This window comes from Oncorhynchus nerka, linkage group LG22 (assembly GCF_034236695.1).
Source record: "Oncorhynchus nerka isolate Pitt River linkage group LG22, Oner_Uvic_2.0, whole genome shotgun sequence".
In the NCBI taxonomy this organism is placed as follows: domain Eukaryota; kingdom Metazoa; phylum Chordata; class Actinopteri; order Salmoniformes; family Salmonidae; genus Oncorhynchus; species Oncorhynchus nerka.
This window is the reverse complement of record NC_088417.1, coordinates 49953332-50241689: the sequence shown is the minus strand read 5'-3', so window position 1 is coordinate 50241689 and position 288358 is coordinate 49953332. Positions and strand designations below refer to the sequence as shown.

The 288358-nt window shown below is 42.3% G+C and overlaps 1 protein-coding gene across 1 annotated transcript; it reads left to right on the top strand.

The window, feature by feature from the left end:
• The first annotated feature begins 160055 nt into the window (after positions 1–160055).
• LOC115105303 (CXADR-like membrane protein) lies at positions 160056–287727 on the top strand. Its single transcript, XM_029627196.2, has 7 exons — positions 160056–160561; positions 266891–267048; positions 272872–273070; positions 281514–281681; positions 282568–282690; positions 282847–282988; positions 283872–287727. The coding sequence occupies exons 1-7, from the start codon at positions 160519–160521 to the stop codon at positions 284224–284226; spliced, it is 1188 nt and encodes a 395-aa protein (XP_029483056.1). The 5' UTR covers positions 160056–160518; the 3' UTR covers positions 284227–287727.
• The last annotated feature ends 631 nt before the right edge of the window (positions 287728–288358 follow it).

The window sequence follows — 288358 nt, the reverse complement described above, 5'->3', positions numbered from 1 at the left end:
CCGTTTGGGTAAGAAATGCAATGCATTTATGTGTAGATGTCTTTGATAGTAGTCTCTCTGTTGAAACCAATCAATATTTCTATGGGATGGGCTCAATGGGTGTAAGGCTCTAGTTGTCCACCAGAGGTGTTTCTTCAGAGCAACTACTTAGATGCACCCGTGATTGTCTGGGATGAGCTTCTGGCCTCTTTTCTCAGGTAGACAGTCAAAGTTCTATATCCCTTTAGATGCACAGCTGCAGACTGTCCAATTTTCTGGTCTAGTGAGTTTATCTTCTTCCCTTCGTGTTGAGTTTCAAAGTTTCCAACCATTTCAATGTGTGGCCACAGCTGGACGCTTTCTGTTTTGGGAGTTTCAACCATTTGCAACGTTTAGCTCACGCTTCACGTCTGCATGTTAATTATTAATCATCATCTGGTAGAAAGGGGCGGTTCCATCACACTGACACGTTCATCTGACCTCATTCGGGGCATGGCTTAGTTAATGTGCAAAGGACATGAAAACTATGATCTCTTTAGAAAACTAAAATCACATTCCTATCTTAACAAAAAAATTGTTTAATTGTTCTTCATATTTCCTACACAACGTAAGGATGTAACCTGACCAAAATGGTGTGTTTAGAAAAAAGGAGGAGACTCCGCCTAAAGGGGCTATAAATACTAGGGGAAACAGGTATTTGCAGCTGTTTGACCCAGTTGGTGAATAAACTTGGTTTGAGCTTTTCCTAGTTGTCTGTTTAGTTGTTACTCTGTTTATTAAGAACCGAGCACTACAATACTTTTTTTACGTCAATATTCATTCAAAACAATTAGCGTGACAACAAGATAAAATGTCACTCTCATAAAGTGTCAAAAGAGTTTCAGGGAATTTTCCAATTCCAAAGCCAAGCCCGTCCCGTGTCTTTTTTGTAATGAATAATGTAGCCGTGTATGAAGAATTCAATATTAGACGTCATTATGAATCTAAGCATGGAACATAGGCCCGACAGTGAAAAATTGAAGTGTTAACTGCAAGCTACACAAGCTTTTTTGGCTGACATATTCTGTCACTTAAACGGGTTAAATCTGCAGTTGCATACCTTAAGGGAACATTTTGACGCTTGCCATATGGTTAGTGAGAAAGTCCATTTTGCAAATGTACGGTCCCTTACTAGACGTCCGAAAACGTTTCTGAAATACGCGGACGGCGTTGGGCCGTGTAGCAGGGCCGGATCTTCCAGGAAGCCATCAAACGAACTCTCTCGGACATTTGGTTTCCGTTTGATAAAATATTCAAATTTTGGTCATTTTTCCGCTGTCCCGGTAAATCCCACAAGAGGGCGAATGGAATCATATTGTAAATGTACAAAACATCACCAATCACGACGTGGCCTTATCTCCTAAACGGAAAATATTTTGGAGACGAAACTTGGTGAGCCTAGGTTTGGCATAATGGGCAGTTGGCCCCGAACAAGATGGCGTCTAGGCCTCAATGGTTTTTGAGTTATGGACATTTTTCTGGGATTAAAGGTCAAAAATGAAAATAGAAAAATAATTTGACTGCTTCACGTCAAAGTAAGTGAACCTACGGTGTCATTAAAAAAAGAACCAGCCATTTATCTTTCGTCATTTAAGAAAAATCGTACAATGTCAAATTGGTGATGTTCAAAAATACTTTTTTTTGAAAACAGTTACAGATCCAGTTGCAGCGTGTTCATACGAATCTTCGTAGCTCTGCGAGATTTCTGTGATTTTCTGTGATTTTCTGAAATAACACACTCACTAAACCCTCCGTAAATAAGTCAGTTCTTAACATAAAGACTTAAAACTCAAAATTATATAATTGCCTACCCCAAAGAGGATATGTGTTCACTTTCAGCTTCCTATGTAAACCGGAAGTGCCTTAAAAGGGTGTCATAGGTGCTGTTTTGAAGGTTTAAAAAGGTCTGATCTTATCAAAACTTCATATGTGTTATTAGACAACCCTCATGAACTGTAAAGCAGTCATTTCTCTCAACAGATGTCAAAGAAAAGCTCTCACACACACACACACAGCAAGGATGGAGTGACAACGTGCGGTGCTTAAAGACACTCAGAGCCTGCAATGGCATTTTCATAATCTCTAGGCTCTGCCGAGTTCAACGAGATGCCCTGCTTGACCGTAGCTCGCTCGGCGCAGCGACCATGAGAAAAAGTAGGCCCATAATGAAGTCCGGCCCTAATTTTCACGTGCTTTTGGGTGACCGGGGGAGAACCTTTATCTGACCTTTTTAACCCTTCGAAACAGACACTGTGGCCCCAATTAAAGGCACTTCTGGTCAGCACAGGAAGCTATAAGTAAACACGTATCTTGCTTGGTGTATGCTCTTACAGAATCTGATCTACACAGGGTTGAATGCAGTCATTTTCACATTTGCAGGTTATGTACATCAAAATACCTTTTGGGTGAATTTGACCACTTCCGGTTGCTCCAGGAAGCTTAGAATAGACACAGGTAGACCTCATAGTGGCCTGATGGATTGTCATTGAAGACAGGTTCATAAGGTATTATTAACCCACATAGGCTCTAGGTTGATGTCATTGTAATCTGTGAGATCAAAAAACCCTGTTTTACTGTTAAGGGTTAATGCCACACGGTCAAAGTTAGGCTTGCACAGATCGGGAGGACATTAGGAACATTGCTGTGGTTGAATTGTTCTTCTATACCTAACGGTTCCGCCGCTGTCCCCCAAAAGCCCCTGAAATTTAGGGCCAGGCCTCATTTTGAGCCTGCTTTTTTTCACTGTTGCTGCACTCAGAGCGAGCTACGGTCTAGCGGGGCGTCTCGTTGAACTCGGCACAGTCTGGAGACTAGTGTTGATTTCAGAATGCCATTTTGGTGATGGTCCCTCTCCGTTTAAACATATTGCAAATTTACAAAAGTTAACTAGCAAGTCAGTGTCCATCTGTCATGTATTGTCATGTTATGTCTTGTTCCTGTTCTTTCTCTTCACTTCGTTTCCCCCTGCTGGTCGTATTAGGTTACCTTCTCTCCCTTTCCTTCCCCCAGCTGTTCCTCATCTCCTCTAACTACCTCGTTTACTCTCTCCCACCTGTTCCCTTTTTTCCCTCTGATTAGGTCTCTATTTCTCTCTCTGTTTCTGCTTCTGTCTTTGTCAGATTCTCGTTTGCTTCACCCTTGTCCCGTCCTGTCGTAATCTGCCTCTTCATCAGATGCTACGTGTGATCAGGTACCTCTGTCCTCTACAACCCGCGCCTACCCGGAGAGACCAGCAGTCTGTTGCCGCTAACCCTGCTATTCTCCTCTGCTGCTAGAAGGGGACTCTCCTGTAAAGATCAGAGGACTTTATGATTTATTTGTCGCCCTCTCTGCGGGTTGTCTATTTTGTCAACCGATACATCTGAAGAGGATCTATGTCTTCCCTGTGTTTGGACATTAAAAGACTCTGTTTCTGTTAAACCGCTTTTGGGTCCTCACTCACCTGCATAACAGAAGAATCTGACCAAGAATGGACCCAGCGATTTCGGATCCTCTCCACTCAGCCGTCAAGATCCAGGGAGCGATGCTAGGCAGACACGAGCAGGAATTGTCTGCTGCTCGACATGCCGTTGAGACCCTGGCCGCCCAAGTCTCCGACCTCTCGAAACATATTCACCATCTCCGCCTCGATCCACCGGCTACTTCCAGGGCTTCCGAGTCTCCGGAGCCCAGAATTAATAACCCGCCGTGTTACTCTGGGGAGCCCATTGAATGCCGCTCGTTCCTCACCCAGTGTGATATTGTGTTTTCTCTCCAGCCCAACACGTACTCCAGGGGCACAGCTCGTATCGCCTACGTCATATCTCTCCTTACTGGACGGGCTCGTGAGTGGGGCACGGCAATCTGGGAGGCGAGGGCTGAGTGTACTAACCAGTATCAGAACTTTAAGGAGGAGATGATACAGGTTTTTGATCGTTCTGTTTTTGGGGAAGAAGCTTCCAGGGCCCTGTCTTCCCTATGTCAAGGTAATCGATCCATAACTGATTACTCTATAGAGTTTCGCACTCTTGCTGCCTCCAGTGACTGGAACGAGCCGGCTTTGCTCGCTCGTTTTCTGGAGGGTCTCCGCGCGGAGGTAAAGGATGAGATTCTCTCCCGGGAGGTTCCTTCCAGCGTGGATTCCTTGATTGAACTCGCTATTCGCATAGAACGACGGGTTGATCTTCGTCACCGAGCTCGTGGAAGGGAGCTCGCGTTATCCGTTGCCCCCTCTCCGCATCACTACCATCTTCCTCCACTGGCTCAGGTGCTGAGCCTATGCAGCTGGGGGTATTCGCATCTCGACTAAGGAGAGGGAACGGAGAATCACCAACCGCCTCTGTCTCTATTGCGGTTCCGCTGGTCATTTTGTCATTTCATGTCCAGTAAAAGCCAGAGCTCATCAGTAAGCGGAGGGCTACTGGTGAGCGCTACTACTCAGGTCTCTCCTTCAAGATCCTGTACTACCTTGTCGGTCCATCTACGCTGGACCGGTTCGGCAGCTTCCTGCAGTGCCTTGATAGACTCTGGGGCGGAGGGCTGTTTTATGGACGAAGCCTGGGCTCGGGAACATGACATTCCTCTCAGACAGTTAGGGGAGCCCACGGCCTTGTTCGCCTTGGATGGTAGTCCTCTCCCCAGGATTCAGCGTGAAACGCTACCTTTAACCCTCACTGTCTCTGGTAATCATAGCGAAACCATTTATTTTTTTATTTTTCGTTCACCTTTTACACCTGTTGTTTTGGGCCATCCCTGGCTAGTGTATCATAATCCTTCTATTAATTGGTCTAGTAATTCTATCCTCTCCTGGAACGTCTGTTGTCATGTGAAGTGTTTAATGTCTGCTATCCCTCCTGTTTCCTCTGTCTCTTCTTCACAGGAGGAGCCTGGTGATTTGACAGGGGTGCCGGAGGAATATCACGATCTGCGCACGGTGTTCAGTCGGTCCAGGGCCACCTCCCTTCCTCCGCACCGGTCGTATGATTGTAGTATTGATCTCCTTCCGGGAACCACTCCCCCCCGGGGTAGACTATACTCTCTGTCGGCTCCCGAACGTAAGGCTCTCAAAGATTATTTGTCTGTAGCTCTCGACGCCGGTACCGTAGTCCCTTCCTCCTCTCCCGCCGGAGCGGGTTTTTTTTTGTTAAGAAAAGGACGGGACCCTGCGCCCCTGCGTGGATTATCGAGGGCTGAATGACATAACGGTTAAGAATCGTTATCCGCTTCCCTTATGTCTTCAGCCTTCGAGATCCTGCAGGGAGCCAGGTTTTTCACTAAGTTGGACCTTCGTAACGCTTACCATCTCGTGCGCATCAGGGAGGGGGACGAGTGGAAAACGGCGTTTAACACTCCGTTAGGGCACTTTGAATACCGGGTTCTGCCGTTCGGCCTCGCTAACACTCCAGCTGTCTTTCAGGCATTAGTGAATGATGTACTGAGAGACATGCTGAACATCTTTGTTTTCGTTTACCTTGACGATATCCTGATTTTTTTCACCGTCACTCCAGATTCATGTTCAGCACGTTCGACGTGTCCTCCAGCGCCTTTTAGAGAATTGTCTTTATGTGAATGCTGAGAAGTGCTCTTTTCATGCCTCCTCCGTCACATTTCTCGGTTCTGTTATTTCCGCTGAAGGCATTAAGATGGATCCCGCTAAGGTCCAAGCTGTCAGCGATTGGCCCGTCCCTAAGTCACGTGTCGAGCTGCAGCGCTTTCTCGGCTTCGCGAATTTCTATCGTCGTTTCATCCGTAATTTCGGTCAGGTGGCAGCTCCTCTCACAGCCCTTACTTCTGTCAAGACGTGCTTTAAGTGGTCCGTTTCTGCCCAGGGAGCTTTTGATCTCCTCAAGAAGCGTTTTACATCCGCACCTATCCTTGTTACACCTGACGTCTCTAGACAGTTCATTGTCGAGGTTGACGCGTCAGAGGTGGGCGTGGGAGCCATTCTTTCCCAGCGCTCCCATTCTGACAACAAGGTCCACCCTTGCGCGTAATTTTCTCATCGCCTGTCGCCGTCGGAACGTAACTATGATGTGGGTAACCGCGAACTGCTCGCCATCCGCTTAGCCCTAGGCGAATGGCGACAGTGTTTGGAGGGGGCGACCGTTCCTTTTGTCGTTTGGACTGACCATAGGAACCTTGAGTACATCCGTTCTGCCAAACGACTTAATGCGCGTCAGGTTTGTTGGGCGCTGTTTTTCGCTCGTTTCGAGTTCGTTATTTCTTATCGTCCGGGCTCTAAGAACACCAAGCCTGATGCTTTATCCCGTCTCTTCAGTTCTTCAGTAGCCTCCACCGACCCCGAGGGGATTCTCCCTGAGGGGCGTGTTGTCGGGTTGACTGTCTGGGGAATTGAGAGGCAGGTAAAGCAAGCACTCACTCACACTCCGTCGCCGCGCGCTTGTCCTAGGAACCTTCTTTTCGTTCCCGTTCCTACTCGTCTGGCCGTTCTTCAGTGGGCTCGCTCTGCCAAGTTAGCCGGCCACCCCGGCGTTCGGGGTACGCTTGCTTCTATTCGCCAGCGTTTTTGGTGGCCCACTCAGGAGCGTGACACGCGTCGTATCGTGGCTGCTTGTTCGGACTGCGCGCAGACTAAGTCCGGTAACTCCCCTCCTGCCGGCCGTCTCAGACCGCTTTCCATTCCCTCTCGACCGTGGTCTCACATCGCCTTAGACTTTATTACCGGACTGCCTTCGTCAGCGGGGAAGACTGTTATTCTAACGGTTGTCGATAGGTTCTCTAAGGCGGCTCATTTTATTCCCCTCGCTAAGCTTCCTTCTGCTAAAGAGACGGCACAAATCATCATTGAGAATGTTTTCAGAATTCATGGCCTTCCGTCAGACGCCGTTTCGGACAGGGGTCCGCAATTCACGTCTCAATTTTGGAGGGAGTTTTGCCGTTTGATTGGGGCTTCCGTCAGTCTCTCTTCCGGTTTTCACCCCCAGTCTAACGGTCAAGCAGAACGGGCCAATCAGACTATTGGTCGCATCTTACGCAGTCTTTCTTTTCGTAACCCTGCGTCTTGGGCAGAACAGCTCCCCTGGGCAGAATACGCTCACAACTCGCTTCCTTCGTCTGCGACCGGGCTATCTCCTTTTCAGAGTAGCCTCGGGTACCAGCCTCCTCTGTTCTCGTCCCAGCTCGCCGAGTCCAGCGTCCCCTCCGCTCAGGCTTTTGTCCAACGTTGTGAGCGCACCTGGAAGAGGGTCAGGTCTGCACTTTGCCGTTATAGGGCGCAGACTGTGAGAGCCGCTAATAAGCGTAGAACTAAGAGTCCTAGATATTGTCGCGGTCAGAGAGTATGGCTCTCCACTCAAAACCTTCCCCTTAAGACAGCTTCTCGCAAGTTGACCCCGTGGTTCATTGGTCCGTTCTGTATTTCTCAGGTCATTAATCCTGTCGCAGTGCGACTTCTTCTTCCGCGACATCTTCGTCGCGTCCACCCGGTCTTCCATGTCTCCTGTGTTAAGCCCTTTCTTCGCGCCCCCGTTCGTCTCCCCCTCCCATCCTTGTCGAGGGCGCACCTATCTACAGGGTCCGTAAGATTTTGGAAATGCGTCCTCGGGGCCGTGGTCATCAGTACCTAGTGGATTGGGAGGGGTACGGTCCTGAGGAAAGGAGTTGGGTTCCATCTCGGGACGTGCTGGACCGTTCGCTGATCGATGATTTCCTCCGTTGCCGCCAGGTTTCCTCCTCGAGTGCGCCAGGAGGCGCTTGGTGAGTGGGGGGGTACTGTCATGTATTGTCATGTTATGTCTTGTTCCTGTTCTTTCTCTTCACTTCGTTTCCCCCTGCTGGTCGTATTAGGTTACCTTCTCTCCCTTTCCTTCCCCCAGCTGTTCCTCATCTCCTCTAACTACCTCGTTTACTCTCTCCCACCTGTTCCCTTTTTTCCTTCTGATTAGGTCTCTATTTCTCTCTCTGTTTCTGCTTCTGTCTTTGTCAGATTCTCGTTTGCTTCACCCTTGTCCCGTCCTGTCGTAATCTGCCTCTTCATCAGATGCTACGTGTGATCAGGTACCTCTGTCCTCTACAACCTGCGCCTACCCGGAGAGACCAGCAGTCTGTCGCCGCTAACCCTGCTATTCTCCTCTGCTGCTAGAAGGGGACTCTCCTGTAAAGATCAGAGGACTTTATGATTTATTTGTCGCCCTCTCTGCGGGTTGTCTACTTTGTCAACCGATACATCTGAAGAGGATTTATGTCTTCCCTGTGTTTGGACATTAAAAGACTCTGTTTCTGTTAAACCGATTTTGGGTCCTCACTCACCTGCATAACACCATCAGTCATTTAGATGTCATTCTGACATCAAACTGATACCATCTGACACCAAACCCACTTTTTCCAACTCATTTAGAAGCCAACTATCACATATTTCAGAGCAGGCCCATAATTCACAGCAGCTTCAGTTTAAAACATAATAAAAACGTAAAACACATAGTTATGTTCTAGCTGCGGGTCCAGTTCTGACATTATGTGTAGGACTATGTGAGGCGACCCCGAATCCCGAGTTTCGGCTTGATAGGTCATTCGGTGCCCGAGCAAGACCTTAATTGGTGCTGAAAATCCACTTTTTTCCATGCCTTGCTACAGGGTCATTGAATGAGCTATCTGACAGAAACGTTGGGGTCTGTCTCTATGGGCCAAGCCGGTTTCAATGTACCTAGTCTTGTGACTCTGGGACTTTTTTAAATGTCATCATTTTCGTAATGGTCAAAATGAATTGCAAATGTACGAGGCTGTTTCTCAGTCCGAGAACCTTCTAGCCACGTAACTCACCAGGCACTATCGACCTGAGGTCTAGAACAGGTTTCTAAAGTTTCAGAACTCTAGATCTGACAGTTCTTTTTAGTTCGAACAAAGGTAGCTATTGCAGGCACTGTCTATCTTTACGCACCTCAATGTGTCCCTCTGTCCTAGCTGTGTGTGATTTTTTTTTCTTAGACATTTTATGGGAGACTGATTTACAGTTCATGGGGGTTGCCTAATCACACATATGACGTTTTGAAAAGATATAACATTTTTAACCCTTTGGAACAGCCCCTATGACACCATTTGTGTCGTTGTATCTGTCGAACTGCTTTGCTTTATCTTGGCCAGGTCGCAATTGTAAATGAGAACTTGTTCTCAACTTGCCTACCTGGTTAAATAAAGGTGAAATAAAAAATAAAAAAATAAAAAAATTAAGGCACTTGCGGTTGGCACAGGAAGCTATAAGTAAACACATATCCCGATTGGGGTAATCCTTTACAGAATCCTGAGTTTTAAGTGTTTACGTTAAGAACTGACCGATTTACACAGGGTTGAATGCACTATTTATCACAAACTGCTGGTTGGGTATAGAAAAACACTTTTAGGGTGATTTTAACCACTTCCGGTTGCACCAGAAAGCTTAGAATCAACACAACACAAATGCACGTGCATTTGCAATATGATCCAACAGTGAAATAACATCACCAAATGGACATGATAAAATCAAAACAACAAGCGACGGAGAGGAACCACTATCACTGCCCGGCCATCCTGTGTTCATCAGGCCAGTCAATTTTGCATTTCTGCAGGAGTTTTGAGCATGACAAATTCGTGATGGTAAATGCCCATTGAAACATATTGCAAATGCACGTGCATTTGCAATATGATTCAACAGTGAAAAAACATCACCAAATGGACATGATGAAATCAACACAACGAGCGATGGAGAGGAACCACTATCACTGCCCGGCCATCCCGAGTTCATCAGGCCAGTCAATTTAGCATTTCTGCAGTATTTTTGAGCATGTCAAATTCGTGATGGTACATGGAAAATGGACATAACATCCTGATTTGGCATTTTTAAATCTTTCATATTGCATTTGGACATTTCTTATGGCATTTGGCCAAAAAAGTGACTTTTGACTTTGACTTCCTATGAAATCATATTGTAAATGGACAAAACATATTTCTTATACACAAGTTTAAAAAAGAAAGAAAATGTATGATAATAAAATTTGACAAAAGTATATTCATACAGTTCTTACACATGATTATTTGACAAAAAGAATCGAAAGACGGTCCAGAAAGGACTTTTTTAAGGGGTGATAAGTTTGCTACAGTAAGAAAGAAAATGATACCCTAGGTGGATGAGGCCGCAATTCAATCTGAGCTGATTGAATCCCAGACATCGAGACAAATCATGGATGAGCTCAGGAGTGTCGAGTCCTTGTGTGCGTTTTGGGTGGCATGCTCAGAGGAATACACCACAATAAAGAAATGTGCATTTTATGTGCTAACAATGTTGGGATCCACTTACACCTGCGAGTCTTCCTTTACCTCTATGAAAGCAATCAATACTAAATACCAACATAATTGTGATTTCTTATCCAGGGCTATTTATTTTTTTCACCTTCATTTAACCAGTTTGGCCAGTTGAGAACAAGTTCTCATTTACAACTGCGACCTGGCCAAGATAAAGCAAGCAGTGCGACAAAAACAACAACACAGAGTTACACATGGGATAAACAAACGTGCAGTCAATAACACAATAACACATTTAGGTCTCAAGGTGAAGGTATTTTCTCTTTGGTCAGGAGCAGCCTATCCCAAGACTCCCGATACAGACATTCAGACACAGACATCGCCTTTTTTCTTTAAATTATTGTTTTATGTAGGATGTTACATTTTTGGTCTGTTGCAATTGTAAGGAGGCCTAATAACAAAAATCTATTTATTTCTTGTCAAAGATGCTGTTCAGCCTCATAGCCTACCTCAGCCAGTTGTTATTTTATATTCCTAGGCTCGGGATGAAATAGACTCAAATTAAGGCCTCATTGTTTGTAAAGTTAAATTAAAAATGAAGATTATTGTTGAAATGAATTACTCGACTGGTGTAGTTTTTCCTCGATCCTTTTCTGTGCGCCACTTGCATAACAAGTTAGCTATATTTTCAGCACTAGGAACCGTTCTCCACCTTTTTATTGTGCTACAGTTGTAGCTTTACGTTTCAGCACCACAAAATGGTCTGCTGCCTGCTTTACTCCAGCATTCTCTCTCCTCATGAAGTTCAAATACATGTTTTACATATTTAGGTAGGGTTTTTTATTAATGAAATGTTTTTATAATTAATTTGGGGGGCCAAATAATAATGCTGGTGGGCCAGATTTTGGGTTTTACTCAGCTATAAGGAATTGTTTTAAGAAGGTCATTTTTCTATTTGATTTTGAATTAGAAGACCCTTGAGTAAAAAATACATATATATAACATTTATTTAACGAAAATAAACTGTTGGGCCTCACTGCTATTAGCCCATACAAATGCACTGAATAACAGATTCACTCCATGGAGAAACAGATAGTCCCTCCCAAAAAATCTAAAGGAAGTTTGTTTTGAAGTATCTATCCTTGTAAGGATCGATGCTGGAGACAAGAAGCAGGGACATGTAATTAACATTTAATAAACAATGGACATGAATCAGAACAGGAACAGCATCTGGACAGGGGAAAATAACGACATCAATGCTGACACATGAACAAACTGAGGAGCAGACAAATATAGAGGGGGTAAACAACAAAGTAATGTGAGTCCAAAATGTCACAGTTAAGCGTAATGATGGTGACAGGTCTGCATAATGAAGGGCCCTCGAGCGGCAGAGAGGGAGAGCAGGAGCAGGCATGACTGTACCCAGCCCCTAGGGGTGCCACCCGGTATCTCACCTGGGTGAGCCTGACGGGTCGGCCGAGGCATGGGCACTGGACAAGCTGGCTGTGGTGTAGAAGCCCGACGAGCTGGCTGAGGCATGGGAGCATGACAAACCGGCTGAGGCGTGGGAGCCTGACAGGCCGGCTGAAGCAACCCCGGGTTCCATCACTGGAGACAAGAAGCAGGTACGGCGAGTTAAAAATTAATAAAAAACAGGCATGAAACAGAACAGGACCAGCATCTGGACAGGGGAAAAATAACAACATCAATGCTGACACAGGGAACAAACTGAGGAGCAGACAAATATAGAGGGGGTAATCAACAAAGTAATGGAGTCAAGTTGAGTCCAATATTGCACAGCTGCGCGTAATCAAGGTGACAGGTGTTTGTAATGAAGGGCAGCTGAGTGGGAGAAGGTGTGACAGTCCTATATCTGAGATATATAAGAAAGATCAGGAAAGTTTCTTATGTATTTAACCACTTATTTTTGGCACTAAACAGTCTCACTATATATATATATTACATGGCCAAAAGCATATATCGCATTCGAAAATCATGGAAAATAATACGGAGTTGGTCCTCCACTCTTCTGGGAATGCTTTCCACTAGATGTTGGGACATTTCTGCAGGGACTTGCTTCCATTCAGCCACGAGCATTAGTGAGGTCGGGAAATGATGTTGGGGGATTAGGCATGGCTCGCAGCCGGCATTCCAATTCATCCCAAAGGTGTTCGTTGGGGTTGAGGTCAAGGCTCTGTGCAGGCCAGTCAAGTTCATTTACACCGATCTCGACAAACCATTTCTGTATGGACCTTACTTTGTGCAAGGGGCATTGTCATGCTGAACATGAAAGGACCTTGTCACAATATCGGAAGCACAGAATCGTCTAGAATGTCATTGTATGCTGTAGTGTTAAGATTTCCCTTCACTGGAACTAAGGGGACTAACCCGAATCATGAAATACAGCCCCAGACCATTATTTCTCCTCCACCAATCTTTACAGTTGGCACGATGCATTCGGGCAAGTAGCGTTCTCCTGGCATCCGCTAAACCCAAATTCTTTTGTCGGACTGCCAGATGGTGAAGAGTGATTCATCACTCCAGAGAGATATTAAGCTTGTGTGCAGCTGCTCGGGCATGGAGACCCTTTTCATGAAACTCCCGACGAACAGTTCTTGTGCTGATGTTGCTTCCAGAGGCAGTTTGGAAATCTGTAGTGAGTGTTGCAACCGAGGACAGATGTTTTTTATGCACGCCAGTGCTCTGCAGTCCCGTTCTGTGAACTTGTGTGGCCTACCACTTCGCAGCTGAGCTGTCGTTGCTCCTAGACCTTTTCGCTTTACAATAACAACACTTATTGTTGACTGGGGCAGCTCTAGCCAGGCATACATTTGACGAACTAACTTGTTGAAAAGGTGGCATCCTCTGACGGTACCACGATGAAAGTCACTGTGCTCCTCTACTGCCAATATTTATCTATGGCTATTGCATGGCTGTGTGCTCAGTATTATACACCTGTCAGCAATGGGTGTGGCTGAAATAAATCAACTCAAACTTTATTTGTCACATGCGCCAAATACAAGTGTAGACCTTAAGGTGAAATGTTTACTTATAAGCCCTTAACCAACAATACAGTTAAGAAAATACACCCCCCCCCATAAAAAGTAAGAGATAAGAAAAACAAGTAATTAAAGAACAGCATTAAATAACAATAGCAGGGCTATATACAGGGGTGTACCGGTACAGAGTCAATGTCAATGTGCGCGGGCACCGGTGTCAAGGAAATTGAGGTAGTATGTACATGTAGGTAGAGTTATTAAAGTGACTACGCATCAATAATAACAGAGTAGCAGCAGCGTTCCAGAGGGTGGGGGGGGGGGCAATGCAAATAATCTGGGTAGCCATTTGATTAGCTGTTCAGGAGTCTTATGGCTTGTGGGTGGAAGCTATTTAGGAGCCTCTTGGACCTAGACTTGGTGCTCCGGTACCATTTTCCATGCAGTCGGAGACCGAGCAGTTTCCATACCAAGCAGTGATGTTACCCGCCAGGATGCTCTTGGTGGTGCAGCTGTAAAACCTTTTGAGGATCTGAGGACCCATGCCAAATCTTTTCAGTCTCCTGAGGGGGGATAGGTTTTGTTGTGCCCTCTTCACGACTGTCTTGGTGTGTTTGGACCATGTTCGTTTGCTGGTGATGTGGATGCTCTCAACCTGCTCCACTACAGCCCTGTCGATGAGAATGGGGGCGTTCTCGGTCCTTCTTTTCCTGTAGTCCACAATCATCTCCTTTGTCTTGATCACGTTGAGGGAGAGGTTGCTGTCCTTGCACCACACGGTCAGGTCTCTGACCTCCTCCCTATAGGCTGTCTCATAGTTGTTGGTGATCATAGCCACATCGACTAATTTGATGGGGTGTCCATCTACTTTTGTATATATAGTGTACATGCATAGATTTTTGTTACTGGTACTGGGGGACCTTAAGACGAGTCTTGTGAGGCCTGGTGGCATCCAATAGCAAAGCCTTCAAGGAAGTGTGTGCCCTCAGGCCTGGAGGGAAAAAAAGTAATTCCGATACCCAAGAATAGTAAAGCCCTCTTTCGGAATGACTTTTTCTTCCCTCCAGGCCTGAGCGCACACACTTTCTTGAAGGCTTAGAATGAAGATATGGGTAATAGGAGTGGCAATATTATTCGCTGTTATCCTCAGTAATTTTCAATCCAAATTGTCGGACCAAGGCTTGTCATTGTTGATAGACAACAATACACACCTGTGTGTGCAATAGCCTGGGGACAATGTTACACCAAGAAACACTTACCTTGAAGTGTCTTTCTTCTGGAACCAAGTTCTACCTCCATGTACATATTTCCTCAATTACCTCAAATAACCGGCTCCCCCAAACATTGACTCTGTACCGGTACAAGCCTCACTTGTTATTTTACTGCTTCTGTTTAATTATTTGTTACATTTATTTTCTATTTTCAATAGGAAAAAAAACTGCCAGAGGAATATCCGCCATTTTGGAGTCAATAAAGTTAGATACAACACCATAAATATTCACTTACCTTTGATGATCTTCATCAGAAGGCACTCCCAGGAATCCCTGTTCCACAATAAATGACTGATTTGTTCCATAAAGTTCCATCATTTATGTCCAAATAGCCACTTGTTGTTAGCGTGTTCAGCCCAGTAATCCATCTTCATGAGGCGCAGGCACTTTGTCCAGACAAAAACTCGAAAGGTTCCATTACAGTCCTTTAGAAACATGTCAAACGATGTATGGAATCAATCTCTAGGATGTGTTTAACATAAAACATCAATAATGTTCCAACCGGAGAATTCCTTTGTCTTCAGGAAAGCACTGGAACGAGAGGTAACTCTGTCGGGAGCGCGCATCATGAAACCAAGGCACTCTGCCAGACCACTGACTCAAAGAGGTCTCATGAGCCCCTCATTCAAGTTTCTAAAGACGGTTGACATCTACTGATTAGCCGTAGGAAGTGCAAATGTATCCATATCTCAATGTGTATTCGGTAGGCCAAGCTTTGAAAAACTGCAAACCTCAGATGTCCCACTTCCTGTTTGGATTTTTCTCAGGTTTTCGCCTGCCATATGAGTTATGTTATACTCACAGACATCATTCAAATAGTTTTAAAAACGTCAGTGTTTTCTATCCAATATTAATCATATATGGGACAGAGTAGGAGGCAGTTCACTCTGGGCACGCTATTCATCCAAAAGTGAAAATGCTGCCCCCTATCCCAAAAGAGTTTTAACACTTAATTACATGTTTTCTTAACTTCTTAAAGCATTGTTGGTTAAGGGCTTGTAAGTTAACATTTCACATGTGACAAATAAAATTGTATTTGATTTACTGGCTCAAATAGCTGACCAATAATCCTGTTATCAACCCTTAGTAAACTTTGGGAAAAAAATTGTGTTTAACCAGATACAATACTATTTTACAGTAAACAAATTGACAACATACTTTTAGTATGCTTATAAAGAAGGACTTTCAACATGTATGGCACTTACACAAATGACTGCTGATTAGCTGAGATAAATTGATAATAAAAATACTGTGAGAGCTGTTTTGTTACACTTCAGTGCGGCATTTGATTATATCGATCAACATCTGCTGCTAGAATCTGCTGCTTATGGCTTTAGACCCCCTGCTATATTGTGGATAAAGAGTTACCTGTTTAACAGAACACAGAGGGTGTTCTTTAATGGAAGCCAACATAATCCAGGTAGAATCAGGAATTCCCCAAGGCAGCTGTCTAGGCCCCTTACTTTTTCCAATCTTTACTAATGACATGGCACTGGCTTTGAGTAAATCCAGTGAGTCTCTGTATGCAGATGACTCAACACTTTACACATCAGCTACTACAGCGAGCGGAATTACTGCTAACTTACTAAATATTTCAATAACTAAAAGCATTGCATTGGGACTAATCATTCACTAAACTCTAAACTCCAACTAAATCTTGTAATGAATAATGTGAAAGTTGGAGTAACCCTGGATTGTAAACTGTCATGGTCAAAACAATTTGATGCAACAGTAGCTTAGACAAGGAGATAATAAAGCCCTGGTCTGCCTTCTTAACAACACTATCAACAAGGCAGGTCCTACAGGCCCTAGTTTTGTCACACCTGGACAACTGTCCAGTCGTGTGGTCAGTTGCCACAAAGAGGGACTTACAATTGTCTCAGAACAGGGCAGCACGGTTGGCCCTTAACTTCTTGATGCACCCATCCCGTTAGCAGGATCATCTTCGTCAACATCCGTTGAATTGCAGAGCGCCAAATTCAAATTAAATGACTAAAAATATTGAATTTTCACGAAATCACAAGTACAATGTAGAAAAACACAGCTTAGCTTGTTGTTAATCCACCTGGCGTGTCAGATTTCAATAAAGCTTTTCGGCGAAAGCATACCAAGCGTTTATGTAAGGACATCTCTCTCAGTAGAACAAATATCACAAACAGCTAGCAGCCAAGTAGATTGGTCACGAAAGTCAGAAAAGCAGTATATTAACTCTCTTACCTTAAATGATCTTCGGATGTCAAACATTTTTTATAATCAATCCTCAGGTTGTTTTTACAATATAGAATATTTCAACCGGGACTGTAGCTTCTTCAATAGGAGAGAGAGAAATGTCTGCTCCAAGCTGTTGCGCATGCAAAACGCTCCTGGCACCCAGCCATCCACTGACGCGATGTAAATAAAAGCCTGAAACTATGTCTAAAGACTGTTTACACCATGGGGAAGCCATAGGAAAGGGAATCTGCTTGTTATCCCTTTAAATGGAGCGAAGACAGGCAATGGAACAGAGAGCTTTCAGCAAAAAGAGCACTTCCGGGTTGGATTTTCCTTAGGTTTACGCCTACAGATAGCTGACATGAATAATATGCACAACAATCTATCATGGCTCAAAGTAGAGGAGAGATTGACTTCATCAAAACTTGTTTCTGTAAGAAAACTGTCTGTTTAAACTACTAGCACACAGCTTGGACACCCATGCATACCCCACTAGACATGCCATCAGAGGTCTCCTCACACTCCCAAAGTCCAGAACAGACTATGGGAGGCACACAGTTCTACATAGAACCAAGGCTACATGGAATTATATTCCACAAGCAATAGAATCAGATTTAAAAACAGATACACATATACCATATGGAACAACGGAAACTGTGAAGAGGCACACAAACAGGCACAGACACAGGCATACGCATACACGTGATAGCACATGCACTCTACACACAAGTACAAGTAGATATGTGGTAGTAGAGTAGTGGCCTGTGGGCACACACTTTATGTGTTATGAAATATGATATCATGTAATATTTTTTATTGTAAATTATATACCTGCCTATATGTTGCTGGACCCCAGTAAGAGTAGCTCGTGCCTTGACTGGGATCCTTAATAAATACAAATACAAAATACACAGCACATATAAGCCTAGGATATCAACCATTCAAAGTTGGCCCTGGTGGGAGTGACCATAGAATTCTATAGGAGTGACCTTACTCGTCATTAGTTAACAAAGTAAAAAAGTCATAATTATAGCTAAACCCTGTCCACTTCATCATTTTATCTTCTTAAAATTTGATTTGCAAAACTAATGACTGCCAAGTTTTATGCGTTGGTCCACCAGACCTTCCATGCATTTGGGCGGAAGTGACTTGGAATGAGATTCGTTTTAATGTGACTAACATAACACTTTAGAGCACATGGCATCCTTCAGCACAACATGTCACCCTTTATAAAGCACATGTTTATATCATATTCGACATAGTGAGTTATGTCTGACAGTCAGTGTGGTGAAGTAGGCGCAACAGCACCTCTTCAATCTCAGGAGCTTGGCTTGTAGGCGCAACAGAACCTCTTCAATCTCAGGAGCTTGGCTTGTAGGCGCAACAGAACCTCTTCAATCTCAGGAGCTTGGCACTTAAAAACCTCGCAAACTTTTACAGATGCACGACTGAGAGCATCCTGTCGGGCTGTATCACCGTCTGTTACAGCAACTGCACCGCCCACAACCACAGGGCTCTCCAGAGGGTGGTGCTGTCTGCACAACGCATCACCGGGGGCAAACTACCTGCCCTACAGGTCACCTACAGCACCCGATGTCACAGGAAGGCCGAAAAGATCATCAAGGATAACAACCACCCAAGCCACTTCCTGTTCGCACCGCTATAATCCAGAAGGTGAGTCGGTACAGGTGCATCAAAACTGGGACCGGGAGACTGAAAAATAGCTTCTATCTCAAGGTCATCAGATTGTTAAACAGCCATCACTAACACAGAGAGGCTGCTGCCTACATACAGACTTGAAATCATTGGCCACTAACAAATGGATCACTAGTCACTTTAATAATGCCACTTTAATAATGATGTTTACATATCTTGCATTACTCATCCCATATGTATGTACTGTATTTTATACTATCTATTGCATCTTGCTTATGCCGCTCGGTCATTGCTCATCCATATATTTATATGTACATATTCTTACTCCATCCCTTTACTTAGATTTGTGTCTATTAGGTAGTTGCTGTGGAATTGTTTAGATTGCTTGTTGATATTGCTGCGCTGTCGGAACTAGAAGCACAATAACATCTGCTAACCATGTGTATGTGACCAATACAATTTGATTTGTCACATTTGACATGGGTGATTATGTCACACAGTTATGCCACATTTATGAGCCATTTTAAATCATGACATACAGTTATAGATGCTTCGTAACACATTTATGTAGTGCTTATGAAGGCTTTATGAAGCTTTTATAAACTGATCGTCATTTAAAGCGGGACACAATATTCTATAACTGGCTAATTTTCTCTTGCCTCATCTCTCCTTATGTCCGCTATTAGATCTTTCCCGGGAGACAAATCCCAGAACTAATATCCCTACAGGTGTAGGCTACATGTGGACATCACCCAAACATGGCCAGCTTGAGTGTAGATACATTTATCAACAAACAATCCATGGGTGTGTTTGTTAGAAAGATAAAACATTTTCTGCTGGATATTAGGCTATCATGTTGATTTTCTTATAAAGACAGTATGCCTACACTTTATCTAACAAATGACAATAAGTTGTGTGTAGAGTACAACATCAGCTGACCCTGAACGTGAATTCTATTCCATTCTATTTGTATGGTCTATTCTAAGGATTTGGCTGTTTAACCCGACACTGACATGCATAGCTTTTTGGGTGAAGTTCTGTCTTCCCAGTCCCTGCCACTGAAAAATGCTACCACCACCATGCTTCACCATAGGGATGGTGCCAGGTTTCATCCAGAAGTGACGCTTGGCGTTCAGGCCAAAGAGTTCAACCTTGGTTTCATCAGACCAGAGAATCTTGTTAGTAATGGTCAGAGTTTTTATGTGCCTTTTGGCAAACTGTCATGTGCCTTTTACTGGCCACTCTACCATAAAGACCTGATTGGTGGAGTGCTGCAGAGATGGTTGACCTTCTGGAAGGTTCTCCCATCTCCACAGAGGAACTCTAGAGCTCTGTCAGAGTGACAATCGGATTTGGTCACCGCCCTGACCAAGGCCCTTCTCCCCTAATTGCTTAGTTTGGCCGGGTGGGCATCTCCAGGAAGAGTCTTGGTGGTTCCAAACTTCTTCAATTTAAGAATGATGGAGGCCACTGTGTTCTTGGGGACCTTCAATGCTGCAAAAATGTTTTGGTGCCCTTCCCTAGATCTGTGCCTCGACACAACACTGTCAACTGTGGGACATTATGTAGACAGGTGTGTGCCTTTCCAAATCATGTCCAATCAATTGAATTTACCACAGGTGGACTCCAATCAAGTTGTAGAAACATCTCAAGCATGATCAATGGAAGCAGGATGCACATGAGCTCAATTTCAAGTTTCATAGCAAAGGTCTGAATACTTGTGCATATAAGGTATTTCTGTTTAATTTTTTTATACATTTGCAAAAATGTCTAAAAACCTGTTTTTGCTTTGTCTTTATGGTGTATTGTGTGTAGATTGCTAAGGATTTGTATTTTAGTTAATCCATTTTAGAATAAGGCTGTAACGTAACAAAATGTGGAAAAAGTCAAGATCTCTGAATACTTTCCAAAGGCACTATATCCTGCCTAGTGGCGCGCTCTGTTGAGTTTAGGTGCATGATCATTTCATCTTCAGCTAACCACCCTAAAATCTCATTAGAAATGAACAGGTGTTTTGGTGTAACATTGACATTATAGGCCTACTATGCTGTGGTATTATATTCCGTTCTGTTATGTAAAATGCTAATTAATCATTATATGACCTTGCGAGACAATAATTCAGCTTTGATCTAACTTTACTCAACGAGCACCATTGTGAGAAGTGATAATCTTCTATTTGTAATAATAATAAGTGATGAGTATGACTATTATTCGTAGGCAACAGATCTTGATGAGATGTAATGTTAAGCGATAGGAGCATCCTTCATGGTGCTGAAAGGGCAGCACCAGGATCGCTCAATGATGTTAAAGAAGTTGAACCAGCGTGTGGTGCTGAAGGACAGCTCTGCCATTCGGCCAGTTCATGAACAAAAAAACAACAATTTGCAGTAGGCCTATAGCCTAATAGCTATTTGTACGCATATAAAGATAGTACATATAACATAATGTCATTGCATTGTCATTTGCGAGGAGAGTTTTGTGAGTAGGCATTTCATTGTATTGTGTAGCTTACACTGTGTATCATGAATAAACTTTGTTTTGATTAGCTTTAACACATGGTTAAAATATACCATATTACAGAATAAAAGTAAACAGAGAGGTGAACTATCAATTCATGTAATTTATTTGCATAGATTAAACATGCTATCAAATCAATTGACTGAGTAGTGAACATACTGTAAATCATTACTGCGTAGAATTGCAGGGAATTACTTTTTAAACAGCCATAAAATCAAGCTATTGGTGTGGTGTATTCATGGATCTTAATAAAGTATAACCTAAATGCATTATTACCTCCAACTTGGCCCAATTCACATTTCTCACCCTGACATACCAAGCTAGAAGGGGCCCTGCATCTCAACCAATAGCCAATGTAGGCTAAATGTCCCAAGCAGGGCTACAGCAACTTCCAGAGAGGGTCTGGCACGTTGGGCTTTGATGGTGGCCACTCTGTCCGCCAGCGGGTGTCACCGTAATCAAGTGGCAAGTATCGTTCTGGGTTTAGCTGTGTAAGAGGGGGTCCGTGGAGTTTAAGGAACATCAAAGCAGACACATGGTGAATAAAAAAAATGTACGTTCTGATTGGCCAAAGTGGTCAAGCCTCCGACGGGCCTCTGCAGTGCACACACATAACCTAGAGTTCTTCATCATTCTCGCCACCGCCCGAGAACAAGACAGGAAAGAAACCACCATTTACCTTCCTCTAGGTTACTATACATATTTATTTGGTTTGTCATTCTATCCTTGGTAATTAAATATCATTTATTTAGAATTTATCCAAATACATTTTCCAGAAATAGTTTTACCAGCTCTATCTATTCTCAAATTGTTTTCAGTCTCAGGTCTGTACTATTTGACCTTTTTTGGATGGATGATTCTTTTCTAGTAGTTAGAAAATATTTTTTCGCTAAAGTTTTATCTCCTCACAGCTGGATACTGAGTTTTCATTTAATGTTTACAGGTAAATAGAGAGTGTATGAAAATGTGTTGTGTGTGTTTTCAACGAGAACTTTCATATTGTAACATTAATAGCTATGATGATATTGATGTATGGATGTCATCGAGGGAGAAAACTCAAAGGGTCAAAGGTTGAGAATGCTCATATGATGAAGTGGGGTCGAGGGTTCATTTTTTACCCAAAGCATACATACAGTAAAACATTTCATGAATTAAAAAATGCCTGTGTTTTTGTCAAGGTCACATTTGAAAAGCTCTAGCAATGACCTTTGGAACTCATGGAGACTTAAGGCTGTGCCTTCACCTTAATCCTTAGTATGTGCAACATTATACAATGCTAACACTTACTTATTAAGTGCAGTCCCTTTGAGGGAAGTGCTTTCATTAAGTGGGTTCACGAGATGAATTATTGTTTCACATTACTTCTTCATAAAATGAAAGTGAAGCATTGCATACTGTGCATTGCAACATCTATTTGACAGCAGGAAAATCCAACTACATGTGCATGAGGCTTAAACTACCCCCTCCTTCCCATCCTTTCTCCACCCAAGGGACTGGGGAGAATGGGATAGAGTGTCACGGCTGTGAGACTTGGAGATGAGAGAAGGAAAGTGGCCAGATCCCTCTGCAATGCAGTAATGTGATTAAATCATACAGTGACAGGCAGAGCAACAGAGCCCTGCCAGTGTTGGTCTGTATCCCAAATGGCATCATATTACCAATATAGTACACTACTTTTGACCACTTTAAAACATTGGAGAGAAAGATTCTCAAACTTCTAACATGGAATGCATTGTCTTGATTGCATGTTATGTTATATTATGTATGTTATTTGATATTTTCCACATGAATAGATGCAGAGACATTGTTGGATTTTGTGAATACCAAAGAAAGAAAATAAAGAAAATCCTCAACCTACGCTATCGCACATCTTACACCTAGGTCTCTGTTGATATCCCCCTACTTAACCTTATTACCATTTGGCAGATTTGTGATCAGAAATATTCGGAAAAGTACACATTTCAGTGGTGGAATGCAAGTATGACATATCCATCTTTTTGGTATGTCGTGACATGGCATAGTGTAGAGTGGAAGTTATCATAAAGCTACCCTATATCAAGCTGTCCACTTTTTATTACAGCAGCAGGAGCAAGTACTCCAGTTTATGTCCTAAATGGCAACCTGGTCCCTACATAGTGCACTACTTTTGACCAGATCCCTATGGGCCCTGGTCAAAAGTAGTGCACTATATACTGAATAGGGTGCCATTTTGGACACACACTTTTATCTTGCAAGTGTTCAAGTGTGATGCATGTAGCAGCAGCAGCTTTCAAGTGCTCTAACCCATTTGGTGGATTATCACCACGTGTCTGCCTGTAATGGCTTGAATTAACCCCTCATGCCTATAGAGGGTTGGGGTTATTTTTTCCCCTGTTTTTATATTCAACCCCAGAAGTGTTTTGCCTTTTATTGTATGACCACAATTGACCTCTTGATGCTTTTACATAACTTTTCCCGTAGAAATAAGTTGAGCTATATTAAAGGGGCAGCCTGCTATTCAAACAATAACAAAGCGGTTTGGTAAACAGCTAAGGGGTGGGGCTGGAGAAACGTAATCAGACAGAGCTATGATTGCAACGACTGACCATTCATGATATCTTAGGCCGGGATTAAATCCGGACTGTGATGGATCCCCGTTAGAGCACACGTGACTTTTAAAGGTACATTTACCTTGAATGACAACATTTTTTTTTACCTTGAATGCACTATCTACAACGGCAATCGGATTGAATCCAGGTCAAGATGAAAGGTTTAGGGCTCTATTCTATCAGATCCGCGTTAGCCAACATCCACATAGAGGTAATTTTGGAGGTGTCGGATGTGGAACTGTGTTAGACAGGTCAAATCCACAAGCGGCTTCTGGCATTATACACAATAGGTGCTATTAGAACCTACAAGGGTTCTTCGGGTTTTTCCATAGGAGAACACTTTGAAGACAGAGAATACTTTACACAGAGGGTTCTACATGGAACCCAAAAGAGTTCTACCTGGAGCCAAAAAGGGTCCTCCTATGGGGACAGCCAAAGAACCCTTTTGGAACCCTTTTTTCTAAGAGTGTACCGATACAGCCTTTGTTTACAAGTTCAACTTCATTAGGCTAATAGAAATCCTCATCATTTTCTTTAATGATTTTAAATGTGAGCGTCATTATTTCTATACAACCTACACTTTCTCATTCTGAACTTTTAATGCGAGTGAACTTTTAATTATGTTTTAAGGTTATGCACCACAGTGTTTTTTTACAACTGTATTGTTTGCAAACAATGGAATAAAACAAGGCATGTATTGGGTATATCATTAACTTAACAGTCCAAACATGGATGTAGTAATTGCAGATTGCCCCTTTAAACATAAATATGCAATGGAATGCCCCTACTTGTATATCAATGATGAGTTTTGGTTATGAATGACATTATTACAGATTTACTTAATAACATAGCTGTTCATCATTCATATCCATCATAATGAATTTGTTAACAGTAGACTTCTAACAGTATGAGTGAATCATTTAATACATCTATTTGTTATAATTGGTGCATAAACATGATTTACTGTAACGTGGTATTTGTTATTCTATATAAAATGAACATTTCAGTATGTTAAATTACTAGTACAACAATACAATTAACCAATGTTCTGGCAATAAGTTAGCTTTAAGTACATTTTATTTATTTATTTTACCTTTATTTAACTAGGCAAGTCAGTTAAGAACAAATTCTTATTTTCAATGACTGCATAGGAACAGTGGGTTAACTGCCTGTTCAGGGGCAGAACGCCAGATGTGTACCTTGTCAGCTCGGGGATATGAACTTGCAACCTTTCAGTTACTAACGCTCTAACCATTAGGCTACCCTGCCGCCCCAGTTGTAAAGTTGTAAACAACTTTAGCCATACGTTGGCCTACAGTAGCCCCCACTACTGAAAATATTATTGCAGCTCTGTGGCTGAAAACTGTTTAAAACACAAGACAATGCATTACAATACATCATAAAATGGGTGAGTCTAATCCTACATGCTAATTGGTTAAAAGTGCATTCCAGCCGGTGTCGATTCCACAAAGATACTACCTGCTAAATCTATGATGTTAAATGGCCTATTTACTCTGTTCCATCTGACTGCGCAATCCACTGTCTCATCAGCGTAGGCAGGGAAGTTCTGAACTTGATCTACACTCTAAAAAGCATCTAGACATGATCTCACATTTCTTTTTGATTAACAGTTAGTTTTCAACAGCGGAGATTTGTGTAAACCTCACTTTCTGTCTCTTTGATATTTGCAACATTGAATTTGAATATTGAAACAATCTCCAGCTGTCCCATAATATTGAACCTGTAAGGGTTTTGATGCGAGAGAGAGAGGCAGGCAGTGTTTCTTAGCCAGTCGAAATCATGAAATAACTGGCATCATTTTTATGGATATATACAAATAAATGTCCATTGAAAAAATGTCAAACGAAACGCAGTGCAGAGGTCTTTCCAGCTTCAGATTGAAGTTACTGTTTTATCTGTGTTGGCTAGCTCCTCTGAACAACAGTGTCCTAACGAGAGAGCACATTTTCTATGCCAGGCGAAATCCTGCCTCATTACCTCATTGTCAGCCAGTATGGCAATGGAACATTTCTACCAAACGAATGGTTCACGTCCATAGATACAGAACAAAAAGACTGAACGACCGGGTTGTGTCTCTGGCAACCAAACCAATAGAACAAACGACAAACCGCCTTGGGTAGCAACCCTAGATTTGTTCCGGGACTATATCTTGCGGAAGGATGAAATAGTATGAATAAATTAATCAAAATAACATTGTTTATTAAAATATGTCAATCATTATTTGACTATGTTGGTAACCTGTTGTATAAAAGTGATTATGCCCTCCAAGCCAGTGTTTGGAGGATATATTGGCACGGTTTGCCATCCCTCAATGAATACCATGTTAATATATCCTACAACCGGCTTCTCGGGCATTATCACTTAAATACGCAACAAGTTTGCTTTAAGAAATCAACATTAGCCTTACCTTGGTCTACAGTAACCCTGGTGTTTACCTGTTCACAGCACGACTGAAAATGTTCAAAAGAAACGCCCTCTCACTGTCAACTGTGTTTATTTTCAGCAAACTTAACATGTAAATATTTGCATGAACATAACAAGATTTAAACAACTGAGACATAACCTGAACAACTTCCACAGACATGTGACTAACAGAAATGGAATAATGTGTCCCTGAAAAATAAAATAAAATAAAATAAAAAGTAAAAAATAATAGTCAGTGGCCACCTGCTGCATTAAAACCTCTCTGGGATAGGGGGCAGTATTTTTACATCCGGATGAAAAGCGTGCCCAAAGTGAACTGCCTGCAACTCAGGCCCAGAAGATAGGATATGCATATAATTAGTAGATTTGGATAGAAAACACTCTAGAACTGACGTTTCTAGAACTGTAATGTCTGTGAGTATAACAGAACTGATTTGGCAGGCGAAACCCAGAGCACAATCCATCCAGGGAAAGATTTTTGGGAGACCTGATTTATTAGGGACCAGATTGTAGTTCCTATGGCTTCCACTAGATGTCAACAGTCTTTAGAAATTGTTCGATGTTTTTCTTTTGAGAAATGAAGAAGTAGGGCTGTTCTTTGTAGGTGTCACTCTGAAGGGCTTTAGTATTTTGTTGCGAGTGAACTGGAACGCGCTTCACGTTGTTTTTATCCGGTATTAGAAACAGTTTATTCCGTCTTAAACGTTATCGTTTATTTACATTTTAGGATACCTGAGGTTGGATTAGGAATGTTGTTGGACCAAGTTTACAGGTAACCTATTAGATACTTTGTAATCGTGTTGGAACCGATGTATTTCTGAATCAAACACGCCAAATCAATGGGCATTTTGGGGATATAAATAAGGAATTTATCAAACAAAATGACCATTCATTGTGTCACTGAGACATTTGAGATTGCAAAAATAAGAAGCTTTTCAAAGGTAAGGCATTTATTATCTTCTTCAATATAGGGGGCGCTCTTTTAATTTTTGGATGAAAAACATTCCCGTTTTAAACAAGATATTTTGTCACGAAAAGATGCTCGACTATGCATATAATTGACAGCTTTGGAAAGAAAACACTCTGACGATTCCAAACTTGCAAAGATATTGTCTGTGAGTGCCACAGAACTGATGTTACAGAAAAAAAACAGATAAAAATACAATCAGGAAGTGCCGCATTTTTTTAAACCGCCTCATGGCAATGACTCCTTATATGGCTGTGGAGGAGCTAGGAGTCAGCTTACCTTTTCCACGTTTCCCACAAGGTGTCTGCAGCATTGTGACGTATTTGTAGGCATATCATTGGAAGATTTGACCATTAGAGACTACATTTACCAGGTGGTCGCTTGGTGTCCTCCGTCGCAATTATTGCGTAATCTCCAGCTGCAGTATTTTTCTGTTTTCTTCTGATGAGAAGCCAGCTGCCACCACTGATATATTATCAAATAGATATGTGAAAAACACCTTGAGGATTGATTCTAAACAACGTTTGTCATGTTTCTGTCGATATTATGGAGCTAATTTGGAAAAAAGTTTGGTGTTGTAAGTGACTGCATTTTCTTTTTTTTTCTTAGCCAAACGTGATGATCAAAACCGAGCTATTTCTCTAACACAAATAATATTTTGGGGAAAAAATTAACATTTGCTATCTAACTGAGAGTCTCGTCATTGAAAACATCCGAAGTTCTTCAAAGGTAAATTATTTTATTTGAATGCTTTTCTTGTTTTTGTGAAAATGTTGCCTGCTGAATGCTAGGTTTAATGCTATGCTAGGCTATCAATACTCTTACACAAATGCTTGTGTAGCTTTGGTTAAAGCATATTTTGAAAATCTGAGATGACAGTGTTGTTAACAAAAGGCGAAGCTTGTGTTTCAATATATTTATTTCATTTCATTTGCGATTTTCATGAATAGGAAACGTTGCGTTATGGTAATGAGCTTGAGGCTATGATTACGCTCCCGGATACGGGATTGCTCAACGCTAGAGGTTATATGGCTATTTCTGACTTGTGTGTCGCACCTGCCTGGTTGAAATATGTTTTTCATGTATTTGTATGCGGGGCACTGTCCTCAGAGAATCGCATGGTTTGCTTTCGCCGTAAAGCCTTTTTGAAATCTGACACAGCGGGTGGATTAGCAAGAAGTTAAGCTTTATTTTGATGTATTACACTTGTATTTTTGTGAAGGTTGAATATTGATATTTCTGTCGTTTGAATTTGGCGCACTACAATTTCACTGGATGTTGTCAAATCAATCGCGCAAACAGGATTCGAGCGGGATTTGTGCTTAAGGGATCCATAAGAGATTAAGTACTGTAGTGCATCTCTTCCTCGTGGACTGCGACAGATTTACCAGTTCTTGCTGTGATATGTTACCCCACTCTTCCACGAAGACACCTGCAAGTTCCCGGACATTTCTGGGGGGAATGGCCCTAGCCCACCCCCTCCGATCCAACAGGTCCCAGACATGCTCAATGGGATTGAGATCCGGGCTCTTCGCTGGCCATGGCAGAACACTGACCTTCCTGTCTTGCAGGAAATCACACACAGAACGAGCAGTATGGCTGGTGGCAATGTCATGCTGGTAGGTCATGTCAGGATGAGCCTGCAGGAAGGGTACCACATGAGGGAGGAGGATGTCTTCCCTGTAACGCACAGCATTGAGATTGCCTGCAATGACAAGCTCAGTCCGATGATGCTGTGACACACCGCCCCAGACCATGACGGACCCTCCACCTCCAAATCGATCCCGCTCCAGTGTACAGGCCTCGGTGTAACGCTCATTCTTTCGACGATAAATGCAAATCCGACCATCACCCCTCGTGAGAAAAAAATGTGACTCGTCAGTGAAGAGCACTTTTGCCAGTCCTGTTTGGTTCAGCGACGGTGGGTTTGTGCTCATAGGCGACGCTGTTGCCGGTGATGTCTGGTGAGGACCTGCCTTACAACAGGCCTACAAGTCCTTAGTCCAGCCTCTCTCAGCCTATTGCGGACAGTTTGACCACTGATGGAGGGATTGTGCATTTCTGGTGTAACTCGGGCAGTTGTTGTTGCCATATGGTACCTGTCCCTCAGATGTGATGTCCGGATGTACCGATCCTGTGCAGGTGTTGTTAGATGTGGACTGCCACTGCGAGGATGATCATCTGTCCATCCTGTCTCCCTGTATCCTGTCTCCCTGTAGCGCTGTCTTAAGCGTCTCACAGTACGGACATTGCAATTTATTGCCCTGGCTACATCTGCAGTCCTCATGCCTTCTTGCAGCATGCCTAAGGCACGTTCACGCAGATGAGCAGGGCCCCAGGCATCTTTCTTTTGGTGTTTTTCAGAGTCAGTAGAAAGGCCTCTTTAGTGTCCTAAGTTTTCATAACTGTGACCTTAATTGCCTACCGTCTGTAATCTGTTAGTGTCTTCACGACTGTTCCACAGGTGCATGTTGATTAATTGTTTATGGTTCATTGAACAAGCATGGGAAACAGTGTTTAAACCCTTTACAATGAAGATCTGTGAAATTATCTTTGAAAGACAGGGTCCTAAAAATGGAACGTTTCTTTTTTTGCTGAGTTTAGGTGCAAAGATAGTTTAGTATGAAGATATTCAGAAAAGCTTCTAAAATTGAGATGCCCGATTATGCTTGTAGACTGATATCATGGCGATGTTGGATAGCTAAGTTCATGCGCAGAAACATGTTAACGGGTCTGACAGTTGTCTCACGTCGAACTGCTCATGTGCAGGCCATCAAATCAAAGGCAATTATGTTATATAAAGTTGTTTTGGGCAAAAATAAAAACGTGTCAGTGTGTCACTTTCACGAGGTTGAAGTAATAACATGTTCAGCTACTTAACATATTGGATTGAATCTAGGTTGTGCTTTTATATTTTGTGGAAATTAACAACTAAGGTAGAATTTTTCACTCCTCGGTTGACTTCTCAAACCTCAAACCCCTTTCTGGTCTGCCGAGTCCGCTTTCCCAGAAGTCTTGGGTTGGGCCCCCTTTGTGCTAGGTGGCTGAAAATGGTTCAAAACACACAATACAATGAAAGGAATAGAACTCATTCAAAATCTAAAATGGTGGTCATGTTCCCTCTTTAAAAGGTTGTTGTGGATTATAGGAGAGCCAGGAACACGTTGGGGAAACCCTGACATAGTGCAGTCCCAACTCCAGTGTTGCCATTTGGGAAACACCTCAGATCAATGTTTTCCAACTTCAGTCCTCCAGTACCCCCACCAGTACACATTTTTGTTTTAACCCCGGACAAGCAAACGTGATTCAACTTGTCAACTAATCATCAACCCCTGAATGAGTTGAACCAGGTGAGTTTGTCAAATGTTTCCCAAATGGCACCCTATTCCCTATATAGTAAGTGCATTACTTTTGCCCAGGGCCCATAGGGCTCCTGTCAAAAGTAGGGCACTACAGTGGGGTAAAAAAGTATTTTGTCAGCCACCAATTGTGCAAGTTCTCCCACTTAAAAAGATGAGAGGCCTGTAATTTCCATCATAGGTACACTTCAACTATGACAGACAAAATTAGAAGAAAAAAATCCAGAAAATCACATTGTAGGATTTTTTATGAATTTATTTGCAAATTATGGTGGAAAATAAGTATTTGGTCAATAACAAAAGTTTATCTCAATACTTTGTTATATACCCTTTGTTGGCAATGACAGAGGTCAAACGTTTTCTGTAAGTCTTCACAAGGTTTTCACACACTGTTGCTGGTATTTTGGCCCATTCCTCCATGCAGATCTCCTCTAGAGCAGTGATGTTTTGGGGCTGTTGCTGGGCAACACAGACTTTCAACTCCCTCCAAAGATATTCTATGGGGGTTGAGATCTGGAGACTGGCTAGGCCACTCCAGGACCTTGAAATGCTTCTTACGAAGCCACTCTTTTGTTGCCCGGGTGATGTGTTTGGGATCATTGTCATGCTGAAAGACCCAGCCACGTTTCATCTTCAATGCCCTTGCTGATGGAAGGAGGTTTTCACTCAAAATCTCACGATACATGGCCCCATTCATTCTTTCCTTTACACGGATCAGTCGTCCTGGTCCCTTTGCAGAAAAACAGCTCCAAAGCATGATGTTTCCACCCCCATGCTTCACAGTAGGCATGGTGTTCTTTGGATGCAACTCAGCATTCTTTGTCCTCCAAACATGACGAGATGAGTTTTTACAAGAAGTTCTATTTTGGTTTCATCTGACATTCTCCCAATCTTCTTCTGGATCATCCAAATGCTCTCTAGCAAACTTCAGACGGGCCTGGACATGTACTGGCTTAAGCAGGGGGACATGTCTGGCACTGTAGGATTTGATTCCCTGGCGGCGTAGTGTGTTACTGATGGTAGGCTTTGTTACTTTGGTCCCAGCTCTCTGCAGGTCATTCACTAGGTCCCCCCGTGTGGTTCTGGAATTTTTGCTCACCGTTCTTGTGATCATTTTGACCCCACGAGGTGAGATCTTGCGTGGAGCCCCAGATCGAGGGAGATTATCAGTGGTCTTGTATGTCTTCCATTTCCTAATAATTGCTCTGACAGTTGAATTCTTCAAACCAATCTGCTTACCTATTTCAGATTCAGTCTTCCCAGCCTGGTGCAGGTCTACAATTTTGTTTCTAGTGTCCTTTGACAGCTCTTTGGTCTTGGCCATAGTGGAGTTTGGAGTGTGACTATTTGAGGTTGTGGACAGGTGTCTTTTATACTGATAACAAGTTCAAACAGGTGCCATTAATACAGGTAACGAGTGGAGGACAGAGAAGCCTCTTAAAGAAGAAGTGACAGGTCTGTGAGAGCCAGAAATCTTGCTTGTTTGTAGGTGACCAAATACTTATTTTCCACCATCATTTGCAAATAAATTCATTAAAAATCCAACAATGTGATTTTCTGGGTTTTTTTCCCTCATTTTGTCTGTCATAGTTGAAGTGTACCAATGATGAAAATTACAGGCCTCTCTCATCTTTTTAAGTGGGAGAACTTGCACAATTGGTGGCTGACTAAATATTTTTTTGCCTCACTGTATATAGGGAATAGGGTGCCTTTTGGGATGCATATATATTGTGCCCTGCATGGCCAGTCTGAATCAAGAGCCAAGTACCTAATGAGGACCAATTCCCTTCCCGTTCAGACACAGTCCTATTTACACTCTTAATTAACAAGAATACATTTTTCATTCCAGTTCAATTCCCATACGTATGTATCTCCTCTCCTACTACTTGTTGCTACTTGAAAGCAACATGTCTTGGTTACCAGCAACTGGGTCGTATTCATTAGGACACACCATTGCAGCCAAAACTATAATTTCTTATATGACAAGATTAGTCCACGTTTCGTTCCATTTTCTTTTGTTTGGTTTTTAGTGCAGCCAATGGCCTTATCTTCGGGAGGTTCTACAACCATAGTAAGTGACAGGGACAGGAGCTGTATCCCAAATCATACCCTTTACCGTATGAGGTGCATTACTTTTGGGGGGAAAAGTTAAATAATTGGGTGCACTATGTAAGGAATAGCATGCCATTTGGAATGCAGCCCCCCCCCCTCACACATACACACACACTACGGCATTGATTGCATGAAAATGTTAGCGATGGAGCATGTTTGATTACTCAATTCACTATGTTGCACTGGTAATTGTATAACATCAACTCCTATAGGGTAATGTATATTAGAAAATGTTGAGGACCAGTGGTTCCACTTTTAAATTATTATAATTTTTATACATTACAATGTATTTTAAAGTATTTTAGCTGCCTAATTCAGCAGCACCCAAATCTACTCAACACAATTATGTGTTTCCTTATTAATTAAGATTTACAAACTAATTCAGATGCCAGTTTATCTTTCTTGTCAAATTATTCAACTTTTTCCCCAATGTCCATGTCTAAGAGCACATAAAGTATATCACATCTGTTTGGCAACAGAGAAGTGGTGTTTGAAATTAACAAAGACGAAAACAATACCTCTAACTGTCAAAAGGCTGGAGAAGGGTAATAGACAAAACAGTGGCTGTTAACCTACAACAAGAGCTAGCAGAAAATAAGAAAATGTCCTAATGCAACACGAAGCCCTGTGCAGTGAGACAAACTAAAATATCATATTGTTTTGTCATTTTTTAGCAGATGCTCTAATCCAGAGTGATTTACAGGATTGCATACATGTAAATCGACTAATTCCCACAGTTGTTTGCATGATTATTATCCATTGTAGATTTTATGCTATTAAATCATTTCAATATATTATTGTTATATTATAAGTATTTCAAAATGCATTAACATGAATATGAACCTGGCCGCTCCAATTCTATTCTTGGCAACGGATGCACAAGGCAACCACAAAGAATGTCAATACTATCCACGGGGTATAGAGACTATTTTCTCCAGTAAGTGCTTGGGTTACTCTTAGTTTCATCATTTTTTTCATTATGCCTGTTAGATAATACCCCCAGAAGAAGCACAGAGAGAGAAAGACAGGGAGACAGAGAGAGAAAGAAAGATCTCAAAACAGAGAGAGACTAGATAGGGAGAGTGCTCAGAACACACACAGGTGTCTTTTTCCATGTGGTGGGTTAAAGGTTTGAGCAACTGCCACCTGCTGGTTCGAGACAGTAATACCAGAACAGGGCTCCTATTCACAAAACGTGTGATATGAGCGCTGCTTTAGGATCAGTTTTGCCTTATAGGTCAAAATGAATAAGAGATCGTTCGATTTACCATGCTGGGAAATTGGGCACAGGGGAGGGTAGTGTGTTTTTTCACTGATTTACATTCCCCATTTTGCAGGTTAAACTATATAATGTCTTCCAAATAGTCATATTTCCTCATCTGCTTGCATGCCGCTCCCCTATCAAGGTGTTTTGGTACATTTCTTATACATTACGCTTTTTCACGTTTAAGGTGGCAGGTAGCCTAGCGGTTAGAGTGTTGGGCCAGTAACCAAAAGGTCGCTGATTCGAATACTTGAGCCGACAAGGTTGATGTGCGCTTGAGCAAGGCACTTCACCCTAACTTGTTCCTTGGGCGCCGTACCAATATGGCTTTCCCAGTAAAACAACACATTTCACTGCACATATGCAAAAAAAAAACGTTTTTATATACAGTTGAAGTCGGAAGGTTACATACACTTAGGTTGGAGTCATTAAAACTAGTGTGTCAACCAACACAAAATTATTGTTAAAAAACTATAGTTTTGGCAAGTCGGTTAGGACATCTAACTTGTGCATGACACAAGTCATTTTTCCCACAATTGTTTACAGACAGATTATTTCACTGTATCACAATTCCAGTGGGTCAGAAGATTACATACTCTAAGTTGACTGTGCCTTTAAACAGCTTGGAAAATTCCCAAAAATGATGACAATGCTTTAGAAGCTTCTGATAGGCTAATTGACATCATTTGAGTCAATTGGAGGTGTACCTGTGGATGTACTTCAAGGCCTACCTTCAAACTCAATGCCTCTTTGCTTGACATCATGGGACAATCAAAAGAAATCAGCTAAGACCTCAGAAAAAAATTGTAGACATCCACAAGTCTGGTTCATCCTTGGGAGCAATTTCAAAACACCTGAAGGTACCACGTTCATCTGTACAAACAATAGTACGCAAGTATAAACACCATGAGACCACGCAGCTGTCATACCGCTCAGGAAGGAGACACGTTCTGTCTCCTAGAGATGAACGTTCTTTGTTGCGAAAAGAGCAAATCAATCCCAGAACAACAGCAAAGGATATTGTGAAGATGCTGGAGGAAACAGGTACAAAAGTATCTATATCCACAGTAAAACGAGTCCTATATCGACATAACCTGAAAGGCCGCTCAGCAAGGAGAAGCCACTGCTCCAAAACTGCCATAAAAAAGCCAGACTACGGTTTGCAAGTGCACATGGGGACAAAGATCTTACTTTTTGGAGAAATGTCCTCTGGTCTGATGAAACAAAAATATAACTATTTGGCCATAATGACCATCGTTATGTTTGGAGGAAAAAAGAACACCATCCCTACCGTGAAGCGCGGGGGTGGCAGCATCATGTGGTGGGGGTGCTTTGCTGCAGGAGGGACTGACGCAAATGCGTCTTCCAAATGGACAATGACCCCAAGCATACTTTGATAGTTGTGGCAAAATGGCTTGAGGACAACAAAGTCAATGTATTGGAGTGGCCATCACAAAGCCCTGACCTCAATCCTATGGGAAATGTGTGGGCAGAAATGAAAAAGCATGTGCGAGCAAGGAGGCCTACAAACCTGACTCAGTTACACCAGCTCTGTCAGGAGGAATGGGACAAAATTCACTCAATTTATTGTGGGACGCTTGTAGAAGGCTACCCGAAGCGTTTGACCCAAGTAAAAAAAACTTAAATGCAATGCTACCAAATACTAATTGAGTGTATGTAAACTTCTGACCCACAGGGAATGTGCTGAAAGAAATAAAAGCTGAAATAAATCACTCTACTATTATTCTGATATTTCACATTCTTAAAATAAAGTGGTGATCCTAACTGACCTTGACAGGGAATTTTTACTAGGATTAAATGTCATGAATTGTGAAAAACTGAGTTTAAAAGTAGTTGGCTAAGGTGTATGTAAACTTCCGACTTCAACTGTATACTAAATAAAATGTGTGAAATTCTCATCATGCACCTGTCTCGAAACATCTGTCTTGATGTCATCCAGTTGCGATTTTAACATGTAAATCTTGTTGGGGCAAAAAAAAATAAGTATGCGTTACAGCAAAGCCACTACACAAAACAACACGACTTGAAACAGAAACTGATGGTGGGAGTTAGGTAACGTTAGCTAGCTTTCCCCCAGCAGTTTCAGTCTAGCTAGATAATGGCATTTATGAACTTCATCAAAACCAGAAGGATATTTGTTTTCATCACCTTGCAACTAAATAATATACTTTTAACTCCATACATTTTCCCTGACACCCAAAAGTACTAGTTACATTTTGACAGGAAAATGACCCAATTCACACACTTATCAAGAGAATATCCCTGATTATCTCTACTGCCTCTGACTGACATACTGTGCCCCTGGCTTGGAGTGTGCCCCTGGCTATCCATGGTGGCAGACCAGGGGGTTGGGTCAAAGCATTTACACAGATCAGACACCGACAGAGTCGGATTAGCTCAGTTTCAAAGGTGTTTATTTAAAAAATAGTCCAAAAGAAAAATAGGTCTCCCCCAAGAGACCCTCTCCAGGATATCATCTTCTGGGCTCTGGGTCTTGCTGTATCCTGTGGGGATCACAAACTGAACTCCCTACTGTTATCTCTGGTACCGTCCCCACCTATACGACGAGTCTCCCCCTGGTGGCTGACCTGTTGTACGCCAACCCCCCTTAGCTATGTCGGGAGTGAAAATGGAATTTATATGTTTAAGGTAATGACTAAAGAGTTCCACCCTGAAACGTAATTATAACATAATTGTTAGATTATGTAGCATGTATAATGAATAATTAGACAAATGTAACTATTAGATTATGTAACATGTATAATGAATAATTAAAGTGATAAACGTAAGTCCAATAAGGTTCGGTAGAGACAAGTAAGGGAGAGAAATGTGTGTGTGTGTGTCTAGGAGAATACAGAGAACAATTAAAGTATGTATGACCTGACCTGGTTAGAACTCTTAGAAACTTACAGCAGGAAAGGGAGTCCTGTCAAGGTCCCTCTAATCTCGGGAGGATGGAACTGCCAGCTTGGTAGTGATAAACGAGTGGTGAGAATTGTGGGGAAAGATACATCCCATCTAATGTTTGTGTGTCTGTATGTGCGTGTATGTGCATGTAGTAGGTAGGGGGTGAGTTATAAAATGGCATGTCTTTGTATTATGGACTTTAGAACGTTCTCGTGAATCAACTTTTTTTACCTTTTGCATAAGCTGAGTCTTTGCCTAATTATTATTAAACCCAGGATCCGACAAACCTCGGGGATTGGTCAAAGATTAAATAATTGTTAGTTATCATCATTGGGATTGAAAATTCTCGTGACAGGGAGGGGACAGTCATCAGTGCTACGTATGTCTCCCTTCTCGATAGGGCATCCGCGTTTCCATGCTTCGCCCCTGACCTGTGCACAACAGAAAAACAGAAGCGTTGAAGGGACAAGAACCACCTGGTGACCCGATCATTTGTGTCCCTTCCCCTAACCATCCAGACCAGGGGAGCATGGTCCATGACCATTGTGAAGTGGGTACCTAACAGATAATCTTGGGGATGTTATTCGAAAACATAATGTTAACTTTCACTGCTATGCGGATGACACACAGCTGTAAATTTCAATGAAACATGGTGAAGCCCCAAAATTGCCCTTGCTAGAAGCATGTGTTTCAGACATAAGGAAGTGGATGGCTGCAAACTTTCTACTTTTAAACTCGGACAAAACAGAGATGCTTGTTCTAGGTCCCAAGAAACAAAGAGATCTTCTGTTGAATCTGACAATTAATCTTAATGGTTGTACAGTCGTCTCAAATAAAACTGTGAAGGACCACGGTGTTACTCTGCACCCTGATCTCTCTTTTGAAGAACATATCAAGACCATTTCAAGGACAGCCTTTTTCCATCTACGTAACATTGCAAAAATCCGAAACTTTCTGTCCAAAAATGATGCAGAAAAATAAAGCACTAAATAAACTTCAGTTAATGCTAAATACGGCTGCTAGAATCCTGACTAGAACCAAAACATTTGATCATATTACTCCAGTGCTAGCCTCTCTACACTGGCTTCCTGTCAAAGCAAGGGCTGATTTCAAGGTTTTACTGCTAACCTACAAAGCATTACATGGGCTTGCTCCTACCTATCTCTCTGATTTGGTCCTGCCGTACATACCTACACGTACGGACGCAGGCCTCCTAATTGTCCCTAGAATTTCTAAGCAAACAGCTGGAGGCAGGGCTTTCTCCTATAGAGCTCCATTTTTATGGAACGGTCTGCCTACCCATGTCAGAGACGCAAACTCGGTCTCAACCTTTAAGTCTTTACTGAAGACTCATTTCTTCAGTGGGTCATATGATTGAGTGTAGTCTGGCCCAGGAGTGGGAAGGTGAACGGAAAGGCTCTGGAGCAACGAACCGCCCTTGCTGTCTCTGCCTGGCCGGTTCCCCTCTTTCCACTGGGATTCTCTGCCTCTAACCCTTTTACAGGGGCTGAGTCACTGGCTTGCCGGGGCTCTCTCATGCCGTCCCTGGAGGGGGTACGTCACCTGAGTGGGTTGATTCACTGATGTGGTCATCCTGTCTGGGTTGGCGCCCCCCCTTGGGTTGTGCCATGGCGGAGATCTTTGTGGGCTATACTCAGCCTTGTCTAAGGATGGTAAGTTGGTGGTTGAAGATATCCCTCTAGTGGTGTGGGGGCTGTGCTTTGGCAAAGTGGGTGGGGTTATATCCTTCCTGTTTGGCCCTGTCCGGGGGTGTCCTCAGATGGGGCCACAGTGTCTCCTGACCCCTCCTGTCTCAGCCTCCAGTATTTATGCTGCAGTAGTTTATGTGTCGGGGGGCTAGGATCAGTTTGTTATATCTGGAGTACTTCTCCTGTCCTATTCGGTGTCCTGTGTGAATCTAAGTGTGCGTTCTCTAATTCTCTCCTTCTCTCTTTCTTTCTCTCTCTCGGAGGACCTGAGCCCAAGGACCATCCCCCAGGACTACCTGACATGATGATTCCTTGCTGTCCCCAGTCTACCTGGCCGTGCTGCTGCTCCAGTTTCAACTGTTCTGCCTTATTATTATTTGCCCACCCTGGTCATTTATGAACATTTGAACATCTGGGCCATGTTCTGTTATAATCTCCACCCGGCACAGCCAGAAGAGGACTGGCCACCCCACATAGCCTGTTTCCTCTTTAGGTTTCTTCCTACGTTTTGGCCTTTCTAGGGAGTTTTTCCTAGCCACCGTGCTTCTACACCTGCATTGCTTGCTGTTTGGGGTTTTAGGCTGGGTTTCTGTACAGCACTTTGAGATATCAGCTGATGTACGAAGGGTTATATAAATACATTTGATTTGATTTGAGGTAATAATTGAGTGTCTAGTGCCCACTTCACAGCTAGAAACTCTTTCTCAACAATAGAGTATTTTTTCTCTCTGGATATCAGAACTCAGCTGATGTACAAGATGGGGTGCTCCTCCCCATCGTGTAGCTGGGACAGAACGGCCCCTAGTCCCTTGTCACATGCATCTGTCTGGACCAACATCGGCACCTGGAAATCGGGCATTACGAGAATCGGTTGGGAACACAGCGCTTCCTTCAGGTGGCTGAATGCTGCTTCTGTCTCGTTGTCCATTTCACTGTTTTCGGGAGGTGGGTCCTGGTTAGATCGGTGAGGGGGGAAGCTATAGGCACAAAGTTGGGGATAAACTGGCTATAGTATCCTGCCAGTCCCAGGAAGGATTTGACCTGTGTCTTGGTTTGTGGAACGGGCCAGTCACGTACCGCGTGAACCTTCCTCTCCTGGGGCTTGATGTTCCCCCGTCTGATCAAATACCCCAGGTACTCCACCTCCTTGAACCCTAGTTTGCATTTCTTGGGGTTCGCGGTCAACCCGGCTTGTCTGTGCGCATCCAGCACCGCCTGGAGGCGTGTCAGGTGCTCTTCCCAACCTTGGCTGTGGATGATAATATCATCCAAATAGGCCGCTGTGTACTGCTGGTGTGGTCGAAGTACTTTGTTCATCAGTCGCTGGAATGTGGGCGGGGCTCCGTGGAGACCAAACGGGAGCACCCGGTACTGATACAATCCGTCTGGTGTCGAAAAAGCCTTCTTCTCCCGGGAGGAGGCTGCCAACAGTACCTGCCAATATCATTTGGTCAGGTCCAGGGTGCTGATGTACCGGGCCTTTCTCAATCGGTCAATGAGCTCGTCCACCCTCAGCATGGGGTAGGTGTCGAACAAGCTAATATCGTTCACACACCAGAAATCATTACAGAATTGCAGGCTACCGTCCGATTTGGGCACCAACACAATGGGGCTGCACCATGCACTGTGAAACTCTTCAATGACCCCCATTCTCAGCATAGCCCCCACTTCCTGTTTCACGGCCTTCCTTCGGGCCTCCGGAATCTGATATGGCCTATTTCGTACCATTTCCCCGGGCCGGGTACGGATGTGGTGTTCAATGAGGGTCGTGCGGCACAGTTTCTCGGAGAACACCGCCGTGTTCCGATCGAGGAGCTCCCTGAGCTCTTGCTTCTGTGCCGGGTCGAGGTCCTCATTGCTCGGAACCACCACTAGTACCGTTGGTGTCCTGGATCCCGACCATAACACGGCCAAGGCTGTCCTCTTGTGCCATTTCTTCAACAAGTTCACGTGGTAAATCGGTTGGGGTTTCCGTCTCCCGGGCTGCCGCACGCAGTAATTGACAGGTCCCAGCTTCTCAAACACATCGTGCCAGGAACTTACTTTCAGCCGTGAGGATCAAGACCAACACCCTGTCTCCCACCTGGAATTCTCGGGGCTGGGCTCCCCGATTGTAGACCTGGGCTTGGGCGCGTTGGGCCTTCTCCATACGTTCCCTCATGACTGGCCATATGACTGTCATCCGCTCCCTCGTCGTCTCCACGTGCTCTACCACGCTGCGTAAGTTTGAGCGTTTTATTGAACCGCTCGACGAACCCATCCATCTGCGGGTGAAAGACGGAGGTCCGGATCTGCTTGACCTGCAGGAGAGCACACAAATCTTTCATTAGGCGGGACATAAACTCAGTACCTTGGTCTGTCAGGATCTCGTTCGGGATGCCCACCCAGCTAAAGAGGTGGAACAGCTCCCGGCCGATTCCCTTGGATACCTCCGCCCGTAGTGGAATGGCCTCGGGATACTGGTTGGCATAGTCTATGATTACCAGGACGTACCGGTGTCCTGGTGCTGTTTTTACCAGGGGTTCAAAGGGTACCCCGATGATTGGTAGGGGGCCAGTGGGTTTCGGAAGTGTGCATTTGGGGCAGTCATTTGACTCTCTGGGCAGCTGCGACAGTAGTGTTCCATGGTCCTCCTCATCCTGGGCCAGTAGAACCGGGAGGCGATACGTTCCCGGGTCTTCTTGATTCTCAGGTGCTCCCCTAACAGGTGGGTGTGGGCCAGCTGAAGAACAGTTCCCACGTACCATCGGGGCAGCAACAATACCTCTCAAAGTTACCCCTGTTGGCGCGATACCTGATACAAAAGGTTATTCTTGATTTGGAAATGGGGGTATCGCCAGGAAGTAGCTGTCCAACTACCGCTATCACATGGGCTGCGGCAGCTTTCAAGTTAGGGTCCTCCCACTGGGCCGTCCCGAATTGTCCCCTCAATTGGCCCCCAGGTGGTGTCTCAACTGCCCCCTCGAAATAGAGGAGGGGGACACTGGGCTCTTCCGTCCCGTGGGGTCGGGTTCCGGCACCCCCTCCGGTTGGTCAACCGTTTGCTTTCAGGCCGCACAGGCTATAGGTTGCCCTCGCTCTTGTCTTCAGAAAGCGCATACCTTCTTCCTCAGCTCTTGCCCCCACAGGGCCACAAACAGTAGACAATCTCATCCCACTAGGAGAGGTACCGGCAACTCTGGTACTGCACCAAACATCATCTGGCAGTTCCCTTGTGGCATCACGATGTTGGCCCATACGGTTGGATACCACTTTGTGTCCCCGTAAACACAGGAAATGGACATCTCCCTACCACGTTTGGTCTCCTGGTTCAGCAGGCTCATGGTTACGAAGTTTGCCGGAGTACCAATAGAGCTTCTGTGTCGTGTCCATTTACCTTCACCGGGACCATGGGTGCAGTTGATTCGTGGTGTGCCCAACAGGAGCTGATGTAGTTCACTGCGTGACCCACCTCGCCTCCGGGGCTTGCTGATGACTCCTCTTGAGCTGGGTAATTCCAGGCAATGTGCCATCGGGCACCAGCCACACTCCTAGATCGCTCATCTGGGCTCAGGGGGATGTGTCGGCTACGAACCTCCAGTTGTGGAATAGCTGAGCCAGATGGGCCAGGCTGTACCCGTAGCGGCTGAGTATCTCCCGTTTGAGTCTGTCGTAGTTATCCGCTTGTTCATCGTTCAGGTCCCAATACGCCTTTTGGGCATTCCCAGAGAGGAACGGGGCCAACAGCCTAGACGAGTCTCCCGCTGGTGGCTGACCTGCTGTACGCCACACCGTCAATAGTTTGCTTAATATAAGGAATTCTAAATGAGCAATTCCATTTACTTTTGACTCTTAAGTATATTTAAAACCTTTTACTCAAGTAGTATTTTACTGGGTGAATTTTTTCAAAAGTGTCTTTCCTTATACTCAAGTATGACAATTGAGTACTTTTTCCACCACTGCATATTAATACGCATGATTTTCAATGAGCAGGTGTCCACATACTTTTGGTCATGAAGTGTATGTCAGACTGATGGACAGTCAGACAGGATAGAGTACACAAAAATATGAACATTAATATGTGCATAGATGGGTCAAATTATAACCATAAAGGTTCACTTCAAGAACCATGGACAGATTACTTTTCATAGATGGTAAGAAGTCAAATTACTGTTGATCTGCTGTTTACTTATGTCTCTCAACATCATCCTTTCCAAAGTGCAAGGATCTGTCCAAATCCCCAACCACCATAAATACAGCCTCTTCCACAGTGAAAAGTTGTATTTCAGGCCGAGGACTAATATCTACTTGTTTGTAGAACTGGCTTCTTCTTCAGTTGTTGTCCCTGGTCAGAGTCTTCACCTGAACGAATGTCAAAGGCAAAATCACAGGCTACGTTACACACTTGAAGGGGCACTGCTTACTAGCTCACGTGCTTCACACATTTCTTTTTACAAGGGGTATATATTCTAACTTTCAGCATGGTCTTTAAAGCCCCTACAGTATCTGTCCATCACCTCTGCCTGGACCATTAAAAAAACATGCACTGACTGGTTTGTGCACTGAAATATTTGTTTTTAAAGCTGGAGAGAGATGCTATTAACATCTAATTAAGATAATGTCCATTGCTAGTTTCTTCATCTTTTGCTAAGGCAGATCTATGTTGCATTGGATTTCCACTCATACACTGCAGATACTGTGTGATTTTTGGGAGGACTACATGTTTACCATAGCAACAGCTTCCCCTTAGTTACATTCACAGCCAGCTCACCAGAACCAAACAAACACACCAATCAATCTAAGTGTGTTTTGAGAGATGAAAAACGATATTTCTTTTGTTCTTTTGATATTTCGTTAGTTATTTCTTTCTCTCTTCCCTGCTTTTGTATTACTTGATAGTCATAGATACTCCTGTAATTCCAAGATGTCATTTTTTCTCTGGGCCCCATATGGCCATTTAGATAAAGGTTCATTGTTGTTGTCATTCGTAATACAACAATGTGACAATCATGACAATTTATTCTGCATATATCAAAGTACTACATGTACAGTTACAGACAGTCAAATTGAAACACAAACGTACAAAGGCATGTAAAACACACATTCACACACACAGGAATGGCATTGTCTGCCTCACCTCTCTCTCATAAAAGTGTTGCATTTTCAGGTGCTGCATCTACATTTGAAGGAAAACACACAAGCGCACACAGACAGACAGACAGACAGACAGACAGACAGACAGACAGACAGACAGACAGTCTGCAGTTCTAATGTGATGAACAGTTTTTCCTGATTTCCTGATTTTTCCTGATTGCAGTTCAGGCCAAAGTGTACACATACCTACGTCTATACATAGAGGTGCTGCATCTACAGACCCACACAAGCATGCAGGCATGCACACTCCATTCTAATTTGATGGACCAGGCTTCCTAGAATCTACGAGAGTGTCATATGCCTCTGATTGCGGTTGGAAGACACATGTGCCTTTAAGATGAGACACTTCCAACCCATTTCTCTTTGTGATGTGCATGACAAATGCTGAGCAGAGCAGAACACAAAACAAAAGCATATAAAATGCACAGCATAACACCGGCAACATTAGCAAACCTCCAAGACGTGTCTGATTGGTTGACGTTTCGTTCGTCTTCCTTTGTTTTCTTCTTCCTCCAATTTCACGCTTTGTCTTACTTAGGGCAAATTAATGTAACAGCCAAGGCATTTTTCTGTTGTCAGAGTCAAAAGAGCAAAGGAAGAGAACAGTGTGTCTTGACAAAATGTAGCACAAGAAAATTACTTTCATGCCATAATCAAGTCAATCATTGAGTGAGTTGGAGAGGAAGATAACCGATTGTTAGATGAATGCTTTCCAATATGCTTTCAGATAAAATCAACTGTTTTCTTCACTAGTCTAAATTGATGCTAAAGCTTAACCAGAATTTGCATTAATGCATCACTTCATTCCTCAGTACTACCCTGAGGTTTTCCTGACCACATGATTTGATGAGGAAATACCCAAGGCCCTAGCTATAGGATAACTCAGTGCCCTGTCATCTGATACTTCACACATAATGGTCAAAGAGAATATTACGTTTGGATATCTAACATAAGATTACAGTATGGTTGAAAAATATACTTATTTCCAACACATGAAAGTCTTATACGGGTTTGAAGGATTACCAGTGGGTTGAAGGTGTGCAGATGTGCATACTGTTTAAGGAATACGTCACTCAACACCAATATTTTAGTATTTTGTTCATTAGTCCACTGTTGTTGTTTTAAAACATCTGTATTCATACAGGGAAATCCTATTTAGACCGATTCACAAAAATGCAGCAAAAAAATGCAAGGTACATAACAAGGAATTAGCATCACAATTATAACAGTAAAAGGCGGGAACATGAGAAAAATAAATATACAATTAGAAAAAACACATACATTTCTCTGTGAGCTGGTCATTTACACATACGCTGAAATGCCCGAAGGGCACTAATGTGTCTAATTGTGGGGTATACTGAAATGCGTTCCATGTATGTTGCTCGTAAAAACTACAGTAAATGCCTCCTAAGAAGGAGTGAAGTTTAGAGTTTATTAATTCAAATATTTTGGCAAAACACAATATTTGATAGTTGTTTAGGTCACTAGGGTTCCCGTCATTGTGAAAAGTAAGTACATGAGCTGCTTTTGATAATTTAGGAATAATCCCAAGTAACTGTTAAAGAAAAAGTATTGGCTATGGGTTTCACAATAAGGGGCACTGCCAACCAAATAATACATGCAGGTACTAACAGGTATGCCCCAGTGGACTTCGATACAATCCCAAAAAATGGTGTATCTCAGCAGTCAAGTTTTCAAGATAAAGCCATTTCAGTAGAGCAAAAATCTGCCCTGAGGTATCATGCAAAACACATCACCTGGTAGTATTCCTTTAAAAGCAAAATAAAAAGTGGTTCAATAAGGCACCTTCCAAAATGGCCTCCGCATTAAAAAGAATGTTAGAGCTTTTTCAACCATTTCTACAGTTACAGCAATATGAAACATTAGCAATGCTCTGGCACCATCCAAAGGCTCAGATTGGAATGATCCTGTCAGAGAAAATACAGCCGTGACCAAGCTCCGGGGTGAAGTTTCTCCTAGGTACAGATCTACGATCCGCTTCCCCTCACCCAATCCTAACCTTTGCACGATTAGAGTGAAGTTGTCCCTAGACACTGATCTTGCGTCAGCTTTTTGGGGGGGAGGGAAATGCAAAACTGACTCAAGATCAGCTTCTAGGGGCAACTTCACCCTACTCCTGTGACCAATACAGAATATGTGGCCATATGTATATTGTTACAGCAGATATACTGTACACTGAGTGTACAAAACATTAGAGAGACAGACAGACGGACAGGTCTGCAGTTCTAATGTGATGAACCATGTTTCCTGATTGCAGTTTAGGCCTTAGGGCCAAAGTGTACACATTCACCCTACTCCTGTGACCAAACCAGAATATGTGGCCATATTTATATTGTTACAGCAAATATAATGTGTACAAAACATTAGGGACACTTGCTCTTTCTATGACAACCTTATCATCATGTCCGAGGCATTTCTAGGACAGTGAGATGTGTTTCACACATAATTGCCCACAAGGAAAGCAGGTCTGGTCTTCACGAGCTGAATGATACACCCTATGATGGCTTCCAGTGTATTGATGGGGAATACGATATCTAAAAATAAATGTAGTCCTGCCTTGTGGCATTTTGCGAAGGCTCTACATTATACTGATTGCAGTACATGTTTTTTGCATGTAGATATGATTGTCCTTCAATAGAGCCATTAGACGTCTTTCAGCGTATTTCCTATAGAAGATTTACTGTTAAAAATATAAGCTGACACATTTTTTTACAGTCTCTGAAAGACTACAACTTGTTTTGGGCATTGCTTCGTGCTCTGGACCCCGTCCCTCCCCCAAGGCGGGCTTTTTTAAGGAGGCGGACACTAACAACACAACCCTTTGGACAACTGAAAGTACTGACCAGAAGCAATGGCTTCAAGTGATTCCTTTAATTTTTTATGTTCTATTAGCTCAATGGTGACAGGCAACCATACATGTTTCAACCAGAATAGCGAAGACGATTTGAAACAAAGAGTTGGATTTAGCTAACGTTAGAAGCTCACAACCGATGCCAGCCCCATGAGGACAGATGACAAATACAGTGCCTAGCTAAGTAAGTGATTTTTACTGCAAACCACCTAGCTAGCTAGCTAAATGTAATGTATCTCCTGAAACACATATTGTGTATGCTGGCTAGCATACTACTGTGTTACAGTGGCAGGGAATCAAATAATTGTTATGTTTTTCTAACTTAGATAGGTAGCTACCTAGCTAAGTTACCTAATAACTCCTGTTAGCCATAGCTAATACTAAAAATAGAAGAGGTTTTACAATCAGAGATGTTTTGTATCTCAATTGTAAAACCTCTTCTCTTGTTAGTTGTAGATATGGCTACTGAACAGCAAGCTACACTGTTACAAACAGCCACCTAAAGCTAGGATTACCAGCAAACATTAGCACATGGCTAGCTAGCTACTTAGCCTGGCGCCTGCTAACTTGTTATGCAAACTTGCAAGCAAACATGTAACATCAGCAACTGTAACTAATTTTACTAGCTAGATAGGTATAATACTTGAAAAGGGTTGACATTGTTTATGACCATGGACGCATTTCAATCTCACAAAGTTACATACAAGATAGGATTCCATCATCATCAGACTATTACATTGACCCCACCTCCTCCATTTGTTTTATACACTGCTGCTATTCTCTGTTTATTATCTATGCATAGTTATTTCACCCCTATGTACAAATTACCTCTAACCTGTACTCCCGCACACTGACTCGGTACCGGTACCCCCTGTATATAGCCTCGTTATTGTTATTTTATTGTGTTACTTTTTATTATTTTTTACTTTAGTTTATTTGGTAAATAATGAACTTCACTGTTGGTTAAGGGCTTGTAAGTAAGCATTTCACGGTAAGGTCTTCACTTGTTGTATTGGCGCATGTGACAAATAAAGTTTGTTTTGATCATCCAATTTGTATGTTTTGTTACTTTTACCATTATTCTTTCTGAATACCAAGTTCTCTTCAGTTAGCATTTAAATAGTGTAAACTCCCCTGCACTTTAGATTTTGACAAATAAACATTATTTGGATATTTTAATGTCTATCATCTGTTTTATGATACCGAGCCCTGTGCAGCTTATATAAATATATTCTGTGAATCCACAAATGCAGGCAAATATCAAAGATTGATAGAAAATATCCATATTTATTTTATGGTGTTTCTAGATGAAGGCTCTCCAACCCCGTTCCTGGAGAGCTACAGTCCTATAGGTTTGCACTCCAACCCTAATTTAGCACACCTGATTCTAATAATTAGCTGTTTGATAAGCTGAACCAAGTTAGTTACAACTGAGGTTGGACCAAAAACCTACAGGAGGGTGATTCTCCAGGAACAGGGTTGGAGACCCCTGTTCTACATAGTCCTATGCTGAGCAACACTGCCTGCGTTTACACAAGCAGCCTATTTCTGATCTTTTTTCCATTAATTGGTCTTAATCACATATATTTCCACATCAGAATTTTTTCAGGACTGATATGATTGGTCAAAAGACCAGTTAGTAAAAAATTATGTCAGGGTTGCCTGTGTAAATGAATGCATTGTGCTTTATCTGGCTTCGGTACACTGGCAATGGTGTTTGGCATGATGGGCTGAGAGGCTTTTGTGCTCATGGTGAATGGTCTTTTCCTGTATGTGGTGAATAGCCAGCTGGATAAGACGCTGCCAAAAATGTTGTAAGGCTTCTTAACCACCAACTGTTTGGTCCTCTTGCAGAAGATTTGCTTATGCTGACATGGTTGTGGTGTTAGCATGTTACACTTTTTGTGGACGGGACGTAGAGCAACACGCCTTTGTTGGTAACAGGACCGGTTAGCGTATTGTTTAGGGACAATGAGGGGCATTAGGAGCTGCTGGGAGTTGTGAAACATCTAAAACATGAATTGTTGTGTTTGGGAGATTGAGGAGAAATGTCACCTCAATCAGTCTCACACACAACAATACATTTACCATCTAAGCACAACCCTGCCCTACCAAACCCCTGTTCCTTATCTTAAAGTACTGTCTGTAAATCTGCCACAGCCCATTGACTTTGACAGATCAATCTTGTCAATAGTATCCAGTTGCGGGGTTTTTTTGTTGCCATGTCTTTGTATTGTTTTTTGAGAATAAAAGAATGAGGTGATTGTGTCATTACTGTTGTAGTCTTGATTTTATAACTGTCAGTGTCCCTTGCTGGTTTCTGTACCACAATCGTGTTGTGCTCCATAACCGCAAGGTGTGTCTGCTCCCTTATGCTCATGTATCCAAAATGCTGCCAATTTGGGGCTATTTTTCAGCAGGGCACTGTGGAATGACTCCACATAACCCGAGTTTCACAAAGAGGTAAAAAGAGAAGTGGGCTAGACTAAATTGATAACATGGTCTGGAAGATATTCTGTGGTCCTCAGGCTACCTATAACCACCTGGAACCCCATAACACAAACCAGACAAACACTATCCAATTCATGTTAATGCCATGCTTACTGTACAGTTAGCTATGTTAACCTTCAGCTTGTAAATACTTTTGCTCATTTACCTTCACCTTGTGCAGAGCTAGGGGTTGGAAGCACACCTTGATACAATCTACAACAAAACACACAACAATACACAATTTAACCACCCCACAAATTGTATTGATCTTTATATTAGACTGGATAGCTTTGCTTGCTGTTAGCTAACTAGCGTCACTAAATTGGCAGCAAAATTGCTAGCAAGCTGAGAACCAACTAACCAACCATAGATGTATACAAATTCATCATTGCTATCAAGACATAAACAGAGAATGTTAGCTATATTGACAATTCTATTTTTCGTAATGTAGAGTGGAGTGTTTTACATACAAGGGTGGAATAGATGGCTACCATATTGAGTTACTCTCATTTGCTAACGTTAGCTTGCTAGTACCGCATCACTTCTCAGCTCTTGATTTTCAGTTCAGCCTGAAATTCCCTCTGATAATCTTTGGTCACCGTAAGGCACATCATTCCACTGGCAGCATCGGGATAAATCTTTGGTAAGTAGAATGGTGAAAGAAAACAGATTTTCACACTTGTTTGTAATTAGCACAGCCATGCACAGAACACAACACAGGTATGATGACAAATGTTAGTGAAAAACAAAATGTCCCTGCAGAAGTTTTGAGATCGCTGTGTGTTTGATAGAAGTACACAATGCCATCATCCACGGTTGTGGGCACGCCCCATCTACCTTAGCAGGCGGTATCTGCATTCACTATGAATGACAGACTGTGGTTCACCATGAGCAGATGAATACACAGGAAGTCAACATTTCCTGATTCTACCATTTGGAATGAAAATGTGCTAGTTCTAGCTTGGATAATTGTGATTGTATGACAAAAACTAAATGTTGTTAATAACCTCTTAAGGATACACCCCTTCTTTGCCCCTTGCCCCATTCTGCCTGCCTTGAGTCTGCTTGCCTTCCTATACCTTTGCCCCACCTTTCTAAATTACTGACCTTTGCCTGCCCCGAACCTGAGCCTGCCTGCCGTCCTGTACCTTCTGGCCCACCTATCTGGATTAATGACTTCTGCCTGACCTTGTCCTGCCTTTTACCTGCCCCTGTTTGATTAATAAGAGGGCCACCATTGTTCCTGTTCCCAAGAAAGCTAAGGTAACTGAGCTAAACGACTACCGCCCCGTAGCACTCACTTCCGTCATCATGAAGTGATTTGAGAGACTAGTCAAGGACCATATCACCTCCACCCTACCTGACACCCTAGACCCACTCCAATTTGCTTACCGCCCAAATAGGTCCACAGACGATGCAATCTCAACCACACTGCACACTGCCCTAACCCATCTGGACAAGAGGAATACCTATGTGAGAATGCTGTTCATCGACTACAGCTCGGCATTCAACACCATAGTACCCTCCAAGCTCGTCATCATGCTCGAGACCCTGGGTCTCGACCCCGCCCTGTGCAACTGGGTACTGGACTTCCTGACGGGATCCCCCAGGTGGTGAGGGTAGGCAACAACATCTCCTCCCCGCTGATCCTCAACACTGGGGCCCCACAAGGGTGCGTTCTGAGCCCTCTCCTGTACTCCCTGTTCACCCACGACTGCGTGGCCACGCACGCCTCCAACTCAATCATCAAGTTTGCGGACGACACAACAGTGGTAGGCTTGATTACCAACAACGACGAGACGGCCTACAGGGAGGAGGTGAGGGCCCTCGGAGTGTGGTGTCAGGAAAATAACCTCACACTCAACGTCAACAAAACTAAGGAGATGATTGTGGACTTCAGGAAACAGCAGAGGGAACACCCCCCTATCCACATCGATGGAACAGTAGTGGAGAGGGTAGCAAGTTTTAAGTTCCTCGGCATACACATCACAGACAAACTGAATTGGTCCACTCACACAGACAGCATCGTGAAGAAGGCTCAGCAGCGCCTCTTCAACCTCAGGAGGCTGAAGAAATTCGGCTTGTCACCAAAAGCACTCACAAACTTCTACAGATGCACAATCGAGAGCATCCTGGCGGGCTGTATCACCGCCTGGTACGGCAACTGCTCCGCCCTCAACCGTAAGGCTCTCCAGAGGGTAGTGAGGTCTGCACAACGCATCACCGGGGGCAAACTACCTGCCCTCCAGGACACCTACACCACCCGATGTTACAGGAAGGCCATAAAGATCATCAAGGACATCAACCACCCGAGCCACTGCCTGTTCACCCCGCTATCATCCAGAAGGCGAGGTCAGTACAGGTGCATCAAAGCTGGGGCCGAGAGACTGAAAAACAGCTTCTATCTCAAGGCCATCAGACTGTTAAACAGCCACCACTAATATTGAGTGGCTGCTGCCAACACACTGACACTGACACTGACTCAACTCCAGCCACTTTAATAATGGGAATTGATGGGAAAGGATGTAAATATATCACTAGCCACTTTAAACAATGCTACCTTATATAATGTTACTTACCCTACATTATTCATCTCACATGCATTCGTATATACTGTACTCTATATCATCGACTGCATCCTTATGTAATACATGTATCACTAGCCACTTTAACTATGCCACTTTGTTTACATACTCATCTCATATGTATATACTGTACTCGATACCATCTACTGTATCTTGCCTATGCTGCTCTGTACCATCACTCATTCATATATCCTTATGTACATATTCTTTATCCCCTTACACTGTGTATAAGACAGTAGTTTTGGAATTGTTAGTTAGATTACTTGTTGGTTATTACTGCATTGTCGGAACTAGAAGCACAAGCATTTCGCTACACTCGCATTAACATCTGCTAACCATGTGTATGTGACAAATACAATTTGATTTGATTTTAATATAAAATTGACTATATGCCATGGCAAAGCATTGGTGAAATTCCCCTTTAAATCCACTTCAATCAGTGTAGATGAAGGGGAGGATACAAGTTAAATAAGGATTTTAAGACACAATTGATTCATGGATTGTGTATGTGTGCCAAAAATATTGAAATGCCTTTGAACGGAGTATGGTAGCAGGTGCCAGGCACATCGGTTTGAGTGTGTCAAGAACTGTAACGCTGCTGGGTTTTTCATGCTCAACCGTTTTCCGTGTGTGAATGAAGAATGGTCCACCACCCAAAGGACATCCAGCCAACAGCAGGCTAGTGGTCAAAAACAGCTCAAAGGAGGCTGACACAAATTGTGAAGAGAAACAGACGGGCTACAGTTAGTCAAATGACAGTCCAGTACAACATTGGTGCCCAAAGACCCATAAAAGAATGCACAACTCATCGTACCTTGACATGAATGGGATATGGTAGCTGTCAACCTTACATATTCCCACTTCTTTCAGCAAAAAAACAAGGAAAGAAAACATTGGAGAATTGGAAAAACATTGCCTGATCTGAGGAATGCCGGTTTTTGCTGTTTCAAACTGATGGGAGGACTACGGTATGGAGAAAATCACATGAGTTCATCATACCGCATGTCATCATTGCAGGCTGGTGGTGGTGGTGTGATGGTGTGGAGTGTGTTTATGGCACACATAGGGCTACTTGATAAAAGTGTGGCAATAATTAAATGCCACAGGTTATTTGAACATCATTGCCAATCAGGTGCATCCCTTCATGTTAGCAGTGTATTTTTTTCAGCAGGATAATGCCCCATGCCACAAGGCTAGAATTGTCCAGGAATGGTTCCACGAACATGACAGTGAATTCAGCTTACTCCAGTGGCCTGCCCAGTCAACATATCTCAATCCAGTTGAGCATCTGTGGGATGAGATGGAACGAGTTATTCGAAGTAGAAATCCACTACCAGCCAACTTGACACAACTGTGGGGAATCATTTGAGTCAACATGGTCCAGTATCCCTGTGGAACAGAGTGCAACTCAATATTAGGAAGACTGCCCACAGTACATTTCTAGCTACTGTTCTTCATAGGGTATTATTTTTAAACACACCAGAATGCCTTCCTATATCTGTCAGAGCCAGGACATACACTACATTACCAAATGCATGTGGACAACTGCTTGTCGAACATCACATTCCAAAATCATGGGCATAAATATGGAGTTGCCCCCCCCTTTGCTGCTATACAAACCTCCACTCTTCTGGGAAGGCTTTCCACCAGATGTTGGGCGATTAGACCTGGCTTGCAGTCGGCTTTGTGCAGGCCAGTCAAGTTCTTTAACACCAATCTGAAAAGACACTTCCCCAAACTGTTGCCACACAGTTGGAAGCACAGATTCGTCTACAATGTCATTTGGTATGCTGTAGCCTTAAGATTTCGCTTCACTGGAACTAAGGGGCCCAAACCATGAAAAACAGCCCCAGACCATTATTCCTCCTCCACCAATCTTTACAGTTGGCACTATGCATTCGGGCAGGTAGCATTCTCCTGGCATTTGACAAATCCAGATTCTTCTTTCGGACTGCCAGATGGTGAAGCGTGATTTATCCCAATAGAGAACGTGTTTTCACTGCTCCACAGTCCAATGGCGGTGAGCTTTACACCTCTCCAGCCGACGCTTGGCATTGCAAATGGTGATCTTAGGCTTGTGTGCGGGTGCTCGGCCATGGAACCCATTAAATGAAGCTCCAGAGGAACAGTTATTATGCTGACGTTGCTTCCAGAGGCAGTTTGGAACTCTGTATTGAGTGTTTCAACCGAGGACAAATGATTTCTATGCACTTCAGCACTCTGCAGTCCAATTCTGTGAACTTGTGTGGCCTACCATTTTGCGGCTGTGCCGTTGTAGCTCCTAGACGTTTCCACTTCACAATAATAGCACTTACAGTTGACCGGGGCATCTCTAACAGGACACAAAGTTGACGAACTTACTTGTTGGAAAGGTGGCATCCTATGACGTTGACAATTTGAAAGTCACTGATCTCTTCAGTATTGCCATTCTACTGCCAATGTTTGTCTATGGAGATTGCATGGCTGTGTGCTCGATTTTATACACCTGTCAGCAACGGGTGTGACTGAAATTTAATCTAATTTGAAGGTTGTCCACATACTTTCGTATGGTTGGAAAAAACAGGCATATCTTCTGAGAGAGAGCACTTGATTTGAAGGTGAATGTATATACACGTCTTTTGAAGGTGAAGGGAATGAACCAGCTTGTGTGTTCGTAGCTCAGACAAGATCGCCGGGCAAATCAAAATTAACTATGTCATGCAGAAAAGAAGATCATGTCCAAGTCAGAGTAAGGCCTTCAATGAATGCCATACAAATGTACAGTGTCAATATTAGGACAGCCTCAGTCTCAGCAGGACACCATACAATTGTGCAGTCACTGAAGCAGCCTTCATGGCACATGTACAGTACAGCCTTGCATGTTAAATGTCCTCTGTATTATTCAGAAGTCATCTTGAACCCATTTAGTAGGAAATTATTTCTATACAGGGCCATCACTTTAGCTTAACATGTGCTGTCATGTCACATCGCACACATCATGCGCCAATGAAATACAGGGAAACAGTGTTGCATAAGCTGATATTAATAGTATGTTTATTTGTACTACGTCATCCAATTGTGTACTAAGTCATCCATTTCATGTGAAATGTTACAAATCCAAATCGTGTCAAATGTTACAAATTTGTAGTGCTTAAAATCCCGGAGTGCGTCTTTAAGAAACATTAGAAGGCAAAAATATACATCAAACCCATTTGGTGTGTCATCACAGTGGTCTCTGGCTTGTGGTCAGACTCATTCAGGTGGAACAAACTTAAACTTGTTTCTTCCGGTGATCATATTACATGTAATCAGTTACTCCCTGACCCTGGTGACATGCTAATGCTGTAACATGCGCTACTCGCCATGCATGTCTGTTTTCTAGTCCCTCACAATTTTAGTCCGTTTTCTTCCGCTTTGTGCCTAATGAATAAAACCCAAATGTCACTGGCCAGTCACACCGTTCATTTCCTGGGGCAGCTGGTGCAATTTCCTGTCTCGCTGATGTCGCAACCCATGTCCCATGATTGCCTGGATGAGCGGAAGTACATTGAATCTGTCACACTCGGCCAGTATCACTTTAGGCACGGACTGGAGGTGGCCCCGAGTTCAACTGGTGTAAAGTGTTAAATATGTCCCAAATGACACCCTATTCCCTATATCGTGCACTGCTATTGACCTATGGACCCTGGTCAAAAGTAGTAAACTAAATAGGAAATAGGGTGCTATTTGGGAGGCAGACATTGACTCATACAGCATTATGTGCATTTATTAAGCCTTTGAGCCCTACAGTTCATATACAGCAGTGAAGAAGACAACTGCTTTGCCTCAGTCTGAATACAAACATGCATTTGGCAGTTTCTTAATAAACTTCAGCACCTTATATCAGGATCTGGTGTTTGTTTTTCTATGTTTTAGATTTTGAATGTGAGAAATGGGGGGGTGTTTGAAGGTGAGCCCCACTGTGGATTAAACTTTGACGAATGTGTCTGGAAACTACTTGTTGTTATGCACTCTGCTAATACTGCTGTTTAGTCCTCCAGCAAATTGACTTAAACCTGTCAGCTGTTTTGTATGATAGCCTGACAGACGCTTGGGTTTATCTGCACTGCACTTGGCTCTAGATACAATTTTAATGATAGAAAATCTCTATATAAAACCCATTTTGGATGTTGGGTATCAAAGTAGGTGTCACACTTCCTCAAGGCAACCATCATGTATTTTTAATCTTGGCAAGAAAATGTACTTTAGTGCCTATAACATATTTTGTAATTTTCTAAAATCCTATTCAACTCACTGTAGGATAAACCATACCTAACGCAACAATCTAAATAAATGTCACACTGTAACACAAAACTGTTAATTATTAATTACCCTTGTGCACATTGATCGCTTGTAGTTTCTTGTTTTTCTTGTAGAACATTGTCATGATCTTTAGTTTTGAACTGGGTGGAGGGAGATGATGTGTCATGATCTGCTGCACAGTAAGGGTGTGTCAATCTTTGGCACAATAAGAAGCAGTCTCATGACAACTTATATACAACACGTCGAGCAGCACAGTGTATATTTGAAATGACTGGAAATCTTAGTCTGTGTAGCTGTATGCATATGCCAATGCATTGCACATTGCGCTGACCATGCTTCTCAAACGGATTTTATTGTTTCGATACAGTACTATGCAGGACATAAAATAATTAATGACATGCCTTGTAAATACCTGAAAAGTTTATCATTTCAATTGGTTCATTTGTATAAAAAAAAATATTCAATTTATCAAGAAGCAGGCAAGTTAGGCAACACATTCCATCCATACTTGAGATATTTCTGACACAATGGTTTACGACAGTTTAGATTGGAAGTGGATCCAGGATGCCAGTGAGAGAGAATATAGTAGACGGTTGCTGTCAGAAAGGGGTTGATGTGCATTGCTGTATCCTTCGGTTGTCCTCTCGTTGATCTCTTAATGACATCCTCTCCGGATGTTCTCACAATATTTAGTGTGTCATTAGGTAACTTGATAGTGCACCTGTTTCTTTGAAGTAAATAATATGTTTGACGGTTGAAATTGTTGACCTCTTAGTGACATCCTCTCAGGATATCTTTAAGAGTTTGAAATTGTTGAACTTTTAAAATGTGTTTGAAGTTAAAAGTAATGGCCTGGTGATTAATGTGATGTGTAGTGACCTTGTTGAACTTAAAGAAATGTGTTTGATGTAAAAAGTAATTTCCCAGGAGGCCTGAGTAGGAACTTTTGTAGTGAACTTGTGGAAATGCTATTTAGTGAGTTGTGACCCCTTGTAGAATTAACTGGTTTCCTGTTGTAGAATGAACAGGAAAGTCAGAACAGTGAGTCTTAGGCTTGTCCTGTGAACACTACGAGAGTGAAGAAACCAAAAGAGAGATAAACCACAGAAAAAAAATAAACATGGAGTTGTTACTTACTGACGCGCATCTGATGACCATGACATTGAAGGTAGGACCCTGGCCACAACATGGAAAAAAGGTTTAGTTTAAATCAGAAATATATGATGCCCCCCCCAAAAAAATTTTTTTTTGCAGAACCCAAATACCAACCATAAAGGTACTAAGAGATCAAGTAGTTATCTCTAATGGACAAATATGGTGTTATGTGTTTGATTACCAATCCTGGAAAGTGAAGCTCTATACCTTAGCCGAAGGAGAAGAATATACAGACCAAACCTTAGAAGTGGAATACAGGCTTGAGGACTGGGATGTGTCAGGAGCTAAGAGTTAGGTCAAAGGGTTGTACCTTGTACAAGGGGTACAAGGGCAAGTGGGGTGCCAAAGGGGAACATGGCGCAGTTGTCTAAGGCACTGCATCTCAGTGCAAGAGGCGTCACTACAGCACTTAGTTCTAATCCAGGCTGTATCACATCCGGCCGTGATTGGGAGTCCCATAGGGCGGTGCACAATTGTCCCAGAGTCATCTGGGTTTTGCTGGGGTAGGCCGTCATTCTAAATAAGAATTTGTTCTTGACTGACTTTCCTAGTTAAATAAAGGTTAAATAAAATATATATTACAGAGCACTTTCATAAGTCCACTCAAGTTTCTTCAACTGTCTTCTGACTGTGATTAGAGTGATGTTGATGTTGTGCTGTGAAGCCAGCAGATTCAACTGCATTTGCAATTGGCCCAGCGTCGTCCGGGCTTGGCCGGGGTAGGCCGTCATTGTAAATAAGAATTTGTTCTTCATTAACTGACTTGCCTGGTTAAATAAAGGTTACATTTAAAAATATTACAAAATGTTACTTTCCTGAAAGTCATTAGATCAGTCTTTTCTAAGAATTGGAATTAGTCTCCCAAAACATATACACTACCTTTTAAAAGTTTGGGGTCACTTAGAAAAGCACATTTTTTGTCCATTAAAATAACATCAAATTTATCAGAAATACAGTGTAGACATTGTTAACGTTGTAAATGACTATTGTAGCTGTAAACGCCAGATTATTTTTTTTAATGGAATATCTTCATAGGTGTAAAGAGGCCCATTATCAGCAACCATCACTCCTGTGTCCCAATGGCATGTTGTGTTAGCTAATACAAGTTTATCATTTGAAAAGGCTAATTAATTATTAGAAAACCTATTGCAACTACATTAGCACAGCTGAAAACTGTTGTTCTGATTAAAGAAGCAATAAAACTGGCCTTCTTTAGACTAGTTGAGTATCTGGAGCATTAGCATTCGTGGGTTCCAATTCAGGCTCAATACGGCCAGAAACAAAATACTTTCTTCTGAAACTCGTCAGTCTATTTTTGTAATGATAAATGAAGGCTGTGAAATTGCCAAGAAACTGAAGATCTCGTACAACGCTGTGTAATTGTGTGATGGAGAAGTCCGTCACTGGCCGCGGGCAGTGTTTGGTACACTAATAGGCAGACCACACCACTCGCGTTGCGTGCGCGAGCGTTGCAAAATAAATTAAGAAATCTGTTATTCAATTATTGTACCCGCACGCGTCAACGAGCGTCTGCGTTGCCAAGGGCTAAAATATAAGTCCTTTCTATTTCTGACGTAGATCGCGCTGCAAGTCCTGCCTTTCACATCTCCTCATTGGTTTACCACCCACGTGGGTGATTGAAAGACGAACTGTGTTGCCGGTCATCGTAGTAATACTATGAAAGTTTAGATGCCAATCACCATATAAGTTCAAAGATGAAAAAGCCTGGAAGGAGGAGAGATGACTATGAATGATTGTTTTATGTGTGGATTAATTGTCAGAGTAGAGGACCTTGTGCATTTCAGGTAAAATAACAACTCAATGTTTATATTCCAGGACAAATTAGCTAGCAACAGCAAGCTAGCTAAATCGGACAAATTAGCTAGCAGGTGCAACTAGCTACATTTCCATAAATGTTTAATAATTTTCGACCTGTCCCAAAATGAATGTAATTGGTTCATAGTTTGTTTTGATATTTTAACCTGCGTGTCATGATAGCGTTTGGTGTAAGGGGACAAAATAAATGTGAGCACGATGGCTGACGCTCGCAGCCGGTTTGTGTTCCGTGTAACACACACACATTAATCGCGCCTCCCTGCTCCGCTATCAGCTACGTTAAGTTAGATGACGACACAACAGTGGTAGGCCTGATCACCGACAATGATAAGAGGGAGGAGGTCAGAGAACTGGCAGTGTGGTGCCAGGACAACTTTTCCCTCAATGTGAGCAAGATAAAGGAGCTGATCATGGACTACAGGAAAAGGCTGGCCGAACAGGCCTCCATTAACATTGACGGGTCTGTAGTGGAGCGGGTCGAGAGTTTCAAGTTCCTCACCAACAAACCAAGTCAGTCAGGAAGAGGACACAACAAAACCTTTCCCCCTCAGGAGACTGAAAATATTTTGGGTCCCCAGATCCTCAAAAGGTTATACAGCTGCACCATCGAGAGCATCCTGACCAGTTGCATCACCGCCTGGTATGGCAACTGCTCGGCATCTGACCGTAAGGCGCTACAGAGGGTAGTGCGTACGGCCCAGTACATCACTGGGGCCAAGCTTCCTGTCATCCAGGACCTATATAATAGGCGGTGTCAGAGGAAAGCCCATAAAAATGTCAGAGACTCCAGTCACCGAAGTCAGACCGTTTTCTCTGGTACTGCACGGCAAGCTCTTCTGGAGCGCCAATTACTGTGAGACCGGCAGTTATTTTCTTGATTTTCTCTCCACAGCCCTAGTGGTAAATCCTGGGTGCTGTTCTCTATTGTGAGCAAGCTCCTCCAACCTGTAAACAATTCTGCTACCTCAACCTCCCCAGAATGGTGCAATCAATACCTGTGCTTCTTCCAAAGATAAATTGAAAACATCAATTACACCATTCTGTCTTCTCCAGCCTCGGTAGTTGAGCTACCCAGTCCTACGCTCCCTGAGTCAAGGTTCTCCACCTTCACAACAGTCACTGCAGCTGATGTAACCAAGCTGGTTAGGACACTGAGGCCCACCACTTGCTTACTTGACCCTATTCCTAGCTCCCTTGTCAAGACCTGCTTTCCTGCTCTGGATCCTTTCTTCACAGATATTATCCTCAGGCAGCAGTGACACCGATACTTAAAAAGCCTGGATCTGACACTGACAAGAACTACAGGCCTATTTCCAACCTGCCCTTCCTGAGTAAGCCTCTCGAACGTGCTCCAAAACCATCTTGCCATTCACAACCTACTTGAGCCCTTCCAGTCAGGTTTCAGAGCTAGACACAGCACAGAGACTGCCCTGGTAAGGGTCACCAATGACCACCTAATGAATGCTGACTCTGGGGCTGCCAGTATCCTCTGCAGCATTTGACACGGTCAGCCACTCCATCCTGTTGGTCAGCATGGAGAAGCTCCTGGGCCTGTCAGACATTGTCCATTGGGACACTACTTTTTTGTATCTACATGCTGCCACTAGGAAACATCTTGAGGAAATATGGACTGGGCTTTAACTTTTATGCTGACGACAGTGAGCTGAACATCTCCACAAACACTGACATTCGCCAATCCCACTGCACTCCTGGTCAGCTGCCTGCAGGACATAAAAGAGTGGATGAAGTTGATTTTCCTGCAGTTAAACAGCAAAAAGACAGAGGACGTCCTGATTGGCACTCACGCCATCCTAAACAACATCGGCAGCTACAGTTTAAATATTGATGCTGTCAAGGTCCTCCCTTCCAGTGGGGTTCGCAACCTGGGTGTGATATTCGACAGTCACTCAGACACTCTTTTTGAGGCCCACATCAAGAGTATGACCAAAGCCAAAATGTTTCCATCTGCAGAACATTGCCAGGTTACATCCTATGCTATCACAACCTGCAGCTGAGCAGCTCAGCCATGCATTTATTTAATCGCGTCTGGACTATTGTTAACGCCCTTTTTGTTGGTGCCTCTGCCAAGTGCTTAAACAGGCTACAATATATCCAGAACTGTAATGCTCGTGTCCTCACCCACACCTCCCCCTGCGAGCACTTCACTTCAGTGCTGTTCAACCTCCACTGGCTCTCCATATGCTCATTCATCGACTAGATCATCCTGGTTCACACTTACCAAGCAATTCACAACTATGGACCCAAGCACCTGTCTGACCTCATTCTATCCTCCTGCCACACACGCACCCATCGCTCCTCCAGGTCCGTCTCCCTGTAGCAGACTACAAACTATGGCCGACAGGGCTTTCAACAAGGCTTTCAGTTGCGCAGCTCGGCGGCTGTGGAACGCACTTTCAGACACTATTAGGGCTGCTAAGTCTCTGTCCTCTAAGGCACAACTCAAGACTGTGCTGTTCAGAAAAGCTTTCAAGGATCTCTGCTAATTATGTTCTCATGTCCTCCGGACCTGGCAACACCTGTGCCTTGTATTCATCCCCCTTGGCGTTTTTCCTATTTTGTTGCATTACAACCTGAAATTGGAATGGGTTTTTATTTGGATTTCATTAATTGAGATACACAAAATCGTCCAAATTAGTGAAGTGATTTTTTAAAACTTGTTTCAATAAAGAAAGAAAAAAAGAAAAGTGGTGCGTGCATATGTATTCACCCCCATTGCAATGAAAACCCCTAAATAAGATCTGGTGCAACCAATTACCTTCAGAAGTCACATACTCTCACACCTGTTATGAAAGGCCCCATAGTCTGCAACATCACTATGCAAGGGGCACCATGAAGACACAGGAACTCTCCAAACAGGTCAGGGACAAAGTTGTGGAGAAATACAGATCAGGTTTGGGTTGTAAAAAAATATCAGAAAGTTTGAACATCCCACAGAGCACCATTAAACCCATTATTAAAAATAGAAAGAATATGGCACCACAACAATCCTGAAGGCCACCCACCAAAACTCACAGACCAGGCAAGGAGGGCATTTCATCAGAGGCAACAAAGAGACCAAAGATAACCCTGAAGGAGCTGCAAAGCTCCACAGTGGAGATTGGAGCATCTGTCTATAGGACCACTTTAAGCTGTACAACCCACAGAGCTGGGCTTTACGGAAGAGTGACCAGAAAAAAAGCCATTGCTTAAAGAAAAAAATAAGCAAACACATTTGGTGTTTGCCAAAAGGCATGTGGAAGAGACTCCCCAAGCATATGGAAGAAGGTACTCTGGTCAGATGAAACTAAAATTAAGAGTTTTGGCCATCAATGAAAACGCTATGTCTGGCGCAAACCCAACACCTCTCATCACCCCGAGCATATCATCCCCGTGCACCTCTTCGATAGCCGACCATTAGGGTCAGGAGTGGTCAGGGAGGCCATGGTGCCACTGGACATGGTAACGCAGGGGGGTCATAAGATGCAGATTAGTCTGTTCCTTATCGATTCACCTGCGTTTCCAGTGGTGTTTGGAATTCCCTGGCTAGCTCAGCAGAACCCTGGCAACAGGGGGCTCTTAGAGGGTGGTCAGGGGACTCAGGGGAGTGTTCAGGCAGGTGTATAGGAGTTGCCGTTGGTGCGACTATGGTGGAGAGTTCAGACCAGGTTTCCACCGTGCGCATTCCCTCTGAATATGCCAATTTGGCTATCACCTTCAGTAAAAGGAAGGCGACTCAATTACCACCCCATCGTCGAGGGGACTGCACGATAGACCTCCTGGAGAACGCTGCACTTCCTAGGAGTCACGTGTACCCATTGTCACAGGAAGAGACAGTGGCTATGGAGACATATGTTGCTGAATCGCTGGGACAGGGGTACATTCGGCCCTCCGCATCACCCGTCTCCTCAAGCTTCTTTTTTGTGAAGAAGAAGGAGGGAGGTCTGCATCTGTGCATTGATTATAGAGGTCTAAATTCTATCACAGTGGGGTTTAGTTACCCACTACCTCTCATCGCTACGGCGGTGGAATCATTTCTCGGGGCGCACTTCTTCAATAAACTGGACCTGAGGAGTGCGTATAATCTGGTGCGTATCTGGGGAGGAGATGAGTGGAAAACCACATTTAGTACTACATCTGGCCATTATGAGTACCACGTCATGCCATATGGGTTGAAGAATGCTCCAGCCGTCTTCCAATCCTTCGTAGACAAGATTCTCCGAGACCTGCTCGGGCAGGGAGTGGAAGTGTACATCGATGACATCTTCATCTATTCTGCCACACGCGCGGCACACGTGTCTCTGGTGCGTAAGGTACTTGGGCGACTGCTGGAGCATGACCGAGTATTGCAAGGCCGAGAAATGTGTGTTCTTCAAACAGGCCGTTTCCTTCCTGGGTTATCGTCCTTCCACCTCTGGGGTGGTGATGGAGTGTGACCGCGTTACAGCCATGCGTAAATGGCCGACTCCGACCATGGTGAAAGAGGTGCAGCGGTTTTTAGGGTTTGTCAATTACTACCGGAGGTTTATCCAGGGTTTTGGTCAGGTGGCTGCTCCCATTACCTCACTGCTGAAGGGAGGACCGGTGCGCTTGCGTTGGTCAGCAGAGTCGGGCAGAGCTTTCAGTCGTCTGAAGGAGCTGTTCACCAATGCGCCCGTGTTGGCGCATCCGGTCCCCTCTTTAGCGTTCATAGTGGAAGGTGGGGTCCGAGGCTGAGGTCGGGGCCGTGCTGTCCCAGCGCTCAGGCGTGCCACCAAAGCTCTGCCCTTGTGCCTTCTTTTCGAGGAAGCTCGGTCCGGCGGAGCGAAACTATGACGTGGGGGACCGGGAGTTGTTAGCTGTAGTCAAGGCTCTAAAGGTGTGGAGACATTGGCTTGAGGGGGCTAAGCACCCTTTTCTCATCTGGACTGACCATCGTAATCTCGAGTATATCCGGGCAGCGAGGAGACTAAATCCGCGTCAGGCTAGATGGGCCATGTTTTTTATCCTGTTTTGTTTCACCATCTCGTACCGGCCAGGCTCCCAAAACACCAAAGCCGACGCATTGTCCCGCCTCTATGATACCGAGGAGCTGTCCGTTGAGCCGACTCCCATTATTCCACCTTCATGTCTCGTGGCACCGGTAGTATCGGAGGTGGACACCAAAATAGAGAGGGCATCACTGTTAGACTCGGCCCCCCCTCAGTGTCCAGCAGGGGCTCAGTACGTGCCGAGTGGGGTCCGTGATAAATTAATCCGTTGGGCTCATACTCTACCCTCCTCGGGTCATCCTGGCATCGATGGGACAGTGCAAAGTCTTAGAGGGAGATACTGGTGGCCCACGTTGGCTAAGGACGTGAGATTTTATGCCTCCTCCTGCACGGTGTGCACTCAGAGCAAGGCTTCACGATACTTGCCTAGAGGGAAGTTACAGCCCCTCCCCGTTCCACAATGGCCGTAGACACACTTATCGGTGGACTTTCTTACCGACCTTCCCCCGTCCCAGGGAAGTACTACGATCCTGGTCGTTGTTGATCGGTTTTCTAAGTCCTGCCGTCTCATCCTGTTGCCCGGTCTCCCTACGGCCCTGCAGACTGCATCCTGTTGCCCGGTCTCCCTACGGCCCTGCAGAAGAGGAGCGCTGACCAGCACCGCAGCGAGGCCCCTCTGGCTCTCGACCCGAAACCTGCCCCTCCGCCTGCCCTGCCAGAAGCTGGGGCCGCAGTGTGTGGGGCCATTTAAAGTCAAGAAGGGGAATAAACGAGGTGTGTTACAGGTTACAACTTCCTAGGTATTATCATATTATCCCATCATTTCATGTGTCTCTCCTCAGGCCAGTGGTGGCTGGTCCCCTTCAGGAAGGTGGGGTGCCTGAGATCCCTCCGCCCCCTCTGGACATCGAGGGGTCCCCTGCATTCTGGACTCGAGACGCCGGATGAGGGGCCTACAGTACCTCGTGGACTGGGAGGGTACGGTCCGGAGGAGAGGTGCTGGGTACCGGTGGGGGACATTTTGGATCCTTCTCTCCTGAGAGACTTCCACTGCCTCCACCAGGATCGCCCGGCGCCTCGCCCTCCGGGTTGCCCTCGAGGCCGGTGGCGGCGCGCTGCGGGAGCCACGTGTCAGGGGGGGAGTACTGTCACTTTTTCCCTGTGGAACTCTCTGCGCCTGATTCCTTCCTCACACACCTTGTCCCCCGTGACAGGCGTTTAAGATGAGGGAGGACAATGTTTTATTTTTTTATGAGCTTGGCCTTATTTCTATTACAGCATATTGGATGACTGTCATTCATATTCCATTCACCCAGCTTAATGTAACATCGATAGGTTTAGGCTACTACATGACACTCAAATTCTCCCTGTACACATCATGAGGTTGCTACAACCTAGCCTACGTTTGGATGTTTGCAACTTGGTGCACACAGGTCAAGAGAAATTAGAGTAATCAAGGTGATAGACAGTGACACATTCAATACCACCTTGCACACTCTTGCCTGCATCACACTCTCACCTGCACCCTTCCCCCTCTGAGGAGCCTCCACTGGAAGTGACATACTTAAAGTGACATTCTGCAATTAGGTCAACAACCGCAATACCTGTACTAGCTGTTCCACCTATATACAGTATTGTACCTCATGTTACATTGTATACTTAACCCAGTGCATGCTGTTTCCCAGTCAGGGTTGGCGCAGGTGGTGAGGGACAGTAAGATCTCGCTGTAGCAGGTTCCTCTCCACCGGGCCACTGTCCAGCCCTCTTTCTTCACTGGACTTGAAACATAGAGAGCATGTCACTGCTTTAATCAAATCAGATAGAGAAAGGCACATAGCAGGTGTGTGTGGTCCTGTATGGCTCAGTTGGTAGAGCGTGTGTGTGTGTCTAATTAACTGGCCTGCTTAGTGTATTTTCCCATTGTTTTGAAACTCATTTACTGATTCTAACACTAGATGGCAGACTGTACAAGCGATACTGATACTAAGAAATCACATAGAAAGATGTGCAGAGTGTGCTGTTTATCCACTTGGTCACTGTCTCTAACTAGGTCAGTTGGTGCAAGGTGATGTTTCCCCTAGACACTGATCTTGTGTCAGTGTGGGCCATTTTCCACACTTATGGTTAAGGTTAGGATTGGGGAAGCTGATCCTAGATCTGTACCAGAATGTGAATTATACTGTGACATTCGGGGGTCTCTTTTTTTCACGGGACCTCCTGCACAACATTGTTTATGGGCCTAATAGTAAACCTGTCATTAAACTGTTAAAAAAAAATGGTACCTTTTTAGTTTGGCATGAACACAACCAGTCATGATGTTTTAATCTTACTGTCAAACAAATCACTAGGCTACCTGTGCATGTTCGTCCACTCCAAAATCATTCCAGCATCCAAACAGTGCACTGTGCACTTGCTCCATTTGATGTGTAATGACATTCGGCGATTGTCATTGGGTCAACACTCTTGTAGCCCGAATTAACTGATGTGTCTTGCTGACAAAATTACATTTTTTTGTAGAAAGAAAAGTTGGGACACCTGAAAACGGGCTGAGATACGTGCAGAGAGATCTCGGATGACAAGTTCAGCCAACTGGGGAAAACATTTAGTTAAACCATGACACGGAGGTGGGGGTGTTTGTTTGATTTGGAATAAGCTTTTATTTTAATATTTACCACAGTAGTGTCACGTTCTGACCTTTATTTCCTTTGTTTTGTCATTATTTAGTATGGTCAGGGCGTCAGTTGGGGTGGGCAGTGTTTTTCTATGATTTGGGTATTTCTACGATTTGGGTATTTCTATGTTTCGGCCTATTATGATTCTCAATCAGAGGCAGGTGTCATTAGTTGTGATTGAGAATCATACTTAGGTAGCCTGGGTTTCACTGTGTGTTTGTGGGTGATTGTTCCTGTCTCTGTGTTTGCACCAGATAGGACTGTTTTGGGTTTTCACGTTTCTTGTTTTTGTATTCAGTTGTTCATGTGTACATTTATGTATTAAAAGAACCATGGACACTTACCACGCCGGATATTGGTCCTCTGATCCTTTTCGCCTTTCCTCTTCGGAAGAAGAGGAGGAAATCCCTTATAAGTAGCAGTTCTATTTGCATTTTAAACAAATAGGAGAATGGTTAAAGTATAATTATTTATTTTTGAGCGTGGCCCTTGCCTTGAGGTTTTCAAAAGTCATTTGATCTTCACACGTTTTGGCTTGCATTTGTTGAAGTGTGTGTATGTGTGTGTGTGTGTGTGTGTGTGTCAAATATCAATGCTCTTTACTTTATGAATAACAACATCCATCAAAAACAGCAAACAACAAAGACCTTAGTAAACAATGATATCATTAAGTGAATGGCCTTGGGCAGTAACTCATTTGTGCAAAGGATCAGAGTGATAGCTCTGACTGAAGCAGATATGATTGTCAACTCCCAACTATCTCCACTGTGCTATTTTCTGTGTCTCAAAGGGCCTTATTAGGATTAAGATAACACTGTACTGTGCCCAGCAGTGGAAAAAGTACTCAATTGTCATACTTGAGTAAAAGTAACGATATCTTAATAGAAAATGACTCAATTAAAAGTGAAAGTCACCCAGTAAAATTCTACTTGAATAAAAGTATTTGGTTTAAAATATACTTATGTATCAAAAGTAAAATATACTTCAGTATTAAAAGTAAATGTAAAAGTATAAATCGTTTCATATTCCTTATATTAAGCAAACCAGACAGCACCATTTAATTTATTTACGGATAGCCAAGGGCACACTCCAACACTCAGACATAATTTTACCCTGATCTATGTACAGCGATGTGACACCTCAAAAGCTACACCATAGGTCAGTGTTTCCTAACACAGAGAGTATTCTTTAATGGAAGCTTCTCAAACATAATCCAGGTAGAATCAGGAATTCCCCAGGTTAGCTGTTTAGGCGCCTTGAAAAAAGCAATCTTTACTAACTACTTACTTTGAGTAAGGCCAGTATGTCTATGTATGCGGATGACTCAACACTATACACTTCAGCACCTACAGCACCTGAAATGACTGAAACACTTAACAAAGAACTGCAGTTTCAGAATGGGTAGCAAGGAATACGTCAGTCCTAAATATTTCCAAAGCATTGTATTTGGGACAAATTATTCACTAAACCCTAAACCTCAACTACATCTCGCAATGAATAATGTGGAAATTGAGAAAGTTGAGGTGACTAAACTGCTTGGAGTAACCCTGGATTGTAAACAGTCATGGTCACATATTGATACAACAGTAGCTAAGATGGGCAAAGGTCTGTCCATAGTAAAGTGCTGCTCTGCCTTCTTAACAGCACTATCAACAAGGCAGGTCCTACAGGCTCTAATTTTGTCTCAACTGGACTACTGTTCAGTCATGTGGTCAGGTGCTGCAAAGAGGGACTTTGGAAAATTGTAGTTGGCTCAGAACAGGGCAGCACGGCTGGCACTTAAAAGTACACAGAGATCTAACATGAATGACATGCATGTCAATCTCCCATGGCTCAAAGTTGGAGAGAGATTAACTTCTTCACTAATTGTTTATGTAAGAGGTTTTGACAAGCTGACAAGGTACTGAGCTGTCTGTTTAAAATGCTAGCACACAGCTCGGACACCCATGCATAACCCCCAAGACATGGCACAGAAGTCTGTTCACAGTCCCCAAGTCCAGAACAGACTATGGGAGGTGCACAGTACTACATAGAGCCATGACTACATGGAACTCTATTCCACATCAGGTAACTGTTGCAAGCAGTAGAATCAGATTTAAAAAGCAGGGGGAGAACAACACATTTTTACCTTGTCAGCTTAGGGTTTTGATCCAGAAACCTTTCAGTTACCCTCCCAACATTCTAACCACTAGGCTACCTGCCGCTCCAAATAAAAACTCCAGTCCTCGAGTACCCCCAACAGTACACATTTGTATTGAAGTCCCTGACACACCTGATTCAACTTGTCAGGTTTGTTTTTCTGGGGCTACAACATAAATGTGTAGTGTTGGAGGGTAGTTGAGGACTGAAGTTGGGAAACACTGCCATAGGCTACACACCAACTAACTCAAGCTACTCCCTCTTAGGGCCGTTAAAGCAAGATAATTATTCAAGAACCATTAGCGAGCCTATTAAAAGTAAGATCGTGATAGTTTTATTTGAAACATAACTTGTCTTGAACAGTCTGTGCGAATTTGAAATGTAACCAAATGCATTTCGCAGTGGCCTGTTTGTCTCTGTGTGCGTGTGTGCGTGCGTGTGTCCTTGTGTTGGGTGTGCTTTGCTAAATGCAGTGTTCAGTTAATGGCCTGTGACTTATTTAGAGTTCATCTGTTCATACCTCCTTCCTTCCCTCCCTCTCTGGGCCCACCAGCTAGGCAAATGACTACAGGCTTTTATACACCCCTAGCCTGCCCTCAGCAACAGGTAAATTCTAGGGGAGCGATGGAACAGAGACACTGGACCAAGTGCTGTGAACTCATGCCTGATTTAAGCCTGCTCTAAGATCTTACACTCCTTGAAAATAAATGTGCTATCTAGCACCTAAAAGGGTTCTTCGGCTGTCCCCATTGGATAACCCTTTCTGTTCCAAGAAGACCCATTTTGGGTTTCATGTAGAACCCTTCCACAGAGGGTTCTACATGGAACTCAAAATGGTAAAACTATGGGTACAGCCGAATAACCCTTTTGTAACCCTTTTTTCTAAGAGTGCACAGGGGGAATCGGTTTTTAAAACACATGATTTGAGAAGGAGATGAGGATGGATGATATCAGGGTTACCTTGATCAAATCAAAGTATCTGGCTGCCCCAAGAGTCCTCCTTGTTCCTGTACAGAGGCTTTTTAATCGGGACAAAGACCGACAGTGAAACGATCAGCAGAGGAATCTGCATCAAAATTGTACCCTATTCCCATTATAATTTACATTTACATTTAAGTCATTTAGCAGATGCTCTTATCCAGAGCGACTTACAAATTGGTGCGTTCACCTTAAGACATCCAGTGGAACAGCCACTTTACAATAGTGCATCTAAATCTTTTAAGGGGGGGGGTGAGAAGGATTACTTTATCCTATCCTAGGTATTCCTGAAAGAGGTGGGGTTTCAGGTGTCTCCGGAAGGTGGTGATTGACTCCGCTGTCCTGGCGTCGTGAGGGAGTTTGTTCCACCATTGGGGGGCCAGAGCAGCGAACAGTTTTGACTGGGCTGCGCGGGAACTGTACTTCCTCAGTGGTAGGGAGGCGAGCAGGCCAGAGGTGGATGAACGCAGTGCCCTTGTTTGGGTGTAGGGCCTGATCAGAGCCTGGAGGTACTGAGGTGCCGTTCCCCTCACAGCTCCGTAGGCAAGCACCATGGTCTTGTAGCGGATGCGACTTCAACTGGAAGCCAGTGGAGAGAGCGGAGGAGCGGGGTGACGTGAGAGAACTTGGGAAGGTTGAACACCAGACGGGCTGCGGCGTTCTGGATGAGTTGTAGAGGTTTAATGGCACAGGCAGGAGCCCAGCCAACAGCGAGTTGCAGTAATCCAGACGGGAGATGACAAGTGCCTGGATTAGGACCTGCGCTGCTTCCTGTGTGAGGCAGGGTCGTAATGTTGTAGAGCATGAACCTACAAGAACGGGCCACCGCCTTGATGTTAGTTGAGAACGACAGGGTGTTGTCCAGGATCACGCCAAGGTTCTTAGCGCTCTGGGAGGAGGACACAATGGAGTTGTCAACCGTGATGGCGAGAAAATGAAATGCACCATTTTTGACCAGGGCCTATAGCGCACTATTAAGGGAATAGGATGCCATTTGGGATGTACTAAGACAGCCTAGACGTAACATAGAACACTTAAATCCGGCACTCAAATTAGTATGATATGTTTTGTTTGGTATGGTTACAAAAGACAGATGGTTACTTTATTTAAAAAAAAAGAAAGTAGGATGTTTGGGTGGGCGTAAAGCAACGCAATGTCTAGCAACCCAAAGGTTGCGAGTTTGAATCGTAACATTTAAGCTAATTAGCAACTTTTCAACTATGTACAATTTTTGTTGCTACTTTGCAACTACTTAGCATGTTAGCTAAGCCTTGCCCTAACCGTACCTTTTACGGTAACTCCTTCCCCTAACCCGAACCCTTTCACATAACTTCTAAACTTAACCATAACCGCTAACCCTAATATGTAGCCGAGCTAACGTTAATCAGCTAACTCTTAGACACCCAGTTAGAACTCGTAAACATATATGTCTAGCAAATTCATAACATATTGTACATTTAGATTTTTTTTTACATTATGTACATTTTGCAAATTCGTAGCATATAATACAAATGGAAAATTCATAACCTATCATATGATATGGGTGATGAACAGCCACAAATGAATATACAGTGGCTTACGAAAGTATTCACCCCCTTGGCATTTATCTTATTTGTTGCCTTACAACCTGGAATTAAAATAGATTTTTGAGGGGTTAGTATCATTTGATTTACACAACATACCTACCACTTTGAAGATGCTAAATATTTTTTCTTGTGAAACAAACAAGAAATAAGACAAAAATAATCTAACACCTTTTGCAGCAAATATAGCTGCAAGTCTCTTGGGGTATGTTTCTATAAGCTTGGCACATCTAGACACTGGGATTTTTGCCCATTTTTAAGGCAAAACTGCTTCCAGCAACTTCAAGTTGGATGGGTTCCGTTGGTGTACAGCAATATTTAAGTCATACCACATATTCTCTAAGGATGGTGTTCTCGGGGTAATGGTTGGTGTTGGGTTTGCGCCAGACATAGCATTTTCCTTGATGGCCAAAAATATCAATTTTAGTCTCATCTGACCAGAGTACCTTCTTCCATATGTTTGGGGAGTCTCCCACATGCCTTTTGGCCGAACACCAAACGTGTTTTCTTATTTTGGATTGGACAGATACTCCAATCTCTAATGTGGAGATTTGCAGCTCCTTCAGGCTTATCTTTGATCTCTTTGTTGCCTCTCTGATTAATGCCCTCCTTGCCGCGTCATTGAGTTTTGGTGGGCGGCCCTCTCTTGGCAGGTTTGTTGTGGTGCCATATGCTTTCATTTTTTTATAAACAGATTTAATGGTGCTCTGTGGGATGTTCAAAGTTTCTGATATTTTTTTATGACCCAACCCTGATCTATACTTCCCCACAACTTTGTCCCTGACCTGTTTGGCGAGCTCCCTGGTCTTCATGGTGCCACTTGCTTGGTGGTGCAGACTCTGGGACCTTTCAGAACAGGTGTATATATACTGAGATCATGAGACACACAGGTGGACTTCATTTAGCTAATTATGACTTCTGAAGGTAATTGGTTGCACCATATCTTATTTAGGGCTTCATGGGAAAGGGGGTGAATACATATGCACGCATCACTTTTACGTTTTAAATTTTTTGAAACATTATTTTTTTTAAATTTTACTTCACCAATTTGGACTATTTTGTGTATGTCCATTACATGGAATCCAAATAAAAATCCATTTAAATTACAGGTTGTAATGTAACAAAATAGGAAAAATGCCAAAGGGGATGAATACTTTTCCAAGGCACTGTATACCATACAAAACATAATATATCGAACTAAATGGATTGTCTCGGATTTACTTACAAAATGCTGTGAGACCAGGTTGAGTAAGACTGTCCTGCAGGTCTACTGGCACAGACCAGTGGGAGGTTGGGTTGGTTGGAGCCATATGCTAGGCTGCTGGAGGGTCTGTTTATGTGAGTCTGTTGCTTTGAATAATCCTCACTTGATTTCACACAGCCCATGTCTGTTTAAGAAGCAGCAGAAGCCTAAGGGTGCGATCTTTCGAGGGAATGTGTCTGTGAGGGAGTGTGTTGTGTTCGTGTGTATTGTGTGAGTGAGTGTAAGTGTGGGTTTACAGTGTATGTGCACTCCTGAGTGAGTATGTCATACCACTTCAGCGCTGATTCATCCCCTCACTTCCTTCTCTCACCTGTCTGTGCCCCTGGAGAGGTAACGCCTGTGCCCTCTTTTCCTCAAGTACAAATAGATGGAGGGGCAAATTTGTGACCCTGGAGAACACGTGGTGTGAAAGTGTGATGACTCCTTGCTGTCGCCAGTCCACCTGGCCATGCTGCTGCTCCAGACCTGAGCCCTAGGACCGTGCCCCAGGAATACCTGACATGATGACTCCTTGCTGTCCCCAGTCCACCTGACTGTGCTGCTGCTCCAGTTTCAACTGTTCTGCCTTATTATTATTCGACCATGCTGGTTATTTATGAACATTTGAACATCTTGGCCATGTTCTGTTATAATCTACACCCGGCACAGCCAGAAGAGGACTGGCCACCCCACATATGCTCTCTCTAATTCTCTCTTTCTCTCTCTCGGAGGACCTGAGCCCTAGGACCGTGCCCCAGGACTACCTGACATGATGACTCCTTGCTGTCCCCAGTCCACCTGACTGTGCTGCTGCTCCAGTTTCAACTGTTCTGCCCTTATTATTATTCGACCATGCTGGTCATTTATGAACATTTGAACATCTTGGCCATGTTCTGTTATAATCTCCACCCGGCACAGCCAGAAGAGGACTGGCCACCCCACATAGCCTGGTTCCTCTCTAGGTTTCTTCCTAGGTTTTGGCCTTTCTAGGGAGTTTTTCCTAGCCACCGTGCTTCTACACCTGCATTGCTTGCTGTTTGGGATTTTAGGCTGGGTTTCTGTACAGCACTTTGAGATATCAGCTGATGTACGGAGGGCTATATAAATAAATGTGATTTGATTTGATTTTGATTTGATGGGCTTCAGCTCTCTGACAGGGCAGGTCAGAGAGAGGAGTAGAAAAAATAAACAACTGACCTGGCTATATAGGGAATAATGCACTATATAGGGAATAGGGTGCCATTTCCAACACAGCTGGCCTGTTTGTGTCTTCCCAAGAACTTCCTTTTTGTTCCTTCCTGACATGTGACCAAACTGTCACTCATCACGTAACCTTGACAAGGTGAGCATCATGCGTTTTACCCTGCTCCTGTGCCTGACCATGTGAGCTGTCAATTTTACAGCGATAGCATGCAGAGCTCTGAAGGAGGGCTGCAAGAGATTCTTACTAGGTACACTCGCTTGGTCATACATCATCATACTTATCATCTTTATCATGCAGCATACTGTATTGTACAGTATAGATCAAAGCGGCCAATTATATTCCCATTTGCTCTATGAAATGTACAGTTGAAGTCGGAAGTTTACATACACCTTAGCCAACTACATTTAAACTCAGTTTTTCACAATTCCTGACATTTAATCCTAGTAAAAATTCCCCGTCTTAGGATCACCACTTTATTTTCAGAATGTGAAATGTCAGAATAATAGTAGAGAGAATTATTTATTTCAGCCTTTATTTCTTTCATCACATTCCCAGTGGGTCAGAAGTTTATATAAACCCAATTAGTATTTGGTAGCATTGCCTTCAAATTGTTTAACTTGGGTCAAATGTTCCGGGTAGTCTTCCACAAGCTCCTCACAATAAGTTGGGTGAATTTTGGCCTATTCCTCCTGACAGAGCTGGTGTAACTGAGTCAGGTATGTAGGCCTCCTTGCTCGTACACGCTTTTTCAGTTCTGCCCACACATTTTCTGTGGGATTGAGGTCAGGGCTTTGTGATGGCCACTCCAAAACCTTGACTTTGTTGTCCTTAAGCCATTTTGCCACAACTTTGGAAGTATGCTTGGGGTCATTGTCCCTTTGGAAGACCCATTTGCAACTAAGCTTTAACTTCCTGACTGATGTCTTGAGATGTTGCTTCAATATATCCATATAATTCTACTTCCTCATATTTTGTGAAGTGTACTAGTCCCTCCTGCAGCAAATAATCCCCACAACATGATGCTGCCACCCCCGTGCTGATTTTCTATTTTTGTTTGTTTCATTAGACCAGAGGACATTTCTCCAAAAAGTTAGATCTTTGTCTTCATGTGCAGTTTCAAACCGTAGTCTGGCTTTTCTTATGTCGGTTTTGGAGCAGTGGCTTCTTCCTTGCTGAGCGGCCTTTCAGATTATATCGATGTAGGACTCGTTTTACTGTGGATATAGATACTTTTGTACCTGTTTCCTCCAGCATATTCACAAGGTCCTTTGCTGTTGTTCTGGGATTGATTTGCACTTTTCGCACCAAAGTATGTTCCTCTCGAGGAGACAGAACGCGTCTCCTACCTGAGCAGTATGGCGGCTGCGTGGTCCCATGGTTTTTATACTTGCGTACTATTGTTTGTACTGATGAACGTGGTACCTCCAGGCGTTTGGATGAACCAGACTTGTGGAGGTCTACAATTTTTTTCTGAGGTCGTGGCCAATTTATTTTTATTTCCCCATGATGTCAAGCAAAGAGGCACTGAGTTTGAAGGTAGGACTTGAAATACATTCACAGGTACACCTCCAATGGACTCAAATGATGTCACTTAGCCTATCAGAAGCTTCTAATGCCATGGCATCATTTTCTGGAATTTTCCAAGCTGTTTAAAGGCACAGTCAATTTAGCGTATGTAAACTTTTGACCCACTGGAATTGTGATACAGTGAATTATAAGTGAAATAATCTGTCTGTAAACAATTGTTAAGTGTGGTTGAAAAACGAGATTTAATGACTCCAACCTAAGTGTATGTAAACTTCCGACTTCAACTGTATGGTGTATCATGTTTTATGTTGGAAAATTACAAGGTTATGTTTTGATACTGTTTATACATCGAATAAGATTTCTCAATACTTTCTCATCTGGGTCTGTGGGACTGAGTTGGGCCTCTGGGGCTTGGTGCTGGCAACTGATTTATGGTGGCTTGGTGATAGAACCTACAGCCTGCATTCCATAGAATGAGTTGGTGTTTGTGTACTTTGAGGTACCAGAGAAGAGATGTCTTTGGTGTGGACGGCTGATGGGAGGAACCTTAGGGGCCAAACCCTGGTTTCTATACAATTGGAACAGTCTTCACGGCGAATGCTATATGGCTGGCGGATACTCCTTTCTCACATACAAATCCTAACCTTTTTACCCATTCCAGAAATCGGTTTGTCACATATTCAGGAGGATATGTCTTAACTATAAAATGCTGTGGCTCAGTTCTGCTCGTTAAGCTCTCAGCGATCACCCATGGGTGGTCGTTGACCATCTCCATTATTGTAATAATTAATAATAAAGTTGGATTGTTTTGAAGAAATCTAAAAGTCTCTCTCCTTTGGTTAGAAATATTCCATAACAGTTTCATCTTACATCTGTCAGAATTAAAACACTTCACTCAAGAAAGTCAGCATTGGGCCTGTATGGGAGTGACCTCCCTGCCCATACAGGCCCAATGCCAAATCGACCCCTAATCCCTACACAAGTGTTTCCCAACTCCAGTCCTCAAGTACCCCCAACAGTGAAAATGTGTTGTTGTGGTCCCAGACAAGCACACCTGATTCTACTTGTTAACTAATCATCAAGCCATTGACAAGTTGAATCAGCTGTTTTTGTCTGGGGTTACAAGAAAAATGTGTGCTGTTGTGTGTACTCTGCCATACACATTATGCACTAGAGATCTGAGAGAATTTTACAGGTATAAGTATGGCAATAGCCCCACCTTGCCCTCTGATGGGCTAGGTGGAAGTTTCACCATGTTGCTTCTACCAATCAAATTCTCTGATCTTCAAGGCCCCATTCCGTGTTATTCACTTTTTAAGCACTTTTCCATGTGAGGAAACCATGAGTAAGGTTGAGCCAACCTGTCGGTTCCAAGTGGAACAAAGCATCTGCTTTCTTTTTTCCTATACAAATAACAGCATTCTCCATGCTCTATAATTTATAAATCGATAAGAGATATTGATAAGAGCTAGGTAAATGAGTAATCTATTTGGAGAAGGGGATTGTAAATTAACATAGCAATTGATTTGTCCTTCTGATCCCTGGAGTCCAATGTGAATCTAGCCATATGGAAGCAAACTGAAAATCATGTCAACAAGACATATATTCCGGACCCTTTTCCACAGTGAAATAGGGTATGCATTTATTCAGAATTTGAATTGTGTGCCCTCATAATTTGAGTGGATGAAATTTGGACACCCAAGCTATAGGTTTCTGTTGGTCTGAACCTGCTGAGTTGATGTATGCACTTTAGAATGTTTTAATATACCCTATGCCTGGGCTTTGCTCTATTTTATTTTACAATTTGTATCATATTAAATATTAGCCACTATTGGGAGCCACTGTCAGTAATACCCACATACATTTAGAACTGTCACTAAAGTCTTAGTGTTCATCAATGTGTAGCTTACATTTTGCATCATTCCATTCCGTTTACCTTTCTTGCCTCTGTCACGTCCTTGTAGTTGTTCCTGAGGGTCGCTAGCATTAGTGGATCATATTAGGCTAACGTTGTGCAATCATTTGGGACATGTAGCCTATTTGAATCATTATGGAACTCAGACCAAATGTAGCAGGTTAAAACTACAGCCTGGTGCATGGTTCACGACGAATGAACTGTTGACATACAGTTCCATGATTACTGAGAATTAGGTTAGATTTGTAGGACTATTGTTCAACCCCTGTTGTACACTTTTTTCCTAAATTTGATACCTAATTTTGAACCCGTCCTCTCAATGTAGACTGACAAAATTTGAATTAAAGGTACACCGTATTTAAAGGGAACTCTTAAGATAAATGTACTGAAACCCTATTGAACTCCATGAAAAACTCTGTTGGCTAGCAAGTGGGAGGGTTTTCAGTGGTTAAATTACATTTATTTAGTACACGGAAGGGAACCAACCAATAAGAAAGATGTAATTTCCTAAATCTGAAAAATTTGGAAATTTGAGGTCCACTCAAAACATCCTCTCTCTATGGCACCCGAGTTAGGTCTCCGTCCTCTTAGTGCTTCTCTTTGCGTACATTTATGCTTTCCAATGCACGCTTTGCCTCTATGCACTTCTCAGTATTTGGTATTCAGACTTACCTTATTTAGTCATGTAAAATGTATCTGCAGGCGTGGCTACCTTGCCCAATCTGAATACATTTTATTCAACCACTGCAAACCCTCCCACTTGCTAGCCAAAATATATTTTAGTGGAGTTTCAATGGAGTTTTCAGTACATTTATCTTAAGCCATCCCTTTAAATACGGTGCACCTTTAATTAGAATTCTGTTGACAGACTCAATAGAATACAATTTTTTTTAGACTAGGCAAGTGAGTTAAGAACAAATTCTTATTTAACAATAACGGCCTACCCCAGCCAAACCCTACCCTAACCCGGATGATGCTGGGCCAATTGTGCGCCGCCCTATGGGACTCCCGATCACGGGCAGTTGTGATACAGCCCAGGATCAAACCAAGGTATATAGTTATGCCTCTAGCATTGTGATGCAATGCCTTAAACCACTGCGCCACTCGGGAGCAATAGAGAGAATGGGTTCAGAATATAGTGATGAATAAAATAATGACATATTGTAAATGTATATTCGTCTGTTTCAGCCCCAACTGGTAGATTAAAAAAATACTCTGATCTTGTAGATTATTTAAGCACATTTTAAGGAAAGTATATATGAATCATACAACTGTTTGTAGAGCCTTTACACACGAAATACTGTATATTGATGAATAAAAAATAGTGGTTGGATTCATCCTCAAAGTTGACATATTCACGTTCAGTCCATGAAATATTGGAAGGTAGAGTACAATAGGAGTTGAACAATAATCCTATTCATCTACCCTAATTCTCATTAATCATGGAACTCTATGACAATGGTCCAGTCGTCATGACAGGGCAGGTACAAGGTTTAACCTGCTAAGTGTGGTCTTTAATGATTCAAAAATGTTCCATAATGCATAACTTCAGTCTAATATGATGCACTAATGCTAGCTACTCTAAAGGAGCAATTTACAAGGACGTGACGGAAGAAAGAAAGGTAAATGTATGGGGGTATTTTGACAGGGGCTCCCGATAGTGGCTAAGATTTAACATGATACAAATTGTAAAATAAAACAGAGAAAAGTCCAGGTATATGATAAAACATTCTAAAGTGCATACTGTACATCAACTCAGCAGGTTCAGGCCTACAGATGCCTATGGCTTGGGTCTCCAAATTGAATTCACACAAATTATGAGGGCACACAATTCTAATTCTGAATAACATTACAGCTATTTATATCCTATTTCGCTACACAATTAATGACATGTTGATATGATTTTCAGTTTGCGTCATATGGCTGGTTTCACATTGGTCTCCAGGGATAAGGAAAAATCATCCAAAACAATTGCTGTATGATTTTACAATCCACTTCTCCAAACGGATTACTCATTTACCTAACTCTTATCAATAGATTGTAAGAAGTTATAAATTACAGTGCATGGAGAATGGTGTTACTTCTATCGGGGGAAAATTAAGTCATTGCTTTTTCCACTTGGACCCGGTAGGTTCGCTAGACTTTATTCATGGCTTCATTGTGTGTAAAGGTGGTGGAATTATTAGGGGATTAAATCAAAGTCAGAATCTGTAGGCACCTCTCCACCACACCTTCATTTATTCGAGCACCACCTCAAACAAATACTGGGTGAATAACATGCGCAATAGCGTGAATCAGGAGAAGCAACTTTACATATATCCCTGACTGCATCCCACATAGGGAATATGGTGCCATTTGGAACACAGCCTGCCTGCCTGCCTGGAATGAGGCAGTTTTCATGGCATCAGCAGTTTTCTCATGCTCAGAAAAATCTGGGTTCCCCTTGCTTGCTCACTCTGTGTGACCGGCGACCGCCCAGGGAGTATTAAGTGCAACCGGTAAGGCAAGGCACGAGGCACCCCCGGGGCGATGATACAGCCATCATTAATGAAATGTGATTTTTGCACTGATTAATTAAGGAATGATATTTAATCTGTGGTAATTGATATGGATTCCTTGTCTTTTCCCTCAGATCTTCTATGTTGTCTTAAATGCATCCCTGCAATGGGCTTCGACTGCAGTCGGCAAAGCCAACCATGAACGTTATAAGCTTATTATTTTAGGTTCTGGTCTTGAGTGACAGTGACAATTTCCGATAGTGAGTAGGCAGGCACCACATGAAACATGTTCATGTACTTCGGTCTAAACAGTTAGGGACAGTTCGAAATGCTACATTACAAATATTTTTACATGAACCTCACCTTGTGACTTAAAAATGTTGTACTGTTAAAAAAATGCACACCCCCCTCGTAGATTGAACCCCAAAAAATGGGGCTTTGGTGACAAAATGGATGGCATTGTGATAGACTACATCCAATTTGCTGAATAGAGTGCTGGAGGCTATTTTGTAAATTACATCGCCGAAGTCGAGGATCGGTAGGATAGTCAGTTTTATGCGGGTATGTTTGGCAGCATGAGTGAAGCATGCTTTGTTGTATCTCAAGACCATCAGATTGTTAAAGAGCCATCACTAACATTGAGTGGCTGCTGCCAACATACTGACTCAATCTCTAGCCACTTAATAATTCATAATTGGATGTAATAAATGTGTCACTGTTCACTTTAAACTATACCACTTTATATAATGTTTACATACCCTTCACTACTCATCTCATATGTATAAACTGTACTCTATACCATCTACTGCATCTTGCCTATGCCGTTCGGCCATTGCTCATCCATATATATTTTTATGTACATATTCTTATTCATTCCATTACACTTGTGTGTATAAGGTAGTTGTTGTGAAATTGTTAGATTACTTGTTAGATATTACTGCATGGTCAGAACTAAAAGCACAAGCATTTTGCTACACTCGCATTAACATCTGCTAACCATGTGTATGTGACCATTTTTTAAATATATATTTTTTTAAATAGGAAGCCGATTCTAAATTTAATTTTGGATTGGAGATGCTTAATGGGAGTCTGGAAGCAAAGCTTACAGTCTAACCAGACACCTAAGTATTTGAAGTTGTCCACATATTCTGAGTCAGAACCGTCCAGAGTAGTGATGCTAGACAGGCGGGTGCGGGCAGTGATTGGTTGAAGGGCATGCATTTAGTTTTGCTTGCATTTAAGAGCAGTTGGAGGCCACAGAAGGAGTGTAGTATGGCATTGAAGCTTGTCTGGAGGTTTGTTACACGTGTTTCATAGATAGGCCAGAACTATACAGAATGGTGTCGTCTGAGTATCACCAGCAGCAAGAGCGACATCATTGATGTATACAGAGAAACGTTTAGGCCTGAGAATTGAACCCTGTCGCACCCCCATAAAGATTGCCAGAGGTCCGGACAACAGACCCTCCGATTTAACACACTGAACTCTGAGAAGTAGTTGGTGAACCAGGCGGGGCAGTCATTTGAGAAACCAAGGCTGTTGAGTCTGCCAATAAGAATGTGGTGATTGACAGAGTCGAAAGCCTTGGCCAGATCGGTGAAGACGGCTGCACAGTATTGACTTTTATCAATGGCGGTTAATGATATCGTTTAGGACCTTGAGCGTGGCTGAGGTGCACCCGTGACCAGCCCGGAAACCAGATTGCATAGTGGAGAAGGTATGGTGGGATTCGAAATTGTCAACGATCTGTATGTTAACCTCTTGCTTCTACCCTCTACTTTTTTGAACATTCTGTTAAAAATCGCGCAACATTTCAGCGCCCTGCTACTCATGCCAGGAATATAGTATTTGCATATGATTAGTATGTGTGGATAGAAAACACTCAGACGTTTATAAAACTGGTTAAATCACGGCTGTGGCTATAACATAACGTGCGTTTCATCGGAAAGCGCAGGAAAAACTGATCACTGAAAATGGAAAAATATATTGCTGCGCTACTTGAACCCATTGATAAAGGTGAACCACAATTAATGAGGCTGAGGTTGCAGTACCTACAGCTTCCACACGGTGTCAAGAGTCTTGTCATTTGCCTACGAGTTGTTTCTTGGTCAAACACATGCAAGGCAGCGCATTTCTTCAGGTCTAGGACCGGATATTTTGGTTGAGTTTCTAGCCGGACATTTTTCCAGACGGACAGCTAATGATTTTTACATCGCCTCCTGATGAATTTTATCGCTTATTAACGTTTACTAATACCTAAAGTTGCATTACAAAAGTATTTCGAAGTGTTTTGTGAAAGTTTATCGTCGACTTTTTGAATTTTAAAAAATGACGTTACGTTATGAAACGCTGTTTTTTTCGTTTATCACACAGTCTACATAGAACGATATCTAGGCTATATATGGACCGATTTAATCGAAAAAAAGACCCAATAGTGTTTATGGGACATCTAGGAGTGCCAACAAAGAAGATGGTCAAAGGTAATGAATGTTTTCTATTTTATTGTGCGGTTTTTGTGTAGCGCCGAATATGCTAATTATTTTGTTTACGTCCCCTGCGGGTCTTTTGTGGTGTTACATGCTATCAGATAATAGCTTCTCATGCTTTCGCCGAAAAGCATTTTAAAAATCTGACTTGTTGCCTGGATTCACAACGAGTGTAGCTTTAATTCAATACCCTGCATGTGTATTTTAATGAACGTTTGAGTTTTAACTAATACTATTAGCATTTAGTGTAGCGCATTTGCATTTCCAGAGCTCTAGTTGGGACGCAAGCGTCCCGAGTAGAAGCAAGAGGTTAACTTGGCTTTCGAAGACTTTAGAAAGACGGGGTAGGATAGATATAGGTCTGTAACAGTTTGGGTCTAGAGTGTCTCCCCCTTTGAAGAGGGGGCTCACCGTGGCAGCTTTCCAATCTTTAAGGATCTTAGACGATACGAAAGAGAGGTTGAACAGGCTAGTAAGTAGGGGTTGTAACAATTGCGGCGGATAATTTTAGAAAGAGAGGGTCCAGATTGTCTAGCCCAGATGATTTGTAGGGGTCCAGATTTTGCAGCTCTTTCAGAACATCAGCTATCTGGATTTGGGTGAAGGAGAAATGGGGAGGCTTGGGCAAGTTGCTGTGGGGGGTGCAGAGCTGTTGACCGGGGTAGGGGTAACCAGGTGGAAAGCATGGCCAGCCGTAGAAAAATGCTTCTTGAAATTTTTGATTATTGTAGATTGACAGTGTTTCCTAGCCTCAGTGCAGTGGGCAGCTGGGAGGAGGTGCTCTTATTCTCCATGGACTTTACAGTGTCACAGAACTTTTTGGAGTTTGTGCTGCAGGGTTCAAATTTCTGTTTGAAGTAGCTAACCTTTGCTTTCCTATCTGCCTGTGTATATTGTTTCCTAACTTCCCTGAAAAGTTCTATATCGCAGGGGCTATTTGATGCTAATTCAGTACGCCACAGGATGTTTTTGTGTTGGTCAAGGTCTTTCAGGTCTGGAGTGAACCAAGGGCTATATCTGTTCTTAGTCCTACATTTTTTGAATGGGGCATGCTTATTTAAGATGGAGAGGAAAGCATTTTTAAAGAATAACCGGGCATCCTCTACTGACGGAATGAGGTCAAAATCCTTCCAGAATACCTGGGCCAGATCGATTAGACAGGCTTGCTCACTTAAGTTTTTTAGGGAGCGTTTGACAGTGATGAGTGGTGGTCGTTTGACCATGGACCCATTACGGACGCAGGCAATGAGGCAGTGATCGCTGAGATTCTGGTTGAAGACAGCAGAGGTGTATTTAGAGGGCAGGTTGGACAGGATGATATCTATGAGGGTGCCAGTGTCTATGGATTTAGGGTTGTACCTGGTGGGTTCCATGATAATTTGTGTGAGATTGAGGGCATCTAGGTTAGATCGTAGGATGGCCGGGGTGTTAAGCATATCCAAGTTTGGGTCACCTAACAATACAACCTCTGAAGATAAATGTGGGGGAATTAATTCACATATGGTGTCCAGGGCACAGCTGGGGGCTGAGGGGGGTCTATAACAAGCGGCAACAGTGAGAGACTTATTTCTGGAAATGTGGATTTTTTAAAGTAGAAGCTTGAACTGTTTGGTACAGACCGGGATAGCAAAAGAGAACTAGAAATAGCGCCTGAGGAATATGAGTGTAACTAGGGGCTACAGGGCCTGGATTAACCTCTACATCAGAGGAACAGAGGAGGAGTAGGATAAGTCTATAAGAACTGGTTGTCTAGGTAAGGTAAACAAAATGAGGTACCGTGTTATTGAAATAGTCCAGTGGGCATCAGCTGGATAGCCGAGTGATCGTAGGGTTAGAAGAGCAGCAATAGGTGAGTCAGGGTGCTGTTCGGTAGAACCTACTATGCTAGGCGAGCAGGGGACACAGCGTTCTGAAAAGCTAGTGGGCCAGGGCTAGTAGCTGGTTCTTCGGCGACAGCGTAGCAGAATAGCCTGTTGTGATCGCCTGATGTGGTCTCGTCGGCAGTCCAGTCGTGATGGATCGGCGGGGCTCCGTGTCAACAATAAAGGGTCCTGGCCAATTGGCAAAGGAGGTATTGTAGCCCTTGAAATAGCTGGTATATGGGCCTAGCTCATGGCTAGCTCAAGGCTAGCTGGTGCTTGCTTTAGGTCAGAGGCGTTAGCTAACAGTAGCCACTCGTTTGCAGCTAGCTAGCTGCGATGATGCGGAGTAATGATCCGGTGTAATGATCCAGAGCAGCAGGAATCTGGTGATATGGTAGAGAGAATTGATATCGTGTGGGCAGACTGGCAGGTGTTTTCCGAGCTAAGACTGGCTGATGATGGGGGGAAAAGGGCCGCTAGCCATGACTAACAAAGACTAGTAGGTAGTTAGCTGGCTAGCTCCTACTGGAAGTTCCAGATATAAGGAATAAAAATAGCAGATCCGTACCACGTTGGGTGAGGCGGGTTGCAGGAAAGTATATTTAATACATAGATAGAAAGTGAGATTAAGAAAATATGAAAAAGACCGGCTATTTACAAGGGATAATTTACACGGGATAAGACAAAGACAGATACACGTCTTACTACAGCGCCATCTTGTATCAAAAATCAATAAGCATCTTGGATCAAAAATCAATAAGCAAAGCATACGGAATTCAGGGACTTCAATATTATAATTTGGTTTTTCAACACCACAATCAAATAGACTATGTAAATCTCGACAAACAGAAAATACAAACCTCCCTAAACTATAAAAATTAGGGGTTCAATAAGGGTCCTTCTAAGATCCTCAAAGTTCTTCTTGGCACTGAAAATGGCCCCCAAAAGGTTCTTGCAAGAACCCCATAGGAGGTGCGGTTCATCGAGAAACGTCCTCATTTGGTGGGAGTTCATGCAGGAACTAAACTGCCCAACTGGAACATTTGGATTTCAAAGGACAGGAGGTGCCGGCACTCTCCTCAAATCAAATCTTATTTGTCACATACACACGTTTTGCAGATGTAATTGTGGGTGTAGCGAAATGCTTGTGTTTCTAGCTCCAACAGTGCAGTAATATCTAACTAGTAATAACGATTTCACAACAATACACATACATCTAAAGTAGTCAAATCAAATCTATTTTGTCACATGTGCCGAATACAACAGGTGTAGACTTTATAGTGGGATACTTACTTACAAGCCCTTAACCAATAATGCTGTTTTAAGAAAAATAAGTGTTAGGTAAAAAAATAGATAAGAAATAAAAAATAAAAAATAATTAAAGAGCAACAGTAAAATAACAGTAGCGAGGCTATGTACAGGGGGTACCAGTACAGAGTCAATTTGCGGGGACACAGGTTAGTTAAGGTAATTGAGGTAATATGTACATGTACAGTTGAAGTCGGAAGTTTTCATACACCTTAGCCAAATACATTTAAACTCAGTTTTTCACAATTCCTGACATTTAATCCTAGTAAGAATTCCCTGTTTTAGGTCAGTTAGGATCACCACTTTATTTTCTGAATGTGAAATGTCAGAATAATAGCAGAGAGAATGATTTATTTCAGCTTTTATTTCTTTCATCACATTCCCAGTGGGTCAGAAGTTTACATACACTCAATTAGTATTTGGTAGCATTGCCTTCAAATTGTTTAACATGGGTCAAATGTTCTGGGTAGCCTTCCACAAGCTTCCCACAATGGGTGAATTTTGACCCATTCCTCCTGACAGAGCTGGTGTAACTGAGTCAGGTTTGTAGGCCTCCTTGCTCACACACTCTTTTTCAGTTCTGCCCAAAAATGTTCTATAGGATTGAGATCAGGGCTTTGTGATGGCCACTCCAATACCTTGACTTTGTTGTCCTTTAGCCATTTTGCCACAACTTTGGAGGTATGCTTGGTGATTATCTGAGGACAGCGCCCCGCATACAAAAACATGAAAATAATTTTTCAACAAGGCAGTTGCGACACAAAAGTCAGATAACAATATACTAAATGCCTTACCTTTGAATATCTTCATATTTTTGCAATCCCAATTGTCTCAGTGACACAATGAATGATCGTTTTGTTCGATAAATTCCTTCTTTATATCCCCAAAATGTTAATTTATTTGATTCAGAAATTACACCGGCTCCAACTCGCCCAACATAACTACAAAGTATCTAATAAGTTACCTGTAAACTTGGTCCAAACATTTCAAACAATATTTGTAATCCAACCTCAGGTACCCTAAAATGTAAATAATCAATCAAATTTAAGACAGGATAAACAGCTTCCAATACCGAAGAAAAACAACATGGAGCGTGCTCTTGTTCACGCGCACCAAAAGACTAGAGACCCTCTGAGTGACGCATTGAAAGAATAGGACTACTTCTTAATTTCTCAAAAGAAAACCATCAAACAATTTCTAAAGACATCTAGTGGAAGCCATAGGAATCTGGGCCCTAATAAATCAGGTTTCCTTTAGAAAAGCATTGGAAAACACAATGACCTCAAAAAGGTTTTTCCCTGGATGGATGGTGCTCGGGGTTTCACCTGCCAAATCAGTTCTGTTATACTCACAGACATTATTTTAACAGTTTTAGAAACTTTAGTGCAGGGGTGTCAAAGTCAAATGGACGGAGGGCCAAATAAAAAAATCAGCTACAAGACGAGGGCCGGACTGTTCGAATGTTCATTGAAAAATTTTTAAATGACGCATATAGTCTAGTGAACCTAATTGAACCTACTGAAAACCTAACAAATATATTACAATATGATCAGATAAATAAAGCAATATTTTCTTATGGCTCTGTCAGTAATCTTTAATTTTCAACAGACACAAAAGACAAATTTCCTTTATATAAATATCCCCATAACATGAACATTAAATGAAAGAAACCGGTATTCAAGGCACCATCAGTAGACTATATTTTCTATTTTAGCAAAAGTGGGCTAAATTTACTTCAAAGAAAAAACAATAATAGCAATTTTCTATCATCCACTCAACTGAAATATTTTAAAAATATAATTGGATTGAAATACAAAAAATAAAGTGCAAAAATCTATTAATCAAAACAACACTTTGTTTAAGGAGAAGTAACATGCAGTGAAAACAAATATTAAATTTTAACTTTTAAACTTGAACTGAGTAAAAACTCTAAATATGTGATTGCACAGTAATGTTCACTTGTTTGAGGTTGAGGGTGATACTTGGTGGTGTCCCATCTTTTCCACAAGTTCATCAATGTTCGGGGTAAGGCTCTGAGCTGAAGAAATCCTCAGAATTGAGTGGAGGTGTTCAGCAGTAAGTCGACTTCTGTGTGATGTTTTGTTCAGGTTCATCAAAGAAAACAGTTGTTCACACAGGTATGTGCTGCCAAACATAGACAACGTTTGAGCAGCCTGGATGCGCAGCTGGGGCATTGTGCCGGGAGGAAACGGGCGAACTCCGCAGCACCCACTGCCGCATATTTTGCCCTCAGTGCATCATTGCATTGGAGGTCAATCAACTCCATTTGGAGGTTTGGTGGTGAGCTTTCCACGTCAACAGCAAATGGGTTACCGAGCAGTTCCAACCTGCTTTTTTGTGCTTCAAAGTCAGCAAATCGGGCGTGAAAGTCAGCGGCAAGCATACCTATTTTATCAGCCAACTGTGTGCTCGGGAACGCACTGGTAGAGAGCTTCTCTTTCATGGTCTGGCAGCTGGGAAAGTGGCTCAAATTTTCTTTCCGCATCTGCGTCTCCCACAGAGTCAGTTTGGTTTTAAATGCCTTCACTGTACTGTACATATCAGAGATGACACGATCCCGACCCTGCAGCTGCAAGTTTATTGCATTCAGATGACTCGTAATGTCACACAGAAAAGCCATTTCACACAGAAACATTTCGTCTCGGAGTTGTGTTGTGTCTTTCCCTTTGCTGTCCAAGAACAGACAAATCTCCTCACGAAGCTCCAAACATCTTTGAAGCACCTTTCCCTGGCTTAGCCATCGCACCTCTGTGTGATAAGGCAAATCACCATGCTCCGTTTCTAACTCCGTCAGAAATGCCTTGAACTGGCGGTGATTCAAACCTTTGGCTCTGATAAAGTTAACTGTGCGCGTGATGATGCTCATTACATGCTCCATTTTCAAGGCTTTACCGCACAACGCTTCCTGGTGTATGATACAATGATAAGCTGTCAGCTCACCTGTCGCGTTTTCCTCTTGCATCTTTTCCCGTATCTTCGCCACCAGTCCGCTCCTGTGTCCACACATCGCAGGTGCTCCGTCGGTTGTCAAACCCACGAGTTTTTCCCAAGGCAGCTCCATCTCATTTACACATCTTGACACCTCTTCATACAAATCATGCCCCGTAGTTGTGCCATGCATAGGACGTAAAGCCAAAAACTCCTCTGTCACGCTTTAGGTTGGAGTCCACTCCGCGGATGAAAATTGACAACTGGGCAATGTCAGAAATGTCGGTGCTCTCATCCACAGCCAAGGAATATGCAATAAAATCTTTTCCCTTTTTCACAAGCTGCTCTTTTAGATTGATGGACAACTGGTCTACTCTCTCGGCAATGGTGTTTCTGCTCAGACTCACATTTAAAAAGAGTTGCCTTTTTCTGGGCAAACTCACAAACTTTAATCATGCAGTTTTTGATGAAATCCCCTCCGTAAATGGCCGGGCTGATTTAATCTCTTCTGCCAAAATAAAACTGGCCTTGACAGCAGCCTGGCCTTGTGATTTGGCTTTTTGAACAGAGCCTGTCGAGATTTGAGGCCTCGTTTTAATTCCTCTGCCTTTTGTAGCCTTTGTTCCATGTCCATATTCTTGTTTTTGTCCGCTGTTTCGTTTCATAATGTCGTCTCAGATTATACTCTTTCAGTACCGCCACACTTTCTCCACACAGAAGACACACAGGTTTTCCAGCTACCTTCGTGAACATATACTCCGACTCCCACCTTGTTTGAAACCCCGGTTCTCAGTATCCACCTTCCGTTTTGCCATTTTTGATGGGTATCTGAAAGTTAATTTTACTGTGATGCTGACGACTGCTGTGCCAATAAATATTGAAATGAAGCAGCCTACTGCTCGGACCTTTGCATTGTGGGAAATGTAGTATTGGTGCGTGTAAAAGATCTGCGGGCTGAACCTGCTTTCTAATAATAAATCAAGATCATCCCAGGGGCCAGTAAAAACCTTCTTGCGGGGCCAATGTGGTGTTGACTCTGACATATGTGCTTTAGTGTTTCCTATCCAATACTACCATGCATATGCATATCCTAGCTTCTGGGCCTGAGTAACAGGCAGTTTACTTTGGGCACACTTTTCATCCGGATGTGAAAATACTGCCCCCTATCCCGAAGAAGCTTTAAAGGCACTGTCAACTTAGTGCATGTAAACTTCTGACCCACTGGAGTTGTGATACAGTGAATTATAAGTGAAATAATCTGTCAGTAAACAATTGTTGGAAAAATTACTTGTTATGCACAAGTAGATGTCCTAACCGACTTGCCAAAACAATAGTTTGTTAACACTGAATTTGTGGAGTGGTTGAAAAACGAGTTTTAATGACTCCAACCTAAGTGTATATAAACTTCCGACTTCACTGTAACTATTGATTTTACCACCATCTTGAATTTGAATTGAAGTAGTAAACAGGATACAGAATTTCAATTCAAATTTGAACTAAAGGAAATAGAATTGAATTCAGCGAAACTCAAATGCCTCTTCTATTCTATATTAGGTGTTGTCTGTTCAAATATACATCTTGTACATAAAACATTGTTATACACATGTATATTAAATATTGTTGAAACAATAGATTTTCAGGACAAACTCTTAAAATGAATGACTGATCAATGAAAACAAAGGTTGAAATACTGAAATATGAGGAAAATACTACATTTGCAAAAATGCATTTGTTTAACCCTCAAGAAGTTGACCCCGAGGGCCTTCAAAATGAAGCCAAACAAATTAAATGCTTTGTGGAATTTGGGTATTTTATTGGCTATTCTAAGGTTAAAATAGTATATAAACATTGTCTCTAGAGAAAAAAAGATATTTGTTTGTATCTGGAAGTGTAACCTGTCAGATTCAATGAAACTATCATGTTTAATTACTGAGTGAAATTTCTTTGAACTGGACTGAATTCAATTCTACTTCCTGTCAGTCAAATTCAAAATCAATTCAATTCGAATGTCAACTCATGAGTTGAATGGGAGTCAATTCCAAAATTCTGAGTTGAGCCGAACCCTGCTATATAGTGCACTACTACACTGCAATTGGAAACTATTCAGCCTCCAGCCACATGAGGTCTAGCATTGTCTTGCATTAGGAGGAACCCAGGGCCAACCGCACCAGCATATGGTCTCACAAGGGGTCTGAGGATCTCATCTCGGTACCTAATGGCAGTCAGGCTACCTCTGGCGAGCACATGGGTGACTTTATGCCCCCCCAAAGAAATGCCACCCCACACCATGACTGACCCACCGCCAAACCGGTCATGCTGGGGGATGTTGCAGGCAGCAGAACGTTCTCCACGGCGTCTCCAGACTGTCACGTCTGTCACATGTGCTCAGTGTGAACCTGCTTTCATCTGTGAAGAGCACAGGGCGCCAGTGGCGAATTTGCCAATCTTGGTGTTCTCTGGCAAATGCCAAACGTCCTGCACAGTGTTGGGCTGTAAGCACAACCCCCACCTGTGGACGTCGGGCCCTCATACCACCCTCATGGAGTCTGTTTCTGACCGTTTGAGCAGACACATGCACATTTGTGGCCTGCTGGAGGTCATTTTGCAGGGCTCTGGCAGTCCTCCCGTCTCTGATGTACTGGCCTGTCTCCTGGTAGCGCCTCCATGCCGCTCCTCCTGCTCCTCCTTGCACAAAGGCGGGGGTAGCGGTCCTATCCAACAAAGAAATGATACAAAAGTGCATGTTCACTATCTAAAAAATACAAAATAATGGGACAAAGATAGGCCGGCAGAAAAGTAGTGTGTTCTGTCAGAGTGGTTAGGGTATAGGAAGGATGCATTATAGTATTCAAATATGGCCCCTATTAGGTTTGATAGGAGCCCTGTTTGAATACTCCTAATATCCTGTCCTTGAAAAATTCACTTTTAGTGGTCAGGTAAGGTTGCCTCTGCCAGGAGGCTTAAACTTGGCCTTAAGTGGATCTTCCAGCAAGACAATAACCCCAAGCACATTAACAGAGAAATTGATAATTCACCACAAAATCAACATTTTGCAATGGCCATCTCAGTCTCAGCACTTGAACCCCATTACAAATCTCTGGTTTGAATTGAAGAGGGCAGTCCATAAGCACATACGAAGGATTTCAAGGATCAGGAAAGATTCTGTATGAAGGAATGTTCTGAGATCCCTCCCAATGTGTTCTCCAATCATAAAACATTTTAGAAAAAGGCTCAGTTTCATTATCCTTGTAAGGTATTGAAAACAGGGGTGACAATCATTTTTACCCATATCCTTTTGAGACATTGTTTTATTACTTTTTAAATCAAATCTATTTCTTTTGGCATCTGTATTAGTATAAAATGATATAATTTTCTAATTCTTTTCAGCATACAATATATCTCAGTATTTGTATTAAAAAAAATGTATGCAGTATTTTTTCCTCATCTTATTCAAAGGTGACAAAACATTTTTACCTGACTGTACACACACACACAAATACACACACACACACACACACACACACACACACACACACACACACACACACACACACACACACACACACACACACACACACACACACACACACACACACACAGTCCCTCCTAGTCAAACCCACATCAGAAACACGGTTGTACAACTGAGAACCTCACTCTCCCTAGCCACATGAAGGATGTGATTTAATACACTTCATTATGCAAACACTTGGAATTAAGTATTGATCAATCAGACTCAGGGGTAGAGGGAGGAATTTCGATAAAAATGTATAATAGGGCGGCTGAGAAAAATAACTCTCGATAAATATTTAATAAAAACAAATTCAGGAAATCCACTATTACGTGATATCGAATGTGCAGCAGCTGCTGCGGAGATCCTCTGTTTTATCTCAGACAGAACTCTCCATCTCGATTAGTCTAATTATCTCCAGCGTTTTGACAGATTATGAAAGATTATCGGGTTTATTGTGAAAAGCTCTGTTTCAAAAGAGATGATCTCTTTGACAACATCGCAGGATAAGCCAAAGAGGCAGTGAACCATTGTTGTACCATTGTCATATGTCAAAATAACTCTGACTCTGTTGTGTGTTGTAGGCCTACAATATGTGTCAGTAGTCTTTTTTTTGCGTAGGACAGAGACGCTGGTAGCCTTGCCGTTAAGAGTGTTGGTCCAGTCACCGAAAGGTTGCAGATTCGAATCCCTGAGGCGTCTAGGTGAAAGATCTGTTGATGTGCCCTTGAGCAAGGCACTTAACCCTAATTTCTCTGGATAAGAATGTCTGTTAAATGACAAAAAATGAAAAATGAAGAAAGAGTGTGCTGAAAAATCAGTTGGCCAGATTTGAAACCATGCTGCAGTGGTACAGTGCATCTGGAAAGTATTCGTTACATTACAGTGTTATTCTAAAATAACACTTCCATCAATCTACACACAATACCCCATAATGACAAAGCAAAAACATCTATTAAATTTAAAACAGAAAAACCTTATTTACATAACTATTCAGACCCTTTGCTATGAGACTCAAAGTTGAGCTCAGGTGCATCATGTTTCCATTGATAATCCTTGGGATGTTTCTACAACTTCCTTAGAGTCCACCTGTATTAAATTTGATTGATTGGACATCATTTGGAAAGGCACACACTTGTCTATTTAAGGTCCCACAGTTGACAGTGCATGTCAAAGCAAAAACCAATGAGGTCGAAGGAATTGTCCGTAGAGCTCTGAGATAGGATTGGGTCGAGACACAAATCTGGGGAAGGGTACCAAAAAATGTCTGCAGCATTGAAGGTCCCCAAGAACACAGTGGCCTCCATAATTCTTAAATGGAAGAAGTTTGGAACCACCAAGACTCTTCCCAGACTCTTCCCAGCAAAACTGAGCAATTTGAGGAGAAGGGCCTTGGTCAGGGACGTGACCTTACAGAAGGACAACAATCTCTGCAGCACTCTACCAATTAGGACTTTATGGTATTGTGGCCAAACGGAAGCCAATCCTCAGTTAAAGGCACATGACAACCCGCTTTGTTTGCCAAAAGGCACCTAAAGGACTCTCAGACCATGAAAAACAAGATTGTCTGGTCTGATGAAATCAAGATTTAACTAATGCCAGGTGGCAAGTCTGGAGGAAACCCGGCATCGCTCATCATCTGGCCAATACCATCCCTACGGTGAAGCATGGTGGTGGCAGCATCATGCTGTGGGGATTTTTTTCAGTGGTCGGGACTAGGAGACTAGTCAGGATCGAGGGAAAGATGAAAGGAGCAAAGTACAGAGAGATCCTGGATGAAACCCTGCTCCAAAGTGCTCAGGACCTCAGACTGGGGTGAAGGTTCAACTTCCAATAGGACAATGACCCTAAGCACCCAGCCAAGACAATGCAGGAGTGGCTTTGGGACAAGTCTCTGAATGCCCTTGAGTGGCCCAGCCAGAGCCCAGACTTGCTTTGTCTTTGTGGGGTATTGTGTGTAGATTGAAGAGGGGGAGGGATGATTTAATCCATTTTAGAATAAGGATGTATAGTGGAAGACAATGTGGAAGATGTGAATTCTTTCCGAATACACTGTACGAGGATTGAATAATACTATGAAATTGTATAAAAAGTATAATGCTCATGGGTCTTTTAGTACAAGAGCTGATTGAAAAGACTGCCTGAAATTTCAGCCTGTTTTGGTGGATGGGAGTATTGGCCTTACATTTTGACATCACCATACAGTACATTTGTTAATATACCAACAAGAAAGAGGATTCCAAACCTCTCTGCCAATGACAGCTCATTTTCGGTCTTCCCCTCCCCACTCGAACCACTCCCAGATGGTCCTAGCAAAATTCTTTCTTGTGAAATTGCTCTTCGCTAAGAAGATATTTTTGTTTAAATTTTTGTTACCAATAAATTATTCAAGATTGAGATGAAAACAATACATTATACCTTTAAATGTAGGCATTTATGACACCTCAGTTCAACATTGCTATAGGAATGCATAATGTAGGAAAGCACATTGTGAAATTGAAGTTGTTGAAGTATATAAGCTCGTAAATAGTGTACGGCTAGGTTTTTCCTTGAATTTGTTGCAGAGTGAGATTATTGCTCATAAGAATGTTATCGGCTTTGACCTTCATTCCAGTTGTGCATGCCTATGCCGGTGCCATTTATCTCTGAAAACATTATTGGCAACATATCTTCATATGACAGACTGGCCGTAGGGCAGTTCGGGCTAATGCCTGGTGGGCCAGTTCATCATTAGAAAACTTTTGTGCAGAATAATCATTATTTGGCTAATTGTCTGCTGTCAAAATTTCACAGACACTGGCTCCAAAGTAGTTTAGTGGAACAGCGCATCAATGAAAATGGGCTGCAAGAAAATAATGGTCCGGTATGTGAAAAATTCCTGCAACAATTTCTGGTCCGTCTGCTCCTGACCATCACAAAGTACGTCAAGTCCCGAGGTGTTTACTATATCATAAGACCTGTACTGAACATTGGACAAAGTTACATAACACCTCGTAAGCCTTACGAATGAACATGAATGTATAGACACATGCAACTGATAGACTTCCTGGAATCTGACATTTATTCCAATCGGATTCTAAGCCTGTTGCCACAGAAACAGAAAACTAGGTTTAGAGCAGATGGCTCTCGTGCTTTGACCACGTCATAAGCAGTGTTGTGAGGGTAGGCAACAACATCTCCACCCCGCTGAACCTCAACACTGGGGCCCCACAAGGGTGCGTTCTGAGCCCTCTCCTGTACTCCCTGTTCACCCACGACTGCGTGGCCACGCACGCCTCCAACTCAATCATCAAGTTTGCGGACGACACAACAGTGGTAGGCTTGATTACCAACAACGACGAGACGGCCTACAGGGAGGAGGTGAGGGCCCTCGGAGTGTGGTGTCAGGAAAATAACCTCACACTCAACATCAACAAAACTAAGGAGATGATTGTGGACTTCAGGAAACAGCAGAGGGAACACCCCCCTATCCACATCGATGGAACAGTAGTGGAGAGGGTAGTAAGTTGTAAGTTCCTCGGCATACACATCACAGACAAACTGAATTGGTCCACCCACACAGACAGCATCGTGAAGAAGGCGCAGCAGCGCCTCTTCAACCTTAGGATGAAGAAATTCGGCTTGTCACCAAAAGCACTCACAAACTTCTACAGATGCACAATCGAGAGCATCCTGGCGGGCTGTATCACCGCCTGGTACGGCAACTGCTCCGCCCACAACCGTAACGCTCTCCAGAGGGTAGTGAGGTCTGCACAACGCATCACCGGGGGCAAACTACCTGCCCTCCAGGACACCTACACCACCCAATGTTACAGGAAGGCCATAAAGATCATCAAGGACAACAACCACCCGAGCCACTGCCTGTTCACCCCGCTATCATCCAGAAGGCACGGTCAGTACAGGTGCATCAAAGCTGGGACCGAGAGACTGAAAAACAGCTTATATCTCAAGGCCATCAGACTGTTAAACAGCCACCACTAACGTTGAGTGGCTGCTGCCAACACACTGACTCAACTCCAGCCACTTTAATAAATGGGAATTGATGGGATATGATGTAAAATATATCACTAGCCACTTTAAACAATGCTACCTAATATAATGTTTACATGCCCTACATTATTCATCTCATATGTATACGTATATACTGTACTCTATATCATCTACTGCATCTTTATGTAATACATGTATCACTAGCCACTTTAACTATGCCACTTTGTTTACATACTCATCTCATATGTATATACTGTACTCGATACCATCTACTGTATCTTGCCTATGCCGCTCTGTACCATCACTCATTCATATATATTTATGTACATATTCTTTATCCCCCTACACTTGTGTGTATAAGACAGTAGTTTTGGAATTGTTAGTTAGATTACTTGTTGGTTATTACTGCATTGTCGGAACTAGAAGCACAAGCATTTCGCTACACTCGCATTAACATCTGCTAACCATGTGTATGTGACAAATAAAATTTGATTTGATTTAGATTTTGTTTTCCTAGAATGAAATGTAGTTATTTAATCACCAAATAATGAGTTGTTCTATTTCTATGAGTGTTCTATTTCCCTGTTCATCAGTTGCCTAACAATACCAGAGCTCATGTGTTCCAATAATACCTCTATCTACTGTATGCACATGCCTCTGTCTTAATCAGACATTTAGCATCGTGCGCTTCACTAAATATCTAGCTTCAGTATTCATACATGGTTTATTCTCAATACAAATTCACTCTATTAAATGCCGGTAATTGGGATAGAATTAACCGTGGGTAAAGTAAGTGATTATTCCAATCGAAACCCACCCTTATTAACTTTTGATGAATCTACTCATTCTGATACAGACTTGGGTGATAGCAGCGCAGGCTTTGACTGTCATTTATCTATGGCACTGTTTGTCAAGTGTATTGATTGATAAGGTATCGATCCATCCTATCTGACAGGTATGCCCCGCATTCAAACTTTCCCCAAGCATTTTACAGTCAAGAGGAGGAGAGAAAGAAGGAAGGAAGACAATGGATGTTTCACCTGCCCGCCTGTGTTGGTCAATAGGCTTTACGTTAGAGGCATTTCAAAATTTTGAGGTTGCTTCCAAAATGTCACCCTATTCCTTAAACAGTGCACGCACTACTTTTCACCAGAGTCTTATTTGAGATCCAGCGTGTGTCTCTATCCATTTTAATTCCCATCTGAAACACCTTACATTGTACCTACTGTTCAATGCCTGACAGGAGAGAGGTTAGGCTAGTGCGAGTTTTATGCAGGTCAAATGATTCATTTGATGCTTATTGTTTCACTCTTATACATAGCCATCATTTTATTGCTTTTGTGGTGTAACAGTGCCCAAAGTTTTACATGGCCAAACATAGGGGAGGGTGTCTAACTTTTTGGGAGGGTTATGTTTTTTTTTGATTGGGCACAGTGGAGTGTAGTGCATTTTTTCCCAGGTTAATATTCACCATTTTCCAATTTTTACTAAATAATTTCTTTCATCCTAGCCAAAATCATTAATCTGCTTGCATGTGACTCCCCTATATCAAGGTGTTTTGGTACTTCTCTAATGCACTACGCTTTTCCGCGCGCTAGCTATTATTATAAACCCGGTGGTTCAAGCCCTGAATGCTGATTGGCTGATACCATGGGACTTACAAAAAATGATTTACTGGTCTAATTACTTTGGTTAGAAGTTTATAATAGCAATAAGGCACCTCGGGGGTTTGTGTTATACGGCCACTATACCACAGCTAAGGGCTGTATCCGTGTTGTGTCATGCATAAGAACAGCCGTGGTATATTGCAATATACCACTCCTCCTCTGGCCTTATTGCTTAACTATACAACACGTCAATATAGTCTTCCAGTCTAATTGTCTATCCTGCCCTCTATTCACAACTCATAGTGACAATAGTGGTAGGTGGATAATTTGTCCAGATCTGCAATATGCTAACTAGCAATCATACCACAGATTCAATCATTCAAAGCTGCAACAATATTCAATATGAATCCACAAGAATAAATATTAATAGCTGGCAGCGGAGAGGCCATGTGCGTCATCGCTTATGGAAGAACAGTGAGAAAAGCAGCACAAAAAGGTCCCCATCTGGGCACAGATGGCCGTTCAACGTCTAGTTTTGATTTATATTTGGTTGAGTTGTCAACGAGCTTGAATTCAATGTCAACCAAAACCAAAAAGTCAACCAAAAATTGCATCCTGTGATGGGATTTAGGTTAAAAGTTGGATGAGCAAAATACTGAATCCCCTTATGTTGATGACTTTTTGTCATCATATTTCATTTTTGGGGTTGAAATGATGTGGAAACAACATTTTAGCCCAGTGGGTCCCCCATTGATCTTGTTACCGGACAACACAATTATCCTACCTAGACTAGAATACAACATCACAATGCAAAACATAACTGCATTAAGTGAGTACAAGTGAGTACAACATTCTACTCTAGGCTGCAGTGAAAATCTAATTTCGTCCAAAATATAATTCCAGCATCTAAACTGGCAAGCAGCCATTTCGATGTTACAAAACACCAAAAAGTTGAATGATATTCAGAGATTATCAAGCCAAGCCTTTGATACTGGGTAGGCTTTCAAAGTACACTCTAAACATAAAAGGTTCCTAGAGTAGACTTTAGGGATACTTCAATTTGAAACTGTGGGGGAACCCCTTTAAGTTCTTTGAACAATGCTTTAAAAGGGTTCTTCAAAGAACCCCTTTGAATGGATCCTCGAAGAACCTTTTGAAGAACATATTGGGGTAAATGTTTTAACTACCCCCCCATTTATTATTATTATTAATAATAATAGTAATAGTAATAATAATAATACACATAAAATAACAAGAATAACACAATATTTTAGTTGTCAGTGTTTATTATGATTTTAGTGGCAAAGCCGAATAAAAAAATCTAAATATGAGGTAAGCTCCCAGCAGAGCCCCAAGTCCAATGGATATATAAACTGAAGTGTTGATGTTCTCCGTATCCATAGCCAGAAGGATTTTGCAGTGCATGGTGATCGAACAGGTTTCATGTCAAATTCATCAGAGGTGTGGGGGGGTGAAGCATGCACACGACAGAATTCGAATGAAAAAACTGTTTTGATAATGGTTTTCATACACATACCCTTTCCATAATGTAGAGGCCTTTGTGATATTAATCGAAGAGGTAAGGGAGGAGGAAGGTAAATTTGATCAGCATAACATACAGTACCAATACCAATTGACATACCTTTACATGCCTCCTCGTATGTACAGTTGAAGTCGGAAGTTTACATACACCTAGGTTGGAGTCATTAAAACGTGTTTTTATAATTCACTGTATCACAATTCCAGTGTGCCTTTAAAGTTGACTGTGCTTTTAAACAGCTTGGAAAATTCCAGAAAATTATGTCATGGCTTTAGAAGCTTCTGATAGGCTATTTGACATAATTTGAGTCAATTGGAGTGTAACGGTTTTCTTTAGGTGAAGTAGAGGCGGACCAAAACGCAGCGTGGTGGTTATTCATTGTTCTTTAATAAAGACACTAGACATGAATAAACTAACAAAAAGCACTAGTTGCCTGTACCTGTGCCAGAACTCCAACATGTTTTCAGCACTTTTATTTCCATGACTTTGTCACGCCCTGGTCTTAGTATTTTGTGTTTTCTTTATTATTTTGGTCAGGCCAGGCTGTGACATGGGTTTATTGTGGTGTGTTTTGTCTTGGGGTTTTGTTAGGTATTGGGATTGTGGCTTAGTGGGGTTTTCTAGCATAGTCTATGGCTGTCTGGAGTGGTTCTCAATCAGAGGCAGGTGTTTATCGTTGTCTCTGATTGGGAACCATATTTAGGCAGCCATATTCTTTGAGTGTTTCGTGGGTGATTGTTCCTGTCTCTGTGTTTGTTTGCACCAGCATAGGTTGTTTCGGTTTTCATGTTACGTTTATTGTTTTTTTATTGTTCGTGTTTATTCGGTTATTAAACATGTATCAAAATTACTACGCTGCATTTTGGTCCGACTCTCCTTCACCGCAAGAAAACCGTAACAGACTTATCAAAACGAATTTTATCATGCTCTCTTGTCTCTCTGCAGTAGACATATAGTGAACAATATGTTTGGAACATCAAATCGCAATATCGAATCGCAATACATATACAATTGTGAGACTCAATACATGTCGTATTGGCAGCCAAGTATCGTGTTACGCGAGGTCCCTGGCAATTCCCAGCCCTATAGGGATTAGGGAGCGATATGAGCCACATCCTATGTTCCTGTGCAGGGCAAGTCTTATGACATTTTAATGTGATGGGGAATTACTGTATGCAGGTGTTTCATCAAACACACTGTAGACACAAGTCTTTTAGAATCATGTGTTTCAGCCTCAAGCGTTCTGTCTTTCACATCTCCATTTACCAGAAAAACTGTCCATTATTCATAGCTTAACTTAGTTTCAGGTTCGAGGCATCCTGAAGTTCAGAACAGCTCTGTCAGTTGTGCATTGCCCAGTGCATGCTAAAAAATAATTTTCCAAAAGGACAACCATGGGAGAACCTTCCAAAAGTACAACCATCTGTGAAGCACTCCGCCAATCAGGCCTTTTATGGTAGAGTCGCCAGACGGAATCCACTCCTCAGTAAAAGGCATGACAGCCCGCTCTGAGTTTGCCAAGAGGCACCTAAAGGACTCTTACCATGAGAAACAAGATTCTCTGATCTGATAAAACCAAGATTGAACTCTTTGGCCTGAATGCCAAGCTTAATGTCTGGAGGAAACCTGGCACCATCCCTATTGTGAAGTAAGGTGGTGGCAGCATCATGCTGTGGGGATGTGTTTCAGCAGCAGGAACTGGGAGACTAGTCAGGATTGAGGGAAAGTACAGAGATATCCTTGATTAAAACCTGCTCTAGATTGCTCAGGACCTCAGACTGGGGCGAAGGTTCACCTTCCAACAGGACAAAGACCCTAAGCACACAGCCAAGGCAATGCAGGAGTGGCTTTGGGACAAGTCTCTGATTTTTTATTTTATTTTATTTTACCTTTATTTAAACTAGGCAAGTCAGTTAAGGACAAATTCTTATTTTCAATGACGGCCTAGGAACAGTGGGTTAACTGCCTGTTCAAGGGCAGAACGACAGATTTGTACCTTGTCCTTGAGTGGCCCAGCCAGAACCCAGACTTGAACCCGATCTAACATCTCTGGAGAGACCTGAAAACAGCTGTGCAGCATGGCTCCCCAACCAACCTGACAGAGCTTGAGAGGATCTGCACAGAAGAATGGGAGAAACTCCCCAAATACAAGTGTGCGAAGCTTGTAGCATCATACCCAAGAAGACTTGAGGCTGTTATCGCAGCCAAAGGTGCTTCCACAATGTACTGAGTAAAGGGTCTGAATACTTGTAAATGTGATATTTCCAAGGTTTAAAAAAATACATTTGCTTTGGCGTTATGGGATATTGTGTGTAGATTGATGAGCGAAAAAAAATGAATTTAGTACATTTTAGAATAAGGCTGTACTGTAACAAAATGGGGGAAAAGCCAAGGGGTCTGAGTACATTCCGAATGCAATGTTTATGTGTTCCGGAGGCAGCCGTGTAGACCGCAAGACCACTTGTAGTGTTCCAACTGATTCCTTTATATTTTTTATAAAGGGTCTATAAAGATGTAATACATTCATTATGAATCATTAATAAACAGTTAACTGCAAATACGATTCAATTAAATAAAAACAATCTGACAGTGGGGGTGATTTGATTGCACTATTTTATGTCTACCGTATCCCACAGTTATACCTTCTCTGTTGATACCCTTGGTTGAAAGAGCCCTACAAATACTAAATGCTGCTAACACAAAGAGTTCCTATGAATATAATGTATACGATTTCAGGTCCAATTTTATCAGACTTTTTAAACTGAAAAGTTTGATCAATATTACAAAAAAATAACAATGTTCTATTCAATAGGGACAGAATCGTTTGAGAATTCTTGTCATCATCAGTGTCTCAAAAGCAAAGGAGACCTCAAAAAAGTAATAACAAAAACCTGAAATCTTGGCAAGCTTGGGAATTCTCTTTTAATGGGAGTAACAGTAAAAGTAGGACAAGTCATGGACAAGAAAGGTGGTAGCGTTAGTATTTTACAGGGAACGGGAGAACATGGGGCGTGCAGGTCAGAACAGTACATGTTTTCCGGAGTGTTTGAACATTTTTAGAACTTGTGCGCTGACAGAAACTGACAAACCAGATCAAAAGAGGTAGCAAGGCAAAGAGAGGTGGGGAGGGTAGCCTACAGATGGCAAAGCATACTAATGGAATCCAGGCCTAATCAAGGAAGAGAAGGTTGTACATTCCAAATGGCACCCTATTCCCTATAAAGTGCACTACGTTTGACTGAGACCCATAGAACTGGTCAAAATAAGTGCATTATATTGGGAATAGGGTGCAATTTGGGATGAACCCAAGGACAAGATACTGTACAGTATGATGAGAAAGTGAGTGTCCTTTGGGAAAACATGTACCACCCAACACTTCACTCAGACTCTTAATAATAAATCTTCTTCATTAGCACACATGGATGTACCAAAGTTTCCTGCTTCACGTGCACGTTACGATTCATCAGCGGAATGTGTTGGGTACAGACTGTGAATATTAACGATGTACTGACTCCCACAGGACCAGTGTAGCTTGATTCAGATTAGCTACTTTTGACCAGAGTCCTGTGGGCCCTGAGCCATGTAGGCCCTGGTCAAAAGTAATGGACAGCACAGGGAATATGGTGCTATTTGGGATGCAGACTACCACACTGATCAACTAAGACTAGAATTCACGGGGCTCCATATGAAACATTTAGTTCTTAACAAAATGGGGCATAGGCCACACTGTTGTCATGAATACGTTAGTGTTTTACATTATGCTTTGTTCCCTCCAAGGCTGCATTATGCAAGAACCATTAGTCCCAGTTGTCGGTGGCATTAATGCAAGAGCGCCGACATAAAATACTTGTTTTTTGTCTTTGTTGTTGTTGGTTTTTGTCTTCTTCTCGCTCGTTATATTTATTAATTTGAGTTGTTTATCAGCCCTGACACATATTCCTAGGCCTTTGTCTCATTCGGCTTTCTAGAATTCTCCTCTGATTTTTGTTTGTTTTTCCAATGAGACAGGACTTGCCAAGTGTGGTTGCGCCTACGGCTGTTCCTGCAGTCACGAGTCATGGAAGCAGTCAAATCAAATCAAATTGATTTATATAGCCCTTCGTACATCAGCTAATATCTCAAAGTGCTGTACAGAAACCCAGCCTAAAACCCCAAACAGCAAGCAATGCAGGTGTAGAAGCACGGTGGCTAGGAAAAACTCCCTAGAAAGGCCAAAACCTAGGAACCAGGCTATGTGGGGTGGCCAGTCCTCTTCTGGCTGTGCCGGGTGGAGATTATAACAGAACATGGCCAAGATGTTCAAATGTTCATAAATGACCAGCATGGTCCAATAATAATAAGGCAGAACAGTTGAAACTGGAGCAGCCAGGTGGACTGGGGACAGCAAGGAGTCATCATGTCAGGTAGTCCTGGGGATGGTCCTTGGGCTCAGGTCCTCCGAGAGAGAGAAAGAAGGAGAGAATTAGAGAACGCACACTTGGATTCACACAGGACACCGAATAGGACAGGAGAAGTACTCCAGATATAACAAACTGACCCTAGCCCCCCGACACATAAACTACTGCAGCATAAATACTGGAGGCTGAGACAGGAGGGGTCAGGAGACACTGTGGCCCCATCCGAGGACACCCCCGGACAGGGCCAAACAGGAAGAATATAACCCCACCCACTTTGCCAAAGCACAGCCCCCAAACCACTAGAGGGATATTGTCAACCACCAATTTACCATCCTGAGACAAGGTTCGAGTATAGCCCACAAAGATCTCCGCCACGGCACAACCCAAGGGGGGGCCAACTCAGACAGGAAGATCACATCAGTGACTCAACCCACTCAGGTGACGCACCCCTCCCAGGGACAGCATGAAAGAGCCCCAGTAAGCCAGTGACTCAGCCCCTGTAATAGGGTTAGAGGCAGAGAATCCCAGTGGAAAGAGGGGAACTGGCCAGGCAGAGACAGCAAGGGCGGTTTGTTGCCCCAGAGCCTTTCCGTTCACCTTCCCACTCCTCGGCCAGACTACACTCAATCATATGACCCACTGAAGAGATGAGTCTTCAGTAAAGACTTAAAGGTTGAGACCGAGTTTGCGTCTCTTACATGGGTAGGCAGACCGTTCCATAAAAATTATAAGCAATGTGCTTAATATTAGGAAAGTTGAGAAATAAATATAATAGGCCTAGCCTATTAAAGAGCTGACTGGATCCTCCTCTTTTTAGTAAAGGCCATCACTCTGATTTCTTGCGCAATTGCATAGTCTATAGAATTGTTGCTCAACATGAACTCATGGCCTGTCATGAGTCAAAATCCACGTGACCATTTAGTCACGGTAATTAGGCTCCTCCAAGCTCTGATGCTTTATACATGGAGTGTGCAACTTTTTTTATATTTACAACAGGAGTATGGCCTACCTGACTGGGGTGAAAATGAACCACGTGAAAAGTGTCCTCCACTTGCCCATATATTATCAGTTGTGAATGATGCTCAGCATGAGAAACAATACATTTTTTGTGACTTTTTCAAATCGCACACCTCATGTAGCCTAGTCCATACTAAAGTGGCCAAATAACTTCTTAAAAGTAAGCACATTAATCTGCTTTACAAGGGGTGTAGAGCCTAACAGGCATATATAATCAGCGCGTGAGTTAAGTTTCACCATAAAAATGCACCTTTATACTAAAAGCACTACATGAATAATTGCATTTGCTTTCACTTTTGATAATAGTGTTTTCCGCTAATGGAAAATTACCATGTGCACATATTTGCGCTTCTAATATGAAGAAATAGTCTAATAGTTTATCAACATTTCAAGCTAAATGTTCTGATCTGTTGCGTCAGTCACATTGCATAAAAAAGTTGTTTTGATGCTAGTTGTTGTATTCATTTGGGGTCTATCGCATCCCACAACTGTCTGAGACTATGTTTAGAATATTTATTTCTAGCACAGAATAGAGTAGGTACATTTTGTTCTATGGGGGATAGTAGATTGACATAGGCTAGTGCTTTGCTGTTCGTCAGGCATACTCATCTTGTTGGCTGACGAAAAGTAAATGTAGACAGTTCTTCCAATATCTTCAATATGCACCTCGAAATTGGATAAGAACGCGTGCAGTTGCGTCCCCAATGTGTCTGTCTTCACTTGTAGCCTGTGAGAAAGACCCACTAACATGATGGAGAGCCATGTGAGTGAGAGGTGATTTGAAGTGCTCAGCACTCAGAAGCTGCATTCTAAACACTTAAGACACACCTTCTCCCCTCAGTCCTCAAATTAAGTGGACACTTCTGATGACGTATCATGACGTCTGAAGAGTTGACACTTGCAGGTCAAGGGGCGAGGGAAGAATTAATACATTTTAAATGGACCGCTCTTGACCGGAGATGTGTTACTTGTTCATCCCACAATCATGTTTTCAGTCATCGTGGAACCACCGGTAGCTGTTGTGTGTGCATTATATGCGCTGCAGTAAACTATGATTGCATCCACAGACATCGAATGTTAACCATGCTTCTATATCGGGTAAATCGAAAATGTAAATGTATAAGTGTGATGTCAGGGAAAGTTGTATGCGCGAGCCAACGTTTCAAAAAGCTTATCAAACAAAAACATCATTACTTTTATGACACGTGGTGGGCCGTCTACCTTCGCCGTTTACATTCGTTTTTTACTTTTACTTACACTTCTCCATATTAATGTTGGTTTTAAGTTTTGGCTGACATTTCTTTGCGGATGTACAATCATCGCAAATTGAATTATAATTATTAATTACTTTCAAGCCTCGGAGTGAACATAATTGTATACTCGCAAACTCGATCAAAAACGAGGGCTGAGGGGCTTACGTTGCCAACTTCTAAAAGCATGAAATTCTAAGCATTATAAGTGCAGAGCTCGTGCCTTTCAAGAGACTTTTTAAAAATCATCAGAGGCGCATCATGCAGCCTCACAATGTATTAAAAAATCTAAACATATAGCCCAACGTTTGTAGAACAACTAAATGTACATTATTAATGGCTCTAAATTAAGCACATAGGAATACCTATTTCTTTGTTAGCCGCTCAACACTGAACAGTTTTTCCGCACTCCCTCAAATCGTTTCGAGAAAATATAATTTATATTTTATTCAGCTTTATTTAATTGTATTCTTCATACTATAAAATAATGCAAATCTTGTCTGCTAAAGGAACTAGTGTAGCCCACAGCCATTTGGCATAGCCAGATCAGGGCCTAACAACAGGTCAACTCAGAATATGTTATTCTGTTCTTCTGAAATAGACTACATTTTCCTCATATCATGCTTCTTTAGACCTGTCTAAAATGAATAATGGATTTATTGTGACAGTGTATGCTATATTAGACTTGTAGATGTAGATGTTCCAAAGGTCTGCATCAGTGGCTTGAATGTGTGGAAGCCAGGAAATGTTTATGTTAATTAACTGTCAATTACCGTGAGACCTTTGCGGTGACAGTCACCGGCTGACTAAGTTTTGTGACCACCACAGCCCTAGTTGCGTCTCCTCAACACTTGAAGACAACTGTGTTCATGTTGCATTGAAGAAATGCATGTAGAACTGTGATCTAGAAACAGCAGTTACAAGAGCTTCCCATTCTTCAAGCAGCTGTACTTAGGATATACTGTACACTTTAAATAACACACTGTTTTCTATTCCACAGTGTTAAACAGATGAAAGAGGTATGATAATAATAAATGGCATTTGTTGAGCGCTTTTAATTTACAGACATAAATAGCGAAGCTCTTTACATTAATTTACCATTAAACAAAAAATAATGACAATATTGTCTGTAAGAATTCACAGCAAGATGAATCCAGTCCATATCAGTTATCCATTGAGACAACAACGTTGTGCTCTCTTCACATGCCCAAAAATTATATCTGCTGTTCAATTTCATGCCAGAGGAGTTACATGATTGTGCCATATCCCTTTGATGAAAAGTGTGTGCTGCATTGTAATCAAGTTAGTTCGTCTGGAACACAGTCACAGCAATAGTTTCTATCCCAACTTTTCTTTTTATACACTGATACATTGTATACATTGATTTATAGCAGATCAACAACAACCCAACAACCTACGGAAAACCAATCTTTCCCATGCCTGCCACAACATGGAGGGACAAACCGCAAACAGCCACGTGGTGTGAACCATAGACTTAGAATAAATAGAGCCATAATTGGTGGACTGTCAGACATTTTGAGTATACCAATGAGGTTACTCAAAATGCTATGGTGTGAACCCTGGTCTATGGAAGCTTCTAGAGTCTGACAGGATTTTAGGGAGATCAAAATGTAATAGCTGTATCAAAGTAGCTCAATATCCATGATATGACAGTTTCTTTTCATTGATTTGTTTTTAGGTTGGAGGTGTTAACGTCCCACAGGTGTCATATTGCATTAGGCCTGCAGGCACATTGTTTAGGAGAAACCATAGCGTTATGTGGCTAAAACGAGGGAGATAACCTTTGCAACAACCTTCTAAAATCAGTATCAGAAGGCAGATGTCCAGCAACTGCTATGTACTGTACATGTCTTATTCCCAGTCACGACATGAATCATGCAGTGACATTCCATACACATTGCTCCTAGCCATGCCTATTGTTCCAGTGGTACTTTAGACAACAATTAGACGATGCACAGACATACAGCGCAGAAAAATTTAAGCAGATTTATTTTGCTCTGGCCTCAGTGGAGGGAAGATCAAGCGGAGTAATGTGCAGGGGAGCCCACCGCACAGCATACCAATGAGCAGGCCTGACAAAAAGTGCTGATGCAACGCTCCGCTATATGGGATTGTCTCATCTCCTAAGTGACGTTGCGGATGGAATATTGACACGCGCGCTGCTTGCCAGATAGTGAAACAACGACCGCAAGGGCAAAAGCTAGGTTGCAGGAACGAACCACCTTGTTTTATCCAAGCAAACCTTTGGAGGAATTAAATGCACCCCTGGTGAAGGAGATGGACTATTCAAAATACCTTAAGGGCTCAGACACATTAATACCGTTTGCTGGCCGAGAGTACATAGCACCTCTGAATGTAATTTACAAACCAAGTGCGCACAACACGTTGAATGATTGGCAGACAAATGCTAGATCTACATTTGGTGTGATGTGTGCTAGCCTAGGGGGAAAACTCTTGGGGAATCTTTTCAATGAAGCAAGGAGAACCAATTACAGTTGGCTTGTGGGTCTGGAGGTTCTTATCGTGTGACATGGAATAGGGACAGACAGAGCATAGAGCTTGAATCACATAGAATGGACGTGCCTCTGTCTTGTACACTGTCCCCTACACCCAACAATGAATATTGTTCATTGAACTCTGACTCTACATACGTCAAACGCAGTTCATCCACTCTAGCGCATTCCAACGATTCCAAGGCTCTTCACATAATTGACATAAACATGCTTTGAATGAGAATGCCAGGCATGCTACTCTAGACTTAAATGTAAGATTCATCCATTTGTTGTGTTATATTGTTTTTGCACATCTTTGAACAATGTTCTATTGATTCTCGGGGTCATTTCATGTGTATCTGAGCTATTGGCCAAAATACAGCCGGTATGATGAGTTTTGCATCATACGGGAATGGATAGAACATCGCTCAGGGATGCACAAATGATATAACATTCAAAATGGGTGAAATCTTTCATTTAAGGCTTTTTTTAAATGAAAGATACCCACAGTATATGATTGAACTGGGATGGATATTTGCATCATTCTCACACAATGGTGGGCCTAGATTAGAATTCAGAGCGCAGATACAGGAGAACACAGGTGAAGGTTAATCTTGAGCATGGTCCATTCTCTTCTTATACTACTTCTATGAGTAGGCAAACAGATTGAGAGGCGGTACACTGCCACCTAGAGTGTGTTGTTTGAACAGGTATAAAGGCGATTTATTGCCACCTGCAGTTGTGTAATATTTCCTCATAAGTTTAATTCATTGGCTGATCCCTCCTGGTGACCTGTATGGAATTATGAGACCATGCTAAAAGAGGCTTTTGGGCACTGGAGTCCTCTATCTCTATGACTTGTCCCATGGGGTAAGAATGTTTACATGTTAAAACGGAATTGGGTTCCTTAACGCTAAGAAAATCCCTAAGTGAAAGGACTATGGTGTTTTACCCCCACAAAATAAGGTTATCACAAAACATTGTTTTCTGTGTTAAAGTCTAACTAAACGATAGGCTATAAAGGCCTGGGGAAAGTTTTGTCGTTTCAATAAAGCCAGATAGGAAGTGGCAAACATTAGGCTACTTTGGTGAATTTGCAAAGCATGCAAGACAAGACAAGATACAGATTACCAAAGCATATGCACATGGTTCTTTCTGCATGCTAATGATGTGGGGGTGTGTTCAGTCTTTGATCGGTTGCACGTAGAATATCCTAACCATTGATGATAGGCCCTGCTTTACTGAAGTTGCGAGACATTAAAAACCAAGAAATTGCGAGGTACAGCATTCCATTGCGAGATACAACTCATGATTGCCGATAGATAGGCCTAGTGCACGGTTCTGACTCTGCCTGTTGGCCGTCCTGCCTATATTGTACCCTTCCCCTCTCTCGCCGATGCAAGTGTTTGTTCTCAGAAGTACGCCAATCCTCCGTTCCAAAAATAGTTCATTTTAGGAGTCCATTCCTAGTGCAATCAAATCTTGACACTTAGAAATCGGTGTCGACATCAACGTGCAAAGGAGTAATCAATTATTTTGGAGTCAACTCTCCACCACTACGTCGTTACAGTGGGGAAAATATGTCAGAGAATGTCAGGCAAGTGTCAGCAGCAAAGTCCTGTATGGCAGTGCTTTGAGAAGTTAAATGAGAAGGAAATACAAACTTTGCGAGGTGGAATGGCGGTACGGTAATGGTACTACAGGGGGAATGGAGGTACGGTAATGGTACTACAGGTGGAATGGCGGTACGGTAATGGTACTACAGGTGGAATGGAGGTACGGTAATGGTACTACAGGTGGAATGGCGGTACGGTAATGGTACTACAGGTGGAATGGCGGTACGGTAATGGTACTACAGGTGGAATGGAGGTACGGTATTGGTACTACAGGTGGAATGGCGGTACGGTAATGGTACTACAGGTGAATTGGAGGTACGGTAATGGTACTACAGGTGGATTGGAGGTACGGTAATGGTACTACAGGTGGAATGGCGGTACGGTAATGGTACTTCAGGTGGAATGGAGGTACGGTAATGGTACTACAGGTGGAATGGCGGTACGGTAATGGTACTACAGGTGGAATGGAGGTACGGTAATGGTACTACAGGTGGAATGGAGGTACGGTAATGGTACTACAGGTGGAATGCTTAACCATCTGAAAAAGACACACTGAGACCTAAAACATTGCTGGCAGCAGCACAGCTGCATTGTCATGATGTGCGCTGAGAGTCCGTAAGCAAGTTCAGGGAGTGAGTGTTAATAAATAAACATAATACAAAAATAAGAAACACGAACAACGCACAAGGAACAGAAACAATGACGCCTGGGGAAGGACGCAAAGGGAGTGACATATATAGGGACTGTAATCAGGGAAGTGATAGAGTCCAGGTGAGTGATGACCCGCAGGTGCGCGTAACGATGGTGACAGGTGTGCGCCATAACGAGCAACCTGGTGACCTAGAGGCTGGAGATGAAGCACACGTGACATGCATTGTGAATTCACATGGAATTTTATGAAACAGATTTAAAAAAACGGCAGTTTAAAAGTTAAATAAAATTGTCCATTTGTCACATCCCTAGTTGTCACGCCCTGTTTCAGTCCATTTGGGGTCTACTTAATTTGACCCTAGATAGACATAATTGTCATGGTAATGACTTCTGAAGGGCTTGGTGTAGCCACTCACCATATTGAGTCCACCGATCCAATCATTTCAGTCCAATGAACAGCATTCTCACGTAGGTGTTCCTTTTGTCCAGGTGGGAAAGTGCAGTGTGGTGTGCATCTGTGGATCTGTTGGGACGGTATGCGAATTGGAGTGTGTCCAGGGTTTCTGGCATGATGGTGTTGTTGTGAGCCATGACCAGCCTTTCATGGCTACAGATGTGAGTGCTACGGGACGGTAGTTATTTAGACAGGTTGCTTTTGTGTTTATATGCACAGGGACTATGGTGGTTTGTTTGCAACATGTTAGTATTACAGACTGGGTCAGAGAGAGGTTGAAAATGTTAGAGAATACACGCATGCTCTGAATACGCATCCTGGTAATCCATCTGGTCCTGTGTCCTTGTGAATGTTAACCTGTTTAAAGGTCTTATTCACATCGGCTACGGAGAGTGTGATCATACAGTTGTCCAGAACAGCTGGTGCTCCCAAGCATGGTTCAGTGTTGCTTGCCTCAAAGTGAGCATAGAAAGCATTTAGCTTGTCTGGTAGGCTCGCATCACTGGGCAGTTCTCGGCTGGGTTTCCCTTTGTAATCCGTGATAGTTTGCAAGCCCTGCCACATCCGACAAGCATCAGAGCCGGTGTAGTATTATTTGATCTTATGATTCGAAGTAAGATTCTTCATCATGGGAAAGGCCAGAGTCGCTTCGCTCAAACCTACCACGATGCCCCATATGGAGCTTGGCAGGACGCATTGGCAAGATGCTGAAAAGGGAGCTGCAGCTGCAGCTTGAAGATTCTGTGTTCTGGACAGATAGTGCAGCCGTACTGAAGTACATCAGAAACAAGACCACAAGGTTCCGTACCTTTGTGGCCAACATAGTGTCTGCAATTCTGAAGCTGTCAGAACCATTGCAGTGGAGATATGTCAATGCTGCCAAGAACCCAGCTGATCACACGTCGAGAGAACTGAAGATGCATTACTTCATACAGAATGAAGCCTGAATCTTGGGGCCAGACTTTCTCCTCAGAAGAGGAGTGGCCAGAGTACCCAAATTACTCAAGGGATCTAACCACAGAAGACCCTGAGGTCAAAAGGAACACTTTGACGACAGCTGAAGAGGTGGATACAGTCCAGCAGGGGATGGAACATTTCTCTTCCTGGTTTCATCTCAAGGCAGTGGCATGAATCCTCAACTGGAAGATTCTCAACACCACTGAGAATACAAACCCTGGATGAGAAGGGTTTTCATACTATTCTGTGTGAGGGAGAGGATATCATTACCCATTGTCCTATTACCAAGGCATCCAGTGACCTAATGACCTGGTGGCGCTGACACCCAATCACCTGTTGCTCCTCTAGACCAAGCCATCCCTGCCTCAAGGAATCTGAAGAAGATGGAAACAAGTCCAATACATGTTGGACCTGTTCTGGAAGCGTTGGACGAGGGATGACATGGTGCCTCGTAACTCCTGGGCCATGGGCAAGGTCATCCAGGTGGTTCAAGCAAGACATGGACTTGTACGGCAGGTCTGCATCAAGACCAGGACCAACGAGCTAGATAGACAGACACATTTTGAGGTCTGTCTTCTTCAAGAAGCTGAATGGGACAGACAAATCAAATCAAATGTATTTATATAGCCCTTCGTACATCAGCTGATATCTCAAAGTGCTGTACAGAAACCCAGCCTAAAACCCCAAACAGCAAGCAATGCAGGTGTAGAAGCAGACAGTGGTAAAGACTGATCTCCTTCGGTGGGCTGATAACCGCTGACCCCAGGTAATGAGGTATTCAGCAAGTCAGAAGAGATTATTGAAAAGAGACCTTTAGTTAACTTGGTGCCTGGTTTACTTTTGGGTAATTGTTTAATGTTTTAGATAACAATTAGGGGACGGGCAGGGGGGAGGGGTGTTATGGCGGACTGAACACAACGGTGCAGAATGCCTCAAGATAAAAACGTAATATTCAATATCTGTAATTTTGATGAAATATTAGCACTTCACTCCACACACTCGTGGCAATAACTTTCCATCTGGATAACAGACCAAAACTAACTATAAGGCTAGAGAAATCTATCAACAAATTACACAAACACAATCAACACCCAAACATGTCGGAGGGTAAGCATGGAGAACCAATCACCAGACGAAAACGATACTCCTCAACGGACGATTTATGCCAGGAATGGTAAGTGTAGAAACCGACTTGCTAAAGTCGATAAATTAATAACTGGGCATACTTGAACTAGTCAGTAAAGATATGAAGGAGTTGAAGTCGAGCCTTCAAATGAGTGACGAAAAAGATGTGACAATAGACTATGAAACAAACAAGCTAATATGATTGAAAAGGACGTTTTAGAACTTAAAAAGGAGAACATGTTTCTGAGAGAAGCCTTACTTGAAATGCAGACTAGATCTATGAGACAAAATCTGGTACTTACTGGTATCAAAGAAAAATAGTGTGAGGATCCTGAAAGTGTGGTGAAAGAATTCTTTCTTAAAGTGTTACAGATCCCAGGCGATACTGTCAACAAAATCAAACTCAAAACGTGTACACCATTTCGGACAGAGAGGACAGAGATATGAGCGCCCAAACATTGCCAAATGTGCATTCTTTAAAGATAAAATAATGGTTAAAAGCCTGGGTAAAAGACTCACAAGCATGAAAATAGATATGAATGATCAGTTCCTGAAGGAAATTGCAGAACGGAGCTGTTCTGTACCCACTCTTCAATGTGAATAGATTAAAAAGGAAACGTGTAGCCCTCATAGTCGATAAACTGTATTGATAACCAATTGTTCTGAGACACCAGAACTACTCCATGGCTATTCTAAATATTACAAAGTGTCACGGATCCCCCCCGGTGCTGATACTCATTCTGTTCACCAGTTCCAGAGGTCTACGTCACCAGCTTTCTAGGCTTCACTGAACGGGATTCATTATCATCAACCCCGGACTGTCTTGTCTGATTACACACACCAGGTTCCTATTTCCCCTGATTAGTATGTTATATAAGTGCCCTCTGTTCCCATGTCTGTTGGTGGTGTGACTACCTATGTGTTGGTGCAGCTGTTATGCTGTGTGCTATCTATATATCTATATATATATATATATATATATATATATATATATATGTGTATTACGGGTATCGTGGCGTTCAACAAGGTTTACCCTCACTCTTTTGTTTGGGTACAGCGCGGTGTATTAAAAACCCCTATTGTGTATTCCTGCGCTTGCCTCCAAGATCCTTTATACCAGCGTGACACAAAGTTCCCATAGAGGAGTCAAATAATGGAACTCCCAATACTATCCATGCTAAGGATTGTAATAAAAATGTATTGGAAATCGAATTACAACAATTAATAAAGAAATAGACTACAAATACACTATACCGTTCAAGAGAAAAGGGAAAGTTGTAAAAAAAAATGTATTCGACTGTCTATTTATAAAAGACAGCATTAGAAGAAAGGATAATAATACATCCTCAAAGATAAGAAACTGGAACACACAAGTAAACAAAAGAATGAAATTAGGTAGGAATCAACATGGTAGGGATAAAAACACAGCAAACAGAGGACATAAAAGGCACAGTATGTGGGTATGTGCGGTTGTATTGTGATGATGGCTGGGATGTGTTTTTTTTGTGTTTGGAAAAGTATGGAGTTAAGTGAATGAAAAAGGGAAATGGTTGCAAATGCCAGAGCCCATGTGTTTCTACCAGCAGAGAGCTTATCATTTTGTGCAGATATTGCATATACATTTTAAAATACATGTATTTATTTATTGTCCTATCTTGATTGAACGGTCCCCAATCCTACACCCACCTAAGCAACCCATACACTAAGGAGATGTCCTTATCTGTTTAATAGGCCTACTGCAAGCCTATACGCAGCAAAGACAAAAAGATAAATGCTGTCAGAGATCCACTAAAGCAGCTCCACTCCATCAAGATTCTGAGCCTGCCTGGCAGGGTTGGTTCCACAAAGGCAAAGCCCCTAGATGGGTGAGCATACTATACAAGGAATTTGTTAAAGCTGCTAATGAGAACCTTGACAACCGTGTACCTATCCAGTGGGGATTCCGGTGGGGTGTCCCCACCCAGGTAGTAGCAGTGCTGACAACACGAGCTGCAGTAACCCATGGAGAGGGCGTCACACTCGGACAATCAGAGAGGGGGCAAATTACTGTGGCCCGGTGGCAGAAAATAATCAATGGTTTGACTGCACAGAGATGCTTCGGGAAAATGGTCACAACAAGGAACCAGTGTGTGTATGTTTCAGGGGAAGGGGGTGTATCTGAGCTCCATCATCTAGGACCTGGCATTGGTTAATCAAATCTCCCCATTTTGCATGCCTTCTCAAACAGCTACAACTGTATATGCATTCACACATCAAGTCCTGTCTTGAGTTGGGCTCGGGGATGGAACAACTTTTGAACATCTGAGCTTGTGTTTTTTTGTAGGGGAAGGGTGGGGAGCATGTATGAGTGTGTGTGTATGTATGTATCCCAACATATCTGTTACTATGGGGTAATGATGTTAGGGACAATATAATAATAATTTCTTATCAAAAATTAGATTTTTGTAATGGCAATCCTGGTTATGGGTAAAACTCATATTATACATAAACTGAGGAAATTAAGATACGCAATATTTTTTTCATATACAGTGCCTTTGGAAAGTATTCAGTCTCCTTTTGTTACATTACAGCCTTATTCTAATATTTTTTATTTTATTTTTTTATCTGCAATCTACACACAAAACCCCATAATGACAAAGCGCAAACAGGTTTTTGACATTTTTGCAAATGTGGCCAAAAGTTTTGAGAATGACACAAATGATAATTTCCACGAAGTTTGCTGCTTCAGTGTCTTTAGATATTTTTGTCAGATGTTACTATGGAATACTGAAATATAATTACGATCATTTCACAAGTGTCAAAGGCTTATTGACAATTATATGAAGTTGATGCAAAGAGTCAATATTTGCAGTGTTGACCCTTCTTTTTCAAGACCTCTGCAATCCACCCTGGCATGCTGTCAATTAACTTCTGGGCCACATCCTGACTGATGGCAGCCCAATCATAATCAATGCTTGAAGTTTGTCAGAATTTGTGGGGTTTTGTTTGTCCACTCGCCATTTGACGGTTGAACACAAGTTCTCAATGGGATTAAGGTCTGGGGAGTTTCCTGGCCATGGACCCAAAATATCGATGTTTTGTTCCCCGAGCCACTTAGTTATCACTTTTGCCTTATGGCAAGGTGCTCCATCGTGCTGGAAAAGGCATTGTTTGTCACCAAACTGTTCCTGGATGGTTGGGAGAAGTTGCTCTCGGGAGGATGTGTTGGTACTATTCTTTATTCATGGCTGTGTTCTTAGGCAAAATTGTGAGTGAGCCCACTCCATTGGCTGAGAAGCAACCCCACACATGAATGTTCTCAGGATGCTTTACTGTCGGCATGACACAGGACAAATGGTAGCGCTCACCTTGTCTACTCCGGATAAGCCTTTTTCCGGATGCCCCAAACAATCGGAAAGGGGATTCGTCAGAGAAAATAACTTTACCCCAGTCCTCAGCTGTCCAATCCCTGTACCTTTTGCAGAATATCAGTCTGTCCCTGATGTATTTCCTGGAGAGAAGTGGCTTCTTTGCTGCCATTCTTGACACCAAGTCATCCTCCAAAAGTCTTTGCCTCACTGTGCGTGCAGATGCACTCACACCTGCCTGCTGCCATTCCTGAGCAAGCTCTGTGCTGGTGGTGCCCCGATGTGTCGTTGCCCCCGTGCTTTGGGACGTAGATGTGAACATCTGCCAGGCCCTGGAGAGGGAACTACTAACGTCCTTCCGGAGCACTCATACTTTCCCACAGAGGTAAGGGATCGGCTGTTGACCCGGACACACATATCTGTTGGCGCTGGACAACCAAGTATCACCCGCACCATTCAATCCATCGCCGCTAAGTACTGGTGGCCCACCTTGGCGCATGATGTCGCCCACTATGTCAACTCCTGCTCCGTATTTGCCCAAACCAAATCTACTCTGCACTCTCCAGAAGGGAAATTCCTCCCCCGTCCTGTGCCTCAGCAGCCTTGGTCCCATCTGTCTATACATTTCATCACCTCTCTCCCGTCGGATGGTTTGACCACTATTATGGTTGTTGTGGACAGATTCTCGAAATCCTGCCATTTCTATCCTTCTCTCTGGTCTCCCTACCGCTCTCCAAAGGTGGAAAAAGTACTCAATAGTCATAAAAGATGCTTTAATATAAAATTACTCAAGTGAAAGTAACCCAGTAAAATCCAAAAAGTATCAGATTTATATGTACTTAAGTACTGTGGTGGGAAAAGTACTCAATTGTCATACCTGAGTAAAAGTACAAAGTAAATGTTATACATCAAATTCCTTATATATCTATCCTTAAACCAGACAGCACACTTTCCTTTTTACTCCTTTTGTATTCCTTTTTTTGACAGCCAGGGGCGCACTCCAACACTCAGACATAATTTACAAAGGAAGCATTTATGTTTAGTGAGTCCACCAGAGCAGAGGCAGCAGGGACTACCTCGGGATGTTCTCTTTAAGTGTGTGAATTTGACCTTTGTACTGTACTGCTAAGCATTCCACTTGAAACTAGTATTTTGGGTGTCAGGGAAAATGTATGGAGTAAAATGTGTATAATTTTCTTTAGGAATATAATGAAGTAAAAGTAGTCAATGTAGTCAAAATGTAAATAGTAAAGTACAGATACCTAATAGTACTTTAAAGTAGTTTACTCAAGTACTTTGCACCACTGCCACTCTCCAGGTCACTGAGGCACTGTTCCGGCACAATGGTCTTCCAGAGGACATCCTCTCTGACCGTGACCCCCAATTCACACTGTGGGTATGGAGAGCCTTCATGGAGAAGCTGGGGGCCACGGCCAGCGTCACATCCGGATACCAGCCTCAGTCCAATGTGCAGGTAAAGAGGACTAACCAGGAGCTGGGGAGGTTCCTTCGTAGTCACTGCCAGGACCAGCAGGAGGAGTGAGCCCGTTCCTTCCATGGGCGGAGTACACCCAGAACTCACTTTGTCACTCCTCCACCAGGCTGACCCCTATCCAGTGTGTCGTGGGGTATCAGCTGGCCCCGGCCCTGTGGACCCTGAGCCAGAACAAAGCCCTTGCGGTGGACGAGTGGTTTCGGCGTGCAGAGCCGGTTTGGAACGCTGCCCATGTGAGGCTCCAGCGTGCCATCCGCCTCCAGAAGGAACAGGTGGATCGCCACCGCGGTGAGGCTCCCGTGTTACATTCTGGTGATTGTGTCTGGCTCTCCACCAGAAACCTTCCACTCCGCCTGCCCTGCCGGAAGCTGAGCCCCTGGTTTGTGGGGCCCTTCAAAGTCCTCCAGATGATCAATGAGGTAACTTATCCCTTACAACTCTCCACCAACTACCAGATCTCACCTCCTTTTCATGTTTCCCTCAGACTGGTGGTTCCTGGTCCCCTGGCTGGTGCTGTCCCCCGCGACACTCACTCCTCTGCCTCCCCTGGACAACGATGGGACTCCTGCCTATGCTGTCAGGTCCCTCATGGACTTCCGATGTCGTGCGGTTCGACTCCAGTAGCTGGTGGACTGGGAGGGGAACGGCCCAGAGGAGTTGGGTCCTGGAGGCTGACATCCTGGATGCCAACGTCCTTTGGGATTTCCATTTCCGCCTTGTGGACCGGCCTGCTCCTCGCCCTTGGGGCCATCCTCCTGGATGGTGTCATCCTGCGGCTGGAGCTGCACGTCGGGCGTACTGTCACAGCTATTCCCGCTCTGGCACGCAAAGTCGTTTATCCACCGGCCCTGGCAATCATCATTATGCACACCTGCTCCCCATTACCCACACATGGGCTTCTTCACCTTGATAACTCTCCCTTTATTTGGCCTCAGTCATCAGGTAGTATTGCTTTGTGTACACTTCTCCTATTTTGTTGATGTTCCTTTTTCTTATTAAATACTCATCTTCTGCACCTGCTTCCTGTCTCCCAGCGTCTTCGTTACAATGAAGCTACACTGAAAATGTGGACAGACAGTGACATATGGGCCACACTTTGTGCTGCATGTAGCGTGCTGTAAACTGTACTATATCATAATCTACATGCTGAGAGAATATCGGTATAGACAATTATTCATTAACAATCAATTAATTGATATCATGACAATTTTTGTCACCCTTCACTCATATATTGACGACACTCCTTGACAATATGTTAATTGTAGCTACGGATGCAAAAACAAGCCCTCCCATTTAGATAACGTTTTCAACCCATTGTGACTTGAGCAAGGTGTCTCGATTGAGCTGTCTCAGGACAGCTCTGACGATAATTACACCTCGTTCTTCACTGTTGCACTAAATTCATTGGGACCTGTCATCTAGCCAGCCCCTGACGTGCTCAATTCAGTGCCTAATAAAAATGGCTGCCCAGAGCAGTTTGAAGGAATTGATCAACCATGACATTGTCCATGTTTCTGTATCGCCACTATTGCTGCAATTTGCTTATCTGTTTGCTTAGCGCAGCATCAGATAATGTATGTTCCCTATGACAAAGTCACGACAAAAACCTTCCCAAATACCAAATACCTGATAGCCAGGTGCAAGCGGAGAGGAAAGGACCCACAAGCTGCCTGACATCTTTCAGTCAATGGTGGGATAAAACAAATGTTATTTTCACTGGGTTGGAATAACCTCAAACTATTTTACCAGTCAGCCAACAGTGGTTCATATGCCTATATTACAATTTTGCTATGCTACATAGCAGTGGGAAATATCGGTACTGAGGGTCCTGTATTAGTGGACCAGTATAGTGTTGGTCCCATGTTTCATGAGCTAAAATTAAAGATCCAACAAATGTTCCCTCAAATTTTGTGCACAAATGTGTTTACATCCCTGTTTGTGCGCATTTGTCCTTTGCCAAGATAATCCATCCACCTGACAGGTGTGGCATATCAAGAAGCTGATTAAATGGCATGATCATTACACAGGTGCGCCTTGTGCACTCACTTCCGTCATCATGAAGTGCTTTGAGAGACTAGTCAAGGACCATATCACCTCCACCCTACCTGACACCCTAGACCCACTCCAATTTGCTTACCGCCCAAATAGGTCCACAGACGATGCAATCTCAACCACACTGCACACTGCCCTAACCCACCTGGACAAGAGGAATACCTATGTGAGAATGCTGTTCATCGACTACAGCTCGGCATTCAACACCATAGTACCCTCCAAGCTCGTCATCAAGCTCGAGACCCTGGGTCTCGACCCCGCCCTGTGCAACTGGGTACTGGACTTCCTGACGGGCCGCCCCCAGGTGGTGAGGGTAGGCAACAACATCTCCTCCCCGCTGATCCTCAACACGGGGCCCCACAAGGGTGCGTTCTGAGCCCTCTCCTGTACTCCCTGTTCACCCACGACTGCGTGGCCACGCACGCTCCAACTCAATCATCAAGTTTTCGGACGACACAACAGTGGTAGGCTTGATTACCAACAACGACGAGACGGCCTACAGGGAGGAGGTGAGGGCCCTCGGAGTGTGGTGTCAGGAAAATAACCTCACACTCAACGCCAACAAAACTAAGGAGATGATTGTGGACTTCAGGAAACAGCAGAGGGAACACCCCCTATCCACATCGATGGAACAGTAGTGGAGAGGGTAGCAAGTTTTAAGTTCCTCGGCATACACATCACAGACAAACTGAATTGGTCCACTCACACTGACAGCGTCGTGAAGAAGGCGCAGCAGCGCCTCTTCAACCTCAGGAGGCTGAAGAAATTCGGCTTGTCACCAAAAGCACTCACAAACTTCTACAGATGCACAATCGAGAGCATCCTGGCGGGCTGTATCACCGCCTGGTACGGCAACTGCTCCGCCCTCAACCGTAAGGCTCTCCAGAGGTAGTGAGGTCTGCACAACGCATCACCGGGGGCAAACTACCTGCCCTCCAGGACACCTACACCACCCGATGTTACAGGAAGGCCATAAAGATCATCAAGGACATCAACCACCCGAACCACTGCCTGTTCACCCCGCTATCATCCAGAAGGCGAGGTCAGTACAGGTGCATCAAAGCTGGGACCGAGAGACTGAAAAACAGCTTCTATCTCAAGGCCATCAGACTGTTAAACAGCCACCACTAACATTGAGTGGCTGCTGCCAACACACTGTCATTGACACTGACCCAACTCCAGCCACTTTAATAATGGGAATTGATGGGAAATGATGTAAATATATCACTAGCCACTTTAAACAATGCTACCTTATATAATGTTACTTACCCTACATTATTCATCTCATATGCGTACGTATATACTGTACTCTACATCATCGACTGCATCCTTATGTAATACATGTATCACTAGCCACTTTAACTAAGCCACTTTGTTTACTTTGTCTACATACTCATCTCATATGTATATACTGTACTCGATACCATCTACTGTATGCTGCTCTGTACCATCACTCATTCATATATCCTTATGTACATATTCTTTATCCCCTTACACTGTGTATAAGACAGTAGTTTTGGAATTGTTAGTTAGATTACTTGTTGGTTATCACTGCATTGTCGGAACTAGAAGCACAAGCATTTCGCTACACTCGCATTAACATCTGCTAACCATGTGTATGTGACAAATAACATTTGATTTGATTTGCTGGTGACAATAAAAGGCCACTCTAAAGTGCGCAGTTTTGTCACACAACAGAATGCCACAGATGGGAGTGTGCAATTGGCATGCTGACTGTAGGAAAGTCCACCAGAGCTGTTGCCAGAGAATTGAATGTTCATTTCTCTAACATAAGCGACCTCCAATATCGTTACGGAGAATTTGTCAGTATGTCCAACAGGCCTCACAAACATACAGTAAACCACGTGTATGGCGTTATGTGGGCGAGTGGTTTGCTAATGTCAATGTTGTGAACAGTGCCCCATGGTTGGCTTATGGTATGGGTACGCATAAGCCACGGACAACGAACCCAATTGTATTTCATCAATCGCAATTTGAATACACAGAGATACCGTGACGAGATCCTGAGGACCATTGTCGTGGCTTTCATCCGCCGCCATAACGTCATGTTTCAGCATGATAAAGCATGGCCCCATTTCGTAAGGATCTGTACCCAATTCCTAGACATGTCACCCATTGAGCATGTTTATGATGCTCTGGATCAACGTGTACGACAGCGTGTTCCAGTTCCTGACAATGTCCAGTAACTTTGCCATTGAAGAGGAGTGGGACAATATACCACAGGCCACAATCAACAACCTGATCAACTCTATGCTAAGGAGATGTGTCGCAATCACACCAGATACTGACTGGTTTTCTGATGTCCTTTTTTAAAGTATCTGTGACGAAACGTATTGCGAAATCTATAGATTAGAGCCTAATGAATTCATTCCAATTGACTGATTTCCTTACATAAACTCTAACTCAGTAAAATCTTGTAAATTGTTGCATGTTGCATTTATATTTTTGTTCAGTGTATATATATCTGTTTCCCCCCTCTGTTTTCGTATGCTCTTAAATAGCATTTCCCTTTTGAGCAGCAATCGAGAGATCAGTGGAAGATATGATTCTAGTCACTACATTTTTACCTACAAACTCCCTTTTACAGTCAGCTAATGATCATGAGCCTGACATCATTGCATCAAGGGTTCTGACTAATAATGTCTTGGTTTAATAAAGCACAAAATAATGCTGTCTCTTTGTCATAAACTGTGTTTACTTTGTCAAAGGGAAATAACTTTATCACGGATACAATTCAATGACTCGGCACTTTAGTTAGAACATTTTAGTTGTTAGGGAGAGAAATACACTGACCCCTTGAGACTTGCTTTGATTCACACCATTACCTTTCAAATGAGGAGAAAGTGCAGTCTTATATTTTACCAATTATGATACTGCACTGTAAGTTTATTTAGAGTAGTGTTACTGTATACCACTGATTACTTGGGTTACTACAGCCAGTGCTTGAAATGGACTGAAATAGCTGCCGGTACTCATTTTAGGTGCTGGTTCTCATCATATTTAGGTGCCAGTACTCATCATATTTGTAAGCCAATATAGTATAAGAGGTCCCGGAACTCAAGCTGTAGAGAATTAAAGGCACTAACGGTGTGTACCGGCCCAATCCAAGCACTTTACAGCCGTATAATGAAATGTATTTTAATACACAATCCTGATTTAAGACAATGTCTTAAATGTCAAGTTTTCTTCTGTTATGTAGACATAGTGTGTATATTCTACTTTCCCCACTTCCCGATAGATTGGCTTTCACCATGCTTCATTTAATTCATCTGGCCTGAAATTGAGGCTAGCTCTACGGCGGTGGTGACAAATAGAGATCAAATATGAACTCGTGTTTGACGTATTCCGTGGAATGGAAAAAGACGGGAGGCTTGACATATGTACATTAATAAGATGTGTATTCTCCCCAGGCCAGGATTTAGAGCAGATTGGATTATCGAAATACACTTTGCTTTATAAAACGAAAATACACATAATGTAAAATGGCGCCAACAGAGAGGGCTGCCTCACTTCTAGTCCTCAGGAAACTTTGCAGTATTTTTTCATCTTTATTACATACATCTTTATTACATTACATACAAGTGTTATTACATACAGCCGGGAATAACTATTGGATATCAGAGCGGCGTCAACTTACCAGCACTGCGACCAGGAATACGACTTTCCCGAAGCAGATCCGAAGCACACCACCCATTTGAACTGATTCCAGAGGCCGACCCAAAACAACGCTGCAGAAGGAGTGGGAGTCAGAGCGGTCTTCTAGTCAGACTTCAGACTTCAGACGCGAGCACACCACCCACCACTTCCGAGTATATTACTCAGGGCAAGGGTTGCTTTCCAGAGATCATCAGGGATTGTAACATCAGGGTGTGAAACTACCTCAATTCTATCAGCATATCGACTGTAGCACTCGCGCTGGAAAAACACTGGACCATTGTTACTCTAACTTCTGCAATGAATACAAGGCCCTCCCCCGCTTTTCTTTCACACATATTTGACCACAACTCCATTTTGCTCCTCCTTTCCTATAGGCAGAAACTCAAACAGGAAGTACCCATGCTAAGGACTATTCAACGTTTGTCTGACCAATCGGAATCCTCAAGATTGTTTTGATCACGCGGACGGGGATATATTCAACAGCTAAAATCAACAGCTCAGACACGAGACATACAGTGGGGCAAAAAAGTATTTAGTCAGCAACCAATTGTGCAAGTTCTCCCACTTAAAAAGATGAGAGAGGCCTATAATTTTCATCATAGGTACACTTCAACTATGACAGACAAAATTAGAAAATGTATTTGCAAATTATGGTGGAAAATAAGTATTTCTCAATACTTTGTTATATACCCTTTGTTGGCAATGACAGAGGTCAAACGTTTTCTGTAAGTCTTCGCAAGGTTTTCACACACTGTTGCTGGTATTTTGGCCCATTCCTCCATGCAGATCTCCTCTAGAGCAGTGATGTTTTGGGGCTGTTGCTGGGCAACACGGAATTTCAACTCCCTGCAAAGATTTTCTATGGGGTTGAGATCTGGAGACTGGCTAGGCCACTCCAGGACCTTGAAATGCTTCTTGCGAAGCCACTCCTTCGTTTGCCAGGGCGGTGTGTTTGGGATCATTGTCATGCTGAAAGACCCAGCCACGTTTCATCTTCAATGCCCTTGCTGATGGTAGGCTTTGTTACTTTGGTCCCAGCTCTCTGCAGGTCATTCACTAGGTCCCCCCGTGTGGTTTTTGTGAGATCTTGCATAGAGCCCCAGATCGAGGGAGATTATCATTGGTCTTGTATGTCTTCCATTTCCTAATAATTGCTCCCACAGTTGATTTCTTCAAACCAAGCTGCGTACCTATTGCAGATTCAGTCTTCCCAGCCTGGTGCAGGTCTACAATTTTGTTTCTGGTGTCCTTTGACAGCTCTTTGGTCTTGGCCATAGTGGAGTTTGGAGTGTGACTGTTTGAGGTTGTAGACAGGTGTATTTTATACTGATAACAAGTTCAAACAGGTGCCATTAATACAGGTATTAAGTGGAGGACAGAGGAGCCTCTTAAAGAAGAAGTTACAGGTCTGTGAGAGCCCGAAATCTTGCTTGTTTGTAGGTTACCAAATACTTATTTTCCACCATAATTTGCAAATAAATTCATAAAAAATCCTACAATGTGATTTTCTGGATTTTTTTCCCTCATTTTGTCTGTCATAGTTGAAGTGTACCTATGATGAAATTTACAGGCCTCTCTCATCTTTTTAAGTGGGAGAACTTGCACAATTGGTGGCTGACTAAATACTTTTTTGCCCCACTGTATGTGACAAGGTCTACAGATAATCACAGACAACGAGCCACATTGCGGACACCGACGTCTTGATTCCAGACAAACTAAACACCTTATTTTCCCTCTTTGAGGATAATACAGTGCCACCAATGCAGAACGCTACCAAGAACTGTGTGCTTTCCTTCTGTGAGTAAGACAGTTAAACGTGTTAACCCTCGCAAGGCTGCCGGCACAGACGGCATCCCAAGCCGCATCCACAGACCAGCTGGCTGGTGTGTTTACGGACATATTCTCTCCTATATCTCTCCTTATCCCAGTCTGCTGTCCCCACATGCTTCAATATGGCCATCATTGTTCCTGTACCAAAGAATGCAAAGGTAACTGAACGACTATCTCCCCATAGCCCTCACTTCCGTCATCATTTATGAAACCTCAATAGACAAACATTGGCATATATTAACCTTTATTTAACTAGGCAAATCAGTTAAGAACAAATTCTTATTTAGAATGAAAGCCTACTGGGGAAACTGCCTTTTTTAGGAGCAGAACTACAGATTTTTACCTTGTCAGCTCGGGGATTCGATCCAGCAACCTTTCAGTTACTGGCCCAACGCTCTAATCACTAGGCTACCCTAGACCCACTTCAATTTGCTTACCGCCCCGATAGGTCCACAGACGATGCAATCACCATCACACTGCCCTATCCCATCTGGACAAGAAGAATACCTACAGTGGGGAGAACAAGTATTTGATACACTGCCAATTTGCAGGTTTTCCTACGTCTAATTTTTTATCATAGGTACACTTCAACTGTGAGAGACGGAATCTAAAACAAAAATCCAGAAAATCACATTCTATGATTTTTAAGTCATTCATTTGCATTTTATTGCATGACATAAGTATTTGAGTATCTCCACAATGGCCAAGACCAGAGAGCTGGCTGGGATGGGTTACAGGACAATAGGCAAGCAGCTTGGTGAGAAGGCATGACAACGACCTAAAACACACAGACAGGGCAACTACGGAGTGGCTCCATAAGAAGCATCTCAAGGCCCTGGAGGGCCTAGCCAGTCTCCAGACCTGAACCCAATAGAAAATCTTTGGAGGGAGCTGAAATTCCGTATTGCCCAGCGACAGCCCCGAAACCTGAAGGATCTGGAAACGGTCTGTATGGAGGAGAGGGCCAAAATCCCTGCTGCAGTGTGTGCAAACCTGGTCAAGAACTACAGGAAACGTATGATCTCTGTAATTGCAAACAAGGGTTCCTGTACCAAATATTAAGTTATGCTTTTCTGATGTATCAAATACTTATGTCATGCAATAAAATGCAAATTAATGACTTAAAAATCATACAATGTAATTTTCTGGATTTTTGTATTAGATGCCATCTCTCACAGTTGAAGTGTACCTATGATAAAAAATTACAGACCTCTACATGCTTTGTAAGTTGGAAAACCTGCAAAATTGGCAGTGTTTCATATACTTGTTCTCCCCACTGTATGTAAGAATGCTGTTCATTGACTATAGCTCAGCATTCAACATTATAGTACCCTCCAGAGTTCATCAATAAGCTTGAGGCCCTGGGTCTCAACCCCTCCCTGTGCAATTGGGTCCTGGACTTCCTGACGGGCCGCCCCCAGGTGGTGAGGGTAGATAACAACATCTCCACTTCACTAATCCTCAACACTGAAGCCAAACAAGGGTGCAACTGCTTGGCCATGCATGCCTCCAAATTAATCATCATGTTTGCAGATGACACAACAGTAGTAGGCTTGATTACCAACAAAGAGGAGACAGCCTACAGGGAGGAGGTGAGGGCTCTCGTAGTGTGGTGTCAGGAAAATAACCTCTTACTCAACATCAACAAAACTAACGAGATGATCGTGGACTTCAGGAAACAGCAGAGGGTGCACTCCCCCATCCACTTCGACGGGACCGCAGTGGAGAAGGTGAAAAATTGTAAGTTCCTCTGCGTACATATCACTAACAAACTGAAATGGACCACTCAGACAGTGTGGTGAAGAAGGCGAAACAGAGCCTCTTCAACCTCAGGAGGCTGAAGATATTTGGCTTATCACCTAAAACCCTCACAAACCTTTACAGATGCACAATTGAGAGCATCCTGTCGGGCTGTATCACCGCCTGGTATGGCAACTGCACCACCCACAACCACAGTGCTCTCCAGAGGGTGGTGAGGTCTGCACAACGCATCACCGGGCGTAAACTACCTTTCCTCCTGGACACCTACAGCACCCGATGTCACAGGAAGGCCAAAGGACAACAACCAGCTGAGCCATTGCCTGTTCACCCTGTTATGATCCAGAAGGCGAGGTTAGTACAGGTGCATCAAAGTTGGGGACCAAGAGACTGAAAAACAGCTTCTATCTGAAAGCCATCAGACTGTTAAACAGCCATCACTAGCACAGAGAGGCTGCTGCCTATAATACAGACTTGAAATCATTGGCCACTTTAAGAAATTGAACACTAGTCACTTTAATAATGTTTACATATCTTGCATTACTCATCTCATATGTGTATATTGTATTCTATACTCTCTATTACATCTTAGCCTATGCCGCTCTGACATTGCTCATCCATATATTTATAAATTATTCTTCCATTCCTTACCTAGATTTGTGTGTATTAGGTATTTGTTGTGGAATTGTTAGATATTACCTGTTAGATATTACTGCACTGTCAGAACTAGAAGGACAAGCATTTTGCTACTCTCGCAATAACATCTGCATGTGACTAATAAAATGTTATTTGATTTGAAATCAGTTTGTTTAGCATAGACTTACTTTTACAGCAAATCTGGGTCAAAGATTTGCCACGTGTTGTTGTCCTCTTTAACCGGTCTCTGTGATCCACTGGACAATGGGACACTAATCACTCAAATAGTGTCAGAGGACTTGCAAGCAAGAGATAACTCTTCCAAAACAGCGTAGTTAATTGTTGTGAGTAGCACATATTCGTTGTGAGATTCTGTTTAATTTAATTATTGATCTTGAACAGGGTCAGACAATGTTCCTGCTGCGACTGAGGCTGTCCTAATATGGACACCATAGATATGACATTTACATGGTTAAATCGCAAGACTTTATTTGTGCTAAATTTGAAAAGGTACATTACATATCTTCATACGCCCTTCATTTTTCCAGCTCTTTTGAAAACTTCAAACTATGTTTCTTTCAAAAATGTGTCGGAAAGTATGTTTACATCTGGTCAGGTTTATACTGCTTTGATGGACGACAAGTAGAAGAGTTGAAATGAAGGATTCAATCCCGAATGTGTTATCTGTTCATCTTTTTATTCCTCCACTGATGTTGCATCCTCATCACACTACTCAATAGCGTTCCTCATAGAATTTCAAATAAATCTTGATGCATTGTATCCAACATAATTTGTGTAAAGGCTGTTGTTGTGAGAGTAATGAAATTAGCATCCATATTTCACTGGGAAATGAAAGGTTTTATTTCAGGCTTTGAGTAATATTCAGATGGCTGAGCATATTAGCATAATTGCTGCATCTTGGAAATAAGAGGGCAGCAGCGCACTTCTGAATCTTGTTTGTCACGCCTCCGCTTTTGCTTACTTTTGTTGTTGCTCAAAGACCAAATAAATAATCCACACCGCCAGGCTGAACCAGAGAGCGACACCAATTCTAAGGTCACAGGTTCAAAGACTACTTTAAAAAAAAATGCTATTCGACAGCTGACATTTCCATCCATGAAATGTTCAAATGATTGTCATCATAGACCATGTAGGAGGTTAGGCGCATCACCATTCATGAATTCAGTAGGAGGCCCACATGATGTCCAAGCATGAGAGGTGGAGTGTGTATGTTGCCTATTTTGGGGGCCAGATATGGGTTATGAATGAGGATTATTATTGGGCGCCATAACCCAACATAATTTGCAAATGTAATGTTTCCGGAAGTCCATGCCAAGGCAGTATTTAATGAATTTAAATAACCCACTTAAAATGATGACACGTGTGCAGAGTGATTGATGCACACATCACTCATTGCGGGATTCCTCTATGACCAATGCATTTCCTGCCGCTTGGAAGCTTGATCCCAGCTTTCGACAACGTTGAGAAAACGCTAAAAAAACGCACCACTGGACCTTGTTCAAATAACGCTAATGAGTTTTTTTTTTCTCCCAAAACCATAAGCTCCAATGAAGGCCGTCCATTCATTGGGTTGCATACCTAAGTGTGTTTGTAATTGAATCCGTTCAGAACGTTAATTAGTGCAAATCTTGTTTCTGATTTACTAACTTAATCCTCGTTAGAACAGCATACCACATTGTTTGCTTTGGAAAGTATTGTTCACCATCCCATTTAGCTGTGTCATAGGAAATGAAGTCCTTGAAATCATGCTGCCTCTGTGTTTCCTTTAATAATGATATATTATTGTAATGCTGCAGTGATTCTTCCCTTAATGCACATTCAGCATATGTCCCAAAGGGAACACTATTCACTATTTAGTGCACTTCTTTTGACCTGGGCCCATAGGGAATAGGATGCAACTTGGTATGCAGACGCAGTCTCTGGCCTGAGTAGGAAAGGGGGGACAGAAGGATAGCTCCTATTTCTTTTGGATTGCTGGAACGTTAAAGACCGGAGTGTATGTGAGTAGAGCTAAATTAATTGCATGGCCTTTCCCTCCACTCCACCAGAGGATTGTGCCTGTGTCTCCCAGAGTAGATATCACTGCATCATCTCTCCTTCCTCTCTCTCTCTCTCTCCCTCTCTCTCTCTCTCTCTCTCTGCCCTCCCCCCAATCTCTTGTTCTGTTCTTCTTTCAATTGTATGTCTCCCTCAATCTCTTCTAATTTCTCCCCCTGTCATCACTCTCTCTTCTCAGGTTTCATCTCTCCTCACTCTCTCTCTTTACCTCTCTCTCCCTTCTGCCGTAGTTCTCTCCCCTCTATCTCTCCCTTCTGCCGTAGTTCTCTCCCCTCTATCTCTCCCTTCTGCCGTAGTTCTCTCCCCTCTATCAATCCCTTATGCCGTAGTTCTCTCCCCTCTATCTCTCCCTTCTGCCGTAGTTCTCTCCCCTCTATCTCTCCCTTCTGCCGTAGTTCTCTCCCCTCTATCAATCCCTTCTGCCGTAGTTCTCTCCCCTCTATCTCTCCCTTCTGCCGTAGTTCTCTCCCCTCTATCTCTCCCTTCTGCCGTAGTTCTCTCCCCTCTATCAATCCCTTCTGCCGTAGTTCTCTCCCCTCTCCCCATCTCCAGCCGACAGTGTGCTGATGATGCAGTGCTAAATCACCAGGTGCTTTAAAACATACCTTCTTTCTCTTGCTCCCGCCGACTTGCCTTAAATCCGTGTTTCAAATATAACCCCCCCGACACACACAACACACACATAGACAAGCAACGCACACATCACGCACAAACACAACACCCACACACTCATTTTCATTACTTGACTTTAAAGCAACCAATGTTTGCAAGAATAAATATTTCTCCTCTCTATTCTTGTGATGTTCCTCTCTCTCTCACGCACTAGGACTAGGCAACAAGTAGTTGATTTGGGAAGATGCAGCCGTGCTGTAAGCCCAGATGGTGCGTGCGTGCGTGTGCGTGCGTGCATGTGTGTGCGTGCGTGTGTATATCCATGTATGTGTTGTGTAGTGTGCGTACCATTTTTATCGAGCACCAATCTGTGGCCACATCAAATGTGACATGAATCATTTGATTCAGCCCTCTCTCAGATAATTCAATTTAGCCAAAAGAAATGCACCTACTCTAAGGCCACCATACTACGTGTCCAAAAGTATGTGGACACTCGTCGAATATCTCATTCCAAAATCATGTGCATTAATATGGAGTTGGCCTCTCCTTTGACGCTACAACAGCCTCCACTCTACTGGGAAGGCTTTCCACTAGATGTTGGAACATTGCTGCAGGCACTTGCTTCCATTCAGCCACAAGAGCATTAGTGAGGTCAAGCACTGATGTTTATGTTGATTAGTTTAGCAGTCTGTGTTCCAATTCTTCCCAAAGGTGTTGAGGTCGGGGCTCTGTGCAGGCCAGTCAAGTTCTTCCACACCGATCTCGACAAACCATTTCTGCATGGACCTCGATTTGTGCATGAGGGCATTGTCATGCTGAAACAGGAAAGGGCCTTCCCCAAATGTCATTGTATGCAGTAGCTTTTAAGATTTCCCTTCACTGGACCTAAGGGGCCTAGCCCGAATCATGAAAAACAGCCCCAGACCATTATTCCTCCTGCACCAAATTTTACAGTTGGCACTATGCATTGGAGCAGGTAGAGTTCTCCTAGCATCCACCACAACCAGATTAGTCCGTCTGACTGCCAGATGGGAATCGTGATTCATCACTCCAGAGAACTCATTTCCACTGCCTCCAGAGTCCAATAGCATTGAGCTTTACACCACTCCAGCCAAAGCTTGGCATTGCACATGGTGACCGCAGGCTTGTATGTGGCTGCTTGGCCATGGAAACACATTTCATGAAGCTCCCGATGAACAGTTATTTTGCTGGCGTTGCTTCAAGAGGCAGTTTGAAACTCGGTAGTGAGTGTTGTAACTGAGGACAGACAGGGTTTTTTCCATTTTGCGTGGCTGATTGGGCTGCATGACGAGTCGATTGTTGACAACTGTAGCATAAGCCTAACCCTTTTCCTAACCATAACCTCATTCTCCTAACCTGACATGGGTGGGTATAATCTTCAATAGCTCCTAAACAAATCATTTCATGACTATGAAAACTATATTACATTTACATTTAAGTCATTTAGCAGACGCTCTTATCCAGAGCGACTTACAAATTGGTGCGTTCACCTTATGACAACTACAATGGTATGTAATATACTCTAGTAATGCAAGATGTCCAAATTCATGGACTATCAATCTAATCAAATGTATTTACAGAGCATTCGCAAAGTATTCAGACCCCTTCACCTTTTCCACATTTTGTTACATTACAGCCCTAGTCTACAATGGATTAAATTATTTTTTTTCTCAATCTACACACAATACCCCATAATGACATCACAATATGACATCACAGTACCCCATAATGACATCACAATACCCCATAATGACATCACAATACCCCATAATGACAAAGCAAAAACAGGTTTTGAGAAAAGTTTGCAAATGTAAAAAAAATACAGAAATACCTTATTTACATAAGCATTCAGACCTCTTACTATGAGACTTGAAATTGATCTCAGGTACATCCTGTTTCCATTGATCATCCTTGAGATGTTTCTACAACTTTACCTGTGATAAATTCAATTGATTGGCCATGATTTGGAAAGGCACACACCTGTCTATATAAGGTCCCACAGTTGACAAAAACCAAGCCATGAGGTTGAAGGAATTGTCCATAGAGCTCCGAGACAGGATTGTATTGAGACACAGATCTGGGGAAGGGTACCAACACATTTCTGAAGGTCCACAAGAACACAGTGGCCTCCATCATTCTTAAATGGAAGAAGTTTGGAACCACCAAGACTCTTCATAGAGCTGGCCGCCCGGTCAAACTGAGCAATCAGGGGAGAAGGACCTTGGTCAGGGAGGTTCTTGATCACTATATATAAACTCCGTAAGAAAAAAAAAGCCATAGACTAGGGCCTAATTAATTTTATTTGACTGATTTCCTTATATGAACTGTAATTCAGAAAAAATCTTTCAAATTGTTGCATGTTGCACTTCTTATAGATAGATAGATAGATAGATAGATAGATAGATAGATAGATCTAGCCCCTCATCTTTTTTAATACTGCACAAATGATCGAAATGACAGGCTACTTTGACACGGGCAAACTGTGAATTGGAGAACAATAAAAACAAACTCATCTTGAACCTTTCAATAATCTATTTCTACTGTATGTATATAGAGACACACATATTGTACAATATGAGGAGGAAATTATTTTCCTGAAATAGCTTCATGTAGGCTTGCTTGTAAGCAATGCCTGGTTTTTATACCATGCAACCGCTTGTTAGCCACTCCCAATGATTTGGGGTTGTGCTTTGCTTCTTGAGTGTTCTGACTTCTGAGAAGTGTTTTAACATTTTATTGTCACTAGAACTCCTTACTGTCAATGTTGGGTGAAGTAGCTAGCTAGCTAACCAACAACAACTGGAATGCCACACTCAGCCTTCAGTGCCTTAAGCAGCACTGCAGTCAAGTAAACAAACTCACAAATAGCTTCCTGATGTCTAAAATAACTGGACAAGAGGGCATTGAACCCATCATTGTTCTATTGACAAGTATTACAGACAAAACAAAAGACTATAGATAGTGTGTCATTATTGATTACATGCCTCCCCTCTCTCTTTTCAGTGTAAATACAACTTGTCAGTGACATCAAGAATGTTACAGCAACTTATGGAGGGGACCTGCATCTGTATGTAGACTTCTACTGTAAGTTCACAACTTATAAACCTGTATCATAATTGGTCCTGTGTCACATTGAAAAGACTGTTAGAAGATGAGTTGTTGGTGGCACTACTTTGTAGTGGTCATTAGGCATGGCATCTAAAGTAACCAGCAAAGTGGATTAGAAAAGTTTGCTGAAAGAGGTTCTTGTTATGCATTAGGGGGCGCTATTAAAATTTTTGGATGAAAAACGTTCCCATTTTAAACAAGATATTTTGTCACGAAAAGATGCTCGACTATGCATGTAATTGACAGCTTTGGAAAGAAAACACTCTGACATTTCCAAAACTGCAAAGATATTGTCTGTGAGTGCCACAGAACTGATGTTACAGTCGAAACCCAGATAAAAATCCAACCAGGAAGTGCCGCATTTTTTAAAACCGCCTCATGCCAATGACTCCTTATATGGCTGTGAATGGGCTACGAATGAGCTTACGGTTTCCACGTATTCCCCAAGGTGTCTACAGCATTGTGACGTCTTTTTAGGCATTTCCATTGAAGAATGGCTGTAAGGGACCATATGTAGCATGTGGTCACATGGTGTCTCCCGCAGAAAATCTCGCGTAAAATACTGAGGTAGCTATTTTTCCAATCGCTTCTTATGAGAAACCAATTGCCTCGACGGATATATTATCGAATATATATGTTAAAAACACCTTGAGGATGGATCCTAAACAACGTTTGCCGTGTTTCTGTCGATATTATGGAGAACATTTTGAAAAACGTTTGGTGTTATAGTTGTAGCATTTTACGGTCGATTTCTCAGCCAAGCATGATGAAGAAACAGGAGCTATTTCGCCTACAAAAATAATCTTTTTGGAAAAAAGGAACATTTGCTATCTAACTGGGAGTCTTCTGAGTGAAAACATCCGAAGTTCTTCAAAGGTAAATGATTTAATTTGGTTGCTTTTCTTATTTTCGTGAAAATGTTGCCTGCTGCCAGCAGAGCTAGCATAGCATTATGCCATGATAAACTTACACAAATGCTTGTCTAGCGTTGGCTGTAACGCATATTTAGAAAATCTGAGATGACAGTGTTGTTAACAAAAGGCTAAGCTTGTGTTTGAATATATTTATTTAATTTCATTTGAGATTTTCATGAATAGGAAAAGTTTCTAGGGGTATTTATGTCCGCTGCGTTATGCTAATGCATTTGAGGCTATGATTACACTCCCGGATACGGGATTGCTCGCCGCAAGACGTTAGCAAAGACCTGTGGGCAAACTGCTGTATTTCTCTCTAGGGTTTGTTTCTGGACCACACCATTGTTTTACAGTTTGAGTGCCCGGTGTGTGCCTTAAATAATGCTTAAAGGGCGAATGAATTTCCTGATTTTGCCTTGTTTTAGATTTGGTTCATTACGCCCCATAGGGATATCAAAAGTCAAACAACATTTACCACAGGCATTACGATCAGGTTCCGCACACCTGCACTCCAAATTGATAACTTGTGTGCTGCTAGCTGTGGGCATGTGGGTACTACTTACTCTGTAGTAAATTTTGACAGTAGAATAAAGGTTTCTGACTCATATAGAAGCCACATTTTATTTTTTTATTTTTTATTTTACCGTTATTTTACCAGGTAAATTGACTGAGAAAACATGATCATTTACAGCAACGACCTGGGGAATAGTTACAGGGGAGAGGAGGGGGATGAATGAGCCAATTGTAAACTGGGGATTATTAGGTGACCATGATGGTTTCAGGGCCAGATTGGGAATTTAGCCAGGACACCGGGGTTAACACCCCTACTCTTACGATAAGTGCCATGGGATCTTTAATGACCTCAGAGAGTCAGGACACGCTACACAGGGCAGTGTCCCCAATCATTGCCCTGGGGCATTGGGATATTTTTTAGACCAGAGGAAAGAGTGCCTCCTACTGGCCCTCCAACACCACTTGCAGCATCATCTGGTCTCCCATCCAGGGACTGACCAGGACCCAGGGTGGCATGCTGCTGGTAAACCATACAGTGATTTCGGAAAGCATTCAGCCTCATTCTACAATGCATTAAATCATTTCCCCCCTCATCAATCTACACACAATACCCCATAAAGACAAAGAAAAAACAGGATTATAGAATTTCTTGCAAACCCCCCACCCTGATAAATGACATTTCCACAAGTATTTAGACCCTTCACACATTACTTCATTGAAGCACCTTTGGCAGTGATTACAGCCTCGAGTCTTCTTGGTTATGACGCTTCATGCTTGGCACACCTGTATTTGGGGAGTTTCTCCCATTCTTCTCTGCAGATCCTCTCAAGCTTTGTCAGGTAGGATGGTGAGAATCGCTGCACAGCTATTTTTAGGTCTCTCCAGAGATGTTCGATCGGGTTCAAGTCCGGGCTCTGGCTGGGCCACTCAAGGACATTCAGAGACTTGTCCCGAAGCCAATCCTGCATTGTCTTGGCTGTGCAAGGTGAACCTTCACCCTATTCTGAAGTCCTGAGTGCTCTGGAGCCGGTTTTCATCAAGGATATCTCTATATTTTGTTCCGTTCCCTCGATCCTGACTAGTCTCCCAGTCCCTGCAGCTATAAACATCCCCACAGCATGAATGCTGCCACCACCATGCTTCACCGTAGGGATGGTATTGACCAGGTGATGAGCGATACCTGGTTTCCTCCAGATGTGACGCTTGGCATTCAGGCCAAAGAGTTCAATCTTGGTTTCAGCAGACCAGAGAATATTGTTTCTCATTTCTCTTTTTAGGTGTCTTTTGGCAAACTCCTTTTTATGTGCCTTTTACTGAGGAGTGGCTTCCACCTGGTCACTCTATCATAAAGGCCATTGGTGGAGTGCTGCAGAGATGGGAGAACCTTCCAGAAGGACAACCATCTCAACAGAGGAACTCTGGAGCTCTGTGAGACTGACCATCCAGACCATGTTTTCAGATTTGACATTACTGTACACTTTATTAGGTACACCTATCTAGTACTGGGTAGGATCCCCTTTTGAATTATTCACGGTGTTGTACGTTAACCTCTCTAGGCTAGATGGGACGCTACCGTCCCACCTGACAAACATCCAGTGAAAATGCAGGGTGCCAAATTCAAACTACAGAATTGTAAATATTTAACATTCTTGAAAATACACATACAATATGTCAAATGAAAGCTTGACTTCATGTTAATCCAGCCACGGTGTCAGATTTAATAAAGGTTTTACGGCGAAAGCAAACAATGCGATTATCTGAGTACAGCACCCCATCAAACAAACACAGACAATCATATTTCATCCCGCCAGGCTCGACTCAAAACTCAGAAATAACGATATAATTCATGCCTTAACTTTGAAGAGCTTCCTCTGTTGGCACTTCAATATGTCCCATAAACATCACAAATGGTAATTTTGTTTGATTAATTCCGTCGTTATATCTCCAAAATGTCAATTTATTTGGCGCTTTTGATCCAGAAAAACACCAGTTCCAACATGACTACACAATATCTAATAAGGTACCTGTAATCTTTGTCCAAACATTTCAAACAACTTTCCTAATACAACTGTAGGTATTTTTTAACGTAAATAATTGATACAATTTAAGATGGGATAAATTGCGTTCAATACCGGACAAAAACAAAGTGGAGCGTGCTTTCAGGTCACGTGCCTCTAACAAACAGTACACTAGACTCGAGCCTCGTTCTGAACAGCCCTATTTCATTACACAAAGGACAAACATCAACAAATTTCTAAAGACTGTTGACATCCAGTGGAAGCGATAGGAACTGCAAGCAAGTGCCTTAGAAATCTAGATCTCCATAGAAAACCCATTGAAAAGAGAGTGACCTCAAAACAAATCCTGGATGGTTTATCCTCTGGGTTTAGACTTCCAAATAAGTTCTGTTATACTCACAGACATCATTCAAACAGTTTTAGAAACTTCAGAGTGTTTTCTATCCAAATCTAATACTATGCATATCCTAGCTTCTGGGCCTGAGTAGCAGGCAGTTTACTTTGGGCACGCTTTTCATCCAGACATGAAAATTCTGCCCCCTGGTCTAGAGAGGTTGAGCTACTCTCAATTGTCAAATGACTGTATACTGCATGCCAATGTGTACCACAGAGTAGGTAATGTGAGTAAATGTGTTCTTACTGTAATTTCCCCTGCAGAATTGAGACTTGGCCAAATAGCGGAGGCAGAGACAAAATGCTGACTGACCAACAAGAGCGGGCTGTGGTGAATTTGGTTCGGGACAGAAATATATTCTCCTTACATAAGTTTGGCAGCACGTCTTGGACAATGACAACACGTTCAACAATGTTGAAGCCATGTTTGCCGACTATTGCACGCATGCTGAAAAGGCACCAGGTGTCTCTAAAACAGCTATACTGTGTGCCTTTTGAAAGAAAAGCAGACAGAGTGAAGCAACTGAGGGCTGAGTATGTTCAGGTATGTTCAGTTTCGAGATGCCTGTTGTGAAAAATTCCCCCAAAACTCTACATCATTTTAATCAGTAATTCTCTTTCCAAAATGTCTTTTTAGAGGGTGATGGAGCTGGATGCTGACGAAAACCATTACAAATTCCTCTTTTTGGATGAGGCAGGCTTCAACCTGGCCAAGACAAGGAGGGGAGGTCAGAATTTCATTGGCCAGCAGGCAACCATCCAAGTACCTGGATAACGTGGGTCTAACATCACCATGTTTGCGGCTATATCGGAAGATGGTGTGGTGGGACGCAGACCTTGTATTGGATCATATAATGCAGCTCTCCTTGTAACCTTCCTTTATGAGCTAAATCAATCAGGTCTGTAGAGCTGATGGCGTGACATATGTCATTGTGTGGGATAATGTCAGGTTCCACCATGCTCAAGTGGTGTGAGCATTGTTTCAGGCCCATCCACAATTTACCACCCTGTACTTACCCCCATACTCTCCTTTCCTTAACCCGATTGAGGAATTTGTCTCCACATGGAGGTGAAGGTATATGATAGGCACCAGCACGAACAAGCCATCCTTTTCCAGCCCATAGATGACGCATGCAATGACATCACAGCAGACCAGTGTCAGGCCTGGATTCGCCATGACCGAAACTTCTTCCCAAGATGTTTGGCTAATGAAAACATCCATTGTCATGTGGATGAGAACCTGTGGCCAAATCCACAAGACAGGGTTGATAGAAATATAGAAGTACAGTAATCAATCCTTTGTTTAGCTTTTTACAGTAAGCCAGGTGATGAACACTGCAGTTGACGTTTTACTATAGTTCTTTTTTGTAGCTAATTATTTTTGCTTTGATTCAAAGAAACCTATGTTGTGATTTTATTGTATTTCATCAATACATTTCAGATTTTGTTAAATGATTCCACTGTGTCTGTAGTATTCGCTCTACTAGTCATTTTACAGTGATGTATTTACGTGTAGTACCATAATGAAACACGTATCACATATTTTGTACTACAATATTTAATGATTGAACGAACAACTACACAGTGACACTATCAGTATCTTGTGTGTGGGTGATCTAAATTAATGTTCCCATGGTATTTCATGATAAATTAGTTATTTGAACCAATGATACTGCAAATGCAAGGTTTCTTTAAAGATTTGACAGCACAATGCAATGTTTTGAACATTGGACAGCCTGTGTTACAAGTGATGACCGTTTTGAGTTTTGTGTCTAGAGTTTTGAAAAATGAAAAAGGTTCTGATATTAGTGCCAGGGTAACTGTAAAAAAAACTGTAAGGAATGGACTTTTTTGTAGGTGTTGATACATTTTTCGTACTGGAAAATCAAGACTGAAATTTCTAAGTGGAAATTTCAAACCTGAAATACACTACATGTTTTACATTTCCTTCATTGAGAACTTATCCTGCAACAGGGTGATCAAATTAAGATCCTGTGTGTGTGTGTGTGTGACAATCATCAGTCATCTTAGCACAAGCTGTTGCACATCATCATTCCTATGGAGTACTTGTCACATTACAGATCTGACTTTGTCATTCTACAGGTACTGTATGTCACAGGAAAAAAAAACAAATTGTATGTTTTGTAACTAGAAAACACATCTTGGGATACATTGGTAGTCTTGCCACTTTCAAAACCTTTCATTTCACATTCTGATTGTCTGTCTTTTCCAGATTTAATCTTAAACTAGATACATATATCTTCAAAAGTAAATATTTAAATATTTGTGGTTTACCTACTGTAATTAGAGGCATAAGATGTAACACTAAATTACATTTAGAATAGACTGCTTTCCTTGGGTGTGTCCAAGACATCATCACATTTGACTATCGCAATGCAGTGAAGAGCCACACACTAGCCTATAGTAGTATGAAGGATTCATTGATAAAGAGGTGTGGGGAGTAACATGTAAGGTGAAAATTTGTTAGGAATCTCAGCAATGTTATCAGGGAGGGTGCTTCATTTAGCTGCTTGATAAACAAACACTTATGGGAGAGTTATGGGTCCCCCTCCAAAGCTTGATCTAGAGTGCCTGCAGATTTACTATAGCCATCGGGCCAGTGAGTTAACACACAAGCACATTCACACACTGAACACACACACATTCATCCGGCAGGCAATAAAGAAGAGTGGGGGAAGGGTTGGGAGGAGGTTGTCGGTAGTGCCTGCAGTGCGTCTATCACACATACACACATCCCTCCCATTTTTGCAAGCCTATAGGCACAAGGCCTCGAAATGAATTTAATTGGAAGCCCTCAATGTACCCTTAAAGAAAACCATATGATCTCACATGAAATGTCATGTGAAATCATGTGAAAACGGGCTTTTGGAACACTTCACATGTCATGTTATCGCATGTTTCTTTACATGTTATCACATTAACTTAACATAAGATCACGTGATCACATGAAAACATGTGTTTTTGGAACACTTCACAAATGGTGTTTTTTTGTAAGGGTATTTTATCCCCAGCTAAGATCCTAATTCAGTTTTGGTCAATAGCAGACAGTGAACTGCAATACCATCACTAGATATTCCAAATAGTTGAGATAGAAGTCTGGTTAGTTTGGTGTACCACTGTGGGAATACAGGACCAAACACACAGGTTGATTCAATTGATTCAGTTGATTCAATTGATTCAGTTGATTCAGTTGATTCAGTTGATTCAGTTGATTAATTCAAGTTTTTTTTTAAATCAAACAATACTCCAAAAAGTTTAGAACCGTGAAGCAGTTGCCAATAATGACTTACATCACTGATATGAAAAACAAGTGAGGTCTGGTGTTCCTTTTCCGTCAAACCAAACACATTTTCATCATGAGGTTGGGATGCTTAATCAAGAGTTATATTTGTGCATGAGCTAAGCAGTTTAAACAGCCCCTTGCCTGGGGACATGCTATTTAAATGCCTTGTTTACAGGCAAGGCAGAATGACCAAAATAAGGATGCTAAACTTAAATGTCTCGCAACTGAGAACATGAATTAATAATCTCCAAAACCCACTTTCATCCGTGACTTCAGTTTTGTCTTAGTTTGCGAAATGACATCGACAGTAAATAGTCTACTGTTCCACCCCATGTTGTCGTCGACCGTGGGGAGCAGCCTGGGAGAGACGGGTTGAATAATCAACATTGCATCATGACGCACGAATAGCTTTTAAATTGGGCTCACCGTGTCATTCATGACTAAACAAACAAGAGCCTTTTCGGATCTTCTTTGTCTCCAAAAACAGTATAAAAACAGTCAAGTGCATACTTGTACTTTGAAAATAGCGTTGCCCTTGAAAACAGTCCTTTGGGCTGTCATGTCCAACAGGGCCGCATTATTGTTTTGCTACCAGTTGACTTTTCTCCCTCTTCCAACCTCCCTCTGTGTTCCTTTTTCATGAGAAGACAAAAAAATACAGGCCATTGTAGCGAAAGGCTTTTGATGTTGTCCATTCCATAACTTGAGAAAAATTCTATGCTGCAAAAAAACCCAAATGTAATTAATATCGCCACCCTCTCTAATCAACTGATGTTTAGAGAAGAGGCCCTTTTTAAAAACAAACTTGCTGACTCTCCGAAATGTGTGCAATTTTACAGTTAAAAATAAATGTTTAGAAAATAAAAAATGGCCCAGTTGTAGCCTTTCGTCTTGGAATAACAAAGGAGGTGACTCCTCGGAAAATATGTTCTAATGATGTACGTCAGGAGTGTGCTCATTACTTTCATCACGTTCCAGAGACAATAACCCACGACAGAGTCCAATCATCCAGGGAGAGAGAGAAGTATCTGATTATGAAGTATTCCAAGAACCCATGGATGCATCCCAAATGGCACCCTACATTCCCTATAGTGTACTACCTGTTAGTGAACTATGAAGGGAATAGGGTGCCATTTGGGAGGAAGGCCATGAAATGAGGTCAAATATTAACATTTTCCAGCCTAATGAGGAACCTCTGTTTCTCATTTGGTCCCGGCTTACAGTATATCATCAACCGTGCGGCTTGTTGCTTTGAATCACATGGACTTGTCAGTGCTCTTTGCTGATGACTTCGGTTCAGCCATGCATCGGATACTGACTGTCAACACTTCAGTCCATTATCTATCGCTCTATTTTATGACGTTTATTTGTATTTATTTATTTAACCTTCATTTAACTAGGCAAGTCAGTTATGAACAAATTCTTATTTACAATGATGGCCTAGGAACAGTGGGTTAACTGCCTTGTTCAGGGGCAGAATGACAGATTTTTACCTTGTCTAGCAACCTTTCGGTTACTGGCCCAACGCACTACCCACTAGGCTACCTACCTCCCCGATTGGATTGGAGTGTTTTCTACAAAGTGAAGAGGAATGCATTGTGTATCTGTTTGGAGATAATATGTTGAGAGGATGACCCAGCTCCTTCACTGAAGATAGAGGTTAAAGGGTGATTTTACACATTTACACATTTGTTTCTTTACATTGAAAGCTGTCAATGAACAATGAGTGACTACAATCCACAATTTGGTTTTGTTAAAATAGCCACTGCAAACAATTTAGCCACATTTGGGATCAATTCCCGGTGTCAATCTCTACCATTTAAAATACATATCTAAATGTGTAAAATCACTGATTAAGCACAATAACAGCATGTGGATGTCAAGCACAGAGAAAATTTATGCTAGTGTCCCAAATCGTGTGCCCCAAATGTCACCCCATTCCCTACATAGTGGCTGGTCCTCGCTACATATTCGTCACCAAACCCACTGGCTCCAGGTCATCTATAACTCTTTAATAGGTAAAGCTCCGCCTTATCTCAGCTCACTGGACACCATAGCAACACCCATCCGTAGTACGCACTCCAGCAGGTATATTTCACTGGACATCCCCAAAGCCAACACCTCCTTTGGCCGCATTTCCTTCCAGTTCTCTGCTGCCAATGACTGGAACGAATTGCAAAAATCACTGAAGTTGGAGACTTATATATCCCTCACTAACTTTAAGCATGAGCTGTCAGAGCAGCTTACCAATCGCTGCAGCTGTACACAGCCCATCTGTAAATATCCCATCCAACCAACTACCTACCTCATCCCCATATTTGGTTTTGTTTTTCTGCTCTTTTGCACACCAGTATTTCTATTTGCACATCCTCATCTGCACGTCTATCACTCCATTGTTAATTGCTAAATTGTAATTACTTCGCCACTATGGCCTATTTATTACCTTTCCTCCTTACTTCATTTGCACACACTGTATACAGAATTTGTTATTGTGTTATTTTGTTTGTTTATCCCATGTGTAACTCTGTGTTGTTGTTTATGTTTCTCTGCTTTGCCTTGTCTTGGTCAGGTCGCAGTTGTAAATGAGAACTTGTTCTCAATTGGCCTACCTGGATAAATAAAGGTGGATTTTTTTTTTGTATAAATAGTGCACTACTCAAAAGTAGCACACTTTAGGGATTATGGTTCCTTGTAGGACATAGCTTTAGTCTTATGTAAGATTAGTCTTGTGTCCATTAGTGGTTACTGTCTTCACCTTAGAGTATTAATTCTAATGGCTGTAGAGGTTGGCAAGTCTTCTCAGCCTGAGAACTGTTTGACGATAACTAGTTTGAGCTGAGTTGTCTGAGCCAATTAGAACTCAATGTATAACAGTTTTTGACCAATGGTGGTGTACCAGTGACATCCCAGTAGACAAAGCTCTTTGTTGTTAAATTTGATGGTCAATTCCAGAATCCTATGAATTGTAATGTTTGTAAACACAAGTGTTTATGGTACAGCTAAAGATTAGTTGGGGCAAGTGTAGAGCTCATCATCATTGTTATAGACTGCCGAGGTTTGCCTAGATTTGAATATCTCCCTGTCTTTGTCTGTCCGTTTCTCTCTCTCTCTCTCTGTCTGTATATCTCAGTCTCTCTTTGGCTCCCTCCCTCTCTCATGGTTATCAGAGAAAGTTTTTTTCGTAGAGCTGCCTACTGTCTCACTCCAGATTACACTGACAATAATGCCCTTTTTGTCTCCCCAGGTTTTGGCAGGCTGTTATACCAGTCCATAACAGTTGTACACGCTTGACAGAAACAATGAATGAATCATATTTTCTCTCTCATTTTTCACTTTTGTGTTCTATCATGATGGGAATGAAATGTGTGTCTTCATTCCGATGTTTTATCTGTTTTGCCCAATGTAGACGAATGACTTTTAGGTTTGTTCAGAAAGAATAGTAGCGGATAACCAAGCAGTAATCCGACGCTGGAATTGGTCATTATTGTTCCTACCGTTTTGGAATGGTTGCTGTAATAAGTGCAGCTTTAATGAAACACATTATTGGGAGTGATGTTAATGTCCTCTGCCATCATTGAGCCACAATGAGAATCTCTGAACAAGGGGGAAAACACGAAGGCAGATATCCCCTTGATTTATTTTTAATGAGCCTTTGTTCTGCTCTGCTATTTCAAGTCAGATCCACAGTCAACACACATTTAAAATCATGTTCAGCGTTTGTATTGTTTATTCGGGTGGCGCTAGACTTCTGCAACGGACAGGGTGAAATTAAAAGCTATGTCGTAATTATATTTGGGAAGTCATAGGAGGACATGAAATTATGTCATGTGTACAGTGTCCAACGTTCAGCATCATTCTCACGTTTTCAAGTTTCAAGTTTTAATGCACAAGTACAGTGAAATGCCTTTCTTGCCAGCTCTAAACAATAACAATGTAATACTAAAAATAAAATAAGGTAGAACAAAAAACAGCCCTTTTCTGTTTTGGCTAGATGATTGGAGACTGCAAGCTGCCAGTTATTTGCAGTTTTATCAATGATTTTGTCACACCCTGATCTGTTTCACCTGTCTTTGTGATTGTCTCCACAACCCTCCAGGTGTCGCCCATCTTCCCCATTATCCCCTGTGTATTTATACCTGTGTTCTCTGCTTGTCTGTTGCCAGTCTTGTTTGTCAAGTCAACCAGCATTTCTTTTCTCTCTTTTTCTCGCCCTCCTGGTTTTGACCCTTGCCTGTCCTGACTCCCGCCTCCTTGACCACTCTGCCTGCCCCTGAGCCTGCCTGCCTGCCAACCTGTACCTTTGCCCCACCTCTGGATTATTGACCTCTGCCTACCCTGACCCTGAGCCTGCCTGCCGTCCGGTACCGTTGCCCCACCTCTGGTTTACTGACTCCCTGCCTGCCTTGACCTGTCTACTGCCTGCCCCTTCTGGATTATTGAACCATTGTTAATTCGACGTGTCTGCATCTGGGTCTTACATCCATACCTGATAGATTTAGTAATCAAGCCAGGACTGCTGGTGCTTGCTCTGGTACCTATCAGCAAAATCAATACATCATAGGCCAATACACATGTGGGGAAATCCACTACAAAGAATAGAAGTCACAAAGCAAGAAAAAAAGCCCATATTGGAAAAAAAAAGATTGTATTGCCTGAACGGAACCCTGCGGACAAAGGAAGGACTGATATATAGTGAAGCATAGACGGACTGGACATAGGGCAGATCTATCTTTAGCCCAGTGGGCCTGTCTAAATTATATATATTTTTTGGTCCCAGTCAGCCCCTGTAGTGAAGTACTGTGGATGCCACTGTGTTCGCCATTATGGGAGTCCATCAGCAGCACCCCTACTTACACTTCCAATGCCCTTTCTGCTGGATGAACAGAATCAGTTTAGGCTAGTCGGCAGGTAGCCTAGCGGTTTGAATCCCAGAGTCGACTAGGTGAAAAATCTGTCTATGTTTCCTTGATCAAGGCACTTAATTGCAGCTGTAAGTCGCTCTGGATAAAAGTGTCTGCTAAATGACGAAAATTTAAAAATGTACAGACATTTTCAGGTGGTGACTCTTAGTTTGTAGTTGTCATTTCCCTATTTTGTAAATAAAGTAGATTCACTATCTTTACCATAATTGGACAACTGAAAATGCAATCATCATCATTAATTCACGCATATGATTTAACAGTGTTTTATTTAATCAGGGAAGCAGGGCCAGCGCCAGAACGAATCATTTGGATGGACATTTGATTTATATAGGATGGCCAGTTTTTTTTTCATGGGATCTCCTGACCATAGGTTGAGTTTCAAATGTATTTGGCCATTTCAACCTATCTGCGTCCTAGTTATGATTATTTTATATGCGCATTTTCATGAAATAGTTTCATTTCAATAATGTTTTAATTTCTCAAAATTATTGTCATGTGGTTTATCATAAACATTTTAATTCAAATCATTAAAATTATAAAAATCTAAAAGTTCAAATTCAACTAATGCAAGATCACCAGCCTTGCCATATGGACACATTGATACACCGAGATCCATTGGCTTCTAAAGAAATTAGCGCTTGGAACTCAGAGATAGCCTATAGGCCAATGCAGCAGTAGGCCTATTACTTCCATAGTCAACTAAGTAAAATACATAAAGCCGACAAATAAAAAAACATAGAAAATATCCTGATGAAAATTCAGGTTCTTTCAAATAGCATTAATCTCTCTACTCTGCCTGTCTGCCACCATTTCTATCCGTCTTAACTTGAGCTACAGTGGTTCCTCCTTTAAAAGTTGCATCATACTGCAGCTGCGGGCTGCTGCAGCATTCTGTGGCACGTTATTTATTTGTCAGCCATTTTTTCTGTTAATGCGAGTTAGTGCTAGTTTGACCAACAGAGGGCAACTGTTTAATGTTACTCCTACCCTCTACCTTTTCAAACATTCTGTTAAAAATCGCGCAACATTTCAGCGCCCTGCTACTCATGCCAGGAATATAGTATATGCATATGATTAGTATGTGTGGATAGAAAACACTCAGACGTTTCTAAAACTGGTTAAATCACTGTTGTGGCTTTACCAGAACGGGAGTTTAATCGAAAAGCGCAGGAAAACCTGATCACTGTTTTTTTTCGTTGATCACACAGTCTACATATAACGATATCTAGGCTATATATGGACCGATTTAATCGAAAAAAAGACCCAATAGTGATTATGGGACATCTAGGAGTGCCAACAAAGAAGATGGTCAAAGGTAATGAATGTTTTCTATTTTATTGTGCGGTTTGTGTAGCGCCGAATATGCTAATTATTTTGTTTACGTCCCCTGCGGGTCTTTTGTGGTGTTACATGCTATCAGATAATAGCTTCTCATGCTTTCGCCGAAAAGCATTTTAAAAATCTGACTTGTTGCCTGGATTCACAACGAGTGTAGCTTTAATTCAATACCCTGCATGTGTATTTTAATGAACGTTTGAGTTTTAACTAATACTATTAGCATTTAGCGTAGCGTATTTGCATTTCCAGAGCTCTAAATGGGACGCAAGCGTCTGAGTAGGAGCAAGAGGTTAATTATTAATGTAATATTATGGTGTTTCAATTCCAAGAAAAATGAAGCCCTCAGTGTTTCCGTTTGGATGGAATGGAAAATATGGAGCTGTACAACATGACGGTCAGGAGTAGGCTACAGCATAAGAGGATTAGAGGATTCTAAATTAATATCTAAGGGGCATAACATTTCCACACCCTAATTGTAGTGTAACCAAACTTTCAGTTGAGCGTACTTGCTCTTTGCTTCCCCTACTTCTCTACCGGAAGTTGATGCTGTTGCTATGCAACCTCTTGCTAGCTAGTTAGCATTACAAATTACTAGTTAGACACTTTTCAACTTTGGGTGTGTTCTTAAATTCAATCTGGAGTGCCTGTGCTCATAAATTCAGAGCGTTGTCAGATTGTCCATTTGTAAATTCAGACCATTTCACTCTTGGAGTGCACACTGGACGTTCGGGCCAAGGAGTAGGGTTGATTTGAGCGTTCTGGCCTTACAACAGCAGTCAAGCACCCAAACAAACATTGGCTAGCTTGCTAGCTACTTCCAGACACAAATTAGACCACTCTGACCATTTTACTTACCCTAGCAGAGCTGGTTAGGCAGTTTTCGTAAATTCATTATTCAGCACTCTGGTACACTCAGATGAGTGTGCTCTGAAATTGGAGTAGATTGCCAGAGCGAATTTACGAAAGCACCCGAATGTCCATTGAGAACGCACAACAACTATACCATTTAGCTAAGCTAAGAATGACAGGAATAATCACGTCAATAAACGTTGGGTAGTTAGATGGCCTGTAGTTAAAATACTGGCAAGCTTGTATAACTACTAACGTTATGTAGATAGCTAACATACCGGTACATACTGCTGTAATGATACACTATGTGGTTCGTAAGGACAGTGTAGCTAACAAATTGTCAGTCAACATAACATGTAAGGCAACTTATTTGAAAAATCTACTTTATTACATTGAGTAGCAAGCTACCAAGAGGATGCGGGCAAAAAGGTTGAGGGTTCAAAACCTGCTCCCTGCTTGTTTCATTTGAAGTCGTGCACAATTATTAGTTAATTATTTGGTTTATATTTAATTGTTTTATGCTATGGAGGTACATATTTTTGTCAAGAGCAAAACGTTTTTCTTTTCAATCATAAATAATTATTCTTAAAGCAAAAACGAGGCTTCAAAGTAGAAAAAAAGTGTCAATCAAATATTTTGTAATAAAACGCAAAACTTTATGCATTTTATTCCCCAAAAATATTTTGAGAACAAAAAGTATATTTGAAAACAAAACTTTCACTGTCAACCACCCTCCATTTTGGCCATTTTTTGAGTGTCAGTTTGGCTACAACCAATACTGTTCAGCCTTTCTTTCCGACACAAAGGAAGTCATAGTGGACACTTACGAAGGACTGTGTGATGATGGCATCTCAGGTAAGCAGCACTGGGTGTTCTTCCATCCAACTTCTACATAGCTAGTAGTTAGCTCCGACAATTCAGTGTCGGTTCATAACATTTGACTATATTACATACATACATACATACATACATACATACATACATACATACATACATACCATATAATGTTAAATCATGCGATTATTATTCTCATGCTAACCAAAAACATTTAGCTATGAACGCCTGTTCTCACCATTTTCAGTTGAATTCATCTAACTTTCTTTCATGGCAACTCATAAGCAGGCCATGTCATGTTTGTTTCATAGTCGATATATAATCATATTTCATGACAGTGTAACGGTTAGCTTTTTTTTTACAGAAGGACTAAAGAACAAAATATGTCTGTCAGGGAATGCTATTCTGATATGTCAGATGAAGAGTTAAACCAGAAAGTCAGCACCATTAAGGCAAGGATGCCCCATGCGGGCTTTAGAATGGTCAAAGGGAGTCTCAGAGCATTGGGCCATTGCGTACAATGGCGAAGAGTTAGGGAGTCTCTGCAGCGTGTAGATGGTGGAGGTATCATTGCCAGAATGATCCAGCTTCGTTGCATTGCTCGGCGAAAATACTCTGTTCCTGCTACCCTGTCTCTCGTCCACATTGATACAAATCATAAATTGATATGGTACTAAGATGTAGAATGTCTTAAGTTAACTTTTTTATTCTTACTTAAGTTTTAACTTTTTTATTCTTACTTATTCGTATACAAATGTTTAATGATGTATGAAATTGGAGTTGTTCTTCATCAACTGGTAATACTTAAATAATATAGCAGGTTAATTAATTAATAGGTTAAACATTTCACTTTTATTTCCAATGCTTTTTTTCGAGATACAACATTGTCATCTTTGGCGGTATAGATGGATTTTCAAGGAAGGTAAGTATATTATTATGTATGCATATTGCATATTTCATCACCTAATGAACAACCACAATACCAGTCTGGTGTTAAGCGTTCTGTGTTGTATTGACGTATCCTGATAATGGCATCTGCTGCTTTGGATTGAACGGTCGTATCTCAGTTATTGTTTTCATATCTACAAAAAATAAGCCATTTTCTTTACTTTCAGAGTGCGAGCTGATCAAGGGTTCGAAAATGTAGATATTGCCAGATGTATGTTCACTGTCCGAGGAACAGGTCATGGAAGCTTTATTGCTGGCAAAAGTGTCCATAACCAGAGGTAATTAAAATGTCCTGTGTTCTTTTTCTCTCTTCCTCTCTGCCTGTCTTGTTGTACATGGAACCTGTCTCACATGCATTCAGTAAAAAACATACATTTTCACCTAAAATGACATAGCCAAATCTAACTGCCTGCAACTCAGGCCCTGAAGCAAGGATATGCATATTCTTGGTACCATTTGAAAGGAAACACTTTGAAGTTTGTGGAAATGTGAAAGGAATGTCAGAGAATATAACACACAATAGATCAGGTAAAAGATAACACAAAGAAAAAAAAACATTATTTTGTATTTTTTTGTACCATTGTCTTTGAAATGCAAGAGAAAGGCCATAATTATTATTCCAGCCCAGCTGCAATTTGGATGTTGGCCACTAGATGACAGCAGTGCATGTGCAAAGTTTTAGACTGATCCAATGAACCATTGCATTTCTGTTAAAAATGCTGTATCAAGACTGCCCAAGTGTGTCTAATTTGTTTATTAATAACTTTTCATGTTCAAAAATGTGTACTCTCCTCAAACAATAGAATGGTATTTTTTCAATGTAATAGCTACTGTAATTGGACAGTGCAGTTAGATTAACAAGAATTGAAGCTTTCTGCCAATGACAGATATGTCTATGTCCTGGGAAATGTTCTTGTTACTTTCAACCTCATGCTAATCGCATTAGCCCATGTTAGCTCAACCGTCCCATGGATGGGACACCGATCCTGAAGAAGATGTCAGCTGCTAATTTTGAGATTTACACCACATAAATAATCAGCCATTTTCACTAGACTATCAAGCCCCTGTTGCTGAAAAGACATGATTTCCCTGGGGGTTAGCCTTGCAGTAAGTAACCAAGTGGTGAGACACATAGCCCTCTATATTTAACTGTTTCAGGTACACTCAGATAGGTGTCTGCGTCACATACAGTCAGTAACCACTCACAGAGGCACACACAACTTGAATTTCTATAACCTCGGACCCACCTCGGTGTTCACTATTAATGGAGGAAGACCACAGGACCACAGAGATTAGGCTTCTCTCCCCCCCAACAAAACCTTTTCTTTCTCTCTGTTAGAGTGGAATGCTTATGGAGAGATGTTTGGAGTGCTGTGACATGTCAGTACTACAACTTGCTACACAGTTTGGAGGAAGAAGGCTACCTTGACCTGTCGAATTCTATCCACCTCTTCTGTGTGGGATATGTCTTACTACCTTGTCTGCGGGCAGATCTGCAGCATTTCACAGAGAGTTGGAATAATCGCCCTTTAAGTACAGAGGCGAAGCTTACACCTTACCAGCTGTTGCCTTAGGATTTGTGATCTGGTAATGTAAAAGCCGAACAATGACATTATCTTCTATTGTTTGTCTGTTTTTCAGCATAAAGTACTCTGTAGCCACTTAGTGTGGAAACCAGGTGAGACTACACACACACAGATTCCTGTTGAACACAGTCTCTCTAACTGCCTTATTTTCTCAATAAAAGTCTTTCTCCTTCACTTCATCCCTCTCCCCCTTCTCCCTAAATCCTGTAGGTTATATCAGCTGTGTTGGTGAACCACTCCCGCATCTGAACTGGCTGACACAGAGGGCCCAGCATGATCATAGTTGAGAGGTCACTTGGTCAAATCAAATCAAAAGTTTATTTGTCACGTGCGCCGAATACAACAGGTACCTTACAGTGAAATGCTTACTTACAAGCCCTAAGCAACAGTGATTTTAAAGTAAAAAAATAGGTATTAGGAAAACAATAGATAAGTATAAAAAAAAAAATATTAAACAACAGTGAAAAATAACAGTAGCGAGGCTATATACAGTAGTGAGGCTATAACAGTAACGAGGCACCGGTTAGTTGGGCTAATTGAGGTAGTATGTACATGTAGGTATGGTTAAAGTGACTATGCATATATGATAAACAGAGAGTAGCAGTAGTATAAAAGAGGAGTTGGTGGGTGGTGGGTGGCTGGTTGCGGGACACAATGCAGATAGTCCATGTAGCCAATGTGCGGGGGCACCAGTTTGTCGGGCTAATTGAGGTAGTATGTACATATGTACATGAATGTATAGTTAAAGTGACTATGCATATATGATAAACAGAGAGTAGCAGCAGCGTAAAAGAGGGGTTGGGGGGGGGGACACTGGGTAGCCATTTGATGACTTGTTCAGGAGTCGTACGGCTTGGGGGTAAAGAAGCCTTTTGGGCCTAGACTTGGCGCTCCGGTACCGCTTGCCATGCGGTAGTAGAGAGAACACTCTATGACTGGGGTGGCTGGGACCTTTGAACATTTTTAGGGCCTTCCTCTGACACCGCCTGATGTAGAGGTCCTGGATGGTGGGCAGTTTAGCCCCAGTGATGTACTGGGCCATACACACTACCCTCTGTACACTACCCCTGGCCGTGCTGCTGCTCCAGTTTCAACTGTTCTGCCTTATTATTATTGGACCATACTGGTCATTTATGAACATTTGAACATCTTGGCCATGTTCTGTTATAATCTCCACCCGGCACAGCCAGAAAAGAACTGGCCACCCCACATAGCCTGGTTCCTCTCTAGGTTTCTTCCTAGGTTTTTGCCTTTCTAGGGAGTTTTTTCTAGCCACCGTGCTTCTACACCTGCATTGCTTGCTGTTTGGGGTTTTAGGCTGGGTTTCTGTACAGCACTTTGAGATGTCAGCTGATGTACGAAGGGCTATATAAATTGATTTGATTTGATTTGTAGTGCCTTGCGGTCAGAGGCCGAGCAGTTGCCGTACCAGGCAGTGATGCAACCAGATGCTCTCGATGTTGCAGCTGTAGAATCTTTTGAGGATCTGAGGACCCATGCCAAATCTTTCTAGTTTCCTGAGGGGGAATAGGCTTTGTTGTGCCCTCTTCACGGCTATCTTGGTGTGTATGGACCATTCTAGTTTGTTGGTGATGTGGACACCAAGGAACTTGAAGCTCTCAACCTGCTCCACTACAGCCCCGTCGATGAGAATGGGGGCGTGCTCGGTCCTCCTTTTCCTGTAGTCCACAATCATCTCCTTAGTATTGGTTACGTTGAGGGATAGGTTGTTATTCTGGTTGTTATTTAGTCCCAGGATCCTTAGCTTAGTGATGCGCTTTGAGGGTACTATGGGGTTGAACGCTGAGCTGTCATCAATGAATAGCATTCTCACATAGGTGTTACTTTTGTCCAAGTAGGAAATGGCAGTGTGGAGTGCAATAGAGATTGCATTATCTGTGGATCTATTGGGGCGGCATGCAAATTGGAGTGGGTCTAGGGTTTCTGGGATAATGGTGTTGATGTGAGCCATTACCAGACTTTCAAATCACTTCATGGCTACGGACATGAGTGCTACGGGTCTGTAGTCATTTAGGCAGGTTGCCTTGATGTTCTTGGGCACAGGGACTATAGTGGTCTGCTTGAAACATGTTGGTATTACAGACTGAATCAGGGACATGTTGAAAATGTCGGTGAAGACACCTGCCAGCTGGTCAGCACATGCCCGGAGCACACGTCCTGGTAATCCATCTGGCCCCGCGGCCTTTTTGAATGATAACCTGTTTTTAAGGTCTTACTCACATCGGCTACGGAGAGCGTGATCAAACAGTCGTCCGGAACAGCTGATGTTCTCATGCATGCCTCAGTGTTGCTTGCCTCAAAGCGAGCTCAGCTGGTAGGCTCGTGTCACTGGGCAGCCTGCGGTTGTTTTTCCCTTTGTAGTCTGTAATAGTTTGCAAGCCCTGCCACATAAGACGAGCATTGGAGCCGTTGTAGTACAGTTGTAGTACAATTCAATCTTAGTCCTGTATTGGTGCTTTGCCTGTTTGATTGTTCGTCGGAGGGCAGGGCAGTATTTATTATAAGCTTCCGGGTTAGAGTCCCGCACCTTGACAGTGGCAGGTCTACCTTTTATCTCAGTGTGAATGTTGCCTGTAAACCATGGCTTCCGGTTGGGGTATGTACGTACAGTCACTGTGGGGACGACGTCCTTAATGCACTTATTGATAAAGCCAGTGACTGATGTGGTGTACTCCTCAATGCAATCGGAAGAATCCCAGAACATGTTCCAGTCTGTGATAGCAAAACAGTTATAGACTGAGTCACTGGTGCTTCCTGCTTTAATTTTTGCTTGTAAGCAGGAATCAGGAGGGTAGAATTGTAGTCAGATTTACCAAATGTAGGGCGAGGGAGAGCTTTGTACGCGTCTCTGTGTGTGGAATACAGGTGATGTAGATTGTTTTCCCCCTCTGGTTGCGCATTTAACGTGTTGATAGAGATTAGGTAAAACTGATTTAAGTTTCCCTGCATTCATTAAAGTCTCCGGCCACTAGGTGCACCGCCTCTGGGTGAGCGGTTTCCTGTTTGCTTATTTCCTTATGCAGCTGACTGAGTGTGGTCATAGTGCCAGCATCCATCTGTGGTGGTAAATAAACAGCCATGAAAAGTATAGATGAAAACTCTCTTGGCAAATAGTGTGGTCTACAGTTTATCATAAGGTACTCTACTTCAGGCGAGCAAAATCTAGAGACATCCTTAGATTTTGTGCACCAGCTGTTGTTTACAAATATGCACAGCTCGCCCCCCCTCGTCTTACCAGAGTGTGCTGTTCTATCTAGCCAGTGCAGCGTATATCCTGCTAGCTGAATATCCATGTCATCATTCAGCCACAATTCTGTGAAACATAAGATGTTACAGTTTTTGATGTCCCGTTGGTAGGATATTCCTGATCGTACCTGGTCTCATTTATTGTCCAATGATTGTACGTTGGCGAGTAATATTGGCGGTAACGGCAGCTTTCTCACTCACTGTCTGCGGATCCTTACGAGGCACCCCGCTCTGTGTCCTCTGTGCCTGCGTCTTTTTCTCTTGCCAATAACGAGGATGTCGGCCTTGTTGGGTGTTCGCAGTATATCCTGTGCGTCCTGCTTGTTGAAGAAAAAATATGTGTCTAATCCGAGGTGAATGATCGCTGTCCAGATATGAAGAAGCTCTTTTTTTGCCGTAAGATACGGTGGCTGAAACATTATGTACAAATTAAGTACAAATTAAGTTACAAATAACATAAACATAATAACACAATTGTTTAGGTGCCTGAAAAACTGCTGCCATTTTAAATGGTCAGGTCAACAGGAAGTATTATTAAAGATATGCTTTACATTGAAATACAGATAGAGATGTAGTAGTCCCAGGGTTAATGATCCAAGGTCCGTTTTGCATTTCACCTCCTGATGATTATGATGACCGACCGTGTTAGAATAAAAAAAATAAGCTTAATCATGCTCTCTCTCTATCGATCTGTCTCTCATCTGCAGGTATGTTTTTGATGTGAGAGAGGAAGCCAGTCCCTTCATCGCCGCCTCACGGGACTGGCCGCCTCTTAAGATAACCTTCGAGCTGACTGGAAGCCCAAGGCTGGTTAGGAGACACCGCTAGAGACACTATGTAATTGTGACGAACTGAGAGAATATTAGAGTAGCACTGCAATTCGTTAATCATAGGCTGTATTCCCTGCTCCTCTGTTTTACCTCTTTCCTTTTCTGTCTTCTACACCTCTCCCCACCTCTTTCTTCCTCTTTCTTTTTTACAATGCACACCATATGTGCATTGAAGTACAGATTGAACTTGTATTTATATAATATTACAATTATAATATTTATAATGCATGTATTGGATAATGAACTTTCAATAAAGCGTTTCACATTCTCCACTGGTTGAAATTAAGTATCTCATTGAAATACTACACTTATCCTGTGTCCTCAGATGAATGTAGATGAAGGGAGTTAGATATGCATAGGAAGTGTAGTGTACTGTTTTCTTCTGTATATGTGAATTACAAATCATCCTTTACTTAAATAATGTTTCTAGTATATTGCATAGTTACAATGTGTAATCATTGATGTCCCAGGAGCAGGAGTGGTAAACACTGTTGAAGTGTATAATTGTAATACATACATGCAGACACAGCATCATTCAAAGAATGGAGTTCGATACACCTGGCATTGGATATGACTGAAAAATAATGTCTCACAGAGATTCATCGCTGAACCGCACCTTTATTTGCCAAGGAGAGTACATGATCAGTGAATATGTACAATGTACAGGCTACAATGTGGGGATCTCATGCATGGTAATAACTACAGTACGTGTATATAGGACTTGCATCCTTGGCACAATAAAGTTATTATACTCTACTCAATCCATAGGCTTCATTAATGCCATTCAGACTTGAAGTCGATACAACAACTATGATAGCTGAGGTTCATAGGTTCTGAACAAATATTCATACCAACCGTTTTAGGGTCCATACACAGATTGGCTACATACTGTAGTTAGCTACACATCCATAGGCATAGTTATTTTTTCCTCCACTACACAATAAGCAAATAAATAGTTAGCTAGCTATGTTACTTCAGCTGCACTGCATGGAAAATATAAGCAAGGCAAGCTTACACAATTGTACATTCAATTTGCAGTAAATGCTTTAACTAGCTCGATTCTTTACATTCACTTTTTCACAAGATGACAGCCTGGTTTGCTGGTTTTCTCAGGAGTCCCTAAAACATTAAACAACACGAATTACAATTTTATACTCATGTCATAAAACTAGCTAGCTAACGTGAACTAACTCACTTTTGTACATCGTGCTGGTCCTTACAATGGAACTTATTTTAGCGCCCAAAAAATGTAATACTTCCAGATCAACTGTAATATCAATACCATTGTAAAGCACAATTTCTCCCCTTTACAACAAAATCAATGACGAGACCTTCATGATGCCCATCTCTGCATGATTCAAGAAGGCAATGAGCTCTGTCGCGTCTTTTAAAAAATGGCCGGTGGGGAAGCGAAACCTATTGCGTGATAGTGAGAAGGAGAGATGTTGTGTGGGGAAATATCTGTCCAACTTATCGCCTCCAAAATGTACATAAAACACTATAAAGAGTTGATATGTGTTATTACATATCTATTTGAAGGTTTGTGTCAATTTTGAATCGGGTTTTTAGGGCGGTGCTAAAGTGATCTTCAGAAGTAAACAGCGGCTTTTGAGAGTCATGATAGCTTGTGTGACGACACAAAAAAACGACTAGGTATCCCCCCTTACCTTGTCCCTTTCTTGTTTTTAAACTGTGAGAGAAGTGCTACACCTGGTAGAGAGAGGCTGTAAGACAGAATTAGTTGCTTTATGCGTCCTGTACGCCATGACACTTCACGATGTAACATACAGTGTCGGAGGGGTCAGTTTTTCAACTTTTCTCCGATACTATAGAGCCATTACCATGTCAATCAAAGCTTGAATAGAAATGTAGTTCACACCCCAGATTTTGATGTCAACACAGTCACTACCGTCCCATTAGTTTTCTTTGCAGCCTCGTTTGAATGTCGCGGTTGCGCACATTTGCACGGAATGAGATTAGCGTACGTTAGCTGGCTAATGTTAGCTAGTCAGCTAACTTGCTAAATAGCGATTTTCGTAAATGACCTTTATGACAAAAAAATATGCACAATCGTTTGTCTCTACATTAACTAACATATTCCTCTCAATTGTACATTTTTTGCTTGACTCGTTATGACATTATAATTACTTACATTTGCTTCCACCGTAATGTTTGCCAGCCTTCTTTGCTGAAGAAAGTCACCAGCGACGGATGGCTCACATCAAATTCATCATTGGAACCACTCAATATGATTGGTCATATAAAAACCTTGAGACCCAAATGCATAATGGGTGCTCTACCTCCCCCTTGCGGTGGTCTGGAGCAATGAAGCTGTGAAGATGGGTACCTCTAAGTCCTGCGGTGTAAGCTTGCAACTTTTAAAGGAGGAAACACTGTATGTAGTGAAGTGCAGCATTGTATCAACTCAGCAGGTTTGCATGCTCAGGCGCATGCGCTCCCTTCGACATTATCAGAACAGAGAAACCACACACATGCTTATTGCTCACATGGAGCACTCTCAACAAAAGACAATGAAGAAATTTACCAAACTCCTAAATTATAGTTATGAAATAAACCAAAACTTGTTTCTCACATGTGTAGCAGGTTGTGAACTCTGCAAACAACGTTTCCACTCTGCGAATGAGAACGGTAAATTACCTTAGTACATGCATTAAATAACATGAGCTGGTGCACACCCAGAGACAATTATTTAATGTAGGGGTGCTGACTAACGGCGAATAAACTATAAGCTATAACAATAATAAAGAGAGTCGCACACTCTATGTATAACCTCCCAGTAATTTATTGGGTAAATCACCAACATTTCGGGCAGAAAATATATAATTTTGGCAAAACATACATTTACTTTATGGGAAGCCAGCATCCGAACAGAGCACTGTGCACCCGCCAACATACGGCAGGTCAAAATTTACATGTGAGAGTAGAGAGCTTGAATTCGCATACACTGCGTAGCATATGCCAATTTAATTGTCATGGGAATCCATAATGAACAATTGTATTTGTTATGTTTGCTATGTAGCCCTGTGAATGATTGTTGTGTGTTCCTTTTGACTCACCTATGGGAGCCACCGTACCTGCCTCCTGTTATGTAAGATTGTGAACATGAGGAGAGTTGTAGCTAGTAAATAAATCCATAGCAGTTTATAAAGAATTTAGCTAGTCTCGTTATTTCTACATTTACATTTACATTTAAGTCATTTAGCAGACGCTCTTATCCAGAGCGACTTACAAACGCTTACTCTATGTCACTACTACATAACAGTATCCTCTCTTGAACAGAGTTCCACGAGTTTCCCAGCTGTAGCCTGCCTAGGCTATATGCCTGTGCTCAAAATCAACAAAGGTAGGCATAAAGTTATTATTTTCAAATATGTTGGCACTGGCAGCTAAACTTATTAAATAAACACTTTAACTATGAATGTCAACATTCCAGACCGAACAATGCACAAACAGTCTATTTTCTGACAATTTATCCGCTCATTTTACCAGCATTGGTTTGCATCGACGTGACAAAATAGACTTTGATGCTACAATAGCGTTTTCTCTCATTAATTACCTTGCATTCTAATTCCAGCCTGTACACGCTCGTTCAAGCGTTTGAGCTTAATTCACATATGTCTGAAATCAGAGATCTGTTTATAATTTTAAAAAAACAACTTTAATCTTTATTTAACTAGGCAAGTCAGTTAAGAACAAATTCTTAATTACAATGACGGCCTACCGGGGAACACTGGGTTAACTACCTTGTCAGCTCTGGGATTCGATCCAACAACCTTTCGGTTACTGGCCCAATGTTCTAACCATATGGACACATTGATACACCGTGATCCAATCATATGCATAATGACAGAACGCTCATGTCTCCGCCCTAACAATGTGAGTTGTTGTCCCAAAGGTGGGAATGCGAGTGAAAAGAGTTGTGTTTGAATACCTATACTAACATACTGTACATACTATTAGTTCATTTTAGTATACAGTAAATGAACGGTATCCTTTCAGTTGAATGGACTAGCGCTTCACCTGTATACCAAAAGTTGATTATGTTGCTATGCAACTTCTTGCTAGCTTGTTAGCATAACAAATTACAAGCTAGATATCTTACGACTTCATTACCAATGTCCATTAAGAACGCACAATGACTATACCACTTAGCTAAGCTAAGAATGACGTAAATAATCATGTCAATAAACGTTGGGAGTTAGTTTGATAGCATATAGTTAATATACTGGAAAGTTTGATGTATTCGTAGCCAACTAAAGTTATGTAGCTAGCTAACATACCAGCAACTGCTGTAATGATATGCTAGCGTGCCTAACAAATTGTCAGCCAAAGTAACTAAACTTATTTGAAAAGTCATTTATTTATTACATTGCCCAACATTTCTTAAGATTTGTCATAATTAGTTAAAGCAATGAATTTGTAGCCACTCTCGTTGGACTTCGGCTGCATATTTTCCAACATTTTCTTCAAATCTGAAAATGTTGTGAAGCCACGCCCGTTTTCGTATTTTGGCGAATGTAGTGCGACATTCGCAAACTTTTGGCATACTAACTATATCCATACTATGACCAATACGCATACATACTCAATTTGCAGCACAAATAACACAGTTAGTGGGATTATATGAGTATTCGAACACAGCGAAGCTTAGGCCTGCATATTATGCCAATAGAAACGCATTGGACTTTTTGCGAGAGTGAGACTTCTCGCTTCGCCCCTTCCTCTCTGTTGAAACTAGGGAGCGAAACAGCGCCCATCAGCCTAACTATATTTTGCACGTGTATCTGATTCGGTCTGGCCTGAAAAAAAGTATGACATGCCGTAAGATAACGCCGGCCCAGGAGGGAAGTCACATTGACATTGACATCTCTTTTTAAAGTGAGCCTAAACATACATGTGAATATAACCTGGTATTTGTCACTTTCATAATGTTATAATATGCTGTGCAAATCTCTACTTTTGTGAGAGCTTCGTTTGAGATAACTCCACTGCAGTCAGTCACTCCAACTCCAGTGCTCTTTCCTCACGCTGCTGCGGCTGTAGTACAGTACCTGCGAATGTGATAAGGAGTGGCCAATCATCATGCAGCTTGTCTGGTAGGAATATGTGTTGGTGTGAAACCGCTCGCGCTGGCACTGCAAGGGCATGTGTGCACTCGCAACTGTAGAGGTCCCCGGTTTTCAGCCGGCTGTGCGCATAGCTATTGCACCCGCTTTGTATCCTGTAGAATGAAGAGAGAGTGAGGGGGCATAATTACGGATCCTGCAAGAACGCAGTCCTGTATTCTCGGTTAGGTGTAGTGGACCTCTAATTCATTTACCGGGTGTTCTGTGAGAAATAATGAAAAGGTGCTGCTATATTTGTGAATGAGCACAAGGACATTGGGAGAACGTGTGTGACAACCTGTGTAGCCTACCTATATAGATCGATTGCCCCACTAACTTCAATTGCTCTATTCCGATTTTTTATTTATTGATTTTTTTTTAGATTTGAGGGCACAGGTATATGATTTAAACTTATTTAGGGGAGCAAGAAGACGTCGTTTTCTGCTCGTTTGTGTGGAATTTTTGTTCCAGCTGAGAGTCTGTGGAATTTTCGTTCCAGATGAGAGTCGTGATGTCTGGCTTATTTCACACATTGTTTCTGGGTAAGTTCAGTACATGAGCCACGCGCTTTTATATTCATTAAATACGACTTGCGCAATCCATGTTAGTGTACATGTGAATTAGCATTGTAGCCTATGCTATACTGGGCATTATAGCATTTTAGATTATATTGTAATCGAAATCATTTTCTACAAAGCCCTCGCAGTTTTAAGATGTGTTCATATCTCTCCATTGCAAGAACCTTGCCCTTCATCCCAAGCATATCTTAAAACTTAGCTATTGTGTTTTCTGAAGCTCAGTCAACATCATGATGAATAATGTAGCCAAGACTGTCATTACGAAATCGATTACACATTTGCATATTTCCAATGTAGGTTCATTGGTTTGAGTGTCCAACAGATATTTCGAACACACTTAAAAAAAAAAAAAATTGGGTGTTTTTTAGGCTTTTTCAAAGCTCCTGTTTCCAAATGGTATTCATGTTGATGATGAAACACAACTTCGGAGTAATATCACAACTTATTTCCATTCGACAGTCTATTGCGGGATCCAATAGCCTTTGCGTAATTATACTGAACAAAAATATAAATGCAACATGCAACAATTCCAACGATTTTACACAGTTACAGTTCATATAAGGAAATCAGTCAATTGAAATAAATAAATTAGGCCCAAATCTATGGATTTTACATGACTGGGCAGGGGGGCAGCCATGGGTGGGCCTGGTAGGGTATAGGCCCACCCACTTGTGAGCCAAGCCCACCCAATGAGGACCCAGGCACAGCCATTCAGAATGAGTTTTTCCCCACTAAAGGGCTTTATTACAGACAGAAATACTCCTATATTAATTGTTTCAGTTGATGAGTGGGTAATTACCTAAAATGATAAAGTTGTCCATGATGTGATTCAAACACACAAACTTTGGGTTGCTCGCAATGATTTATACAGTGCATTCGGAAGGTATTCAGACCCCTTAACTTTATCCACATTTTTTTGCATTACAGCCTTATTCTAAAATGTATTAAATAGCTTTTGTCCCACATCAATTTAGACAAATTACCCCATAATGACAAAGCAAAAACAATTTTTAGAAATCGTTTGACATTAATATATTTTTAAAAACTGAAATATCACATTTACATAAGTATTCAGATGCTTTACTCAGTATTTTGTTGAAACACCTTTGGCTGCGATTACAGCCTCAAGTCTTCTTGGGTATGATGCTACAAGCTTGGCACACCTGTATTTGGGGAGTTTCTCCCATTCTTCTGTGCAGATCCTCTCAAGCTCTCTCAGGCTGGATGGGTAGCGTCTTGCACAGCTATTTTCAGGTCTCTCCAGAGATGTTAGATCGGGTTCAAGTCCGGGCTCTGGCTGGGCCACTCTGGCCGGGCCACATTCAGAGACTTGTCCCGAAGCCAGTCCTGCATTGCCTTGGCTGTGTGCTTAGGATCGTTGTCCTGCTGGAAGGTGAACCTTCAACCCAGTCTGAAGTCCTGAGTGCTCTGCAGCAGGTTTTCATCAAAGATCTCCTTGTACTTTGCTCCGTTCATCTTTCCCTTGATCCTGACTAGTCTCCCAGTCCCTGCCCCTGAAAAACATCCCCACAGCATGATGCTGCCACCACTGTAGGGATGGTGCCATGTTTCCGCCAGACGTGACACTTGGCATTCAGGCCAAAGAGTTTTCTCTTGGTTTTATCAGACCAGATAATCTTGTTTCTCATGGTCTGAGAGTCCTGTAGGTGCCTTTTGGCAAACTCCAAGTGGGCTATTATGTCCCTTTTACTGAGGAGTGGCTTCCGTCTGGCTGCTCTACCATAAAGGCCTGATTGGTGGAGTGCTGCAGAGATGGTTGCCCTTCTGGAAGGTTCTCCCTTCTCCACAGAGGAACTCTGGAGCTCTGTTAGAGTGGACATCGGGTTCTTCGTCACCTCCTTGACCAAGGTCCTTCTCCTCCGATGGCCAGCTCTAGGAAGAGTCTTGGTGGTTCCAAACTTCTTCCATTTAAGAATGATGGAGGCAACTGTGTTCTTGAGGACCTTCAATGCTGCAGACATTTTTTGGTACCCTTCCCCAGATCTATGCCTCGACACAATCCTGTCTCAGAGCTCTATGGTCAATTTGTTCAACCTCGTGGCTTGGTTTTTGCTCTGACATGCACTGTCAACTGTGGGACCTTAAATAGACAGGTGTGTGCCTTTCCAAATCATGTCCAAACAATTGAATTTACCACCAGTGGACTATAATCAAGTTGTAGAAACAATTTCGAGTCTCATGGCAAAGGGTCTGAATATTTATGTAAATAAGGTATTTCCATTTTTTATTTTTAATACATTTGCAAAAAAATCTAAAAACCCGTTTTCGCTTCGTCATTATGGGCTATTGTGTGTAGATCGATGAGGGACATTTTTTATTTAATACATTTTAGAATAAGGCTGTAACATAACAAAATGTTGAAAAAGTCAAGGGCCCTGAATACTTTCCGAATGCACTGTATATACACTAGATGACTAATAAAGGGTGCTGTGTTGAAGCTACTGCGCCACCATCTTGGCACACCCCCATCATGGTAAAACATATTTTGGAAGCTATAGAAATGCATTTATTAATGTCTACATTCGATTTTCCTAAGTTTATTCTATTACGGACACCTTAATGCATACTTTAAAATTATATTATGTGAGCTTAATAGAAAAATGACAACATTCATAACATTTTCCTTAAAGTATATTTTTTGCGTTGACTAATGTTGCTGTCCCTGCTACAACAAAAAATACTTAAATACATGTAATTTTGTCCTTGAAACATTTAATTGAAATACTATAGAATTCCGTTAATTTCCATTGGTCGACCAATATGGCAAAGCATCTCAATGGTCAATACATAGCATCAGCAATCCAGGGTTTATATACATCATTGTTTGCTAGATGTTCAGGTAAAATGCCCACACATCCTCCCTCCTTTTGTTTTTGGCATAAGTAACCTTCTGTCTTATGTAACCATACCAAACATAAGATATAATACTAATTTGAGGCCAGTCTGGTGTGTCATGTGAGGAAATAATAGCTGCATCAGCCAATATTGACAACATGGCTGTTTTGTTTGTATAATTTTGGTTTTGAGTTGGTTCCTTGGTTAACCTATTTTATTGAACCTTTGTTTAACTAGCCAAGTCAATGAAGAACAAACTCTTATTTACAATGACGGCCTATAGGTCTATCGAAGTATGGGCTTAGACTATTTGAATGATTTGTCCACATTGGATAGCCTAATTTAATCAGCTAAGGCATGTGAAAAGTTGTTGAGAGAAGAAAAGTAGCATGAATTTTTGTGATAACAGCTTTTTACTGAAAATCCCTGGGCACTCCTTGTGTGTAGACTGCAGTTTAGGTAACGTCATCAATGTACAGTAGGCCTATACTATTACTACTATATATATATATATATATATATATAGGCTGTCATTATCTGATATGTTTTATATTCAAATGGGATTCAGCAATACGAAAATAGCAGCGTTCTAGATTGCGCGGTAGAAATGGAAAGGTCATTTTCTGATTGAGCCAATATATGCAGTAGGGACTAAAATGGGTAACCGAGCTCATCACTTTGCACTTTCACCAAATTCCCATGACGTTCATCATAAATCCATTTTCATCTGTAGCCTAATAAACTGCATATCTTCCAGAGTAGTAGTGGGAGGACCACACAACATTTTGTCCATCGCGTGATTCGAAGTTTACGTCGAAATGATCGATATTATGTCAATATTTGAGCATAAAAGCGTTTCCACCACCATTTCTTGCATATATAATTTTACAAACACAAAAAGATCCCACCTTGTCTAGCGTATTTAGTTTTGTCGACATTTGGAATGTTTACAGACACATTTTTTTCTTAACGCGTGCATTAAAAGGTTGGATGGAAACCTGGTTATTGTGACCTCAGACAGTCACAAAGTTGATAGGCCTATGCACAATTCAATACATAGGCATCTCTGTCACAGACATGAAGTCTGTTAACAATTCAGAGAGGCGTGAAAAAAAATCCTATCTTCTCCTGTCCTAGAGCCTAACCACTGGGCACAGACATCAGTTCAACATCTAGTTTGATTTACATTTGGTTGAGTTGTCAACTAACGTGAATTCAACAAGAAATGTCACCATGTCATTGGATTTAGCTTAAAGGTTTGGTGAAAAAATACGAAATTCCGTGACGTTGATGACTTTTTGCAAATCCAATCAGTTTTCCATGTTAATTCAACATCATCACATTACATTTCTTGGTTGAAATGACGTGGAAATAACATTGATTGGACTAGTTTTTGCCCAGTGGGTATTTTCTTTTCCCTATCCAGTCCCAATCCTGCTGAAATCCAAAATCCTGACTTCTGTCTCGCATTAAAACTTTATTCATAGGTTGCATTATCTCGCCATTGCATGCCAAAATACTGCTGTAACATTTCCCCCGCTCTTCTGCACTGTCTTCTACTTGCTGCCCATATGAGAGCTTCGGTAGGGAATGTGTGATCAACAAACAGTATGAGACTAGATATGGACTTTTGGTCCTCATTAAGATACCTTGATATTTAAACTATTTCCACTCTTCCTCTCCCTGTTATTCATGAGCTGATCTGCGATCTGTATAATCATCAACTAGATTTAGCTAAATATAGGAGATATTCTGTCATTCGTTGAAGGAGGTTATCTAGTGAGCTTAGCAACTTTAGTCATTTACAAAGTGCATTTACACAGTTTGTATTACGCTCTACTCTATACTTGGGGAGTGCACTGTTCATCCGGAGCTCGCTCCGTGTCGAGATAGCCTATTGCTGAAATGCGCTGAATTAATTGAGGAACATGACAACGCTCTGAATTTAGGAATGTCCTGTTTTTCCAGTTCACAACAACATCATTGGCGATAGTTACTCAATCATTATTCAATATCAGTTTCATTCGCTCTGAAATCTTTACATAAAATGGCATAGCCAAGCCGGCAAGGTGGCGATTGGGGAGAAGAACCCTGGCATAGTGACCATATCTTGGTTTTAAAACCTTTAAACGGGCACTTCTGATTTTTTTGTGTATTCCTCGGGACTCTCAGGAGAAATATGAATTATTCCCGGGGGTTGAAACTTTTGATGGATTTTTGGGAAGATAATAATCCCTAATATGCAGTGAATGCAGTCTCTGCTGTTGCGTGAACCTTGGCTTTAAATTGAAATCACGCTGGAACGCTGAATTTCCGCGAAACGGATTGAATAGAGTCCTCAGTCATCCTCAAAGTTCTCCCGCACTATTTTGTTTGTGTGTTTATAGTCGGGTCGATCATAGTAAATTGGTGGGTGCTTATATTTGTCCAATTTCACACGTGTATCATTGTGTATTAATATGCATGTGTGAATTGGAAAAGTGTTGTTTGCATATCCCAACTCCCCTTGAGACACCCTCAGAGAGTGGGGTTGCGTCCAGGGTTTGCCATTATCAACGGGGACCCTGGAGCAATTAGGGTTAAGTGCTTTGCTCAAGGGCACATTGGCAGATTTTTCAACTTGTCTGCTCGGGATTCAAACTATCAGTCTTTCGGTTGATAGCCCAATGCCATAACTAAGCTATCATGCCTTCCCACTGGGCATACACTGGTTGAATCCATGTTTAATTTCAATGAAATTATGTTGAATTGACATCTGTGCCCAGTGGGTTGAGACGTGTGTGTGTGTGTGTGTGTGTGTGTGTGTGTGGTGTTGTCCCAGTCTCGCTGAACCATCGGGGTGGATGGGGCACACTCCGGAAGGGGCATGCCATCGGGACGGACGGGGCACGCCACCGCAATTAGCCTGCTTGTCCATGGGGTGATGAGACGGAGCTTTCATTAGTTGCATTATGGCAGTGAGTTAGACAAGCCATGCAACCCGGCCCGAGCATTCGAAACAACACGCTTTGGTAGTCAGTTTGCCTCAGAGCATTTCAAACAAAACAAGTAGGTTAGGTAGTGAGAAAATAAAGATAATGTCATTAATGAGTATGATCCAACTTTGTCATTAATTAATGAGTATGATCCAACTTTGTCATTAATAAGTACGGTCACAGAACTGTATATAGGCGTAAGAAGGTTTTCATTAAAAGTAATTTCGCTTTTGCCTCTGATAAAGCCCTGACAGTAGCCTATATGCTCTCTATGCTAGGCTATACATTACATCTGATTGAGCTAACGACCTCTTTCAGTATATAGGCTAGCCTAAAGATTATAGAATGATTCTGACCTTGTCTTAATTCCTTCTAAGGCTGGATGGAGATATCCGAACAGTGCTACATTTGATTATTATCTGTTATGTTCAATATCCTCCCACCCAGATGATCAGTGAAATACAGTGGAGTACAGTTAAAGAAGCCTTTCACATCGAATCATCTCGCAACCTCCCTTTTGGGACAATCTGGTGCCCTCCAAATGTTTTTTTGATGACTGACTGGGACGGTGAATAACCCTGGCACCATTCATGTGTCAAAGAGCTAATGGGGAAAATTAGTCTCCTTTCTCATTGCAGTCAGTCTTGCTCCCCAGTTAGTTCTCCCCTCGGATGTGTCTTTCACCCAGTCACTTTCTGCTATTTCACACTCTGAATGTTCCACATATGAAGTATCACACTTGTAGGAATGGAGTCCCACAGGTCGCACATGACCATATCTCATAGAATGACCTTTCCTGCAACGTAGCCTACGTGTATACACCATTTTGTGTGATCTATCAAGTTGAATGGAAATTTAAAAACCATATCTCTCCCCTAGTCTTGGTTATATTTAGACTGCATCTCCAGGGGCAGGCAAAGTATCTGTCAAGTATGGAGATGACACAAGCCTCTCTAGTCTCTAGAGCCAGCGGTTAGGATGTGACATATTGCTGTGCTGCTCTGGCCTCAAATCACTGGCACTCACTGTCTCTTTCTCTCTCTCTGTCCTCTCTCTCTTTCTTCCCCTTCTCTCTCTCTCCTTTTCTCTCCCCCTTCTCTCTTTCTCTTCTCTCTCTCGCTCTCCTCTCCCTCTCCCTCTTTTTCTGCCTGTCTCTCGGGTGGAAGCTGCAGTCAAGTGGCTCTAGATAGGAGCCCTGTTGTTGTCTTACAGTGACACAGGGGATATCTGTCGACGTTGCCACAGAGGAGCTCCATCTCACGCACACGCCATCTTCTCACCAAATCAGTTAGCATTCACTTTGGGCTCCACGTTAGCGGCAGGCAAACATTTTTTCCCCTTCAGAAACATGTCATAAGGTAACCTTAAAATCCACTTAATTTCCTTATCTCATTGATCTAGCCAGTTCTGGTCTTTATTGTGTAGGTGAAAAGAATAAAACATTTCAGATTTTCATTTACACATTCTAACAGTGTAATTCATACATTGCATATATGCTGTCGCAAAAAAAAAAAATGCTTGTGTTTGTGAAGGTAACATTAGAATACGAGGGAAAATATTTAAATTAACACAATAGCATTTTCATTACTTTATATTACTGTAGGCCAGTCGTTCCCAAACCTTTTTCATCCACGACCCCATTTTGATATCTGAAAATTCTTGCGACCCCAACCATGTGGAAATAATGATGTAATTAACAGCCATGTTGACTTTTTTATTTGGGGCTATGGCAGTCAATTGCAGATTAGTCTGACATAATTTCTCCCTGAAGTCATGATTTGACATCGTTTTTTCCCAGATTTCCCAGTTGTCTTGAAAGCACCATTATCTCAGTACCACTAATAAGATGGTTGTGCCTGATCTTCTCAAAGTCAGAGGGCGTGGTCAACAATGCGCACCTCATCTCTGCTGTCACATCCAACCTTTATCGATTTTTTGGCACTCTGGATGAATTTTGTCTTTTGGATTTCAATAATGTTCATTTTGATTTTTAAGGTTATTAACCACATTACAATGATTTTGAGATACAAAGATGATATATATATATATACCGTTCAAAAGTTTGGGGTCAATTAGAAATGTCCTTGTTTTTGAAAGAAAAGCAAATTTTTTGGCCATTAAAATAACATCAAATTGATCAGAAATACAGTGTAGACATTGTTAATGTTGTAAATTACTATTGTAGCTGATTTTTCATGGAATATTTACATAGGCGTACAGAGGCCCATTATCAGAAACCATCACTCCTGTGTTCCAATGGCACGTTGTATTAGCTAATCCAAGTTTATCATTTTAAAAGGCTGATCATTAGAAAACCATTTTGCAATTATGTTAGCACAGCTGAAACTGTTGTTCTGATTAAAGTAGAAATAAAACTGGCCTTCTTTAGACTAGTTGAGTATCTGGAGCATCAGCATTTGCTCAAAATGGCCAGAAACACAGTGGCCTCCACAAGTCCCCAATGGTCACTCTGACAGAGCTCCAGAGTTAGTCTGTGGAGATTGGAGAACCTTCCCGAAGGACAACCATCTCCGCAGCACTCCACCAATTAGGCCTTTATGGTAGAGTGGTCAGACGGAAGCCACTCCTCAGTAAAAGGCACATGACAGCCCGCTTGGAGTTTGCCATCAGAGAAACAAGATTCTCGGGTCTGATGAAACCAAGGTTAAACTCTTTGGCCTGAATGCCAAGCGTTACGTCTGGAGGAAACCTGGCACCATCCCTACGGTGAAGCATGGTGGTGGCAGCATCAGGGACTGGAAGACAAGTCATGATCAAGGTAAAGATGAACGGAGTTAAGTACAGAGAGATCTTTGATGAAAACCTGCTACAGATCGCTCAGGACCTCAGACTGGAACAAAGTTTCACCTTCCAACAGAACAACGACCGTAAGCACACAGTCAAGACAAAGGTGGAGAGGCTTCGGGACAAGTCTCTGAATGTCCTTGAGTGGCCCAGCAGGAGCCCAGACTAGTACCCGATCGAACATCTCTGGAGAGACCTGAAAGTAACTGTGCACTGACTCTCCCCATCCAACCTGACAGAGCTTGAGAGGGTCTGCAGAGAAGAATGGTAGAAACTCCACAAATACAGGTGTGGAAAGCCTGTAGTGTCATACGCAAGAAGACTCAAGGCTGTAATTGTAAAGGTGCTTCAACAAAGAACTGAGTAAAGGGTCTGAATAGTTATCTAAATGTGATCGTATTATTTTATTTTTTATTATACATTTGCAAAAATGTATAAAAACCTGTTTTTGCTTTGTCAATATGGGGTATTGTGTGTAGATTTATGAGGGGAAAAAAACATTTAATCAATTTTAGAATAAGGCTGTAACGTAACAAAATGTGGGGAAAATCAAGGGGTCTGAATACTTTCCGAATGCACTGTAAGTGTCGATATGAAAGCAGTCAAAAATAGTCCATTATTTATATGCTACATCGAATACCATAGCTGTCATCTACAGACAGTTCACAGGCAGAGTCTCCTTGCTCCCTGTGCTGGTGAGTGCATAGCTTTTTTGCTTGAGATGTAGGACCTGCTGTCTCAGTGATTACATTTTGTGCTGATTATCAGCCCGTAGTCACCAGCTTGTTCCTTCCTCCTGTCTGACCGTTATATTTGACAGTGGCACAGACACCTGCTCAGTGCGCATCGTTCTGGCTTTTTTGCGCTTAGGCCTCGGAGGTGTAGGTTCAGGCTGAGGCTCAGAATCAGATGAATAATCACCAGAGATGTCATGATTATTTTCCTCCCCACCATCTCATCATTTTCTTTCAGATCTTGTTGCACTGATAGCACTTTTTTTCAAAGAGTATGTGTTAACTAGAATTGTCTGTCCCCACAGGTGAACCCTTTGAAGAACCCTTTTTGGTTACATGTAGAACCATTTTGGTCCCACCTTTCCACAGACGGTTCTACCTGGAACCCAAAAGGGTACTCCTATAGGGACAGCCCAAGAACCCTATTGGAACCCTTTATTCTAAGAATACATCATGTGCATCAATTCGTCTTGGTCTTCTTGCCATTTTAAATTGCACATACTCTCACTGTGTACTCCAAGTAGGCTCGAGTAGACTGATAAAGCTTGGATTTGTAGGAGTGATCTAAGGTACAAACCATTTTGAGATTATAATTGGAATATACCAATACAATAGAATTACCCGCCCTGTTCATCACTACTTCATTCATTACATAATTCTGCATCGTTCACTTTCCCTCGCTCAACAACTCAACCATTCTCCCCGTCATATTTTACTTCATTTATTTATTCCATTGTTATGTGTGAAATTCGTTTCGGTATAGTTTAGGGTCAGTTTCGAGTTCATTATCAGGGTATTATTAAATGGGCACGGCACCTTCCCCTGTTGGGAGAAGGAGGGGCAACAATGGAAAACAATTCAAAAAATTAAACTGGTTATAACTTCCGATCTGTTTGTGATATTGCGATTCTAACAACAGCAGTGTGTTATATAGACTTATTTTAGAAAAGTCAATGGCAGTCAAATTCATGAGCAGTCAAAATGTGTTAAAGTTGTTCTTGCAGTACTGGTACCCACTAAGGAAACCTCACTTTGAGCTGTGTGTGTTTAAATTAGAACCAGATTGGGAATGCAGAGGAACAGGAACTGCCTTCTTTACTTAAGTGTTGAGAGATGTTTTTGAATGGTTTGAGAATACTGTAATTCAAACCAAATGCAGATCTTGCGTTCATAGTGAAAAAATAGGGTCGATATTCATTTCCAAAATATTTGTCTTGCATTATCAACCCCACCCTGCAGTTCTATAGACTAGTTAGATACTCTCTCGTGTGTGTGTGATTGTGTTTATGCATGTACCAAACCCAATAGCATGATTTACTGTCATTTTTGCGGGTTTGGACTTAACTATAAAAACAGGGTAGTTCCAAAGTACTTAGTGAAATAAATATCCATGAAAGTCAAATATAATGGGTGATGGAATTTTGTGGTGATTCATTCCATTTCTGTTCATTAATGTTCATTTACTTTAGTCCAAAAACATCACTGTCACTTCAGCTTACATTTGATGGGGTATTATCTAGTGTAGTCAATTGCAGTGTATTAAGTTTAATCTTAGGCTTATGGACTATTTTTACCAATTTACAAGAGATCATGGCATGATGAGAAGTACACTCATTGAAGCCACATCTATAGTATAGTGTCCATATTAGGATAGCCTCAGTCTCAGCAAGAGGTTGTCCTCATATGGACACCACACATATCTTACATGGTTATAGTCAGTCTCCCTTTCAGAAGCAGTACCTTGAAGGTGACACGGCTGTGCATAGGGCCTCGACTTGAGATGTGTTTTATGCACAGCAGAGTGCCATTAACTCCCCATGGAAGGGGATTGCTCCAATCGGCTATGCGTGTCGACCTTCTGTGGAAATGAAAGGTAAACACAGTGGGGATAAGATGTATCCTGTTTGTGCGAGGATATTAATGAACCTATTATTAAGCTTAGGTTAGGGAACCTCCTTGGTTACAGAGTAGGCTTTTCACAGTCGCCCCCTTCCCCCCCCCGTCTTCTCTATCTTGCTCTCTCCGAACAGATGATACCACAATCCCTGTTTCTTTATGAGTCGTTAGATGAAATTGAGACTTTTTCTGCCGTGCTGGACATACAGATGTGTATCTTTGCTGGTTTTATGTTTCTGTGTTGTGGTGGTTGGATTCTGGGCAGGCGTAGCACAGGCCCTCCGTAAGTGCCGTTGGTTTTCCAAGTCATAGTTAACAAACCTCACAAAATTCACTCCATGGGTCTCATTTAAGGATTTTGTCCAATGGACCCAGGCTGAGGTAACGCAGACTCTCCCTCAGGGAAACTCCCCGAGTTCGTATCCCATCATTTTAAGGCCTGACATGAGTTTGCTCCTTGGAAGGAAAAAAAGAGCCATTGTGGTTGTGTTTATGTACTGCATTTAGCTCCCTTTTATAGCAGTAACAAATTGAGCCTGTTTTGGGATTTAGCGGAAACGTGTGCGGCTAACACAGGTGCCACTGTTCCCAACCCCCTATTTGCTGTCTCTCCTGTGTCTATTCCTGGCCTCTTTACCTTGGTGACTATGCGGTCTGACAGGCTAACTGCCGTGTACATGGCTTCCGGAGAAGACAAAAGGCTAAGGTCCCTCTCAGATGCCTACTCTCTCTTTGTGTTCACTGAAACGTGGCATTTAGGAAAAGACATGCCATTTACAGGAGTCAGAATAACAAAAATAAATCGATGTTGCTTTGAAAATGTGTAGATTTTTAGGTATGATATTTAAGACGTGACATATACGATTGTGTCGTTATAATGCTAGAAAGGCCATCTCTGGTTCATATTTTGTGCCCTGTTGTGGAATACAAAGCTTCTGTGGTGTAGTGTATCTGCTTTTTCTGTACCAGTGAATTACATTAGTCAGATTGCATGGCATGCTCATTATTTTAGCTGTGTTATTTCCCAGTGGAATGATAGGAGATAACAAGGGCCTGCCACCGTCTTACGTTACGGCGGTAATGACTGCAGACGTTCGTCTCAAAAAACAAACATTTCCTGTCAGGAGGGGAAGATGCCTTCCACTCTATTAACGTCCACACTTGGATGCACTCTTAACATTAAATAATGAGGAAACACAGGACCTTCCATTTCCCTCACCCTCCACAATCCCCCAAGCCACTGTGCACCAACTAGTTGAATCAATGTGGTGTTAACGTAATTTGTCAACCTATTGTGACGTGAAAATACGTGGAAAGTTTTTAACTGTTGTTTTGAGGGTAAAATTTCAACCACAGAGTGATGTCATCATTGTAACCAATTTTCAACATAGACAAAAATATGTTAAATTTATATCTTTTGACAATTAATTTTGTTATGTTTTCTTTCCACAGCACCCTACAAACACAACACAAAAACAAAACGCCCACTATACAACACATTCCCCAAGGTGATCAATACATGGTTTCCAAATTTCGTCAAACACTTTTTTTGTTTAGTTTTATGATATGCAAAATCCAATGGGATGTTGCTAAATAGTTCATTCCTCCAGTTTCCAGTTATGAAGCTTTCCAGTTGATGGCCATACATTTCTTTTGCAGCAATTGGACCTAGATTACAAAACTTTCACTGATATTGATGACCAATATTTACATTAACCAACAGACATAATCGTGGAGAAGGATGGATATAAATTCCTAGACACAATGAAATGATAGCACATATTATAAATTATCCCAAAATGGTGTCAGTTTATCACAGGACCACAGCATATGCAATAGGTTTCCTTTGTGCTTTTTACATAACTGTGACCAATGGTACTCCTCAATTTCTTCCTTTAGATCTGTTTCCCATTTTGTCCTCCATACTGTAGGTTCTGAACCATCCGGTAGATTTTCGATCAACCCTTAATATAACTTGGCAATCAACATTTTTGGCTTAGGGGCTTCTTTCGGTATTCTTTCTATGCTAGATGCCTTAGGTTCATCCGAATTCTGTTGAAGCAATTGAATAAGATTTGAGTTGAAAGAACTTAAAGCAATCGGCCTTGGATAATCCAAAACTTTCTTGTAATTCTTTGAATGACATTAGTGATCTATCAAAGTGCACATGTTAAAAATGTATGATGCCACTTTGGAACCAGGACTTAAAGGTGTTGTCATTAATGGAGGTAAGGTGGGTGGGGTTATTCCAAATAGGGGTGCCTGGCGATATTGGTTCATTCCATCGCATGAATTTATGTAAATTTTCCCAAATAATAATGGTATTGAGAATCATTGGATTGTCTCTTTTTTTCCTCAATGCCTTGGACCCAAAGTAGTGAATATATTTTGGATCATAAGGTATTACATTTATGGCTTTGATACTCCCCCATGCCCAAGGATAGTCTGCTGACCATTGTTTAAGTGAACGTAGTTTTGCAGCCCAGTAATATATCTTCATACGATGTAGTCCAAGACCTCCAGCTTTATAGGGTAAGTGTAAAACAGTCAATATGACTCGAGGTCTTTCCATTCTAAGAAAGGTTGGAGAGCAGGCCATTTATTTCATTTAAAAGTTGGATGAAATTGAAACTGTCAGGGCCTGGAATAAATACCTCAACCTTTGTAATATATTAATTTGGATTATGTTGACTCTACCTAACATAGAAATAGGGAGTGATCTCCACTTCCGAACATCGGATTCAATCTCATCTATTAAAGGAATGTAATTGATCTTATTTGCCTACTCCAGATTGCATGGTATCAGTATACTCAGGTGTTTCATATGTGTCTTTGTCCAACTTCCACTTAATTGTACTTTCTAAGCTTGAGAAGTCATAACTGAAATAATGCCTATTTTATTTGTTCATTTTTTTTACAATATATTTTTTAGGCATTTTTTAAAACAATTTTACAATCCTCAGCAAAATCTGACACAGATAATACCCCGTTACTTCTCCCACCTACACATAATCGCATGCTTCATGGGAGCACATCATGCAAAACCCTTCCCTCTCCAACACATGAACATCCCCTCCCTCCCCTCTGCCGGTATTAGCTTCAATGATTAACAACAACAAAAAAATAAAAAGAATGACCTTCAAATCCAATGCTAAAAAATAAATTATTCAACGCAAAAACAAATAATAATAATAATACATTAATGAAGACAATAATAATGAGGCAGCTTAGGTGACAACTAGAAACGGTTGAATCTCCCCACAGACAGACATCAGTGAATTCAAAAGGGTTTATTACACGTTACTTTTTCAAATGGAATATAGGAAGTTGGTCATTTTAGCCACATCTGCCTTTTTGGATAATGCCTATTTAAAATATTCTCCCAATTGTCTTTGAATCCTGATACAGCACCATATGTGTCCAACAGTAGTAAAATAAAGGACAAAGAATGTTCTGGTTCAGATAAATAAAGTAATATGTCATCTGCATACAATGATATCACCTGTTGATCTCCACCAATTTCTATGCTCCGGATTGAGGCATGAGTAGGGCTGTGGCAGTCAAGCAAATAACTGCCAATCTCACGGTAATTGACCGTTAATTAACATAAACACATTTAGCTTCTCTCGGCTGCCATCCTACAAGCCAATTATGCAGACCTTTGGAGCATCTACTTTTTAAAAAAGTCTAATAAATCCATGTGATATAGCCTACACCTTCACAATAAATCCATTATTTATTTTAGACAGGTCTAAAGAAACATGATACAGTATGAAGAAAATGTAGTCTTTTCAGAAGAACAGAATAGCATACTCTGAGTTCCCTGTGTTAGGTCCTGATCTGGCTGTGACATATGGCTGTGAGCTGCATTTAGCAGACAATATCTGCTTAGAATTCCATGACATTATTTTATAGTACGAAGAATACAACTGAACAAAGCTGAATAAAGTGGAAAGGATATTTTCTCCAAATGATTTCAGGGAGTGAGCACATGCGGCTATTCTGTGTTGAGAGGTAACAAAGAAACAGGTACCCCTATATGCTTAATTTTTTGTTATTTATGTAACTCTAGTTGTGATACAAACATTGGTCTATATGTTTTGATTTTTAATACATTCTAAGGCTGCATGATGCGCCTCTAATGGTGATTTTTTTTAAAGTTGCATGAAAGGCTTGAGCTCTGCTTAGTGTTTTTGTGCTGGCTGTACACACTTCATCAGTCTCTCATTCACAATTTGACAAGCACTTGATAATGCTTCGAATTTCCCAGCGGCGCCGTAATTACGCCTAAAAAAATCCATGTCTTTTGCGGCCAGTTGCCGCTGTGCCCTTGGGCCAAATATAATAATTGTAATTTCCTTCTCCCTTCGTGCAGTGTGCTACGAAGCACCTCTCGCTCACATGGCTCTCAGTCACGTGACCGGTTCTTTCTCACAGGCTACAAGTGATGACACATCTGGGACGCAACTGCCCGCATCTTTTTCCAAATCCAAGACATTGGAAGAACTGTCCACATTTACTTTTCATCAGCCAACAAGATGAGTAGGCCAAACAAACAACAAAAGAAGTAGCCTATGTTAAAGCGGATTAATGTGCTTAATTTTAAGAAGTTATTTGGCCACTTTAGTTGTGATACAAACCTATATAAGCCTATGGGCTAGGCTACATGAGGTGTGGGACTATGATTTGAAAAAGTTGCCTTATGCTGGGCATCATTCACAAGTGATGATATATAATTCACAAGTGATAGGCTAATATTGTCATCCATCACACTGTTATTGATTTCATCTTGTCTTTACATGGTTAGAGCGTTGGGCCAGTAACCGAAAGGTTGCTGGATCGAATCCCCGGCTGACAAGGTAAATCAGATCTGTCGTTCTGCCCCTGAACAAGGCAGTTAACACACTGTTCCCCAGGAGGCCGTCTTTGTAAATAAGAATTTGTTCTTAACTGACTTGCCTAGTTAAATAAAATAAAACATCTAATGTACATATACTGAATAATATGTGTGAAATTTGATTTGATTTAGAATGGACCCTCATCATGCACCTGTCTCAAAACAGGGACAGGGGGGGAAATGCACTTAAATAACATTTACATTTACATTTAAGTCATTTAGCAGACGCTCTTATCCAGAGCGACTTACAAATTGGTGCGTTCACCTTAAGACATCCAGTGGAACAGCCACTTTACAATAGTGCATCTAAATCTTTTAAGGGGGTGAGAAGGATTACTTTATCCTATCCTAGGTATTCCTGAAAGAGGTGGGGTTTCAGGTGTCTCCGGAAGGTGGTGATTGACTCCGCTGTCCTGGCGTCGTGAGGGAGTTTGTTCCACCATTGGGGGCCAGAGCAGCGAACAGTTTTGACTGGGCTGCGCGGGAACTGTACTTCCTCAGTGGTAGGGAGGCGAGCAGGCCAGAGGTGGATGAACGCAGTGCCCTTGTTTGGGTGTAGGGCCTGATCAGAGCCTGGAGGTACTGAGGTGCCGTTCCCCTCACAGCTCCGTAGGCAAGCACCATGGTCTTGTAGCGGATGCGAGCTTCAACTGGAAGCCAGTGGAGAGAGCGGAGGAGCGGGGTGACGTGAGAGAACTTGGGAAGGTTGAACACCAGACGGGCTGCGGCGTTCTGGATGAGTTGTAGGGGTTTAATGGCACAGGCAGGGAGCCCAGCCAACAGCGAGTTGCAGTAATCCAGACGGGAGATGACAAGTGCCTGGATTAGGACCTGCGCCGCTTCCTGTGTGAGGCAGGGTCGTACTCTGCGGATGTTGTAGAGCATGAACCTACAAGAACGGGCCACCGCCTTGATGTTAGTTGAGAACGACAGGGTGTTGTCCAGGATCACGCCAAGGTTCTTAGCGCTCTGGGAGGAGGACACAATGGAGTTGTCAACCGTGATGGCGAGATCATGGAACGGGCAGTCCTTCCCCGGGAGGAAGAGCAGCTCCGTCTTGCCGAGGTTCAGCTTGAGGTGGTGATCCGTCATCCACACTGATATGTCTGCCAGACATGCAGAGATGCGATTCGCCACCTGGTCATCAGAAGGGGGAAAGGAGAAGATTAATTGTGTGTCGTCTGCATAGCAATGATAGGAGAGACCATGTGAGGTTATGACAGAGCCAAGTGACTTGGTGTATAGCGAGAATAGGAGAGGGCCTAGAACAGAACCCTGGGGGACGCCAGTGGTGAGAGCGCGTGGTGAGGAGACAGATTCTCGCCACGCCACCTGGTAGGAGCGACCTGTCAGGTAGGACGCAATCCAAGCGTGGGCCGCGCCGGAGATGCCCAACTCGGAGAGGGTGGAGAGGAGGATCTGATGGTTCACAGTATCGAAGGCAGCCGATAGGTCTAGAAGGATGAGAGCAGAGGAGAGAGAGTTAGCTTTAGCAGTGCGGAGGGCCTCCGTGATACAGAGAAGAGCAGTCTCAGTTGAATGACTAGTCTTGAAACCTGACTGATTTGGATCAAGAAGGTCATTCTGAGAGAGATAGCGGGAGAGCTGGCCAAGGACGGCACGTTCAAGAGTTTTGGAGAGAAAAGAAAGAAGGGATACTGGTCTGTAGTTGTTGACATCGGAGGGATCGAGTGTAGGTTTTTTCAGAAGGGGTGCAACTCTCGCTCTCTTGAAGACAGAAGGGACGTAGCCAGCGGTCAGGGATGAGTTGATGAGCGAGGTGAGGTAAGGGAGAAGGTCTCCGGAAATGGTCTGGAGAAGAGAGGAGGGAATAGGGTCAAGCGGGCAGGTTGTTGGGCGGCCGGCCGTCACAAGACGCGAGATTTCATCTGGAGAGAGAGGGGAGAAAGAGGTCAGAGCACAGGGTAGGGCAGTGTGAGCAGAACCAGCGGTGTCGTTTGACTTATCAAACGAGGATCGGATGTCGTCGACCTTCTTTTCAAAATGGTTGACGAAGTCATCTGCAGAGAGGGAGGAGGGGGGGGAGGGGGAGGAGGATTCAGGAGGGAGGAGAAGGTGGCAAAGAGCTTCCTAGGGTTAGAGGCAGATGCTTGGACTTTAGAGTGGTAGAAAGTGGCTTTAGCAGCAGAGACAGAAGAGGAAAATGTAGAGAGGAGGGAGTGAAAGGATGCCAGGTCCGCAGGGAGGCGAGTTTTCCTCCATTTCCGCTCGGCTGCCCGGAGCCCTGTTCTAACGAATGGAGGACGCTTTTTCCGTGGTTCATTTTCATGCCAGCAAGGTAGGTGTGGTGGAAATCCTACCTTTAACTAATAATGAGGAGAGGCAAAGTCAATAATCAGTCAGTCAAGGTATTACTTTTATTAAAAACATATTATAATAAGGAGATTGGTTGCCCCACCCACGCAGGTGAGATGGACTGAGAGCCTCCTGTACACAGAGTACAGGAGCATTTATATAGTCAAGCTACCCCATGCAAGCATCTGCAAAACACATGACCCTATGTATGTGTATGTGTGTGTGAGGGGGGTGAGGACAACAGGGGCCAAAATAACAGGAAGTCACTCCAGACATACTTCCTCTAAACAGCAGCTCAACGGGTTCCCCAAGTTGGGCAAGCAAGTGCCATTGACTATCGACCCAGTTGATGTATGGTCTCACACACACACACAACATGAATCTTCCGCCCAGAAACAGGCTCCAAACGGAACAGTAGCTTTATCATTGGTGTGCAGGATATAACCTCTTCTCTGTCTCCTTTTATGGCTCCTGTCCATGTACAGGGATCAACATCAGGGGAAATTTCAGAGTGACAACTAATAGGACTTGATAAAACTCAAACTTTCATTAAAACACACATGCAGGGTACTCAATTAAAGCTCCACTCGTTGTGAATCTAGCCAACATGTCAGATTTTTTAAATGATTTTCGGCGAAAGCATGAGAAGCTATTATCTGATAGCATGCAACCCCCCGAAATACCTGAAGGGGACGTAAACAAAAGAATTAGCGTAGCCGGCGCTACACAAAACGCAGAAATAAAATATAAAACATTCATTACCTTTGACAAGCTTCTTTGTTGGCACTCCTATATGTCCCATAAACATCACAATTGGGTATTTTTTTCGATTAAATCCGCCCATGTATACCCAAAATGTCCATTTATGAAGCCTGTCTGATCTAGGAAAAAATAGCTTTCCAAAACGCAACGTCATTTTTTAAAATTAAGAAAGTTGCCTATAAACTTTGACAAAACACTTGAAACTACTTTTGTAATCCAACTTTAGGTATTAGTAAACGTTAATAATCTATCAAATTGATCACGGGGCTATCTGTATTCAATAGCAGCAAGTCTTGAAATCTTGGTCGATATTCTCTCTTTCAAAACTTCCTCCGGTGAACCTGATGACAGGAAGTGCCTATTCTTCATTTCACCAAGGATTAACTTCAACCCAATTCCCAACATCGTGTGGAAGCTGTGGAAACTTCTGAGTGTTTTCTATCCACACATACTAATCATATGCATATACTATATTCCTGGCATGAGTAGCAGGATGTTGAAATTATGCGCGATTTTTAACAAAAAGCTGAAAAAATTCACACGCTCCATAACAGGAACCAGTCAGTTTCTGTCAAGTATTGGCTGAGTGCCCAGACATCATCGGGTCATTCTACACACATAGAACAGTTTGAATAGGCCGTTATTAATGAGCACACACGATTTTCTATCTTATATGAGTTAGTTTCTTAAACAATCTCAAGCCCAATGCCTAGGCTTAAAGAAAGATATTTTAGTACATTAGCATTAGTAAGGTTTAACAGAAATTGCCCTTCCATAGGCTATACTCCTGTTGTATTGAGAAGCAACATGCTTAATATTAGGAAAGAAGGTCGACGACATCCGATCCTCGTTTGCTAAGTCAAACGACACCGCTGGTTCTGCTCACACTGCCCTACCCTGTGCTCTGACCTCTTTCTCCCCCCTCTCTCCAGATGAAATCTCGCGTCTTGTGACGGCCGGCCGCCCAACAACCTGCCCGCTTGACCCTATCCCCTCCTCTCTTCTCCAGACCATTTCCGGAGACCTTCTCCCTTACCTCACCTCGCTCATCAACTCATCCCTGACCGCTGGCTACGTCCCTTCCGTCTTCAAGAGAGCGAGAGTTGCACCCCTTCTGAAAAAACCTACACTCGATCCCTCCGATGTCAACAACTACAGACCAGTATCCCTTCTTTCTTTTCTCTCCAAAACTCTTGAACGTGCCGTCCTTGGCCAGCTCTCCCGCTATCTCTCTCAGAATGACCTTCTTGATCCAAATCAGTCAGGTTTCAAGACTAGTCATTCAACTGAGACTGCTCTTCTCTGTATCACGGAGGCGCTCTGCACTGCTAAAGCTAACTCTCTCTCCTCTGCTCTCATCCTTCTAGACCTATCGGCTGCCTTCGATACTGTGAACCATCAGATCCTCCTCTCCACCCTCTCCGAGTTGGGCATCTCCCGGCGCGGCCCACGCTTGGATTGCGTCCTACCTGACAGGTCGCTCCTACCAGGTGGCGTGGCGAGAATCTGTCTCCACACCACGTGCTCTCACCACTGGTGTCCCCCAGGGCTCTGTTCTAGGCCCTCTCCTATTCTCGCTATACACCAAGTCACTTGGCTCTGTCATAACCTCACATGGTCTCTCCTATCATTGCTATGCAGACGACACACAATTAATCTTCTCCTTTCCCCTTCTGATGATCAGGTGGCGAATCGCATCTCTGCATGTCTGGCAGACATATCAGTGTGGATGACGGATCACCACCTCAAGCTGAACCTCGGCAAGACGGAGCTGCTCTTCCTCCCGGGGAAGGACTGCCCGTTCCATGATCTCGCCATCACGGTTGACAACTCCATTGTGTCCTCCTCCCAGAGCGCTAAGAACCTTGGCGTGATCCTGGACAACACCCTGTCGTTCTCAACTAACATCAAGGCGGTGGCCCGTTCCTGTAGGTTCATGCTCTACAACATCCGCAGAGTACGACCCTGCCTCACACAGGAAGCGGCGCAGGTCCTAATCCAGGCACTCGTCATCTCCCGTCTGGATTACTGCAACTCGCTGTTGGCTGGGCTCCCTGCCTGTGCCATTAAACCCCTACAACTCATCCAGAACGCCGCAGCCCGTCTGGTGTTCAACCTTCCCAAGTTCTCTCACATCACCCCGCTCCTCCGCTCTCTCCACTGGCTTCCAGTTGAAGCTCGCATCCGCTACAAGACCATGGTGCTTGCCTACGGAGCTGTGAGGGGAACGGCACCTCAGTACCTCCAGGCTCTGATCAGGCCCTACACCCAAACAAGGGCACTGCGTTCATCCACCTCTGGCCTGCTCGCCTCCCTACCACTGAGGAAGTACAGTTCCCGCTCAGCCCAGTCAAAACTGTTCGCTGCTCTGGCCCCCAATGGTGGAACAAACTCCCTCACGACGCCAGGACAGCGGAGTCAATCACCACCTTCCGGAGACACCTGAAACCCCACCTCTTTAAGGAATACCTAGGATAGGATAATGTAATCCCTCTCACCCCCCCTTAAAAGATTTAGATGCACTACTGTTCCACTGGATGTCATAAGGTGAATGCACCAATTTGTAAGTCGCTCTGGATAAGAGCGTCTGCTAAATGACTTAAATGTAAATGTAATGAAAGTAGAGAAATAAATATAGTAGGCTTAGCCTATAGAATGCTGATGGGACCCTCAATTTTCTCACGCAATCGCATAGCCTATAGAAATGTTGCGCAACATGAGCTCATGGGCTCTCATGTGTGAATCGATTTGCATTGATGTCAGAGTGATTAGAGGGGCAATAGAGTGCTGAGTACCAGGCAGTTAGAAAGTTTGGTAGGTTACTAATGACCATCAGCAGCATCAGAGCTTGAAGAAGCCTAATTACCGTGACTAATCTTATTTTATTTTTTTTTACCCCCAATTTCGATCTTGTCTCATCGCTGTAACTCCCCAACGTACTCGGGAGGTGAAGGTGGAGTGCTTCGTGGTGGCAGGTAGCCTAGTGGTTAGAGCGTTGGACTAGTAACCGAAAGGTTGCAAGATCGAATTCCCAGCTGACAAGGTAGAAATCTGTTCTTCTGCCCTTGAACAAGGCAGTTAACCCACTGTTGCTAGGCGGTCATTGAAAATAAGAATTTGTTCTTAACTGACTTGCCTAGTTAACCCTTTCACACGTACCATCACACTGGTGTGATTGTTCTACAGTGGTCCCTGTAGCGTACGATCACACCCGTGTGATTAGAACGCTTATTTAGAACGGCCAGTTTCGATTGACGCAACAATCAGCATTTGAGCTGGCCACACTTTTTTCAGAAACTATTTACACAGACACCGTCCTTACATAGTTATGTCCAGAATGTCAGCAGTTTCGTTTTGGATGCAATGTTCAGATATTCACAGAAGAATATATAGCATAACTGTAATGGCATTCTTCCTCCTCTTCTGAGGAGGAGTAGCGAGAAGGATCGGAGGACCAATGCGCAGCATGGTAAGTGTCCATAACGTTTATTTAAAGACATAAACTGAACACTACAAAACAATAAACGTGAAACGAACGAAAGCGAAACAGTACCGTGTGGTAACAAACACACACACAGAAAACAAACACCCACAACTCAAAAGAGAAACCCAGGCTACCTAAGTATGATTCTCAATCAGAGACAACTAACAACACCTGCCTCTGATTGAGAACTATACTAGGCTGAACTCAAAACCTCAACATAGAAAAACACACAGACTGCCCACCCCAACTCACACCCTGACCATACTAAATAAAGACAAAACAAAGGAAATAAAGGCCAGAACGTGACAATAACAATCATCCAAACCGGAAAAATGTAGGTTACATTTGTCCTAGCGCTAACTGAGGAAAGATTGGCCACAAGCGGTCATATTTTCTAAATCTCGGATGACATAAACTACAATATGAATTAGCTAATAACAATTACTATGTATAATTAATCATACCACGGGTAAGCTTACCATTGATCAAAATAACTGAGTAAAACACTTTCTAGAAATCGAAAGTAATCCAACGATGATTGGTTTCAGCGCATAGCCATGCTTTTTTCCCTCACAGAAACCAAAGATTAATAGAAGACAAGATGAGTTTGGTCTGTTTATAGTATGCTTGTTGAAGGGGTGTGTCGTCTACCATCGTTCAAATCCCACCATTCACTTCCTGAAGTTCTCAGAAAATGAGTGAACCCTTACTCACCTCATTTTGTTATAGCATCTTTGGACCGACAGACGATTACACGAAACCCAGAATGCATTGTATGTCAACAAACATGGCTCGCCACATAGCTGGAATTAGCTTAGCTCACCATAATTAGTAAAACCTTCAAAAAAGTATTTTAAACACATACTATGTGCCCATTACAATCTATGCAAGGATTGGAATGCATGATTTATCACTGGTATTTGAAAAACGTGAATAAAACAGTAAATATATCAATAATTACTACACAACACATTTTCTGATCGTGAATAATTGATACAATTGCGCGTGCAGGCATTCAATCAGGTAACCTCTCACTCCCACTCAGCCATTCAGTGTTGTTGTTTATGTATGTAGCTAGTGAGCTAAGCTATAGCATTAGCAATGTCTTTCAAAAGGACTCCTGGAGATTAAAAAATAATTCTGACAATGAAAGTCAGAATTCCGATTCTGACAGTGACAGTGACAGTGAGGAGCTGCCCCCCAGCCATTGAGAACCCTGAATCTGAGGTCCCTTTGTCCACTGACAAAGTCCCAGTTCCCTTTGAAGGTGCTGGTGGTGATGGCGGCAGACCGGCGGTGGATGAAGTACAGGAGTTCTGTGGTAGCTGGAATGCTGCCAGTCATTTCACCCCTCCTGGCCCTGCTGTTCTCTTTGATGAGTCCCAGTCTGGAGTGCAAAGTCTCTTGCCATTTCCATCTGAGGCAGAGTGCTTCAAGTTGTTTCTGACAGAGGAGCTGGTGCGAGACATAGCAGAGACCATTCGCTATGCCTTGGAGCTACAGGAGAAGAGTGAGCAGCCAGGAGTAGGGGTGGACAACCACAATTAGAGAAATATATACCTTCCTGGTGACAGTCCTTCTCATGGGAATAGTAAAGAAGAACTCCGTAAGAGAATACTGGAGCACAGATCCTATGTTTGCAACTCCCTTCTTTGCCACCCTCTTTTTCCAAGACTGCTTCCTAGTTCTGCTGTGATGACTGCATTTCATCAACAATGCTACTGCCATCCTAAATGACCCGTTATACAAAATAAGAAATGTCAACAGCTAGCAGTAAAGTGGCAGGACAAACGAGACATCCATGTCCTTTCCACTGTCCATACATCAACCATGTTGGCCACAGGGAAGGTGGACCACCTGACGGGAGAGAGAAAAATCAAACCAGACCGTGTGCTTGACTATAACCTCAACACGGGGGCAGTGGATAAGGTGGACATGATACACAGCTTTGTGGGACGCACTCAGAAAACAACCAAGTGGTATAAGAAGATAATTTTAAATTTTTCCAGGGTAGTTTCAAAATACAACAAGCCAATACTTCTCTGACGCAATTAGAATTGTTTTACAGTGCTTATAGAATGTAGTTAGCTACCTAAGCATTGAGTATAACACCATAAAGGTTATGAAATGAGTGACGTTACCTCGCGTGTCCGCGGTTATAAGGAATACACACGTAAATATTATGCTACAGTAGAAACGACATGACACGACATGCAGAAACTATTATAACGTAATAAGGCACTTATTGTAATAGAAACGCACACATTTCCAAAGTTATTATTGGTAACGAAAACAACTATGACTGCGATGCAGGCAACCGACGGAAAATGTGAACACGTGTGTGCAGGACCGGAGATGAGCAAATGTCTGCAGACTTGAACTGCACAAACAATTGGGAAGTGTTTGGGGACCTTTGTCCGGTCAGAAATGTCAAAAAAATTAATTGGTCCGCAAAAGTAAAAATTACTACTTTTATGTGAATGAATGAGGTACACCTCAATTCAAACTGTTCTTAGAAAATAAATTAGCTAGAAAATCATTTGAAATTGACAAATTGAAAAGAGCCTATAAATAAAAACAGGCTGCCTGCCTTGGTTTGAGGGCAGTGCGGATTAAATGTACTGTTGCGTAGCAATCACATTCTGGAATGGAGAGACTGTTCTAACATCACCTGCATAATAAAAACTCACGTTGGGGCGACCGTTAGAGGTATTTGGAACTCACGCATGAAAGGGTTAAATATGACTTGCCTAGAAAAATATACAATTTGTCCTACAAAACATGACCCGCCAAACCGTGCTTCTTATTAACACCCGCCCGCTTAACCCGGAAGTCAGCGTGCCAATGTGTCGGAGGAAACACCGTTCACCTGATGACAGAGGTCAGCTTGCAGGCTGCCGGCCCGCCACAAAGAGTCGCTAGAGCCACTGCCAATGCAGTGCCTTAGACCGCTTTGCAGATAGGGACACGTGGAATTTCTGCCTTCATGACTTGTGACCACCGGTATGGTATGGTGGTAATACTGTCACTGTAACAGCCCTCGGCATGAGTTCTAATTATTGATGCTAGAGGTTCTGTAGCTAAAGAAGATGCATAACTAGACAAAGGACATTACTGTCTGGTCCCTCTTGATAACTTAAATGATTCAGAGATCTAGCCATGTGTTCGTTTAGATGATTTGGGGGATATGTACCATAGCTTAATACAGGAAAAAATACCAGACCAAAACCAAACTTTTTTAAGACAACCACCAAATATGCTCATTCCACCCTATCAAATGCTATTGATACGGCCACTTTTGGAGCAGTCAAGTTCTTGGTATGATGTATTATATTGAAAAAACAAAGATTGTCAGAAGGCATTCTGTTCAGTATGAACCCTGTTTGATCTGAGTGAATCAACTTTTGTATTACTACCAAACATAGTTACTGGGGAAGTACATTTTTCTCTAGAGCTGCTCTGAGCATAAGTAACATGGGCTTTAGTAATTTAGGACAAAAGTGTCTATAGAATTCCACTGAGAATCGTCATTACCAGGAGATTTCCTTTTTAGTATATTTTTTTCGGGCCTCCAACAATTTACCTGGGGTAGTGTTTCTATCCATATAAAAATGTTCTCTGATTCACTTATAATTGGTAAAATGGCCTTTTTAAGGAAATTGTCCATATCCTCCTCTGAACTTTTTGTTTTCGGATTGATACAGTTTGTGGTAAAAAGAAAGAGCGGATACATTGTTATGCTACCATCTGGGGTTTGAATACGTTCCTCTTTTGTCATTTGCCAAGCAAGCTTTTTCCCTGCGCTTTCCCCTTGCTCAACATATTGTTGCTTGGATTTCATGGCAGCAAACTCTGCAGATCAAATGTTTGTGTTGTGTTCGAGCTTCAAAGTGTTCAGCTGTCGAAGGTTGTGACAACATTTCTATCTAGGCTGTTTTCTTTCTATGTCATGAATTTTCTGTTCTAATATTTCTTATTCTTAATAGGTGTTATTTTTTTTATGTGAAGAGAGAGATGATACCTCTCATATATGCTTTAAGAGCTTACCAGACAAAAATTCAGCATACTTCAGTATCTCCATTTATTTCCAAAAACATGTCTGTCATTGTGTTGAGTCGCCATGTCTTTGCTATTTGCATAAGAGGTTTGAGCTTTAACGTGAAAGACAATGGGCAATGGTCCATAATTATTCTAGGAAGGTATTTACATTCAGAAACACAGTCAATTAAAGAACATTTACAAGTTTACAAAAAAGTCCATTCTTGAATATGTGTTGTGGACGCGAGAGTAATAGGAGTATTGTCTTTCAGTTGGATGTTTATATCTCCACAGTTCACATAGACCATCTCTTTTGATGTTGTGGTTTAATGCCTTAGACGTGTTAGGAAGAGGATATAGTTTAGATGATGACTTGTCTAGAGTTGCAACAATCGCGTTCGTCTTTCCCCTCCAACCCTTTCCCTTTTGATGCTTCCGTCATGTTTTTTTCATTTATTTTACCTTTATTTAACTAGGCAAGTCAGTTAAGAACAAATTCTTACTTACTGCCTGTTCAGGGGCAGAACGACAGATTTGTACCTTGTCAGCTCGGGGATTTGAACTTGCAACCTTTCGGGTACTAGTCCAACGCTCTAACCACTAGGCTACCCTGCCGCCCCATCTGTATCTGGCCAGTACTGTTGCACAGGTGAGAGAGCAACCTTATTGGTGCCTCCGTAGTGGCCATTCCCTTTAATGCAGGCCAGTCGGTCTCTATATACACAGTATACAGTATAGTTTTGGCCAGACTTGCAGTAAATGCTCTCTAGCTACACATTTCCTAATTTATATAAGGTTATGAAGGAGAAAAACATAAATATAGAATATGATAATACGACGTATGATTCCATTGGTAGGTATATTTTGCCCAACTAGGACTAAATGAAAGACTTGTAAAAGTTTTAAAATATATATTAAGTATGGGAGCTGCGTGCTCCGCTCCCATACCCATTCCCAACCACTATGGAGTGAGTGTTAGTACTATGTGTCTATGCTATGTGCAGTCAACTAGTATAATTAGTGTTTGTGAAGTAAATATAGTGATTATTATTAAGGAGTCCTGTCTAGTTCTGTCTAGTTCTACCTTCTGAGGCATATGAGACCCTTCTAAAGTATACAGTGTATTCGGAAAGTATTCAGGCCCCTTTACTCTCTCCACATTTTGTTATGTTACAGCCTTATTCGAAAATGGATTCACTTGTTTTCCCCCCATCAATCGACACACAATACCCCATAATGACAAAAAAATGCAACAAAACTGAAATATCCCATTTACATAAGTATTCAGACCTTTTACTCAGAACTTTGTTGAAGCACCTTTGGCTGCGATTACAGGCTTGAGTCTTCTTGGTTATGATGCAACAAGCACCTGTATTTGGGGAGTTTCTTCCATTTTTCTCTGCAGATCTGCTCTGTCAGGTTGGATGGGGAGCATCGCTGCACAGCTATTTTCAGGTCTCTCCAGAGATGTTCGATCAGGTTCAAGTCCAGGCTCTGGCTGGGCCACTCAAGGACATTCAGAGACTTGTCCAGAAGCCACTCATGTGTTGTCTTTGCTGTGTGCTTAGGGTTGTTGTGTTGTTTGAAGGTGAACCTGCACCCCAGTCTGAGGTCCTGAGTGCTCTGGAGCAGGTTTTCATCAAGGATCTCTCTGTACTTTGCTCCGTTTATCTTTACCTTGATCCTGACTAGTCTTCCAGTCCCTGCCACTGAAAAACATCCCCACAGCATGATGCTGCCACCATCAGGCTTCACCGTAGGGATGGTGCCAGGTTTCCTCCAGACGTGACGCTTGGCATTCAGGCCAACGATTTAAATCTTGGATTCATCAGACGTTGTTTCTCATGGTTTGGGAGTCCTTTAGGTGCCTTTTGGCAAACTCGAAGCCGGCTGTCATATGCTTCTTACTGAGGAGTGTCTTCCATCTGGCCTCTGCCATAAAGGCCTGATTGGTGGAGTGCTGCAGAAGTGGTTGTACTTCTGGAAGGTTCTCCCATCTTCACAGAGGAAGTCTGGAGCTCTGTCAGAGTGACCATCGGGTTCTTGGTCACCTCCCTGACCAAGGCCCTTCTCCCCATATTGCTCAGTTTGGCCCGGGTGGCCAGCTCTAGGAAGAGTCTTGGTGGTTCCAAACTTCTTCCATTTAAGAATGATGGAGGCTACTGTGTTCTTGGAGACCTTCAATACTGCAGACATGTTTGCTACCCTTCCCCAGAGCTGTGCCTCAACACAATTCTATCTCAGAGCTCTACGGACAATTCCTTTGTCCTCAGGGCTTGTTTTCGCTTTGTCATTATGAGGTATTGTGTTTAGATTGATGAGGACAAAAAATATTGAATCCATTTTAGAATAAGGCTGTAATGTAACAAAATGTGTAAAAAGGGAAGGGGTCTGAATACTTTCCGAAGGCACTGTACATTAATCATTTTTCCTGGCCTGTGTGATTGGTCTAAATCTTTATTTTTTTAAGCTTAAGGAAAGGAATAGGTTATCCCTCTCAGGGTCAATAATAAGAGACAGGGTTCACGGAAGGTGCTTGAGGTGCTTAAAGTATTTGAATTTGGCTCTCTGAAATTCAAGTACTGGAATACCTTGAAAATCAGACATTTTCTCAAATTGGTACTTGAAAAGTACTTGAATTAAAATGAGAGGAGAACAGATAATGATCAAATATGTTTATGAAAAATATAAATTTCCAGGCAGACTACTGAGTTTTATTTCCTCTCGCATTTCACGCTGTGGTTGCCAGGCAGGTACAGAACTGACAGACTGGGTGCCGCCAAACATCACATCAATAGCTAAAATGCCAGGCAAATGTAGATTCAATCCTGCCTTTTGTGCGTATGGAACATTTCTAGGAACTTTTATTTCAGCTCATGAAACATTGGACCAACACTTTACATGTTGCATTTTATATTTTTGTACAGTTTACTCACCTTTTTTACCACTACATTCCTGGACCCAACCATGCCCACACCGTGTAAGGTGCAAAAAATGCTTCAGACTTTGACATTGCAAGCATGGGTGAATTGGCCCTGAAGAGCCACATGAAAGGGGAAAGATACAACTCTGCATCCTGCGCTGGCACCAGTTCTACATGATGTGACTTTTTCTCAGCAACTACCTACTTTTTTTTTGCCAATCTCCTCATTCACAAGGTGCTCACGATTTTCAAGCTGCAGCCTTGCTCCTTCGGGTCACATGCCATTTTCCTCACACAGCCCACCCGTCCTTCTCCCGACCGGCGACACTAATGGCTGTCTGGTAAATTCCCAGGACTGCAGTAGATTGAACTGCATCGCCCCCTAGTGGTCATATGCAGGATCATATCTGAATTGTGAATCATCATTTTACGATTTTTTTTCATATCGTTTAAACAACTTTAAAAAATGGTGGTTTAAATATGAAGAATAATTGTACAATTGTCACATCCCTACTTAGGCTGTATGACATTTGATCTCTTTGTCTTTTTTCACATTCTTCCCACCCTCTCGGGCCTTTATAGCCTATCGGCTGGGGAGCGTTCAAAAATAATTGTCCAGATCATAGCAATCATCATGTTGTCTTGTTCACTTGTCAGTTCGTTACTTAAACAAATAGATCATGGCTATAGCCTACCAATTAATGGGTTGTCATTTAGGCTGCATAGCCAATCGTCATTAAAGTGTTATTCATCTGGACAGATCTCTTGAGTGGTGCTGAGATTGTGTTTTCAATGGGCGTGTGAGTGAAGGCATTAACGACACATACTGCACCCTTCTCTTTTGTGTCTTTGATGTGATGGGGTGTAATAGTCCATTGGTCACCTCATTTCGGTAGCCTAAACAGTTCAATAGTCCACATCTATCGTACATCGTGTGTTGAGGCGCTGTCCTGTAGTCCATACATTTCATTCATCGCTATTTCCACCGTTCTCCTTGTCCAGGTTATTCAAGAATCGGGTAGCTTCTTTTGCTGATTTCAGTGTGATTTTTCTTTCCTTCCATTTGACCCGTTTGGAAGGAACATTGGGCTAGATTCTATCATATCTGTGCTAGCCGAAACCCGCATAGCGGTTGTTTTGGTGATGTCTGAGGTGAAACTTCGTTAGAGCTGTGAAATCCACAAGCGTCTCCCAGCATTATACGTTAAGTGGACATTTCCATTGTCTGCACGGAATTGCATTAAGAAAAATTCAACGCAGCCTTGTTTACAAGTTTGAACACTGGAATGTGATATGTAATCTACACCTCGGTTAGGCTGATAGAAATTGTCCTTATTTTGATTTAATGATTTTAAATTTGAGTGTCATGATTTCTATATAGCCTATACTTCCTCGTTTTGAACTTCTAACACGAGTGGGACGGGTGTGGCTTTGTGACAATGACCAAATGAGCAGCAGTTCTGATTTGACAGCTGTTACACCTTGGACACCGGAAATGCACCAGCTATGCGGATGTCGGCTTTCACCGGTTAATGCTTGATCAGATATAGGCCTTTGTTGTGCTTCTAAATGGTTCAAAGTGCAGCCACAACACATGTTGATGACAACTAAAACAAAAATCCAACATTTGTTTTTTCATTGGAATTTTGTTGTGCTTTTAGATGGTTTAAACACCTTGGGAATTCAACAAACTTCTGGATGTCTTTTTAAGTGGGTGAATAAAGATTGAAATATTATTGATCAACATCTCAAACAAATATTACCCACATTTCCATGTTGAAATGATGTGTTGTGCCTAGTGGGAACCCTCCACCCCTGCAAACAATCTCCCCCTACCATGGTTTGGTTGATCTTTGAGAAAAGCCGAAGAGATGGCTGCTGCCTGCCTACAGTGTTCTGTAGATATTTATTTATAACCTTTATTTAACTAGACAAGTCAGTTAAGAACAAATTCTTATTTACAATGACGGGCTACCCCAGCCAAACCGTAACAACGTTGGGCCCATTGTGCACCACCCTATGGGACTCCCAATCGCAGCCAGTTGTGATTCAGCCTGGAATTGAACCAGGGTCTGTAGTGATACCTCTAGGACTAAAATGCAGTGCCTTAGACCACTGCGCCACTCGGGAGCCCAACGAAGGAGGTGTTCGATCAAAGGAGGCATATTCTGTAGCATCATCATCATAGCTGTAACATTACACAATGGGGAATGTCTGTTCAACAAGCCCCAAGTCTACGACACCAACTGGTGGCCCGCGGATGTTTTTTATTTTTTATTTTAATTTATTTTCATTGTTGGACATAAAATACTGTAAAAACACCAGGAAATCTGTTCCAAGTGTTTTTTATTTTAGAAATCTGTTCAAGTATTACCACCCACAATAGAGATACACGTGATTGTATACAGGAAGGTTTTAAATTATGTTCCTGTCAAATATGATATATTTTTGGGGTTCTTGCGATTTAATTTGAAGTCTACAAATGATTTGTAATCATGTGCCGGCCCTCGAACAATCCTCTCAAGAAAAAAATCTAGTTGTTGATTTTCTAAAGAAACCAACAATGGCCGCTCCATAGTTTTTCAAAGAAAGTATCAAACCCGTAGCATTTCAGAAACTCAGCAACCCCATAACGCTTCAAAGATGATGTCAACAATGTATTACTTCACAGAAACAGGGCAACAGTGCCTCACTGGACATCTTCAACCTCATAGCATTCTGTGCTCATCGACCACCAAGAACTTCTCAGATATGGCGAAGACCCAAAGGAGAAGTGTGCAGAATGTGGCAGATGTTTTAAGAATGGATTACTGTTCGCCCTAACTCAGACGAAGAAATCGCAGCATGCATGGTCAGACGTAGCCTGATCGTCAGCGCCACTGAGCACATGTCAACTCCGTAATACCCGACAGAGAAAGATTGACATAGCACTGGGTTGAAAATGATTGGGTGTCTGTCCCCAAAATTCACAGCACAGCGGACTGAGTGAAGTGGGAACTGGATTTAGGGAGGAGCTGCTGGATCACAGGCACTAGATTGGATTCAATTTCTATCATCCCACGTAATAGCACATGGTGCTTTTACACTTTATTTGTAAGAATGAAGCCACCGAATATTAGATATCCTCTTGGCGGCACACATACCGTACTGTGCTGTCGATTCGTTTTAGTCTTTAGAGTAACTTTCATGAAAAAAAAATTTTTTCATCGGAAATCACGTTTTAGGCTAAGTTATAGTGAAATACGTAAATTCTGGTCTTTATTATGACAGTTCATTGCAGATGTGATATATTTTGGTATTTTATAGTAAATCTGGCTCTTTTTGCCACTAGCGGTTCAACTCTACCATTGAAATCATGATATAGAGGCACCTTGAGAAGGTCTCTCTACGTCATCTCAAGGGAGGGGTTCGGTATGAAATACACTTTAGACTTGGGCGGTATACCGTATATACCGTATACCAGGGTATTTGGAAATAGCCACGGGATGGTTTTTCAATACCGTCTATACCGGTGAAACTATTTATTTTGAAACTTTTCAATAAATGTTTATATTTGTAGCAATGTTTTAAATAAACACCTGCAGTCAACTTGTGCCATTGCATTAGGAGATGAAGCAGATCGTGTTCTTATTTCACCTGTCATATTATTTTACATTATGAAGCTTACTTAGTTCCCCAGCACAGTTGAGCCAGTCAGGTGTTTGTTTGTAAATAGCACAACAGCAGAAAGCAGGAGCAGGTGAGTCCAGATGTGTATTGACAGGTGTCGCGTTTTATATTGAAAGTCAAGTGTTTTTTTTTTGCTTCAACAGTGATCAGAGAAAAGTCGTTACTCGTCAGTCAGTCTGCTGATAGAATGCCCGTTTGTCAATTCTCATCTGAGCTTAGAAGTGCAACTGAAGTACAAAATGAGTCTGATGCTGAGCAGAAATTACAATAAGAAGCATTTTAGATCTTTGTTTACAAAACGCAGCAAGATATTTCTTATGTGTTTTTTTTTTCTCCCCGGCATGAAACACACAGCATTAACACAACCCTAGTTTAACTTGCAATCTAAGTACTGTAAGTGGCAGAGTTGAAGGTGATGGGGCATCATATTGTGTTAGCTTTCTGCCATGTCTGAGAAGGCAAAGCCCTTTTGGATGAGTTATTTGTACAGCTGCCACTGCGTTTTTCTCCATGCTGTTGGAGAGCCAGTACTACATGCGTCAAAACTTAGATGGTTTGCACAATGACCTCTTGTAAATGTCTTAACCCACCGAAAATGACATTCGGTAGCTCCTACCTATGAGCTAGATTGCCTGTCTTTGTAATTTGTTCATTAGCATATTAGCATATTTAGCTAGCAGCCTCAATGGAAATTTGCTATTACTTCTTTTGGCTCCCCCTTGTGTACTAAACTGGTAATACTGTGTATCCCGGGGTGAGAGAAGGATTGTATGACTGTATCCGCCCAACCCTAATACACTCCCTTCTATATGTGCTGGGAGGTACCACCACAAGGCTTACTATAAAAGCAGGTGACAGGGCGCCTTATTTGGCAATTGTCTTGGTAAGTGGATTGTGCCAATATATTTTGCATGATGCTTCCTTGACTAAACTACTGACATTAAATAAAACAGGCAGTTAGGCACATTTCTGCATATGACCAAAGTCAACGTTTTTGCTTCTCGCTTCATATATATCTTGATGCTTTTAAAAAGAAGGAAAAAAACATGCAGCCTATGAGGATTATATATTTATATTCATAGCTACATCCAGGCTTGGGATGTAACGGATTACAAAAAAAACGGTAACTGTAATCCGTTACGTTACCAACAAAACTATTGTAATCAGATTACAGATACTTTTTAAAAACTAGATGATTACTTCGAGGATTACTTTTAAATTCAGGAAGGATGTTTGCGGGAAAAAAAGTCTTTGACACTTCTCTGTTTTCTCAATGACATTCAAATCAGTATTGAAAAAAGGCGCAAGTTTGAGTGAGTCTGACCACAAGTCAGAGACCACTATGATGACACACCAAATGTGTTTGATGGATCACAGGAAAAGAGCAGGAATAGGCTTTTGTAGGCTACAGTCCAAACTATAGTCCAAACGTCTTCCAATGGTGCGACTGCTGTCGGCATCCAAAGATGATCAAACTTGAATAAACACTTGGAGGTAAGGATGACAGCAGTGGTGTAGCCTACAGCGATATGGATATCACTTATTATTGATATCTACATAGCGTATTGATGTGAATCACACTGCTGCTCTCTCATTTAGCTATTTGCGCCTTACGGATTGTGTTTGTTGTGGATGTCTGTTCACAAATCTATATGTGTATTTGAACCCAATAATGGTTGAATTCAAGAAGTTTAATCTGCCTATCAATCATTGTTTTTGAAACCAGTGGACAGCCAGTGAAAAATGCGCTCTTGCAACAGCTGCATAGTGCAGATCCCAGCCTATTGAATAAAAGTGGGGCTTTTATTGCTCAATCTATTTCATGCTGATAAAAAAATAAATCCATAGCCCTAATGGACACATGCACAAACTTACACACTTTTGATAGACTTAAAGGGGCAATCTGTTGTTGCCTCATCCATGTATTTACTTATAAATTATATATCCATTGATTCTTGAAGAATATAACTTATAAAATGCCTCATGAGCTTAGTTCAACTGTCATACCTCATCAGAACCCAAAATATAAGCTTGTTTTAATCCACTGTTTGTAAACATTGTAAATGTAAACTAACACTGTATAGCCTCATAACATGGTTGAAACAATATTTTTGATATCCTGCATGGTCAGTCCTTGCATTTCTTTTTAATTTTTTTTATTTCACCTTTATTTAACCAGGTTGGCTAGTTGAGAACAAGTTCTCATTTGCAACTGCGACCTGGCCAAGATAAAGCATAGCAGTGTGAACAGACAACACAGAGTTACACATGGAGTAAACAATTAACAAGTCAATAACACAGTAGGAAAAAAAAGGGGGAGTCTTATATACATTGTGTGCAAAAGGCATGAGGTAGGCGAATAATTACAATTTTGCAGATTAACCCTGGAGTGATAAATGATCAGATGGTCATGTACTGGTGTGCAAAAGAGCAGAAAAGTAAATAAATAAAAACAGTATGGGGATGAGGTAGGTAAAAATGGGTGGGCTATTTACCGATAGACTATGTACAGCTGCAGCGATCGGTTAGCTGCTCAGATAGCAGATGTTTGAAGTTGGTGAGGGAGATAAAAGTCTCCAACTTCAGCGATTTTTGCAATTCGTTCCAGTCACAGGCAGCAGAGAACTGGAACCAAAGGCGGCCAAATGAGGTGTTGGCTTTAGGGATGATCAGTGAGATACACCTGCTGGAGCGCGTGCTACGGATGGGTGTTGCCATCGTGACCAGTGAACTGAGATACTGCATTAATAGCTCTGTCTATTCATCTGAGTGTGGTTGCATTTCTCCAGGCCCATCCCTCAGCTTTTTACCAAAACAGAGGCGTGTGACGATTTCGTTATTGTTTCATCTCTGGATTTGCCCTTCAAACAGCTGCATATTATGAAGGTATCACCAATAAAAAGGTAAACAATAGGCCTAAAACAAATGCAGCATATGGCATTCATTTTTCACATTTAAATAGCCCTTTTTGTAGCGCTCAAAGCATGCCATTCCACGAGGGCAGCATTTCCTTTTCAACTCGAATCAATGAGCCCAATCAGTCCTCCATGACAACAAAATCATAAACAACCGAGGGCTGGCTAATAAGTCCCTAGGAGAAAACATTTTGGCTAATCTATACTTCCATATTTCCAAGTCCTATTCTTGATGATCAAGGGGTATAAGATTTATTTGAATGACTGGAATTCTGATAGACTTTGGTTTTTAATGTAAAGATATGATTTCAAAAAGTGATGGGTTAGAAGAAGCTTACATAACCAACTTATAAAGTCAAATTAAACATCCAAATATGTCCAGCTATGTAAACTTCAACATTGATTTATCCTGTAATAGATGTCATTCGATTGGTAACACACATTTTTGTCTTCTTCTAATGCCTCTGAAGGGTATTTTTTTATTTAACTTAGCAAGTCAGTTAAGAACAAATTCTTATTTACAATGACGGCCTGCCAAATGTCAAACGGCCTCCTGCGGGGACGGGGGCTGGGATTTTAAAAAATATATATAAATAATATATATATATATATATATAGGACAAAACACACATCACGACAAGAGACAACACAACACTACATGAAGAGAGACCTAATACAACAACATAGCAAGGCAGCAACACATGACAACACAGCATGGTAGCAACACAACATGACAACATCGTAGCAACACAACATGGTACAAACATTATTGGGCACAGACAACAGCACAAAGGAAAAGAAGGTAGAGACAACAATACATAATGCAAAGCAACAATAACTGTCAGAAAGTGTCCATGATTCTTTGAATGAAGAGATTGAGATAAAACTGTCCAGTTTGAGTGTTTGTTGCAGCTCGTTCCAGTCGCTAGCTGCAGCCGAACTGAAAAGAGGAGCGACCAAGGGATGTGTGTGCTTTGTGGACCTTCAACAGAATTTGTCTGGCAGAACGGGTGTTGTATGTGCAGGATGACAGGATGACACAGACTCACATTAAGCATCTCCAATCCAAAATTAAATATTGAATTGGCTTCCTATTTCGCAACAAAGCATCCTTCACTCATACTGCCAAACATACCCTCGTAAAACTGACTATCCTACCGATCCTTGACTTTGGCGATGTCATTTATAAAATAGCCTCCGACACTCTACTCAGCAAATTGGATGCAGTCTATCACAGTGCCATCCGTTTTGTCACCAAAGCCCCATATACTACCCACCACTGCGACCTGTATGCTCTCGTTGGCTGGCCCTCGCTTCATATTCGTCGCCAAACCCAATGGCTCCAGGTCATCTATAAGTATTTTCTAGGTAAAGCCCCGTCTTATCTCAGCTCACTGGTCACTATAGCAGCACCCACCCGTAGCACGCGCTCCAGCAGGTATATTTCACAGGTCACCCTAAAGCCTATTCCTCTTTTGGCCGCCTTTCCTTCCAGTTCTCTGCTGCCAATGACTGGAACAAATCGCAAAAATCACTGAAACTGGAGACTCGTATATCCCTCTCTAATTTTAAGCATCAGCTGTCAGAGTAGCTCACAGATCACTGCACCTGTACATAGCCCATCTGTAAATAGCCCATCCAACAACCGCATCCCCATATTGTTTTTATTTTATTTTAAATTTATGCTCCTTTGCACCCCAGTATCTGTACTTGCACATTCATCTTCTGCACATCTATCACTCCAGTGTTTAATTGCTAAATTGTAATTACTTTGCCACTACGGCCTATTTATTGCCTTACCTCCCTAATCTTACCTCATTTGCACACACTGTATGTAGATTTTTTTTCTATTGTGTTATTGACTGTACATTTCTTTGTTCCATGTGTAACTCTGTGTTGTTGTTTGTGTCGCACTGCTTTGCTTTATCTTGGCCAGGTCGCAGTTGTAAATGAAAACTTGTTCTCAACTGGCCTACCTGGTTAAATAAAGGTGAAATAAAAAAGGAATGCAGTAGGATCTCAGATAGGGGGGAGTGAGGCCTAAGAGGGTTTTATAAATAAGCATCAACCCATTGGGTCTTGGGACGGGTATACAGAGATGGCCAGTTTACAGAGGAGTCTAAAATCTAAAAGTAACAGAATGTAATCAGATTACGTTACTGAGTTTAGGTAATCCAAAAGTAGCGTTAGTGTTACAATTTTGGACAGGAAACTAGTTACTGTAACGAATTACATTTAGAAAGTAACCTACCCAATTCTGGCTACATCCATCATAACATAGATAGATGACAATGGTGGTCGTGTCAATTTAGTGTAGTTTTTTTAAACTGCTGTCAGGATTAGTGGTGCATTCTGCTAAAACAGTTGGTTTATAGTTCAATGGTTTTGAGTTCTCATTCCACATGGGGCAAATGTGATTTTTTTCTTCTCAAATCCTTTATTCACAATATTCATCCCGTGCCCATAACCTTCTAATTCTGAAAAGTGAAGGCATACCTGTGAGAGGGGTCGCCCTGGTAGTAGTTGTTAGTCTTAGTGAATAAAAACCTATCTGTGAGTTAATTTGACCATTGGAAAAGGAGCTACTGCGTTAACACTGCAATGTGGGTTAGATTGAATTGAGCCCCTAATCTTCATTTTCAAGGTGATGATTGTACGTTTCTTACGAACACAATACAGCAATAAATGTGAGTCCACATTAGAAAGATTTATTTTGCGCCCCATGGGAGATTCAATGTACACTGCAAGTGGCAATACAGTGGATATCAGAAACTTGGCGCCTTACCACTGTGTGCTAACTATCCAGAGCTATATTAGCTTGCAATGCACATCATTTTATTATCAGAGCGTGCCAGTGGACTTTGGTAAGTATGCTTTAGTGATAAAGTGTTTGGGCTCAGGTACAACTACGTTTACCCACCCCCCAGAATGAATATTTATGAGCAACTCCCCACCGACAACTTTTCACCTGAATGCATTTTTAAAATGTATTTGAAGGGGTTGGGCAAAGGCTGAAAATGGCATTGAGAGTTGATGGCCACATCTGTGTTTCCTGGGAGGTGAAGAGGTCACGGGGTAGCTATGAGATGTGGCCAAATAGTATTTTCAGGGGTGTTACTGACCTTTTATATGCTTATTAATGGGAGATATGGGGCCCTTAGTGGGGTCTGTGGGTGCACAGACTGGGGATTGCATTGAGCAACCTATATCTCAGGTTAGACATGGTTGTGGAGATGATTCTATTCCTACCGACATGTCCTGGTGACTCAGTGTAGTGTTATGTGGTTGATGCTAGCTCACTGGATGTTACAACCTGAGACGGCAGTTCACTACGGTAATGAATACATCCGTTACCAATTAAGGTAGTGGTGAAAGTATTTATTATAAATTGTATGGAAACCACAAGGAGGCAAAGTGTTGTGGGAGGCATTTCTGCATCCATATTCATTTAAATTGCCTGATGTATGTCCACCACTCAGCTGCATCTAGCTCTCTGGGACAGTCCATATTTCAAGAGTGGTATCTAAAAGCAGTGTTCTCTTCCTCCTCTGCCACGTCACACTTAGTGTGTTGTGAATGCCGTAATGAATGTATTGTAATGTTTGTTAAATTGTGTAACTGCCTTAATTCTGACGGACCCCAGGAAGAGTAGCAGCTAATGGGGATCCATAATAAATACAAATACACATGTACGCACATACACAGACACACACACATCTCAATAAATATTGACTGTAGTGGTGATTGTGTGTATGGGGGCTTCAGTTCAGAGGGTTTGACCTTCACAACGGAAATTATTATTGTTCTTGTCTCGGCTCAAGTTAGGTTTGATTCCTTTTCTATCACCAGGACTGCATGGCCTGGCTGTGTGCGTGTGTGTATGTGTGTGCAGCTCATCCATTATGGACGCTGGCCGTCCCGTACCCTCAGAGGAGCATGAAGCTGTTACTGTGACATTGGGCTCATTCTTCCCAAGACAAATAGAGAGAGAAAGAGAGAGAGAGCACTGCACAGCACTCTCACTGCAGCATGCAGCACCAGCCAAACTCCCTCTCTCTATTGCTCTCTCTCTCTCTCTGCATTCACTCTGTCTGTTTCTCCCTGTCTCTCCCTCTCTCTGTTTGTTCCTCCCCACCTACTCTATCTATTTCTCACTCACTCGCTCACTCGCTCACTCACTCACTCACTCACTCACTCACTCACTCACTCACTCACTCACTCACTCACTCACTCACTCACTCACTCACTCACTCACTCACTTGTTCTCTCGCTCTCTGTCAGTCTGTCCCTTTCTACCTGTTTGTCCCTGCCACTCACTCTTTCTCTGTGTCTCTGCCTCTGTACTGTATGTATTTTTCACTCTCTCCTCACTTCTCTCTATTCCTCCGTCCCTCTCTCTCTCACTCCTGCTCTCCTACCTTGACACCACGTTTTGCAGGACTCACTCTCGGACTGTTCTTTTGTCCCTGATCGACGGGTGGGTTGTGTTCCCTCTGTCCTTGACAAGCGTCTCCATGTCTGTACGTTCGTACCAAATGGCACCCTGTTTGCTATATAGTGGACTTCTTTTGACCAGGGTCCATAGGGAATAGGGTACCATTTGGGACTTTGCCTGTGTGTGTCGACTAATAGACTCAACCCCATGGATACTCTGCCTCTCTGTCCCGTGGGAAGGGGACATAGGTGTCTGTTCCAAACACTGCACCTCTCCCTGCTCATGTGAGCAATGACACAGGACAACCGCCCCCATCAATCTGTTGACATCCTCCGAGGATGAGGAAAGTGTGCAAACGGAGAGGTGGGTGTGTTTGTTTGTATCTGCCAGTATGCTTTTTGTTCATTATTGTATGTGTGTGTGTGTCCTTGTGTTTGCATCTGCATTATGTTTCTGTTTATTTGTGTGTGCGTACATTCGTGCCTGTGTCTGTGTATGAGTGTTTTTATGTGTGCGTACATTCGTGCCTGTGTCTGTGTATGAGTGTTTTTATGTGTGCGTGCGTGCATGTTTCTGTGTTTTTAGAGAGAGATCTCAGCTCTGCCTCTCCCTACAACCTCCTGCTGTAGCTGATGAATGTAAAGGCTGGTAGTGCTGTTATGCTGGGCTCTGAACGCCCAATACAGACTCTACTGATAGAAGGAAGAAAGAGAGGAGGGAAGGTAATGAAAGGAGAGGGGAAGGGAGGAGAGAAGAGAGGAGGCGTGGAAAGAGAGGAGAAGGAGAGAGGGAGCATGAGAAGGATAGATTGAGGCTAAAAGTAAGAAGAGAGAGAGAGAAAGGTTGTTTGCCCTGGTCAGCACACATCCAGCCTCTCTCTGAGCTGCAGAGCACAGGTTTCCGCCTTTCTCTTTTATCTCTCCATCTCCTCTCCTCCCTGCATCCATCTGGCATGCTCTGCTCTGGGCTCGACCTGTTCCGGGACTGCTGCACTGTCGTCACACAGGGAGGACCTTTCCACACATACACAGTCTCTCTCTCTCTCACACACACACTCTCACACCTCACACACGCAGGCACGCACACACACACAAACACATATGCATGCACGCACACACACATACACACACAGTCTGTCTCTCTCTCACACACACTCTCATACCTCACACACACGCGCACACACACAGTCTTTTTCACACACACAAACACACACACACACACGTCTCTCTCTCGCACACAGCCATACACACACATCCCCCTCGCCCCCTCTGCAGAACAGCCTGCCCCTCTGCAGGTTACCAACCAGTTACTGCTCTGCGACCCACTCACATGCTGTACACCCCCGCACTCCCCACAATCGTACCCGCGAGCCACCCACCTATCACCCCCCCACCCACCATCGTGACAGAATCCTTCCACAACCACCCCCACCTCACCTTAACAAATGGGCCAGAAAAATGTGGTGCCCGTTCGTTCCCTTGTCTTAAAGTCAATTCACCATAAAGACCACATCACAACGGCATAATCCTGTTATCTGTCACTGACATTTTTAGGCATGGCATTGGGGTAAAGAGGGCTAGTCGTGTGTTTGTGTCAGGAAGGCAAAACATATTGGTTGGGCTGCATCCACCAAGGTACCATCTCACGATTACCCCCACTCATCACCCACCTCGACATCCATGGCTATCTATGCCCCACTCCGTTGACCTACCCCGCAAAGTGCTGGCAGCAAATAAACAGGGTTGCAAATGGTTGTCACAGTTGCACCTCCTCACAGTCACGTCCATCAGCCCGCCCGTTCCTAAGTCAGCAGCTTTTTTTATTTTTATGAATCTCTATTAAGAGATGTGCTGGCGCAAGTCAATTGATTGTTGAAGTACCGGTATCTGTGAAAAATCAATGTAAAACCAGTGGAGCTTCTGCGATTGAGTTACAGGCTTGATGTATGCCAGAGAGCACACATCGGCTATGTCCCAAACAGCACCCTATTCCCTATGTAGTGCGCTACTTTTGACCAGAGCACTATGGCCTAGCCTGTGGTCCCGGTCAAAAGTAGTGCACTATATAGGGAATATGGTGCCATTTGGGAGGCAACATAAAGACATGACCAGAGAAAAGCAGGTTCACCTAACTACTAAGCTGCAGGGTTCTGCTTTGAGATGTAGTGTCGCGTTGTTAATATTCTGGATGGAAACAACTACAGAGAGCAAGCTAGCAAATGTGCTGCAGCTAGCTGCTACGTGTTTCACAGGGGGACAGTAAACAGCGAGGCGCATGTCGTGTCTCACTCTCCATTCCTTTCCCCCCTGAAAACCGGATGTCTGAGGGTGGGGCTGACGTGGTGCTAGTGGGAATCAAACCCACAAGCGCCATGCTCCACACAGGAACACCTTTAGATAGGAATGTTTGTAGTAAAAGAAAATCCGCTCATTAGCAAAAAACGCTAAGTCGTTAATAATGATCATGAATAAAATGAACCCAGTTAAAGCATCTTTGTGTTCCAGAAAACCATGCCAATCCCAGGGAGCACCAACTGACACTTAACGTCCACGGATGTTGAATATTGGTTGAAATATGGTCAGTCTGCCTTGGCCTCGTCTACAGATATTAATTATTGTGCCAGCACGGCCTGGCCTTTATTTGACCCTCAAATAGACGTCGAAAATATCTCTCTAACCGTCTATAAAATACATTGTTTAAACTTTCACTCTGCACCAAATTCAGAAATATTTTCTGTCTTTTCTATTAGATGTTACGTCAAGATATTCCATGCTGTTAACTTAATCACCAGTAAAGACAGTGTGGGAACAACAGCATTGTCAGGCGAGTGACAGATGTTCTAGAGCCGCCCGCCCACCAGCTCAGAGAGAGGCATGTTGGGAATGCCCCCCGGGTCTATACTGTGTTTGTATAGCGCATTAATTTGATACACTTAATATTTGTTTTTGGTCTGAGCTATATATACCCTCCTGTTTATTTCCCCTCTTAGTATCTCCCTCTCTCTACTCATACATGTTGCATTCCCCACCTGTTTGGTAGCCTCAGCTGAGGTACATAGAGGAAATAGAGCAAGTGTCCGTTTACTGTTATTCCTTCAAGAGGTACACCAGCACTGTAATACAGAGTTTGTTTCCCCTTTACATGTCGTCTTTGGCTGTTAGATATTGTAAAATCCCTGATGCGTTTAAAAAAAAAAAAATATTGGAACCAAGCATTTTGTTTACCGGTATTATGCTTGAAGATTGTATCTACTTTCTTGAATTTAGGGTAATTTTTGATAAATGTGACCGTTGGGATTATGTATATTCATACAGGGTATGGCAAAGTTAATGAAGCAGAGCCACAGTTTCCATGTCTGCAGCAGTGAAATTATGTTTTCAGTGTCCCTAGTGGGTTAGTCAAAGTTTTCCTTGTTGGCGGTTTTCACTGGCTTTCACTTTTCTAGCTGTTAATTTGACTGTAGAGCAGCTTAATAACCCTTTACACACGTGGGAATTGGCCTACATGGAGAGGGCTAAATTGAAATGTTTCTTACAGAAGAAATATGGAAAGCATATGCATACAGTGCCTTGCAAAAGTATTCACCCCCCTTGGCGTTTTTACTATTTTGTCGCATTACAACCTGTAATTTAAATGGATTTTTATTTGAATTTCATGTAATGGACATACACAAAATAGTCCAAATTGGTGAAGTGAAATTAAAAATATTACTTGTTTAAAAAAATATATAAAAAGGAAAAGTGGTGGGTGCATATGTATTCACCCCCTTTGCTATGAAGCCCCTAAATAAGATCTGGTGCAACCAATTACCTTCAGAAGTCACATAATTAGTTAAATAAAGTCCACCTGTGTGCAATCTAAGTGTCACATGATCTGTCAAATGATCTCAGTATATATACACATGTTCTGATAGGCCCCAGAGTCTGCAACACCACTAAGCAAGGGGCACCACCAAGCAAGCGGCTCTATGACCAAGGAGCTCTCCAAACAGGTCAGGAACAAAGTTGTGGAGAAGTACAGATCAGGGTTGGATTATAAAAAAATATTTGAAACTTTGAACATTCCACGGAGCACCATGAAATCCATTATTAAAAAATGTTTTTCGTCGGCAGGGACTGAGAAACTGGTTAGAATTGAAGGAATGATGGCACTAAATACATGGGAATTCTTGATGGAAACTTGTTTCAGTCTTCAAGAGATTTGAGACTGGGACGGAGGTTCACCTTCCAGCAGGACAATGACCAGCAGGACAATGACCCTAAGCATACTGCTAAAGCAACACTCGAGTGGTTTAAGGGGAAACATTTATATGTATTGGAATGGCCTAGTCAAAGCCCAGACCTCAATCCAATTGAGAATCTGTGGTATGACTTTAAAGAGCTGAACCCATCCAACTTGAAGGAGCTGGAGAAGTTTTGCCTTGAAGAATTGGCAAAAGTCCCAGTGGCTAGATGTGCCAAGCTTTCGAGACAGACCCCAAGAGACTTGCAGCTGTAATTGCTGCAAAAGGTGTCTCTACAAATGATTGACTTTGGCCGCGTGAATAGTAATGCACGCTCAAATTGTCAAGACTCCAGCCAGCCTAGTCATAGACTGTTCTCTCTACTACCACACGGCAAGCGGTACCACAGTGCCAAGTCTAGGTCCAAGAGGCTTCTAAACAGCTTCTACCCCCAAGCCATAATACTTCTGAACATCTAGTCAAATGGCAACCCAGACTACTCACATTGCCCCCCTCTGTGGTCATCTATGCATAGTCACTTTAATTAACTCTACCTACATCTACATACTACCTCAACTAACCGGGGCCCCAGCACATTGACTCTGTACCGGCACCGCCCTGTATATATATTTTTTACTGCTGCTCTTTAATTACTTGTTACTTGTATCTCTTATTCTTATCCATAATTTTTTTAAACTGCACTGTCAGTTAGGGGCTTGTAAGTAGGCATGTGACTAATACAATTTGATTGTGATTTGACTTTCAAGTTTTCTGTTTTTTTTGTCTTATTTCTTGTTTGTTTCACAATAAAAACTATTTTGCATCTTCAAAGTGTTAGGCATGTTATGTAAATCAAATGATACAATCCCCCCCAAAAAATATATTTTAATTCCATGTTGTAAGGCAACAAAATAGGAAAAATTCCAAGGGGGGTGAATACTTTCGCAAGCCACTGTAATCATGGTAGCAATTGAAAGGGAACAGTTTGGAGATCATGGGAAAATAATTAGACCAAAGGTGAGGACACAGCAGTTCACCTGACACAAGACTGAATCCAAACATTACACTGTTGATTTCATGTGTATTTACTGTCATTTTTGGATAACAAAATCTGAAAATACTCTGAATACAGGTGCAACACAAGGTAATACAATGACAAGGGTTTGAGTTAGAGGATTAACGGGTGTCTCCAAGTGGCCACACACCTATCCAAAGTGTGTCCAGTTTTGATCTCTCCTAGCTGTGCCATTCAGGAACTAGAGCAAGCACACTTGTAGTTGTTTTGTTTGGAACACAATCCCGCATCCCAACCATCACACAATTACTGATGTTGGATACGCAATCCAAAAATGGTCGATTATAAATCGCAATCTGGGTTAGGTGGGCATAATTTGAAAGCTTGTTTTATTGCCAACATGCTTGCTAAGTTATAATATCCCGCCGTACAGTGTTAGGCTTTCACAAGGCTATTCAAAGAAACAGATTGTAATTTTGGTGCGCATTGAAAGGAGTCACGAGTGCATACAAGTGTGTGGCAAATTTTGTTCACACTAGACCAACAGGGTCATTCTGTTCAGAACAACCAGGGTATGATGCCATGTCATCTTGTAACTGTACATCAAACATAGTGATCATAAATGTTGTATATGACATGAGTTTTATGTTATGGACTCACATGTGTTTGTCTCGCTTGTATGATATTATAATCCTCAACATCTCATCTTTCAAAATATATAGATTTCTCTTAGTATACAGAATTTCCCTCTCTCAAACAAGAAACTGTTTGCTAAAGTTGCCCAATTAGCTTGAGGAATGGGGGCAACTTCTAGTCGCGTGCGGTGCTCAAGTTCAGTACGGCTGTCAGTCAAAACCCATACAGCACCACTTCACAGCCTGAGCTCTGAGGTCATGTATAGCATGGTGCTGTACAGCCACTGCGTTCCAATTTAAGAGTTTATCAGTGTCTAAATCTGTTATTTTCAACCCGTTAAACGGGTACGAGTGTAAAGAGCTACACAACGTGAAGTCGATCAAGTATGCCCTCATTTGGTTGGGAATATAGTTGTGGTTGTTTGCTGGTCTCGCTTTAGTGAGTAAACTAAGTCCTTTTTTATATATTACTCATACAACCTGGACAATAATGTCTGTTTAGTGTTTTGTTTTATTCAGCAGACAATCCTGCTGAATCTGTATTGAGCGGTGCACAAGTAGGTAACCTATCGGTTAAGAGCGTTGGGCCAGTAACCGAAAGGTTGCTGGTTTCAAATCCCTGAACTGACTAGGTGAAAAATCTGTCGATGTGGCCTTTAAGCAATCCACTTAACCCTAATTGCTCCTGTATGTTACTCCGGATAAGAGCGTCTGCTAAATTACTAAAATGTAAATGCATTATATAGAGAATAGAGTGCCATTAAGGACTCCACGACTGTGTTTGTGATTATGAGCTTGGCCTAGCAGTAAGAATGCTATATCTGTCTTATTACACACCTGTCATTTTACATTTTGGTTGTTAGCAAAATGCTAACATGATTATCGAAATGAATATTAGCATAGCCTTGCGTTGTGGTTAATCATGGACTTTTCGTTTGAATCCAAATGGCACCATATTCCCTGCATAGTGCACTACTTTTGACCAGAGCCCCATGTGCCTTGTTCAAAAGTAGTGCACTATAAGGAATAGGGTGCTATTTGGAACGTAGCCTTACAGAGTGGTAAGCACCAACAACACAGTGAAATATTAATCACTACATTTGAAGTCTAATTGTGAGCAATGCTTCCTGCTGCTCCCCCTCTGTTTTTCTCTCCTCTTGTCAAGAATAAGATCATGTATGGCAGTCTTGCTGACACTCTATATTTTTTATATCCCTTTTCAATTAATATTCTCTCTGATCTTAATATAATGCCACATCTGCATTAATCATTGTCCCCACTAACTTTGGACTGTGAAATTAGGTACTTCATTAGCGAACTGGGATCCACCCTCTGAATGGATGTTTCACTCGTTGCTCAATAAAGATATACAGTGCATTTGTAAAGTATTCAGACCCCCTGACTTTTTCCACATTTTGTTACATTACAGCCTTATTCTAAAATTGATTAAAACGTTTTTTCCCCTCGTCAATCTACACACCATACCTCATAATGACAAAGCATAATAAACAACATATTCCAGATTCAATGGGCACGATGCCTCTGGAAAGGATCAAAGGTAAACAAGGCTTTCAGTTCTCCATAGAGCTACTGTTAGACACTCATCCATGATATCCTAATGGCTTATTGCCCTGGCACTGGAGATGGAGCCCTTCTATGGTTCTGTCCCAAATGCTACCTTAGTCCCTATTTGGGGCACTATTTTTGACCATGGCCCATAGAGTTCTGGTCAAAAGTAGTGCACTATATTGGGAATGTGCCATTTGGGCCTCTATCTCATGGCTCTGGACTTCCCTCTACTCACTGAGGGCTGGAGGGAAGTCTGCTCGCTTGTGGTGTCCAACACCCCAGGACTGGGCTTCTGGGCTCCCTCACCCCCCTGAATGGTTTGGAAACCACCCCTAATACACCAGATGGCTGCTGGCTACGATATCATTCTTAGCCCAAGCCTAGGAAATGTCTACTGTAGCTAAGACACAAGCTGGGGTAAGAAAACAACATTAGGGACAACATCAAAGGGTATGTGGTACAGCCTCTCAAGAACAAATGTGACCCACCACCTTGATTCGGGCCTATGTAGCAACATTTGAAATTGTGTTTTTTACATTGGATAAAAGTAGAGACTCGTATATCCTACACAACAGTTGAGGAACAATGGGAATATAATTCTGATTTGAAATTTGATAAACTTGTAACCCCACTTTTGAGAAAATTGCCTGTGAATATTTTGGTACACCTACTGCAGAGCTCTTCTTTGTCTACACCCATTCAGCATCGTTCACATCCTCTTAAGCCACCAATCTCTTTAAGGATTCACATGTGAGGCCATGTGCTACACAGAGTGAGTAAGGTAGAGTGGAAAATAACGATTAATACTAAATTTTGTGAAAATAGTAGCAAAAAGTGGTAGTAAAAATACACTTTATCTAGTCCTTGGTCTATGTCCTAATCTGACTTTGGTGCAGGTCATGTTCTTCCCATTACCATCTGTGGTAAATACATACTATATCAAATAAAATAAATGTTTATTTGCACAGGATACCTAAGGTGTAAACTGTACAGTGAAATGGTTACTTGCATAGTGGAGTCTTTTGTTTAGACCCAACCCATACTAACATGTACCATGCATGAATCTGTAGGTAGCTAAATGTAACCAACTAGGTTCAATGTTAGATAGCTAGCTAACATTAGGCTATACCTTCCTTCCAATGAAAACAACTTTCTTTACTTTTTAAAAAATAATTATTTTGAATTTTACCCCGTTTTCTCCCCAATTTTGTGGTATCCAATTGTTTTTAGTAGCCACTATCTTGTCTCATCGCTACAACTCCCGTACGGCTCGGGAGAGACGAAGGTTGAAAGTCATGCGTCCTCCGATACACAACCCAACCAAGCCGCACTGCTTCTTAACACAGCGCGCATCCAACCCGGAAGCCAGCCGCACCAATGTGTCGGAGGAAACACTGTGCACCTGGCAACCTTGGTTAGCGCGCACTGCGCCCGGCCCGCCACAGGAGTCGCTGGTGCGCGATGAGACAAGGATATCCCAACCGGCCAACCCCTCCCTAACCCAGACGACGCTAGGCCAATTGTGCGTCGCCCCACGGACCTCCCGGTCACAACAGAGCTTGGGCGTGAACCCAGAGTCTCTGGTGGCACAGCTGGCGCTGCAGTACAGCACCCTTAATCACTGCACCACCCGGGAGGCCCCGAAAACAACTTTCTGACAAAATTAGAAACAGCTCTTACATGTAATGTTAGCTAGCTAGCCAGCCAGCTAACGTTAGCAAGCAATTCAACAGTACGCTTTAACTTGCAATGAAAACAACTTTCTGACAAAATTAGAAGCATATAATATCTGAAAATGTAGCTAGACTCTTACCCGTATACATAGATAAACTCTTCTCCCTCTCTGTCATGGATGCAATGGTTACCCTTAGTTTGAAGATGTAATCCAGAGACAGGTGTTTTATACAACTGCCTTCTGTGTTCTCTTTTTGACTCCCACCACATTTGCAACCATACCCTGCTTCCACCGGGCATTCCACTGACTCTGTCAGCTTCTTCCGTGACAACAATACTGTTGATCGCCGTTTCTTCCCCATCACTATCATCAGAAGACTCTGCAATGTCTGGTTCAATAAATGTTTTTACTTACATCAGGGATTTCCATATCATCTGATTCATTTTCAGAGTCAGAGAGCAACACTTTTACAGTTCTTCATGATATTTAAATAAAATGCTGTGGTAGAAAGGATTATCAACACATAGTGTTAAAGACAAGTATGCTACATGGCAGACCAATCCAAACTCATCTCTTGGCATGTCCAGCCCATCCATTATCTCAGCCAATCATGGCTAGAGGGAGGGTTCCTTTTTCTGTGGCTAAACCAACTAGGCTCGTAATTTAACAATTTGATTTGTATTTACAGATGTCATACAAGCACATGAAAGTTCACATATTCCAGAAGGTATTTCTGCCAAAAGACGCATTTTGATTTTAAAAAATTATGTTTACGTTCAAATGCCTCTCCTGTGATGTAGTGACGTGTTACATACACCTAGCTTCCTGGTACGGGTCACAAATGTATACACGTGGAGTCTTTTTTCATGGCTTAATTGCTGCTTGAAGATTATCCTGACACGATGCAGAAACAGGAGGCAGACAGTTGGAATCTCAGATGTTTATTACAAAACAGGGGGCAGGCAAACAGCAGGTCAAGGACAGGCAGAGGTCAGTAATCTGAGGCAGAGTCAAACAGGGACAGAATGGCAGGCAGGCTCAGCGTCAGGGCAGGCAGAATGGTCAGAACCGGGCAGACTTGAAAACAGAAACTGGAGATACGGGAAAACACGCTGGTAAGACCTGACGAGACACACCGAAAACGCAAGTATAAGTACACAGGTGATAATGGGAGAAAATGGGAGACACCTGGTATGGGGTGGAGACAAGCACAAAACATGTGAAACAGATCAGGGTGTGACAATCCTTCACCTCCACAATGGGTTTTGACTCTGACAAATATATTGTTGCTCTCCAGTAGACAAGGCATTTCAACATCAATTTTTTGGTGGCCCAGGCTAGCGCTTATTGCCTGCCTGTCTGCCTGCTTTAGACTGCGTGTGGAGGAGACGTGTGGGAGTTTATTAAACAGTCCAATTGGCCTTTGTTAATGAGTGAGCAGCCTACCGGGGTCACAGGTTGACCGGTGCTAGCTTCCATTCTTCGAAGCACAAACACCAGCTGCGGTCAGCATGGTCAGCCAGCCTAGTCACCGAGTGTTAGTCGCCTGCCCAGCTCTCACTTGCAGATGCACTCAGTGCACGAAGGAGAGAAAAAAAAGAGGCGGGAAGGAAGAAGCTTGGCACAAACTCACTGAGTCTTCTCTTCTATTGGCACACGTGGCGATTTCCCTCTGCGCTAGGCAGTTACAGAAAGCAAGGCGGGGTGAGTGGGCATTGATTACATTAGCTCGCTCCTTCACTCTCTCGCTCACTCAGTTAGTTAGTCAGTCATTGGCTCGCCCTGTCTGGTCTTTCTCTCTCCGTTTGTCTTTTTTTCTTTCATGCTGCCTTTTGTCTTGCTGTGAGGATTGTACTCAGGTGAAAGTGGACTGAAGACAATCCTCTTCCAACTACTGTTACAAGCTCTTGATTATCATTATAGATTCTCCTAATATGTGCTATTATTTCATATTTGGTACAAACTAATGAGAAATTATTATTTGAATACCACTTTCTTTGTTTTTTTACCCGTACGGACTCAAGAGGCATGTGTCCTCCAAAACACGACCCCGCCAAGCCACACTGCTCGCTTAACCCAGCCATACCACTGTGTCAGAGCAAACACTGTACAACTGGTGACCGAAGTCAGTGTGCATGCGCCCGGCCTTGACAAAGACTCACTAGAGCGTGATGTGACAAGGACATCCCAAACGGCCAAACCCTCCCCTAACCCAGACGACTCTGGGCCAATTGTGCACCACCTCATGGTTCTCCTGATCCCAGCCGGCTGCAACACAGCCAGGGATCGAACCCAGATCTGTAGTGACGCCTCTAGCACCGCGATGCAGTGCCTTAGACCACTGCGCCACTCAGGAGGCCCTGAATAGCACTTTAAGAGTGACAGAATGTCTATAAGGAAACTGGAAACACATAAACAATCAATTGAAACCCATATAGGCCAACTATCTTTAGGATGCACGCAATGGTCAAGCCAGGGTGGACTGCTCGCCCCATATGACTAATGAAAGAACAAACACTGGAGCTGAATTGAACGAATGAGTGTGTGTTTATGTCACATTGTTGGGGGGAATGTTGCGTTTATATACAGACGCGTATGAGTGAGTCAGACTCATTTGTTTGCTTGCTTATAAACAAGAGGCTGATAGTTCACATGTGGCTGTGGTTGGCTCATACAGCAGCCTTTATAGGGCTTTTAAAGTATTACTCATCATAACTTCCTCTATGGCCGCTAAGCTACACAGCTGGAGGTTTTGCAGGAACACCAACTAAACACTATCATATTCCATTGGAGAAAATAGGCTATGTGGTTTTTCTATTGTCCTCCATCTTGTTTCTATAATATTTCTTCACTAGAACAGTGGTGTAATATGGCTTGTGTCATTGTAAAGGGAAGAAGTGTAATACTGTAGCCAGGGTCTGAGTCTTAGTGAGGTCTGGGCGGGTGAGATACCCCCCACCCTGTCCAAATAAGTTTGAGAAAGTTCAAGCTTAATTACTCCATTTCTGTGCAATAAAACAATTCTAAAATGCTATTTCGACACCTGACAGTATCTCATTGATTGCTGTAACTTCATTCACTTCAGTCGATCTACAAACACATAGTCTGTTAGCTATACAGAAATTGTACCAAATTGTATCATTTTAAAAGGCTAATTGATCATTAGAAAACCCTTTTGCAATTATGTTAGCACAGCTGAAAACTGTTTTTCTGATTAAAGAAGCAATAAAACTGGTCTTCTTTAGACTAGTTGAGTATCTGGAGCATCAGCATTTGTGGGTTCGATTACAGGTTCAAAATGGCCAGAAACAACGTTTTATTGCTTCTTTAATCAGGACCACAGTTTTCAGCTGTGCTTACATAATTGCAAAATGGTTTTCTAATGATCAATTAGGCTTTTAAAAGGATAAACTTGGATTAGCTAACACAACGTTAACACAACGTGCCATTGGAACACAGGAGTGATGGTTGCTGATATGCAATATTTTTTTTAAATAGATAAAAAATATGCCATTTCCAGCTACAACAGTCATTTATAACATTAACAATGTCTACACTGTATTTCTATTCAATTTTATGTTATTTTAATAGACAAAAAAAAATGCTTTTCTATCAAAAACAAGAACATTTCTAAGTGACTCCAAACTTTTGAACGGTAGCGTATATGCAGAGCCTTCGGAAAGTATTCCGACCCCTTTACTCTGTGCGCATTTTGTTATGTTACAGCCTTATTCTTGATTAAATTGTGTTTTTCCCTCATCAATCTACACACAATACCCCATAATGACAAAGCAAAAAACTGTTTTTTTGAAATTATAGCTAAACAGCTCATTTATTAAAAATAACAAACACAGTAAGATGGCGCCAGAGAAGAAGACGTTTTACGTTGCCCCCAGCCGATTATGTTTTTTTGTTTGTTTATTTGCATTGTTTGTAACAATTCTTTAAACTTATTTTGTACATAATGTTGCCGCTACAATCTCTTATGACCGAAAATAACTTCTAGACATCAGGACTGCGATTATTCACCACGGACGAGCAGAATCCTTTTTTTACTTTCACGACTCTGACGAGCCCGACGGGAAAGATATACTGCTTCCTCGGGGAGAGGCCCCGATCCCTGTGATCTGTGTGAAGAGGAGGTGGAGAAGGAGGGGCCGAAGGGCGGGCTGCCTTCTGAGAGTTCGTAGGCAATCGAATAAAGCCCCACTTACCTCCATTCTGCAAGCAAACCTGCACTCATTGGAGAATAAAAACGACAAGTTACACAGAAGATTAAACTACCAACGGGACATTAAAAACTGTAGCATCTTATGCTTCACGGAATCGTGGCTGAATGATGACAAAATCATTATACAGCTGGTGCACGATATCCAAGGAAGTCTCGAGCTATTGCTTGCCTGAGGTAGAGTATCTCATGATAAGCTGTTGACCACACTATCTACTCAGAGAGTTTTCATCTGTATTTTAACCTGTTACTCCTACCCCCTACTTTTTCGAACATTCTGTTAAAAATCGCGCAACATTTCAGCGCCCTGCTACTCATGCCAGGAATATAGTGTATGTGTGGATAGAAAACACTCAGCCGTTTATAAAACTGGTTAAATCACGGCTGTGACTATAACAGAACGTGCGTTTCATCGAAAGTGCAGGAAAATTGGATCACTGAAAATGGGAAAATATATCCATGCGCCACCTCAACCCATTGTTAAACGTGAACCACATTAAATGGGGCCGAGGTTGCAATACCTACAGCTTCCACACAATGTCAACAGTCTTGTCATTTGCCTACGATTTGTTTCTTGGTCAAACGGACACGAGGCAGCGTATTTCTTCCGGTCTCCGACCGGATATTTTGGTTGAGATTTACCCGGACATTATTTCCAGACGTACAGCTATAGAATATACATCGCCTCGTGATCAATTTGATCGCTTATTAACGTTTACTAATACCTAAAGTTGCATTACAAAAGTATTTCGAAGTGTTTTGTGAAAGTTTATCGGTTACGTTATAAAACGCTATTTTTTTCCTTGATCACACAGTCTTCATAGATCGATATCTAGGCTATATATGGACCAATTTAATCGAAAAAAAGACCCAATAGTGATGTTTATGGGACATCTAGGAGTGCCAACAAAGAAGATGGTCAAAGGTAATGAATGTTTTATATTTTATTTGTGCGTTTTGTGTAGCGCCGACTATGCTAATTATTTTGTTTACGTCCCCTGCGGGTCTTTTGGGGTGTTACATGCTATCAGATAATAGCTTCTCATGCTTACGCCGAAAAGCATTTAAAAAATCTGACTTGTTGCCTGGATTCACAACGAGTGTAGCTTTAATTCAGTACCCTGCATGTGTATTTTAATGAACGTTTGAGTTTTAACGAGTGCTATTAGCATTTAGCGTAGCGCATTTGTATTTCCAGATGTCTAGATGGGACGCCTGCGTGTCGGGTAGGAGTAAGAGGTTAAGTAGCCGTTTACATACCACCATAGTCAGAAGCTGGCACTATAGCAGCATTGAATGAGCTGTATTCCGCCATAAGCAAACAAGAAAACGCTCACCCAGAGGCGGTGCTCCTAGTAGCCGGGGACTTTGATGCAGGGAAACTTAAATCCGTTTCACCCATTTTCTATCAGCATGTTAAATGTGCAACAAGAGGAAAAAGACCTCTGGACCACCTATACTCCACACACAAGAGACGCATACAAAGCTCTCCTCACCCTCCATTTGGCAAGTATGACCATAATTCTATCCTCCTGATTCCTACTTACAAGTAAAAATTAAAGCAGGAAGCACCAGTGACTAGATCAATAAAAACAAGTGGTCAGATGAAGCAGATGCTAAGCTACAGGACTGTTTTGCTAGCACAGACTATGTTCCGGGATTCCTCCGATGGCATTGAGGAGTACACCACATCAGTCATTGGCTTCATCAATACGTGCATCGATGACATCGTCCCCACAGTGACAGTACATACATACCCCAACCAGAAGCCATGGATTACAAACAGCATCTGCACTGAGCTAAAGGCTAGAGCTGCCGCTTTCAAGGAGCGGGACTCTAACCAGAAAGCTTTTAAGAAATCCCGCTATGGCCTCTGACGAGTATGGCAGGGCTTGCAAACCATTACAGACTACAAAGTGAAGCACAGCCGAGCGCTGTCCAGTGATGCTCACTTTGAGGCAAATAAAACTGAAACATGCATGAGAGCACCAGCTTTTCCCGGAAGACGCTCTCTGCAGCCGATGTAAGACCTTTAAACAGGTCAACAATCACAAGGCCGCAGGGCCAGACGGATTACCAGCACGTGTACTGTGAGCATACGCAGACCAATTGGCAAGTGTCTTCACTGACATTTTCAACCTCTCCCTGTCTGAGTCTGTAATACCAACATGCTTTAAGCAGAAAGTAACCTGGCTAAATGACTAACGACCCGTAGCACTCACGTCTGTAGCCATGAAGTGCTTTGAAAGGCTGGTCATGGCACACATCAACACCATCATTCCAGAAACCCTAGACCCACTCCGATTTGCATATCGCCCCAACAGATCCACAGATGATGCAATCTCTATTGCACTCCACACTGCCCTTGCCCCTTAGGACAAAAGGAACACCTATGTGAGAATGCTATTCATTGACTACAGCGCAGCGTTCAAGACCATAGTGCCCTCAAAGCTCATCAATAAGCTCAGGACCCTGGGACTAAACACCTCCCTCTGCTACCTGATCCTGGACTTCCTGACGGGCCACCCCCAGGTGGTAAGGGTAGGTAGCAACACATCCGCCACGCTGATCCTCAACACAGGGGCCTCTCAGGGGTGCGTGCTCAGTCCCCTCCTGTACTCCCTGTTCACTCATGACTGCACGGTCAGGCAAGACTCGAACACCATCATTAAATTTGCAGATGACACAGTGGTAGGCCGGATCACCGACAGTGATGAGACAGCCTATACGGAGGAGGTCAGAGACCAGGCCGTGTGGTGCCTGGACAACAACTTCTACCTCAATGATATCAAGACAAAGGAGATGATTGTGGACTACAGGAAAAGGAGGACCAAGCACGTCCCCATTCTCATCGATGGGGCTGCATTTGAGCAGGTTGAGAGCTTCAAGTTCCTTGGTGTCCACATCACCAACAAACTAACGTGGTCCAAACACACCAATATAGTTGTGAAGAGGGCACGACAAAACCTATTCCCCCTCAGGAGACTGAAAAGATTTGGCATGGGTCCTCAGATCCTCAAAAGGTTTTACAGCTGCACGATCGACAGCATCCTGACAGATTGCATCACTGCCTGGTATGGCAACTGCTCTGCCTCTGACCGCATGGCACTACTATTGCGAACGGCCCAGTACATCACTGGGACCAAGCTTCCTCCCATCCAGGTGGTGTCAGAGGAAGGCCTTAAAAATGGTCACCCTAGTCATAGACTGTTCTCTTTGCTACCACACGGAGCGGTACCGGAGCGCCAAGTCTAGGTCCAAAAGGCTTCTATACAGCTTCTACCCCAAAGCCATAAGACTCCTGAACAGAAATGTAATTTACATAAGTATTCAGACCTTTTACTCAATAATTTGTTGAAGCACCTTTGGCAGTAATTACAGCCTCGAGTCTTCTTAAGTATGATGCTACAAGCTTGGCACACCCGTATTTGGGGAGTTTCTCCCATTCTTCTCTGCACCTCAGACCTTAAAATAGCTGTGCACGACGCTCCCCATCCAACCTGATAGCTCTTGAGAGGATATGCAGAGAAAAATGGGAGAAACTCCCCAAGTACAGGTGTGCCAAACTGGTAGCGTCATACCCAAGAAGACTCGAGGCTGTAATTACTGCCAAAAGTGCTTCAACAAAGTACGGAGTAAAGGGTCTGAATACTTATGTAAATGTGATATTTCCGGTTTTGTAAAAAAACATTAAGTGGTATTGTGTGTAGATTGATGAGAAAAGAAAACAATTGAATCCGTTTTAGAGTAAGGCTGCAGCGTAACAATGTGGAAAAAGTCAAGGGTTCTGAATACTTTCCGAATGGACTGTATAAATGCCCTTTGAGTTTAGTTCAACTGTCGTAGAACCCAAATATGTTTTATTCCAATGTTTGTAACCAAAGTAAATGTAAACAACCACTTAAAACATGGTTAAGACTATCATTTTGATATCATGGATGGTTAGTCCTTGCATCCAGAGTGAAGTTTATGGATTTGACAGTGGTTGCTTTTCTCCAGCCCCATCCCTCCACCTTTTTACTGAAACTGGCAGGGAGAAAGCTTCAATTAAGGATCGCTCTTTTAAACACCTTTTAATAGACTAATATTGTTATGACATTGTGCAATCCTCTAGTGAGTGAGTTACTTTTGTTTCATGAATTAATATCAAGCAAGAGTTCTGCAGTTGAGAAAAAATATTCTTAGTATTGCAAACATCAACACAAATGTATTGATAGCAAAACAAAATATTGCAAGGAAATAATTCTGAAATGCATACAAATTGTAAGTGCATGCAGAAAAAAACATGTTTTCGGTGATCATTCTTTTATGATAACGAAATTAAATAAAATGCCTTTCTCTGTCCTGCAATTTTCCCTATCTTTGGTTATGTTCCCCTGGCCTTTGCTTTCGCTGCCTTTTTTCTAGTTGGAAGTTTTGGCACATTCATTCCAGCAACATAGAAACCTGCATCCTACTGCTGGTTTGCTAAGCAGTGTTGGTCCTGGTTGGTCCCTGGAAGGGAGACCAGATGAAGCTGGAAGTGGTGAGAAATAAGTGTGAAAGAAAAAGACCCCCCCCCCTCTAAAAACATTTTTAAGTGATTTGTTTACACGTGTTTTTCACTTGATTTTTTCAGGCGGTTTTTGTAATTAAATTACATTAAATTAAATTAAATTAAATGTCCATATCCATCAAAAGCTGTCTACCAGGATGACCTGTCAATGTGGCCTGGGCGGATCTGATCTATGTGGTGTTGGGGTGTGTGTATGTATGTGTGTGTGTTAATGTTAGTGCCTGTCTATGTGTATTTGTTTGTGTGTATGTGTGTGAGCGTGTTTATTAGTTTGTGCATGCATGTGTGTGTGTTTATCCTTGTGTCTCACTATGCTGGTGTGTGTGTGTCCACTGTATAATGCTCCTAACTCAACACGGGGTGGCAGTGTGTCTCTCTACAGCCCTGTGTCACTCCCTAACCTTCGAGAGACGTTTTATTTCTCTATTTGGTTAGGTCAGTGTGTGATTTGGGGTGGGCATTCTATGTTGTCTATTTCTTTGTTTTGGCCAAGTATGGTTCCCAATCAGAGGTAGCTGTCTATCGTTGTCTCTGATTGGGAATCATACTTAGGTAGCCTTTTTCCCACCTGTGTTTGTGGGTAATTATTTATTTTCTGTTTAGTCTCTGTTACCTGACAGAACTGTTCGCTTTCGTTTTGTTACTTTGTTCGAGTGTGTTTTGATAATAAAATAATCATGAACACTTTTCACGCTGCGCTTTGGTCCACTCCTTCCGACGACAGGCGTTACACCCTGCTGATTGGAGTGAAATGCCTGGGCCATATTTGATGGATGCGCACCATTAACATGAGCGTCAATCTCTTTGGCCTGATTAAAATACAAGGTGATGCACAGTATTTACACACCAAGGTCAAGGACAGTGGCCCTTAGAAAATGCTGTTTCCAAATGGCACCCTATCCCCTATGTAGTGCACTACTTTTGACAAGGTCCCATAGGGCAGTATTTAGACATTTAGAGCAAGGACAGCGGCCCTAAAAAAACATGGAATGGGTTACAAAACGGCACCCTATTTAGGGCACTACTTTGGACTAGAGCCATATGGGCTCTGTTCAAAGGTTGTGCACAATATAGGAAATAGGGTGTCATTTGGAATTGTCATCTGACTGCTATGCTATCTAATACGACAGAGATTGGGACATTATCTGACTAGAATATCTAAGAGAGGGGGAATCTATTTCTCTACATAGATACAATATATGTAGAGAGATAGATATGATTTAGACAAGATATTTCCTTCTGCCTTGGCAATACTTACATAATTATAATGTATAAGCATGTATAAAGGCATAACATGAAAGTTAATATAAAGTGTTAAACGTATTTAATGTCAGTAAATATTAAATTGAATCACATTGATGGAGGATACCGCAGAACAAAGGGCAGTTCACAGTCATTGTACAGTAAAGCCCAAGATGTGCCTGTATTTTGAATGAGACCGAGCACCCAGTATCCGTTCCCTTCATACTGCGTTACTTGCAGTGTACTGTAGGGCTGGGCATCAATTGTGGTGTGCATGCGACAGCACTTACCTGGCAGAGAGTCAAACCTCTCTGTTACGTACACCGTCGACCTGTCACCAAGAACCCGATGGTCACTCTGACAGAGCTCCAGAGTTCCTCTGTGAAGATGGGGGAACCTTCTGGATGGACAACCATCTCTGCGGCACTCCACCAATCAGGCCTTTACGGTAGAGTGGCCAGATGGAAAATTTACAAATGTTTTCTTTGTCATTATGGGCTATTGTGTGTAGATTGATGAGGGATTTAAAAAAAATATATATATTTTAGGATTAGGCTGTAGCGTAACAAAATGTGGAAAAGGTCAAAGGGGTCTGAGTACTTTCCGAATGCACTGTATAGACACATCCTTTGTGTTTTAATCAAATCAACTATATGCACTGAGCTTGTCTGATGCTTTAAGCGCAATGTTTGATGAAATAATTAAGACACACAAATTATTAGAGGGAGTCCGACCGCAATTGATTTGATTGTGCCGGGCCGGGGTCAGACTTGCTGCACTGTGTTAAAAGAAATGACAGCATGTGACTGTGTGACTAGGACCAGTTGTCTCGCTCTCCTCCCTGCTGCAGCGACCAACACAGAACATCAGTGTTTATTTTTTTGTTGATATTTCTTGACTAAAGAAATCTTGGTCGACCAACTGCATACCGTCCAAACAATCGACCAGTTGACTAAATGGGTTCAGCCCTACAACACACATGTGCAGTGCTCTCACACACACTCACACACACATGGGCACATGAATACACAGGTACACACACACTCTCACACACAGACACACTGCTCCCCTGCTACTGTTATTTTCTTACTTTCATTCACATCCCTTCCTCTACTCCGCTTTCTCTCCGGGAGTTGGGCTCTGGACTGCATTGCAGCACAGACTATGACTGGTGGTTTTGATTCAACTAAAGTGCTGCCAAGAAATGTAAAGAGAGAAAAAACAGAAGCATAGGCAGTTTGTGAGTAGGTGGGTTATTGAGTGTCTTTGCCTTCTTTTCTGCCTCTGATAAAATATGTCTCGTTTTTTGTTTTTTTTTATCTGCGGAATTGAATTATTGAGGAGTAGATAACTTGACCTTTGCTTTGAGGTATGAATCAAACAGTGGAGGTCTGGACAAATTTACAGTGTCGAGTGGGTCTAATAAAGGGAAGCCAGCAGGGCAAGCAGAAGTGCTGAGGCTTGGAAACAGGCAGATCCATTGTCCTATAACTCACCATACTATACAGGGAGAAGGGGGAGGAGGTAAGGGAAGGAGAGGAGAGGAGGGGGTGGGGGTGGGTGAGGAGAATGGATCAAGGGGGAGGAGAGGCAGGCAGAGGAAAGGGAGGGAAGAGGAGAGTGGGAGGAGAAGAGGAAAGGGAGGGAAGAGGAGAGGAGAGTGGGAGGAGAAAAGGGAAGGATGGTGAGGAGGGGATGGGTAAGGGAAGGAGAGGAGAGGAGGGGGTGGGTGGAGGTGAGGAGAATGGATCAAGGGAGAGGAGAGGCAGGCAGAGGAGAGGAGAGGGAGGGAAGAGTAGAGGAGAGTGGGAAGAGGAGGGAAGGGGTGTGGAGGTAAGAGGGGATGCAGAAAGAGGAGGGGTGGAGAGGAGGGGAAAGAAGAGACAAATAAGAGGAGAGGCAGGGCTGGACACTGGTGTAGAACTGAAATGTCGAACTGTGAGCAGGATTTCCTTGGTTTTGTTCCACTCCAAACATTAATGAACTGTTCTACGGTCATTGATGGTAAGAAAAAAGGGCCAACTTGCCTTTCCCATATGTCAGGTCAGTACTCAAGTATAATCAGCAACATATTAATTCCTGGATGATTAAATAAGGCGATCATATCTCCATATGAATCATCTGAATCTCAATTGAGTTTAGGCTTAGACACACAATAATTCACCACCAACATTGACAAAGCTCCACACTGCTACTGTACTACAGGGAGTATCCGGCCAATATCCTTGCATTTCTGAACCAGGTTTGTGACTTCCTAGTATTGTGGTTTGTCCAAGGGTTCATCCCCATGCCCAGCAGGACCACCATACGGTCAAAACACAATCACAATATGGCCCCTCTCCGGTCCCCAACCCAAATACATCCGTTCGTACTCATTTCAAACACAATGGTCTGATTCCGGTTCAATTGCGGTCCCAAACCCCAACTGCACTTTGCTATCATCTCATAATCTCATTGGCCAAGATAAAAAGTTGGTTTCAGGTCAGGCTGGATTCTCTATTGGCCTAGATCCAGCATGGTCTTGCTCTCATTGTCCACACTTCCCTGGCATACTGGAGCAATATAGGATTTCCCATTTCTATTGTCTTAGTCCTCTCCCTCCATTATCTCTGACTCAAAGAGACAAGCATTTGTCTAATTTGACCAATTTGTTCGGAGAAAGCACTCCTCTGTTTTCCTTTGAATTCTCATCCATTTGATCTCATTTCGGAGCTGGAAATAATCAGCGTATCGGCCGTTCAAAACGAGCAAAGCTTATTCTATCGGTGACCCCAACGTGGGCCATTGTTTGACAAGGATCTTGTTGTGTGGAAAAACCGGTAATCCGTTTGTACAATTGTGAGCACACTAGGTGAGCTTTATAGGTGGTTGAAAGGGATGATAAGAGAGGGGGCTAGGAGGCCGGCAGCACCAACTGAAGTCATAATATCCCTTTCATTATTCTAAATCATGCTGATTCATCTTCTTTGTGGAGATGTATTATTACCACCCCAGTGAGAGGCGTGGTGCTGTGTGCTTCGAGCGGCGTTATTACAAACCACTCTGAGAGGAAGTCGTCCATTGGGAGTCGGCCCACGTTTTTTCACCGCGTGTCAAACTCAGCTCGAGAACATGCCACTGACTGTGCCAATGTCAAATGGCACCCTGGGCACTGGCCAATGTCCCTGGGTTGGTTAGTGTTAGTCATACTGACTGAGACAGAGACGGAGACAGAGGCACGACATAAGGCTGTGGGGTACGTCCTGTTCTCTTTTCTTCTCCACAGGTACAGGAAGAGGTTATGATTCAGTTTGACTTCAAGCTAGGTTATGCAGATACAGGAAGAGATTATCAGATTTAGGCTTGGGTTGACTTTGAGCTGGGCTGGGATTAGGATTGGGCGGTTTATCGTTTTTTACTATAAACCGGTATTCATCCACTGACCGGTGTGGGTTTTATATATAATTTACTTTATGTTACAGTATTTTAATGTTTGGTTTGTGAAATGTCATAATAGAGTAATACAACTTGATGGCAATCGTCCATTTGTAGCACCAGTAAGAGACTGCTAACAGCTAAGAACTTATTAGCTCATTTATGAATACGTTGGGACGAGATTTGGAAGGGGGAGAAAAGGCTTTAAGACAGAACACTGCTATTGAATCCATTGTAAATCCATTCTCACTGAGGATAATAATTATTCTGATAAAGGAAAGGTTACTTTTTGATGAATAGAGGCATACAAAGACAAAGAAACATGACACTGTGAAAATGATAACAAATGAAGTCAATTATTGCCATGCTGAAAATTAAGGAATGCAAGAAAGGGCTGGAATTCAACAAATTACTTCAGTGCCAGAAATGTGAGGCTACAAAAGAGGAATTTGATTCCCATGAAAAGTTCTACAAATAGGACAACTTCACTGTCAGTTTTGTCCTTCTGTTATTTTTGGTTTAAGTTCGTGCGAACATTTTATGGACCAAGTATATTTTACATGAGCTATCTTGTTGTTTTTAGTCCCAACCTTCAGCTCCGCAAAACCCCTCCCATTGATCTCTTAAAACCATCCAGTTTTGATTTCTATTTGAGATGTCATTTTCAACTGTGCTGGTGATGTTTCACAAAAGTTCTGAACCTTTCTATTCTCATAGTTTCTACAGATTGTAAATTAAAGATAAAATGTTTTGCTCAAAGTGTTACTATGTCATTGATCAATTGACTATGACTTTTCAGATCCCCCAGTAGTTCTATTTGCAGAGTTAGCTCTAGGTAAATGTTGCAATTGTTCAGCCATTCCTGAACTTACGACCAAAAATTAGCTACATACAGTATGGACACTACCAAAACAAACAATTTAATGATTCTGTCTCTTTGCAGCAAAATCTGCAGAGCTAGGATGGTTGTATCCCCCATATGCAGTTGAAGTCGTAAGTTTACATGCACTTAGGTTGGAGTCATTGAAACTCGTTTTTCAACCACTCCACACATTTCTTGTAAACAAACTATAGTTTTGGCAAGTCGGTTAGGACATCTACTTTGTGCATGACACAAGTAATTTTTCCAACTATTGTTTACAGACAGATTATTTCACTTGTATCACAATTCCAGTGGGTCAGAAGTTTACATAGACTATGTTGACTGTGCCATTAAACAGCTTGGAAACTCCAGAAAATTATGTCATGGCTTTAGAAGCTTCTGATAGGCTAATTGACATAATTTGAGTCAATTGGAGGTGTACCTGTGGATATATTTCCAGGCCTGCCTTCAAATTTAGTGCCTCTTTGCTTGACATTATGGGACAATCAAAGACCTCAGAAAAATATTGTAGACCTCCACAAGTCTGGTTCATCCTTGGGAGCAATTTCCAAATGCCTGAATGTACCACGTTCATCTGTACAAACAATAGTACGCAAGTATAAACACCATGGGACCACGCAACCGTCATACTGTTCAGGAAGGAGCCGCATTCTGTCTCCTAGAGATTAATGTACTTTGGTGCGAAAAGTGCAAATCAATCCCAGAACAACAGCAAAGGACCATTTGTGAAGATGCTGGAAGAAACAGGTACAAAAGTATCTATATCCACAGTAAACGAGTCCTATATCGACATACCTGAAAGGCCGCTCAGCAAGGAAGAAGCCACTGCTCCAAAACCGCCATAAAAAGCCAGACTACGGTTTGCAACTGCACAAGATCGTACTTTTTGAGAAATCCTCTGGTCTGATGATACAAAAATAGAACTGTTTGGCCATAATGACCATCGTTATGTTTGGAGGAAAAAGGGGGAGGCTTGCAAGCTGAAGAACACCATCCCAACCGTGAAGCACGGGGGTGGCAGCATCATGTTGTGGGGGGTGCTTTGTTGCAGGTGGGACTGGTGCACTTCACAAAATAGATGGCATCACGAGGTAGGAAAATGATGTGGATATATTGAAGCAACGTCTCAAGACATCAGTCAGGAAGTTAAAAGCTTGGTCGCAAATTGGTCTTCCAAATGAACAATGACCCCAAGCATACTTCCAAAGATGTTGCAAAATGGTGTAAGGACAACAAAGTCAAGGTATTGGAGTGGCCATAACAAAGCCCTGACCTCAATCCCATAGAAAATGTGTGGGCAGAACTGAAAAAGCATGCGCGAGCAAGGAGGCCTACTAACCTCACTCAGTTACACCATCTTTGTCAGGAGGAATGGGCCCAAATTCACCCAATTTATTGTGGGAAGCTTGTGGAAGGCTACCTGAAACGTTTGACCCAAGTTAAACCATTTAAAGGCAATGCTACCAAATACTAATTGAGTCTATGTAAACTTCTGACCCACTTGGAATGTGATGAAAGAAATAAAAGCTGAAATAAATCATTCTCTCTACTATTATTCTGACATTTCACTTTCTTAAAATAAAGTGGTGATCCTAACTGACCTAAGACAATTTTTACTAGCATTAAATGTCAGGAATTGTGAAAAACTGAGTTTAAATGTATTTGGCTAACTGTATGTAAACTTCAGACTTCAACTATTTATATACAATTCTGTTGGTTGCAAGAATCTTGTTTAATCATTTAAATTGGAAAATTCTGTGTTTTGAATCTGGCGTCATTTTGTGTATTTTTATTTATTAAGGATCCCCATTTGCTGCTGCCAAGGCTCCTCCTGGGGTCCAGCCAAATGTAGGCAGTTATACACAGTTACATATTACATGATATTACATTTCATAACACTTTACCCCACAAAATGTGTGTGTTGCCACAACTGTCACATATTTACAATACAACATCCATGTGTATGTGTGCATAGAGTGTGTCTTATCATGTGTATGTGTGTCTGTGCCTGTGTGTGTCTCTTCACAGTCCCTGCTGTTCCATAAGGTGTATTTTATCAGTGTTTTATATCTGATACTCCTGCTTGCACCAGTTACCTGATGTGGAAAAGAGTTCCATGTAGCCATGGCTCTATGTTGTACTGTGCGCCTCCCAAACCTGACCACATGACTGAACAGTAGTCCAGTTGAGACAATTAGAGCCTGTAGGACCTGCCTTGTTGGTAGTGCTGTTAAGAAGGCAGAGCAGAGCTTTATTATGGACAGACTTCTCCCCATCTTAGCTACTGTTGTATCAACATGTTTTGACCATGACCGTTTGCAATCCAGTTACTCCAAGCAGTTTAGTCACTTTAACTTGCTTAATTTCCACATTATTTATTTCAAGATTTAGCTTTGGTTTTAGTGAATTATTTGTATCAAATACAATGTTTTTAGATTATGAAATATTTAGGACTAACTTATTCCTTGCCACCCATTCTGAAACTAACTGCAGCTCTTTGTTAAGTGTTGCAGTGATATTACTCGCTGTAGTAGCTGACGTGTATAGTGTTGTCATCCACATACATAGACACACTGGCTTTACTCAAGGCCAGTGACATGCCATTAGTAAAGATTGAAAAAAGTAAGGGGCCTAGACAGCTGCCTGGAGAATTCCTGATTCTACTTGGATTATTTTGGAGAGGTTTCCATTAAAGAACACCCTCTGTGTTCTGTTAGACATGTACTGTAACTCCTTATCCACAATATAGCAGGGGGTGTGAAGCCATAACACATATGTTTTTCCATTAGCAGACTATGATCGATAATGTCAACGCCTAACAAAACAGCTCCCACACTCTTTTTATCATCAATTTCTCTCAGCCGATTATCCGTCATTTGTGTAAGTTCTGTGCTTGTTTGAATTCCTTCCCTATAAGCGTGCTGAAAGTCTGTTGTCAATTTGTTTACAGTAAAATAGCATTGCATCTGGTCAAACAATTCTTTCAAAAAGTTTACAAAAATTTGGTAACAGGCTGATGGTTCAGCTATTTAAGCCAGTAAAGGGGGCTTTACTATTCTATTTTTGGAAGCTGAATTAATTTTGCTTCCCTCCAGGCCTGAGGGCACAGACTTGCTAGTAGGCTTAATATGAAGATATAGCAAATAGGAGTGTCAACATCGTCTGCTATTATCCTCAGTAATTTTTCATCCCAAGTTGTCAGGCCCCAGTGGCTTGTCATTGTTGCTAGACAACCATTTTTTCCACTACTTCCACACTCACTTTACAGAATTCCGAATTACAACACTCGTCTTTCATAATTTGGTCAGATATACTTGGGTGTGTAGTGTCAGAGTTTGTTGCTGGCATGTCATGCCTAAGTTTGCTAATCCTGCCAATTAAAAAATAATCAAGTAATTGACAATATCAGTGGGTTTTGTAATGAACTATCTGATTCAATGAATGATGGAGTTGAGTTTGCCTTTTTGCCCAAAATTTTATTTAAGGTGCTCCGAAGCTTTTTACTATCATTCTTTATGTCATTTATCTTTGTTTCATAATGTAACTTCTTCTTTTTATTCAGTTTAGTCACATGATTTCTCAATTGGGGTACGTTTTCCAATCGGTTGTGCAGCTAGACTTATTTGCCATTCCTTTTGCCTCATCCCTCTCAACCATACCATTGTTACATTTCTCATCAATCCATGGGGATTTAAGTTTTTACAGTCATTTAATTAATGGGTGCATGCTTATTAGTAACTGGAATAAGCAATTTCATAAATGTGACAAGTGCAGCATCTGGTTCCACCTCACAGACCAACACATATTCTTTACATCATCAACATTGGAATCACTACAAAACCTATTGTATGACGACCTCTTATAGAATATATTAGTCCCAGCCTATCTGGTTTTCCAAGATATTGCTATTATATTGTATTGGATACTGCTTTAAAGCAAATTTCTGCACCATTAGTAAAGATGTGATCAATACATGTTGATGATTTAATTCCTGTGATGTTTGTAACTACCCTGTTAGGTTGACTGATAACCTGAACCAGGTTGCAGGCACTGGTTACAGTTTGAAGCTTTTTCTTGAGTGGGCAGCTTGATGAAAGCCAGTCAATATTTAAATCACCCAGAAAATATACCTCTATGTGCAATGGAATCGGTACATCGACAATGTATTCCTAACTATTTTGCAATTAAGTTTCAAGTTAAAATATATTAATCAATAACAATGTAATAGTAAATATAAAAAGGTAGAACAAAAACACGAAATATAAAAAATAATAAGAACACGATAAAGAAAATAAGCATACTACAGTATATAACAGGGTCAGTTCCAGTACAATGTATACAATGTGCAGGGATACTGAAACGATAGAGGTAGATATGTGTAGGGGTAAGGTGACTAGGTATCAGGATATATGATAAACAGAGGAGCAGTAGCGTATATTATGACTATTTGAGTGGGTGTGTGTAGAATCAGTATAAACGTATATGAATATTAGAGGTTGACCGATTAATTGGCATGGCCGATTAATTAGGGCCGATTTCAGGTTTTCATAACAATGGCAATCAGCCTTTTTGGACACCGATTATGGCCGATTACATTTCAATCCACGAGGAGACTGCGTGGCAGGCTGAACACCTGTTACGTGAGTGCAGCATGAAAAGGACCTTGTGGCTGCAAGGCGCCAAGGTAATTGCTAGCTAGCATTAAACTTATCAATCTTCACATAATCACTAATTAACTACACATGGCTGATGATGTTCCTAGTTTAATTAGCTAGTCCTGCTTTGCATATAATCAAAGCGGTGCCTGTTAATTTACCATCGAATCACAGCCTACTTCAACTTCGCCAAACGGGTGAGGATTTAACAAAAGCACATTCGCGGAAAAAAAGCACAATCATTGCACAAATGTACCTAACTATAAACATCAATGCCTTCCTTACAATCAATACACAGAAGTATATATTTTTTAAACCTGCATATTTAGTTCAAATAAATGCATGTTAGAAGGCGATATTAACGAGGGAAATTGTGTCACTTCTCTTGCTTTCAGTGCAAGCAGTGTCAGGGTATATGCAGCAGTTTTGGCCGCCAGCTCGTTGCGAACTGTGTGAAGACATTTCTTCCTAACAAAGACCGTAATTTATTTGCTAGAATTTAATATAATTATGACATAACATTGAAGGTTGTGCAATATTTCGACTTAGGGTTGCCACTCGTTCGATAAAATACGGAATGGTTCCGTATTTCACTGAAAAAATAAACGTTTTGTTTTCAGAATTATAGTTTCTGGAATCGACCATATTAATGACCAAAGGCTCGTAGTTTTGTGTGTTTACTATAATTAAGGCTATGATTTGATATTTGATAGAGCAGTCTGACTGAGCGGTGGTAGGCAGCAGCAGGCTCGTAAGAATTTGTCACGTTCTGACCTAAATTTCCTTTGTTTTGTATTTATTTAGTATGGTCAGGGCGTGAGTTGGGTGGGTTGTCTATGTTTGTTTTTCTTGGTGTTGGGAATTTCTATGTTTCGGCCTAGTATGGTTCTCAATCATAGGCAGGTGTCATTAGTTGTCTCTGATTGAGAATCATACTTAGGTAGCCTGGGTTTCACTGTGTGTTTGTGGGTGATTGTTTCCGTGTCTGTGTTTGTTCGCCACACGGTACTGTTTCGGTTTTGTTCACGTTTATTGTTTTGTATTCATTGAGTGTTCAGTTCATGTTTTTAAATAAACAACCATGGACACTTACCACGCCGCATCTTGGTCCGATCCTTGCTACACCTCCTCTTCAGACGAAGAGGAGGAAAACCCTTACAGAATTCATTCAAACAGCACTTTACTGCGTTTGCTAGCAGCTCTTAGCAATGCTTGAAGCACAGCGCTGTTTATGACTTCAAGCCTATGAACTCCCAAAATTAGGCTGACAATACTAAAGTGCCTATAAGAACATCCAATAGTCAAAGGTATATGAAATACAAATGGTATAGACAGAAATAGTCGACGCGTCATAATTCCTATAATAACTACAGCCTAAAACTTCTTAACTGGGAATATTGAAGACTCATGTTAAAAGGAACCACCAGCTTTCATGTGTTCTCATGTTCTGAGCAAGGAAGTTAAACGTTAGCTTTTTTACATGGCATATTGCACTTTTACTTTCTTCTCCAACACTGTGTTTTTGCATTATTTAAACCAACTTCAACATGTTTCATTATTTATTTGAGACTACATTTATTTTATTTACGTATTATATTAAGTTAAAATTAAAGTGTTCATTGGTCATTCAGTATTGTTGCAATTGTCTTTTTACGAATATATATATATAAATCGGCCGATTAATCATTATCTGCTTTTTTTTGGGGTCATCCAATAATCGGTATCGGTATCAGCGTTGAAAAATCATAATCGGTCAACCTCTAGTGCATATTATGGGTGTGTGAGCAAATTATGGAGTTAGTGTTTGTATGTGTGTTAGAGTATCAGTGTGCGTAGTGTGTAGTGCCCTGTGAGTGTGCAAAAATAAGAATAAAATACTAAGGTCAACTCAGATAGTCTGAGTAGCTATTTTGTTATATATTTAGTTAGCTATTTAGCAGTCTTATGGCATGGGGAGCTGTTCAGGAGCCTGTTGGTGTCAGACCTGAGGCACCGGTATCGCTTGCCATGAGGAGGCAGAGAGAACAGTTTATTGCTTGGGTGGTTGGAGTCTTTAATGATTTTCCAGGCCTTCCTTTCACTCTGCCTGATATAGAGGTCCTGAATGGCAAAGAGCTGTGCCCCAGTGATGTACTGGGCTGTCCGCACCAACCTATGTAGTGCCATGCGATCGAGCGCAGTGCTATTGCCATACCAAGCAGTGATGCAGCCAGTCGAGACACTCTCAATTGAACAGCTATATAACTTTTTGAGGATTTGAAGGCCATGCAAAACCTTTTCAAACTCCTGGAGGGGGAAGAGGCGCTGTTATGCCTTCTTCACGACTGTGCGTGTGTGGACCATCACATGGTCAGGAAGTCCAGGGTCCAAATGGAGAGGGAGGTGTTCAGTCCTAGGGTCCTAAGCTTGGTGATGAGTTTGGCGGGGTCAATGGTGTTGAACGCTGAGCTGTAGTCAATGAGCAGAATTCTCAAACAGGCTATTCCTCTTATCTAGGTGGGTGAGGGCAATGTGGAGTGAAATTGAGATTGCGTCGATATGCAAATTGGGTCTAGGGTGTTTGGGATGATGGAGTTGATGTGTGCCATAACCAGCCAGTCAAAGCACTTCATGATAACAGATGTGAGTGATACAGGACGGTAGTCATTGTGGCATGAAGCCTTAAAGAGTTCTTGGGAACAGAAATTATGGTGGTCTTCTTAAAACATGTGGGGATTACAGACTGGGATAAGGAGAGGCTGAAAATTACAGTGAATGTACCTGCCAGCTGTTCTGCGCATGCTCTGAGAACGCTTCCTGGAATACCATCGTGGCCCAGTGGCCTTGCGCGGGTAATGTCCTGGTTATAGACTTTACTCACGTCGGCCTCGGAGAGCGAGATCATCCAATCTTCTGGGTTGGTGGCAGCCCTCACTCCCAGCACGATGTTGTTATTGTCAAAGCATTTCTTAAAATGCATTGAGTTCATCTGGTAACGAGGCATTGAGAGGCAGATAATGTCTGGGTCTTCCTTTGTAAACCGTAATGGACTGTAGCCCCTGCCACATGCTGTGGGCGTTGGAGCCTGTGTAATATGATTCGACCTTATTCCTATATTATCCCTTTGCTCGTTTGATGACTCTGTGGAGGTCATAGCGGGACTCTTGTACTTGTTCCTGTTCTCAGCTGTAGCTTCAGGGTTGTCTGGGATAGCCCTGTGCGTGGTAGCCCTATCCTTTAGTTTAGCGCCAACCTCAGTGTTAATCCAGGGCTTTTGATTGGGGAAACAGTGAACGTTAACTGTTGGGACAGGAAGAGTTTAGCAGATTTACGCTTCAATTTGACTTGGACTTGCCAGAAGATTCCGACCATACCGTTACGCTTGTTTGCACTGAGCTGCACTGGGGTCAGAACGCAATCAGGGTTATTTTAATAAAGACACTGTGGTGCCGGCGAGAGATATGGGTCGGAAAACGTACCTCAATGCAGGGATGGGATATACCACTCTACTTCAAATTGTACATTTATCCACACTGCTCCATCTAGAAGATTGACATACTGCTAGTTTCTTGGAAAACTGCCGTTTTCGTCCTCATGCTAGCTAGCAGTAGTGTACCAATGTGGATAAAGGTCAAATTGGTAGTACAGTGGGATATCCCATTCTTAAATCACTATTAAACTGGGGCTATGATTAGGCTACGATTAGGTACAGGTTGTGTTAATCACCCCCTAAATAACTCTCAAGCTCGGAGGGGTCATGCACCCATTTCTTATGATCAAGCTTGATGGAGATTGTATGAAAAGTAATGTCAATCACCCCGTCGCACCATACTATCAAGCTTGCTTACGATTTAGTACATGTGATCTCCACCAAGCTGCACTCTTTCGTGGATAGTCAGCGTATGAAGTGGCCTTCCGTTACCTTCATCTTGACCACTGACAAGGACAAACGCAGTTATATGACAGTTGGTAACAGCACCGTATGACTACACCATGACTAACTCCACCACTGTACCAATGGGGCTGATGATGATGATGATGCGGCCGCTAATTACGGTGTTCATATTAGGACAGCCTCAGTAGCTGATGATGATGATATCAGTCCTTCTGCAGTGCAGTGGAATGACATGTCACTGTTGTCCTCATTAAATCTAGTGAATACTAAACAGGCCTTACAGCTGGCTGCGGTCGCACCATGCCAAATCACATCATTAGCGGTTGAACAGATCAATCAGACACAATCAGAAGGGAATGACACAAAGAAACGTTAGTCCTTCAGCAGTATTTCGAAAGGTGAACGTCATTGAGAATGGATTTGAAGTTAGAGACTTTCTGCTACCAACAAATATGGGTTCTGCTGTGAGACTGTTGGGTGTTTTCAGACCTGTGTCACACAGTTGCGTGTGTTTTGCATCAGTGTCCCCCATCAGTCTGTGTGTGCGGAGGAGTGTGTCTTGTGTGAACGCTAAACGTTGTAGAGATCAATCATGATCAAAGCCCATCTCTCGGCTGTCAGCTCAGCACTCCCCTCCCTCTTTCCCATTCCTCTTTCCCTCTACTTCTCTCAACCTCCTGTTGTGTTGATTTTTATGGAGTTTTAGAGACATAACAACCTTATGGTCTTGAGACATAAGTAGTCTTAAGGAATCCAGGAAGTCTTCTTCTGAATTGAGGGCAGAATTGAAAGAATAAAATACGTTCATGTAGCGGAGGTGAGTCGGACACTTACAATCGGATCACCCTTGACCCAAGAGTGAATCCCTCTTTGTCTAATGGTTAACACGTTGGTTTCCTGAGCGGGAGATCCCACTAGTTAGTCATTATTAAAAAATATATGACTAGTTGAAATACTTGCTGTTGTTTGTGCTCCAAATGTGAATGCGACATCAGAAGTATTATGCTAAAATGTTACTTGGCAAGAAACATAATAATTACCTGAGTATTTTAAGAAGAATCATTCTGGGCTGGATTTTGAAATGTAAATGTATGCATCTATGTGTTTCAGTAATTTCTTAGAATGTGTAACGGTTTTCTTCTGGTGAAAGAGAGGCGGACCAAAATGCAGCATGGTTAGTTTTGTACATCTTTAATAAAGATGAAAATACAACAATCTACAAAACAAGAAACGTGAAAAAACCAAAACAGTCCTATTTGGTGCCACAAACACAAAGACAGGAACAATCACCCACAAGAGACCTAAAGAATATGGCTGCCTAAATATGGTTCCCAATCAGAGACAACGATAAACACCTGCCTCTGATTGAGAACCACTCTAGGCAACCATAGACTTACCTAGAGTACTACTCTAACCACAAGAACACCATGCACAATGCCAAGCGTCGGCTGGAGTGCTGTAAAGCTCGCCGCCATTGGACTCTGAAGAGGTGGAAACGCGTTCTATGGAGTGATGAAACACGCTTCACCATCTGGCAGTCCAACAGACAAATCTGGCATTGCCGGATGCCAGGAGAACGCTACCTGCCCCAATGCATAGTGCCAACTGTAAAGTTTGGTGGAGGAGGAATAATGGTCTGGGGCTGTTTTTCATGATTCTGGCCAGGCCGCTTAGTTCCAGTGAACGTAAATGTTAACTCTACAGCGTACAATGACATTCTAGATTATTATGTCCTTTCAACTTTGTGGCAACAGTTTGGGGAAGTCCCTTTCCCGTTTCAGCATAACAAAGCTAGGTCCATACAGAAATGGGTCCATACAGAAATGGTTTGTCGAAATTAGTGTGGAAGAACTTGACTGGCCTGCACAGAGCCCTGACCTTAAACCGATCAAACACTTTTAAAATGAATTGGAACGCCGACTGATCGCCTGATCGCCCAAAATATGTGCCTGACTTCACTAATGCTCTTGTGGCTGAATGGAAGCAAGTCCCCACAGCAATGTTCCAACATTTAGTGGAAAGCCTTCCCAGAAGAGTGGAGGCTGTTATAGCAGCAAAGGGGGGAACAACTCCATAATAATGCCCATGATTTTGGAATGAGATGTTTGAGGAGCAGGTGTCCACAAATCTTTTGTAGTGTATGTGATTGTATCCCAATGTAATCAAGGTTTGAAATTATTCTGTTTTTGTCAAATACTATATCTGTTTTGGCTTCTTGCGGTCAATTTGCAGTGTACAAGTGATTTGTTATTATGTTCTGGCCCTTTGACCATTCGGTCAAGAAAAATATCTCTGCGTCTGAATGGAGTTGAGGACCACTGCTGTGCAGTATGGTATCACATCGTAAAACTTATCTTCTTGAATGGCAATTGTTTCCATCCATATCAATTACTGAATGCTTTCATCATACCTCCGTTAGTCTACAGAAGGTGACAGGAGAAGAGGAACTGAATGCAGATGCAAGAAAAGGAAAAGAGTTTTAAAAAAAGGAGAGAAAGGAGAAGGTGATTGTAGAAGACCAGACTGGAGAGGAGGATTAGGAGAGGACGGGTATAATAGGCGTGTATAGCGTGGGGAAGGGCCTCCATAGGGCCAAGGTTGACTATTGTGCCACTTCGAGACATCTCCCTCAGACTCTGGTCTTGCTTTAATCTAAACACTGACCTCACACACTTCATTGGAATGTGGTCTGTAACACACTAGCTCACACAGGCATACACATGCGCTGAATCACCATCTCCCCAATGTAGCCTGGTTAAAATATGGACTTTGCTTGGAGTTTTGAAGCTTCCAGCCAAACATTAAGCCCAATGAGCAAGCAAGCTACTCCTCTATCATTTCAACAGTTAACTTGAACCAATTTAGTCAACCTCTACAGGATCGCCTTTTCCCTTACTAATGAGCGGTTGTCAGAATACTTTGAAGACATCAACTTTTAACTTTGAATTTTCGTGACTGTGTTGTCTCAAGCCTCTTCTTCCATAGAGGTTAATGCTGCTGTCTTTCAGAAATGACACCCATTTACCATCTAATTAAAATGGCATGACAGCACTGAGTCAGCTCAAGACCATATAACAATGTGAGGAGGACATTGTGTCTTCATCACAGTATAGCTCTTGAAATATTATATAACAGTAATGACATTATGATGTGTGATTAGTAATAACAGAGAGTGGGAGGACACAGCCAATGACTTGAGGGTAACAGATTATCGTACGTGTAATGACTTTTGAACATTTGAACCACACATGCAAGTGTCTCTGTCGTTGTTGAGTACTTTCTGCCACAGACACAGTGGATATGAGTAGAAACGAATTAAATAAATAAATGTTGGTTTTGGTAGAATATATATATATTTTTTGTTTCTCCCCAACCCACCCTAATTACTTGTTCTGTCGTAATCAAGTTTTGCCTTGTCAGGCAATGAAACCAATGGAATGGTCCCAAAAGTACAAATCCTGCCTATCTGGTACTCCAGGTTGACTCAATTGCCCTGGCAGTTCGGCTATTTTTACTGACTCAGATCTTTTCGACTCGTTTGTAAAAATAATTAATCTTTCGATTGATTTTGTTCATTTGAGTCAGTAATGCAAATATAATACCCAGAGCACGCAGGACCTCAGGAAGGAGACGCGTTCTGTCTCCTAGAAATGAACATACTTTGGTGCGAAAAGTACAAATCAGTCCATGAACAACAGCAAAGAACCTTGTGAAGATGCTGGAGGAAACGGGTATGAAAGTATCTATATCCACAGTAAAACAAGTCCTATATCGACATCATCTGAAAGGCCACTGCTCCAAAACCGCCATAAAAAAAGCCAGACTACTGTTTGCAATTGCACATGGGGACAAAGATCGTACCTTTTGGAGAAATGTCCTCTGGTCTGATGAAACAAAAATAGAACTGGTTGGCCATAATGGCCATCGTTATGTTTGGAGGAAAAAGGGGGAGGCTTGCAAGCCGAAGAACACCATCCCAACCGTGAAGCACAACATCATGTTGTGGGGGTGCTTTGCTGCAGGAGAGACTGGTGCACTTCACAAAATAGATGACATCATGAGGCAGGAAAATTATGTGGATATATTGAAGCAACATCTGAAGACGTCAGTCAGGAAGTTAAAGCTTGGTCGCAAATGGGTTTTCCAAATGGACAATGACCCCAAGCATACTTCCAAAGTTGTTGCAAAATGGCAAAAGGACAACAAAGTCAAGGTATTGGAGTGGCCATCACAAAGCCCTGACCTCAATCTTATAGCAAATGTGTGGGCAGAACTGAAAAAGCATGTGCGAGCAAGGAGGCCTACAAACCTGACTCAGTTACACCAGCTCTGTCAGGAGGTATGGGCCAAATTCACCCAACTTATTGTGGGAAGCTTGTGGAAGGCTACCTGAAACGTTTGACCCAAGTTAAACAATTTAAAGGGAATGCTACCAAATACAAATTGAGTCTATGTAAACTTCTGACCCACTGGGAATGTGATGAAAGAAATAAAAGCTGAAATAAATCATTCTCTCTACTATTATTCTGACATTTCACATTCTTAAAATAAAGTGGTGATCCTATCTGACCTAACACAGGGATTTTTACTATGATTAAATGTCAGGAATTGTGAAAAACTGAGTTTAAATGTATTTGGCTAAGGTGTATGTAAACTTCCGACTTAAACTGTATGTGAATGTGTGGACTAAAATCACCCCTCTCTTCCTCCTCTCTTGTCCTGGCCCCTCAGGTCTAGATGATCAACATCGTCTCAAGGCAATTCATATTATTCTGTGCATAAATCTGTGGCATTCCATTTATTATAATATTTGACATTAGGTTACATTATGAATGGGAATAGCGGTCTTACAATATCATACGAATTTGAAGACGAATAGTAGCATATGTCTTACCTGGTCGTGTTGTTCTGTAACAACAAAGGAGAACAACAAAGGAGACTTACGGGGAGAATTTACTTTGGCGGTTAAGATAACTAAAATGACAAAGGCTAGGTGAATTTATGTAGCACGTTAGCGGAATTGGGTTACCTTTAGGGGAAGGATTAGCTAAAATGCTACAGTTGTGCCTGATGCGACTCAAATTTGTCGCAGATGACACCTGCCCACCCATCCGCCCGACTAACCTCCCTACTTTAATTTCTGTCTCAAGTAACCAGTGGTCAAAAGTACTTAAGTAAAGATACTTTAAAGTACTTACTTAAGTCGATTTTTGGGGTATCTGTACTTTACTTTACTATTTATAATTTTTACAACTTTTACTTTTACTTCACTACATTCCTAAAGAAAATAATATACTTTTTGCTTCATACATTTTCCCTGACACCCAAAAATACTCGTTACATTTTGAATGCTTAGCAGGACAGGAAAATTGTCATATTCATGCACTTATCAAGAGAACACTTGGTCATCCCTACTGCCTCTGATCTGGTGGACTCACTAAACACAAATGCATCTTTTGCAAATTATGTCTGAGTGCTGGAGTGTGCCCCTGGCTATCAGTAAATATTTCAAACAAGACAATGATGCTGTCTGCTTTGCTTAATATAAGTAATTTGCAATGATAGGTACTTTTACTTTTGTTACTGTCTTGGAAATTACCACCAGGGACTTAAAGTCAAATTTAAATGAATCATTCAAATTCATTTAAATTGACTTACTGGAATTCAGTAGACGTTCAGAGGTTCGCGGATCAGGCATTAACCCCTGGGCAGCTCTCAGTAAAGGTCTGGGCGGTTCCACGTCGGCTTTGGTCAAACGGGAAATTCCCTTACGCTTTCCCACTTCGGAATGCGCCACCGATGTCTCCTTGCAGACAGGTTCAAACAAACTTAATGCACCATAGTACACATCGGTCGGGAGCTCTCCCGGGCAGTCCTGCTAGTTCTCTTATATATGGCTATCCAAACAAGTCTTATAAGCATGATTTTAAATGATTAATTATTCATCATTAATGTTGGTTACTGTACGTGACTGACTTACACCTCACTAGGCTTCTTCTCTCAAAGTTGGGACCTTGAAACTGAGATACTCCTTTTGGATCCCAGAACAATGTTCTGAGCATACTGCCAATTGGTCTGAGGAGGTCACAGTCACCTGCACGAACCAAGATAGAGGGAGAGGCGATGCTGTGTACAATTCAATGCCATCTCTTCAGACAACACATTTTTTCCTCACAATACTTAAGTACTGTATATTTTAGCAATACATTTACTTTTGACACAACCAAATACTTTTAGACTTTTACTCAAGTAGTGTTTTACTGGGTGACTTTTACTTTTATTTGAGTAACTTTCTATGAAGGTATCTATCCTTTTACTCAATTATGACAATTGGGTACTTTTTCCACCACTGCAAGTAACTACACTATTAGTAGTATCATACATCTTAGAGGTGCAAAGTATATTTTGAGGCCAGGCTGAGATGATGGATCTCCGAGCGGTGGAATAGTATTTTTTTTTCCTACTGAAGAGAAAGTCTTATTTCCTTGTCCCCTGAGTGGCCTGACAACAGCCGAGTTGCAGGCCTCATTTTTCGCAGGTGCCTCATGCTGCATCCCAAGTAGCAAACTATTGCATACATAGTGCACTACGTTTGACCAAAGTCCTAAGGGTCTACTTCAAATGTGGCGTACTATATAGGGAATAGGGTGCTATTTAGGATGCTGCCCCTGTAGTGCCGGGCTGGGTAGGGGGAATGTATATGTGTCTGCCTATGTGGAACGCGCACTCTCTCTCTCTCTCTCTCTCTCTCTCTCTCTCTCTCTCTCTCTCTCTCTCTCTCTCTCTAACACACAGACGTTCTCTCTGTGGGTTTTCCTCTGGGCAACCAGGTAGTCAGTCAGATAGCATTGGGGGTTGTAGCCCCCTGCTGTATTGTGCCACTCAACCCTTTCTGAAACATTCATGCAACATCCAAATAACACATCTGCACATTCACGCAATGTCTAGGGCTGATACGATTACCGTATAATGTGTAACCGACGGTTATGGATGAAGACTGTCATGAAAAACAAAAAAAACATCAGAACCATCATAACCGTTTAAAATAATGTTTTTTGGGGGGGGGGGGGGGTGAAACACACAACTGACTGAAGACAGGATGGCTGGGCATTCATGCGGTTGAGTCCGTTTCTGCTGTAACATGGACTCTACAACGTGATGCAACTTTGTTGCTCCCAGAGAAAAGTGGATGCTTGTTATAGCAGCAAAGGGGGGGACCAACTCCATATTACTGTCCATGATTTTGGACGAGCAGGTGTCCACGTACTTTTAGTCGTGTAGTGTATCAGGGGAATTGTATAAAACAAATTCTAGCGTGTTGAAAGTTGCCATTGTAGCCATTGATTCTTGAAGAATATAACTTGTGCCTTATGAGCTAAATTCATCCGTCTTAATCTCCCATCCCCCAACTATTTACCCCAAAAAGTTTGGGGTGTATGTTTTATTGTTGTTTCAATCCCAGACTGCCTCTTACGGGGTTTCTCTGCTCATTTGTAGCCAGAATGTTTAGTCCACCCTTTCAGTAATTCACTACGTTGCGTCTTACTACATTGACTGATGTGTCTGATGTAGCTTATCTCTAGAGCGTTATATATAAAAAATGAACGTTTTAAAACACCATCAACAAGATACTTGGAAGTAGGATTATTATCGCAAGCAGCAAAATCCTCCACACACCCTCTGAGAACAGAGGCTTAGTCCAACTGTCTCTGTCTTTCTAACACACACACACACACACACACACCCTTTGAGAGCCCAGTGTTTGGCATGGTGTCTCCCCACATTGTTTTAATCTGGGCTTTGGGAGGTGATAGAGATGTAACATAGAAGCCCAGGGAGGGGACGAATGGGAGGTTTAGCCTATAAGCACACCATTCATCTGGTTCCAATCTCCTCTCAGTCTCCATCTCCCACCTCCGTGGGGGGGGGCGGAGAGTCGGTGCGTGCGTGTGTATTCATGAATGCATGCCTATGTGTGTGTGAGCTCAGCTTCTCAGGTTCTGGAGAGTCACTATGGTCTGGATTCAATCAAACCAAACCCCAACTGAAGGAAACTATCCTTTTACTATAAAAACACACTTCATTCAAACCCAAATACATTTAGTTTCATATCTCTCAGGAAACATTAGCCTGCAGATAATATTTCTCTACACAGCAAATTCTCCAGTGTTAAATCAACACTGACAGTGTTCAATTTAACACTTTAGATTGTTAAATTAACACTACTTAGGGATAATGCTGTTACTCTTTGTCTGTGTTAGGGAATTAACACTTTCAGTGTATTGCAATATAGTATTTTTAACACTAGGAAGTGTATTTCCTTATGTTTGCACCAATGGTGTTATGTAATAACAGCTCATATAGTATTTTTTATCATTACACCAAGAGATCTGTATCTCTTGACAAGGTCACTCACTCAGTGTTGGGTTAAGGACATTACGATAATAATGACAAGTCTTTATTGTCACATGCTCTTATGTAAGCATTTACTGAGACTTCAGAACTGGCGGCGGATATACTCAAAATGTTATTAACATAGACCACTTAAACTGGTACAATACTTCCATTCACGTGTGGCCAAAAATATATTTTGTATTCTTTTTTAAAGCCATGCCCCACTAATCCACGCTTCCAATATACTTTCTCAATGTGCCTTTTCAAGCGAATTGTAGAGTTACCAGCCAAGACTGGGTTTGTTCGTGACCGACATGGTTGTTGAATTTGTTCATTTTCAGTTCTTTGGACTTTACCAAGTGAGTTCCTACTGTAGGCAAATGTTATTATTCAAATTAAACCGTTTACGACAACACATTATATATATATATATCACAAGGCCTAAATTGATGGCCAAGTTTTACCCCAACACCATGGCGTTAGGAAACTCCTGGTTCCCATTATGCTGGCTTGCAAAGTGATGTACAACCTAAAGTGATGTACAATCTAAATTGATGTTAGATAGTTAGATAGTTTGACGTTTTATTATGAACATTGATAAAGGAGACTAACGAAACCATTTCAACTGGAACAACCATTTCAGTAATGGGCGCAATAAATCGAACTAACTGATTGGATTAGTGTACCAGTATGTTATTTATCTTTGTGTGGCATACGATTAATCAAACAATTAATGTACATTCAAAAACAATCCTATAAAATATCTAGCTGCATTAGAGCATGGTGAGAAATATGATAATGATGGGCGTGGTTTTGATGGGAACGTTGTACTCTCCAGAGTAAGCACACTCAACACTGGTTATTAACACCAATACTGGAGTTATTTTACACCCCTGAGTTTTAATTTCACTCTCATAGAATTAATTTAATTCCTGAATCACACTAGAAAGGTTACACTGGCCAATTTGCTTTGTTTAGACCTTATGACTAGTGAGTGCAGATCTCGAAGTCTAGGCCTGGGGACTGACGTTATAACCGTGTGGCACCATGCATCTCCACTGACACCATCCAACCTTGCCATCCTCCAGTTCAGTTCCAATACACCATCTGGAAGCCTCAGTCAGTGTGGTACTGGAGAAAAGCATTGGACAGTGGTACCAACCCGAGCCAACTAGCCTTGTAGCCACGGGCTCGTCTTCCTGTCCCTCTGTCTCTCTTTAAGGACCAGACTCATCCCATTGGGTGTTACCTCCGTCTGCTTACCCACAGATTAGAGGAAAAGGCTACACTAGGCTTTCGATGGTGATTACTCCTTTTCAGGACCCGGCGGCCCATTGTTGTGAAAGAAGTAGCGTGTGTTCATGTAGCAGTTAGGCTAGCTAGTGTTTCACCCAACAGCAAGGGCTAATGAACGAGGAAGGTGTGCTGCCTGTTTGCAATTAACTCCAGCAATGCCTGACATTTAGCTTTCTGGCTCTTGGTGCCCTCACTCTCACACCCTGTGGCCAACAGTAGGGTAGGTCGTTATCCAGATTTTCATACCGTTCATGTACCATACCGGGGTGTACTGTATTACCGGCAGTGCACACAACGGGCTCTATTTCCAAAATAAAAATCATGATCATTTGACACACAAAACAAATTTAGGCAGCAGGGATCTTGATCCAGGAGGGGAGGAACTGTTTCTGCTGTAACCAGTAAGTTTGATCTTATAAGCTAGCCACTTAGCTAGCAAGTTAGCAAACCAAACGCATTGCTGCAGCCCTGAGCTGGAGATCATTTATTTGCACCGTTAACTTATGGTTGGCCATGGTACAGTCCCCGGTATAGTTTACGGTTGGCCGGGGGTACAGTTCAGAGCGGCTGCCTGCACCCCCAATTAGTACTCTTTTACTGTGGGGTGTTTAAACTATGTCCCAAATGGCACCTTATTCCCTATATAGTGCCGTACTTTTGACCAGGACCTATTGGGATCTGGTTAAAAGTAGTGCACTATGTAGGGATTAGGGTGCCATTTGGGAAGCAGACTTAGTCAGGTTTTTATGGCTTCCCTGGAAGTGGTAAAATAATGTATATGGCGCTCAGTCAAACCTCCAGGCTATTACATTACAGCTAATGAAAGCCAAACTAACTTGGAGGGTGCATGATGATAATCTTACATTTTTGTATCAGCCTAACCAACTGGGATAGAGAATTGGTCTATGGAAGACAAAGATGCCTTTTTGGAATTACTCTTACACATAAAATTCACAGACATGTATACTACCTTTCAAAAGTTTGGGGTCACTTAGAAATGTCCTTGTTTTTGAAAGAAAAACACTTTTTTTTGTCCATTAAAATAACATGAAATTGATAATACAGTGCAGACATTGTTAATGTTGTAAATGGCTATTGTAGCTGGAAACGGCTGATGTTTTATGGAATATCTACGTAGGCATACAGAGTCCCGTTATCAGCAACCATCACTCCTGTGTTCCAATGGCACGTTGTGTTAGCTAATCCAAGTTTATAATTTTAAAAGGCTAATTGATCATTAGAAAACCCTTTGCAATTATGTTAGCACAGCTGAAAACTGTTGTTCTGATTAAAGAAGCAATAAAACTGGCCTTCTTTAGACAAGTTGAGTATCTGAAGCATCAGCATTTGTGGGTTCGATTACAAGCTCAAAATGGCCAGAAACAAAGTACTTTCTTCTTGTTCTGAGAAATGAAGACTATTCCATGCGAGACATTGCCAAGAAACTGAAGATCTCGTATAACGATGTGTACTACTCCCTTCACAGAAAAGAGCAAACTGGCACTAACCAGAATAGAAAGAGGAGTGGGAGGCCCCGGTGCACAACTGCGCAAGAGGATAAGTACATTAGAGTGTCTAGTTAGAGAAACAGACGCCTCACAAGTCCTCAACTGGCAGCTTCATTAAATAGTACCCACAAATCACCAGTCTCAACATCCCCAGTGAAGAGGTGACTCCGGGATGCTGTCCTTCTAGGCATATTTGCAAAGAAAAAGCCATATCTCAGACTGGCCAATAAAAAGCAAAGATTAAGATGTGCAAAATAACAGACATTGGACAGAGGAACTCTGCCTAGAAGGCCAGCATCCCGGAGTCGTACGTACACAAACAGACGCATACACAAGCATGCATGCAACCCCCCAAACACACAATGCTTATGCACATTATTCACACACACACGCACACACATGCTTGCACACCGCCAGTCAGCTATATTTTCCACCTAATGGGCATGAAAGTTGCAAAGTGCAGCAAAAAGGACTTGGAAGCGCCAAAAGTGTATTAAGTATTGATCTAAAAAGATGAATGATCTGTTTCAGCAGCAGCAGTGCATCCTTAAAGTGACTGCTACTGTTAGTGATAGGGTCATATATAAAAAGACAGTAAATGTGCCAGTTGATGTCAAGCTCACGGTGACGCTAAAGGACTGATGGGTGGTATAAGCTGGAATTCTCCTTTATTGTAAGAATTGGGGATCGCAATGATTTAACAGTTGCGATAACTCATAGTTACAATGGATGAGTTGAGTGCTGTGTCATACCTCTGGAAACCTCAAAGTGCTTATTTATAAAAGTGAGCTCACCCTCACTTTATCGCTGACTAGTTTTCAAGGAGGAGGACGCTTAATAAGCAAAATAGATATGAAAGTGGTATTACAGTGAATTAGAGAAAATGTTTGCCCTAATCTTACTTTTTCAGCAAATAGTCTAAGGCCCTGTGCATACTTAACTGATCTTCTGAAACACCTGACATCTTTGTGATCAAAGCACAGAAAGACATGTACAGTGGGTTACGAAATGATTGCCACCCTTGATAAAGATGAGCAAAAATGACTGTATAAAATAGATAATTCAAATACTGAGCTACTGTTTACAAAACAAATGGAAATTATATTATTTTATACAAATACAATTGCTCTGAGAAAGAGATTTTGTTGAACAAGCAATAGTTTTTTTTCTCAAAAAGGTACGGGTCAGAATTATTGACACCCCTGTTTTCAATACCTTTCAATACCTTACCTTGTGAGGATAACGGCACTGAGCCTTTTTCTAAAATGTTTTATGAATTTGACAACACATTTGGAGGGATCTTAGACCATTTCTCCTTACAGAATCCTTCTAGATCCTTGATATCCTTCGTATGCGCTTATGGACTGCCTCTCTTCAATTCAAACCACAGGTTTTCAATGGATTTGAAGTCCGGAGACTGAGATGGCCATTGCAAAATGTTAATTTTGTTGCCAATTAACAATTTCTTTGTGGATTTTGATGTGTGCTTGGGGTTATTGTCTTGCTGAAAGATCCACTTGTGGCCAAGTTTCAGCCTCCTGGCAAAGGCAACCAGGTTTTTGGCTAAAATGTCCTGGTACTGGGTAAAGTTCATGCCGTCGACCTTCTCAAGGGCCCCAGGACCAATGGAAGCAAAATAGCCCCATAACATCAAAGATCCACCACCAAATTTTACAGTAGGTTTGGCATCCTTTTCTGGTCATGCATTGTTATTCCAAAGCCAAAACCACCACTGGTGTGTGTAGCCAAAGAGCTTTATTTTCATGTCATCCAAAAAATGTAAATGCCTTGTAGTTTTGTAAATGGCATTGGCACTTAAATTGGAACCGGTGCTTTGGTCAGATGCTATGAAAATAGAGCTCTTTGGCCAACCTAAACCAGTTTTTATACGAGTGTAATACAGTAGCCTGAAACTCACAGTTTTACAGGCCACATCAGGCCTGCAAGTGACATTGTGCTGGCTTGCAAAGTGATGCATAATTCCAATTGGAATCAAACCAGAGTGGGAATATCCGACATTTAGAATTTTTCATCACCCGCAACCTGCATTCAGAATGACTGCCAGGGTTGGGAAGACTAAGATATGAGACTACCTAAAGCCTCTAAACTTGAACAACCATTTCAGTAACAGCTGTAATAATGTATGTTATTTATATTTGCATATCGTAAGATGAATTAATCCATTGATGTACATGCACAAACATAGATGTTGAAACAAACTATTTAAAATATCTACATTCTGGGAAATATGATAACGATGGGTGTGATTTTGGATCACAGTGATGTGAATGAGTTTCAGGCCCCTGTAGTGGAAAACCAGGCCGACAGTGTCCGGTCTGGAGCGTAAAGTGACAAGCTCTGCTGGTCTCCTACTGTATAGCAACCTCACATTGCCAAAAGGCCCTGGTCTACCCTAAAAAGCCTATGTAGATTGCAATCGCCAGAACGACCAAACAAAAACATTTTAGACGGCCGTTTTGGGCTCTAAAATTGGTTTATTATGATCAAGTTGGTTCCCCATGGTGAATTCTTTCTTCTTTCTTAAAGTTTGCTACAAATCGAGATATTTCATTAAATAGTTATCCATTCTGACTACTACATTTGTCGTCACAAAGGCCCACGTGCTGTCACAGACCAATCACTGGCTGGCAGGCTACGATTAGGCTCCGGTTGCATAGCCGCAGAAAGTAGGGCTGCTGTGGTTGCTGCAGCACCCCCTGGTGTAATGAAATAAACAAAATAATAATAATAATTACAAAAAAAATACCAACATTTATGAGCTAGGTCTTCCTTGCTCCTGTATGAGCGGAGAAAAATACCCATCAGCGTTCATTTTAATCCCGAGCCCTAGCGCCCGCCCGATTGCCTTTGACAAATTTAAGACCCTGCCCGAAACCCGAAATAACTTCCTACGTTAGTAAATCCATTAGCTGCTCCTCTCTGTCTGTCTGTCACTCTCTCCCTGCGTACAGCTCGCTCTGGATGTTCTCTACTCATGGCAGATCTGAGTCTCTGAGTAACCATAGCAACGTCTCCGCTTGGGCTGCTCTACTCACTGACGAGAGCGGTTAGCTGTTAGCTACTTTTCGTCACTCTTAACTGCGACAACTCAAGGAACGTTATTAATTTGAGTGAAATAATCTGTCCTGTTTTATATTTGACGAGGTTAAATCACTTCTGACACCATGTTATGATCTTAGTCAGATATGACTGTACTACGCAGCAAAGCACGAGCAAATGGCGCATCAAAATGGTAGTGATCAATTTAGTGATACCCGATCCCTGCTACACCCTAATTATTGATGAAAAAAACAGGCCCTACCTGGCCCTAACCCAATGTATAATGTCGGGGTCCACCGGCCTCAGGTCGGGTAGCAGAGCTCTATGGCTGATCCCTCCTGGTGACCTTGTTGGAGTCATGTCCAACCGGAATGGAGATCGCCTCAATGGTGCTACCCATGCTGTCACAGAGAAATGTCCACACATGTCTATGATGAATATTTCCTTTTCATATCAAACTAAAGACAACAGCAGAGCTTTTCATATCACATCACCAGGATTAAGTTGATGCTATGAAAGAAGAGAGAGACAATTGATGGCAGAGTGTACCATTATTTAGACTGAGAATAATGATGGAAAGAGAGGATACTTTCTCATTGGGAGGCCATTGGGGGCTACTGTCTAGTTTTCTGGAGGCAATGTTCACTTACTGTGTTTGTGCTTATGTGTTTGTGTGCGTGGGTACGTTTGCTCGCGTGGGTGCTCACTCTCTCTCTTTCTCTCTCTCTCTCTCTCTCCTTCAATTATCTGGCCAGTTGTTGTGGGAGGCTCATAGTATATATACAGTATGTACTGTAGTGGCTGTCCCTTTGAGGAGCTCTGTGCAGCTGCAAGGTTTTATCTTCAGTCGCAGGCAGCTTGACATTTGATGACGGCTTTTAACACTGGGCCCTACACAACAGAGACCAGTAAGTGGTGTTTCAACACACAAAAAAGCATGGCCGCATCCATTCGCAAATCTGTGAAGATTCCACCAACCCAGTGGAATCTTTCTTTTGAAGCGAATGGACCAATTTATCGGAGTTTCAGCATTCCACGAAAGGCCTGCATCCACAAAAGGCCAGAGAAAATACTCTGACAAGTAGCTAACTTTATTTTAATTTATTTACCCTTTATTTAACTAGGCAAGTCAGTTAAGAACAAATTCTTATTTACAAAGAAGGCCTACCAAAAGGAAAAAGGCCTCCTGCGGGGACGGGGGCTGGGATTAAGAATACAAATATAGCCATACTCCAAAAGACTTGTATGAGGTGACTAAACCCTAGGTAGTAATCACACTGGTGGGGAGAGGGGCATTCTTCTTACCAAACCAGATGAGCTTTGTTTTGGAGGTGTTCAGAACACGGTTAAGGGCAAAGAAAGCTTGTTGGACACTAAGAAAGCTTTGTTTAGAGCGTTTACCACAAAATCCGGGGAGGGGCCAGCTGAGTATAAGACTGTATCATCTGCATATAAATGGATGACAGAGCTTCCTACAGCCTGAGCTTTGTTGTTGATATAAAATGTAACTTTCATCAGGAGAGTTCAGATTTGGCCACCATCCAAGACTTGGGTTTAAATCCCCCCCAATTTCAGGTAAAATCCCCACAGATGCAAGCGAGAGATAAGATAGTCTGAGTCCCAAATGGGTCTTGGTCAAATGGAATTGCATATATATAGGGAATAGGGTGCCATTTGGGACATGGACTCAGTAATCAGGTGTTGGCGTAACGTCCCGCCGGTGATGTTGAGGAGGGCTCTAATTACCATAATCTAATTGGATAAGAAGATTTTTTACTTTTGTAGGAGACCAGCGGGAGGCTTAGCTTCACTCCATCATATCAAGGATCACATCTCAGATATCTTTGAAGATGGATTTCAAGGTTACCGCTTGTCAGGCCTAATTTTGCAGCTTAATTTCAACAAATTTTCTCTTTAGCTTTTCCTCGAGTTAGTGTGTGTGTTGGGGGATGTGTTTTGTGTGTGTTTGGGTGTGTTTGTGTATGTTTGTGGTGTGTGTGTGTGTGTGTGCGTATGTGCTGGGAGTGAGCTATCCTATGAGCATCCTGATGTTAACACCTGGACAATAAAGAGATTTGTAAACTTTTTAGCCGGTAGTTCTGAAAGTAGCCCTTCTGAGCCAAAAGTAGCGCTCAAGAGCCCGAGAATTGTGCCGATATGTGCACCATGTCATTGCTCTCTCTCGCTCTGCTGTGTGTGCATCTTGCTAGCTGTCATTCAAATGGCGTTGGGGCTAATGCTCATTGGCTGGAACTCGATTTGCTAGAGGGCTAAAACATGACAAGAATGTACATCTAGCTAAGGTGTTTGGTGCAGTATTTCTCAACGCGTAATGTGTTGTGTTATGTAAACTAAGTCGGTGGTGCTGGGCATGTCTGTCTCAGTGTCTATGCCTTTGGATAGAGAGCAATTACCACAGCTGTTCACTCCATCATACTGGGCAAATGGACATTGTCAGTTCAGAACTCAACCTTCATTTACCTGTTGGGATGCACAGATGTTCCAAACTCTGTTTTAGACAAGACTTTGTATTCAATTTTAACGCTAGAATAACTGTTTCTGACTCAAATCGATGCCACATTCTCCGTTTTCAAAGGGATTTGTTGCTTTTTAACCCTTTGATGTGTAACAACACACAGTTGTGATCATTCTACAATGGCCCCTGCGCTCAAACTGGTGTATAACTGCAGTTAGAGTGTAGCATAACTGCAGTATGCTGCAAATACTGCATTTTAAATAACGTTTTTTTTTACTGCAGTAATTTTGCAGTGTAACTGCAGTTAGAGTGCAGTATGTTTGTTTTTTGGGGTCAACCAAAGATAAGAAGAGGAGATGAGATGAGTTTGTTCTGTTTGGTATGCATGGGGGTGTGTCGTCTACCATAATTCACTTCCCTTCATTCACTTCCGGAAGATTACTCGAAAGATGAGTGAAACATCCCTCACCACATTTTGTTATAACATCTTTGGTCTGACAGACGTTTACATGACACCCATAATGCATTGGATAATGTCAACAAACATGGCGCCACACATAGCTGGCAAATAGCTTAGCATTAGCTCATCAGAAACAGTACAACCTTCAAAAAAGTATTTTACACACGTCATGTGTGTCGATTACAATCTATGCAAGAATCAGAATGCATGATTTGTTATCAGTACTTGAAAACATATGAATAAAACAGTAAATACATTGTACTTTATACATACATACATACATACATACGCTATGCTACAGTTGAAACGACAACACGATATACAGAAAATAAGGCACTACCTTTGATTGAAACGCACACACGTCCAAAGTTAATATTTGTAAGAAAAACAACAATGAAGGCAATGTGCGCGCCAGCCAGAAAATGTGCCGGAGGGAAAAGTTTGCACAAATGTCTGCATACTTGATCTGGGGAAACAACACTGGGGAGGTGCTTGGACATTCATTGAAGAGAGAAGTTTGTCCAGTTCAGTAAAGCATCAAACATAAATTGTCCGCAACAGTGAAATGGGCTACTTCTATGTGAATTAATGAGGAGGGGGAACACACCTCAGTTCAAAGTGTTGTTAGAAAATAAAACTTGTTAGAAAATAGTTTCTAATTGGCAAGTTGAAATATAGCCTATAGATAATTAGCAGGCAGCGTGTGTCTTGGTATGAGGGCAGGCTAACTGTCCTGTTGCGTAACAATCACATTTTGGAACAATGAGCGCATTCTGACATCAAGCGCATAAAAGGCAGTCGCTCTTTAATACACCACAACCCGACTACATATGGTCCTGAGAGACCTCAATGTACAGCGCCGTGAAAAAGTATTTTCCCCCTTTTTGATTTTCTCTATTTGTGCATATTTTTTATACTGAAAGTTATCCGAACCTTAACTAAAACCTAATATTAAATAAAGGGAACCAGAGTGAATAAATAACACAGATGTGTTACAAAAGTTATATAACTGTGTGAAAAAGTATTTGCCACCTTACACTCAATAACTGGTTGTGCCACCTTTAGCTGCAATGACTGCAACCAAACACTTATTGTGGTTGTTGATCAGTCTCTAACATCGCTGCAGAGGAATTTTGTTCCCCTCTTCCATGCAGAACTGCTTTAACTCAGCGACGTGATGGTTTTCGAGCATGAACAGCTCATTTCAGGTCCTGCCACAACATCTCAATCGGGTTTAGGTCTGTAAATTTGACTAGGCCATTTCAAAACTTTAAATTTGTTGCTTTTCAGCCATTCTGATGTACTGTAGACTTGCTTGTATGTTTTGAATCATTGTCTTGCTACATGACCCAGCTGCGCTTCAGCTCATGGACAGATGGCCTGATATTCTCCTGTAGAATTCTCTGATACAGAGCATAATTTAATAATGGTAAGTCGTCCAGGTCCTTAGGCAGCAAAGCATCCCCAAACCATCACAATACCACCACCATGCTTGACTGTTGGTATGAGGTTCTTACTTTGGAATGCAGTGTTTGGTTTTCGCCAGAAATTACAGGACCCTGGCCTTGTCAGCAGTAGAAGCAAAGGATTGTGGGATAGCTTCTTCAAAGTGCTGCATGCAGTCACTGAGACAGACACTTCTATTTTTAACCAATAACAGTCTAAGCCCTGTCTAAGCCGGGGGGTCTACTAAGCTAAATGGAATTGTTTTAAGAAGGTCATACCAAGGATCATTTATCTGTTTGATTTAGAATTATATAAGACCCCTTGAAGTATCCCCAAAACTTTTTTAAAAATTACTTAATGAACAAGTATTTTTGGCCTTGCTATTAGCCCATACAAACGCATTGAATAACACATTCACTACATGGAACAACAGATAGTCCCCAAAGAAATCAAAAGGAAGTTTGTTCCAAAGTCTCCATCCTATATCTGAGAGATACAGCGCCTTCGGAAAGTATTCAGCTTGGTATGTGCTGAGTGCAGGGAAAGCAATCACATGTGGCAGTAAGGGGAGAGAGCCATGTATTAGTGATGAAGGGGGCCGGGGTCAGGTCAGGTCACATTAAGGGAGAAATAAATGTTTATGGCTTGTATCACTTAGTTTCCTGCCTAGCTGTAAAGATACAATGTTTGTTCAGATGTGTAGGAGAAGACTCAGCCTAGGAGAAAGGGTTAAATATAAGTGCTTGTGTGGATTTGTTTTTGTATAATGCAGCTGTGTTGATCCTCTGAGAAGAATAAACTTGGTTTAAGCTTTCATAGTGTTCGTCGAGTTTTTACCTAACACCCTTTACTCAGTACTTTGTTAAAACACCTTTGGCAGCGATTACAGCGTCAAGTCTTCTTGGGTATGATGCTACAAGCTTGGCACACCTGTATTTGTTGAGTTTCTCCAATTCTTCTGTGCAGATCCTCTCAAGCTTGGTCAGGTTGGATTCTTCTGTGCAGATCCTCTCAAGCTTGGTCAGGTTGGATGTGGGGTGTTGCGACACAGCTATTTTCAGGTCTCTCCAGAGATGTTCGTTCAGGGTTCAAGTCTGGGCTCTGGCTGGGCCACTCAAGGTAATTCAGAGACTTGTCCCAAAGCCAATCCTGCGCTCTGTAGCAGATTTTCATCAATGATTTCTCTGTACTTTGCTAAATTCGTCTTTCCCTCGATCCTGACTAATCTCCCTGTCCCTGCAACTGAAAAACATCTCTACAGCATGATGCTGCCACCACCATGCTTCACTGTAAAGATGGTGCCAGGTTTCCTCCAGACATGGCGCTTGGCATTCAGGCCAAAGAGTGCAATCTTAGTTTCATCAGAAAAGAGAATCTTGTTGCTCATGGTCTGAGAGTCTTTAGGTGCCTTTTGGCAACCTCAAAGCGGGCCATCATGTGCTTTTTACTGAAGAGTGGCTTCCATCTGGCCACTCGACCATGAAGGCCTGATTGGTGGAGTGCTGCAGAGATGGTTGTCCTTCTGGAAGGTTCTCCCATCTCCACAGAGGAACTCTAGAACTCTATCAGAGTGACCATCGGGTTCTTGGTCACCTCCCTGACCAAGGCCTTTCTCCTCCAATTGCTCAGTTTGGCCGGGCGGGCAGATCTAGGACGAGTCTTCGTGGTTCCAAACTTCTTATAATTTAAGAATGATGGAGGCCATTGTGTTCTTGGGGACCCTCAATGCTGCAGAATTTTTTTGTTACCCTTCCCCAGATCTATGCCTTGACACAATCCTGTCTCGGAGCTCTACAGACAATTCCTTCGACCTCATGGCTTGCTTTTTGCCCTGACATGCACTGTCAACTGTGAGACCTTATATAGACAGATGTGTGCCTTTCCAAATCATGTCCAATCAATTGAATTTACCACAGGTGTACTCCAATAAAGTTGTAGAAACATCTCAAGGATGATCAGTAGAAATCGGATGCATCTGAGCTCAATTTTGAATCTCATAGTAAAAGGTCTGCATAATTACGTAAATAAGGTTTTTGCAAAAATGTTTAAAAACCTGTTTTCTCTTTGTCATTATGGGGTATTGTGTGTAGATAATTAAAAAATTATATATTTTAGAATAAGGCTGTAATGTAACAAAATGTGGGAAAAGTCAATGGGTCTGAATACTTTTTTGTTGTTGTATTTAACCCCTTTTTTGGCACTAAACAGTCTCCATATATACTTCCATTAACAAATTTCGCTAGTGAAGGGGGACCTTCAGACGGGTCTTATGAGGCCTGTGGGTGTCCTAGAGCAAAACACTCGTAAGAGTCTCACCTTTCTTCAAAGGGGTCATATTAGTATGTAGCCCAAACTGTTCGGATGCTATAGATGATTTTGTTAAAATATTGATCTTCGGGATGTCTCATGGTCTGACAAACACTGCTCTAGCTCTGTCAACTTTCACCGCAGATGCGGAAGTGCAATAAAAACTATATCTCTAGCTTAAATAGACAGATTTGTATGGCCATTTTAGGGGGTGAATAGGCAGGAAATATTGATAACCTCAACTCAGCAGGCCAGATACTTCTGTAGAGGGCTAGCACCGTATATGGAATGGAGACAGCTGAGTAATTACAGGAGCACTTACAATAATTGACCCCCTCGTAGATGAATGAGGTAACAGAAGGAGCAACCACAGCCATGATCTCCAAACAAAAAAAAGTTAAAGTCTGACGATGGTGGATGTTATGTTTTGTATGTCACTTTAGTCTGTCAGTTCGTTTAACATCTCCTTGCTTTGATGTGATTTTTTAAATTTTTTTTTACAAAACTCCAACAGACGAGTGTTGTGTTTGTGGAAGTTGAGCAGAAAATGGGAATCATCCAGATGCTACTCCCCTCGCATCCACCTCTCCTCTCTCCTTTATTCACTTAGAGCTGGTGGCACAATCAAACATTTAGATTGTCGGCAAAAAAAAGGAACGACAGGAAAAAGGTCACATGCTTGACATGCTGTGATTTGATGTGACAAGCTAAAGTGCTTTGCCATATTATGCGCTGATCTTTCAATGTTTAAAGCTGTTAATTTCTTATTTGTGATTCGCCACACTTCCCCCATGGCCCCTAAAAACTGTTAAGAATGGGCCTGAAGTTCAAATCAAATCAAATCAAATGTTATTGGTCACATACACATGGCTAGCAGATGTTAATGCGAGTGTAGCGAAATGCTTGTGCTTCTAGTTCTGACAGTGCAGTAATATCTGACAAGTAATCTAACAATTCCCCAACAAGTACCTAATACACACAAATCTAAAAGGATGGAATAAGAATATGTACATATAAATATATGGATGAGTGATGTCCGAGTGGCATAGGCATGGTGCAATAGATGGTATAAGGTGCAGTATATGCATATGAGATGAGTAATGTAAGATATGTTAACATTTTTAAAGTGCCATTGTTTAAAGTGGTCAGTGATATGGGTCTCTATGTAGGCAACAGCCTCTCTGAGTTAGTGATTCCTGTTTAGCCTTCGGATGGCCTTGAGATAGAAGCTGTTTTTCAGTCTCCCAGCTTTGATGCACCTGTACTGACATCGCGTTCTGGATGGTAGCGGGGTGAACAGGCGGTGGCTCGGGTGGTTGTTGTCCTTGAGGATCTTTTTGACCTTCCTGTGACATCAGGTGCTGTAGGTGTCTTGGGGGGCAGGTAATTTGCGTTGATGGTGATGCGTTGTGCAGACCACACCACCCTCTAGAGAGCCTTGCAGTTGAGGGCGGTGCAGTTGCCGTACCAGGCGGTGATACAGCCCGACAGGATGCTCTCGATTCTGCATCTGTAAAAGTTTGTCAGGATTTTAGGTATCAAGCCAAATTTCTTCAGCCTCCTGAGGTTGAAGAGGCGCTGTTGCACCTTCTTCACCACACTGTCTGTGTGGGTGGACCATTTCAGTTTGTCTGTGATGTGTATGCCAAGGAACTTAAAACTTTACACCTTATCCGCTACTGTCCCTTCGATGTGGATAGGGGGGTGCTCCTTCTACTGTTTCCTGAAGTCCATGATCATCTCCTTTGTTTTGTTGACGTTGAGTGAGAGGTTGTTTTCCTGACATCACACTCCGAGTGCCCTCACCTCCTCCCTGTAGGCTGTCTCATCGTTGTTGGTAATCAAGCCCACTACTATTGTGTCATCTGCAAACTTGATGATTGAGTTGGAGGCGTCCATGGCTACGCAGTCATGGGTGAACAGGAAGTACAAAAGGACGTGAGCATACACTTGGGCCCCAGTGTTGAGGATCAGTGAAGTGGAGATGTTGTTTCCTACCTTCACCACCTGGGGTCGGCCCTTCAAGTCCAGGACCCAATTGCACAGGGCAGGGTTGAGACCCAGGGCCTCCAGCTTAATGATGAGCTTGGAGGGTTCTATGGTGTTGAATGCTGACCTGTAGTCAATGAACAGCATTCTTACATTGGAATTCCTCTTGTCCAGATGGGATAGGGCAGTGTGCAGTGTAATGGCAATTGCATCGTCTGTGGACCTGTTGGGGTGGTATGCCAACTTAAGTGGGTCTAGGGTGGCAGGTAAGGTGGAGGTGATATGATCCTTGACTAGTCTCTCAAAGCACTTCATGATGACAGAAGTGAGTGCTATGGGGCGGTAGTAATTTAGTTATCTATGCCTTCTGGGTACAGGAACAATGGTGGCCGTCTTGAAGCATGTGGGGACAGCAGACTGGGATAGGGAGCGATTGAATATGTCCGTAAACACACCAGCCAGCTGGTCTGCGCATGCTCTGAGAACGCAGCTTGGAATTCTGTCTTGGACAGCAGCCTTGCGAGGGTTAACACGTTTAAATGTCTTCCTCATTTCAGCCAAGGAGAAGGAGAGGGGTGGCTGGAGTCCTTGTTAGCTGGCCTCGACGGTGACACTGTATTATCCTCAAAGCAGGCAAAGAAGGTGTTTAGTTTGTCTGGAAGCGAGACGTAATGTGCCTGGTTTTCTTTTTGTAGTCCTTGATTTCCTGTAGACCCTGCCACATACGTCTTGTGTCTGAGCCGTGTGTCTGAATTGCGACTCCACTTTGTCCCTATATCGACATTTCGCTTGTTGGATTGCCTTGTGGAGGGAATAACTACACTGTTTATATTTGGCCATATTCCCAGTCCTCTTTCTATGGTTAAATGCTGTGGTTCACACTCTGCAGTAGGCGCTGCATAGCTATTGGCATAGGTGAGTATTGTACCCATCACCCCGCAGACGGAAACTCTGCGAGGTCCAAGCGGCTTCAAATCTGGCCGGAGACTATAAATAACTATTTATCGTTATGTTGCAGGGTACTTGGTGTAATGCAACACCAACCCTCAATGTTTTTTAACAGCAGGCTGACCTGTCAAGCGAGGGGAAGAAATAAGGCGTCTCACCGGCAGGTAGCAGTGGGCTGGGCCTTGGCTCTCAATTCACCAAGGCCGTCCCCTTGGGCTGGCCCGAAACCGCCACGAGAGGCACTAGTCACTCATACTGTATGTAACACTAAGCCCTTAAAGTGTAATGAGTGCTGTATTTGACAAGAGCCTAGAAGCTGTGTGAACGTCTTTACCAATGGGGTGGGTGTGTGATTGATATAGCCACTCTCAGGCAGGTTGTGTGTTTCATTATGCAGATACGGCACATGCCACAGCATTTACATGCAGACTCACTACTAACACAAAGCAACAAACTCTTCTTCTTGTCAGTCGCCTCCTAAGTTATTCATTGCCCTTCACTGAGACCACTACTGTACATATACCTTTGGGATGGCGTCTATCACATTGAATTTAAGGCTTGGGAGATATACAGTTGAAGTCGTAAGTTTACATACAATTAGGTTGGAGTCATTAAAACTCATTTTTCAACCACTCCACAAATTTCTTGTTAACAAACTATAGTTTTGGCAAGTCGGTAAGGACATCTACTTTGTGCATGACAAGTAATTTTTCCAACAATTGTTTACAGACAGATTATTTCACTTATAATTCACTGTATCACAATTCCAGTAGGTCAGAAGTTTATATACACTAAGTTGACAGTGCCTTTAAACAGCTTGGAAAATTCCAGAAAATAAATTATGTCATGGCTTTAGAAGCTTCTGATAGCCTAATTGACATAATTTAAGTCAATTGGAGGTGTACCTGTGGATGTATTTCAAGGCCTACCTTCAAACTCAGTGCCTCTTTGCTTGACATCATGAGGAAATCAAAAGAAATCAGCCAAGACCTCAGAAACAAATTGTAGACCTTCACAAGTCTGGTTCACCCTTGGGAGCAATTTCCAAATGCCTGAAGGTACCACGTTCATCTGTACAAACAATAATACGCAAGTATAAACATCATGGGACCACACAGCCGTCATACCGCTCAGGAAGGAAACGCATTCTGTCTCCTAGAGATGAACGTACTTTGGTGCGAAAAGTGCAAATCAATCCCAGAACAACAGCAAAGGACTTTGTGAAGATGCTGGAGGAAACAGGTACAAAACTATCTATATCCACAGTAAACGAGTCCTATATCGACAAAACCTGAAAGGCCGCCCAGCAAGGAAGAAGCCACTGCTCCAAAACCGCCATAAAAAAAGCCAGACTACGGTTTGCAACTGCATGGGAACAAAGATCGTACTTTTTGGAGAAATGTCCTCTGGTCTGATGAAATAAAAATAGAACTGTTGGCCATAATGACCATCGTTTTGTTTGGAGGAAAAAGTGGGATGCTTGCAAGCCGAAGAACACCATCCCAACCGTGAAGCACGGGGGTGGCAGCATCAAGTTGTGGGGGTGCTTTGCTGCAGGAGGGGCTGATGCACTTCACAAAATAGATGGCATCATGAGGCAGGAAAATTATGTGGATATATTGAAGCAACTTCTCAAGACATCAGTCAGGAAGTTAAAGCTTGGTCGCAAATGGGTCTTCCAAGTGGACAATGACCCAAAGCATACTTCCAAAGTTGTGGAAAAATGGCTTAAGGACAACAAAGTCAAGGTATTGGAGTGGCCATCACATAGCCCTGACCTCAATCCTATAGAAAATGTGTGGTCAGAACTGAAATAGCGTGTGCGAGCAAGGAGGCCTACAAACCTGACTCAGTTACACCAGCTCTGTCAGGAGGAATGGGCCAAAATTCACCCAACTTATTGTGGGAAGCTTGTGGAAGGCTAACTGAAACGTTTGACCCAAGTTAAACAATTTAAAGGCAATGCTACCAAATACTAGTTGAGTGTATGTAAACTTCTGATGCACTGGGAATGTGAATAAATAAATAAAAGCTGAAAGAAATAATTCTCTCTACTATTATTCTGACATTTCACATTCTTAAAATAAAGTGGTGATCCTAACTGACCTAAAACAGGGAATTTTTACTAGGATTAAATGTCAGGAATTGTGAAAAACTGAGTTTAAATCTATTTGGCTGATGACTATGTAAACCTCTGACTTCAACTGTATCAGCGTGCAGCTCACACAGTCAGTTAGTCGACGTTCAACCCCTCATGTTTTGGGCCCACTGATGCATTCTGAGGATTCTTCACCCCAAATGATGGGGCGAACATAAATAATAATTATAATCTGAGTTTACAGCCGGAAGTTAGGCCCTTTTCTCTTTTAGTTTTCTCTTTGATGTCGCTGTGTTTTTTTCCTCAGATCTGAGCATTTCTCTGTGGCAGAGCATGGGAGCACGGGCGATGTGCTGACTCGGATGTGCGGGCAGGCTAGTCAGACAGGCAGCGTGACTTTGGACAGTTTGAAGGGTACGGGGCTCGATGTGTCCCACTGGGTCCTATGTGCTCCTATAATAAGACTGGAAGGAGGCTGTTGGGGAGGAGGGAATTTACTGGAGCACGACTCCCCTTAGGGCATCTTCAGAGGAACCAGCTCCTTTATCTCTGTCTCTCTCTCTCTGATGCTCTGCTTTGAGCTCTCACTCAGTGAAGTGGCTTGTTAATAATCGCAGACACACACAAACACACACAAACTCCCATACACATGTGTGCAGACACGTATACTGCACACACACACTCCTATTTTTTATATTTATTTTTTTACTGTCCTCATCCAGACTGGGAAACAGTACTAACAGCCCAGACCAGAACATCATAGACCATACGGATTAGAGGTCGACCGATTATGATATTTCAACGCCAATACCGATTATTGGAGGACCAAAAAAGCCATTGCAATAATGACAATTACAACAATACTGAATGAACACTTTTATTTTAACTTAATATAATACATCAATAAAATTAATTTACTCTCAAATAAATAATGAAACATGTTCAATTTGGTTTAAATAATGCAAAAACACAGTGTTGGATAAGAAAGTGCAATATGTGCCATGCAAAAAAAAGCTAACGTTTAAGTTCCTTGCTCAGAATATGAGAACATATGGAAGCTGGTGGTTCCTTTTAACATGAGTCCCAGTTAAGACGTTTTAGGTTGTAGTTATTATAGGAATTATAGGACTATTTCTCTCTATACCATTTGTATTTCATATACCTTTGACTATTGGATGATCTTATAGGCACTATAGTATTGCCAGCCTAATCTCAGTAGTTGATAGGCTTGAAGTCATAACCAGCGCTGTGAAGCAAGCATTGTGAAGAGCTGCTGGCAAACGCAGGAAAGTGCTGTTTGAATGAATGCTTACGAGCCTGCTGCAGCCTACCACCGCTCAGTCAGACTCCTCTATCAAATATCAAATCATAGACTTAATTATAATATAATAAACCCACAGAAATACACGAGCCTTAGGTCATTAATATGGTCAAATCCGGAAACTATCATTTCGAAAACAAACGTTTATTCTTTCAGTGAAATACGGAACCGTTCCGTATTTTATCGAATGGGTGGCATCCCTAAGTCTAAATATCACTGTTACATTGCACAACCTTCAATGTTATGTCATAATTATGTAAAATTCTGGCAAATTAATTACGGTCTTTGTTAGTAAGAAATGGACTTCACACAGTTCGCAACGAGCCAGGTGGCCCAAACTGCTGCATATACGCTGACTCTGCATGCACAGAACGCAAGAGAAGTGACACAATTTCCCTAGTTAAAATCATGTTAGCAGACAATATTAACTAAGAATGCAGGTTTAAAAAATATATATACTTGTTGATTTTAAGAAAGGCATTGATGTTTATGGTTAGGTACATTGATGCAATGACAGTGCTTTTTTTGCGAATGCGCTTGTTAAATCATCACCCGTTTGTCGAAGTAGGCTGTGATTCGATGATAAATTAACAGGCACCACATTGATTATATGCAACGCAGGACAAGCTAGATAAATTAGTAATATCATCAACCATGTGTAGTTAACTAGTGATTATGTTAAGATTGATTGTTTTTTATAAGATAAGTTTAATGCTAGCTAGCAACTTACGCGAGTGGAGCAAGGAGCCAATGTAACAGGTGGTCAGCCTGCCACGCAGTCTCCTCATGAAGTGCAATGTAATCGGCCATAATCGGCGTCCAAAAATGACGATTACCGATTGTTATGAAAACTTGAAATCGGCCCGAATTGACCAGCCATGCCAATTAATCGGTCGACCTGTAATAAGGATGATCACAGTCCAAAGGACGAACAATTTAACATTTAGGCTTTTATCCATAGCCCCATGGTCATTTTACCCTATACACGGCCAGCATATGCATACTGTGCTGCTGCTGATAAGTTTCTGGTAAGCTAAAATCTCCTCTCGGATCCTCTCTCGTCTATCTTTCCACTTTGCATCTCTTCTATGAAGTTGTAACCTGCTTAAAGGGTAGGAAGCATAAGTAAGAACACAGTGTGGTCACAGTGTGGTCAAAGACATAGTAACTTAGTTGCAATCACGATCTGGTTACCTATAAGTACAAACAGTCATGTTTTTGGGTTATTACATACTGTATTTAATAACTTATTTCCGGATATCTTCTAAACTACCCACAATGGACTATTTCTCAACATCATATGGAGAATCTACTCTGTGCTACCAAGTTCGTATGCTTGCTCGGTAGCTCGCGCAACGTTAGCCTCTTGCCGTGCTAGCATGTGATTACATTCCAGAAGTGTTAGCGGTGTTGACATAAAATCCACCACTCACGTGGGAGTGTGATGTAAACAAGGAGCAGACGTGGCACATGCAGCCATGCCGCATCCTAATGCTCTTCACGGATGTGTTATCTAGTGGGAACCCGTTTGCATGGCAGGATCTAGTGCCTTCTTGCCGTGGGCTCAACACGAAAAATCAAATCAAACTTGCTTGCTCTAAACGTACAGTACCTCATCTGTTCTCCCTTTTGTTTTTGTCTTTTCGGCATGTTCTCTGTGAGTAGGCTAAACTTTGGTTTACTTTAATGTACCTGTAAGCTAGCCTAAGTGCTGATTAGCAACAACGGCATTCTTCGGAATTCTGATCATTTTTATGTAAGAACTCGAAAAATGTAAAAGTGAAGTGTAACTTTGCATTGGGACTTTTGATGTGTATACTAATGCAATTCCATATGTTACATGTGATTACATTTATGCTACCTATCCTTTAACCTTCTCTGTCATGTTTCTTTCTTCCACTGACGACCATGTATCTGAATGACACTCAAGCCAGAAAACGTTCAGAGAATGTTTAAAGAACGTTATAAGGGAGTGTAATATCATAGTATATTTCATTTAATCATTAAAAATATATATATAGAGAAAAAAAAAATATATATATAGAGAGAGAGAGAGAGAGAGCGTCTTGCTAGGTCCCTGCTGAGCTCTCAGGTCCTCCCCTGCCAACTCCTAACACGGCATCGGCAAGTGCAAATGTTACGGATGTCACGTTTCTGCTTTGCAAACACACGTGACCCCCCCTCCTTGACAACGTTGTGAAGAAACCTGTGGAATAAGCTTACGGTACGTTCTTAACTACACAAAGATCAATAGCTATGAAAAAGACAGTGCTAAAACAGGAACGAGTGGAGCGTAGGGACCCAACACTTTTAGCGGCGGCCATCTTGTTATTATATTCAGGAAGTAGCTGTTGCCAGGTTGGCTAGAGAAATTACTTCTACTGGATATTGGACATTGACTTTCCACCATTTTCTAAAAGCAGGAGGCCAGTTAGCCTGTTAGCTACGGTCTTTATTGAGTACAGAGCCCTAGCCTGACTAGACTTAGCATCTCTTTCAGTGGCTTGTGCGCAAAGACATTACTTTCACAAAGGGGTCCTGTTCACACCTGCTTGTCACCCCCCGAGCTTCTGAGTGGCACTCAATTTAATCTAATTAGGCCCATATTGATTAATCATTACAAATGATCCTGTTGTCCTCTCTCCAGCTCCTTCTAATTACATACTGTGTCTTAATTGCCACCATCATGTCATGTATGGGGGGAAGAGGGTTGGGCTAATCGGTTAGCGCTCTCTAATTAGCTTTTATGCTAGTGTCATGGAAGCCCTAGACTTGGTCAGTCATGTGGATATATGAGGATATGTGAGAGTGGGCGATATGCAGAGGTGATATGGCTTTAGCGTTCCCGGGGTCAAGCATGAAATTATGGACTTTTGTCAACAACAACAACAAAAATCTCAACCAGGCACTGAAAATGGTTTTTGATGGTTGTACAAAACATTAAGAACACCGGCTCTTTCCATGACAGACTGACCATGTGATTGGATTGTGTATGTGTGCCATTCAGAGGGTGAATGGTCAAAACAAGATATTTAAGTGCCTTTGAACGGGACATGGTAGTAGGTGCCAGGCACTCCGGCTTGTGTCAAGAACTGCAACGCTGCTGTTTTTTTTTTTACGCTCAACAGTTTCCTGTGTGAATCAAAAATGGTCCACCACCCAAAGGACCTCCAGCTAACTTGACACAACTGTGGGAAGCATTGGAGTCAACATGGAACACTTTTGACACCTTGTACAGTCCATGCCCAGACTAATTTAGGCTGTTCTGGGGGGGGTGCAACTCGATATCAGAATAGTGTTATAACGTTTTTTACATTCAGTGTATAATACTCATGTGACGTCAGTATGAAATGTATCATATTAATCCCCATACTGAGCATTGCTGTTTCGAAATTTACCCCATGCTCTCTCACCATTATACTTGAGTTATTTTTTCATCATCAGTCTGTGACTGACATTACACTGAATAATGTTCTAAATTCAAAATGCTTTATTGGCATGGCAAAAAAATCATAAATAATTCTAACAAGTTCTCACACAAAACCTAATGAAAATATAATTATTCTCTCAACACTAAAGCATCTCAAATACTGTATATGGCCTAATGTGCCACAGAGACAAATTGGCTGACACTTTTTAGTGGTCTGTTTTTAGTGGTCTCACCTGTCTCTTTGAGTTGAAGTGATTTGCTTTATCTGCATTCAATTGGGATAGAATGCGTCCCAAATGACACCCTATTGTCACGCCCTGGCCTTAGTTATCTTTGTTTTCTTTATTATTTTGGTTAGGTCAGGATGTGACATGGAGGATTTATGTGTTTTGTCTGGTCTAGGGTTTTTGTATGTTTATGGGGTGTGTCCTTTCTAGGTGTTTATGTAAGTCTATGGTTGCCTAGATTGGTTCTCAATTAGAGGCAGGTGTTTATCGTTGTCTCTGATTGGGAACCATATTTAGGCAGCCATGTTCTTTGGGGATTTTGTGGGTGATTGTCTTCTGTCTTACATTTACATTACATTTAAGTCATTTAGCAGACGCTCTTATCCAGAGCGACTTACAAATTGGTGCGTTCACCTTAAGACATCCAGTGGAACAGCCACTTTACAATAGTGCATCTAAATCTTTTAAGGGGGGTGAGAAGGATTACTTTATCCTATCCTAGGTATTCCTGAAAGAGGTGGGGTTTCAGGTGTCTCTGGAAGGTGGTGATTGACTCCGCTGTCCTGGCGTCGTGAGGGAGTTTGTTCCACCATTGGGGGGCCAGAGCAGCGAACAGTTTTGTGTCATTGCACCAGATAGGACTGTTTCGGTTTTCACATTTGTTATTTTGTAGTGTTATCGTCTATATTAAAGATGTTGAGCACTAACCACGCTGTATTTTGGTCCTCCTCTCCTTCAACGGAAGAAAACCGTTACACCTATTCCCTAAATAGTGCACTACTTGTGACTAGTGTACTACATAGGTAATAGAATGCCATTTGGGACTAAGACAGAAGCTCAACAGAAAATCAGCCGCTCAGGGACATTTCTGTTCTTTCCTCATTGCTTTTTTTTCTGCCATCCATTGTGATGAGACTGATCTCAGTGTAAATCCCCCCTGATGCCATTTTAATGCCATCCTATCCATGCATTGTACAGTTAATCCAGACCAAGGTCCCAGATGTGTTGCATTGGCCATTGGTCTCACTGAGAGAGTGCCTTGTAAACAGGCTGCAAAAAGGTTTACAATGTATTTCAATGGAGAGATGTACACCTTAGTTGGATAGACATGCTGTAGCGTTGAGGTCGATTTCACAAAGGAGAGGGCAGTGAAAAGAACATTGATCACCTATTATGGATTATGCTTTTCTTGCAGAGGTGGTTCGCCCATCAATGCTTGTTTGAGATTATCCTTCTTTGAGGAGTAACCTGTCTGAGACCTGAATACATTTGTGAGCAACATCACAGCTCATTTCTGGGCTTAAGCTCAGTGGGCTAATGTTATTATTGAGTTATGTAGGTTCGATTCCACTGTATCAAAGCACAACAAAGCTAACCTCTCCACATGCTGTGTGTATGAGGCAGTGAAGTCCATTCTAATTTGGCTCATTATTACCCCCAATACCCTGGTGCGTGCGTGCGTGCGTGTACATATATACAAAAGTATGTTGACACCCCTTCAAGTTAGTGGATTCTGCTATTTCAGCCACACCCGTTGCTGACAGGTGTATAAAATTGAGTACACAACCATGCAATCTCCATAGACCAACATTGGCAGTAGAATGGTCTTACTGAAGAGCTCAGTCACTTTCAACGTGGCACCATTATAGGATGCTATCTGTCCAACAAGTAAGTTAGTCAAATGTCTGCCCTGTTAGAGCTGCCCTGGTCAAATGTAACTGCTAATATTGTGGTGTGGTAATGTCTAGGAGCAACAACGGCTCAGCTGTGAAGTGGTAGGCCACAAAAGCTCACAGAATGGAACCGAGTGCTGAATCTGTCCTCAGTTGCAACCCTCACTACCGAGTTCCAAACTGCCTCTGGAAGCAACGTCAGCACAATATCTGTTTGTCGGGAGCTTCATGAAATGGGTTTCCATGGCTGAGCAGCCGCACACAAACGTAAGATCACCATGTGCAAACCGTCAGTCGATTGGATTGGTGTAAAGCTCACTGCCGTTGGACTCTGGATTATTGGAAATGCCTTCTCTGGAGTGATTGATCAGACTTCACAATCTGGTTTTGGCAGATGCCAGGAGAGCGCTACCTGCCCCAATGCACAGTACCAACTGTAAAGTTTGGTGGAGGAGGAATAATGGTCTGGGGCTGTTTTTCATGCTTCTGGCTAAGCCCCTTAGTTCCAGTGAAGAAAAAATGTTAACGCTACAGAATGCAATGACATTCTAGACGATTCTGTGCTTCCAACTTTGTAACAGTTTGGGGAAGGCCCTTTCCTGTTTCAGCATGACAATGCCCCCATGCACAAAGTGAGAATTTGACTGACCTACACAGAGCCCTGACCTCAACCCCATCAAACAACTTTGGGATGAATTGGAACGACTGCGAGCCAGTTCTAATTGCCCAATATCAGTGCCCGACCTCACTAATGCTCTTGTGGCTGAATGGAAGCAAGTCCCCGCAGCAATGTTCCAACATCTAGTGGAAAGCCTTCCCAGAAAAGTGGAAGCTGTTATAGCAGCAAAGGGGGGACCAACTCCATATTAATGCCCATGATTTTGGAATGTGATGTTTGACGAGCAGGTGTCCACATCCTTTTGGTCATGTAGTGTATGTATGTGTCTGTAATGTGTCTCTAAGCTCATTTTCCTCTCTGCCCACACAGTTCTGCTGGGTGTGTTGACGGTGTGTGCCCAGACAGAGATGAAGAGGGTTGTCGGGGACAATGCTACACTGCCCTGTCACCACCAGTTCTGGGCAGGCGATGCCCCCACGCTGGACATCGAGTGGCTCCTCCTCAAGCCCAGCTCCAAGCAGAGAGTGGTGAGAGTGGCTGACTTGACTGACAACTTGGGGTGCATCTCAATTGACTAAAGTGTCTTCCTCCCCTTGTGTCCTTTCCTCCATAACTAGACATGCGAAAGAACTTTCCTGGTTTCTCAATCTATATTGCTGTCACGTACCCTGTGTTTTCAGATCAGTAGGAGAGGACACAAGGACAGAAAGCAACTCCATACTATTGAGTTGTATCATAGAACCAGAGGAAATTATAGCATATATGTGTGTTCCTTTGTACAGGAAAGAGAGAAGTATATGGGAGGAGGGAGCACAAAGCTCTAGAGCAGTGGCCATTACTACCGCATGACATAAGATGACATAACATATGACTTCATGACATAAGATACATTGCGTCACTATCTCCAGTTCATTGAGGCCAATATTAGTCTATAGGGACCCCCTCTTCTCAATGACTAGGAGGACCCCCAAAGGACTGAATCAAACTCTCATCCAATTCTCTCAACTTCAGAGATCTGCCTCTTTCAGCATGCAGGCTGTCTTGTTTTTGTCAGTCTGGTTTCACTGAATCCATCTGCAGCTCTTTTTTTATGACCGGGAATTGGCAGGTGGGCATAGTTTTCTTTCCATTTGGCCTCCAAGGTGCTGTCAGGCTCGTTAGACCAATACGTCCGCCTACTTTCTCCTTCCCCTCTCTCCCTGCTGGTTAATAAAAGTGCTGCTACAGTTTGCCTTTGGGCGAATGATCGTTTACTAGGCTTGCGGTTTATCCGCGGAAATAAAATCTCATTCGCCCACTTTACAGGCTCTGCTTGGATATCCATGGTGATATGTAATACCTGCAATGGGGTTTATACACTTTAAGTGCTGTAGGGGGAAAACATATGCATTTGTTGATTTTTTTAAATTTCCGTACATGGTCAAATTGTGAAATGAAGTCTTGATCCTTGCATTTGTTGATTTAGAAACATCCCTACATAGTCAAGTAATGAAGGAATGTTTTGTTTTGTCTTTAGACAGTTTGTTCATGGGTATTTCTATTAACTAGGGTACCAGGAGGGGTAAAAGTAAGGCGGTAAAATAGTGGGGGTACGCCATACCGGTAAAACGTGAGCCTATCACAATTAATAAAACATGCCCCAAAAAAACTATAGGCTATTACACCATTATGTAACATTAATGCGTGTCAACCGCATGAAAAATGTGTGAATTGACTGGAAGCCAGGTGGTACACGCTCCAAATTGGTTTGTGGTTTGAGTAGAACATTTACATTTTGTCATTGTGGAGAGATGATGAGCGGCTTTCGGCTCACCGAACCGAGGCGCACGTGGACAACAGTGAATGTGTCAATTCAGGCTACAAGTGTAGGCCTAATGACAATTGCAGAATGTCATTACAATACACGTGGGTGTTTTGTAACGGATGTTTCTTTCCATTCATCAAATTGCGGGTGCACATTGCACTGTTGGGGTTTGGATGCTGAAATGATTTTGTGAGTGGATAAATGTGCGCAAGTAGCCTGCAGGAGTGACTTTGTTATGTGATGAAAACATCATGACTGGTTGTGTTTATGACACATTAAAAGGCATAGGCTGTGTGTCCATAAGGCTAGGGGAAGCTTTCCCTAAAGTAAATTGAATTGCCAAAAATGACATAGCCTAATTAGCTTACTCCTGTCTATACAGAAAGAAATAAAGTCGCTCAAAATAGGCTACTACAACAGAAAGCATGATTTGGCCACAGAGGATCGCTGTGGATTGTTTTAAATTGCATAGCCTACTCTCGTTAAAGGCCCGCAATTTGGGCAGCACGCGCTGCAAATACCAAATAGAGGTTTGTTGAGTTGCGACTGTCAGTGAAAAGCAGAGATTTTCGCAATATAAAAAAATACAATCGCGGTAAAACGTTTTGGAATGCAAATGGCTATTGCTGTAAAGAGATGACAAACATAAAATATTTTGATACATTTATTCATACTATTTCATCCTTCCACAAGATATAGTCCCGACACAAATCTAGGGTTGCTACCCAAGCCGGCTGGTCTTTCGTTCATTTGGTTCGGTTGCCAGACACGCGACCCAGTCATTCAGTTATACTGGCTGGCTACGTTCTTATCCATTGCTTGCTAGCTAACCACCTACAGCTAACTTATAGTCATGTCAAACAGTGCAGCCTGCTTGTACAATTTATTTTGTGTTATTTTGTATTTCATTTTTTACTTTTATTTTTATTTTTTTTACCTTTTATTTAACTAGGCAAGTCATTTAAGAACAAATTCTTATTTACAATGACTGCCTACCCCGGCCAAACCCAGACGACAGGACTGTGTCGAGGCATAGATCTGGGAAAGGGTAGCAAAGAATTTCTGCAGCATTGAAGGTCCCAAGAACACAGTGGCTCCATCATTCTTAAATGGAAGAAGTTTGGAACCACCAAAGCTGAGCTGGCTGTCCGGCCAAACTGAGCAATCGGGGGAGAAGGGCCTTGGTCAGGGAGGTGACCAAGAATCCAATAGTCACTCTGACAGAGCTCCAGAGTTTCTCTGTGGAGATGGGAGAACCTTCCAGAAGGACAAACATCTCTGCAGCACTTCACCAATCAGGCCTTTATTGTAGAGTGGCCAGACGGAAGCCACTCCTCAGTAAAGGGCACATGACAGCCCACTTGGAGACATGATTCTCTGGTCTGATGAAACCAAAATTGAACTCTTTGGCCTGAATGCCAAGCGTCACGTCTGGAGGAAACCTAGCACCATCCCTACGATTAAGCATGGTGGTGGCAGCATAATTCTGTGGGGATGTTTTTCAGTGGCAGGGACTGAGAGACAAGTCAGGATCAATGGAAAGATGAATGGAGCAAAGTACAGAGAGATCCTTGATCCTTGATGTAAACCGTCTCCAGAGCATCCATGACCTCAGACTGGGGCGAAGGTTCACCTTCCAGGACAACGACCCTAAGCACACAGTACACAGCCAAAACAGTGCAGGAGAGGCTTCTGGACAAGTCTCTGAATGTATTTGAGTAGCCCAGCCAGAGCCCGCACTTGAACACGATCGAACATCTCTGGAGAGTCCTGAAAATAGCTGTGCAGCGACGCTCCCCATCCAACCTGACAGAGCTTGAGAAGATCTGTAGAGAAGAATGGGAGAAACTCCCCAAATGCAGGTGTCCCAAGCTTGTAGCGTCATAAACAAGACTCAAGGCTGTAATCGCTGCGAAATGTACTGAGTAAAGGGTCTGAATACTTATGTAAATGTGATATTTCAGTTTTCTAAAAACCTGTTTTTGCTTTGTCATTATGGGGTATTGTGTGTACATTTATGAGGGGGGAAAATGATTAAATCCATTTTAGAAGAAAGCTGTAATGTGGCCTGTGGAATGTTGACACGCTGCTTTTCAACGTCTGTGCAAAGTTGCTGGATATTGGTGGGAACTGGAACACGCTGTCGTAATCATCGCTCCAGAGCAGCCCAAACATGCTTAATGGTCTGGTGAATGTCCAAGAAGAACTGGGACATTTTCAGCTTCCAGGAATTGTGTACAGAGCCTTGCAACATGGGGCTGTGCATTATCATGCTGAAACATGATGAGATGGCGGTGGATGAATGGCACGACAATGGGCCTCAGGATCTCGTCACGTTATCTCTGTGCATTCAAATTGTCATCAATAAAATGCAATTGTGTTCATTTACCTGAAGCTTATGCCTACCCATAGGATAACCACACCGCCACCATGGGGCACTCTGTTCACAACGTTGACATCAACAAACCGCTACACGTGGTCTGCTGTTGTGAGGCCAGTTGGACGCACTGTCAAATTTTCTAAAATGACCCTGGAGGTGGCTTATGGTAGAGAAATTAACATTAAATTATCTGGCAACAGCTCTGATGGACATTCCCGCAGTCGGCATGCCAATTGCACTCTCCCTCAAAACTTGGGACATCTGTGGCATTGTGTTGTGACAAAACTACACATTTTAGAGTGGCCTTTTATTGTCTCCAGCACGAGGTGCACCGTATAAGGATCATGCTGTTTAATCAGCTTCTTGATGTGCCACACCTGTCAGGTGGATGCATTATCTTGGCAAAGGAGAAATTCTCAGTAACAGGAATGTAAACTAATTTGTGCACAAAATTTGAGAGAAATAAGCTTTTTGTGCATATGGAATATTTCTGGGATGTTTTATTTCAGCTCATGACACATGGGACCAACACTTTGCATGTTGCAGTGTATATATATTTTTTGTATATGTAATACCACTCTCTGCTTTGATAGACATGAATGAGCCTGCAGCTCATCTCTCCAGCGTTTCACTTCATAATTTATTTCCTTATAGAATCATAGCCGGGCGAAGGGTTCTGGAGGAGCTGCAGCACCACTGATACATTGAAATACATTTGCGAAGTTATACTGGAGGTGCTGCAGAGCCCCTGAAAAATTGTAATACATTTGCCAAAGTTACAGAGTGTTACTGCTGTCTGTGCAGAAATAAATGAAATCATTCAGAATGGCCTACGACACCATGAGAAAGCATATCATTTAGCCACGGAGGATCAGCTTCTTCTTTAAAAAAGCCTAGCTGTACAGTGCAGCCCAATAACAAGGAATAGCCTACAGACGGGAACGTGCGGCAAATCTGTCAGTGAACAAACAGCATACAGACAAAACAGGCCTTTGGCAATACTTAAAATACAATCGCTGGGAAACACAGGTTGGAAAGCAAATGGCTCCTGCTGAAAAGAGGACTTTAATCTGTCTGCTGTAGGCCAGCAAAATATTTCATACATTTTCTAAAAGGCCTATTGTTTTACAAAGTAAAACAAGCGAGAGGCTCTTGGCACGAGCACATCAGCCATCGCCAGCGAGTGAGCACCGCATCATTAGGTGAGTCAGTGAAGCTGGAAAGCATTTTTAGGACTATAGTTTCCTCCTCATATTGTAGGCTACAATATGTGTTTGCACACACCTAGGCCTAGACTATTGATGGATTCAAGACAAGGTCATTTTTATTGATCTCAGATTCTCAGTTTGTCAGTGTCAAAGTAGCCTGTCATTTTGATCATTTGTGTGGTATTATGGTGCCTTCATGAGAACTGGGAACTCGGAAAGAAACAAGGTCGAATCATGACGTCAGTGATCTTCAGGTGGGAAAGTTGGAGCTCTAGGAAGAGGCCTGAGCTCCCGACTTGGAATTCTGAGTTGGATGACCATTCAAAACTATTTTTTTCCACAGTTCTCAATTGTCTTGAAGTCGGAAGTCAGAGATTTCCCAGTTACGAGTTCACATGTTTTGAACGCGGCATTAAAAATATTATGCCAAAGTCTCCAGTCATGTAAAATGACGTAGAATTGCATGAAATGCATTTATAAAAGGCCACATTTTTCCCGGACCCTAGGCCACAAAAAAAATTCTCATGCGTTCCGGTACCTCAGAGCTCCCTAGGTCACCACCCTTTTGTACTGTGTATGTGTGTATGTGTGTGTGTGTGTGTTTGCGTGTGTTTGCGTGTGTGTGGCTCAGGTGCTAGAACATAGTATGAAAAATGTATGCACTCATTACGGTAAGTCGGTCTGGATAAGAGTGTCTGCTGAATGACTCAAATATTTTTTTAAATGTGTGTGCATGTTCATGCTTCTGTTTATGTGACAGCGTATTTGCATATGTGCATGTATCCATGTGCGTGTCACCTACACACACCCACAACGTTTCCCCAGATAACCATGTCTACAGAACTGTTGCACCACAGTTCCAACTCTCCCAGACAAGTCCTGCTATACACAGCCAGCACCTCTGATCTCTCTGTACCTCTTCCATCCGTCCCACCTTCCGTCCCTTCCTCCCTGCCAGGTGATCACCTACTTTGCGGGCCGGGTGTACGACCCCAACGAGGCGGAGGCAGGCCGACTGTCCTTAGCCGGGGACTACCTCAAGGGGGACGCCTCCCTACTGATCAGTGACCTCACCCTGAGCGACTCGGGTGAGTACAGCTGCAAGGTGAAGAACGGGGGGAAGTACCATTGGATCACGGTCAACCTCATAGTACTGGGTAAGTTCTGGACCCGCTGTGTATTTTTATGATTTTTCACACTTTAAACTAAAACCCCATCAAACAGGAACCATCAAAACGAGTCACCACCACACAAGGTAATATAAAGAGCTCCACCGCATGATTAGTCACAAGAACATAAAATACCCTCAGAGAATTGGGTTTGGTTAGGCTGACCCTGAATTCACCACAATACAGTATCATACTTATGTCACTTGAAATGGGATACACTCACACATCTAGTACAGGTGACCGTGGGCATCTCTAGTCAGAGATTCAAGAGATGTTCACACCACCAATATTTCACTGTTAAAATGTGTAACATGGTTTTAAATGCTTACTGTATGCGATGGATAGCAATTACAGAAGTGATACTGTCCCTTGTCCCTTCATATTGTCCCACTAGTCACACACTGGTTGAATCAAAGTTAGTTCCATGCAATGTCATTGGAATTACTTTGAACCAATGTGGAATAGACGTTAAATTGACGTTTGTGCCCAGTGAGGTGGTTGACGGGCAATGACCACACAAACACTGTTGGTGGGATGTTTGAATCACTACCTAACTAACCTGTTGGTGTCACTAAAGTATAAGATGGCAGTTACTTGTGACTTACTTGTAAAAGCGAAAACGAACTCCAAAGGGTCGACATTGGACCACTGCCACATGTTGCTACCGATCCAAATCCTTAACTGTCCAATGACAACAATAAAAGCGTAACTTGCACCAGTGGTGGAAAAAGTATCCAATTGTCATACTTGAGTAAAAATATAGATACCTTAATATCTATATTAATAAGTAAAAGTGAAAGTCACAGAGTAAAATACTACTTGAGTAAAAGTCTAAAACGATTTGGTTCTAAATATACTTATGTAGTAAAAGTTCAAATATTTTCAAATTCCTTATATTCAGCAAAGCAGATTGCACCATTTTCTTGTTGGAAAAATGTACTGATAGCCAGGGGAAGACTACAACACTGAGACATAATTTACAAAATATGTATTTGTGTTTAGTAAGTCCACCAGATCTGAGGCAGGAGGGATGACCATGTGTTCTCTTGATAAGTCGTGAATGTGACAATTTTCCTGTCCTGCTAAGTATTGAAAATGTAACGAGTACTTTTGGGTGTCAGGAAAAATGTATGGAGTAAAAAGTAGATGTGTCACAACCTTATCTGTTTCACCTGTCCTTGTGATTGTCCCCCCCCCGGTGTCGCTTATTTTCCCCAGTGTATTCATCCCTGTGTTTCCTGTCTCTCTGTGCCAGTTCGTCTTGTATGTTTCCAAGTCAACCAGTGTTTTTAGGTAGACAAACATTAGCATTTGTCTTGTTCAATGGGAAGATAATGGTCTTGGGGAAGGGGGGTATTGGGAGGTGATTCTGACACATGAACAAGATGAAGGGCCCCCTGCCTCCTGCTCCCCCTCAGCCCCCTATTTTCATCCTGGGTAGAATTCGCTCTGCTCGGCAAAATTAGGAGAAAACAGAGGAAGAGAGGTTCGTGATAGAGAGCAGGAAGTGGATGGGGGGGGGATCTCTATATTATGTGTACGTGTGTTTGATCATGTTTGTTTGTTCATAGGGATAACTGTTTTCAGCTGGCAAGAATACATTTCTTTGATGTCAATGTAGTTTTCTGAAAGTACCAAAAATACAAAAAAAAACACTGGTCCATCCTGGTTGATCTATCAATCTGTCTATAGGAGATTGTGTGACCTCAGATTAGTGTTAGTGATGCACCTGTCAACTTGGTTATCATTGCATATTTCATATTGATAGATAACTTTATGCTGTAAGGACACAGTAATGACAGACAGATAGTAAATGCTTATAGAATGCATTTCATAATATCAAGGTGAAACACTCTGTTATCAAGGTAACATTCACATTCTGTAATAGGACATTTTATTTTGTCACATGCTTCATGGAGAACAGGTTTAGATTTACAGTGAAATGCTTACTTACGTTTTTTTTTTTTCAAACAACGAAGAGTTAAAGATCAGATAAAAAAAAAATGTAATCAAAAATAAAATATTGGCACATTGAGATTTGATGAGCTATTTCGCATTCTTGTTTAGAAGTTGTGTTGCTTGGGGGTAGAAGCTGTTCAGGGTCCTGTTGGTTCCAGACTGGTGCATTGGTACCACTTGCCGTGTGGTAGCAGAGAGAACAGTCTGTGGCTGGAATTATTGTGATATGAGGAATTATCATAAAGCCTGAAGCTGGCAGGGAGATGCATGTAGACCACATCCTCCTCCTCTTTCCAAGACAGCTGCATAAGATGCATACTCCAAACACTGATCAGCATCTTTATTTTTCATATGCGAACATTACTTTCTGCTCATTCTTAAACAGAATACACCCATCATTGTATCCAGGCCACCACCGGAAGTGAATCTGAAGTAGTAGACTCCTCTCACTGATGCTGTGAAGATACCTCTATGACAAAAGTAAATATTGCGTATTTATTCATACGTAATTGCTTGTTCAAGGGCACATTGACAGTTACCTTCAGTCTCCTCCTTCATCTGGTTCTTTGTGAACTGAAGTTCAGCCTTGGTGACACTCAACTCGATTTTCAGATCATTTAATTCATTTTTGACTGTTACTTTTGACTGGTACTGTATATACAGTGGGGCAAAAAAAGTATTTAGTCAGCCACCAATTGTGCAAGTTCTCCCACTTAAAAAGATGAGAGAGGCCTGTAATTTTCATCATAGGTACACTTCAACTATGACAGACAAAATGAGAAGAAAAAAATCCAGAAAATCACATTGTAGGATTTTTTATGAATTTATTTGCAAATTATGGTGGAAAACAAGTATTTGGTCAATAACAAAAGTGTATCTCAATACTTTGTTATACACTTTTTTGGTTACCACATGATTCCATATGTGTTATTTCATAGGTTTGATGTCTTCACTATACAATGTAGAAAATAGTAAAAATAATGAAAATCCCTTGAATGAGTAGCTGTGTCCAAAATGTTGACTATATAAATATATATATGTAACGGTTTTCTTCTGGTGAAAGAGAGGCGGACCAAAATGCAGCGTGGTTAGTTTTGTACATCTTTAATAAAGATGAAAATACAACAATCTACAAAACAAGAAATGTGAAAAAACCGAAACAGTCCTATCTGGTGCCACAAAGACAGGAACAATCACCCACAAAACCCAACACCAACCAGGCTACCTAAATATGGTTCCCAATCAGAGACAATGTCTCTGATTGAGAACCATATCAGGCCAAACATAGAAATACATATATATATATATATATATATATATATATGTCAACATTTTGGACCAAGCTACTCATTCAAGGGATTTTCATTATTTTTACTATTTTCTACATTGTATAGTGAAGACATCAAAACTATGAAATAACACATATGGAATCATTATTAGCATCTGGGACTGAATAGGAGGCAGTTCACTCTGGGCACACTATTCATCCAAAAGTGAAAATGCTGCCCCCTATCCCAAAGAAGTTAACACTTTTTTGGTTACTACATGATTCCACGTGTGTTATTTCATAGTTTTGATGTCTTCACTATTATTTTACAATGTAGAAAATAGTACAAAATTGAATGAGTAGGTGAGTCCAAACTTTTGACTGGTACTGTATATCTTTGTCACTTTTATAAATGTGCCCTGTATATGCAAAATAAATATACACATTATACTCAACACACACACACACATATATACTGTATATATATATATATATATATATATACAGTACCAGTCAAAAGTTTGGACACACCTACACAGAAATCTGCCCCACTGATCCTCAACACTGGGGCATGTCAGGAGTGCGTACATAGGCCCCACCTATATTCCCTGTTCACCCATGACTGCGTGGCCAAGCACGACTCCAGCACCGTCATTAAGTTTGCTGACGACACAACAGTGGTAGGCCTGATCACCGACAATGATGAGACAGTCTATAGGGAGGAGGTCAGAGACCTGGCAGTGTGGTGCCAGAACAACAACCTCTCCCTCAATGTGAGCAAGACAAAGGAGCTGATCGTGGACTATAGGAAAAGGAGTGCCGAACAGGCCCGTATTAACATCGACTGGCTGAAGTGGAGCGGGTCGAGAGTTTCAAGTTCCTTGGTGTCCACATCACCAACAAACTATCATGGTCCAAGCACGCCAAGACAGTTGTGAAGAGGGCACGACAACACAGATTTGGCGAAGGTCCTCAGATTCTCAAAAAGTTCTACAGCTGCACCATCGAGAGCATCCTAACCGGTTGCATCACCACCTGGTATGGTAACCACTCGGCATCTGACCGTAACGCGCTACAGAGGGTAGTGCATACGGCCCTGTACATCATTGGGGCCAAGCTTCCTGACATCCAGGACCTATATACTAGGCGGTGTTAGAGGAAGGCCCAAAATAGGCCCAAGTCATAGACTGTTCTTTCTGATACAGCACGGCAAGCGGTACCGGAGGTCCAAGTCTAGGACCAAAAGGCTCCTTAACAGCTGCTACCCACCCCCAAGCCATAAGAATGCTGAACAGTTAATCAAATCACCAACCAGACTATTTACATTGACCCTCTCCCCACTCGCTGTTTATTATCTATGCATAGTAAATGGACAAATTACCGCGACTAACCTGTACCCCCGCACATTCACTCGGTACCGATACCCCCTGTACATAGCCTCGTTATTGTTATGTAATTTACTTATTTAACTTTGGGATTTTTTTTGTTTGTTTGTTTATTTAGTAAATATTTTCTTAACTCAATTTCTTGAACTGCATTGTTGGTTAAGGGCTTGTAAGTAAGCAGTTCACGATAAGGTCTACACCGGATGTATTCGGCGCATGTGACAAATACAATTTGATTTGATTTGATGAGGATCAAGACTGTCACCTGTAACAAAACAAAGGGCACTATGGTAAATGGCATTCAAAGGTTTAAGAGTAGTAGCACCTGCACTTTGATAAATAATATCACCATAATCCAGAACAGATGAAAAGGTTAACTGAATAATCTGCTTCCTACTGTTTAGAGAATGGAACAATCTGTGTTTTAGCTTCTTAACCAGCTCATCTTTATGTTTTTTAAACGTCAAATCCATATTAATCCAAATTCCTTTATATGCGGGAACACTTTTGAGAACCATCTAATGAGTGAACATGTAGTTAATCTGAAACATTCTTACGAGAGTTTGAAAACAACATATATTTTGTTTTGTCTGTATAAGGCAAGGAATTCCTGCATAGCTATAAAATCTGACTGTAGTTTTGACCCAGTCAGATCATAGCATAGAAAATAGTTTCATCCATAGATGGTTTACAACTTTTTACAGATTGACTAATGGTGTTTATATAGATAATGAATAGAATAGGTCCCAAAATCGACCCCTTTTGTACACCTTTATGTACTTCAAGAAATTCAGACTTAACCCCATCAATCACCATGGCCTGAGTTCTGTCACTAAGATAATCATGAAACAGTGAAGCGGCGTCAGCGCTCAGGTCTATCGAGGACAACTTATTCAATAAAATACCATGATCAACAGTATCAGGTCCACAAACATAGCAGCACATTTCCTTTTAGTCTCTAAAGCATTGACAAGATCATTAACTAAAGTGATTGCTGAAATAGTGCTATGCCCAGGCCTAAAGCCTTTACATTCAAACTACGTGTCTCAGATTTTAAAAAAGAGCAAAGTTGTGCATTTACCAATGATTCGAGAATCTTAGCTAGACAAAAGAAGCCTTGAAATGAGGCGGTAATTATTAAGATCACTACTATCCCCTCCCTTATGGAGTGGCAGCACAAGACCTGATTTCCATGTCTTTGGAATATTTCCTGATAAATGTTACATTTTAAAAAAAATAGTGAGTTATCGAGGCAACAATGATGGGCGCTGCACACTTAGGCTAGACTCTTTAGGCTACTTTTAGATTGACATTTTATTCCTTTTTAAAACCATAGTATATTCTTTACATGCGGCGCTCCTTGGCACTATTTATCGATTGCCGCTTTTATCCATTTTTATAATTTGACCATGCGTCTTGCTATCATATTAGAGGTTCTTCGAAATACAAACTTTTGATACACTTACACTTAAGACCTGCCTAAACACAACCAATGCATGCAGACCTACAAAGCTCTTTTACTGTTTTTATTAAATAATATTAATTTGTATGGCTGTGGACCGGTCGAGGATATCGGCATAGTCGAGGGCAGTAGGGGTGCTGAGGGTGCTGCTGAGTTTAAATATAAACTCAGCAAAAAATGAAACGTCCTCACTGTCAACTGCGTTTATTTTCAGCAAACTTAACATGTGTAAATATTTGTATGAACATAACATCAACTGAGACATAAACTGAACAAGTTCCACAGACATGTGACTAACAGAAATGGAATAATGTGTCCCTGAACAAAGGGGTTAGGGGGTCAAAAGTAACAGTCAGTATCTGGTGTGGCCACCAGCTGCATTAAGTACTGCAGTGCATCTCCTCCCCATGGACTGCACCAGATTTGCCAGTTCTTGCTGTGAGATGTTATCCACTCTTCCAACAAGACAAGGCAACAAGGCAAGTTCCCAGAGATTTCTGGGGGGAATGGCCCTAGCCCTCACCCTTCGATCCAACAGGTCCCAGACATGCTCAATGGGATTGAGATCCGGGCTCTTTGCTGGCCATGGCAGAACACTGACATTCCTGTCTTGCAGGAAATCACGCACAGAACAAGCAGTATGACTGGTGGCATTGTCATGCTGGAGGGTGATGTCAGGAAGGGTACCACATGAGGGAGGAGGATGTCTTCCCTGTAACGCACAGCATTGAGATTGCCTGCAATGACAACAAGCTCAGCCAGATGATGCTGTGACACACCGCCCCAGACCATGACGGACCCTCCACCTCCAAATCGATCCCGCACCAGAGTACAGGCCTCGGTGTAACGCTCATTCCTTCGACGATAAACGCATATCCGACCATCACCCCTGGTAAAACAAAACCGCAACTCTTCAGTGAAGAGCACATTTAGCCAGTCCTGTCTGGTCCAGCGACGGTGGGTTTGTGCCCATAGGCGACTTTTGTTGCCGGTGATGTCTGGTGAGGACCTGCCTTACAACAGGCCTACAAGCCCTCAGTCCAGCCTCTCTCAGCCTATTGCCGACAGTCTGAGCACTGATGGAGGGATTGTGCGTTCCTGGTGAAATTTGGGCAGTTGCTGTTGCCATCCTGTATGATGTTCGGATGTACCGATCCTGTGCAGGTGTTGTTACATGTGGTCTGCCACTGCGAGAATGATCAGCTGTCCGTCCTGTCTCCCTGTAGCGCTGTCTTAGGCGTCTCACAGTACGACATTGCAATTTATTGCTCTGGCCACATCTGCAGTCCTCATGCCTCCTTACAGCATGCCTAAGGCACATTCACACAGATGAGCAGGGACCCTGGGCATCTTTCTTTTGGTGTTTTTCAGAGTCAGTAGAAAGGCCTCTTGAGTGTCCTAAGTTTTCATAACTGCGACCTTAATTGCCTACCGTCTGTAAGCTGTTAGTGTCTTAACAACCATTCCACAGGTGCATGTTCATTATTACTTTATAGTTCATTGAACAATCATGGGAATCAGTGTTAAACCCTTTAAAATGAAGATCTGTGAAGTTATTTGGATTTTTACAAATTATCTTTGAAAGGCAGGTTCCTGAAAAGGGGATGTTTCTCTTTTTTGCTGAGTTTATATATTTTTTTGTGCAATTTTAAAAAAAAAATGTTTTTCTTTGTCATTATGGGTTATTGTGTGTAGATTGATGAGGAACAACAACAACAATTTAGTACATTTTAGAATAAGGCTGTAACGTAACAAAAAGTGAAGGGGTCTGAATACTTTCCGAGTGCACTGTACACCCCCAGGAAGAATTTGACAAATAATTGTTTTAATGTTCTGACTAGCAACCACTTAGATATGGTAATTTTTATCATAAATAACAGTATGTTCTTCGCCTGTGTTCTCTCTCTTCAGCTCCTCCACCTCTTTCTCGCTCTCAGTCTGTTCTCACTGCTTGTCCATCTGGTTCCCATTGCTAAGACAACATTCAGTTAGTATATAGTCATTGGTTTACTTATAACATGATTTAATACACTAAATTGATAACATAAAAATATAACTATATTCCATATCTTCAGCTCATCCGCTTGGCTCTTATAGCATGTGAGTTCAGTCTTAGTGATGCTCAACTCTTCTCTCTGCTCCACCACGATGGTTCCCAGGTTCTGCACCATGTGTCTCAGGTGTTTCAGCTAAGTCCAGATGTCAGTTTGGGTGGTGGTCTGTGGGTCAGTCAAGGGTGAAGTTTGGGTCTCGTCGTAAACTTTAACCCCCTACTCTCTCCCTGAGCCCATAGATGAACCATAATATGGACCTGTTATTTATCTAATTCAAAGTCTCTCTCTCTCTCCCGCTCCCCAGTGAAGCCCTCTAAGCCACGATGTTGGATGGAAGGCCGTCTGTTAGAGGGTAGTGATGTTAAGATGAGCTGTAAGTCTGCAGACGGCTCTGACCCCATCAACTACAAATGGGAGAGGGTGCTGGACAAGGGAAAGTATGTAGGGAAGCTGCCCCCACTTGCCCTCATAGGTAAGCCCTCTAGTCCACTGCATACTCGTTCTGTGTATGGATGTTTTTGCTGTGTGCACGGGTGCATCCATAAGTCTTCAAGACATAATGACAAGTCTGTCATAAGTCAGATTAGTCTTTAGTCATAAACTGACTGAAAAGTCAACTTGATACCTGTTCTAAACATTTTCCTGCACTTTTGTGCCATGTCCTCTTTTTTCAGATCCCCTTTAAGGGCTTTTGGGGCAGAACATACTTATGTAATTAAAGTATGTGTCAGAATGCCAGACCAATTTCAAATCAGATTTACCACCTCCAGTATCCTTATTTGTGTCCAGTCAAGTCACTCCCATGCAGACTCGACCAAGTTCTTATTCAATAACAATCCCTTACCTACATGTACCTGTTCTGGGAAACTGGCCACAGTCACATCTATTACAGCAAAGGTCTGAGTTGTCCAATCCCAAATCAAACACCAGTCCCTACCCCTTGTGTTTTTGTGTACTGTAGATCTTCTAGGATTGGATAATTTAGGTAATATGGCAAATGCAATGCCGCAGATTCTTATCGAATCCTATTAGGGGCCGCTAGCCCCTAATAGTTTGGGATTGGGCCAATGATCATTGGTCCAAAAAGCAGTAGCCTATATCAGGAACAGAGAACAGTACTATTCATCACACATCCACAGAAATATTATGAAAGTGATATTGCAGGAACATGCAGTAGAGACACCAGTTTGGATGGTCACTCTGAATTAGTTTACATTCTTAGCAATCATAATTCAGTGGTTGTTCAAACACTGTCCAAATAACCCCTGCAATGGTGTTTGTGGATGGGATAGTTGAAAAAAGCTTTAAATTGCATCACAATCACTGTACCTGGTCCTGTTGTTTTTTTCTTGTGTAAGATTTGAAGAACTCGGAGATAGTGACACTGAGGAACCTGACCAAGGAGAGTACTGGGGTGTATAAATGTACCGCCAGCAACGATGTGGGAGAGGAGAGTTGCACCGTAGAGGTCAAGATACACTGTGAGTAGCCCAGGCTATAACCAACACAGACACACACACTGCCTCATATTATAACCCCATAGATGTTAACAAAAATGACCTGTAGGACTTCAAAACAGTAATAGCTATCACTTTCTCCCAACCTGTGAATCATATTTATCTTTGTGTGCGTTTCAGATGTGCGGGGCATGGGTGTGGTGGCAGGTGCTGTGGTGGGTGTGTCCTTCGGCGTCCTCCTCATCATCCTCATCATCTGGCTGGTGTTCCGCAAGAAGGAGAAGAAGAAATACGAGGAGGAGGAGACCCCTAACGAGATCAGGTACACACACAGACCCAAACACATTTAGGTTAGTGTGGTTCATTTTCCAGAGAATCAAATACACAGAACAAAATAAACCAGAAACAGCAAAAAGTAAATACACAAACACAACCTAGTTGGTGCAAAACATGACTTCACTCTGTCCACCAATAGAAGTTTACACCACCACCACTTACAGCCGACTGCGTAGCATCCTCTCTCTAACCTATGTTTCCCATCCCCTTTCCTCCCCATCCCGCCGGGACTGTAGCTCCAGTACAGCCGCACCCTCCCTCACCTCTTAAAGCAGATACCAGCATCCTAAATTATGTCTGATAATGCTGCTGGCAGTGCTTGTTACAACAGCAGCTATTTTTGGCCGATAGCGTAGCATCCACGCTGTTGCCTATTTGCAAGTGTCAGGCTGAATTATGCAGGCACAGGGGGATGGCTGTGCATCAATAATGGAGTGGCACGGCGAGGGAAGAGTCACAGAGCAGACCGTCGCTTCGGTCCTGTTTACATATGGAGCATTAGTGGCGACACACCCACTTGTACGCACACACTCACACACGGTCTGAGGTCAGACTACTGTTTAGAAAGGGTGAGGGGTTGCAAATGACGTAGTGATGATCAATCACATGTTGTTGATGTTCTGTCGTAACGTGATCTAACTACGGTTCATTGTAAGACGTGGATACCAGTTATTCAGCCATTCAGAGTACCATGTATTTGGCCAGTTACTTCAAATAATTATATGAAGACGTACAAGTTCATAATGCATTGCATTTAAACCATTATAAATGTGCTTTAATGCACTCATTGTGGAAGTTTTTATTTTCATTAATATTACCAATTATTCCTTCGATGTTCTGAGCCACGCCTGTCTTTGTCTCTGTCTCAGGGAGGATGCTGAGGCTCCCAAGGCCAAACTGGTAAAGCCCAACTCTCTCTCCTCGTCCCACTCTGGCAGCTCCCGCTCAGGCACCTCCTCCACTCAATCCATGGTTCACAGCAGCGCTCCCCGGGGGCCGCACGCCCGCCTGCCCGCCGTGGCCACCCTTAAGGAGAACGGCCAGCCCCCCAGCTTCCTCCAACAGCCCCCCGCCTACACACAAGTGGTTCCCAAAACCCCAGAGCCCCGCACGGCCCCGGCCAAGCCCAGCCCTCCCCCCAAACTGGGCCCCAGGAACCTGGCCCGCATGGGGGCCACGCCGGTCATGATCCCTGCCCAGACCAAGGCCTTCCAGACTGTGTAGAGGGAAGGGAGGGACAAAGGAGTGGACTTAGACAGACAGAAACAAGAAGCACCCGTACACAGCTGACAGCAACCCCCAGCCTGCCCCCAGAGACCCTGTGAAAATCAGCTATACCATAAAGTAAAACTCCCCGTTACTCATAGCTCATAGTCGCCATCTAAAAGTATAATTGAGAGCATTCTTATTAAGGGAAGATTTTCTTAAGAAGAGCCACCCCCCTCTCCTGTACAAGCAATACAGAGCCACATCTCACGTTCATATTCCCTTCCTGTGACGACAGAACTTTCGTTGTATTTTTGTCTGATTTTGCTAACGCGGGCAGTGATGTGTATCATACTCTGAGGTGGCAGGAACAGGGGGAGGACCCGAAGTAGATTTTAGGTCTTTTTAAACCGAATTGACAGAGTCGTGAAAGTGGGATGATTATGGACAGAGGGAGGGCATTAGAGCAAACAGAGGACTAGCAAAGAACAAACAAAGGAGAAACACAGGCTGCATAGCTCCCCAGAGAACAGGCCAGGGTGTCTGGGTGTCTCACGCCACCTGCTTCCGACCAGATCAAACGAGACAAAATAAAAAATAAAAAACAGACAGGGAAAGTAAACAGCTCTCCAAACACCTGTTTCCCCAGGCTTGCCTAGGCACCACCCCTGCCAAACTCTCAGACCGAGCCACACCGAGCAATCAACATCTCTGAGGCTGCTTTGGTGGCAATCCACACCTCCATGTATCCCTGGATTCCCACCAAGGCCAGCAGGCATGGTGATTGGCTCAGAGGAGGGAGGGAAGCGCCAATCGATCGCCAAACCAACGAGAGTGGATGAAAGTCTGCTGCTGATGCCAGAGGGATGGTTTCCTGTAACTGTACAAAGATGATATAGCTGAAGTAAAAGTAAGTAAGTAAGAGACTCCACATAGACACGTCACCTGTCACCCTATATACCTGTACACGGTACATATCTGTATTGATTTCCCCTGCTTCCATGTTTTCTGTATATCCAGCACTATGCACCTAACAAGTCTGGACATATGTAGCGTTATCTTCCCATGTTCATGGACAGTGGCATATAAACCCATAGGAATATATGACATATAATCCCCTATGGTCATCATAAGGGGTTATTCATGGCTGTGATATGTATTGATGTGGAGAATAGTTTATTTCATTTATCTCAGATTCCTCAGAATGTTTAAGGATTGTTAATAAATGGATGCGCATAAGCCCTATCGATAAAGTGCCACTGTTGATGTTTGATGAAATGTGTTTTTTTTTTGTTTGTGTTGTGTAAATAGCATGTCCGTTAATCCGGTTGAATGAACAAACTAATGAATGTGTTGATATATCTTGCAGTATATAAAGTCATTGGATCAATCCTTCTTATTTTTCAATGAAGAGCAGAGATTTGCAGTAATAAGTTGAATCCCCTGCAGTTGCAACTGTGTATGGAGCTGAAAACATGGTAAATATGTTCTGTATTATTGGAAAATGAACAAAGGGCCATTACACATCATAATATATGTGTTGATTCAGCACCTTGTAATTATAGAAGAACGGTATTTATGATCCTGAAGAGTGCCTTTTTTAATTGAATAAATTACAGAAAAGTGTTATTCACAAAACATTAAGGAATACAGCTTCACCGTTTTGAATGGTTAACCCTACGGTACGGTACATCTGAGATTTGATTCTATTCAAGTAGATGAGGAATGAAAAGGACAATTGCTTTGAGTGATTTTGTTTAGCCATGTAGTCATACTAGTTTCAGCCAAACTCAAATCATTCTATCAAAGTCTCTTCATGGTGGCCAAACACAGAATTTAAACTCAAACTCAATAAAATGTCCCGGCTGAAAGTTGGATTATGCCCTATCCTTCTCTCTGACTTAATTGTCAACTTTTGCCTGAGCTCTCCTCAGATCCAAAGGTGTCACTTTTGCATAGCAATATTCTTGTCTGCCAGCAAGTTGGTCCTTCAGCATTATGACTGCTTCCTCCCGGATAGACACCCCTTATTTTGGCTCCCTCGCAATACAGTTCATGTGATGGATGAGATGTCAGGAGGTATTTGAATTGAATGATGCTGTGGCGCCCTCCAGGATAAACCAGCACACTCATCTTAGATCACCCAGGAGGGAGCGGGCTCTACTCACCCCACAGTGCAGAGGGCATAAGAGTGCACTCACCCTTTGGCCTCTGAAATGGTTGGATCCAGGACAGGGGTACTCAGGAGTCTACACTCCTTGAAAATACATTACAAGTTAACCTGGCTTTGGTTCATGCCTGGTTGAAATCCACCAGATTCACCTTTAGTATTATTTTTAAAAATTATAACGTCACTCCAGTAGGGAAGGTGAAATTATCTCCTGAATCGTGGGCAGTTCCAAGAGTGAAAAGAAATCAGCAACTTTGTCTCAGTGAGTCTCTTGAGTACTTCTAGCTTGCCCAGTGCTGTTTAAAAAGCTCATTTAAACCAGGAGACGGATGAGTGGCAAGATGAGAGGATGACACCTGAGTGAGAGCTCCTTATTAGTGATTACCCATCACAACCCTCTTCAAATTTCCCATAATACTGCTGAAAGCCAATATAGAGAGGCCTATTGGCTGATTGAATGCAGCTTTTATGGCCGTTTGATGGGGTGTGATACGTACCGCGAATGATTTTCCAGTTATCCGGGTGGCTCTTTACCTGGTTTCCTAGCTACTTTTCGCTGCCCATCTGATTCAGCCGTGGCAGAGCGCTCTGCGTCCTGAATCATTAAGATGTCCACCCTTTTTCATTGGAAATCCTTTCTTGGCAGACAGGAGGAATGGAAAGACCGTCTGCTCCAAACCATGCTGGGAATTGGAATAACGTGAACCACAGGCATTACATTGCCTTTTCACCATGTGCCGACTCCCAAAGGACATTACCCTCGTTTAGCTAGTACAAAACGTGCATCTTGATGTCATTCATTGGTGTCTGTCTACTCTGAAGACCTCCACTATCGGTTGAGTGATGGGACATCTCTGTTAGAAACCCAACCACTGTAACGTTAAAGGGAGAAAGAACCCATCCAAAGCTGAAAAACGATGGATATGCATGTCACTGATACTTAACTAGAGAAAGAACAAAACGGTATTTTTGCCTCAATAAATATATAAATAATCATTTTAAAACAAATACTATGACTGTAAATAAGGAAGGTTTTATCATTTTTTTAAATTCATTTGTTTCTTTGTTTGGGTTAAGTATTCAATCTGAAGTACTTTGCACTTTCTTATTGTCCCCTCTGTTTGTGTTTTACTTGCATTAAGTCCTTTTAACACACCGACACTGTTAGAAGGACAATATGTTTTCTCTCACTCTATTTTCTTTGATTGACAATGCCATGCAGTTACTTTGAGTTGTGGTAAACCAAAAAGGCCATATATATACCTCCCTCTCGAGTGAAAGTGGTATATTTGTACAATATCTGAATAAGTACTGTTTTGGTTTGTAATAAAGCATTTGATGAAGAGCCACTTGGTTTGATTGTCCTATACTTCAGATATGCAGACACACATATCGGTTTCCTGAACACATTAAGCTATTTCAATGGAGATTTTCTACTGTCCATGCTTTTTAGTCTAGGACATAATTGGTGTCTGGGAAACTGGCCGTAAAGTATAGAAATACACGTACTAGTGCCTGGAGTTGATCTAGCCTAGCTGTTAAGGCCCCTGCCTCAGACACATGCATGATCCCCCTGCTTGTGTGGGATTGAATCCAGGCCTTTTTGCATCTGTATCTCCCTTCTATTCAAGCTTGTCACTGTCTAACCCCAAAAGATCCTAAAAATACATAACATTTAAAAACGAGTTCCCCTTGACATCTCAGATCATTCTACAATTTGACCCCTGGGGTTCCTCAGACACAAACAATATCCACAGAGCCAATCAGAATACAGACCATTCCATCTCAACATTTGATGGGGCAGTGAAGGGCATATTAGACGGCTGACCATAAAGTTGCTGTGTGAAACACCAGATGGGGTCTGCGTGCTGTTGTGCCCTTGAGCTCAGCTCTTCAACGGAGTGGGCTCGCAAACAATGTCCATCTGTACAATGTCCCTCCAGATTAGGGTGTCTACAAGCAAAGTCATAAATAACCATT

Coding starts and splice junctions, on each gene's coding strand:
- LOC115105303 (XM_029627196.2), top strand. CDS start 160,519: ATGAGAGTCGTGATGTCTGGCTTATTTCACACATTGTTTCTGG. Junction 267,049..272,871: donor CCAGCTCCAAGCAGAGAGTG/GTGAGAGTGGCT, acceptor CCTCCCTGCCAG/GTGATCACCTACTTTGCGGG. Junction 282,989..283,871: donor GAGACCCCTAACGAGATCAG/GTACACACACAG, acceptor TCTCTGTCTCAG/GGAGGATGCTGAGGCTCCCA.